The 284,910-nt window shown below is 48.4% G+C and overlaps 6 protein-coding genes and 2 long non-coding RNA genes across 20 annotated transcripts; 4 read left to right on the top strand and 4 right to left on the bottom strand.

Annotated features, from left to right (window-relative positions):
* The first annotated feature begins 1,540 nt into the window (after positions 1–1,540).
* SLC35E4 (solute carrier family 35 member E4) lies at positions 1,541–8,348 on the top strand. The gene is made up of 2 exons (XM_028528257.2): positions 1,541–2,928; positions 7,377–8,348. Exons 1-2 carry the CDS (start codon positions 2,310–2,312, stop codon positions 7,808–7,810), a joined length of 1,053 nt encoding a protein of 350 aa, XP_028384058.1. The 5' UTR covers positions 1,541–2,309; the 3' UTR covers positions 7,811–8,348.
* An 8,014-nt stretch (positions 8,349–16,362) lies between these two features.
* On the bottom strand, positions 16,363–22,340 carry DUSP18 (dual specificity phosphatase 18). 4 transcript variants are annotated; one of them, XM_036014813.1, is made up of 3 exons: positions 22,329–22,340; positions 21,160–21,305; positions 16,363–18,221 (listed from the first exon to the last, which is right to left on the bottom strand). In XM_036014813.1, the coding sequence occupies exon 3, from the start codon at positions 18,149–18,151 to the stop codon at positions 17,585–17,587; it is 567 nt and encodes a 188-aa protein (XP_035870706.1). In that variant the 5' UTR covers positions 18,152–18,221; positions 21,160–21,305; positions 22,329–22,340; the 3' UTR covers positions 16,363–17,584. The 4 variants fall into 4 exon arrangements, with proteins under 4 accessions (XP_035870706.1, XP_028384060.1, XP_035870707.1 ...); XM_028528259.2 differs by lacking the exon at positions 22,329–22,340 and having other exon boundaries at positions 21,160–21,380; XM_036014814.1 differs by lacking the exons at positions 21,160–21,305; positions 22,329–22,340 and adding an exon at positions 19,458–20,703.
* C13H5orf52 (chromosome 13 C5orf52 homolog) lies at positions 21,542–27,743 on the top strand. Its single transcript, XM_028527769.2, has 3 exons — positions 21,542–21,939; positions 23,983–24,091; positions 27,436–27,743. The coding sequence occupies exons 1-3, from the start codon at positions 21,671–21,673 to the stop codon at positions 27,652–27,654; spliced, it is 597 nt and encodes a 198-aa protein (XP_028383570.1). The 5' UTR covers positions 21,542–21,670; the 3' UTR covers positions 27,655–27,743.
* Positions 27,744–36,746: 9,003 nt separating this feature from the next.
* On the top strand, positions 36,747–167,345 carry OSBP2 (oxysterol binding protein 2). Of its 6 annotated transcripts, none has more exons than XM_028528439.2 (14): positions 36,747–37,455; positions 63,626–63,834; positions 133,611–133,867; positions 150,846–151,041; positions 151,628–151,745; positions 153,705–153,756; positions 153,914–154,060; positions 155,040–155,285; positions 157,712–157,832; positions 158,110–158,213; positions 158,290–158,385; positions 158,466–158,650; positions 165,472–165,698; positions 165,822–167,345. In XM_028528439.2, the coding sequence occupies exons 1-14, from the start codon at positions 36,788–36,790 to the stop codon at positions 165,962–165,964; spliced, it is 2,769 nt and encodes a 922-aa protein (XP_028384240.1). In that variant the 5' UTR covers positions 36,747–36,787; the 3' UTR covers positions 165,965–167,345. The 6 variants fall into 6 exon arrangements, with proteins under 6 accessions (XP_028384240.1, XP_028384239.1, XP_028384246.1 ...); XM_028528438.2 differs by having other exon boundaries at positions 36,773–37,455; positions 165,819–167,345; XM_028528445.2 differs by lacking the exons at positions 36,747–37,455; positions 63,626–63,834 and adding an exon at positions 92,317–92,466.
* On the bottom strand, positions 123,470–124,152 carry LOC114509308 (charged multivesicular body protein 1b-2-like). The gene is given in 2 exon segments (XM_036014433.1): positions 123,470–123,753; positions 123,756–124,152. Coding segments are annotated over 2 exon segments (633 nt in total). The 3' UTR covers positions 123,470–123,517.
* Positions 159,538–178,397, bottom strand: LOC118497996. Its single transcript, XR_004900521.1, has 3 exons — positions 178,268–178,397; positions 177,702–177,704; positions 159,538–159,549 (listed from the first exon to the last, which is right to left on the bottom strand). It is a non-coding gene; the product is annotated as an uncharacterized LOC118497996 (long non-coding RNA).
* Positions 178,398–184,312: 5,915 nt separating this feature from the next.
* On the bottom strand, positions 184,313–224,277 carry MORC2 (MORC family CW-type zinc finger 2). Of its 3 annotated transcripts, XM_028527257.2 has the most exons (27): positions 222,931–224,277; positions 215,620–215,673; positions 213,665–213,699; positions 208,135–208,203; positions 207,515–207,605; positions 203,895–204,003; positions 200,431–200,590; positions 200,209–200,320; positions 199,569–199,694; positions 198,901–198,980; positions 198,098–198,180; positions 197,482–197,567; positions 196,231–196,371; positions 195,979–196,133; positions 195,736–195,864; positions 195,105–195,210; positions 194,660–194,792; positions 192,912–192,986; positions 192,449–192,829; positions 191,783–191,914; positions 191,245–191,299; positions 190,700–190,841; positions 190,361–190,585; positions 190,176–190,269; positions 187,347–187,535; positions 187,162–187,254; positions 184,313–186,046 (listed from the first exon to the last, which is right to left on the bottom strand). In XM_028527257.2, exons 1-27 carry the CDS (start codon positions 222,996–222,998, stop codon positions 185,978–185,980), a joined length of 3,192 nt encoding a protein of 1,063 aa, XP_028383058.1. In that variant the 5' UTR covers positions 222,999–224,277; the 3' UTR covers positions 184,313–185,977. The 3 variants fall into 3 exon arrangements, with proteins under 3 accessions (XP_028383058.1, XP_028383060.1, XP_028383061.1); XM_028527259.2 differs by lacking the exon at positions 187,162–187,254; XM_028527260.2 differs by lacking the exon at positions 187,162–187,254 and having other exon boundaries at positions 185,763–186,046; positions 187,356–187,535.
* A 109-nt stretch (positions 224,278–224,386) lies between these two features.
* On the top strand, positions 224,387–235,827 carry LOC114509132. 3 transcript variants are annotated; one of them, XR_004900595.1, is made up of 5 exons: positions 224,387–226,786; positions 227,059–227,183; positions 227,913–228,548; positions 230,148–232,407; positions 235,816–235,827. It is a non-coding gene; the product is annotated as an uncharacterized LOC114509132 (long non-coding RNA). The 3 variants fall into 3 exon arrangements; XR_004900596.1 differs by lacking the exon at positions 235,816–235,827 and having other exon boundaries at positions 227,913–228,562; positions 230,148–233,852; XR_003685615.2 differs by lacking the exon at positions 235,816–235,827 and having other exon boundaries at positions 230,148–233,852.
* Positions 235,828–284,910: the final 49,083 nt, after the last annotated feature.

Genomic DNA, 284,910 nt, shown 5'->3' on the forward strand with positions numbered 1-284,910 from the left:
TCCCGGGCAGCTCTCTCCACCCACCAAGGCCCCCAGGCTTCCTCTTGGTTAATCCTCATTCTTCATGGCTGACCCCTCACCAGGCAGGGCAAGTGGGAGCCACTTGGTGGCACTCTCGGAGGAGGTGTAGACAGATTTGCACTGCCCTCCACTCCCCCACCAACTCAGCTCTGAGAAGGTCAGGGTGTTTATTACCTATAAAAATTGTGTTTTTTTTTTTTAATTAAAGGAAAGTTACTGGAAAAGTGACAGAATCCCACAAAGACTATCACCCTTAAGGGGCCTTGATTCTTCCTATTCAGGAAATGTAGGGGGAGAGCCATGTCCCTTCGGCTGGGCTGGCTCAGCTTCCCTCCTATAACCCCTTGTGGAGAAACTCTGTCTAAATATCCCCATATTTTTGTCCTTGGCCTGGAAATGCCCTGCCATACATTTTAGTATATTCAGCAGTGATTTGCAGGCCCCAGCGGGCATCAGAATCACCAGAGGCAATTGTGAAAATTCAGATTCCTGAGCCCACCGTAGAGCTTCTGATTGAGCGGGTCTCCGGTGAGGCTGGGGCTTTTAAATTCAGATTCAAGTATGCTTAATGAGGGTTGGGGACACTTGCAGCCATTCTGCGATCTGACCACCAGAGGGCGCCCGGACCGGGCTGAGTGGTCGCTCTGTGCGGTCCTGTTCTTGCAGACAGGTTGCTGTCATCAAAGACAGGCTAGGGATCAGCCGAGTCCAGTGGGGAGGGGCTTCCGCAGAGAAGGAAATCCCACGTCCGGAAAGACTCTGGCAGCCCGCACTGGACACCTGGCTAGTGCTCAGAGAGGCCAGTGCAGGGCTTGAAATGTACATCAGCCTGTTCTGCACTGGGGCATCCCTGGTTCAGACTCGAACGCTGAGACCCAGGAAGGGGCAAGGGCTTAGTGGTGGCTACTCTGCCTCCCAGCCAACTCAGGACTCTTTGTCCTGCCAGGGCTGAGGGCAGAAGGTGGACCCCAGCAAGTCCAGTTATGAGTCACCTCTGAGTGCCCAGGAGATGGGACAGGGGCTGGCCAGGGATGGATGCTGGCCAGCGCTACCCTGCTTCCGCAATTGTAGCCTTGGTGATTCAGCTTCCTCTGCCTGCCTAGAGGGGGCCCTCCCTGGGCTGCGGAGAGAGGAGGTGCTAGGACTAGGGAGGGACAATGGAGAGGCCTTAAAGGGTCCCCGTAGTCCAACTCTTCTGAATGCTGAGGTCCCCCGAGATGACTGTGGCTAAAGATCGGCCCTGGGATGGGGGCCCCTGGGGGGAGGGCCCTAGAAGATGGAGTCTCCTGTGATGCTGGAGGTTTTATTGGGCTCTCGCAAAAAAGATGCTCCAGTGTCTCCTTCCCTGATTTGGTCTCTATAGGAGACTCGCCCTGGCTCTGGGTGGGGAGGGATCTGATCCTCCACTAGTCGGGGGAGGAAGGACAGACAGGATAACCTTTTCAGCTGCGGGGTGAGTCTACTAAAGGAGGGAATAAAAGGCGGGTAGAACAGTGTGGTGGAGGGGGAGGCGGGGCTAGACCTCGCTCCCGGCTTCGGGGACGCGGCCCGGCCGGGGGCGGGGCCAGGGGCTCAGCCCAACTTTCCGGGTGGGGCGCGGGCGGTGGCGGCAGCGGAGGCGGGGCCAAGATCGTGGAGCCTCGCCCTCCTGGCCTGGCCTGGGCTGGAGCCGGGAGCGAGCTGCTGTCTGATCCACAGCCGCAGCCCGAGCTGCGGCCGCGGCCGAAGCACCGGGAGCTGGAGGATATTACCTGCCGGAGTGAAGCCGAGCCGAGCTCACCGCCTGGCACCGGCCGGAGCGCGGGCCTGGGCGCAGTCGGAGGCAGCGAACCGCGATTACCAGGCACCACTGAACACGGGCACAGAAGGTTGGATCACCCCTACCAGGCCTGGGCATGGCCTGAACACGCAGGCGATCGCGGATTCTGGACCAAAGAGGAAAAGGAACAAGGATTCCATCCAATATAGCGTGGGCACTAGGCGGGAAGAAGAATAGAGACTTCACCTGGCAAGGGGCAGAGGTGCCCCGAGCTTACTAGGCCAGGACTGAGCACCAGAGAGCCTGGCATCTCCAGCAGCCGCCACCTGGGCTCTGCCCTGCTTGAGCCGGAACACAGCTCTTGGACGTTGGCTGGCACAGGCCTGGCAGAAGAAGTGGTTCTCTCACCTGTCTGAAAGGAAAGTTGGGATCTGGGAAACCAGGACCTGGCCTGGACCAAAGGGGCTCTCTGGTGGCGCAGAGCTGGTTCCTGGGGAGCTGGCCTCCTGCCCCAGCCCCACTGGTCCGGATGTGCCGCTGTCCTCTGGAGCACCATGATGGCAGGATGACCTCTGCTGAGGCAGTGGCAGAGACTAGCGATGCCCGGGTGGCTGGGTCCCCCGAGTGGCCCCCTGATACCCACCAGGCCCCCGGGCGGCCTGGCCGGACCCGGGTGGCCGTGGCAGCACTGGTGTGGCTGCTGGCAGGAGCCAGCATGTCCAGCGTCAACAAGTGGATTTTCACGGTGCACGGCTTTGGGCGGCCCCTGCTGCTCTCGGCGCTGCACATGCTGGCAGCAGCGCTGGCATGCCACCGGGGAGCGCGGCGCCCCATGCCCAGCGGCACCCACCGCCAAGTGCTGCTGCTCAGTCTTACCTTTGGCACCTCGATGGCCTGCGGCAACGTGGGCCTGAGCACCGTGCCCCTGGACCTGGCACAGCTGGCCACCACTACCACGCCACTGATCACACTGGCCCTGTCGGCGCTTCTGCTCGGCCGTCGCCACCACCCGCTGCAGTTCGCCGCCATGGGCCCACTCTGCCTGGGGGCTGCCTGCAGCCTGGCGGGAGAGCTCCGGTCACCACCTGCTGGCTGTGGCTTCCTGCTGGCCGCCACCTGCCTCCGAGGCCTCAAGTCCATTCAGCAGAGTGAGTGCCCGGGTCTCTGTTTGAGAAGGTGGGGATCGGGGTGGGTGTGCGGCCTGGATGGCCCTGTGAGGGATGTGGCTGTTATCCCATTTTACAGATTAAGAAACTGAGCCTGATGGCTTTGGAAGAGGCAGAAACTGAGGCTCAGAAAGAGCCAACAACTTAGTGAGTTCCAGGCCCCAAATGTAGACTCTGGAGGCCCAACTAATATTTAATAATAGCTGCCATTGACCTGTGTCCCATGTTTTGTCCCCTTACCTCACTGGGTCCCCATACTGCCTTGATCAAGGAAATCACTGTATTATCTTGTCCCCGTTTGACCAACAGAGAGGGTTGCCCTGGGCCATGTGGCAAGTGAGCAACCGAGGTACGATTTGAGCCCGGCATTCAATCTCCATGCTGTCCAAGATGTGGCAGAAGGCTGTGGCCCCAGAAGGAGACCTGACTGTGGGGACCTGGGAGGGAGAAAGAGGGCAAGGCCTCGAGCTGGGGTTTGGAAGGCCAGGAGGGACCGTGTTTACTGGGAGCTGCAGTGTAACAGGCCTGTGCTGGGTGTTGACCTTGAGTCATCAGGGCCCCCCCCCACCTTCTCCCCACCCATTTTACAGATGATGGAACTGAAACCCACAGAGATTTGTGATTTGCCCAAGGTTGCCTCACCCCTGATGACAGGAGACAGGGGACTCTGAGCAGAGGGTGGGGGAGGCTCCAGGCCTAGACCCTACTAACTCACCCTGTCTGAGGGTAGAGGCCACCATCCTACCTGTCCTTCTGAGGGGAGTCTATGTCATAGCCCTACTCTCTCTCTGCTTAAACCAAGGGGGAGGCTGGGACACCCACTTGGGGCAGGGAGGCCACACCTCTGCTCATACGGGGTGACCTTGGGCAGCCCTGAGACTTGTTTGGGCCTCGGTGTCCCTATCTGTTTGGTGGAGAAGGGTCAGAGTCTATAGAGTCCCAGGGACCTCTTGCTCTCCCTCCTTTCCAATGCCGAGATCCTGTGACCCAGGCATGTGAGAAGGAAGGGGGGCTCCAAGGGCACTGGGCTGGGGTTAGGGGGGTGGCCCGCAGCCATGGAAGGTTGAAATCAGGATTCAGCCCTGTCCTGGCATCTTCAGAGGCAGGACCCGGAGGCCCTGTCCCCATCCTCCCAGGTCCTGTGTCAGGGCCGAAGCCTGGTTCTATTTTTGCCCTCAGGTTATATGAGAGCTGGTGACTGAGCTCAGGACTGAGTTCTGGGCATGAGTCGGCAGTGGGAAACCTGACCCCCTGGGCACACCTACTCCTCCACCCCCCAAACCAGGCAGGGCCACAAGGCCAGGAAGGCTGCAACCTTGAGGCCCACACCACGCCTGCTGAGGTCCAAAGCTCCTCACCCAGAAGGAGCCCCGGTCTGCAGAGTGGGCTATGGCCAGCCAGGACTCAGGCACGCAGGCACGGAGTGGCAGGTGCCTGGCATCAGGCCCCTTCTTGGCCTTCGCCAGCTCCTCCCGTCTCCCTTGTCAACTGCCTGGCCTCCTGAGGGGGTAGGGTGGTTGCTTCAGACTCCCACAGCACCCTCTGCTTCCCCCATCAAGACTCCGAATGCCCTACATTATAGCCACTTGGTTACCTGTCTGAGTCCCATCCGACAGGAGCTCTGAGAGGCCATGGACTAGGTTGGGGCAGCTCCGTGTCCCTAGCCCTGGCCTGAGACCTGGTACTAGACAGGTCCTCCTGAAGTGGTAGATTTATCAATGGTGCTGACAGCAGAATTGGCAGGCTGGTTGGGCTATGTGGCTCAGGGTGCTCATGAGGGAGCTTAGGAGGCTGGAGACCCCACAAAGAGAGAGGGGGCCCAACAGAGACGGGGAGGAACAGATTGGAGCCAGGGGGGTGGCATGGGTTTTGGACAAGAGAATGTTTCTACTTCCCGAGGTTCCAGGAAAGGCACCAGGGCCGGATTTAGATTACAGCGGACTGCACAGGAGCAGAGGGCGATAGCCCAGGGAGAGTAGCACCCAGGCGTCCACGGGCAGGGCCAGCAGCCTCCCTCCTACCTGGGCCAGTTGCAGACTCAAGGGATATGTGGGGGAGGAGTGATGCCAACTTCCCACTCACAGACGGGCTGGGAAGTAGGGCATGAACTTGTTCTCAACTGTACTCACCTGCATCAGGAAGCAGCCTGACCTGACCCCTGCCCTCTGAGCTATCAGGCTGGGGGGAGACGCCCTCAGAAACAGACATCACAACGACAGGAGGGAAACTCCAGAGCCAAGGTGGACACAGGTGTGGTCAGGGCAGTTACTTACAGGGGAGACCAGAGAAGGCTGCCTCAGGGAGGAGGAATGCAGCGAGTGATGACAATAACAATAACAAAATCACAGCAGCAAACACTTGCGGAGCCCTCACCGTGTACCCATGCTGTTGCCCAGCTCTTCGCACAGCAACAACAGGAAAGGGCATTCTGGGAGCAGGAAACAGGCCGTGCCCGGGTGCAGGGCGTCGGCCAGCAGGAGCAGAGTGTGTGGGATTGAGACAGCTGCAATGGTGAGCAGTTACCACTGGGCACCAGGCCCTGTGCTCAGCACCACACACAGCCCTGTAAGGGGGGGTATTGTCATGTTCCCAATGCTACATAGGGAGAGACAATGCTTAGACGGGGGGGTGGCTTGCCCGATACCACGCAGCTAGCGAAGGAGTGAGGATGGGACAAGCCAGAAGCCAGCAGAACAGGGTCTAGAGAGCGTGTCTGTCTGTATGTGGCGGAAGCTTAGGCATGTTCAGATGCTCCAACAAAAATGCCTTTGGAGAAGGCGAGGTTGCAATGGAAGGCTTGGGGGTGGTGTTGGCCAGAGGAGGGGTCACTAGGAAGTCAGGATGACAGGCTGGCATTTTGGGGGCTCTGGACGGGGTGAGCCACATCTGGCAGAGGATTGCCGCCCTTTCCCTGGGCTGCAGCGGGGTGAGGCAGAGGGCTGCATGGGGTGCAGGGCAGGCTCAGAAGCTGAGGGAGGAGGTTAGAGCCTTCCTGTCCAACGGTCTCCCAGAGGTGAAGTTCACCTGAAATCCTAAACACCTTCTGATGCTTGGCCCTCCAACGTGCAGGCCACACGCGGCTCGTACAGCGCTAAATTTGGAGCGAACGAGCAGGAGGCATTCCAATTATCTGTTCATTTCTAGAAATGCTCAAGCCAGAGGGACGGTTGCCTAGAGAACAAAGCCAAAACATCAAAATGAAATAGAGAGAGATTTCCTATGCTGAGCGTAGCCTCTGAATAAGCTCCTTGGTGGCTCTTCAGAAAGTGTGTGTCAGAGAGACGCACAGAGGCTCAGAGAGCCCCCGATCGATTACTCATCCGTCTCCACCAAAACCCGGACGAGGCACCAACCATCAGGGCCTTCGTGTGCACACTGCCCTTCACGTGAGCTGCGTCTGATGTTCATGACGGCCCCACTTCCTTGGTGAACTGCCTGGGTGGTAACACGCATACACATGCATGTACACACAGAGGCACGCATTCACACAGGTGCAAAGTGGCAGGATCCCCTCTTTCTTACGAAGCCAAAACATCTCCCCTTAGCCCTGGACTCATCTCCGCCAGCCCCAGCATTGGGAGCGAAAGACGCTGATCAGTGGGGCACGGCCAAGCGCAAACAATGAGGTTTTTGTTGTTCTCTCGGTCCCAGTGGTCATGAGTGAGTGAAGCAATGAATGGACCTAACATTCGACCCAAACAATTTAATATTTTAAAATTCTCTGTTTTTTTTTTAATGTAAAGGCCATGTTGTTGAGTAAGTGGTAGAGCTGGAGGCTTCTGTGGGCCTGTCCCCGAGACCGGGGTGGGAGCTGCGCTGTCGGGTAGTGGGTGTGACAGGGGCTGAGGAAGGCAGGTCGGGCCACGGAGTGCAGGGCCGTCACAGCTGGGTAAGAACCCAGGCTACTGCTCCCCAGGGCCCGGGGAGCCCCTGAAGATATTTATTTATTGGGGGGAGCCACACTTCATATTTACTGATCGTTTGACTGTCACTACTAGGTGATGGTTTTAGCCTCATGGAAAGCAGTTCGAAGGGGGTGATAACAGGCCTGTTTATTTTATTTTATCTTTTTACATTTACTGAACACCTACCTTATGAAGGACTTTATGTATGTTACCTGTTTGAATCTCTATAAAGACCCTCTGTTTTAATCTTTATAAAAGTCCCTGTGTACTAGGTTTCATTACCACCTAACTTTGCAGAGGGAGAAACCTAGGCCTCCACAGGCGACGCGAAGTGCCAGGTTGCACCTAGGAAGGTCAGGACACGAGTCAACAACCTGGGCAGTGTGATTCTGGATTCTTGATTATCACATTACAGGGGCTGAGCCCCGAGTCCTGGAGGACGGGCCTTGGAGGTCACGCTGGGCTGGCGAAGTGGGGGCTTTCTGCCCACGGGGTGCTGACTGACGGCTGCTGTCCTGGTTGCAGGTGCCCTGCTGCAGGAGGAGAGGCTGGACGCAGTGACCCTGCTGTACGCCACCTCGTTGCCCAGCTTCTGCCTGCTGGCGGGCGCGGCCCTGGTGCTGGAGGCCGGCGTGGCTCTGCCGCCTGCTCCCACCGACTCGCGCCTCTGGGCCTGCATCCTGCTCAGCTGCCTCCTGTCCGTGCTCTACAACCTGGCCAGCTTCTCCCTGCTGGCCTTCACCTCTGCCCTCACCGTCCACGTCCTGGGCAACCTCACTGTCGTGGGCAACCTCGTCCTGTCCCGGCTCCTGTTTGGCAGTCGCCTCAGCCCCCTCAGCTACGTGGGCATTGCGCTCACCCTTTCGGGAATGTTCCTTTACCACAACTGCGAGTTTGTGGCCTCCTGGGCCGCCCGCTGGGGCTTCTGGCGGAGGAACCAGCCTGGCAAGGGTCTTTGAGACCTGGGGGACCACATGGGCTAACTGGGATAGCCCCAGCCCAAATCTGACCTTGGCCTGTGGCCGTGGGCAAGGTGGAAAGCAGGCAGCCACTGGGGCCGTGGGAGAGAGAGGCGCCTTCGGGAAAGGCGACCTTGGAGGCTGGAATGGGACCTCCCAGAGACACCCGCCTGTCCCTGCCTGCCTCTCCTCGTCGCAGACCCCACTCACCACTGGATGGTGGGTCCAAGCCTGGCACGATCACCGCGCTTGTCGGAGTAATTATTACTGATATCAGTGACTATGCCAAACATCGCTGGCCAAACTTCGAGAACCTCACGGTGTTCCGATGACGACGATGACGATTCTTGGCGGTTGCGCAATCCTTCCTCCAGGGACGGGGGAGGCAGCTAGGGTGCCCAGAGAGGGGCTTCTTGCTGCTGGGCTCCCCTGGGGAGGTGGGGGTCTTGTGTGCCAACCCCTGGCAGCTACTGTGGCCTCAACCCTGGGCCCCCCAATTTTGGGTCTTCCGTCCTCAAATAAACTATTTTTGCTTGTACACCTGTGTCATTCCTTGGGGTTACAGCCAAGGAAATATAGGGAGAGCGGTGGCCTCTAGCCACCTGCAGAAAAACAAGAACATCCTCCCTTACCCACCGTGACCTGTCCGGGCCCCAACTTAGCCCCATTATCTAAAGTCCCTCCACTGGCCAGGCCACCAGTGCCCATCTTCTGGAGGGCTATAGTGGCTTCTTCTCTGCTCTGCTCTGGGCCCTCCACTCCAACTTCCTCGTGGCCCGAGAGGGATCTTTCTGAAGGATCATGCCTTCCGTAGTTCCATACCTCTCTTGGGAAAAAGTCAGAACTTCCTGCCCCAGACCACAAGGCCCTCTGGATCTGGCCCCTGCAGGCTCGCTGGGCTCCTGTCTCACTTCTCCTCTCTCAGATCTCCGTCTTCCCGCCTCATGACTCCCTTCGAGCCCCCCCCTCCCATGCCAGGCCCACTCACCAGAGCCTTTGCACACGCTGTGCCCTCTGTCTGGTGTCCTCTCTCTGCATATCCTTTTCCCTTTCATGGCCAAACCCTTGCCTGGGGGAGAAAACCCAAACATGCAACTCTCTAAAAGAAAAACCAAAAAAGGAAGGCTGATGAAAGAAGGACCTTAATAAGGGGCTGTGCCCAGGCTGTGGCTGCAGAGGGCAAGGAAGCAGGGTGTGTTCACGGGAGAGGGAGCACTCATCAGGGAGGATCTTGTGGGCTGACCCAGGGGACCTGCAGGGGAGCAGGGCTGTCATATTGAGAAGTTCGGACAGCAGACCTAACCCCTAGAGCCATCCCAGTTGCCCCCCTTGACCTGCCGGCTGAACTCGGCTTCACTTCTCCCCCATCTTTTGCTTGGCCCTGGGCACTGAACTCTCCCCACCCTCCCCCACCGAGCTGCCTCTGCTGGAGACTGCCTCTTAAAAACAATAAGGACTTGCCCTGGCTGGTGTGGCTCCGTGGGTTGAGTGCTGGTCTGTGAACCAAAGGGTTGCTGGTTTGATTCCCAGTCAGGGCACCTGCCTGGGTTGTGGGCCGGGTCCCCAGGATGGGGTGCGCGAGAGGTAACCACACATTGGTGTTTCTCTCCCTCTCTTCCTCCCTTCCCCTCTCTAAAAATAAATAAAATATTTTAAAAAAACAAGAAGGACTCTGTCTGGATTAGGGAAAACGGGGACCTAATTCTGCTTTGCCCACTTCACTGTGTACAGCGTACCTTAGGTAGGTAGCCTCCCCTCTCCGAGCCTCAGTTTCCTTATCTGCCGAGTGGGGCTGATGATCTCCCCATGGATTCCAATGAGGAGCCCAGTGGACCTGGCCAGGGAAAAAGAGGGGTGATGGTGTCAGCAGGCTTGGTCCCTATCTTGGGCTATCATCTTATCGTCTACTTTCTCCAGCCCCATCTGGAAAGCGAGACAGTATCGCCCTTCTGTGTAAGGATGGGAGCTAGATTAGGTTGGGGCTGGGGTCCAGGGGGCCTGGGACTCAGGGAGGAATCATTCATTCACACAGCTAGAATTCACGGAGGACTGCTGTGCTAGCCAGTGCTAGACAGCGCAGCCTGAGCAAGGCTGGGGGTTACCTAGCCCGGGAAGGACATGTGCTAGGTTTCCTGGCCTTGACCTCCATCCAGGCTGGCCTTGTGGAGGGAAGTGGGCCCAGGATGAGTCACTCACCTCACACCCTTCCTGTGACTCAGAGATGCCAAAGGCTCAGCCCTGTCCTGGGATAGCCTGGGCATCTCCAGTATCCATTCTGTGGCTTGGACAAACAGGACAGAGGACAGTCACCCTTGGGTGGGCAGAACATCCTCACTACTCAGAACCCTTCCCCATTCAAGGTGGCTCCCTGTCATAGCAGGAGCCTCCCTGCACCACCCTTGCCTGGGCTCCCGGGCCCAGTGGAATGCTTGGCTTAACACAGAGCCTCCTGTCAAAAGCCAGCCCCTGGTGGTTGTGGAGGTGGGACAGGGGGGAATTGGAGCAGTGCTTGACCTGGGGGCTGGCATGTCACCAGACTCAGGACTATTCAGCATTGAGGTGATTTCCCCAGGCTCCTAGTTGAAGTCCACCCTGTCGCTCCTCCCAGCAGTGGGGGGAGAGCACTCAGCTGGGAGTCAGAAAGCCTGGGTTTAACTCTCCTTTCTCACAGTATGCCCTGTCTAGTCTCTCCTGGCCTCACAGCATCTTGGAAGAGGGGATCACGGGACTAACTAGCAGGAAGGGCTTAGAGGGTGAACCTCAGTGAAAGGCCACTGTCCCTCTAGGCTCTGCCCCTTCCTAGTTCCATCACTTCAGGCAGGTCACTTCACCTCAATCTTGTACCCAGGCCCTGCTGTGAAGCCCCCTCAGGATAACAGATGTCACCGTCCTTGGGAAGCCCTTCCCTGCCCCCACCCTTGCTCTACCCCAAGCCAAGCTGAATTAAAGATCATCCCAGCTCCCTGCACTTCCCCAGGCAGGGCTGGGTGCACATTCTATTCTCAGAACTGCTTTATCACCTTTTCTCCACCGGCCTGGGCTCTGGGAAGGCTGAGACAACTGTCCTGCTCACCACTGTCTCCCCAGCACTGGCCCAGACAAAGCAGGCAAAAGAGAATGTTAGTCAAGAGCAGGGGCCAGACCTGGTCAAATCCCAACTCCGGCATGTCTAAACTATGTGACCCTGGGCAAGGGCCTTCCCCTCCTGTGCCTCTGTGAGGTGGGGGCAGCAGTAGAACCTAACCCCATCTAGCTCCCAGAAGCTGTTAAGTGCTTAGCAATAGTGCCTGGAAGCTAATAGGTCCTCAAGAAAGGTTAGTAGACAGACTTACTATAGACACCCAGGCACTGCCCAGTTCCTCCCCCAAGGCTTCTCGTGCTACCCCCACCCCCAGCCTTCCATTGCACAGTGAGAGCCCTCAGGGCATGCTCTTGCTGGAGCAGGGCTGGATGCACACCCTAGCTCCCACCACCTACCCTTGTCTTGGAGGAAACAGGGGAAGCTGGGTCTTTGCTGGGCCTTTGCTGGGCATCCTGCCATTGTGAGTTCAGGACAAAGCTGCTGCCTCGTTTAGCCCCAGCTGCCAGGGGCCCCTCCTGGCCTCCCCAAGGGGCCCTTGGATGGTCATTCCAGGGGCTAGGGCAAACAAGGACTCTTCTTGCTTTCTACTCTGCTCTGGAATCAGCTTAGGGATGCCAGAAACTCGCGCTGTTCCTGCTTGGTTGCAAATGTTTCCTGGAAATAATACAAAACACAATGGAGAGCCATGGAAGGTTTTGAGCACGCAAGAGCCCTGATGCTCAATAAACATTTCTGGACAATGGACATTCAGTTTGGTCTGGGTCCTATGTGGAGGAGATACTGAAGGGGCAGGGACACCAGGGAAGAGCTATCGTTGTGGTCCAGGTAAGCAGATGACAGTGGGGACAGTGTCTTACGTCCAGCACATAGTAACATCAGTTGTATTGATTGGGGGTGACAAATTATGCCCAGACATTATGGCTTAAAGCAACAAATATGAATTATCTCACGGTTTCTGTGGATCAGGAATTTGAGGGTGGCTTAGTGGAACAGTTCTGGCTCAGGGTCTGCCAGGAGACTGTAGTCAAGATGCTAGCCAGGGCTGCAACCACAGGAAGGCTTGGCATGACTGCATCCACTTTCAGGATGGGTCCACTCACACGGCAGAAGGCCTCGGTTCCTTGCCATGTGGGCCTCTCCGCAGGGCTCCTGGGGCGTTGCGGTCGGCCCCCACCAGGGTGAGCAATGCAAGGCAGCAGGGAGCTACAATGTCTTCGAAAATCATACTCATTTCTCTAACGCTCTTATTTATTTGTTAATTCTAATATCTTCATTTCTCTAATATCTTACTGGGTACAGATCGACCCCATTCAATGTGAGCATGAATGCCAGAAGGAGGAGATCACTGAGGTCATCTCTGAGGCTGGCTACCAGATCAGTGAGTGTTGAGTGAGTGATTGAGCAGGACACAGCCTGGGGCCATGGGGAATTAATCCGGAAGCTTCCTGATCCAAAGTGGGATATCTTGTCAGCCCCACGTCTGCATTCCCCCTGACACAGTACCCTGCAATCCTGGCCCACAGCAGGCACTTGGCACATGCACATGGTGATGGGCCCTGGCCGGGTGGCTCAGTTGACTGGAGTGTGGTCCCATACACCAAAAGGTGACAGCTTTGATCCATGGTTTGGGTGCATATTAAGAGTCAACTGATCGGGCCCTGGCTGGCATAGCTCAGTGGATTGAGCGCGGGTTGCAAACAAAAAGTGTCGCAGGTTCAATTCCCAGTCAGGGCACATGCCTGGGTTGCAGGCCATGGCCCCCAGCAACTGCACACTGATGTTTCTCTCTCTCTCTCTCTCTCTCCCTCCCTTCCCTCTCTAAAAATAAATAAATAAAATCTTTAAAAAAAAAGAGTCAACTGATCGGTATTTCTCGCTCACACTGATATTTTTTTCTCTGTCTTTCCTCCTTTCTCTCTAAAATCAATAAACATATCCTCGGGGGAGGTTTTAAAAAAAAAAAACCCATGGTGGTGGATTTCAGAGAGCCACATTTGGGGCCTTGGTCAGCTGTTTCCAGAATTGGAGGCTGGGGGGCACAGTCTTATGGCCGCCACAGATGGCATTGTGGCTCATGTTTACAGAGTAAGCAGAATTCCGGAAAAGCTCCAGAGTCTGCATGAGTCACAAAGCAGGATAAGAACCCACAACTCGACTCTCATCCCAAGCTCCTTCCCAGATGATATAGATCCTCAGTCCAGAGATGGAGGTTGACGGAGTCCCAGGGCATTTGGACCTAACAACCCAGGGTAGGTAAGCAGGGCTGTGTGCTTCAGGGTCAAGAGGTACCTGTCACTGGGCTTTGTAATGAGATCACCATCTCAACAGAGGTCATTCAAGGGAAATCCCCAGGGCCATGGGCATTTCCCTATTTATCTGACAGGGTATTATAAATTGCACAGAAGCTTCTCAAAGCAAATTTAATTGACTTTAATTCATCATAAAGAAAGAAAGAGATTCTGTATTTTTGGAGTGGGAAAGTTAAAGATTCATGAAATCCAAAGAGGCCTGGGATTCCTGCTCCAAGCCAGGCTTTCGGGCCGCGAGGACCATTTCATTCTCCCCCATGACAGATTTGCACCAAAACTCCAACACGAGTTCCTTTCCTAGGTGGTCTGGTTAAAGGGCCACTCTACTCGTAGCCTCAAAGAAACAGACTGAACTGTTTGGGAAGAGGACTTGGACCCTCTCGAGAGCCCTCCACCTCAACCTCTCCCACTTCACATGTGAAATCCTGGCCCCACCACATCCAATTCTGAATATAAAAAATATAACTTAGAAAGAAAGAGCCAGCATTTTATTTTCTCAACTATAAAAATATGCATAGAAGGAAGGAAATAGACCACAATACTCAAATCTTGACCTGGTTACTGCTTGAAGATAGTACTGTAGATGGACCGTATTTGTTTTTCTTTTCCCACAAATGAGCATGTGGGAAAAGTAAATTTCTCAGGGTTCTAGTGCCGAAGAAGATAGAGTAGGCAGAGTCTGTCTTCCCCCACAAATACTACTGAAAACCCTGGACAGAATGCACGAAGCAGCCATCTGACGACTCTGTAGGTGGACTGGGAAAGGAACCAGAACTTGAAGTATAAACAATCTGGTGGCAAGTTCCCTCTTTGGTTCCTGTCTCTCCCGGCCTAGCCGCAAAGGCAGTGTGAATCCTGGAATGGTGCACTGGACACGAAAAGAACTCCAAGAAAAGCCCTGGCATTGTCTTCTGAGGAGTAGGACGGGGCAGGGTGAGAAGGGGCCCTCCCGTCAGGACAGATAGAATGAGGGAAATCATCTTTTTTCCTTTCCCATCCGGCCCTGCCCCCAGACAAGCCTCACACTGAAGTTGAAACTTGGCAGCAGCAGTGGCAGTGGCATCTCAAAAAGCACCTAAAACTCTGAGGGGAATCCTTTTCTCTGACCAGAAGAGCAGTGGCCTGAAACGTATGTGTGTGTAGGGATCTCCATTTCCTTTTTTCTCTCGTCATATTGTCATGTGGCCCCGGAGCAGATCCAGTCCCCAAATGTGTGCGGCAGAGCACGGAGACTGAAGGGGCACCCTGATTCCTAGCTGGGGGACTAGAGAATGAGCACTCGTGAGAACTAGAGAGTGGGAGGAAGGTCGTGGAGAGGAGGGCGCCTGAGAAATGGACCCCATACAGCTGCAATATGAACTGCTTGGCTCACATGGGTGGGTCTGGCCCTGAACAATATTCCAATGACTTTGAGAACTAAACTTTCAGGTAGATGCCCCAGATTTCAAACTGGCCCCCGGGTGGCACCAGCTTAAGACAGACCTGACTTACACTGAAAGTTTGGAAAACTGAACTGATATTGGAACTCTGGTCCTGTTAAAAAACAAAATTCAAGCAAGTACATTTTTAAAGATCTTACTGGCTTTATTCAATGATTCATGAATTGAGCAGCATCCAATCTAGCAGATAAAAAGGAGCGCCAACGAACTGTACAGAATAGAAGACCTTTATAGGCAAAGGGGAGCAGGAACAGGGAAGTCATTCTATGCAAAAAAAAAAGTGGGTTTGTTAGCAAGATTATTGGGGATGACAAGATCTATCAGGCAATTCCTGATTGATTGGTTTGAGATTACATGTCTGGGAGAGCTGAAACTGTAATTAGGCCTCGATTTAGTGACATGAGGTTTAGCGTAAGTGACTCCATTTTGGACCTGTTGTCTTATTTCTAACAGCCCACAGGAGGCAGATCAGAACTGAACCGAAATGCGTCAACTCCTAAAACAAAACCTCAAAATTCTCCAAAGGATTTAAACAAGGCCTAGAGTCTCAGAACATCACATTCAAATGTCCAGGATACAACCCCAAATTATTCTATATACAAAGAACCAAGAGAGTCTGAACACATGAGATGACTCAGGTGTTGGAATTATCAGAAAAAATCTTTAGGAATGGAAAGATAGAAAGTCTCAGAAGAGAAATAGGAGATACAGAAAATAGCCAATAGAAAATTTTAAACTAAGAATATATAATAAAAATGTTAAATATGCTGGGTGGCACTGGTTGCAGAACAGATGACTGAGGATAGTCTGTGAACTTGAATAGATCAATAGAAATTATCCGTGGTAGGCGGAATGCCTGCCCCTGCCAAAGATGTCCAAATAACACTTTTTGTGTAATTTTACATAAGGAAAGGGACCTTGCAGACAAAACTGACTTTAAAACTGGGATTATCTTCATTTTCAATGTGCTGAATCTAATTACATGAATCCTTAAAAAGCTGAGAATTTTCTCTGACTGAATTCGGCAGAAGAAAAAGTCAGAGTTATTCAAAGTATGGGAGGGCCTCAACCCATCACTGTAGGAGAGGGCCACATGGAAATCACTAGAAGGAATGTGGCAGCTTTAGGAGAAAAGACCAGCCCCCAGCTGATAGCAAGAAAATGGGGTCCTCAATCCTGCAACTGAAAAGAAGTGAATTCAGTCAACAACCTCAATGAGCTTGGAAGTAGAATCTTCCCCAGGCTCACCAGTAAAAAAATGCACTTCCCTTCAGCCTTATGAAACTCCTTCATTTTGGTCTTGCGAGAACCCAAGCAAATGACTCAGTCAACCTGACTCCTGACCTATAGAAATAACAGGTGTTTAGTCACTAAGTTTGTGGCAAATGTTATGGCAGCAAGAGAAAACTAATACGTTATCCAGTATGAACAGCAGAAAGAAAAAAATTTAAAACAATAAACAGAGCCTCAGGAATTGTTGGACAGTATCAAAAGGGCTAATGTTTGTCTCGTCACAGACAGAGAATCAGAGGAGAACACGGTGGAGAAAACGTGTAACAGCTGGGAGTGTTACTGTAGGCAGTGAGTCAGAGCGCTGATTTCAGGGCCTACCGGTGGGGCCCACTCATTCATCCCGTCGGCACCTGCCCCTGCGGGCCTGGGTGGGTGAGCCAGACCAGGCCATTGGCTCTTGACAGTCAGTGATCTAAATGAGGGCTTCTGGGGGAAGCTGGAAGTATGCTCCTTGCGTTAGGACCCCCAGTTCACACACAGATTAAACAAAATGAGAGCTCTGAAAAAGCTCTGAAGTCTGGGTGTCCTCTGGGGCAGTGTCTGAAGGGGTTTAAAACTTTTTTCCCCACACAGGATGACTTTTTGAAAGAACACTTTATAACAGTAAAGAACTGTGCACAGATGCGGGAAATGCTGTTACCAGGATGGCTGTGCTGACTTGGACCAGGAGGGCCACAGCATCAGTCATGATGAGAGCAGCCAGTTACATGAAGCACCCGCCACGTGCCAGGCACCATGCTAAGGAATTGTTGAATGGTCATGACAACCCTGTGAGGAAAGGGCTGCCATTGTTCAGACAGATGAGGAAACAGGCTCCAAGAGGTCCAGGGTCAAATGGGGAGGGGGTGACGAGGCTTGGTTCAGGTCTGCAGCTCTCCAGATCACCAAGCCAAGGCCTGTGATAGGAACCTCCGAGGCCTGGTTCCAGGCCTCTCCACATGTACCCCAGAGAAAACTAATACCACCTTTCATCAGAGACTGGCAGGGGATTGTCAAGGGCACTTTGACAACCTATCATGTACGTCAGCACTCAAAAAAGTTTTAAAGTTTTTGATATGGTGGAATGCTTTCTTTGAAAATTATCTTATGTGTAAATCCAATCCAGAAAACTGCCCCTGTGGTTGCAGGTGGGAGTGGGGCTGGCCTGGGGCCCTGAGGGCTCCCAGAGCACTGTTGAGGTTACTTATCCAATAGGCTGGCTCTTCCTGTGAGAAGCAAGGAGGTGGCATGCTGCTTAAGGCTCTGGCGTTGGGCGTGAAAGAACGAGGTAGGACCGTGGCAGACCCATTCCTGGTGAGTTGGTCTGGGGCAAGGCTGCAGGGTTCCAGTCCTGCCATATCCTTTGAGCACTGGTCCAGCTGACAAACAGCCGCCACGCACCTTACTCACTCTCCCCTCCGGCCCACAGCCACGACCTATCACTCACAGGGTAGGAGACTTATCTTTACCATTTTCCATTTAGTGAGTTTAATCTTTAAAGATATAGATTACAAGATTAAAAGCTACAGCACGCTTCCTTTTTTATTGCTCTGATAAAAGGCATCATCTGGTTGTTTCTGTATCACAAAAGGAATGTTTAAGTTCAGCTCTTAGTGTAGGATCGGTGGCAGATCCGCACCTCTGACCCTGGTGCAGGAGCTGGTGGCACGGCTCACAGTGGAACCATTAAATGGACTTCCTTCTCGTAGATATCAGGGATCAGTCCCATAGAGGAGTTCACCATGTGCACGGTGTTCTTGCCAAAGAGCTGGAACTCATAGTGGATGAGCTGCTCCCAAAAGCCATTGTTGGGCCGGATGATGGGCCGACAAGATTTGGTCCACGTGTGGGCCTCCAGCAAGGACATGGCGTGGTATTTCATGAGGTAGGCGAGGCAGAGGGCAGCTGAGCGGCTCACACCAGCCACACAGTGGAGCAGCGTGCGGCCCTGCTTCATCTCGACACTGTGGATGTGGTCGGCAATGGGGTCAAAGAAGTCACAGAGACGCGACATGGGTGTGTCAGCCACAGGCACCTGTACGTAGTGGATGTCCTCAAATAAGGTATTCACCACCTCCACTGAAACATTGATGATCGAGGTGATCTGGTTGCTGGAGAGCATAAGTTTGTTGTTGGCGGCCACCCCATTGCTGATATACAGGCTGCTGGTGATCTGTGAGAGGCCGCTGACCGAGGGCTGTTGGAACTGAACTGGGAATGTACTCAGAGGTGCTGTCATCGGGCCGGTGGGTCAGCGGCCAGTGAGACATAAAGGCTGCATCTTTCTGCTAGGCTGTGTCCATGGAAAACTGCAAGGAGGGAGAGAATGTTTAGAGGGCAGGAGCCCAGCTGGGCCAGACCAACCCCAGGGGATTTCTGGGAAATGGATGGATGGGCCTACAGAATTCCCCAAGGTGGTCCTCTGACCATCGCACTAGGATGCCCCAGGGAACTTACTAAAAATGCAGATACCCAAGCTCTTCCTCAAATCCACTGAGTAGGCCCTGGGGTGAGGAGCATGAATACACATTTTCACCATGCTTCTCAGGAGTCCTAATGTGCACTGTAGGACAAAGGACCAACCCCTGAGCCTGGCACTAGAGGTTTCCCCACATTTTTAGTTGGGCAGGCCAACTGCTGAGCCTTGACCTAACTCGCCACCTAGGCCCACACAGCCTTCTCCCTTCTCTTCAATATCCTCTCTTCCTTTCCAGCCCCTCTAAGTGGGAACTCACATGGCCCTATCCTCTTCTGACTTTATGCTCAAATCATGAGACTCTGAACCAGTGTCCTGAAACCAGAGTCCAATGTGCTGGGAGTCACTGGGGTAGAAGAGAGAGGAGGGTCTTAGCTTCCCCTCTCCAAAAACCATTTCTCTGAAGAGACAAAACATGCCCATGTGCAACAGTTCTGCACCATCAGCCATGCTCCTACACCGTGCCTCTAAGGACAGCCTGGGGAAGAATGCTGCTGAATGCTTCCTGGAGACCAGTGTAAGGGGCACCAGACCACCCCCAAATGGCAAGTGCAGAGAAGCAGAGGGGCTTCATGCAGGCATGCCATACCAGCATGACGCTGTGTGCAGCAGAACTGTGGCGTGTACTCCAGGGTGGGGCAGAACCTCCCACCTTCTCCTAAGAAATCCCAGGCCCCTTATTCTCCCGGTCTTGAACAAAGCTGTAAAAATAGCATATCTTCACAAGTTTCACTGAAATTGGAGCATTTGGATTCAGAGCACCTCTCAAACCAAATGGCAATCTTCTCGTGCAACAACCAAGTAAGGAGCTGAAGTTCTATTCCCCTGCTGAATGTATTTCAGTGGCCGCCCACTGTCAGAGTGAGATGGAGTGCCCTAGCTTGGCTGTCAAGGCCGTTTACGCCTTGGCTCCTACCCATCTCTTCATCTTCGTATTGGCCTTCCCTATGTCCTGAAGGGCCTCAGCTAGGCTGAGCCACTTGCAGTTCCATACGGATATCTGGTCCTCTCTGGCCTTTGCTGCTCCCAGTCCCTTTCCTTCCAAGGTTGTCTGACCCTAACCTGTTACCTTCAGCAGAGGACTGGTGAACCAGCGGCGTTAGCCAAGGATCACTTCCCGAGGGAAGTCTTCCAGGATCACAACCCTCTCCTGCATTTGATCAAGTCCCTGCTCCAGGCTTTCTAAGCCCCGTGTGTTCTCCTTCTTAACACTTCCTGAAGATGCGGTTTTGCCTTGATCTGGGAGCTCTATTGCAACATCACTATGTCTGTCTTCACTCCCACTGTGTAACCAGTGCCAAGCTCTGTGTCCCCACAAGTAGCTGCTTGATGAATATTTGTTGAATGAAGGAATGTTTCCAACCATGACTCTGCCTTCTGAGAAGACTCCTGGAAAGGATGAGTTCTCTGGCTATATTTCTCCAGAATTTTGGGGAGGGTTTGGGTGGAGGTGAGTGTGGTTCTCAGGCTGCTGGAGAGGAAGGACAAAGGCTGCATAGGCAAATCCTACCTACTAATGCCCCAGAATCAAACGTATCAGGCTCACCCCAGGAACAGCATATGGGGCTGGATTGTCCTTAAAAAAAAAATCCTCCCTCCCCCAACCCAGTTGGAAGCCTAAATGTTCTGGGTCTTTCTCATCCAAAAACCTAGAGAGAAGTGGACTGATGTCCTCCTCCCCTTAGTGCCCAGTGGACAATAGGAATAGGAGAGACTGCTGTTCATCACAGTGGCAAAAAGTTGCAGGACACTGCTCTTGAGCATGAGGTTCGTGATGGCAGGAGAGTCATATTCATTAGATGCTGGGGATACTAAAATGTACACAACAGCCATGGCCCTGTCTCTCAGAGCTCACAGCATAGTGGGAGACACAGATGTTAAACAGGCAATTACAGATGCAACCCAGTTGGAAAATAGGGGTAGAAGATGAAGGATCTTCTACTGATTAAACGAGGTAACCCAAGCAAAGTAGTTAACACAGACCCTGGCACAAAGAGAGCCCTCTAGAAATAATAACTATTCTTGCTTTTGATAAGGAAGTCAACATGCAGGGCGTTAAGGCAGTGAAGACTAAAGGAATTTACTTCTGACCCAGGGCTAGGAAGTTGCAAAGGTCACCTGAAGAAATGACACAAGATCTCCAGAATGTTTGGAGTGAGGGGGAGGGAGGTGGAGAAAGAGCAACTCCACTGCTGCTCGGTTTCACCGTTTTATAGCCTGCAAAGCCTTTGGCTTACCTCCTCTGCTTCCACCTTCAAAGCAACATAATAGGCCCATGTCTGGAGTTAATAACTACATTTCACACATGGGGAAAGCAAGATAGAGAGGGGGAAAGGACCTGTCGCCCTGACCGGTGTGGCTCAGTAGGTGCGGCATCGTCCAGAAAAGAGAAAGGACCCGGGTTTGACTCTGGGTTGCGGGCCAGGTTGCCGGCTGGGGGGTGTGAGAGGCCACTGCTCGCTGTTTCTCTCGCAAGTCGATGTTTCTCTTTCCCCCTCCCTTTCCCTCTCTCTAAAATAATTTCTTTAAAGGACCTGTCTACGGTCACAAAGCACGTCCGAAAGCCGGTCCTCCTGGTCTCATTATGTGTGGGAAGGCTTGGCAAACACCGTGGGGCGTTTGTTAATTCTGGGTTATACACGAGAAACAAAGTCCACTGATTGAAAGGAGCAAGGTGCCATTTCCAGGTGAGAGCCAGATAGGTTTCTCGGGAAGTCGGCATTGTAATGGGCTTCCTCCTCTGCTGGGTTTCAAGACCTAGATGGTCTTACCTCACTCCCGCCGGCGCGAGGGCACGTTCGTTCAGGAAGCAACCGCTCCCAAAGACTCGGACGCGGTCTCAGGGAGAGTGAAGACAGGTCACGACCCGGGAGCCACAGTCCCTGGCGGCCAGGTGCTCTGGTTTCCCTAGTGAGGACTTCGCCGTGCTTAGTCTTCGGGGAAATCTCGGCCTCGTCTCCCCACCCTGGAGCTGCCCCGCCCGGACACCCCCAGTTACCCGCCCCAAGATCACTAGGCGGGGCCAGAGCGCCCCACACGAGCAGTAGAATCTGCTCAGTAGGCACAGCCCATTCCGTTGGCCTAGCCCGTCGCCATGGCAATTGGAGGGCCGCACCACCGCAGCCGCCGAGGGACAATCTTAGTGTCCTCAGCCGTTCGGGCGCCGGAAGCGTGGGATCCTCTGGGTCCCGCCCCATTCTCTTGTCTCCGGGGCAACCGGCCGCAGCTCGGTCACTGTGTCTCCGCACCCGCTCACCGCGCGTCATTGCCAGTCCACCCAGAATGGCTTCCAATCTGGCTCCTAATCCCGAGTCGTTCGCTGACGTGGAGAACGAGACTGCCCAGCAGCAAAGGCCCTCGGTCTCGTGGAACTTAAGCTTGCCCACGGTCAATACAGCCGCCACCCAAGCGACCCCCACTTCTGCCGCCTATTCGGCCTCATCCTTTCTCCGGCGCCGTAGGTTCGGCAACGGCCCCGAAGTCAATTTAGGGAGCCAGCCGCACATCATCTTCCTGCGCCCGCGGACCGCGCAGCCGCTAGTGCTCTTCAGGTGCGGCCCGGGTGCCGGGAGCGGTCTCAGACACCTCGGGGGAGCCCGAACTCCCGTGCACCCCGGGCCCCTCAGCTGGCCCCTGGGGTCCCGACTGTCTCTCCCACAGTCCGGCTCTTTCCTAGACCCCGGGAGAGGCGGGATGCCTCACAGCCCCGGGCCCCAGATCCTTCCCGGTTCAGCTCTTCCCACCGCCAGGAGGCCGAGTCCGCTCGGCCCTGACTCCGGGGAGAAACCGGAAATCCCACCTCCAACCCCCCCCCCCCCCCCCCGCAAACTTAATCTCGCAAACTTCACGACGCGTGGTCCAGGGGTCCCAAGCGCCCTTGGGACAGAACCTTGAACTTACTTAGAGCCCGGAAAGGCGCAGGTCCTCTCCGGCCTGACACCCCTCTCCTCAGCCTCTGTGTTCTCCAGTGGCCCTGGGAAAACTCCAGCGCCCTCAGCTCGGCCTCAGTCTGGCCTTAGTCCCCGGAGAGAAAGCCCTCAGTTCCCTCAGCCTGGCCTTGGTCCTCCCGCCAGCATGCTCCAGGCTCCCACAGAGGCCCTGCTTTGGAAGACAATTTGGTTCAAAATAACCATTTATTACTTAAAAGGGATTATTTCCAGTCACTGCCTTTTTTTCCTTCCTTCCCAGGAAGTACTGATAAATTTGGTGCACCCCTGAATAGGTAAACAGTATTTTATGTCTTTAAATATTTTAAATCTTTTTTTTTTTAAACAGGATTCGGGGGACTTTTATATGTGACATCTCGATCTCTAAACCAGCCTTTTTCATCACCTCATGCCTTTGGTGTCTGAAAATTGTAAATGGGAGATCTGGGTCGTTTATTTCCACTAGTTTGTGAGTGTAAAAACTGTGGATCCAAATTGGCTGAAAATGAATTAGGAAAAAATGTTTAATCCTTCAAAATGTTTTCTTTTAAAAATTGTGGGTTTTTGTTTTATGAAAATAGTATACAATTATTATTAAAAATTCATACAAGACAAATCAATATGAATGACCAGAGATAATCACTGTTAATATTTTGTGTATTATTCTGGATCCATTCATATATGTTTTCACTACTACATGCTTACACATTTTGTGGGGGGAGGAATGTCACCAAAAAGTTCACTATTTTGTAGCCTGCTTTTCTCACCACTTCATACACTATGAATATCTGTTTCATTCATAACTAGAGTATTTTATTGAATGACCTAACCACAGTGCATTCAATTGCTTCCCTGCTGTACATTTAGTTTCCACATTTTAGAAAGAAAATATGAGCAATTCTTTTGAAACGAGCAACAACATTTAAAGGTACATAATTGTAAAACCACTTTGTGTTGTAATCAAATGATCGAAAAGTGAAAAGTTGGTGCCTGATTTTATCCACTTTTGACCAGTTCCTCATTTTGACTAAATCCTTATCTCTAGTTTTACCTGGCTCCATTTCACTGCACCCCACCTCATCCCATGCCACCTCATTTTCCACCTCTCACCGGCCAGTCTCCTCAAACATTTGTCCTTCCCATACTTCTCTCACTTTGATGTTTCCCAAACCCTTTGCCCTTAGAATTCCCCTGTTAACCAACCTAACCTCTGTCCAAACTCTTTATTTTCTTTTTTCCTGTAGCCCCCTTAGACCTGGGCTCTGGAGCAGGTACCCCCACCTTAGTTCCCCTCAAATTCAGCCCTTTGAACCCAACCTACAACTTTTGCTCCTCCTCTTTGAGACCCCTGTTTCCCATTTCATCCCACAGTTTTGCCTTAAGATGGCTGCTCCAGCGGCCAGTTCTGAGTCCTTGTCGACACTTCCTTTGTGGACTGCTCTTTCTACTTCCTTTTCAGGATGGCTTTTCCTCTCAGCATCCAAGAAACTACTCCTTTCACACACATTTCCCACAAGAAGAAACCTAGGCCTCCCTTGCTCCTCTGACAATTATGGCAGAGCTGTGCCTTTCCCCAGAAACCTGTGGAGGCCTCAGCCGCTACCCCAGGGCCCATCATATCAGGCCCCAGCGGTCTCAACCTGTACCACCTTCCTCTGCCCCTTTCAGCTTATTGAATTCCAGTGAAGCAGCTGTGACAAAATTTTTACCCAAGAGCCACTTATCTCGGGTGATTATTCGTGACAACCTCAATGCACAACGACTCTATGAGATGGAGGTAAAGTCCTCACAAGCTTTTGTGTTTTGGAGGGCCTTAGTGGCTTGACCCACATTTATTTCACTCTCACTGATACATTGGGGGAGATTGCAGATCTCAGAGGTGGTAGGGAGCCACCATGGTGCTCTAATGCAAGTCCCATTTTCTAGAGGACACTGAGACTCTGGATTACTGATTTGCCCAAAGTATCACAGCTGTTCCTGTGCTGAGGGAGCCTGGGAAAAGGATTTCATGTTTCAGCTCTAGTGACATTTTTTCCCTACTCAAAGCACATTGTTGCCCTGGCTGGTGTGGCTCAGTTGGTTGGAGGGTTGTCTGGTGGACCAAAAGGTCGTGGGTTTTATTGCTGGTCAGTGCACACGACAGGGTGGTGGGTTTGATCCCCCATCAGGGAGAGTGTGAGAGGGCGACCAATCAATGTTTCTCTCTCTCCCCCTTCCTCTCTCTAAAAGCAATGGGGAAAAAAAATGTCCTTTCTATTCAGGGAATCTGTGAATGGATTCCTACTATCTCCCATAAAAAGGAGTCTTGGGTCCTAGAGCTTGCAATGGCATCAACACAGTTTGGTCAGTTTTTTCCTTTAGGGATTGTTCCCCATTTCTCATATGAGAATTGAGGATCTTCTAGTTTTTGCTTATGGACAACTAGGGTTTGACCTGGTTGAGCTGCTGCCCCGTTCTTCTGTTGAGCTTCCCTCTGTGTTCCAGGGCCAAGTCTGGATGGGCCCACGGGATTCCGACATTGAAAAGGGAGGAGGCCTAAGAGATGGTGCCAGATCCCCTTAAGGGCCACAGAGGCCAAAAGAAGAGTGGAGGCCTGGTTGTTTCTCCCTCTGCTGAACTTCCAGTGACCTGCTGTAGTAGAAATTGGGTGATGGACTTGAAGATGGGCAGGCCAGCTTTGTGTGACCTTGGGAAATCACATGTCTTTCAGTACTGTCTTTTCTCTTTTGTAAAATAGGATCTATCAGGATTCTCTCAGTTGCAGGTAACACGAACTGAAGTTGAACTAGTTCGAGCAAAACAGAGAACCTCGAGTTCACATTATCGAGGATGGGTAGAGTAGGGTCACAATGTTTGAGATGAAAGAAGCCAGGGGCTGCAATACCAATGGATACGTCTTCCACTCTCCCTCTTCGTCTCCTTTTCTGCTTCTTTCTACATGTTGGCATCATCATCAGGCTAGCTGTCTGTGGCCTCCCCTGGGACTGTGGCCACAGGGAAACTCTGGCCTGTAGCCCAGAAGGGAAATGGAGTGCTTTCACTGTTGCTTGAGTTAGACAAATCCTGGAAAAGGATTCCAGTTGGCCCAGATGACCCATCCCAGCACCAGTGACTGTGGCCATGTAGTATAGGCCACTCAGACTGGCCCAGGAGAGGTTGGGTCCAACTCTTATAACCAGTGGGTGTGGGGGATGTTGTACCTTTGGCAAGCGGGGTGAGTATCTCTGAGATACTGTAACTGGAAACTCTCCCAAGTTTTATGTGTACCAGAGGGCTGTGCCATCCAGAAGTTCTTTTAAAGCTGAATTGAGCCCTTGTGTATCTTATTCAACATTCAGTAGGTATTATTGCCCCATTGAATAGTTCAGGAAACTGAGGCTCAGAGAGATGGAGTAAATTCACTAAGGTTACAGGGTGCATCATCGCAGAGTTGCAAACCTGGGTCTGACTGACCGTGGTGCAGGATGAGCTCTCTTAAGGAACAGGACTGTCTTGTGTGCGGACCCAGCGGGTTGCTGAGGGCCCAGTTTGTAGAAACTCAGCAGAGTTGAAGCTTGAGTGGCAGCATGGATGTGTTTCTGTCTTCCCCCAAAGAGCTCACTTTAGGGGGAGAGGCACCTGTGACTAACCACTCTTTTCTCAAGATCTTAAGGAGGGCAGTCAAGACCTAGTGTCTTGGGAACCCTCTGAGCACACTCTGAGAACAATGATGCTGATATCTCTTGTCATCCCCATGGCCATGGCTTTCAACTGGGGATGGTTTTGCCCCTCAGGGGACATTGGCAATGTCTGGAGATGTTTTTGGGAGCACAAGTGAGAGTGGGGTGACACTACTGACATTTAGTAGGTAGAGGCCAGGGACGCACAGAGCAGCTCCCCACCACAAAGAATTACCTGGCCCTAAGTGTCAATAGTGTCAAGGCTGAGAGACCCTGATCCATAGTAAAAGTCAAGCTCAAGGTGAAATCACTGGCTTAGGCCCAAAAGCCTGCTGTCACAGGGGTGAACTATTAGAAAATAGTGATACAAAGCAGCCACTTCTCAATGGCTGTATCAGCATCAACTCAGGTACAGGATAAAAATATAGATTCCTGGGCCGCATCCAAACCTGACTAACCTAGAATTTCTGGGATCTATATTTTTATCAACTAACTGAAAGGGATCTGCACCACGTCCTTTAGTATCTATAGTTTCTGCCACCCACCCTCCCTCTTTATCCTTTGCTCCCAAGATCCACTCAGGCACCAACTCTCCGTGTCAAATAATTATGACAACATCGACCTTATGGAGCTCTCCTTTGCTTACATTGAGCATATTCTGAGACAATGTCAATGTTTAGACTCCCCAGGAGAGTTTGTTAAAGTGTGGACTCTCGGGATTACCTCCCGCCTGGGAGGTACTGCTCAACACTTCCCAATCCTTCAAAACCCAGCCCTCCCCGACAATTTATATGCCAAGTCCCCATAAGGCTTTTCTTGCTATCTCCCTTCTTTGAACCCGATGCTTTTGAAAGGGCTGCATCACTCTTTACCTTGCTTAGGAATATTTGGGCATGTGTCTCATCTTCCTGACTATGTTGTAATTTCCGTGAAGACATGCAGCTGATTTTTTCTTCATATCCTCTCCACAGCTAGCTCGTCGGAATAAATAAATGAACAAGTAAATAAGATAGCAGATGGGACATAGCAAAAATGATATGATAGAATAACTAGAGTTCAATGTGATGCAGGGGATGTCTCACACAATATTGGGGAAGCACTACATGAGCAGTGGGGAATGACGATAGAAAGTAAAGAATGGGAAAGGGAAGGAATAAGATGTACCTGTGTGCTATACCCTCCCCCAGCTCTCTCTGACCAGTCTTCAAAGAGAGGTGGTAAGGTCAAAATCAGGGTCCTAGGCTGCATACTGTCAGAAGGGACCCTAGGAGTTAGCTAGCTCAATGTCCACATTTTACAAATAGGGAAACTGAGGTTCCCTGTGAGTCAAATTATTGATGGACTATTGGGTCCAGCTGGCACCCCCCCCACCCCCCCGCAATCCGTGTCAGCAACCCAGATGTCTCTCTTGTGGAGTAGTTTCTTTATCCTAACTGCATCTTTTTGTTGTTGTTGTTGTAAGATTAAAGCTACAGAAAAGACCAAGAAAAAGATGAGCCACTTGCATGACCACCTGAAAAAAAAGTTCATGATGGACCAGATCAGAAAGCTGGGGCGCTGGAAACGGGAATCCATGAATATCAGGCATTACCTGGATAGCTCCCGAGTAGCAAAGCCACTTTATTCTAACAAGAAAGCCAACCGCTCTAGTCAAGGCAATTGGTATCCACGGGGACCATGACAACACTCTACTGACAGGAGGAGAAGATGTGGGAGCTAGCCAGCTAACACCATCGTAGAACAATAAACGGAGACCAGCAGGCAGTGGAGCACAAAAACCTCTACAATTCTGATGTCTCTTGCCCTGCCCCATTCCCTCCATTCCGGTAAAGGAGATCCTGACAGTCCCCTAGCTGCCTAAGTGGAGGGGGCTGCACTGAACCAGCTTTCATGGTTAAAGCAAAGATTGACCTTCAGTGCCCACATGTCTGAGGTGAAATGCCAGGCCAGGGCACTGGGCATTGTGCACTGGGCACAGGGCACAGGGCAATGTGCACTGGGACATTGGGAAGGGCTCTGTAATGCCTAGCCTTCATTTCAGCGGTAAGGAGGTCAGGGTGGGGCATCAGATAGACCTAGGTCAAGTGCTGTTTCTCCATCAGCAGTGTGACTTGTAAACTCCCTGAACCTCTGTGTCCTTATCTGAAAGAATGGGTGAGTAATGAGGGACTACCTCCAAGAACGGGTCACACTGGATTACCTCCAGGTGCCTGGCCCAGGGCCCATCATTTCCAATGGCTCTCATCGTGATGGCTTCACCCGGCTTCCAGTCTTTGCAGTCCCCACTCCCTGGCCTGCCTGCTGTCTCAACTACACCCCAATAGTTCCCCATGTTGTGCCTTTACTCGCACAGGTCCCTTCTCTAGAATGCCTCTTTATTGTCCCCAGGGCTCTCGGGAAATTCATCCTTTAAGGCTTACCTCAATGCTAGTTCCCCTGTAAAGCTTCTCTGATCTTCTGCCTCTTGTCTGCCCCTTACCCCACCCTGTCTAAACCACAGAGGTTTCCCCTCCCCCCTGAACTTGGATTACCTGTGGTGGTTTCACTCTGCCTTGTGTGGCAGCTGTGTGGATAATTGTCCCAAACTCCTGATTAGATTGTACAGTCTGAGAGCAGGGATCTAAGATCCTCCAAGATCCAGTTCAGGCCTCTTCTGTGACATTTCCCCTGACCTGGTCCCAATAGAGAAGGCCGCTCCTTCCTGTGCCCAGCAGACACTTCTGTCTGCACCAGGCATATGGTTGGCCATTTCTTGTTTGCTCCCTGTTTCCCTCACCACATTGTGAATGTCTTAATGGCATCTCTGTAACCTCAGTGCCTAGTAAACAGGGTAGTCGGTGTTTTTTTGAATAAATTACTATCTGACTCTTTTTTTCTGTTACAGCTTCAGCACAGTGCACAGAGTAAGAGCCTGGTATATATTCTTCAAGCTAACCACGTGCCCTCATTTTACAGATGAGGAAACAGAGGCCCAGAGAGGTGACCTGACTTGCCCAAGGTCACAACAAGTTAGTGGCAGAGAACTAGAAACAGGTTTTCTGACTGCTGTGGGGTGGTCATTCGTCGAGGCCACCGACCGGCAGTGACCGCAAAACACTGCGGATGGCTCGTCAACATGTGAGAAAAACATACACAGAGACAACCAGGTCCTGTGGGGAAGCAGGAACAGAATGTCCACTCTCTCTAGTGGGGAGCGCCCCGTTCCCCCTCCGGAGAGGCTTTTTATTGGTTTCATTTGCATAAGAATTCAGGTAAAGCTCATTACTCATTGCTAGAAAGTAAGGATTAAACAATAGATAACAAGGAAGTCTGAGGGCCTATTTCAAGTCAGGGTCAAAGAGCTGTAAAACTTTGAGGAACAAACTTACTTGTTCCTTGGACCCTTATCATTCAACTGAGAGCATTCTAAACAAAGCAGATTTCACAGGATTTTACATATTCTTTCTTAGGCCTGATCACCCGGGGAACCTGCCCTTTCCAGCACAGGGCTGCACCACCCTCTGTCACTGTGAGCAAGGTGGAGCAAGGAAAGTAAGGCAGCCAAGAAATTAGAAGATTTTCTCACAGACGATGAGGACTCAGGTTTTGTCAAAGCCAAGGGGCAAGGGTCCATCACCCCCTTTTGCTGTAGCCCCCAAAGTCCTTCCTTAGGGGCTTCCCACATGATCATGCCTGTCTTAAGTTGTTCCCCCCTTGGGGAATCTTACCCCTCATTGGCTAACCAACCAAGCATTGGGGTCCAGTTATAGATGAGGTAAAAGGAGCATAAGCAGTGCTCCTGCCAGGGAGATAAGCTTTTGTCTCCTTGGTGGCTTAAGGTTCCAAGGTCACCCACTCAGCCTTAGCCTTGGCAGGGGTTACAGCTTCTGATACCAGGCAGGGCGGTTCCCAACAGTCATTCTGCATCGCCACAGCTGCTAGGTAAGGACCTCAGTCCTCTTGGCTTTCAGAAGTCTTCCTTTACCTGTCCTTAACCTCATTACGCCCTTTCAGCATTGCCGCCTGGCCGTTCGGCAGGCTTTCCTCTGAGCTTGGTCTCGGTGATCCCCAGCGATGGGACCAGAAGGGGACGGAGAGCCAGATGTTCATGATTTCCCCCTTCAGGATCTTCCTCGGAGAACTGGAGCATGCTACTTTTCAGCAGGAGCCAAAACAGTCTTCTAGGTTCTTGTCTGTTTTCTTGGCTGAGCACAGCTGATCAGAATACTTGATTTTAAATACTTAAATTTTGTTTTACAAGCAAATTGACCATATCTGCCCCCCCCCAAACTCCTATTAAATTAACCACTGCTAGCATTTTGGTATATTTCTTCTATTTGATGTATTTGTTTCATTTAAACAACAGTCTTTTTCCTTCACACTGTACCTAGAAAGGGAAAAGGCTTTGGGGATCCTAAAGTCTTTAGGGGGCTTGCAGAGCAGGCCTGGCCCTGTTTTCTCCAAACTATCCCAGGAACTCTCTGTCTCCTAGATCTCCTAGGCCTCTCTGTGCCTTATGCTCATCTAGGCCTTAGTTAAGGGTCTTTGTGCCTCATGCTGTGGTCCAAAGGACTGGGGGCCCCTGGGAGTGGAGTGGGTGGGGAGTTGGTATGTCAACCTAATGAACCACTGTATTAGCCACTAACTCATTTCTGCTTGTGTGGACTTCGTCTTCCCACTTCTGCATTAAAAACCAGAGGATGTTGTACTTAAGTAAGGAACAACAAGTGATGAAATTCTGGAAAGGCCACTTCATTACTGGGAGTGAAAAAGGTTAAAGATAAGGAAAATCAATGAGGGAAGAAGGACGGGTGTTTGATGGGAAGACAATGTTCAGGAAATAGAATCTTGGCTTGAGGGGTTTAGAGATTCTTCAGTGGAAACATACCCACACCTGGGTCTCCTAGTTTAAATGAAATTTTACCTGCAAGCACACTCAACTAATCAAAGCCATCAGCATATTCATATTTATCGAACAATCACCTGTGAGGCACAGCTCTTTTTAAATATGATTCACTGAATCGTTCCAACAACAAAGTGGTAACTTTATTATCCCTGGTTAATAGATCATAAATTGAGGCTCAGAGTGTAAGAATCCTGCCTAAGGTGGCTAATAAGTAACAAGGCCCACCTCAAGCCTGTCTCACTCCAAAGACCTCCTTCTAGCAACCTTGTGATAAGCTCCCTATCTGTATCACTCTAGTTGGAAGTAGGAGGCCTGGGACCTGCAGGCTTCAGAACGTGATTTCACAGATGATATTGCAGGAACCTCAGCCGTAATGTCAGTTACCTGTGGTCAGATACTTAACAGAGAGCTACAGGAGTGGCTGGTTTTCCTTCTACCAGGTGGCTAAGAAGATTGGCATCCATTCTGGGATAAATAGTCTGTTAGGGAGAGTTAGGCTGGGCTCTCAGAGATGTCGGCAAGGGAAAGGTTCACTGCAGAAGTGGAAGAACAGACACAGGAGTCCTGACCACTGCCCGTTGGTTAGGAAAAGATGCAACCCAAGCTTTTGGCGCTGGGGCCAAGACAGATCCCACAGAGACCACAAGGGGTCAGCAGACGCTTGTGTGCTGAGCTAGGATCGCCTCCCGGTAGGCCTGTGCTCGTGTGTTCGGGTCTGAGAGGCAGGCCAAGTCATTTAACTCCTGAGGACTCCAAACACAAACAAGAGGCAGGGACATATCCTGTCCCAGCCCCTTGTTGACTTGAAAAGTGTTACTCTGGGTACATAACATTCAGAGCCTGGCCCAGCTGCTGTCTTTGGAACTCTGCAGGGCTGAGGGAGCAGAGCCAGCACGGGTTTGCACAGGGATCCCTACCTGCCCCAGTAACTTTTCTCCTGGCTTCAGCCCTCCCACCTGCAGGGGTGGGTGCTGGTGGCTGGCCTCTGCACAGCCTTCCAGTTCTCAGGATCCAAGACGTGGCACAGAGCTTTGCACAGTCAATGCTCCCTACGTATCTGCTGAGTGATTGAGAGCAACTCCTGCTCTGAGCAAAGCCAGTAAAACCCAGGCTTATACAAAATATTCATCCGGGGTGAGTTTTGCTACTAATTAATACACCACTTGACAAGATAATTCCTAATGGAATGCCTTTAGCCAGCCCATCTGCTCACTGGGAACATTTCAAATGTTCTTTCATTAAAACACTGTCATCCAAATACATGGTTCAGTTGGGTCTCTCATTTGCTTGAAGTACCCCCCCATCCAAGAGCTTTGTGTGACAGTCTTTCTCAGTTCTCCCTGGCTTACCACCACTCACCTTCCACCTCGTTTAGCATTCATCGAGCCCTTCATATGGACCAGGCACTTCTGTAGCTGGAAATTGCCTGTGAACAAACCTGACTCAAATCCCCTGCCCTCATGGAGCTTACACTGGAGCAGTCCGTAGGGACAAATAATGAATCAGATTTAAAACCCTGGCTGTTGGTGGCTGGTGCCCCCTTTGGGCTTTACGAGAAGAGTACGTTTCACAATTGCCTTGCTCAACCCTTTGGGCACTGTAATTCTACCCACAAGCCTTGAGCGCTCCATGTGTCCTCACCCCCCGCTGCTGCAGTGAGGTTTTATTGGATGTGCGTGGGCCCTGCAATCAGATGTCTCTTGAGTTTGAATCTCAGCTCTGACTCTCAGGGGAAGTCATTTCACCTTCTCACAGCTTCAGCTTCCTTGTTTGAAAGCCAGGAATAATTGTAGTAGCTAGCTCACAGGCTTGTTCTCAGAACTCCATGAGCCAATGTGCATCAGGAATTGGCACGAGGCCTAGCATCTCACGGGGGTAAATGTGAAGTGGGTTGTCAGGACAGTCGTAATTGTTGCTCTGTAGTTGGAGTTGGTGTGTGAACCTGTAGACGTAGCCTGGTGCAGGACCGTGAGCCCCAGAATAAGGACCTCGGCTCTAAGACCCTGGGTAACACACACCCCATCTCTGGGCCTGGGTGGACTTCTCTGTTTCCTCATATTTCAGCTAATCCCTTAGGAGGAGGAAGTTGAACTGAAATACATTCATAGCCTGTTAGGGTCTGCAAGTCAGAGAGAGCCTGTTGGGAACCTGGCCGTGGAGCAATGGTCGCTGGATCCCCAGCCAAGCTTCCCTCGGGTACTTCTAGGAGGATGAGCACACAGTCTCAACCAGGGTGAAAGGGTCATGGGGAAAATTGTTCCTTAGGTTTGTTCAAAGGGCCAACGGGGAGGGTCAGATCCTGTGGAACTAGCTTTTCAGCCTTGGTTCCCACACTTCTTCCCACAAGCCAGGTCTCAGGAATTCTTTTTCTCCAAAGAGGCCCCTCGATTTTTTACCTTTGATCCTACTGTTCACTCTGCTGGAGACAGAGCTCTCCCACATCTCCAGCTGAGGAGATTCAGCTCATACCCTTCGGGGCTTGGCTCCTAGTCCACCTCCCTCGTAGCTTGTCCTGAGGCGAGCTCTTCCTTCCTAAACTGGATCCACTCCATCCCTCTCACACCTGTGTTGTCATCAACCACCAACCTGCGTTCTCTCATTGGAGCAGGAGCTCCTGCCAAGCAGGGGCTGAACAAGGTGGCAAAAGAGAGGCTTACTATCCCTTTCTTTGTGAAATTTGCATCCTGTACCACCAGCCATATTCTCTGGAGCCACTGACTCCCCAGAAAGGTTTTCAGACAAAACTTATGGTTTCTATCACACTAACAACAGGACAAAGCAGAGCTTGCTCACTAACACTCCTCCTGGGGCTGACAGCAGGGAGTGCTGAGTTGGATCCATACCATGTTTTTCACGCTGTTGGGTTTATGCACTTTGGGTAGGGTCTGAAACCCACAGCTCCCACTGCGGCCTATTGTCCTAAAGCCAAGTGCACTCACCAAACCCCTGGCCCCTAAAGGTATGTGTTTGTGATCTCTCCAAGGTATTAGAACACAAGTTCCTTTAAAACATTTAACTAGTTCCATTCTGACTGGTGTGGTTCAGTGGGTTGGGTGTGATCTCGAAAAACCAAAAAGTCGGCAGTTTGATTCTCGTTCAGGGCGCATCCTGGGTTGCAGGCCCATCCCCAGTTCGGGGAGTGCAAGAGGGAACTGATAGATGTTTTTCCCCCTCACTTTTCTCCTCCCTTCCCCTCACTCTAAAAATAAATAAAATCTTTTAAAAATATTTAACTAGTTTCTAAAACTTTTAAATGGTAGTATATGCACTATACACAAAACTGAAATATAAAGGGTATATACCGTATTTTTCAGACTAAGATGCACTCCCCCCAAATTTGGGAGGAAAGGGGGGGGTGCGTCTTATAGTCCGAATGTAGTTTACCTGGCTTGCTGTGTGTTGGGGGAGGGGCAGCGGTGGAGCGGGGTCACAGGAGGCAGGAGCAGGGTCGCCGCTGCATTTTCCTCCCAAACTGGGGGTGGGGGGGCTGCGTCCTACAGTCCAAAAAATATGGGTAATGACAGGAGAAATCCCCTCTTCCACTTCTCTGGGGCCACTGTGTTAACAGTTTCTGTGCATCTTTCAGAAACGTTCTGAGAGCACAGGTCCTTGATGAAATGTATGGTCTTCATAGGTTGCATGTAAAATTTTAAGTGTAAGTGCTGACTGGTATATCCTCTAAGTCTCATAATAATATTAAAGGGGTCCATGACCCCTCACTCATTATGAACCACTGACTTTGAGACTTCCTGCTGGGGATGTTTGACTAGCACCCAGGTGTGCTGCTCATTTTTCTTGAGACCCCACTGAAATAAATGTATAGAGCATTCAAAAAGTCCTCAACAGCAAAGAGAACTACAGTGAAGACTTTACTCCACAAATATTCATTAAGTTCATGCCATATGCCAAGTCTTCTTCTCGGCCCAGATGATAGAGCAGGGAAAGAAACCCAACAGAAATGCCTGCCATCCTGGAGCTTACATTCTCATAGGAGGAGACAGGAATAAACCAAAGAAATCGTTTAGATGGTGACAAATGCTGCGGAGAAAAAGAGAACAGTTAGGAGGACTTGCGAAGGCCAAGTTGGGGTGTTTCCATGTTAAATAAAGACAGATCACTTATGGATGAGCGGTTTCAACAAGCCCTTGGAAGTATGGAAAGAGGATGTGAGCGCCTGATGAATAAAACAGGTGGAAGCAGCAGGCGGGAACACTCTCCCAGCCAACTGAAGAGGAGGTGGGAGCCAGCTGGCTGGAAGGAACCCAGGGAGCCTTTGGGCTCAAAGTCAGCAGATTATGGGAGAGGGTAGGAGGAAGAACAGGGAACTAAAATGGGGGATTTTATTACTAAAACCGGTTAGTGAGTCTTTGGGTGTCTTGTATTGTTATTTGTATGCCCTACCCATATTTTACAATATTCTTTATCTACCCAGTATGTATCAAGTATAGACTCACACACGACCTGGGGCAGGGGAGGAGGGATAATTGCTCCAACCCACTGCCCTACCCTTCTCTACTCTCCAGTTTGCCAAGTACAGGTAACGTGTTTCCCAAGCAGAAAACAGAGTGGCTCTTCTCCAAAGGGATTGAACTAAATACCCGAGGTCAGCTAGGGCTTACAGCCAGGATGTCAGCACCACAGAACTGAACCCTCCTTACTCTGGTAGTTACGACTCTGCCCCACACAGAGCTTAGGGGAGTGTCTGCCCTTCCTGTTTCTAGGATCTTCCAGTCGGTTCAGCTCCTGCCATCACTTCACGTAGGCGTGGTCCGCGCACAGGCCGTCTTGTCTCAAGCAAGATCAGGCATAATCCCTGGGTAGGGGCGAGGGGTATAAAACACGTCGGTTGAACACAGGGGAGCCGCCTGCCCAGAGGTCTACAGCCGCGAGCGCCTGGGCAGAAGCCCAACATCCCACCTTTCTACTTGTATTTCTGATTGTGGTAACCATCGACCTTTCTTTTTAGGATGGATTCTTAATCAGTGACGTTTAACATTTCTAGGATCACAGAGTCCTTTGGGAGTCCCATGAAAACTATGGAACTTCTCCCTAAAAAAATGCACAGACACGTAAAACTCCGCGGACCATTGCGGAGGCATCACAGACCAGCCGCCAAGATTGCCAGGGATGTCCACGAGGTCCAAGTTAAGAATGCGCTTTTAGACACAATTTCTGTATTTGTTTATACGGAGCCTGAACTATGCCGCCGGCTGCGGTGCCCTGGCACGAAGCAGAGGCCAGCTGGCCCAGGAGGTGGAGGCGGCGGTGGCCTGGAGCCACCAAGTCTGGTCGCCGCGGGAAGGATCCACAGCCAGGTAATGGCTGCCGTGGGGGGCGGTGGGCGTCCTCCTCGGCGTTCAGCGTCATCGGGCCGGGCCCCTGTGCTTCGGGCGCATTTATTGGTTTGTGAGCGCGGCACCTGCTCTCCGCCTACCCCTCACCTCCGCTTCCCTGGGTTTCGGGAGCGAACTCGCCCTGGACTGAGCGCCGGCGCAGGGGCCCGCGGGCAGAGGCTGCGCTGGGAGAGGCTGCGCCGGGAGCCGGCGGGCTCCGCATTCATCATTGTTCCCCCGGCGCCTGGCACGGGCTGGAGCTCAGGCTGGGTTGGTGGCCTGAAGCGCGCCGTCGCTTCCCAGCCGCCCGCCCACCACGCGCTGCGCCCCACAGGTGTTGCTCCGAGGGCGCCTCCCGAGTGCCAGACGCCGAGCCGCGCGCCGGCGACGCCGGGGAGGGACCCGGGTGCCCGCCCGCCGAGCGCGAGGAGGAAACAGCCAGCCGACGCAAGCGGCGCCAGGGGCGCGGGGCAGCGGAGGGCCCCGCACGCGCCCACGCCTCGCGCCGCGCGGCCTTGGGGCTCCGGCCCCGCCCGCGGCCCCGCCCCCCGCCGCCCCCTCCCCCCAGCTCGGCCGCGCTCGGGTCCGCCGGCTCTATGGGGAAAGCGGCCGCTCTGTGCCGAGGCGGCGGCTGTGGCGGCCGCTCCCGCGGGCTCTCGTCGCTGTTCACGGTTGTTCCCTGTCTGTCGTGCCACACGGTGGCACCGGCCATGAGCGCCTCCACGCCCGGCTCCGGAGTGGAGCCGAAGCCTCAGCCCCAGCCCCAGCCAGTGGCTGAGCCGGAGCGGGAGTCGGCGTCCGAACAGGTGTCGGAGCCAGTTTCGGAGCTGGTACCAAGATCGCAGTCTGGGTACCAGAAGACGTCTCCAAGGCCAGGGCACAGACAGGAATCGGAACTGCTGCTGGGGCCGGGGCCGGGGTCAGGGCTCCGGGAAGAGTTCGGCTCAAATGTAGGGGCAGCCTACTTCGCCAAGGCCCCATCTGAACAGTCACCGGCTCTGGGGCCAGGAGTGGGGAGCATGTCCTTTACCAGACCCGAGTCAGGGTCGCAGCCCGTGTCAAAGCCCCCACCTCCTCTGCGACCTGGACAGGTGAGGATGCCTTTGGGGGTTCAAGTGTCAGGAACTGGCACTATCTCCACCTTCCCAATGGCCTCGCTCCCTCTGGATAGCTTCAAGGGCTGGCTCCTCAAGTGGACCAACTACCTGAAGGGCTACCAGCGCCGCTGGTTCGTGCTCAGCAACGGGCTGCTGTCTTACTACAGGTAGGAAAGTGCCACCGTGGGGCACCTGAGTCTGGAGGATGGTGATGCCGCAGAGGGCATTTGGGGTCGGAGGACACCACTACTAGCCTAGGGATGTTTGGGAACATGCACTCGAGCAGAATTAATGTCTTCAGCCAACCTCCCAGGGCTGAGAGCACTGACCTCTGGCAGGGGAGTCCCCTGTGGACATGACCTGTGGCAAGCCAAGTGGATTTTGGGTGTGAGCAGGAAAGTGGAGTGTGGGAGTGGTCTGGTGCCTCAGGGCCCCTCTGGTGTTGGTAATGGTGGGACTTGGGCCCCTTGCCAGAGTCAGCCCCACCGAGTCCTTGGTTCAGGAGCTTTCTGGTTCAGGAGCTAAGACAAGGACCTTGTTCAGTCCTTGGGGCCCATTCATGGTTACCTCCTCAGTTGCTCACTCTGTTTCCCACCTTTCCTGATGCCTGCTAGTTGCCAGGCCTTGGGCTGGGCACAGCAGACTCACAGATGTATGAGACACAGCTCCCGCCCTTGGAGAGCCCATCTTGGCATTCTGCGGAGACTCAGGAAGCAGCCCGCTGTGGCCTTCCTTATTCCAGAAGCCACATGAGATTCAAAATTGTTTAGTGGTGGGATATAGCGAACACTGTCTGCTCACTGAAATGGCTGGAAAGAGAAAGATACTGAAGGCTTTCTCTCCTTTTTCTATTGTAGCCTTGGTATATTTCCTGGTGATGGTTAGTTTAAACTTTGAGATCTCAGGTCACTCTACATACCATTGATTCTCAAACCCGAGGGCATCAGATTTCCCTGAAGGGCTTGTTGAAACACCGAGTGCTGCCCCGCCCCTCCTCACACCTGCTGAGTTTCTGATGCAGTGGATCTAGGAGGCACCTGAGCTTGGGTACGTCTATCAAGTTCCCAGGTGATGCTGCTTCCGACCATAGTCTGAGAAGCACTGCTCCGCTGTCACTGCAAACAGGAGGGCCCTGCCCTGCTGTTTGCTCAGGTCACTCGGCCAGGCAGTGTCCCTTCAGGCCACCCACCATAGGACTTAATGTGGTCTTTTCTAGACTTTTTGGAACATAGCTTCTAGAGGATGACTGAGCGCCCCAGAGAATTTGGGAACTCCTCTGAACTTAACCGATGGCTCCCATTCCAAAATGGGGATCACCTGTCTTTAAGTCCGGGCAGAGGAGAAAGCTGACATGTGTTTCTAATATTCCCTTCACGTGCGGTGCATTGAGGCCGCTCAGCCCACTCAGCTGTGCCAATACACATCCCACAGAACATGGCCTTCTTGGAGTTAGGCAGTGGAGCAGAGAGATCCTTTTCCAAGTGTCTTTTTTATCCCATTTATCGTACTGTCAGGTAAGTCAACATTTCACCGACATGCAATGACAGGGATTATCAGTGATTTGGTATAAATATCACTTTGTTTTCTTAAAGGCAAGGGATGTAACATGTAGGGCATGTCGGTTGTGAACCTCATACCCTGTTTCACGTTGTGTTCATTTACGTGTATTTCACTCTCACAGTGACACTGTCCGGTGGCTCCAGGATTGTCCTGTTGTACAAATGAGGGGTTCTGAGGCTTAACAGGGGGATGATAGGTGCTGGAGAGAAATTCTGATCCAGGCCTTTTGCACTCGAAAGTCTGAGCCTGTTCCAGACGCCCACTCATCCTTGAGTTCAGCATTTCTAAGTTGTCTGTATCATACCAGGTGCTGCTAACCTAGAGGAGTCAAGGTCATGCTTATGAGTACAGGGTCCCACAGTGGTAGGAAGTTCTAGTGGAAGGAAAACCTGACCTCTTGCATTTTTGTTTGATTTTAATTAGACAAGCAAAGACGTCCCATCTTCTTTTCTTAAAATAACTTATACAAGCCTACCTTATTTTATTGTGCTTTGCATTGTTGCACTTCACAGATACTGCATTTTCTTATTTTGTTTTTATTTTGAGTGTACATTTATTAAAGCCGGGGACAGTGAAACACGGAAGGGCTTATGGTAGAAGAAGCAACAGGGGAGAGCTGTTTAGGTGGGGGCTGCTTTGGCTCACTGGAAAGAGAAAAGGGGCCTAGGAGACAGGTTCAGGGGGTTAGCCCCGGGGGATGTTGTGTTTTTTAAAAATTGAAGGCAAGACCCTCCATCAGCTGAAAGATGACGACTCACTTTATTGCGATATGCATTTTATTGTGGTGGCGTGGAACCAGACCTGCAATATCTCTGGTTTAGGCTTTATAGACAGTTGGCACTTAAGGCAAAATTTCAAATGTGCGGGTTCTCTGGGTAGCTAAGAAAACTTATTGCTTGTCGATAAGGTTGTGGGGACAAACACTGGTTTGCGGGGAGGAGAGCATGGGAGCGAGGTTCTTGAGTGCTTGCTTGCTTGCTCTGTGGTTTTCGGTTTGGATGTTTGTAGGTTCTAAGGTGGACGGAATTGTTGCTCGACTCCCCTGGGCGGGACGAACGATTCCCAACATTTTACCTCCCCATGCTCTCATTTAGTCCCTTGTGAGGCTGGCTGTGAAGAGGTCCTCATTCCCATTTTATAAGAGGGGAAACGGAGGCTGAATAAATGGACTCTGGTGGCTTACTCAGAGGCACCTAGCTTGCAGGCTGTCCCTGAATGCTGCAGGAGATGAGTAAGTCTCCATGTGCAGAAAAGACACTTTGCAGTGGAGGCAGAATTACCACGTTTTCCCAGGTACTCCAGTTTGCCTTCTGGGAAACGCTGGCCTGCTCCTCCTTGTGTCTCTCAGCACTTTCGATGTTCGACATCACTTTGTGGTTCCTGCTTCTGCTCTGAATCCTGGCTTCCAGACCAGGCAGGGCCATCCCGCCTGCTGGGGTCCAGGACTGAGTGCCCTCCAGGCTGGTCACTCATAACTGACAGCAGAGTAGCAGGGTGGGTTATCCGGGGCCCCGTCTGTGCCCTGCACCAGGCATGTGCGCTGTCTCTTCCCACCCAACCCAGACCTCCAGCTCGTGGTAGCCCTCCAAGTGCATGTGGTTGGAATAGAGGCAAGATTCAGGTACTTGTGAGCTAAAACAGAGGGAAAGAATTTTTATTATCTCTCCTTAGGGGCCAGGCAGAGTCAGGCTTACCTGCTGGGTGACATGGCTGGTCGACAAGAAATCAGAGTCATTTCTCTTACAGGCTTCCCTTCTGGAAAGACCGCTCCATCATTTTTCTTTTTCTTTCTTTTCTTTTCTTTCTTTCTTTCTTTCTTTCTTTCTTTCTTTCTTTCTTTCTTTCTTCCTTCTTCTTTCCTTCCCTTTTCCTTCCTTCCTTCTTCCTTCCTTCCTTCCTTCCTTCCTTCTCCTTCCTTCCTTCCTTCTTCCTCCTTCCTTCCTTCCTTCTTCCTTCCTTCCTTCCCTCCTTTCCTCCCTCCCTCCCTCCGTGAAGCCTGGTGTTTGGAGAAGATGTGGGCACATATTTCTTGTACTCCTTCCCCCATCCCATCCTCCGACTTGCCCCCATCTTCATCTCAAATCCTAGTAACTGGCCTCTTTCTTTCCTTTGTATTTAGGTTTATTTCATCTACATGCAGTTCCAAAAAACTATATTTTTCATTGCAACTATCTTTAACTTCATTAAAAAGGGTGTTTTACAGCATATGATTTTGGGGGACTTATTCTAATTGATTTGTAACAGTTGAGAATGTGAGTGTACCACTTCTTATTTATTCATTTTCCTCTTGGTGGGTGACTACGAAATTTCTTGGACACATGAAGGAATTTCCCTTGGGTGAAATCGCTGGGATGTAGACAATATGCATGTTCGCCTCACCTTTGCCAAACTGTTTTCCAAAATGTTTGTACCAATTTATACTCCCACCTGCAACTAATAAGAGCTTTTGTGGATATATATTCTTTGCAGAACTTGATATTATCAACATTGACTTGAATCAAATGGGTATACTATGGCATCTCACAGTCTTGACCTGCATGTCAGTTCCTATTATTTTTACCTTAATAGAAAAACCACGGGGGGTTTGGATTAGGCTTTCTCCATTAACGGTGGCTTCCTAGGGTACTTCTGCCCTGGATTTTGCTGGGGAAGCTCATTTGTTCACTTAAGCTTATTCTAAGGGAGAAAATACATAATGCTGAACAGCTGGGCTTAGTAACATTTATATTATCAGGAATGAAAAATGCTTTTGGTAAATATCATCACATATAGAAAGAATTTCTGGAAAGTTTGGGTAATTGTTAGCAGGCTTTTCTTTCTTTCCAACCATGTAGTAGGAACATAAATAAATACAGGAGATGAGGTTCTTATCCTATTGTGTGGCATTCTTAATCACACATCTGTTTGGGTCCCAACAAGGAGAATATGGTTTTGTGCTCAGTTTTCTTTTTTTTGGAGAGGGTGGTGGAGGGAGGTGTTAGTTCACATTAAAAAATTCATTCCCCAGTTCTGATCTCACAGGAAACATGAAATTAAAATATTTCATGATATTAAAATAATTAAAATACTTGAAACATGAAATTTCACAATTACATGAAATTAGGGAAAAAGTCATAAATGATGTGGTTCCAAAGGTGTTTGGCATCGGCGAGTCCTTTAGGAGATAGTGTGCCAGGCATTAGCTTTATCTACATTAATGACAAAAGTGACTCGGTTAAGCAAAATTCTATTTTGCTGTATGCCAGTTGCCTGTTTGGTGACATTCTAAATGACGTTTGTTCACCAGGAAAATATTTCAAACAGAAACATTTGTTTTTAATTAATTTGTTGTTCAGATTGATCTGTGGGTGGGAATGGCTAAGCCAGTTAGCAAGGAAGGCCTCGGAGAAACTAGTCTGGGTCTCGAAGAAAGAAGGCTTCAGCCAAGTGAAAGTACATTTGGACAGTCTTCTGGGTAAGGAAGGCCACTGAACATTTGGTGACCTGGACCCTTTCTGGGGTGTTGGCTAGGTAACAGAAGATGTCACACCAAGACATCTTCGCCTCTAGGACGGGTCATGCACTCATTGCTCCGGGGAGGCTGGCTCTCAAAGGCAGCCCCTCATGGGGACTGGGCCCCGGGGAATGGGGTTTTCAGCATCACTGCAGGTAATCCTTGAAGGGCGGAGATGGGGAAAGACTATCCAGGTGCAACGTGTCCCTGAAAACGTGACGTTGGGGGTGCATGTCTGCAGGTTAAGCTGTTGGGGTCTCCCCGCTAGAAGGGGCTTATTATATTGGATTCAGCTTTAATTTGGAATCTCATTCAGTCTTTTATACCGTGAAACCATTAGGAGGCTGAAAAAGAGCTCACAGGTTGATAACATATAAACATTTGTTTGAAGTGTATTAGCATATAGCACAAGAGGTCTTGAGTGGACTAGCAGCATGTTTTGGAGGAGCACAATGGAAAACAATGTTCTTAGCAAGGTCTAGTGACACAAATTGTAACTTCCCCCACAAAACCTGCTCTTCCTCCTAACTTTTCTTTCTATGAATAGCTGAAAACCTCTGAGTCATTCCTGCTGCCTCCTCCCTTCCTCATCCCACATCAGATGGAATCGACACACCCTGCTTTGTCTCTCTCCTTTGGTCCCTCCTCTCCGTTCCCAGTGCCACATCATGGTTCAGGTCCTCCTTCTGCTAAACTGGCGTCCCAGCTTCTGCCCTGGACAGGACAACCCCCCATGGTGCCTGCTCCCTACCGATGGCCCTGGAGTTGCTTCGTCTCTTCCAGGATTCTCTTTCAATAGTTCCATGCCCTGGGTTAGCAGTTCCTTGGTTTGGATTTCTCCCACTTGAAATACCCGCATTGGCCCCTGACTGATCCAGGGACTACCGGGAGTTGACAGAGAGTGGATGTGGGCATCTCTGCAGACAGCTCTGTGTCAAAGGGACACCATGGCCCAGTCTGTGGCATCTTAGTATTCAGCATAGAGCCTGGCGTGGTGCTTTACTGCTGATAAGCCCTCAGTAGCTTGGCCAGTCTGAATGGTTGAGTGAGTGAACGAGAGTTGCCTGTGATTCCGGGGGATTTCAGAAAGCCGAGGATATTAGTGCAAGTTTGCATTTTTTGAATGTTTTCAATTTCCAAAACTCGTTTGCTGAAATAAGATGGGGGAAGATTAATTGGAGATTGCTGGCTTAAGCCAGGAGGGCTGAAAAGTGACAGTTATAAAAATGCAGATTATCTGGGTATTTTATGTTGACAGAGTCTGAATGTGTTGGAATAGCCTCCTCCGTGAAACAATACCCCATGTCTGTGGTCCTCATTTGTGTTTACGTGGAGTTGCACGAGTTGTCTGTATATACCTGGAATGATGTCCCGTTGAAAGTGTGGCAGTGGCTGGAGGAATGGGGAGCAAAGGTAAAGCTTTTAAAAGGGCTTTTAAAATCACAATCACATAACTCTTTAACTGGTTTCACGTGCTCTTGATGGTGTGCCTTGCACACGTGAAGTATTCAAGACCCTGTGGGAAGCAGGCCACGGATCAGATGTGAGGCCTCCACTCTGTTAGATCCAACTGACTAATAGGCCCTCACATCACTGGGATTCTCTGCAGGTGTCAAAGTGATTTTTTTAGTTTGCAGCTTTGGTGAGGAGTGCAGGCTCTTCCTTATTTTTCTGTCAAATGGAGGAAGAAGTGGGAGCTCATGAGCAGCATCAGGACTCAAAAAGCCTCCAGACTTAGCCTGTGCCGAGGTGACTACCCACCACACATTGTGGAGACTCCTCGCTGGGGTCCTGTGTCAAGGTCTCTGAGACTACAGGTTGGATGGCCCCTAGGACTCCAGGACTCACTCATTAAGTTGTGCTCACAGCTGTGCTTTATGGCAGCAAAGCACAATTAGCAAAGGGAAGGTGTTGGCTTCCAGGGGTCCTTGGCCATTATAGTCACCCAGGAGACACTAATTCCTCCAGCAACAACACAAGTTGTGACAACACATGTGAAATGTTGCCCACCAGGGATGATTGTTAGACATTCAGTGCCCAGGCTTTTCCCTGGGGGCTGGTCACATGGGCACCCTCAGGCACGTTGCCAAAGTTCAGACTCCCAGAAGGAAAGCAGGTGTTCAGCACAGACGGCATTGTACAAGCAGTTAGGTGCAGTCAGCCACCCTTACCAGTTAGGGAAGGGGAGTACTCTCCAAATCCAGACTCCCGGACTCCAGCCAAGGGTCAGCCTTGGACACAGGCCTTTCAAAGGATGAGCAGTGTGAGGCCTACTGTATTAATTCTTTCCTGCCCAGGCCTGATCTTCCTGTTTGCAGATTTCAGTGATAGCAGTCAGGGCCAGTCCTCACCGTGGTTCAAGTGTAAGAGATGAGCGCTTACACGTGGCTTTAGGTGGCAGAGTGGCTTCTAGTTTCTTATCGGATGAAGCACATACCAGCTTTGCAGAACATCTAAGCCACCGCAGGGTCTGCTGCTCTGTGTGCCAAGGGCCTTCTCTGCGGAGCCTCTGACCATGTGGTTGGTTTATTGCTTCAGAGATGCTTTTCTGATATATACCTTCCCCAAGGCTTTTTTTTAATTTACTTTTGAGGGGGGGCATTGATTCATTCTTCTATCTAATTATGCATTCATTGGTTGATTCTTGTATGTGCATTGACCAGGGATTAAATCTGTAACCTTCACTTACCCAGGTGATGCTCTAACCAGCTGAGCTAAGGCCAAGTTGGGGCCCGGCCATGGCCCCAAGGCTTTTGGTGGCTTTGTTTTTGCATGTGACTGGGGTATACTTGCCACATGGACCTCCTTCATCTGCAGGTACTCTTGTCACTTTGGTAGGATGTCTGGTGTGAGTTCTCTGGCTGCTACTGACCCTGGCCCCTTCTTTAGGGAGAATCCATTACTCCAAGCTTGGGGCCTGCTGAGCAGTCTGGAACATTGTGACAGTGAGAATATACCAGCCTTGGTTGAATCATTTATTGAGGACCAACAGTGTACAAGGCAGTGTGGGAGATAGACCTGCGTACCATCATCAGACCACACCATGGAGGAGGAAGAAGCGGAGAGGGGTGGGGGGAAGAACAGGAGGAAGGAAGTCTACATTCATCCTGGCCATGCAGTAAAAGGCCAGCAGGTCCAGGCCACGTGCTGTGGGGGAGCCCCCAGGGAGGTGGGTATTCAAGTATGTGGCTTTCATACCTCGAGTAGTCTTCTAGGATGTAGTTGGCAAACTGTGTCAATAAAGAAAGCCAGGTCTGCAAAAAGGGTGTGAGGTTCCTTAATCTACTTACGTCATGCAGAAATTGAGGAGATTGGGCCTGTTTCCTGGACAACTACTCGATACTGACATGTGGGGAGGAAGAGATGGTAAGAAACACTCTGGACAAAATTGAAATTGGCAGCTTGATGTGTGGCGAATCACATAGCAGGTGTCACTACGCAGAGATGTGGCTTTAATCACATACATGAAGCAAACTGTCAGTGAGTTCTGGGGTCATGCTGGGTGCTGCATGCTTTTTTCTTTGAAGTGTGACTCTTCCCCGCGTCTGTTTCCATTTTTAAGAGTTCTCAGGGTTCTGATCACTTAGCTTCACTCCTTGACACCTCATCACATGCTCAGCCATAGCCCTGTGCATTTAATACCGATTTAACAGTCTTGACTCACCATTTGATCTGCATCGCTGGGCCACTGCCTAAACCAAGAAGAGGGCAGATGGCATTGCTGAGCTTGCATAGGGAGCTGCCAGATAGTGTTGTCCTTTGGAGCAGCAGAAGGTGCTGTCTTCCTAAAATATGGTGTGTGGCTTCCCTGGGCTCACCACTCTCTGCCCTTCTTGGTCAGGCCTCTCTCTCATTTCTCCTCCTCACCCCTCTTCCCTGGGCCTTGTCCTTCTTCTGCCCAACTCATCTTATTGCCCCTCGGCAAACCACGTGCCTTTCACTCTCCCCTCCAGATTCTGCACCTGCCATCCCCTCACCCAGGAGAACCCCTTCTCATCGCTGCAGGCATCCTAGCAGGGCAGTCTTATTTCCAGGTCACCTCGGCATGGACCTACCTAGACTCCCCTGCAATGAGCTGGGCTGGTGGAACCATCCTTCCTCTGACACTGTTGTGTATTATGATCTGGGTGTGCACCCCTGTTGGCTGGGGTGTTGGGGGAGCCTTTCCTCATTCTTGGTTCCCCACCTGTTACCTTTCTTCAGGAGATCCCCTGCCCGGCTTACCTTTCTTCAGGACTGGCTCTGCATGTGACCATGCAGCAAGAGTATTGGTTCGGGAGGCTTCACGAGAAGCTCGTTTTGTCCCTTTATGATCAGATGCTTGCCAAACGCTCCAACAGTTGGCAAGATCAGCTGCCCATGTGCACTAGGTTGGTCAGTTATCTACTGTTGTATAACTTCGAGGCTTAAAACAACAAAGATTTTATAATTGCTTGCAGTTTCTGTTGGTTGGGAATTCAGAAGGGGGTTGGCTGGACAGTTCTGGGTCAGGTCCTCCCATGGCGCTGCAGTCAGATAGATGGTGGGAGTGGAGTTGGCGGGAGCCGGCCCATCTGGAGGCCGGCCGAGCAGCTCTCTTTCCCCACAGAGCCTCAGGGCTTCTCCGTGAGCTCTGTCCACGTGAGCTCCTGGTGGCTGGCTGACTTCAGAGTGAGCATCTCAGAAGAATAAGGTGGACGTGCGTGGGCCAGAACTGAACCAGAGACCTCATTTTCAGCAGTACAGTACTGTCTTAACCGCTGGACCAAGAATTGAACTGAAAATGTTTCCTAGTAATTTTTACTCTCTGAATCAACAACATGGGCCATATTGAACACAGAAATTAGGTCGACAGTTGTCTTGATTTTTTTTAGGCTTTTTTGGTTGCAAGTGGCAAAAACCTTCCTGAGCAACTGGGGCAGGAAGGGTGAAAGATTCTCTTGTGAGACCAGAGAAGAGTTTTACAAAGCTTGCCCAGCTGTTTGCACTGTTGTTGTGTTTTTGTTTTTGTTTTACTTCTCATGTCTGCATCTCTTCTTGTTCTCCTCTCTGTAGTCCAGTCTTGTTTCTGTTTCTCTCCTTGGGCCATGTGGCAGGAGGTGGCTGCTGCCCACAGCACCCTGCCTCGAGCCTGCACACCCTCACTCCGGGCCACATTCCACTGGCTGTTTCAAGGCACATGGCTCTGTCCGGTGTATCAGTGGGGTGGAAATATACTCACACCCCATTCTAGCGGGCGATTCTGCAAAGTTCCATGGCAGAGGGTATGGACAGACATAGGATTTTAATTCAGGGAGGGTGTTAAGAATTGGGCAAAATGCGTCAGTCTGTTCCAGGCTCTGACCTTCCTTCCAGTGATCTCATCCTCATCTGTGAGGTAGCATGGCTGGATCAGGTGATCTTGGGTTCCTTCTAGCCCCAGCTTCATGAGAACATGATGGGGTACCAAGTGGAAGAAGTGGGGGGAGAGATTAGATGTCATAGACCAGCGGTCCTCAACCGTTTTGGCACAAGGGACTGCTTTTGAGAAAGACAGTTTTTCCATGGACTGGGGGCAGGGGGATGGTGTTGGGATGATTCAAGCACAATACATTCAAGCTCACCTCCTTCTCTGTGGCCCAGTGCGGGGGCAGGGATGTTGCGGGACCCCTGTCATAGATGACCTATCCCTGGCATGGGCTTGGCACGTTAAAATGCTCAGGAAATGTCTATTGACTTAATGGCTTGGAGCTAAGAGCCCAGACGTCTGGGAAGCTGGTGGCTGACCTGGCAGAGAAAGAGTTGGGGATGCTTTTGCAGGCCCAGATGTTCACTGGCCATCTTGTCCCTGGGGCCATAGGCTTTTGGAAGCAGTTAGGAGTTGCTGTTGCAGCATCCAGGTGCTTCTGTCCCTTTTTTTCCTACTGTCACTAATGGATTTGGTCCAGGCCTCTTGCACCTGAGCCCCGGGGGAGCATGGGAACAGAGCTACATGATGTATTCCAGTTTCTGGTCTCGGGAGACTCGCAAGCAGACTGAGTGGGGGCACCACCTTTTGCTGAGTTGTTCACATGTTATGCCAAGAAAGGTGCCTGCCTAGAATCCTCCAGTTTTGGAAAATGAAATTATTTTGCTAGATGCAGGCACAGAAGTGATTTTCTTCTTCTGGGGCTTGCAGTTCTAAGTTGGAATGTATTTTGCCCATCAGCTTGAGTCTTCGCCTTCTGGAGACGGTGTAAGGCATTCTTAACCTCTGAGAAGATTCCTGTAGTGCCTTGTCTCTCACCTGAGTGCCTCGTGACCCGCCTTGCAGACTTGCAGACATTATCTCTGCCTTCGGGCTGCAGCCTCCAGCTTCCCTTCCCCTTGCTGCCCTAGGTTGTACTTGGTGGCACTGTGTCATTTATGTGCATGTAAAGCAGCTTCAGGGCAGGACAAGTCACTCACGTTTCATCTGTTTCCTCCCAGGAGGCCCAGCACATGTGAAAATCAGTGCTCAGTAACTGTTAGCTGCCCACACATGGCACAGATGTGTCTTCAGTGCCTGGGGGGCTGACGGGCCAGGTTCTCCGGGCCCTGCTTAAGTTGCACGGTGTGGTGGTGGGAGACTCTCTAGGTAGGAAACGAACCTCAAGGTCATCTAGTCCAACCATCTCTCTGGTCATTGACTTCTTCCTATAGCATCTCTGCCCCATTAGCACCAGCCCCTGAGCAAATCTTTATCTGCCATGACAAGCTGGTGTGCCCTAGACAACTCGGAATGTTAGCAAATTCTTCCTTTGTTGAGCTGAGATGGGTTTCCAGGCAACAGCTGTCCTTACTGGGATGTTTCCCTGTCCCACACAGCTGGACTTACCCCTTCCACATGGCTACACCCTTCCTCTTTGGAGAGACTGGTTCAGTGTCCCTGTGTGTCATCTATTGCTACCTAACAAATCATCTCAAAATTTAGTGGCTTAAAACAGTAATAAACATCCCAGAGTTTCCATGGGTCAGGGATGCACGAGTGGGTAGCTAGTTGGGGTGACTCTGGCTCAGGATGTTTCACGATGGCTGTGCTCATTTGGAGGCTTGACTGGGGCTGGAGGCTCCACTCCAAGGTGGCTCCCTCACCTGCCTCACAAAGTGATCTGGTTGTTGGCAGGAGGCCTGGCCCCTCACTTTGTGGACCTCTCCAGAGGGCTGCTGGAGTGTCCTCCCAACATGGCAGCGGGCTTTTCCCAGGGGGAGCGATGCAAGAGAGGGCAAGCAAGAACCACAGGGTCTATTCTGACCTACCCTTAAAGTCACACTCTTATTTTCATAGTATCCTGTTGGTTACACTGGTCGGCCCTGCCCAATGTGGGAGGAAGGCTCCGAACCTCTGTGACCCCCACTTTCCTTATCTGTAAATAGCCCTGCTTTGTTGTTTGAAACAAACCGTGAAGAAGTTCTTGGCAAACTGTTTCATAAGTGAAAGGGATGTTTTGAATGTAAGGGTTTTGCTAGTAGTGGTTGATTGCCCAACTAGTGAAAACCTCCTGTTTAACCGCAGGAAGTAAGGCTGGATTTGCCAGAGGATGAGGAAGGCGTATCTGAGGCCTCTGTTGGGGGGTAGCCAGGCTGTGGGCTATCCTCCTGGAGTTCGGGAACCTTGTTGTGGGGAGACCCCCCTCTGCTGCCAGGGCCCTACCCTCATTCAGTCCAAATGGCAGAGGGGACACAGAAGGTCACACACTCTTGTTGGTGCTATGGAGGCCCAAGAGAGTTCCTACCCCATGGACGCCCAGAGCTTGTCTGTCTTGCTCACTGACCTGAACCCAGTGCCTGCCCCAAGCAGCGATGATGGTTCTTTTAAATGCAGGCTCTGTTCTGGGAGCTAGGCACTCCCCGTGACGTGAGACTTTTGGGTTTGCAGGCTGCTGTCACATTTTGACAGGAGTTGAGCTGTCATTTCTGCTTCAGTTGCAGTGTGGTGGGAGTCACTTTTATGTAAGATTATTTCATCTAGTATGAATATCAGTGCCTATAATACTGACGGCCATGAAGAGAAAAAGTAGAATTCCTGAATGAATTCTATGTCTTGCTGTCAGATCTGTAAACTTGCAATCTGTGCATTTAGAAACTGGCCTCGGTGTGTTAGTTAAATTTTGACTCAGATGTTTCCTTAATGAACCTCTAATTCATAGCATTTCAGTCTTTTGCTTGGCTTGGTAACTGGGTTTCTTTTTTAGAACCTCCTTGGCTTAGTGTAGTATTCTTTAGGGGTATATTTTTGTGCTGCTGGATTTTTAACAGCTCACTTGTAAAAGGGAGAATCTAGGTTGCCGGAACATCCTGTGGATTGTGGCTGCAGCTATAGAGGTTGTGTGATGATAAAAAAAAAAAAAAAACCTGTTCAAGAATCCTGAATTGTTCTGTGCAGGAGACTTTGGATTTGCAGGCCTACAGCCCCATTGGAAATAGATCCGGCCGTGTGCCTAGGACCCTGGCATCCTTCCTCTTTTTCCCAGGGTGCTCGGCCTGGTCCCTGCGCCAGCCCGCTGGGACTGGAGAAGCCCCCTTCATCACCAGAGCCATTCAGCACTGCTCTTGGCCCTTGCTCTGCACGGGGAAGAATTTACAATACCTTGGGTCTTAAATAGATTTTGGGGTTTTTTTCTTATGGAAATTTTCAAAGACGTGAAAGTGGGGATGTTGGTGTAATGACCCCCGTGTCCCCGTCACCCAGTGTCAGCAAGTTTCACCTTAGGGTCAGTGTGTGGCCTCCCCACCTCGCTTAATTTGAAGCAAATCTCAGACGGCTTTAATTTTAATAACTGAATTTTTAAAGAAACAATTTTAGGCCCTTGCTGAGTAGCTCAGCTGGTTAGAGAGCATCATCCTGATACACCAAGGTTGCAGGTGTGAATCCCACTCAGGGCACATACAAGAATCAATCAATGAACTCGTAAGTAAGCGAAACAACAAATCTGTTTCTTTCTCCCTTTTCCTCCCTCCATCCCTTCCTCTTTCCCTCTCTAAAACCAATTAGAAGTCATTTTAACAATAATATTTATATTTTAGTATGTATCTCTTTACATATGAAGGCTTTTAAAAAACAGCATTACTGTCCCTGAAATTTTACCAATTCCTTAACATTATCAAACATGCAGTCAGTCGATATTAAAATTTTCCCATCAATTTAAATTTTGTTTTTTACAGTTTCTAGAAATCAGGATCCAAATAATCTCTATTCATTGTAATTGTTGCTATTTCCTCTCAGGTTTTAAAAAAATAAATCTTTTGTTTTGTTTGAAATGATCTCAAGTTTAGAGGAAAGTCACAAGAATAGTACAAAGCACTCCTATGTACTCTACCTTCAGATCCCCCAGCTGTTGTTATACTATATGTACCTTATTCTTTCTACATATTAATGCATGTATTTTTAAAAATATTTAATAGTAAGTTTCAGACATGATGCTCATTATCACTTAATACTTCCGTGTATATTCCTTAAAACAAGGGCATCTGCTATGCGCATCCAAAGTACAGACACTGATGTAATGCTATCATCTAATCTACGGACCCTGTTCCTATTTTGCCAGTCCTACCAATAATACCCTGTATATGTACAAGATCCAGTCCAGGATCATAGATTACATTTGGTGGTTGTGCCAGTTTAGTTTCAATCTGGAATAGTTCTTCCATTTTCCTTGTCTTTCATGACCTGGACATTTTTGATGAATACAAGCCAGTCACTTTGTAGAATGTGACTTGACCCGGGCTTGCCTGGCATTCCTTTCTGTTTAGACTTGGCCCTGCGTCCGTGGCAGGAACACCACAGGCTGCACCGTCTCAGGCGGCTCCTGACGTTGCTTCGTTCTACCACTGGTGATGGAACTTTTATCGTTGGGTTAGGATGCTGTTTGCCACATTTCTCCACTGTGAAGTTAGTTAATTTTGTAATTCTTCATAAGTAATTAGAAAGCATTTTTATGGGGAGACACTTTGAAGGTATGTTAAACCCTGTTCATTAACAAATCTTTACCCACTTGGTTGTAGCATCCTTTGGTGGTTCTTTCCTGAATTAGTTATTATTATGATGGATGCCAAATGGAGAGTTTCTAGTAACAGCATTCCTTTTACATTTATTAATAAACATTGTACTCTCCCTGGCTGGCGTAGCTCAGTGGATTGAGCGCGGGCTGCAAACCAAAGTGTCGCAGGTTCGATTCCCAGTCAGGGCACATGGATGGGTTGCAGGCCATGACCCCCAGCAACCACACATTGATGTTTCTCTCTCTCTCTCTCTTCCTCCCTTCCCTCTCTAAAAATAAATAAATAAAATCTTAAAAAAAATAAACATTGTACTCTAAGGAACTTAGTTATATAATTTATTTATGTCAGTATGAACTCATGGATTTCTGTCTTAGTCAATGCATTACTAGCTGTAACTATTAACTTACTTTGATTCTCAAACTGTCCCAGCTTTGGCCAGGAGGAGTCCTTTTAAACAGCCTCCTGTGTCATTTTTCACATTCCCCGTTACTCTTTGAACACTTTCTTACTTTTTGGCACAACGAAATTTTCCTTGTTCTTCTTGTACCAGAATCTGCCTTTTCTACAACGAGCCGTGGTTCCTTCTAGGGGACAATGGTATCTAGAAGCCCAAATCTGGGTGCTAGGTGTGTTCATTGTTGCTGGGACATCATTTCTTCTGGGTTCTTTTCACAGATACCTTTTGTTTTTTTCTAACCTTCTCCTGTATTTCTAACTGCAGACTCTGACAGTAAGAGATCTGGCTCCAATTATCCTCAATATATTTACTTGTTTGTTCAGTCCGTGTATAAAACCGTCCTCCCTGGCGCGCTGGTCAAATCCTCTTAGTTCCTGCACAGCCAGTCACGCTGGCAAACATTTCTTGACTTTAGTGTTATTACTGACCTTGCTAGTGACTCTGGCCAGTGGTCTTTGTGATGAAATTAAAGGTGGTGAGAGCTGAGTCGATTCATTTAACAAATATTTACTGAACACAAACTACGTGACCAATACTTGCTAGATTCTGGAGATACAGCAGTGAATTGAGACTACTACCGCCCCCTGCACCAGAAGGATAAAGCACTGATAAGAACATTGATCTGGTAAAGTACTGGTAAGAATTGTCAGGGAGGAAGCCTGCAGGGCTGAGGGAGATAGCAGGGCACGTAAGGAAAGTTTCTTGAGAGAAGTTGTATTTCAGGCCAGGGGGGCTAGCAGGCTGGATTGGAAGCAGGGGGCAGGGAGGAGCTGGCCCAGAAAGAACTGGTAAATCTTATTCAGGAGTGAGGACTTCATCCCAGGGAAAGCAAAGAGAAGTTGGAGGGTTTAAAGCAGCGTGTTGACAGGAGTCAGAGTGAAGTTTTAGAAAACAGTGTAGCATGGGAGTGGATTAGCAGGGGCTGGGCGAGATGCAGGAACCTCTCAGCTGTGGGTGTTGTCCAGGCAGGAGACGACCCTTAGCCAGCGAGGGCCAAGGGCCGAGGAGGGCAGCTGCAGCCAAGGGGATGCACGTGAGAGGTCAGGGAGGGGTGCCGGAGAGGACTTGGAATTCTGCCTGGTGAAGTCCGAAGGTGAGACCTGAGGCAGACAAACCTCGCCATTTAAAACTTTAGTAACTGGGAAGTACATTGTCGGTTATCGTTGCGTTGGCTGGAAAGGTAGCATGTACCTACATTTTCCGCTTTGACGTGACCTTTTCATCTAAACTTGAAATCTGAAGCATTTGCCTAATATTCTGTGACAAGCTTTCTACTTAATCTTAGAACCACCCTTATTCGTGTTGCTGGGTGGTGCGTGGCATTCTGATACTTTGATGGAACCGCAAAAAGCATCTAATGACTTTATAGTGAGGAATGTTAATGGATTTAGTGAGGAATATTACCCTGTTATTGTGCCTTCAGCGTGTGAGGTCAGCAGAACTTTGTGGGGCGGCGGAGTCATGTCCCTGGGTTTGCTCCACTGCTCGTGTAACACTGATGTGTTAATTCACTCAGCCAGCTCATCGTCTCAGAGCTGTCACCCTGTGTCAGCTCTCGGCTGGACAGGGAAAAGACAGGCCAGGTCTGTGTCTCATGGAACGTAAGTTCTAGCTCGAGAGTGGCAAATGCAATGACCAAGTAAAGCAAGACATATTTTCTGGATCAATACCCCGGTATTCTCCACGGAAAGAGCCCTGTGCTGGTGGCGAAGAAACCAAGTTCCATTTCTGGCTTTGCCGTTTACCATTTCAATGGATCAGAACACAAGATTTACCTTTTCCTGGTCTCCCCCACCCTTTCTTGCCTCCACAATGAGGGATTAATTTCCTTCCACAAGTGCCTGCCGTATAGAATATGTTTGGTAAGTAATTGCCGAACACGAACACATCAGTGGTTGTGTTGCCCACTTATAAGCCCTGATGAGGATCACGAGAGCCATGTTTGTGACAGACGCCTACGCAAAGTGAAACGTTGCCTGGATGTGAGGTGTGCTGGCGGGGATGCTGGGCTGGACTGTCTGTGGGGCCACGTGTGCGAAAAATGAGGTGACATGCACTTCAGTAGCCAGAGAATGGCTCTCAAGCCTCTTTTTTTTTAAATTTTAAAAATTGCATTAGAATAATCCTTCCTGCAGAATGTATAACAGCTTTTATTTGACATTCCTCAAGGGAAGCTTTAAGTGACAAAGAATGAGGCCAGAGGCAAAATAAAATGGTGTCAGGTCTCACAGTGACAGTCTCATCCCCAGAAGCAAACACTGCACAGTAGATGCTTGTGTTTGACAGGCCGCTTTGGATGCTGAGTGTTTTCTGAATGGTGCCTTTCAGCCAGCTCTGAGGGGACAAGTGAAACCTGGGGGGCAAGTCCATGCAGCCTGGTGGGGTGGGTGGGCGGGCCTGGCTCCTAGTAGCCTGGTCCCTCCTTGGGACCTCCAGTGAGCTGCCCACACCCCCTAGCCTCAGCGTCTGCATCTGGAACAGAGAGAGGTAACCTTCCTACCGTTCTTACGGCATCTTAAAGGGTTAATTCACGTGAGGCACTTCTAAGGTAAGCCGCCAGGATGCCCTAGTTAGACTGAATAAACTGAGACCCAGAAGGATCCTAACAGCATTCCTGTGGCCTCAGAGGTAGAAGAGCTGAAAACTGCTGCTTCTCTTGCACGACCTTCTTCACTGCCCTCCCTGCCTCCGACGTCCCTTCTACAGCCGCTGCCTGTGTGTACCAGCAGGTTCTTAGTCAACAACAACAGAAAACCAGCTCGGGTATATTAAGCCAAAAAAAAAAAATGTTACTGGGAGGCTTGTCAGGAGTTCACAGGATCCCCCAAAAGGCAAGAGAACGGAGCTCTCAGAGGAGAGGTGAGAACAAGGCAGGCTGGGAAGCCAGACCCATGACTGAGGTCATGCCACAGAACCATTCTGGAGACACACTGCCACCCAAGCACTGGACGTTGATGTCACTTGGGCGCCCCTACCTCTGCTACCCCTGAAAACCAGTCATTGCTACTGCCACCACTGACAGGAAAGAATTCTCCTCATCCCTGTTCTTTTCAATATGAACCTTTAATAAAGTACAATATGCATAGCAAAAAATAGGCAAGGAAGTGCGTGGCTCAGGGCGTGCTCACAAAATGAACACGCAGAATAACCACCCCCCCACCCCTCCACCTAAAGAAACGAAACGTGACCAGCCTCCCGGGAGACCCCAGGAGCTGTCCCCGCAAGGATAAGTTCTGTCTTGACTTCCCACCCAGCGCTCAGTTTTGCCTGTGTTGGTACTTTCTGTAAGTGGAATCACGCAATACGCTCTGTTTGTGTCCGGCTTCTTTTGCTCAACATTGTGTTCGAGAGGTTCTTCCCGGTTATTATATATAATTCTAATGCATCTATTGTCATTGCTATATAATAGCCCACCATTTGGAAAGCACCAGGTGGATAAACCACCATTTGTTTAGTCATTCTAGCGTGGACAGACATGTGGGCTGTTTTCAGTTTGTGGCTGTTAAGGAGGGTGCGGCAGACATTTCATGCATATCTTTTGGTAGCCAGATGCACATCCCTGATGGGAGTGGGTAGGGATGGAATTGCTGGATCGTAGGGCAATCTGTGTTTATTAATAACTGAAGAGGGTATCTATCCTCTCTTGTGAAGTGCCTGTTCAAGTCTTTTGCTCATTTTGAAATTATGTTGTTAGCTTTTCTTCTTACTGATTTTAGGAGTTCTTTGTATTTCCTTGATATAAATTCTTTGTTGGCTATATTTATTGTGAATCTCTCCCCCAGTCTGTAATTTGTGTTGCATCTCTAGATCCAGGTTTAAAACCTCTGCCAATGCCCAGGGTTGGCTTTTGTGATCCTCAGCAGCAAACAGCAACCCTTGTCTGCAGTCATTCCAGGATGTCCGTTCCCAGGTGGCGTGGCCTCTGGGGAGGTGCCTCGGCCAGGACTCAGCCGCACACGGCAGAAACGACTCTGGCTAGTGTTAGCACAAAGGCTGAGCTGTCAGGTTGAGGTAGCTTCCTACCCCCTGAACTGCTGCTGGGACCTGGCTTATGTAGCGCTGGGTTCCTTCATGCTGGTGCAAAGTAGATTTTTGTTCTCCAGGTCCCTGCTGTGGGCTGGCAGTGAGCGGTGCAGGCCCAGATGCATTGGTTTGGGGAGTACCTGAGAGAAACTTTAATCTTATCCAGGAGAGGCTCAAAGAGTGACTGAAGTAATGGAAGAACATTTCCATGTATCTTAAGAGAAGCTAAGCCCGTGTCCTGGGAGGGTGGAGGAGCAGCTGGGGGCTGACAGGCAGGGTCCCCTCTGCTGTGATGGGGTGAACTGCAGACATTAGTGCAGGGAGCCGTGGACTCTTGGAGCCGATGGCCGCAGAAGCTCCCTCCTATGTCACAGTTCCTGCCGTGGCAATGGATCCCTCTTATCCTGCTTGCTGCCCTCTTAACTTGCTTTCCCATTTAAGTCTCGTGTGATGCATGTCAGTGGAAGAACCTGAATCCTTGGAATCTTTGCTGCGGGCCGTTTTTTGGTTCTCTAGCCTCTGTGGTATGACATGAGGGCAAAAGTCCAAGCGGGATGGACCGTTCTGGGGCACAGCTGTTCCAGTAACGAGAGGAACCATGTGGGTGCTACATTAGCTGAATGTTCTGGGTGGGAACTGTGTGGAAAGTTCAAGTGCAGCCCATGATTGGCATGTGGGAATAAACCAGCCCAGCTGCATGTGAGGTTCCAGAAGGTCATTCCTCCATTCACCTGTTGAGCCATTGTGTCATGCCCTAGGGCTACTGTTAGAAAGCAAGACATCGTGGAATTGTGCCTGCGCCTGAAACCTGTATAATTTCAGTAATCAGTGTTGCCCCAGTACATTCAATAAAAGGCGTGGAAAAGACGTCATACACTGGGTGGCTTAAAACAACAGAAATGTATTGTTTCACAGTCCTGGAGGCTAGACATCCAATATCAAGGTGTCCACAGCGCTTCCTGGCTTGTGACATTTGTCAGCAGCCCCTGGTGCCCCTTGATTTGTAGATGCTCACTCCCACATCCGCCTCCATTGTCATGTGGCATTTCCCTGTGTCTGTCTCTTCCTCTTCTTATAAGGACAACAGTCACACTGGATTAGGGTCTACCCTAGTGACTGACCTCACATTAACTTGTTCATATCTTCAAAGACCCTATTTCTAAATCCACAGGTCACATTAGGTCACATCCACAGGTACGGGGGGCTAGGACTTCAACATACCTTCCTGGAGGATGCAGTTTAATTTACAACACCCACCATCATTCCGGGCCATGTCTGGACCCTCACCTCAGCTGCTCTGGATCTCTGGGCCTTCCCAGAGCCACGTTCCCCCAGCGCACTGCTGTGGGTTGGCTGGGCCCTCCTAGTCTTTGCCGGGCAGAGTCTGCCCGTTGTTTGCACAGTGTACCCGCCCAGTCCCTCTGGGACAGAACAGTCATTCTGTTCCCGGAGCTCCTGTCACCGACAGCTTATTCTTTCATTTTGAGTTTGTGTTTAAAACCAACATTTCATGGACAGCTGATATGTATGTAACATAGAACATACTGCATACGGGTGACATACATGCAGCAAAGTGGTAAATTATAAGGGTAGATAGCTCAATAAATTTTCATAGTGAACACGTCCTTTATTTTGAATTTATTTCCCTCTGCTTATTAAATAGTGGCTTGCAATTTATAGGCCTGTCTGTTTCACAAGATGAATCATTCCTTGAAGCCTCAAAATGTGTCTGATTTATCTTAATATCTATGCTTTCTCCAGTTTCTTTATATAGTAGCCCACAGGAAGTACTTGCTGAATTAGAATTTGGAAGCTGGTGGTGGGGATATTTACGAAGTGACTCAGAGTCAGCTGGAGCTGCCGTTGAATGAAAGTCACACACGGGCCACGTGCCTTGCCCCAGATTAATAGCTTTTGCCTTCCCATGTGTCTGGTTTCCAATTTGCTGCCCTGTCTTTCTCTTTTTTTTTTCTCCTTGGTCCATGAACATTCTCTGAAGGTTCTCTAGAAAACATAGCCCAAGGCAAAGATTAAAGAGCTCACTTTACTTGGGAGATGCAATCCCAGGGCGTTGAGGCGAAACGGAAAGTGAAGCAGAGGAGAGAGAAGAGGGACATGGTAGCACAGCGCGTGACCTTGCCGACGCCGCTTCAGGGAGCTGCAGGGACACCGTGTGCAGCTCCGGTGCATGAACTTCCCTAGAAGGCACGCAAGGAGAAAGCCTACCTCCGAGCAGTCCCCGGAGGGAAGAGCGGAGGGGGGATTTGTCTCCCCCATCCACTTCCATCCCCCATTTCTCTGGCATTTCGTGCAAGTCCAGAAGTGGAGGGGCCACTGGGCGAAGAAAAGGCACCAACCGAGAGAAATAGAGAAGGACGCAGTTGAGGGAATCTGAGAAGGCACACAAGGTTTGGGTCCAACGCCCCCCAGACCTTGCGTGGTTAAGGTCCACCACACCCTGCCATGATGTCAGCTCTCCCACTGTGATGTGGGGACTTACATTCTCCTGAGAAGATGAAGTCATCTTTAGTCCTCCTCTGAGATGACAGGTGCAAGCCCCAGTCAGTGACAGAGTCCCCTTCCTGGTGTCTAGCTTCAGTCACCTGGGAACTGAAGCGAAAAGGTTGTGAAACAAGCTCATTCATTCTCTGCTGTGTGGCTGGTCCTGACACTGTAATTGATATTCACCATCCATCCCCCTTCTTCACCTCCTATTCTAGATCCTGGTCACTCTGCCTGAGCTCCCTGGCTGGTCTGTGCCGTTTGCCCTGAGGGGTCTGAGTTCCCTATTGCCTACCCATTAACAGCCATTACCAGGTGTGGAAGTATTAGGAGTTGACCCAGGGAAGCCCCTGGGCTCTATCCAGACATTCTTCTCCCTTCCCCTGATGTGCCACTAACCGGATTCTTCATGGCAATTAGCTAAAGTGACCCCAGCAGTATAATCCCTCTCCTTTTGATCTGTTCCTCCCTGATATGAGGAGCGAAAGGTGGCCAGGTGGTAGAGTCAGCTTTCCATTCAGTGGGAAGCCTTGTTGTGTCACATTCCGCCACTCAGCCCGGAACTAGAACCCCTATCCCAGCTGAGGCCAAGTGCATGGCATGGGAAGTACAAACTCTGCAAGGGGTTACTACGTGTGACGGGGAGCAGGGCCACTCCTGGCCGATCTGCTGCAGTTAGAGGGGACATGGCAACAAATGTCAGTTGTCAGTTCAAGGCGTGGACTGCATCCTGGAGGACAGAAGCTCAAGCCCGTGAGCCATCTCCCCAGTCAGGTCCTCAGCCGAGCCTTCAGTAGGCTGTTCCGTTGTCTGTCAGACTGGCTGCCCCTGAGTGATGGCAGCACTCATGGTGAGACCAGTGATTTCCCCAGTCGGGAGTCATTGGTTCACCTCCTTGGCTGAAATGGGTGACTTGGTCTGAGGCCGTGTTGGCACGGGAATCGAGGCCAGCAGATGAGGATTCGATAACTGTGGACAGTGGTGCTGCGGGAGGCCACCCCAGCCCCAGGAAACTCATCGTAGAAATGAAGGACAGATCGCTAAACCCTTGGCCCTAGTGCCTGGTTTGTCTGTGGTGGTGAGGCCACTGAAGCTGCCCAGGCTCAGTGAAAATACATGATTGTGAGTTGTGCACCTCCAAAGGCCCCCGTTGGGAGAGGCATTGCTACTGCACCTTACAGTGTGCGTGAGTGGGGCCTGAACTTTCCCACCCACTGAGGTTTGGGGTCGCTCTGGAAGGTAGACCTTCAGAGTGAGCCTTTCCTGAGCCAAAACTTGCAGCGGGAGAAACAGACCCTCTTAAATGCAACATGGGCGGGTGCACCACTCCCAAAAGCAACCTGAATTTTAAGATATGTCCTTGAATTTTAGGCCATTTCAGGACTGAGTTGGAAGCCACTGAAATTTTTAAAAACTTGACTAAACAGGACAAAAAATATCACTTGGGCTACTGGTGGAGAATGGATTGGCCACAAAACATCTAAATGAAAGAAAAAAAAAAGAGCACAGCTAAATTCCAGGGTGAGAAAGTGCATTGAAACTTGATCGTTTTGAAGGGACTTTAGACCCAGATTCGCAGCTGCCTCTGTATGAGTTCTTCCAAATAACAGAAAAAAATAAAGCTGAAAAATGAAGCTCCTCAAGTCCTGAAATGAAAAGTAGCTCTAATTACAATGAGTTCAGGTTAAATTTAGATTTGGGTGCTAGGCAGATGGTCCAGCTTCTCTGCTGTATCTTCCCTTTCTGAAAAATTCTTGTGTTACTTTTTCATATCTACCTGTTCTCGCTTCATTTTTTACCTGCTTGTGTTTCACAAATACTGTTCCTTTGACTGGGTGGTATTCCTTCTTCTTGGAGAATCCTAAACCTATTTACATTAATTTTTTATGTTGTTCTAATAGTCATGTTCCATCTCGAAAGTGATTCATCCTCTGAGCGTTGATTGTCTTCAGGGATTTTTGCATTTTGGTTTTTCAGGCTTGTCTTGCCTGGGAAATGCTCTGCCCGCTGCCCGCTCCCCACCCCGCCCCGAGCCTCCCTCGCCACTCTCCTCTTCTTGGTCTAGTGGTTTTTACACGCAGAACCTCCACCTTGGAGAGCCCTCGCCAGAACCAGGCTTTATGCTGGGGGCTCGGGGCTTCAACCTTCGGTGACATTGGTGATATATCCAGCCCAGTCGCTAAGCCTGAGGGCCGGGCAGTGCAGGTTCTGGTTACAAAACTTCCTATCATCTGTGACCCTGGGAAGAAATGATGGCATCATGAAATTTTATTTTTATTTCGAAATAACTCAGACTCGCAGAAAAGGCGCAGATATAGTACAGAGTTCCCGTATACTCTCCCTCTAGCTTCCCCCGAAGTTAACATCTTACCCCACCAAAGTACAATTGAAATGAACATTGTTGTAATATGATTACAAACTTTATTTGTAATAGTTTCATAAAACTTTCATAAGTTTTTCCATTAATGTCTTTTTTCTATTTTATAATTCAATCCAGGATCCCACATTGCATTTAGTGATTTTTCTATTTCCGTAATTCCATCCAATTATGGAAGATCTGTCCCTTCTTCCCCATGTATTTATTCCTTCCATTATTATATCAGTACAGACTCATGGATATTTAGCTTCTCAATGGGTTGTAATCCAATACAGCGGCCGCTGGATATCTTCCAGCTCAGCCCTGACTCTGCCCAGCGGCCCGGCCTCCATCTCCCACCGCTTGCACGAGGCACTTTTATCCTGTTGCCCTCGGGAGCTTCTGGAACTCCAGGTCATCGTTGTTTCTTTCCTGACAGGAGGCCCAGGAGGACCACTATTTTAGTTTTGGGTTAAAAATCTGTGTACATTGTGTGACCTGCAAGGTACTATACTTGGCCCCCGCCTGATTTTCCAGCTTCACTTTTTTTCACCTGCCGTCTTATTCTCCGTGCTCCGGCCACACGCAGACTTTTTCTCTTCTTTGGAAGCTGTACACGCCTTCCTGCCTCATAGTCTTTGGGCCTGCTTTTCCCTTTGCCTAGAGCACTGCCTCCACCCTGCTGCTTTTGTGAGCTAAGCTGCAGTGTCATTTTGGGTTACCGCCTTTTGCCATGTATAACGCACGCTTTTTGGCCAAAATTTTTGAGGGCAAAATAAGGATGTGCATGACGCATGGGTGTAATGGTTACATACTGTGGGTATAATCATGGGTATAATGATCCCGGGTATAATGATCCCATGTATAATGCGCGCAAAAACCAGGGTGCGCGTCATACATGGCAAAATATGGTAATGATGATCCTGTTTAACCCCTGGACAATCTCTAGCCTGAGAGGTCCTTAAATCTAAAACCATAGGCTTCCAACAGGCATGCCCAGCACTGACTGTTTGTAACTTAGAATGAGTTGCCTTCTAGCAGAAGATGTCAGCACCCAAGAACTCAGCCTTTCTTCAGGTACAAGTTACGTCATCTTCTCGAAGGAATGTCAAAGCAGGAGGGAATCAGAAAAGGTAGCAGCTGGTCAAATGCAAGATGAATGAGCATTAAAGGGCAGCAAAATTGCCACGCGAGCTCCTGCCACTGGCACTGTTACATGCTGATTGGTTGCACTTCCTTTTCCAGCCCCCTCTATGGAAGGAGACTCAGTATGTCTTGGGGGTTCTGAATTCCCTTTGAGTCTCTAAGGGAGAGTGAGTTAAGCAGTCGTGAAAGTTGGGGCTGAGTTTGCAGACACTGGTCACAATTGTATGTGGCCCCCACTTTAATCACCTCCACGTCCCCTTACTTTGGTACCATTAGCTCCATAACCTAATAACCAACAGAGGGCCACCAGTCCCTTGTCATAAGGTAGTATGTGTTGACCCAGCCCTTGCCTTCGCCGTGGAGCTAGAGGAGGATGGTGGCGTCCTGGCTCTGTGGATCTCGGTTCCCAGGTCACCCCCAGCAGGGGATGCTGTCCAGTCGACCCCTGGAGTTCGGGGCCTCTAATCTCAGCTTTAGTGGCAGGTTTCTATCCTGTCCCATCTCTGTTGTTCTGAGGCTTAGTGGGAAGAGCCTGAGGTGGAGTTAGAGGTCCTCGCTGCCTAACGGGACCCTGGGCAGTCGCCCTTCTCCACCTCCGGATGTCTGCAAGGGCTGGAACCCCAGCAGGCAAGCCCTGCCCGTGGCAACAATGCAGGCCCTTCCCCCGCTGGCACTCGGCCCACTGGGCGCCCCTCAGCCAAGTCTCTGCCAGTCAGTCCTAACAGGCGTCATCTCCCAGCTCCAAGGGTCCCCGAAGCTTTCTTCAGTCTGGAGCTATTGAGTTTGGGAGCCTCAACCCATTCCTTCTCTTGCATCCTACAGGAATCATGGTGAAATGGCCCACACCTGCCGTGGCACCCTCAACCTGTCCACCACGCACATTGACACGGAGGATTCTTGTGGTATCGTGCTGACCAGTGGGGCAAGGACCTACCACCTCAAGGCCAGCTCGGAGGTGGAGCGGCAGCAGTGGATCACCACCCTGGAGCTGGCCAAGGCCAAGGCTGTCCGCATGATGAACAGCCATTCAGGTAGTGGGCGCTTGGCGCAGTGGGTGTACGTGCAGTCTGACGTGTCTGGAGAGAGTGGGAGTTGAAAGCATTTGGGGGATGGTGGCAACTGGGAGACCCAGTTTACCCCAGACCAACCTCGGAAGGTCGAGGTGGGTGTTCGTCCTTCCCACTTGGCTCCGTGGGTCCTCAGCAGCGAGGTGCTTATGTGGTCGGGATGGCTGGCAGTTCTAAGGATGGAAATGTTTGTGGTGGGTGAGGCCTGTCGCCCCCTTCTTTGGAAGAAGCCAGCTTCTGGACTTGAGAAGGCCGTTCAGGTGCTGCAGTGGGTCAGCTCCAGAAGCAGCAGTCGGGGTGGGAGCCCGGGGCTGTGCACCTGTGCCTCGGGCCAGACTTTCTCCCAGGTGCATGGTCCACTCCTGTCCTGAGCAAGACATTCTATTTTTTACCTTAATACATTTCTTTTTAAAAATGCATAATGTCTTTGTATGATTCATAAACCAGTGGCTTCAAAAGCATATGCAGCGGCTTCTCCCCTTGTCTTTGCCCCCTGCCCTCCTACCTGGGGGCAGCCAGAGCTGCCAGTGTCTTGTGTCTTTGCGTATATATTTAACCAGGTACTTATTTTAAAATACATGCAGTTCCCCACTTTGCTTTTTTTCCCATTTAACAATATATCTTGGAACTTTTCCCTATCAGTACCTAAAATCTTCCTCCTTGTTTTTACAACAGTGCAGTGTTTCCTTGTGTGGATGTCCCGTGGTTTCTTTAACCTGTGGCCTGTTGATGACCACGTGGGTTTCTTTGCTCTGCAGTGAGTAATCTCGCCATCCATGTCACGGGTGTACAAATACAAATGACATGTGTGCCCCAGGAAGTGGGGCTGCTGGGTGCATGCGAGTGTGCATCTGTAATTCTGAGAGCTTGTCAGGCTGCCTTCCACGGGGGCTGCCCCATGAGATGCCCAAGACGGGGTGTGAACCGCCTGCCCGCCCAGAGCCTTGCCCCCCCCAACCCCGCCCCAGCAGCAGAGCCGGTGTTTCTGCTGGGTGAGAACTGAGTCCACACAGGTAGAGGGGGGACTGGGAAGCTGTGATCCTTCCAAGTTTATAAGCAGAACGGTGTGTGTTTGCACAGATCTGTGCATTGATTCCAGGGAGGCGGGACTCCAGGTGAGAACGAGGCAGGGCCCCTGCTCTCCGGGATCAGCTCAAGGGCTGGCGGGGGAGCCAGTGAGTCCTGTGGAAGGAGGAGACTTAATGCAAAGCAGGATGAGGGGCTGGGGACATCGGCCGCCATGCCCCAGGCCCAACCCCCCTGCCTTGCTTCTCCCCCAGTACTGGCTCCTCAATGCAAATTGAAGGTCATGGAATATCATCAGTCTGATCTTCTCCTTCAGTCTCACCCATTTGGAGCGTGGGTTCCCCCACAGCAGTGACTCTTTTCCTTGGGGTCGGCACTCATGTGTTACTGAGCTTGGCGAGGGGTCCCCAGGGTGCCACTCCATTTTGTGCTGAAGGGGGGCATCAGGACCATCTCTCTGGTGTGGGACAGGTGGTCTCAGTGGGGATGCCTGTGGAAAGCCACTGTGGCCAGTGGTGTGACCGGGTTCAGAACGACACTGTTGGCTAAGCGTGGGGACACTGGGGCTCATGGAAGAACTAGCTTCCTCTTTCTAGCTTCTCCCAAGTGAAATAACAAATTGCTTCATTTTCTAGGAAGTTCTGAAAATAATGTAGCAGGTAGCATTTATTGAATTCGTCATTCTGGAACAGTTTTCCTGGGACAGCCAGTAGGAGGGGGTTTCTTTGCAGCTGGGCGCGAGTGCTGGTTAACACCCAGGCAGTGCTGGGGGCTGCTAGCCTGGACCTCCTCTGGGGTAGCCTCAGGCTCCCCTTCCTTCATTGACTGCCCCTTTGGCCTGTCGGGGCTGGGGACACAGTACGTGCCGTGTGTTTCCAAGCGGTTAGCCTTCTGGGCGAGGACACGGGACAAACATTCAAGTACAGCTCAAGGTACCGCATGCTGCGTGTCAGTCAGAAGTGGTAGGATTCCTCTCCTCTTGGCTTTTTGGAGCATGAACTAATGTATTGAGGGAGAAGCCTTCAGGCGGGTACCATGCTTACGTGTATATAAAGAGTGAGGCCACCTGATTGTTTCCTGAAGAACAGTGCCTGCGAGGGCCCCCTCTGCAAGGCGGCCACCTTCTCCCACAGTTCTTAGGCCCATGCTGGAGAGTTGTGGTTTGACCTTTTGCTTGGGGTCAGCTTCAGGTAACCCTGAATGAGGGAAGTCTGCCTGGTGAGGTTCTGCTTGTCTGGCTGATGGTGACCAGCTGGGTCAAGGGCACACACAGTGCTCCCGACAGATCCCTTCAGGTCGTCCTGAGGCCTGTCTGCCCTTCCCAGGTTGCAGAGCACATATCACCCAGCAGGAAGCCAGCTTTCTGGCTGCTGTTCTCCAGCTTCTCTGCCACCCCACGGTCTCCTCTCCTCTTACCTAGCGCCTGCAACCCTCCTCACTGCCTTCCTGCCTCCGGTCAGATCTTTAAACAGGAGGCATGTTAAAGATGGGGATTTGGTCATATAACCGCACTGCTCACAACTCTTAAGTGCTATAAACCAACGGGACTTAACAGACATGTACAGAACACCCCGCCCGACAGCAGTAGGACATATTCTTCTAAGATGCACAGGGAACATCGTCCAGGGTGGACTGTATGCTAGGTCCCCAAACAGGTCTCAGTAACTTGAAGAAGATTGAAATCGTACGCATTCCACAGTGGAATGAAGCTAGAAATCCATGAAAGAAGCAGCATTTGAAAATTCACAAATATGTGGAAATTAGACAACATACTCTTAAACAACAAATGATTCAAAGGTGAAATCCCAAGGGAAATTAGAAAATACTTTGCGATGAATGAAGATGAAAACATACCATACCATAATGTATGGGATGCGGCAAAGGCAGTGCCCAGTGGGAAATATGGTGGTACATTTAAAAAGGAGGAAAATCTCCAGTCAGTAACTAAACCTTACATCTTAAAGGAGCTAGATAAAGAAGACCAGGTTAAACCCAAAGCTAGCAGAAGGAAGGAAACAGTAACTACGAGAGCGCTGCAGACAGCATCTGCTCCTGCATAGGACACGGCCACCCAGCATGCCAGGCCTGGGGAGTCTGGGCACAGCGAGTGCATGGAGCTTCGGGTGGCTGATGGCTGGGGCCTCAGGTGATGTCCTGGGCAGCTAATCCCAGGAACTTTCTGCTAGACTGGTGACAAGGCAGGACCCAATGTCACCAGAGAGACTGGAACTCACAGTGGGACCAAGCAGCTTTTCAAGACAGTTTGTTCTTATTTGTGAATTCACTAGCCCTTTCCTGTGTGTTACTAGAGAAATCCATGTGAGGAAGGGTGTGGAGTTTTCTGATGTTCTGATGAGCAGCCTGTCCTGGATGGTTTGCTATTTAAGTAGCTTCTGAAGTGTGAGGTTTGACTTTGGAGCCTGGTGTCTACACTGCCACCTGGTGGCGGATCCAGGCCCTTCTGAGGGGATGGTGGGGGAGGCTGAACAGATCCGGAGGGCAGGGGAGAGCCAAAGAAAGGCTGTAAGTCAAACTTGCATTTTATTTTCAAATTGATATGCAGTAAATTTTGTACTTTTGTGTGCATTTATATGCATTTTAACACATGTACAGATTCGTGACACACCTCCACAACTAGGACCCAGGGCTTGGTGAAGAATTCTTAGACATCATGTCTGAGACATGAAAGCATGCTCTGTGGAAAATATTAATAAGTTGGACTCCAAAATTGAAAACTCTTGCAGTGCAAAAGTCTGTTAAAAGGATGAAAAGACAAAGTACAGACTGAGAGAAAATGTCAATATTGGCGAGCCGCTTGTCTGACAAAGGACTGGTGTCTAGAATATACACAGAACCTCTCAAAACTTAACATTAAAAATACAGTCTAATTACAAAGTGTACACAAGCAAGAACAGACATTTCACTGAAGAGAACACACAGATGGCAGAAGCGCACATGAAAAGTGTTCATTATCAATAGCTATTAGAGCAATGCAGACTAAGATCTCTATGAGATACCAACGACACGCACTTACTAGAACAGTTAACATTTAAAGGTGGTGAGAGTGTTCAATGCCAGCGAGGGTCCATCTGGCATCTGCTGCTGTTGGGAATCGCCCCTTTGGGAAACAGTTTGGCAGTTGCTTATAAAACTCAGCATGCGCTTAGGGGTGACCCAGCAACCACACCCCTGCACATTCATCCCAGAGAAATGGAAGTTTCCATGCACATGAAAACCCGTACACCCATGTTCATAGCATTGATTTTAATAGCAAGATATTGGAAATGACACCAATGGGCTTCAGTGGGTAAGTGGTTGAGCAAACCCTTCATACAACGTACATTCGTACAGTGGTGTACTACTCAGCAGTGACAATGAGAGAGCAATTTGGATGAATCTCAAAGGAATTACGCTGAGTGAAAGAAGACACTTTTAAAAAGCTGTATGATTCCATTTATCTGACCTTTTGGAAAAGGCTGAAACCGTAGAGATGAAGAACAGGCCGGTGGTTGCCAGCAGTGAGGGGTGCAGGGAGGGAGCGACACAAAGTTATGGCATGAGGAAGTGTTTGGGGGTGAGGGAGCCCTGTATCCTGCTTGTGGGGGTGTGTCATGAATCTGTACATGTGCTGAAATGCATATAACTGTACAGAAAAGGGTAAATTTACGGCACACTAATTTGAAAATAAAATGCAATTTTGACAAATAGTCCTTCTTTGGCTCTTCCCTGCCCTCCAGATCGGTCCAGCTTCCCCGGTGCTCACTGGCACACTCTCTTGCTGCCAGGCCAGTGTTTGTGCTGAACCTCTTGCCTGCAAACCCTCTTCCCTGGCACCTAGCCCCTTCCCGTGACCTGCTACCCCTTAGGTTTGCTTAGCCTTCAAGGAGAGGCTGTCCTGGAAACCGCCCCTGAGCCAGCCCCCTGCCTGGACCAGATGCTTGCTTTCTGCAACCTGGCTCAGCCCTTCACGCACGGTCGCAGAGTGGTTCGTGCAAACTTGGCTTTCCCAGAACCTCAGGTTCCCCATTTGTCAGTCCACTGGAGGCTTCTATTATGGTGCTCCCAGGGTTTTTCCAACTCAGAGATTTCTAGGTCAGTCAGAGCCAGCCTTCCTGGGTTCAAAACCATGACTGCCTGACTGTGTGATCTTGGGCAAGTTGCTTGCTGTCTTGTCTCATTCCTCTGTGAAACAGGCTGACTAATAAAATCACCTTTTAGAGATGCGGTGGGGATTAAGCTAGATCATGCATAAAAAGGACTTAGCACATGGCTTGGTAAGCGCTCAGGAAGAGTTAGCTGTAGTTATTGATAGCAGTCACCTTGGCAGCCTAAAAGTAACACAGGTTCCCAAGTTGCCCTGCCCTGATAAATCTGAATGAATGAGAGAAGCCCTGGGGGCCACCTGCATTTAAGAAAAAATGTCCCTGGGTATGATCACCATATTTAGCAAATAAAAATACAGGTCACCCAGCTTAATTTGAACTTCAAATACACAACAAATAATGTATTTGCATAAGTGTGTCCCATACAGTAATTGGGGCATACTTATACTAAAGTTTATTTACTGTGTATCTCAAATTCGGAGGTAAAGGGTATCCTGCATTTCATCTCCCCCCTGCTTTTAACTATATCCCCGGGGTGGGGAAGGGGCGGCCCTCCACAGCCAGCTGGCTTGAGGGCTCTGCTCCTGACTCCAGGTAGGGACCACTAGAGTTGGAGCTTCCCAGTGAGAAAATAGAAAATATTCTTTCACTTGCCACAGGGGGGAGCCAGAGGATGGCTTGTTCACTTGCTTTGCTGCGGGATTGGTGTCTAAGGAAGTACCAGTAGGTTGTCTGGCTCTCAACAAACCTCTCTTCACTTGAGAATCATATTCAGATCTTCAGGTTCGCCTCCCCTCGGGGTGCTGGGGAGGCGTGTAAGAATGGGATACAGAGCCAGCCAGCTCTCTGTCTTGGGCCTTACTTCAAGGTGCGGGGGCTAATCCAGCCCCTCAGGGGTTCCCTCTCTCCTGCCCTGCTCCCCCAGGCTGGCCGGCCCCCACACTGATGTCATAGCCCTATTCTGATATCACAGCCCAGCACTTGGAAGGTTCCCAGGCAGCCCAGATTCTGCCCTTAGAGCAGCCAAGGCTGACAGACGTCTCTGCAGGGGGTGAGAGGGGCTCGGGTGGCTGGGGGCCCCGGGGGCTGACCCTGAAGAACATCTGTGCGGCCTGCCATCCTTTTGCTCCAAAATGAAAACTTTCTAAAAGGTAGGACTCGGGAGGCCTTCCTGCCGTCCCTGCTGGCTGTGGTCCCCCGAGGTGGAGATACGTTCCTGGGGAGTGTGGCGGTGTTCTGGCTCTGCGGACAGTCCCTGCAGAACCCGCTGCCTCTGTGCCTTGGGGTGCAAGTGGCTGGAGAAGTGGTGGCGTCTCCGTGGCCCACTCAGCATTCTTTTCTTCCTTTTGAAGGAACGGCTTCCCGTAGTGCGGGCTTTCTTACTTGTTGGGGGGAGTTGCTCCTTAGGGCTTGGAAAACACCTGCGAGTGCTGTGCCGTGGTGAGTTCTTCCAGGGCCACCTCCTTCGCACTCTGTCTCTAGCGACCGGGCAGGGACAGGGGTATGTACCCTTCCCGAGACAAAAGGAAAACGTAGCCACATTCAAACTATTAACTCATAGACCCCGCAGTTGCAAGGAGAAGCCCCATCTGCTTGGCTGCTCAGAGGGTGTAATGAAGTCTCTTGTGAGCTCATTAAGTTAGTAAACTACTGACTGGCACGGATTAAACGCAGTAACTTTTCTCCAACTTCGGTGGGCATGAAGTCCCCTGGGGTGAGCAGGTAAAAAATTCCTAGGAGAGGAGTGCCAAAATGTGGATCTGATGGCTGGGTGGCTCCCAGAAGTTCCCATTGTTAGTAAGCATTCCATGCAGGGCTCGTGCCAGCCCCCCATGGAGCTCGTCTGGAGAAACGGGGACTGCCCACACTCCCTAGGTTGCTTGCCACAGCTGGTTTGTTTTTCCCGCTTACAGATCCCATGCGTTCCACGGAATAGTGAGCTTTAATTCTGCCTGACTGTCACTTTTGTAATGGTCTGGGTCCAGAGAGACAAAAAGGACTGTGTAGGGTATTCACCAGGTGCACCCAAACACAAATTCTCGGCCCCTCCCTTCCAGGTGTAGGTGCAGCCATTTTTTCTTCCCAAGACGAGGTATAGTGCCTGCATGGGGAGTGCCGTAGCCTCCACCAGTCACAGACTCTTCACGGTCCTCCCCTGACCTGAGAGGGTGGGAACATGGGTCTGAATTTCGGGTCGGTGAAACAGGTGGTGTTAAAGGGTGTTGCTGAGCAAAGGGACTGGCTTCAGTGGCCCTGGGCTGGACATTTAGTGGTGCCCACAAGGGTAGCCATTGCTCATGGTCCGCAGCTTGAGGTGGGTATTTCCTGCCCACTTTGGCTGTGAATCCCGGCTTTCCCAAGATTGCCACATAGCCCTCAGAACAAACAAACGCTGTCTAAGCCTAGTTTGGAGGGGACACTGGCATCTGCTTTGGAGCCCTTCGGGTTAGGCAGGGCTCAGTGTCCAGGCCCGCCGCAGCCCTTGTGGTCTCAGTTCTTCCTTTGTGCTGCTGGTCCACGTGCGAAGTGTCACACGTCCTGCCCCTTGGTTCTTGGCCCCCGGGTTGCAGGACGGAGGGGCTGACCTCACCCAAACCCTTCAAAGTGTGGATGGTCAGGCTCCCTAGTCCTCAGACGCTTGTCTGTGCTCACTCGTACCCAGGTCACCACTTGCTTTCACTTTGCAGCTTCAGCAGAATCTTGTGCATAGTTGTTGCTCAGTTCACACGGGTCAGTTGAAAGAGGGTAAGAGGTAAAAGCCCTAGGTAGGACAGTTGGATTCAAGGATGTTGCAAAACCCGGCGATAAGATTTTAAAAACCTTTGTTGTTGTTGTTGTTGTTATGGAAAATTTAAGATATAAACAGAAGTGGGACAGAAGCGTCTCAGGAACCTGCACATACCTGTCACCCAGTTATCAACCCAATCTCGCCCCTATGCCTCCACCTTCGTCCCCGTCCTGTGTCATTTTGAAGCCAATTGGAGATAGTGTGTCATTCCATTTGTCAATATTTAAGGATATACCTTTAAAAGATAAAGCTTCCTTTTTTTAAAAAAATTAACATAACCAAAGTACTATGAACACATCTAAAATTTAACACTGCATTGGATTGAGGTTTATTTAAAGGATCCAGCACTCTCCCTGGTGTCCTAGAGGATGTGAGGGAGCTGGAAGAGGGGAGGGAGGGGCTGAGAGACGGGGACACGTGTGCTTCCAGCAGAGAAGGCTGGGATTTATTTGTCTGGTCTGAAGTCAGCATTTCTCCGCTGGGAGAGAGTCCTTCCCAAAGAAGCAGGCTTGGCGCAGAGCGGGAGGTCACTGAAGGATGGGGACTTCTGATGGCGTGGCCTCACCAGGGGGCCCTGCAGGGTCAAGGCTGGGCCCCGAGTTGGCGTCAATTCTCAAGCGTCCACACCAGCAGAGTCAAGAGCCGCCAGAGAAGAATGTAGCAAAGTGATTGAATTTTGTTCCGTAAGAGGCATTGACCATTTGGATTTAGATGTGGTCTGTGACCCATACAGATGGCAGCGGCTTACCCGTGAGGCACCCATATAAATCAGTGCCCACTCAGGGTAAATGGGTCACCAGCGAGTCTGAATATCTGTGCAGGATTCAAGGAGATTGATGCTCAATTCTCAGAGAAAGTGAGTTGGATTTTCACCTAAGGGGGCAGGCAGTGTGTGTTCTGACCTTGCCTCTTCCCGTAGAAGCCTCTCTGCCTGCTGAGCCCAAGAGCCAGCCCAGAGGCGGCCCCCTTATTTCAGTAGAAAAATAGGCATTCTGAACTTTTTTTTTTATCGGGAGGGGGTCCTTCATAAGAGAATGAGTAGGATCAGAAGGTCAGAGTCATTTGACAAGAAAAAGCAGACAAAAAGGTCAATCTGTATTTGACATAGTCTTACCATTAAGGTGGTTTAAGAATCATTTCCCTGCCAGGGCAAGTATCTTGATTATTAATTGCTTCCTTGGTAACTAAAGGGCATGAGAGCACTTTCCTTTGTGGTTAGTCACAGATTGGAAAGGATTATGCTTTGTTGCCACGCAGACATTAACCTGCTTGTGGAGCTGCAGGCATGAGCTCCAGGCTCTGATGCAGGCGAGGCTGTGGCTCGCTCACTGTGTCACTAGTTCCCGAGGCAGGGGGCCTCGGGGGGCAGGTTGGAATGCGTGACCTAAATGCATTCGTGCCTAAAGGCATGTGGGGCTGGGATCTCTCTCTAGGTACCTCCTGCATTTCACTCTGCCAGTTAGAGCTTTGATTGGGAGATAAACCTGGAAAGGTCAAGGCTAGGTATTCTGGGCTATGGAACTCAGAGGCCGGCTCTGTTGCACCTTCCCCACCCCAGGTACCCCCGCCCCCCAGCAGTTGCAGAATCTCACTTGCACAGTGGCTTGAAGGGCTGTGACTAATAAAAGGGGTGCAACCTGTGGGATCCTGGCTTTGCTGAGTCCCTTTGCGACTTTGGACAGGGCCCTCAATCCCTCTAGCCTCAATTTCTCTGCCCATCACAGGGAAGAATAAAGTCTATCACAAGATGGCTGTGATGATAAATAACAGCAACAATAATAATACAGCAAAAGAACACAAAACAACTTTAGGTGAGAGAGAACCCTGTGGTGCAGGTGACAAATACCAGACGTCACTACCACCTGCTGCCCCGGATCTTCAGGCCGAATCCCTAGTTGGCAGAAAAGTCTGTGACAGTCTCATGCATGTCAGTATGTCTCCTAACTGCGCCGGAAACACCTTTATAGACGTGGGCCTGTTTACTAATATTTTTAAAATGATTTTGTCATGGCTTTCTATTCAGGGCCAGTTGGCGGCAAGGAACAAAACCCCACTCCAACTGTCTGAAGTAAAAGTAAGGGGCTGTGCTCAGGACACGTCCTGGAGCGACAGGATGTGTCAGCAGCTGCTCCCTCTGGAATCCCATGTCTGGCTTTCTCCCAGGGTCCCCTGCATTTCCTTTCCTTCTGCAGACTGGCTTCTCTGTTCCTCAACACCTCTGCTCTCCCCTGGGCCTGGCCTGGCTGGGCCTGGCCTCAGGCTGCTCTCTCTGTGTCCCAGCTTCACATTCCTGAGCGGGAGGCCTCAGTGCCGCCCAGAGCAGGTACCAGCCCTAGTCCCATCATCGGGCGTGGCCAGAGGTGGGCAAGGTCTCATCCTGGAGGGGCAACCTGAAAGTGTCTAATGAGGGAACGTGAAATCCTGCTTCCCTTTTGGGTTCTCCTGAGATGCTATCTCTCCTGCAGGCTCTTCCCTGACCACCTCCAGCTTCCATCCAGTGGCCCCCCCCTGCCCCCCCCCCCCAGGAGCAGGAGCAGGAACAGGAGAAAAAACAGGAGGGCTGGCAGCAGCTGTATGGGCTTCTCTAGCTCTGTGGCTGCCGTGGCCTGGGCCTGGCCAAGGCAAGGGAACTGCTGTGGACTCAGACCTGGCTTTGGAGGAAGGCCAGGCCAGCAGGCAGGTGCAACAGCCGTGACTTGTGGAAAGGACACATCCCTGGAGGCAGGGGCAGGAGGCACAGAAAATTCTAGAGGTCCATGACAGGCAGGCTGGATTGCCAGGGAGGGCCTGTGAGCACGGGAAGAGTTGGGCCCAGTGGAGGCAACCGCTCCAACTGCCTCTGTCCGTGCAAGGTGCATCTGGGCGCTGTGGTGCCCAAAGCCCAGGGCCTCAGCATGATTCTGGCACCGTGGGTTGGCGTGAGCTGCTGTCCTCCTCTGCCGGGGTTGCCCAGGGGCGGGGTCAGCTCCCACTCTGCCAGCTTAGGTAGCTTCCTTTGTTCTGTGGCCTGCGGTCTCTGGTGGTGGCTACCTGTTTGAAAAATGGGTTTCACTGCAGAGGTTTTGAAAACCGTTAGTCCAGAGCTCTCGCCTGACATCCGGATTGGCTCTCCAAACCAACGCTGAGCCTGAGGGTGGCAGGGGGCTCAGGCAAGGGGCAGGGCTTTGTCGTTTCCGTGACCTCCCTGCTCCCCAAACCTTAGTCCCCCACTCCACGTGTGAAGGGGAGCGTGGGGGCAACTCCCCAGGAGGCTTCACATACCCTGGCCAGGTTTGCCCAGCCCGGGTTTAGCTGGCAGTGCTGTCCAGCGACCGCCACGTCCAGGTCCTTTCTCTGTCCACGGAAAGGACAGAGGCTGTGCTCATGCGTGGGCACTCAATGCCTGGATGCAGGAGGAACATTCTGTCCTGCCCCCAGATGTTGGGTGTGCACAGGGCCACGCACTCGTAAGCCGCTTTTGTCCAGGTGAGAGCTGGGGAGATTGGAGCTGGGCCAACAGGGAGCCATGGTGTAGGGAGGCGGGTCAAATGCAGGCTGCGCAGGCAGGAACCTGCCCTCTGTAGATGGATGGGAAGTCCTTGTAGCGGGTTCGAGTGGGACCAGGATGGAGACGGCTGGTCGGGATTCCAATGGGGGGTTCTGGTTTCGGATGACTGAGTGGTAGGTTTTCCTCTCCCACCAGCACCTAGTTTACATTTTTCTTTGAAAGACAGTTGGAGATACTTGACTGCTCACAGACGGAGTAGCTTCTCTTGAGGAATGGGATTTCCATTTGAATAAGACTCTTGAGTAGCAGCCCCCCAGGCCCTCCTGGGAAGAAGCACCGGCTACATCAAGCCCATCTTTCCTCAGCTCCGTTAAGCAACAGAAGGGGGAAGCCAGACTGGCCCACGGGACGTCTTGTCACTGACTGGCCCACGGGACATCTTGTCACTGACAGGCATCGGTGCATTTGCAGAGAGCTCCTGCTCACAGGTGTTCTGTGAGCTCAGCCAGAAGTGTCACCTTCAGTGCCTGGCTACAGAATCCTTAGGCCTGGCCATCCTGGCGGCAGCTGTGGTGGGCCCAGGCGAGCTTGTGACTGACTGGTCAGGCCTCCTTTTTTTGTCTCCTCTGTTGAGCACCATCCACCATTGCCTTTGCCTCTCTGGGCCCCAGGTTCCTATCTGCAGAAGGGAAAGGGTAAGGCAGCAGTTAGACAGCTGGTGTAAGCCCCGTGTGCTGTGGAGTGTCTCTGTCGCTCTGTCTCTCAATTTCTCTCTCTCTCTCTCTCTCTCTCGTGTACACACACACACTCACACGATGCCTATTATACCATGAGTGTTCCCCCAACACCCTCCTGACTCCCCAGCCCAGATGTACTCCCCACCCCCAGTGGGTGCTCTCCTGGCTCCTGGTGCCTCTTCTTCACAGGACTCACCACAGCTGTGGTTGTTACTCACTTGCGTACGTATCTGTCTAATGTCTGACTTCCCTGATAATCCCAGTGCCGAGAGCCTTGCTCATCTCAGAGTGGACAGGCAGCAACTATCTACTGGGTGGATAAAGGAAGGGAGGGAGGGAGCACGAATGAAAGAATGAGGTGAGAAGTGAGTGCCTGATGCTTTGGCCAGGCACAGTGGTTCCTTTGGCCCGTCCACACCGGGTGCAGAGCCTCCAGATGAGGATTGTGTGGGGGTCCTCACGGAGCCACGTTTGAAGAGCAAGTCATCCTAAAGAGCATTACTGGGAATGCAGGAGGGCAGGAGGGACTCCAAGGTGACTCCAGGTAGCGAAGCCAGAGAGATCGCAGTGGGAGCAACGGTGTCCTTAGCAATGAACGGTCCAGGGGTGGTCGCCATATTTAGCTGCTGCTGTTCCCTTGAAATGCAATGCGGGGCGGGAGACGCTTGGCTGTAAGTGATAATACAGGTGTCTGAGCTTCGCACCTGTGCAAGATCAACATAGAGTGTTCTGTGTCTCCTTAGTGGAGGGCCAGCCCCGGGCGCCAGCAGCAGGGTCCTGACCATCGGTGAGAGGTGGCTCCTGGGAGAAGGAAGGGTTTGTGTAGGGCGGGGCCCCACTCGGCTGTTCAGCTGTGGTCTGTGGACAAACCTACCAATTTGGACTCCTCATCTCTGCAGCAAGGGCGGTCTTGATCCTGGCCCAGTGGACCACAGGGTGGCTGTGAGTCTGGGTGAGCGTGTGCAGGAGAAGGAATTGCCAGGGTCACCACTGGGGTTGCCGTTGTCATTGGCAGGGCATCCAATGGATTTGGGTCGTCCTCAGCTCCCTGTGGTGTGATGGCCTTTGTGGGGAGCATGGTCGCTGGAGTAAGTGCCAGGTGCCAGGAAACTAGCTCTGTGCTGTAGTCACAGATGCACCGGCACCCGAGACCAAGTGCTAGAGGCGAGAGGGTGTTCTTGAACATTCCTTCCTTTTAATAAAAAAGCTTTATTGTTTTGTAAAAGCACTCAAGGTGCAAACCATACTGAAAAATACATAAAAAGGAGAAAATTCTTTAATCTGTGAACCCTGAAAAGATCACTGTAGGATCTTTACTGAACAGCATTTCAGTCATTTCTTCATGCAGCTACATGCATTTAGATGGAAGGTATATACTTTCGTATCAGTGGGAAAATTCCCAATGTTCAGTTGTGTAACTGAATCGTTAAATTCAACAATGTGCCATCACTTTTTATGCATTATGGAACACATAACTTTGTATTTTGGAAACTCGAATAAATTACATACATGTGCATATACACCTACACATACAGAACCCCGTGTTCTTATCACTCACCTTCCGACAATTAGCAACTTAGTGGCCAATCTCATTTCATCTCAGCTTCATATTCTGTCTCCCCCATTATTTTTTTTCGTGTGGTGAATACACATAACATAAAACTCACCATTAGTGGCATTTAGCATTCACAACGTCATGTAGCCACAACCTCTATCTAGTTCCAGAACATTTTCAGTACCGCCGTACCCATTACTCTGCTTTCCCACCTACTATTTTAAAGTGGCCACATTTTACATTATATGTGTTCGTTTATATCTCTAAAAAACAAGGACTCTTAAAATGCAGAACCACTGTCACACCTGAAATAACAAATCTTTAATATCACCACCTATTTAGATATCTTATTAAAATGTCATTTTTAATGGTGTGCAATATTCCATCAAATGGCTGCAGCATACTGTAATTAAACATTTCTAAACTAGTTAGGTTGTTTGCACTGATTCCCTGTTACCAAAAAAGACACTGGGACGGGATTTCTGTACTCACCTTTTTTTTGGCGGGGGGGCATTAGTATGAATATTTCCTAAGGGTAAATTCTTAGAAAAGAGATTACTGGGTCAAGTGTGTGCTTCCCATTTTGATACTCTTACCAAGTTATCCTCCACAAAGATTGTCTCGGTTCATACTCTCCTTCAGCAGAAACGCATGGCTTGGTGAAGGGAAGGTGCTCCCTGGAAATCCTTCTCTGTAGCTCATGTAAATGTGCCATTACTGTTCCATTTGTACAGAAATGCTTGTTACCCTGGGCTCAGGGTCCCCCAGGGCTATCTCAGCTCAAGGCTATGGAGTGATGACTGAATGAGGGAGAAAAATGTGGCAGCGCCCATAGTGACAGCCCTCAGGGCCCTTCAGCGGAGGGAGGGCGCGGAGCTGTCGGGGAGAGTGATGGCAGCTGCCTCGGAGGGCAGGTAGGCAGAAGGCACAATTAGCGGAGCCGGGCTGGTTTGCAGACGTGCTCATCAGTCTGGGAGCCACAGAAGCTGGTGGGAGGAAATCAATACTCTGTCTCTTGGAAGAGAGCGAGGCAAAGGAACCCGTGAGAACAACCCTTCTGTGCTATTCTCTCAAACTGGATTTCCTATGCTACTAAAAACCTTACAGTGACATTAAAGGGAATTTAAAACAAAGGAAAGCATCGCCATGTTCCCAGCCATTGCCACTCCCTTGGGGCCCCGCTCCTGGCACGCAGACCCTCCCCCGCACACACACACCTGAAATTGTGCGGCCGACCATGAGTGCATTCCCAGCTGCTCTGCAACCCTGGGTGTCGCTTCTTTATGCTCTGTTCTGTGGACGAGAGTCGAACCCGTTTCCTAACCCTGCTGGTCTTTGCTTGCACATTTGAGCCGCTCCCCGTGGTGGCCTGTTACAAATGTAATGCCCCCCCCAAACATGCCCTCAGACATGTCCACGAGTGCAGCCCCCCTCTCTCCTCTGATACTTCCCGAGGAAAGTCGTGCTGGGGAGGAGGTGTGAATGGTATTAAAGCTCTTGATTCCACTGTGCTCCGGCCCAGTTGTTTTCAAGGAGAGGAGTGCCTCTCAGGAGGGCCATAAGCTCATAAATCGTAAGGAGCACAACACGTGTGTTATCTAGAAATAATCATTCATATATTGTGGCACGTGATCACACTTGGTTTTTGGTGGAGTACATAAACCTAGTGACTGGGACACCTGGCTTGTGGGTTCTTGGAGGACCAGTGTCACCTCTCCTACTCTCTCTGCCCGGCACCCAGAACTGAGTGGCTATCCACAGACTTGGGCAAATGCTTCCAAAAGGTGGTCCTGGGCAGCCCTGCCACCTGGCTTGCTCCAATGTCTTCCTGCCTTGGCCTCCCTGAGCCTCCTGGGTGCGCTTACTACTGTAATTACTGTAGAAGCTGGACAGGAGTGCTTCCTAGTAACCAGGACCCACATCCATCCATCCTTCCCTGGGAGAGCTCCAGAAAGTTTCCTTTTAAAAAAAAGCATCTCCAGTGTCTTTCCAGAATAAAATAGAAATGGAGCCAAGGAGACAAGAGGGATTCAGTTTCGTGCTTGAGCGATGGGCAGAAGGACTGTGGACCCATTCCGGGTTGGATACTCTTTCCCTGCACGTGGCTGGTCCTTGCCACCTGCCCGGGCCACCTGCGCAGCCCTGCCCTGGGCCACTCCTTCCCTCCCCGTGCTCCCTCCCGCGCATCCCCACTCCTCAGGCTCGCCTGAGGCTCTTCAGCATTCCTTTTCTCCTCATTTTTTTTCACCTCTGTATTTCACATGTGCCAGTTGATCGCCATTCAGTACAGAGCAAAAACCCTTCATCTATTTGTAGCCTATTGAAAACCAAATGCAGGTGCCTGAATTGAATGATCATTCAGGCTGAGCAGTCTGAGCCCTTAAGGGGCTCACAGCCCTGGGCGGGCGTGGAAAGGCATGTTACTGAACAGCTGGGAGTACCCGGTATCAGTGTCTGGCTCCCAGCGTTGATGCTTCTCCAGCAAAAATACCGTGATGCCCCATCTCCTCTCAGAATCTGGCCAAGTGACCATGCAGTAGCAGCCCCTGGGGACAGACTCAGCCGCCAGTGAGTGGCACAGCTGCTGAAACTCTCACCCAGGAGTTTTACTCGGCCCTACTGTGTGTAACCTGACATTCGAGGTGGTGACAGATGCCCCAGGGTGGAGACTCTGGCATTTTCCACACTCAGCTGCAATGTACCCTGGCCACTGAGATACCCTTAAACTGTTCTAATTTAATCCCTTTGGCATCTGTGTGACCAACTTCTGTCCACTCGCCTCATTTCGAACAACCCAAAGGTAAATGCAATGCACTAATTTTATTTTAACATTGAAAATGTTTCTCTTATCCCACTAATACACACACACAGGAGTGAAAGCAGTGCTGTACTGAAGAGCAGCTGTCTGGCTGCCCTCGCCCTCCCCTCTCAGCAGCCCTTCCTACATTGGGTTAACCCCGTGTTCCCTTCCACACACTGAGTCACTTGTCCTTCGGCTCAGGCCCCAACGTGCGTTGTGGGTGTGGAGAGGCCAGGGCAGGAGCTTGGAGGTCTCTTGGCCAGCGTGCCCACTGTGCACCTCCCCGCCGATAGGCTGATTCTTTGCATTTCTTTGTGTAAAATGCTCTGAAGTGTGTTGAACCATTCTGACCTTGGGCTGCTTGGAGGGAAGGAGACCCACTAAAGGACATACCCCATGACCTTTCCCTGCACCCGGGTGCTGAGGCTGACCGTGAGAGGTGCTGGGTTCGGGGTAGGGCATGTGTGGGGCATTTTCTCGGTGAGTTGAGTCGTCCACTGAGAGGGCGGAAGCATTACCTCTGTTCACGGAGGAGGACCTCAGTGCCTTGCCCACAGTCGTAGTTAGGAAGTGGTAATGCTTTGGTTGATACCTGTCTGCTCGACTAGACTGTTAGCTCCAAAGAACACCAAGTGCTAGGCCTGACACACAGGAGATGCCCAGGAGATGCCCAGGGAATGCATGGTGGCACCAAAACCCAGACAGACTTCCAAAGCTTCGAAGCTGTGCCTCCCTGCGTCCCCCAGGTGAGAACACAGTGAAGGACAGGAACAGGTAGGGCTGCTTTTGTTTCTTTTTTGGTAGGGGACCCCCAAGAGTGGGCCGGTTTTCTCAGGAGGTGACCCTGGAGATCTGGAGTTCGTAACTCGAAAGAGGCAACACAGCCTCCCTGAAGTCCAGGTGCTCTCTGGCCGTGTTGGAATAGCAGCCGTTTCGTTACACTGACCCTCAGGGAGAGGGAAATTCAGCTTGTGAACTGGGTTTTTATTGGCCTTGGCGCTGATGCCCTCCTGCCTAAAAGCCGCTGGAGAGGATGATCTGCAGCCACAGACTGAATCCTGTCGGAGAAACACCTCTGCTCCTGCAATGGTCCTAGCCTGCTGGGGCACGGATTCCCCAGGGAACACGAATCATGACCCTGATTGGACCTTGGACCATGCACTGGCCTTGTGTGGGCCAACTGGGGAGTGGGATCTGCCCCCCGGGGGAAGCTGCTGCCCTGAGGGAGCCAGGAAGTAGCTGGGCTTCCAGCAGGGGGTGGAGGATTTGACCACAGAAAGGTCCCGGGCCTCGTCATCTGGGTGGCTTTCGGTGACTGTCCCCACTGAAGGGCGTGTGGAGAGCAGTTTCTTCATAGACACCCACTCATTTTTGTCACCAGTACACGTCTTTTAAAAGAAAAATATTTACTGGCGTATAATTGCCATGCAATAAACTGCCTATAGTTAAAGTGTACAACTTGATGAGCATTGACCTATGTGTGCGTCTGTGAAATCGTCACCACAGTCAAAATAATGGGGGTCACCAGCACCCCCAAAGGCTCCCATGTCCCTTTGTGATTCCTCTCCCTCCCCTTCCGCCTCCCCAGGCAACCACTAACCTGCTTTCCAGCACGAGAGGTCAGTGTGCATTTTCTAGCATTGTCAGGAAATGGAATTACACAGTATACACTCTTTCTGTTTGGCTTCTTCCCCCTGGCATAGCTATTTTGAAATTCTTCCATGTTGCTGCACGGATCACCAGTTGGTTCCTTTCCACTGCCAAGTGGTATTCACCGCTAGATGCACCCTCACTTTGCCCACTGCCTGCTTTGGGGCATTTGGGTGTATGGCAGGCTTTGGCTGTTACAGGCAGCTGCTACTGTTACCGGCCCAATTCTGCAGCAGGGGCCGGCCCTGCCCGGGCACGGTCCAGGACCTGTTTCATGTCAGGCACCCTGCAGGCTCTTGACTTGTGCAGGACTGAAGGCAGGAGTCCAGGGGAAAGTGAGAGTAAGTTTATCAAAGCTTGGGACAGCGAGGCAAAGGAAGGGCCCTCAGGATAGAAGAAGCCGCGTGTGTGTCTGAGGAAAGGGAGGCGTGGGCGTGCCCGACGAAGAGCGCAAGCTGGTGTTCTGGGTCCTGAGGGTTCTCTGTTTTCCGTGGGCAGGGATTTCAGGGCAGGTCCCAGGGGAAAATCTCAACAGAATAGTCATCAGATCTCCAGGTGCCTTGTTTAGTGTGCTGATGTATCAAAATAAGCGTATAGTGGGGTCAGGGGTCATTGTCTGGTTAGTTTCGCCTCTCTCTTGGATTAGTCTGGCTCTAATTGTTTTTTTGTTTGTTTGTTTTGTTTTGCTGTCTACCTCCCTGACTAAGGTGATATAAACCATCTGCTGTTAGCATCTTCACTAGGGAAGATAGGGCCTCGTGATTTATTAGCTGGCTGTTAATTGCTCAGCTGTTCTGGCTGTTTGCTCAGCCATTTGTCTCAGTTTCCTCATTCCATTTGCCAGGGAATTGTCCTAGTTTTTCACTAACCTGCCTCCCTATGAACGTCTGTGTCCAAGCCTGCGTATGGACATAACGCTTTCTGTTCTCCTGGGTGGAGATACCTAGGAGTGGAATGGCTGGGTCATAGAGTAGATCTGTGTCTGACAGTTAAAGAAACGGCCACCCTGACTTCCAAAGAGGCTGTACCATTTACGTGGCCACCACACGTGGCAGAGTCAGGGCTTGGGGACACCGAGTCAGCCCTCCCAGGGCAACCGGAGGAAGGGAGTGCTCAGCACAGGTTTTCCTGATGAACAGACACTCATTTTGCCTTTTAAAAATGGTTGTATGTCTTCCCAAATATTACAGCGTCTTTCTTATATGTCCTCTTTCTTGCAAAGAGCAGGGACCTGGGCATTTACTGGTTCCCTGGAGGGGAGTCGGTCAAGGCTGCTCACTGCAGACTCAGGTTCTGCCTGTTTCCGTTCCCCCAGGACATGAAATAGCACATCTCAGAGGCGGGGAGGCTTGTTCTGAGAGCATATTTCTCTCTAAAGGTAAAGGAATAACTATAGTACTGCTAATACTGCTGTTCCTCAAACCGGACTGGTCAGGGAAAAGATTCGCCTTTGGGAATGTTGGAATAGAAGGCAACTTTTAGAGAGTCCTTCCTTTGGAAGTGGAAAAACAGTGACTGCTTTACACAAGATGGGCCTCTTCTCAGCCTGGCGTTCCTCACCAACACTGTCCCGGGCCTGGAAGCTTCCCACAGTGGTTGGTGCCAGGCAAGTAACAGAGAGGAGGGCTGGGATCTCGGAAACGTCCCTGTCGTCACTCAGCACCGGGTTTCTGGAGGTTGTTTTCAGCCCGTGAGTGTCTGCAGAGTGACAGAAGCAGGGACAGCGCTTTCAGAGGTGGCGTAATGCAGCTGTGGTGCAGCCGTGGCGCCGTCCTGAGTGGGTCGTCTCACAGAGCCAAGTGTGCGGCTGCCTGTTAGGATGCAGCAGGTGCAAGTCCCCGGTTTTCCTCTTAAAACCAGAGCGGCATCTCCAGAAAGAGAGTTATGCATTTACGGGAATTCACTTAGTGATGAAGGTGCCGTTCAAATCACTTGGGGAAGAAGAGACCATTAATGAGTGCGCTTTGAGTTATAGCCTCCTGGACTTCGTTTCTGCGCAGGGTGTGAGGTGAGCATCTGGTTTTACGTTTCCCAAAAGTAGTGCAGTGGCGCCTCGGTGCTCGTCGGTGATCCGCTCCGACGACGAGTGGTGAGCAAGCGATGATGGATGAAGCCCTGTATCATGCAGGGCAGCGTGGGGACTCACGCAGGTTCTAGCAAGTGCAGTGAGGGGCGAGCAAGTGCCGAGGGCCGAAACACTTCTCGTCCAAGTGCAGTGGGTACCAGGTTTGACGAGTTCTGAAGCTGACGGGTGCCGTGGTACCACTGTACATCTAATTTTCCCAACAGAATTTTTTCCATTTTGAACACTCGGCTACCCATTGGTCTCTTGATAGCAATTCCTGTGCCCGTATCCCACAGTTTAATAACCATAGCTTTATGGTATAGTTCGACAGCTGGTAGGATAAATCCTCCCTCACTGTTACGTAATTTCAAGAATGTGTTGGGATCTTTTCCTATGTAAATTTTAGAATCAGTTTAAATTTTATTTAAAATACCCACTGGGATTTTGTTTAGGGTTGCATTTTAACTGTAGATTAGTTTTCCTCTCTAACTGTGTGCTTAGTGGACCGTGCTCTCTTCTTTGGGTAACTGTAATCGTAGACCTGGGGCAGCCAGTGCCATGCACATGTCAGCGCTAATATCTCTGAGTTGGAAAACTTGCTTTCTTACTATGTTGTATGTTTACTTATATGTTTCAAGTCAGTATACAATAAGGATTTACTGCACAGTACTTAGTCATCTCTCTGAGCCAGAGAGGGCTAGGAGGTGAGGATTCAGTGGAAAACAAAACCAGCCCCAGCTGCCATGGCCCTCACGGTCTGCTGGGGGGAGGCAGACAAGCCAACGGGAAATCCCAATGAAGTGTGTCTGATGCTTCACCCTGGCAAAGGAAGCACCGAGAGAGGCACCTAGCCCAGTTTGGAGGGTCAGGGAAGGCTGCCTGGAGGAGGCAATGGGTAAACTAAGACCTGCAGGGCAAGAAGGAATTAGTCTGGTGAAGGTGAGTGGAGCCCGAGTGAAGGTGAGGCTTGGAGGTGGGGGAGACAGCATGGCCCTCCAGAGAGCTAAGGACAGTTCAGAGGCAGCAGGAGCAGGGAGGGGATGGGGTAGGGAGTATCCCAAGGTGAGGCGGGAGAGACCAGCAAGGGGCCAGATCATAGACCATGAAGGGCCTTCCTAGCTAGACTCTCTGCTGAATCCCAAGGGCTGCCAGTTGCAGCCTGGTACTCTCTGTTGTGCTGCTCTGGCTTCAGGGTGGAGAGTGTCACAGAGAGGCAGGGTGGCAGCTGAAGGGGCCAGTGGGTCTAGGTGACAGGTGGCGCTGGCAGGGAGCGGTCTCGGTGGGGAAGGAGAGACGCAGCCTGATTTGAAGGAGCTTCACTGAGCAGAGACAAGCGCTGTATCTGGTTTGTCCCCCCTGGTGCTTACAGTCATGTAATCAACCAAACTGGGGTCTCAGTTGTGTCACTTTCCAGCCACGTGACTGGGACAAATCCACCCCCACCTTTCCCAGTCTCTGTGCCTTTATTTGAAGAATTCTGCTGTTGTGAGGACATGTAAAGGGTCAGCACTGTATCTGGTCCCCGTGGCATCAATACAAGTGGCAGTGATAATGGCGGAGGGTGGTGACAGTTTGATCAGCTGCAGAGTGTCCCCTTCTGCTGAGTGAGAAAGAGGAGGGGGTGACTCCATCTCCTTTTAGCTACCGTTTCCCCAGGGCCATGTTAGTCACTCTGAACTTGCTGCCAAGAGACCGAGCACCGAATCCCACCCAGGTCCCGCGGAAGATTTTCCTCCAAGGATAACACTTGAGGAGGGAGACCCCAGCCCTTTGCAGCTTGGAGAGCTGGTGGTGGGTGGTGTGCCTCTCAGCTGAGTTACTCCCTTTTTATTCAGGACCCTCAGTCAAAGCACCAGATGTGCTCTGGGGTGGCAGACGCACCGGCCACGGCCTTCGGTGTGATTTCATCTGACGGAGTCGAAGAGGACAAAATGATTTTGCTGTGGCTCAGACTTGCAAAGCTCCTGCAGTCACACGTCTCTTTTCATGTAAAATTAGATTAGCACTATAGCTCCCGTGTAATGAGTCTTTAATGCCCGGGACCGTGTTAATTAGTAAGTTGTAAATGTTGACTTTTGATTCAGGCCTTCTTTGGAGCGGATGATTAATTTTAATAGCTTTGGACAAATCTACGTGTAATATCATGAAAGGGCATAAAATGGCCAGGCATTCCCACTTGCGGGCATGCCTGAACTATCTGTTGGCCGTCTCAGAGAGTATGCCACAAAGGAAAAGATGAATATGCAACGTTTGCTTCTGTGTTGAAAAGTGTTGAAAGCTGGAAGTGTCAGCTTTTGATTCTTACTGGAATTTTTATTTCCTCCTGGAAAGAACTGCACTATTTTAAAGCGTAAATGAAGGCTCTTGGAGGATTTATTGTGCAATCTCTGAGATACATCCCAGAGGTTGCAGAGAGAGGTTCTAGAAGGAAGCCCAGCCCTGACCAGAGAGAGAGAGAGGGCCCAGGTCTGGCAGTTGGCGATGGGCCATGTCCTCTGCTCATTCAGAAGCAATGATTTCAGGGCAGTGAAATCAGCCTCTCCTTAAAAACAGGGCCTGGCCCACCTCTCCCAATTGCATATGTCCCACCGTTTCCGGGAGCCAGTAGCTAACGCAAGTCAGTGAGATTTCCTCTCCATTGACCCCACCGATGCAGCTCAGATACTTGCAGAGAGAAACTCACAGAGCACATTAGCTTAGACTCCCAAGTCTGCTGGTGGACCCTGAGGGGAGAAAAATGGTTTAATTGGAGGCGGTTTGGGTGCAGCCTTTCCAGAAGGCAGCAGAAATGACCAGAATGTGGACAGACTTCAGTTCTAGCCCCAAGAGCACAAGGGAGGGTAATACTCGCTCTGAAAACGTGGTCTGCCCTCGAGATTCTTTCTCTGGAACAGTTTTGCCACCTCCTCCAGTGGAGCTCTGTTCCCATTTTGGAGCGCAGCTCAATTTTAGTTTGTGCCATGTTATTTGGGGATAAGACGGATGCAAATCTCAGTGAGAGCGCCTGTCTGTACACGTGACAATGGCTGTCATCAGAAAGAAGCAGGGCGGTGGGGAGAGGCTGACTCCGTCTCCATGTCAGAAGGTGACTGGGCAGAGAAGGAGGACACGAGCCCCTGGGCTTGGCAGATGTGTAGTCTCATTGCAGTGGCCCATCGTGTGTGGTTCCTTGGAGGCCGCGGTGGGCTGAACGACACATGGGACTGAGTCTGTATGTCCTCTTAAGTTTTACCCTCAGCAGCAAGCATTCCTGAGTTCAGGAGAGACTTTGAATATGTAGCCCCGTGAAAATGCATGACACCACTGTTGACTAGGGAGGCAGAGGGAGAGAGGTTTCACCACTTGAAACCATATCACCCATACGTAGCGGTTTGGGCTGCTTGTCTGGTTTCCACACACACATGATCCATGGCAGGGAAGGGGACAAACCCAGAGGCTCCGTGTTAGTCTTGAGAATTCGAGGACATCTCAGTTTGGGTGCTGCCGGGTTTGGAGTGTGTGTGTGTGTGTGTGTGTGTGTGTTCTCCAAACATTTTCTACCACTGCTTGCTCCCAGAAAGTGTCTGCCCATAGCTTTCAGGCAACAACTCAGCAAGACTCTAAGCAAATGCAAAAAGCAACCCCAAAGAGGTGTAACCAATTGTATTTGAGAGACAGAGAGAGGGAGGGAGAGGGAAAGAGAGAGAGAAATGTTAGGGGACACTGTATAGGTTAAAAATGTTTCGTTTTAGACGTAACTTGCTGAGAATCCATTGGCAAATGTGGTTAAGGGTCATTTTGAGACTGATAAGTTCTTGGATCAGCCATTTAAAATCAGTTAAGGGGTGTTTCTTCCATTATCTCTATGCTTGCCTCATTGTGCCGCATGGCTACCCGAAGCCAAAGGGAATGGGATCTGTGTAATTAGTTTTTAAGTTCCGTTACTTGGAAGGGCTTGGACAGTCAAGGCCAAGGCGATTCCTGTTGGAAACACTGCCCTTTTCCAGGTTGCAGGTGCTTGTATCTGTTGTTCTAGATACGATCGGTCTTGTCTCTTTACCATATTTATGCCCCAGTCTTCTGAAGTACATTGTCAGTGTTTGTTACTTCTACTTTGTGGACAGAGAAAAACAGACCGTGGAATGGCAGGGCGCCTCAGCTGGTACAGAGCAGGGAGACTGAGAGGGTCATAGTCAGCTTCCCGGGCTGGGTCCAGGCCGGTGGGGGTTTCAGGAGCCTTTGCAGTGAGTAGTTTGATTGAGAACCCAGCTAGCTTCCTACCATGTCCCCAGATCAATAGGTAAATAGATAAATATCACTAAAACATAGCAATAGAGTAAGAGGGCTCATGATTAAATAATCCATAATTGTTTATCAAAACAGCAAAAAACTACGTATTCAGGAACCACAAGCAGAATCTTCAATCACCATGGTTTGCATGATAAGAAACGGTTTATGAATGCAAATATTTTTTCCATCGGCCATCTGCAGTATTGTTTACTGAAGAAACTGAGGTTATAAACCTTCCTGCAGATAGCTATTTGCAAGACCATGAGTAAAAGTTAGCACTTAACGTTTCTTAATGAATAGTCCCTTTAGGAAGTTTAATTAGTCATTGTGTCTATGCATGAATCATTCATAATCTGGGTTTGCCACCAGCACATGGCAGTTTAAGTTAGATGAATAGAAACAATATATTTTTAAAGATTTTATTTATTTTGAGAGAGAGGGGAAGGGAAGGAAAGGAGAAAGAGAGGGAGAGAAGCATCAGTGGGTTTCTCTGCAAGAAGCAAGCCACCCACTGGGGACCAGCCTGCAACCTGGGCACATGCCCTGATTGGGAATCGAACCAATGACCCTTTGGTTCGCTCTCAATCCACTGAGCCACACCAGCCAGGGCTAAAAACAATAACTTTAAGCAAAATGTAAAATATTCTGTGGCTGATTATCACTGGTTGACATGTTTTATAGAGATAAAAGTTGATGGGCAGCTGTTTTGGGTTGTCGCCTTGTCTGTGGGGGTGAAGACAAACAATGTAAGAAGTACAAGCCTCAGGTGTTTTCTACACCAGTGTTCTGAGGGCCTCTGCCCGCCGCCCCAAGGCCAACTTGGGAGGGTGTGGCCAAGGGCTGAGGGGAGAGAGAGAGAATATGAATTAGATAAAATTCCAAAGGAGGTTTGAAATTATGCCATTTTTGGTAGCTCCTGTGCTGAATTTGCTCATTCAGGAACTATTGTGTGCCCCTCAATAGTACTATGAACACTTAGCTGAGAACTGACAGTGCTTCCCCCCCCCAAAAAAAAAAAAAAAACACAACAGAGCACAAGGACTCTTGTAGACTTTCTGGAGAGGAAGGATGCTTGGGCACCAAGCATGGAGGTGGCAGTGTAGATGGTTAGAATGATTTTCTGGTGCATGGTGCTGGCAGGGGGTGCTCTGGGGCTCAAGGAAATGGAGGTGGAGGCAGAGGACAGGTGCGGAGCCACCCCCCAGGATGGTACCCATCTGCAAACGCACCCACGGCAGCAGGCCCAGCACTGCAGCGCCGGGGAGAACTTCTGAGTCAGGGCTCTGCAGTTCCAGCAGATGAACAGAGAACCAGGTTTCCAGGGGAGGGATAGTGGAGCAGAGGCTCAGAGTTGACAAGGGACAGTCAAGGTCGTGAGGAAAAGACTTGAATATCATAGCAAGAGAGCAGAGCTGTCACTAGAGGGTCTGGGAGATGGGGTAGAGAGGGTTAGGCTTGGACATTGAACTTGGTCAGAAGCAGGGTGATGGCATTTAGGAGGCAACTACAGGGGGTCCCAGATGTCTTAGGAAGCGTCACGTGGCCATCCAGGTTCTCACTAGGGTCAGAAGGAAAGAGCTGGCTAAAGAGGTGCTTGTAGAACCCGGGCCTGGCTGGTCGTGAGGGAGGAGGAGGGGACGTGCTTGTTTTCAGGGCATAAGAGACGTGGCAAAGCACAGCTGGGCTGGGAGGGCATGGGGTAGATTTGGTTGGGATTTGATAGCAGCACTGGGAGTAAAGGTGGCGTTCCGGGCAGGTCGAGGGGTAGGTTACTAGTTGTCAGCAGCAACGGCAGTCCTCGTCTGCCCGCCAAGGTGGGGGCACGCAGAGGGCGGAGGAGGACCTGGGGCAGAGGTGTCCTCCTGCCTCTGTGGGTGAAAATCAATAAACTGTATTCCAGTTTTTAGGCTTCTCCAGAACCTAGAAAATAACTGAATAACAACTGAAATTTAAAATCTTGCCCTGTGACTTGGATTGTTTCTGTTAGTTACAAATTCTGAATCTTTTGGGGTCTTCAGTATAAATGTGGGCATATCATGTCAGAAATTCTGACAGTTCAACACAAAGCTAGTGAGATACGTGTCCGTGTGTGTGTGTGTGTGTGTGTGTGTGTAGGTGTAGGAGTGAGCTTTACTGGTCTCCTGGAAGGTGAGGATGCAGACAGCTGGTGATTGCTGAATGTGCCGTAAGTTAGACAATTAAAGGAGTTAAATGGAAGGAATCCTTTGTCACCAAATCCTCAAGAAATTCCATTCCAAATGAGGAAATGCACAAGGACAGACTTGAGACCCTCCTTGCAAGTGTCAGCTTGTCCACCTGGCAAATGTTGGGTGTTTGGAAGGGGGTTGGGCACCCCATTGTGCCATCTGATGCCTGGGTGCATTGCAACAGGCTGCCCCCGTACCTGGTGCTCCTGGAGCCTGATTTGTTTCTTGTCTTTGGATTTCAATGGTATGCTACCTTAAAAAAAGTTCTTAGAAGTAATTTTCAAAAGAGAAGACGTTAAATTAAAAGACTGTAGAGGTAGTGGTTTGGTTTTGTTTGTTACCACATGCAGGTCGTGATTCTTCTTCCTTTGATATGAAACTGAAGGAGCCCCTGCCCGCCCTCCACACCTGCCACGCATCCTGAGTGATGAATGCCCACTCCTGCCCCCCCACGTCCCCTTGTGGACGGTTCAGCTCTGTGCTCTTTGTGTAGTAGCCACGTCCCATGCGTGTTTGAGCAGAGTCCCTCATGCCTGCTTGGGCAGCAGCTGCAATATGAACCTCAACTTGAGCTCATTCCATTTGGTCTTTCCCCTTCACAGTGGGGACTCAACTAAATGGCAACAATGAAGATGTCTTTGAATTAATGAGGCATAAAAGTTGTGGTTACTTTAAAAAGAGTTAGGGAGGAATTGCTAATTCAGTCTAGTGAAGGGAAAGGTCTCCTCTTCTTGGACCCCAGAAACACCTGAGGGAGGCCATGAGGTGGGCAAGGCCTGGGGTGACTATCCAATCTGTGGACCCCCCTCTGGAACCAGAGGGTTCCCCACCCCACCCTACCCCCTCGGTCCTAGAGGAGAATCTGAGGTTCACTGAGGGCATACATGAGGGTGACCTAGGCCCTATTTCTGGTCTAAGGCAAGGGCAGAGCCAGAACCCCATCTTAGTCTGGGACTCTCCTGGTTGGAAGCTAGGAGCAGTGGAAGGGATTTGAACAGAAACGAAAAATGTGGAAGTGGTTCTGCATTTCCATCTGTTGGCTCACTGATACTCCGACACCAAGGATGTGGGGGAGAGAATTGAATTCCAGGTGGAAATGGGACCTCCAAGGCCCTCCCTCCCCTACCTCCTGAGACAGACTCTAATTGGTTAACTCCTTGCAACTCCAGGGCATAAGACAGTGGAGAGGTGAGGGATTGGGCCAAGAGCTACCCAAGGGCCGCTCCCCAGCTAGGCAGGCCCAGGCGAAGGGCCAACCTTCTTTGACCTCGATTGGGCCGTGATAGCACCGTTCATTAGTGCTGGGTCCGGTTTCGAGCCATGCTTGCGTATTTTAAGAGGTTGAGCTGTGGTGCGCTGGTGTCCCGCCACGGAGAGCTGGTCTTTGTCTTGCCAGCTGGGCGGGAGGAGAGTGCTGACCCCGCTCCTCGAGACGGGGCTGTGTCCACTCCTCCAGGGACTGGCAGGTGGCCTCTCGCGGCACTCTTTGGTCTTGGAGTGTATCCCTGGGGGACAGAGGCAGCTTCCTTGGGCAGGTGGGAGGGAGGCTGGAGGAATGAGGACGCAGCGTGCAGCGCCCCTGCAGCGCTCAGGCTGAAGGACCGGGGGACGGAGCAGGGCTCACGGTTCTCTGGGCTTGGCTGCGCTCCGAGAGCGCGGGCTGGCCGCTGTCCGTGGTGCTGAAGGGGCGCCCGCGACGGGGAGGCGGACCCGGGTCCTCGGGGCAGCACACACCCAATCCGGGGACCGCCCTCCTCCCGGGCTTGGCGCGGCGGTGGCAGCCGGCACTGCACCGAGATGGACTGAGAGCACGGCGACGGGAAGGCGGAGGCAGCGGCAGCGGCAGCTGCGAGAGTCCCCGCAGCCTCGGAGCCGGACCCACTTCCACACCCGGGAGCCCCTCTCTGGGGTGAGTTGGGGCAGGCAGAGCAGGGGCGGGGCTGACGGGTCCTGGGGCTTCTTGGGCTCTCTTGGGCTTTTAAAATTTTCCTTCCCCGGTGTATATTTCTCCCAGATCTCATCTTGAGCATCTCATAGGACTGAGGGCTCAGCCCTCCCTGACTTGGTACTTCCCCAGTCCTGGGATAGGGAGCAGGCCCCTCTGCCCTCACAAGCCAGGGGACAAAGGGCTTAGCCAGAAGTCTAAGGACAGTCACAAGGTGTATCCTCCTCCCATCCTAGGTGCAGCCCCGCTGCACGGCGCTGGGAACGGCTCTGTGCCCAGACTGGTGACACAGGGGAAATACCTTCCCTCCTCTGTGCAGGGGGCTGGCCCCAGGGAGCCTAGCCACTGGAATTCAGCCCGGAGAGAGGCCAGCCATCTTTTAGCAGGGGAGGCAGGCTTGAGGCTTCACGGGGACTCCAAGCCGGAGGTAAAGCCCTTTCCCCACCTTTCTCCAGGCTCCTTAGGCACCTGAGCTGCCGTGACTAGGGAGGGCTCTAGGGGTGAGGGTCACTGCACCTGGCTGTTGTGAGCTGGACTCGGGCAGAGGAGCTCTGGAGTGGAGACTGGGAAGGCGCTCCCTGCTAGTGTGTGTGTGTGTGTGTGTGTGTGTGTTCCCAGCACGCAAAGGGGATTTTAAACTCCGGTAGCGCCCGTCACAGGAAAAGCCCTTCTCCAGCCAGCTTGTGCCTCTGAGTAAGCAGTTTGGGGTCACACTGGGCAGCTACCCAGCCAGAGTAATCTTGGGCTTCCTCGGTCCTAAAGCTGCCTTGAGCTATCTGCCGAAAGGGGAAATGTGTTTAAACTTGATGGGTCACCTCTGCCTTCGATCCCACCAGAATTCAGTTCCCATCTCCATCACCTGGCAAGGTCAGACAGCTAGACCTCTTGACTCCTAGAACCTGATGGGCAGGCTGCTGGGGGGGCTTTCCTACCTTGACAAAGGACTTTTGATGTGTTGGGAGGTGAGGGGATGGAAGGAAGGGGGGTGGAGGTGGAGGGACCATCCTCCAGAGCCCTGGAGAGGTCCAGTTGTGCTAGGTTCCAAGCCGTGTGCGGCGCCCTAACTGGTTCTAACCTAATGCGTGCAGATGAAGCTTCTGAATTATTATTCAGGCGCATGCTGGAGGACCGGGTGTGTGTTTTGTTCTGTCTGTGTAGCCTAAGCTGTGTGCATCAGATGTGACTCTGGCGGGCAGTTTCCTTAGATCGTTGGATGTCTAACAGTGCCGATGAAATGAGAGAGAGAGAGAGGGAGAGAGAGGGAGAGAGAGGGAGAGAAAAATGGTGAAGATGTGGGAGATGATGTGCTGGTTTTAGGGTCAGCGTGAGCTGCAATGGTGCTGCAGTGCTGGTGGCGATGCATGCCAAGAACGTGCTAGCATCACTTGCATAAAGCAGACCACTTGGTACCCAGGTACCATTTGTCTCTGGCCAGTGCTCTGTAGAGATGAAAGGTCACAAGGGGAAAGCATAATAACTGCACATCTGCCGTATACTCAATTTACATCATTCTTGACCACTTGTTTTCATGGTCAAGAAAGGCATTTTTGTTTTGGGTGGCTAGTTTCTTTACCTATCACATAAACACTTTGTATTTCGGCCAGATGAAGAAATCTCTTTAGGAGAGTAGTTGTCTGGAAGGATGTCTGACTCAGAACTGTACTTTGACATCCTTGCTGACTTGTTTCATAAAAACGGGAAATTCAAAACGTGTACCGGAAGCCCAGCTAAGCAGCAGGCCATTGTTTTTGTTTTGGGAAAACAGAGTACTTGAACTTTGCATGTTGTTTGTTGTGAAAATACACTTATTAGCCCAAAAGTTTGCTGTAATTAGAACAAGTTGGGATATATATATCCTACACCTGTAATGAAATCAGCCTACCTGTTTTTATTCATAGTCTGACCAACTTGAAACCTCCTCAATAATTAAGGTGGGCTCAAGTTCCCCTGTGTAACTGAGGACGATGCCATTGGAGGTTGACTGGGCGACACGCAGCCCTAGGTCCAGCTGTCTCGGTGCAGAAGCCCTGCGCTTGGTGGTGGCACACGCACGCCTGCGTCTGTGCACACTTATAAAATATGCATGAAAAATCTGAACAAAATCTTTCTGACTGGATTTCTCAAGGTGAAGGCAGAAATTAAAGCTTTGGTGATGAACGGTTAGCAGTAGAACAAATTTCATTTTAATGAAAGCAATTGATCTTGGGATCCTGAGAGAATGGTGTGAGGGATGGTGGCAACAGCTCCTTTTTGTAAAGGAGTAAAAAGAGGCTCAGCCTTGGTGATGGAAAGACCTGAGTTCCAATTCCCACTTTACCTCTCAGTAACTCTGCCATGATTTAGTCTCTGTGAGCCTGTTTTATCATTTGTAATGTAGAGAAAGTAATAGCTGCCTGGTATGTAAGCCAAGGACAGGATTGTACTTACCCAGTATTGTTATTCTTTTTTTTAAAAGATTTTATTTATTTATTTTTAGAGAGGGAAGGGAGGGAGAAAGAGAGAGAGAGAGAGAAACATCAATGTGCGGTTGCTCGGGGTCATGGTCTGCAACCCAGGCATGTACCCTGACTGGGAATCGAACCTGCAACACTTTGGTTCGCAGCCCGCGCTCAATCCACTGAGCTATGCCAGCCAGGGCTAGTATTGTTATTCTTAATATCTCTTGCCATAGTCTGCCACCACTGGTGATTAGAAGAGTGTGAGTGAGTGCGTTGAGACAAAATCCTCGCACACTGGTCTCTATACTCAAACTGTGAGGACCATCAAAGCACTCCGTAGTGTGCCTTGGGGTAGCCTGCTCCGGCTGGTGATGGTGTTCCCAAGGTGGGGACTGCCCTTGGGTCTGTTCTCATCCAGGGGCTTTGGCTGGCCAACCATGGAGCTTGGGCTAAGGGCCAGTGCACTGTTCCCGTCAGGAGAAATGGAGCCTCAATGTCCAAGGCCATGAGGGGTCTCTTTCAGAGAAATCCCTTCAAGAAAGGGGAGGTTGTGTTGCAGGGAGAGGCTGCCACAGTGCCCCCAGAGGTTCTCCCTGATACTGGGTTTTCATGTGTGTCTCAGTCATGCATGTCTTCTTCTGTCCCACATGCTCATGGTGACAGCAGGCAACAATGGCTGAGAGATTACTCCGGACCAGGCTTTCCTGTAGTAACTCCATCCTCATAGCACCTGTGGGAGATAAGAATCATTGCCACCCCTGATAAAACCAGTGAGGGAACTGAGGCTCAGAGAGGTTAGATCACAGGTGCCCAAGGTCTGACTGCGGCGCCTGCCCCTCCAGCACAAGGGAAGGGCCTCACAGATGAGCCAAGGGGTCACCTTGATCTCCAGGCTCAACAATCCAATGCTCCGTCCTCACACGGAGGTGACAGCTCCCTTTCTTCTTGACTAGTCAGAGCATCCCTTCCTCACCCAGGGATGGAGCTTGTGATTGGGCCACAGGGACAGCAGCCACTGGAAGCAGATCTAGAAAGTGGAAGGGTCCTTGGAAATTAGTAAGACTGATTTCTCAGGATGTGAAGAGCCTGAGGCCCAGAGAGGGAATGACTCATCTGTGGTAGGTGGAGGTGGAAGGGTGGGGGGGTCTTTATTTTATCCCTCCTAGTGGACTGCTCCAGCAGCACCTCTCTGAGCAGCCTGAGGAGTTGCTGGTGGCTCTGACAGAAAGGGCTTTCAAAATCCGGGGACCTCTGTGGGTCCCAGAGATGCCCCCACAGTGTGCAGCTCCCTCTGGCCCTGGCTCCTCTGCCCAGGAAGCGGTTCCATCTGGCCTCCACTGGCACAAGGTTGCATTTGCACACTGCATTGATTTCCATTTCCCCGGTGAGGAGGTAATTTAAAGGTTATTCAGTTGAGTTTCTAGTTCCCTTGGCTTGAGACCTTTCTCCAAAAATGCCTGCTGCTAATAGCCTGGGAACAAGGCACTGATATAAAAAGGCATGCTTGTTGCCCATAAACTTGAATTACTTATGAAGCGTGTAGATCTCTTATAGCTACTTTGCACAGATGCCCCACCTCGATGGTTATTTAATGAGCATACCTGTGAGTTTGCTTTCTTAATTGAAGGGCACTTCATGAAGCTAACCCAGCTGCCATTTTTGCAGGCACACTCCTCTCCCCGAGCTGCTGTTTTGGTCACTGCCCGCCCCCCCCCCCCCCCACTTCTGTCTCCTGCCCTGAGCTGAGCTCCAGCCCCTGGAAGCTTCAGCTCCTTCCTCTCCTACCCCCTGAGGCCAAGCTCTCTCTGTTTCCCTACAACATTTTCTCTGGATACTGTCCTTTCCCCCAGGCCTTGCTGCCACAACCCTGATTAAGTTCCTCATTATCGCTGACTTTTTGCAATATCCTTTGACCTAGCTGTCTCCCAGCATGGCAGGCATTGGGTGGGCTCCCTTTAGACTCACCCTCGGATGCCTTAGGCAGGTTCATCTTTCAGGAGCACTGGCTCTGTGCTTGTCACTGCTCTCCTGACAAGCCTACCCTGGCCCCCTGCTGCCTCCAGCACAAGGGCAGATGCCTAAGCCCTGACTGGAACACCTTCCTGCAGGCTGACCCAGCTCCCTGCATTGCAAAGCAGAGCCAAGACCTCTCCTGCAGCCTGGCTCTCCCTCCTCTCCTATGTGGTGCTCGTCCTTCTGTCCAGACCTGTCCCTTCCCTCTCTCACCTCCTCCACACCCAGCTGCAGAACTGCCTCCTCCAAGCTGCCTCCCTCCTCTGCACCCCGCCCCCCCCCCCCCCCAGACCCAGAGCACACTGTCTCAGTCATTCCCAGGGATCAGCTGAGCCTTGCTGCAAGTCCAACTCAGAGCTGGGTACCAGTAATGCCAAAGTGTGTGTTGTCGGTTGTGTTGTGTCCCCCTGAAAGACATGTTGAAGTTATAGCCCCCAATACCTGTGAGTGTGACTTCATTTGGAAATAGGGTCTTCCCACACATGTAATCAAGTTGAGGTGATAAGGGTGGTACCTGATTCAATAGGATTGGTGTCCTTATTGAGAAGAGGGAAATTTGGACTCAGACACACACCCAGAGGAAAGGTCACGTGAACACACAGGAAGGTAGAGGCAGAGATTGGAGTTACGCCGCCATAAGCAAAAAAATGCCTGAGGCCACCAGAAGATGGAGGAGGCAAGGAAGGATCTGTCCCTCCAGCCTTTGAGAGGGGTGTGGCCCTACCAGCACCTTGATTGTGTGCTTTAGCCTCCAGAATTGTGAGGAAATGAATTTCTGTTGCTTGAAGCCACCCAGCATGTGGTAGACCGAGGAAACTAATACAGCCCTCAGGGTGCTGGCCATTTGCAGGGAGACAAACTCCTTACGAGTCAGTGTACTGAGTGTCATGGGAGAAACGGTGTGATGACAGCCCTGAGGAAGGACCCTCCTCCAAGTAGGTGTGCATTCTCTCTCTGGTGGCAGCTGTCAAGCAGGGCTGCCTCTGGGAGGGGAGAGGTCCACACCCCAGTGCCCAGCGATGACAGGAGCCAGCCAAGGGAAAGAAGGGCAGGTGTCCCCGGCCAGATAAGTGAAGGCACGGGGTGGAGGAGCAGCAGGTACGGCTGAGGAGTAGGGAGTGAGTGATTGCTGAGGCCCACAAGCTTAGCTCTTAGGGGCTATGGTTTGCCAAGGAGTTTGAACTTGGACTTGCTTCTGTGGGTATCAGCAAACCGTGGAAAGGAAGTGACAGGGAGCAGATGGTCTTTTTCAGTAAATTGTCTCATGTTCACATGAAGGATGGATGAAAAGGGTAAAAGTGTTAATAGAAGCTGATACCTTGGAAATGAGCCAGGGGGTGGTTCCCCCTGGTGGAAAAGAGGCTATGGATTTGCAAATTATTTTGAACCCAACGGCATCAGAACTTAGGGACTCATTGCATGCAGGGGCCCGAGGAGAGGGAGAAACCACAGGAGCTGACTCTTAGGTCTCCAGCCTGGTCCCTATAAGCAGATCTAGAAGCTGGAAGGGTCCTTGGACATTGGTGAGGCTGACCTTTCAGGATATGAAGAGCCTGAGGCCCAGAGAACTCTCTGGAGAGGAAGTCCTTGTCATGAGGGAGCAGAGGAGAGACGCTGGGCTGAGTTAGGGACAGGTTGAGTGTGGGGGACACCCAGGTGGCTGTGGAGGTCTGAAGCTTGGAAGGGAGGACTGTACTGATGGTTCAGGTGGGAAATAGGACCTGGAGCCACGGCCTGGACGTCATCGCTTCAGTCCCAGTGTGGAGTGGGAAGAGCGTGGGGGTGAGAACTGACTCCTGCCTGGGATCTGGGAGAGAGAAATTTGGAGGACAACAGTGTGTGGCCACAGTGCCAGGAAGCAGGGGGTTTCTAAGAGGGGCAGCTGGTGTGACTCAGTGCACCACAGTGAGACCTTAAGGAAGGCATCCGACAGGGCCACTGCTTTCAGGAACGACTTTCCGAGCAGCAGCGCATCTGGCACTTCTTGCCTTCCCTGTGTCTTCTGTCGACACTTGCGTATGGCATCCTCTCCTTTTCTGGCACCTCTCCTGATGCGTCTCTGAGCCGTGCAGCCCAGAGCAGGCCTGGTGAGGGGAGCACAGGTGGATGCCCGGACACCCATACAGTGGCCTCTCCTGGGCCTCATCCCTGAGTCAGGCATTACTGTCAGGATCACTGGTGTCTGCGGCTGTGAGCGTCTAACAGCAGCCTGGTGACTGAGGGTAGGGTGAGGCTGCAACCTGGCCTGATGTCAGGTGCCTGAGCCTCCTGCCCCCGCACCTGGTTGCAGCTGTGTCCGTTCTTTGCAGGGCCCGTCACCATGGGCGGCTCTGCTCCTCCGCTTCATGGGGATTGTGCCACGGGTGCGCCAAATGATCCAGCCCCTCTCTGATTGCTGCCTGCCAGGTTGGTCTGTGTGCATTGATGTGGTGGCTTCTCTGATGTGACTTCTGGGCCCTCCTGCCCCCAAACTCACCTCTTACGCACCTCCCTTCATGCCTGACCTTCCACCATTGGAGAGTCTTCTGTGGGGTCTCATAGGTTTCACCATAAGCAGGAGTTGTTTCTGGCACTTCCCTTCTGATAGTAATTGGTTGAAAAATTACTTTAGTGCAGAATCAGATTGCAAAATACCCAAATGATTCTATAATAATACAACAAAAAATGTAGTCATCTTTCATCCCCTCCTTCCATCTCACTCCCCTCACAGCAGATACGCACCCTTTGTTCACAGTGGCGCTTTCCCACACCCTGCCCCGCACGTTCACAAAGCCATGTGAGTGCACACCTCCGCCCTCACCACAACTTACATATTATATAAATGAAATCGGGTCATGCCTGTTGATAAGAAGCCTGCTTTTCCCCTTACCAATAACCAATATATCTGGAGACCTTTACACATCAATACAAATAGACCTCTCTCGTTTTAAAACTAAATCGATAGAACTCTGTAGCACATCATAATTTAGTTGTTTCCCTCTTGATGGACAGTTAGGTTCTTTACATGTTGTTATTTTCCAGAGAGTGATCTTATGGACCTTCTTGTGCATGCCTCTTTGTGCGTGTGTGTACGTCTCTCCATAGCGTAGACTGCTGGGAGTGGCATTGCTAGGCTGAAAGGGCATGCCCGTGGCAAATTCAACAGACACTGCCAAACTCTCGGCTAAAAAGAATGCATACATTTATGTCCCCCAACAGTGTGGATTCGTCCATCGGGACTAGCCCATCTTTTACTCTTGTTCCTCTGATGGGTGAATGAAAAGGCATTTGCTTGCTCTGTTTTCCATTTCTCTTGTTACCAATGAGACTGAATATACTTTTATCTGTTTATTGAGGAGGCATATAAATTTTGGGACTTGTATATTCATATCCACTGCCATTCTACTGTTTAGATATTTGTATTGTGTTATACTGAATTATAGGAGCTCTTTCTAAGTTATTTTGCAAATAATTTTCCCTTTGTTGCTTATCTTTTAACTTTGTTTATGGTGGCTGTGGTGCTGTGGGAATTCTCAAACACTTATGTTGTAAGATCCGTCTATTGAAGGCTCCTTTTTTTTAGTAGAATGGAAAAATGGAGCTTGGAGGTTTGCAGTGTTGCATTCTTGACCCTTCTGTGGTCTGTTTGCTCTTTGACTTTGATCAAAACTCCTTAACTTCACTGAACTTCAGTTTTGCCAACTACATTAGTCCCTCCTGCCCAGCCTCACCCCCAGCTGCCACAGGGATCATGGGAGAAGCTTGGACAAAGCCTCATAGCTGTTCTGAACGTCCCAGTTAAGTGAGTTTACTGATGGACATTGAGATCCGCTTCTTCAGCACAGGTCTTGTCTCAGGCAGCGGTTTTCAGGGCTGCAGTGCCTGCCCCAGATGTCGTTCCCTTTCCCGGATGTTTTCTGAGTGCCCGCCTGTGCTGGGGACGTCAGCTCACGCCTCTGCAGAGGGAAGTGTATCGGTTTGCTTGAGCTGCTGCACAAAATGCCACAGGCTGGGTGGCTTTCACAACCAAAATGTTTTTTTCCTCACAGTTCTGGAGGCCGGAGGTTCAAGATTATCAACAGGTTTGGTTTCTACTGAGGCCTCTCTTCATGGCCTGCTGATGGCCACCTTCTCATTGTCCCCTCCCGTGGTCATCCCTTAGATGTGTCTTAGTCTCCTCTTCTTGTAAGGACATCGGTCATCTTGGATCAGGGCTCACCCATATGCCCTCATTTACCTTAACCACCTCTTCAAAGGCCCATCTCCAGATACATTCACATTCCGAGGTCATGCAGGTTTGGACTTCAACATGTGAATTTGGGGGGCACAGTTCGGCCTGTAACAGGGAGATGGCACTGTGTCTGGATGCGAGTCAGGGAATTAAGGCTCAGAGAGGTTCCTGCACTTGCTTCAAGTCACTCAGTACGTGGGTTGCTGATCTGAACTCAGGCCCATACATTTGACCCCTAAGTTTAGGCTCTCCACCCCACCCCCCACCCCCCAACCCCCAACCCCAGGCAGCCTGACTGATGTTAACACTGTTTTGGTTCCACTGCCCTGACTTTCCGCCTGCTGATTGTCTTCCTGTGTCTCTGCCATCCTGTAACCCCGTAACTCACAGGGTACCTCACTGTTCAAGGTACCTACTCGCAGCTGACTCTTCTGTCCCGCCTTTGTCCCCTTGGAAAAGGGTTTCAAATAATAATTCAACTGACTGAATGCAGCTCGTTCAACTGCTGCTGTTTTTTTGTGGGAAAGATTTCATAGTAAGTAAGACAAAGGACATTTGGAATGCAGGCAATTCTCCAATCTCCTCACACCTTTACAAAACTGCTTTTGATGTTTGCATGTTACCGTCTCCCCTCTGACATACACTTACATTGCACATATTTGGCATCACATTAGACCTGGCACTTCACCCACCTGGCTCTGCCTTTTTCACCCACATTATAGCTAACAGTTTCCCTGTCTTTACAGTGGTCATTTCAGTGGCTGCATAATAGTTCGCTGGGTTGATGTACTCGAATGTTTGGATGCATCCTCCAGTTGTTGAGCATTTGAATTTCCCATTTGTGGTGTTATAGACAATGATGCAATGAACGTCTTTATGTGGGAAGCTTTTTGCTTCTCTTGAATTACTGTCTGAGGAAAACTTCCCAGGAGTCGGTTACTGAGGTAAGGGCGGCAGCAGCCTCACGGTACCTTGATGAGCTATAACATCTCTTTATGGAATTAGCATACCAGTCAGTATCCCATGCCACTGCCACGGAGTGACCGTGCCAGCTTCACTGGGCTGTCGCTGGCATGAGGTGTTAATATGTCTTGGCCATTTTAGTATACTGCGAAGGGTACCTACCTCAAGGTTGCTTTAATTTGTGCTTCTTTAATAACCAACAAAGAAAGAACAACATTCTGCCATAGATTTTTATTTTTAATTCTTTTTGTTATCACTTTCTTTAAAAAATATGGCCCTGGCTGGTGTGGCTCAGTGGATTGAGTGCCGGCTTGAGAACTGAAGGGTGGCCCCTTCAATTCTCAGTCAGGGCACACGCCTGGATTGTGGGCCAGGTGCCTGGTTAGGGGCGTGTGAGAGGCAACTGATGGATGTTTCTCTTGCACATTGATGTTCCTCTTCTATTTCTCCCCCTCTTCCCCTCTCCCTAAAATAAATAAAATCTTAAAAAAAAAAACAAAGGAATACTCCCAGTCTAGACAAATGGATAATAGTCCCTTAGGGAATACCAGCTATTTGATTATCTTGAGGAGTTTGTTGTTGACGCAAGGAATATTTAGACTTCAACAAGCAAAAGACCTTTTGGTCAATGACAGACATAAGCCATCAGATGGGGCCAGATGGGCCTGCCCCTTCTGGGAGCAGATGGGGCTGAGAAGAGGCCAGAGTCCTTGGAGCTCCCTGGTGGGACCTGACACCAGTTGTTTGCAGGGTACTCCAGGTGACCTGGTTCTCAGGCAGGCCACCCCTTCCAAACACATGTGCAGGGATGCCGTGCAGACCCTGGCTCGCCCCAGAGCAGAGCCTGCCAGCCTCAGGACCCAGACAGGGGGCCTCCACCTCTCCAGCTACCCTTGGCACACACAACGGGCAGGGTCAGGCCTAGGCTTCATCCCCTAGTGAAATCTGTCTCATTTTTGCCTTTTTTTTTTTTTCCAACTCACTTGAATGGTGCCCTTTCCCCCATTCTGTTTTTCTGATCTAAAAAGATCAATGGTAAATTGCAGTTTTTTTTTTCCCTCGGAAGTTTACTTTAATTGCCTAGCAACACATTATCATAAATTGCTCTCAAATTAATTCTTTGGCTTCGGTGCAGAATCGTTTATTAAAGAGCATGGCAGTCGGCATCTCTGCAGGGCTATTCTTAGAACACTGCTGTTTAAAAGGACTTCATTCTTAAGATACCCCCACAAGGAGCTCGTGTGTTAGACAGACCCTTGGAGAACTTGACTGATTAGACAACGCAGAGAAGGTCAGTGCCTGTCTCCTGTGGGCCCGAGCCCCTCACTAGTGAGGAGCCTGAGGCCCAGAGTGGGAAGCAAAGGTCTTTAATTCCCACCATGGTGGAGGGCTGTGGCCAACTTGGGTCCGGAAGCCACCACCAGACCTTGGCCTGCAGCACTCCCCAGCCTGTGCTCACCTCTGAGTGGTGCAGTGAAGGTGCAGTCAAGGGCAGTGGTGCAGGGCAGAAGGGGCTGTGTGGTGTCGGGCACAAGAAGGGTCAGGAGGGCGGGCAATGATGGGAGGCTTGGGAAGGCAAGAAAGCGGTGTGGGTGTCTGGGCCCAAAAGGCCTTCTGATGAGTAACTAAGTTGCTTCTATCCATCAGTTCATTAATCCACTGATTGATGTGTTTATTCCCATGCCCATTTGTTCGGTGCGTGACTCTCACAGGCTGGGCCACGCTGCAGCCTGAGAACAGTGAGAAAAGACCACAGTGTCTGCCATCAAGGAGTTCACAGTCTGTCATGGGAGAATGGGAACCTACAGCAGGGCATGCTAGGGCCTGGGAAAGAGAGGAGCCCAGGGCATTCTGGCAGACCGGACTCAAGGAAATTCGCCTGTGATGCTATTATTTTAACATTTCTGTAGATGAGTCGTTCTTACAATTATACTCTATTGCATGATTTGCCTTTCTCATCTCTGCATTTTGTTTTTAAGCACAGTTTCTTATTTCTGCAGAGCCATCACATACATAAGTCTAAATGGCTCCATGCCATGTTTGCAAAGTTGACGAAATAAACATTCACCTACTGTTAGACTCTTAGGTTGCTTCTAGGCTTTGGGGACAAATGACATTGGATATGGAGGCTTGTGCTCCTTTCCCATCGTGCACCCTGGGCTGAAGGGCATGGACTTGCTTGTGGTTCTCCTCGTGCACTGCCACGGGCTCTCCTCCCTGCCCTGCCCTGCCCTCACGCTAGCTTCCGGTACTGGGATGGGCAACAGGTACACCCACCCCCAGACACACTCACGGATACGGATATGTGAGTTTCAGTTGAGTGTGTATGCGCCATGTTACTGAGCAAAGGAGGGAGACATTGGAAACTGAGGCTGATTAACAGTGTTCTGGCAGCACGTGGGAGTGGGGAGGCTGTTGCAGCAGCAGCACCCAGGTGGGACCTGACCAGAGAAGCGGTCACTGTAGACAGGAAAGGAAAACCAAGGACTTGGAAGTGGCCAAGTCCTCTAGTCTGGATGTGCGGGGTCAGATATAGCTTCGAAGGAGGGTTGCAGCTGCCTTCAGGGTTGCCAGTGTGCAGGGTGTTTGGGATGAGTGGACCTCAGGAAGGTTGCGGAGTTGGCTTTAGAAGGTCGTGTTTAGAGTTTTGGGGGCCTTTTTCCTGGACCTGTTCAAAAGATGCCTTCCACGCATGCAGGCAGATGTGGGGGCAGGAGGAGGGTGGGGTTCAGCGCCACCTGCACTGGGGCAGGAGGGAAAGTAGTGTGAGGCCCAGGGCAGTCAGCAGAGCACTGGATTTATCCATCGGTCATCGTATGCTCGGTCTCTCGGCTTCCTTGCCACTGGGTAACTAAGACTTTCCAACTAATGTGTCTTCTTCTTTAAGGACAAATTGGCACCCTTTGGGGTGCCTGTTAAGCTACATTATAGATTTTTAGGTATTTCACATGAGCAGAATCTGACCACTGTTTGATGTGACCTACAGCTTAAAGTAATTACATAGACGGGAGAAATTGTGTTTGCCTTAGTAAGACTGCACGATCTGCTTTCATATTTTTCTTTACTGTTCTAGTTTCCTCCTGGCTGGCCGTTGTTCCCTATTTTCTCCCATGACACAGCTGTCAGGTCACCATGGCTGTCAGTGAGGGCGGGGAGACAAAGGAAATAGTGACAGTGACCGTGACGTTGACTTGCTGTGACAACACCACAAGGCATGCAGCCCCTCTGCCCTGCCCTTCCTCAGCTCTGAGACAGGGCACGGCCATGCGTTCGAACGATTCTTCCAGCTTCCAGATCCCAAGATACTCAGAGGATCTCTCATTAAATATTCTGGGTTGGGTGTATTTTTGCCCATGTAAGTCCTGTGAAAATCACCTGTATGTGTATGAGCATTTCTCAAAGCACTGAGGATACTGCTCATTCTTCCTCATGAGGTCCCTGGCAGCCCAGGGAGCAATTTTCTGCTTATGGGACCCCATAGAGCATGGTTCAGACTGCGGCCTCCAGGGTCAGCCAGAACAGGCCAGTTCCAAGGGTTACCAGACAGGGGCCTGGCCCTGGGTGGGTCTGCCCAGGACCAGTCGGTCCTGTGTGGGTTCTTGACTTTGTGTAGGAATGATTTCACAACACGAGTCCAGGTGACTAGGAGCATGCATTTATTAAAGCTGGGGACAAAGAAACAAGGAAGGGCTTAGCACAGAAGAAGCAACAGGAGAGCCTAGGCTGGGCTGCCTTAGATCGCTGGGAAGTCAGAGAAAAGGGGGCTTTGGGGACAGGTTCAGGGGATCAGCCTGGGACACGCTGCCAGCTGCCCATTGCCTGCAGGGGTGTCCAACCCTTGCCTGCAGGCCACATGCGGCCCAGGATGGCTATGAATGCAGCCCAGCACAAAATCGTAGATTACTTAAACCATTTTTTGCTCATCAGTTTTAATGAAAACACTAATGAGTGTTTGTGTATTGAATGTGTAGCCCAAGACAACTCTTCTTCCAGTGTGGCCCAGAGACATCAAAAGGTTGGACACCCCTCCGAGAGTTTAGGAGACGTGCACCTTCGAGGAAAGAAGTGGAGGAAGACGAGGGAGTGGCGAGTGTCTAGTGCCCACAGCGTGGGCCGCACCTCGCAGAGGGAGCACTGTGCCCTGGGTCCTCCTTCTCGAGGCTTTTCTCTCTCTCTCGCTGGCGGGAGTCTTAGGGGAGGTCTCAGGGGAGGGTTTCAGTAGAATGTTCATCCGTTTTCCAGGTGTGCCCTTTCGGGGTCATGGTCTCCACTGATTGGCCAATGACAGGGCAGGGGGTCTTCGGTCACTGCATTTGGCTCTAGCAGCGTCCACCTGGTTCTTGCTGCTCATCCGTAAAAGAGGAAACAGAGCTGTTCTGCTGCAGGGATTTGAATGAGGAAACGCAGGTGACACTGACAGCCAACCTTGCACCTCGCACTCGGTCAGCACTCCATCACTGGTTGCCATTTGCAGCCTTACGATAGTCTTCATTGTGTAGCCAAAAACCCAAGGCCCAGAGCGGCTAAATGCCTTATGTCGCCGGGGACAGTGACTCTTAATGCAATTGCTAAGGGTTAATTCTGTAGGTAGAAGGCATACCCAGTTGCTTCAAAGACCTGGAAAGGACATATGGACCCAACACCATCTTGTCTGAGTCTATGACATGTTATAACAGGTGCTCATTGTATACATGAAAACCTTTAAATTGCTGAAAATTGTTTGCTTCCAGTTCAGTAAGTTACAGTTGATAAATTCTGTTGACTGAGCCTCCTGTGAGGTGGGGGTGTTTTTTTGGTGGGGGGGGGTTGCTTTTTGGGGATGGAACAATGGCTGAACCCAAATGCTGGGGCTCAAAAAGAGTCTGTGGTCCAGTGGGAAAGACATAATCAGGGCAGAGTGAGGTGGGGGCCAAGGCCAAGGAAGGGGCTGGTCCCAGCATGGACTGCCTTGCAGCAACTGTCTGTTCAAGCCAAGATGCCAGTGTGATCAGCAGAGAGAGGGAGGGGAATGGGATGGACCTGCTGGTAGGGACTTGGGGACCACAGAGGGGACGAGCGACGGAGTCGGACATACATTGGGACAGGGTCTGACTGTTGTATTGAGCATGGTCTGGGGAGGTGGGGGTAGGCGCTGAGTGGAAGTAGGAGACCTGAGGGGAAGCTCTGGAACAGTCCTTAGGCATGATGGTGGCTTGTTAGGCCTCCATGGCAGCTGTGTAGGGGGGTGTGGGGGTGTAGGGGGGTGGAGAAGGGAATGGATCCTGGCTGTGCTCTAAGGGTAGAGCTGTCAGGAAGTGTTAGCCAACTTGGAGGTGGGTCTAAGACAGGGAAAGGTCAAAGATGACTCCAAGGTTTCTGTCAGGGGCGAGTAGGAGGATGGCGCTGCCGCTCACTAGCCGAGGTGGGGAAGACTGGGGGAAGGTTGGGGCACGTTGAGGGCTCAGATTTGGAGAGCCGGGCTTTTGATGCCTTTGATGCCCATCAGATGTCCCTTGGAGAAGGCCTGCGAGCAGCTGGACAGGCCTGTTGTGTTCTGGGAGGCCTGGGTGGAGACAGACGTTTGTCCCCAGATGCCCACAACCCTGTGGTAGCGGCGCCAAGGGAGCCCAGCTCCCTGGGGCCCCGCCTGTTGCCTTCCTCCGCGGCAGTGGACGGGTAGCTGCAGGTGGCTGGACACAGGTGCAGCAGCTACTGCAGCAGAATCATAGGTGACCCTGATTTCCTGGAATCATCGTCAGGGCCCCAGCCACCTCCATTTCCCACGTGCCCCTTGGCTCTCAAGGGCAACTTTCCCTTTGAAATGCCGAGCCTGCTGCTGCAGTGGGGCGGCATCTTTGCTCAGACTTTCCCCTTAGCTGTGACGTTTAAATGGGGAGCCCGCCTGGCGCTGGGTTGCCCTGGGGTTCGCTGTGGGAGCGGGGGCGGAGGCCTCACTCGCACTGTTGGGGGAGGAGAAGGGGGCGGCCGCTGTGCTGCTCGTGCTCCGCTTGGCTCCCGCGGCGCCGACGGGGTTAACGGGCTCGTTCACCGGGTGGCGGGCGGCAGTGGTGCATTGTGGTAACGCAGCGCTGGGACCCACGAGTGCCCGCCGCCTCCGCCGGGCGGCCCACCGAGCTGTGCATCTGTGCGAGTCCCCCAGCCTGAAGCCATGTAGCGCCCGACTGCTCGGAGGCCGCCCCGCGGCGGGGATGAAGGGACGCGGCTGCTGGGAGACGGCCTCCGTGCGCTCCTTCTGCAGCTCCGGCTGCCTGAATAAATTTAAGAAGGGTTAGTGTCGCCCCGCTTCCGCCCCGAGGCCCAGCTCCCCGCGCATTCCGGGTGCCGAGCTTGCTGCATGATTAATCCACGCGAGCTTCTGATATCACTCCCTCGTGGCGTGGGGAGTGCGGGGAGCCTCGGGGAACCCCTGTCCTGGTATCTCCCGCTGCGCGCTCTGGTTTCCCTTTAAGCGCAGGGCATTGTGGAGAGGGTGCTGCCCCTATAGACGTGTCTGTCTGATTCACTTCTGCAGAAAGGAACCGAAATATAATCCAGAGCTTTCTTAAAAGAAGGGGGAAGCAGCAGTCCATGTTTAATCCACCCATGAGTCTGCTTGGGCCCCGCATGTCCTGGAGCCTGGGCAGGATGGCTGCTTTGGCCACAGCGGCTTTGTCCTGGGGCTACCTGAGATGTCAGCTGTGCTCCGTGCATGGCGCAGCCCCCTCCCCTTTGCCCTTTGAGCAAGCTGCGACCGACCAGGAGAGTCACTGTAAGTGGCCTCCAGGGTTTGAGCAATGGCCAGCCCTGAGGATGCCCTCCTGAGGGAGAGTGGTCCAGAATGACAGCCTCAGGGTGTGCAGGCACGATTGATTGCCTGAGAGCCCCTTGTCAGCATTTGGGGAGTAGGGGGTGGGGCTTAGCTGTTGGTTAAAGCAAACTCATTAAGCACTGGCTTAAAATTCCTGATGCTTGAAACCTTCATTACTGGAGATTTTGCATGAGTGAAACTCACTGTGTTTACCTTAATGAGTGTTTCTATTATAATTTGAAAGTCTAGGGGAAAATTAGGGTTCTTTGACCCGTAGACCTAAAACACAGAGACCGTTCATTTTACTTACCACTAATTTATTAAAAGCAGCTTCTTTTAGACATTAACGCCCTCTGATCTGTAATAAAACTTGTAATTAGCTTTGCCTGCTGACAAACTTTAGCTAGTCAGTTGTGCTAGCGATAGCTCCCTAAGGCCCTGGCCCAGTGCAGGCGCCCTTGAAGTTGCAGAGTCCAGGGCCGAGGCCTCGGCCCTGGAGTCAGGTTTAACCATGCAGACTCTCCTGAAAAAGCCATCTGAAGTCTTAGGGTGTTTGTAATTGCAAACCCTGGAAATTTATTTCATGGGAGGCTGGTCCTATAGCTCTGTCTTAAGAACCCTTTAAAGAAACTTGCAAGTGAATTTTGTCCCAGGTATGATTGGCTATGATTTCCAGTTCTCATGTGGGACATAGTGCCACTTCTAGTGCAGTTATGTTCCTTATGCAAAGTTTAAATGACGTCCCTGTCGTTTGGATGGATTTATTCTGAGGGTGAAGCTTGGAGTTAGAAAATAGGAAAGGAAAGAACTGAAAGTATGCATCAGTTGGGCATTAAAAGGCTTCTCTTCTTTCGTCCTGCCGGATGGTTTCCCCGGCTGCTGTTCTCTTGAAGATTTGCCACGGACAAGAAGCATGGGGCCTGGTGTCTCTGTATTTTCTGCCTGGTTATGGGGGGGATGCCCACCTTTGCCAGGTGGGACCAAAGCAGTTGCACCTCAAGAATGGTGACACGGCAGCCAATTTGATTGCCAGACCCTGCGTGCCAGGCCTGCCTTCCTACCCTTCTTGTCACTGTCCCTTGTGCACAGTGGGTCTGGGGACGAGGGATTCAAGGAGGAGGTGTGTTGGGCCTAGTGCTCAGAAAAGGGCCCGGAGCAGAGCTTGCTGCGCTGGCAGGAGGAGGCCCAGGGCCATCGCAGTGGTCAGTCGTAGCAAGGACTCAGCCTTGATGTCGGAGGCCCTGGGGTGGTCTATAGAGTGTCTCCCTTGGGCGCCTTGTGTGAAGGTGGGCCTAGGAGGTCCAGAATGGAGGAGTTCTCAGGAGAAACTGGAAGTCTCTCAGTGTTTAAATGTTGTCCAAAATGCATATTTTAAACACTCGGGCAGGACAATGCCTATACACCTGGGCAGCTAAAGAGCGAGAGAGGCTGCAGGTGGCCTGGCTAGCTGTCAGCTTTGGGAGGTGGGAGCCTCCTGGCCCCTCACACTGTGGGTGTGGCAGGCATGGGGGTGGGGCCTACGTCCCCAGCATGCAAATGGGGTGCGACTGGCCTCCTCTTACCAGACACCTCAAAAGGTATTGAAATGAGAAGTCTCTCCAAACAAATTTCCCCTTAAAACAGGGTCCCAGTGAAACTGTATCACACTCCTGAGCCCTCCTTCGTGCAGGTTGAAGGGGAGCTGGGCTTGCAGCCTGGGGACTGAAGTCCAGCCAGTGACCATCTCAATGGCAGGACAGCACTGGGGCTTGACCAAGGTCCATCACATGGGCTGGTACTCTGGAGGTCCCGTAGCGTAGCTGAGACATTAGGGGACTTGGGTTCTTGTCCTGGCAGCCTCCAGGTTGTGTGGCTGTGAGAAAAATCCCTGCCCCATTGTGGGCCTCAGCTGCCCCCACCCCCACAAATGAGAGGAGGGTGGGTTGAGAAGGACTGGCCTCCGCCCTGCTCTCAGGCCTGGGGACAGGCCTGTTGATACCAGCCTGCTCCTCAGTGGGCAGTGGCATGTTCACATTGCTCCTCAGCCACTTGCCTCAGTCAGCTAGCCTCTTAGCCTTTTAGAGCCTCAACCTCCTCATCTAGAAGATGGTAGTAAGCCTACTTAGCTGGCTGGAAGGTTGACGGGATAATATGTATATCTAAAGCTGCTAATTAATCAGTCTGTCTCTCCGTGTGTCTGTCTGTCTGTCTGTCTGTCTGTCTCTCTCTCTCTCCCCCACTGCTTCAAACAGAGCCAGGCACCACAAATGGGGAAATGCCCATTTGGGCCTTTTGTAAGCTCTGAATTTGCCCCTTGGCAGCTCACTGCTTGGCGTGTGTGTGTGTGTGTGTGTGTGTGTGCATGTGCACGCACACACATGCACACAGATGTGTATAGGACCTCTGCATCTTTTCTGGTCAGAATGTAAAGCTCTGAAATTGCAGGTGATAGGGACCCCTCACCCTGGCCTTACCAGAGGTCAGGGTCAGGTGGCCTTGGGCATCCCTGCTCATGGCAGTGCTAAGGTCGCCACTTTCTCATTGGGGACCTCAAAGAGCTCCTGCGTGCCCACCAGCCAGCCCCCATCTTCCGACTGGCAGCACTTTTTGTTGTGTAGGTTGCTGAACTGAGCTTGGCAGGGAAACCAGAGGGATCAGGGATGTGAGTGCCAGGTACTTGAATGATCTGAGGGCTTGTTTTGAGGGGTTTTTGTGTGTGTGTGTGTGGGGGGGGGTATTTCCCCATCTTTGAGGCTTGGAACAGGCGCCGTTCTCAGAGAAGGAGCCTCACAGAACTTCAGCAGAGACTTGGGTGTAGTGTCCTTCAAAAATTTACAGGTAGGGTCCTTTTGGGCCTGGCTTGCCAAGGTATCTGCTGTCACATTCCCTGCTGTTGGCATCTGCTGGGGTCCTTGGGAAGAAGGACCAAGACCTGAAGTGAGGGACTGGCTCTCTGCTCTAATCACCTTCTGTGGATGTGCGGAGAGTAGCCTTCTGGTGCCAGGGGATTAGCACCTGCCACCTCACCAGGCCTGGTGTCAAAGTACTCTGCCCATTTGACCAAATGTCCTTGCCTATTCCTCCCATTTTAATCAAATCCATCCTTGCAGGCCCAGTGACCATTTCAGCTCCTCCTGAAGCTTTCTGTACTCCCAAGGCTGGTGGTGACCCCTTTCCTCAGGCCTCTCCTGGCCTCCCTTCTGCAGCAGCCTGGGTTGTTTGAACGCAAGTTCTCTCTTCTGCGGCCGTAGACCCCCACAGGTGGAGGCCAGGTCTCACCTGTGTCTGTGATGTGCCCCAACCACCACCTCCAGCACTCAGCATTTTTGCATAATTGCCATTCCATAACCAACCTACCTGTGTAGACATGAACAGAGGGAAGGGCCATCTGAGGACAAGTGGCAAGCACATGCTTGGCTGGTGTTTTTCCCTTCCAGCTGGGGTTTCTCCTGATTCACTGGGACTCTTCCCAACTCAGGATTGGAGCAATGGATGGAGTCTGTCCTGTCTCTCCTCTGTGGTCCCATTATCATGAATGGCTCCCTTGGGACAACTGGAGAAGCTCCGAGATGTGGGAGGTGGAGGCTCTTAGGTAAACCAGGGCATCTCAAAGAGTTTTCTGGAGGAGGTGACACCCAGCTGGGTGTTAGAGGATGAGGATGAGTAGGCAGGTGGAGGACAGGGGCAGACAGGTGCTCAGTTAGGTTTGAGTGAAGTATCAAGACCTCATGACAGGTGAGAGGTGGGAGGGGGCCCCCCTGGTGGGTTGGATCATAAAGGACAGGCGAGCGGGAAGGGGCTTGAGCTCCGTCGGCTCGGAGGCGATGTGTGGCTAATGGAAAGGAGGCTTCAGGGCAGCACCTACCTCGTTCAGCCCTCCCTGCACCGAGGGAAGGGAAGGGCATCTCGCCTCACGAGAGTTCAGTTACTTGGTGTCATACCTGGGTGTATGACAGTCTCTGATAGACATGTCTCCTGGTGGATCCTCTGTCTGCTTGCCTGTCGGGTTCTACAGGTAAGAATTCCACTTGGTGAATTAACCCGGCAGCAGTACTGTATAAGAGCCCCACCTCTTCCTGGCACATGGCAGCTGCACATTATTATTATTATCATCATCATCATCATTATTATCATCCCTTTGTGGATCTCGCCCACTACACTTGTGTGCGTATGTGTCGTTTCACACGGAGGCACCTGTTGGCAGAGCGGTGTTTTACCACTGTGGTTTTCACAGAGGCTGAGGACAGTTTTGGCGAGCCAGCCTGCCGAGGCAGCCATGGGCTCTTGTGCCCGGCACAAGTCTGGACTCCGGAGCCAGGCGAGGCTGCCTTGGAGCATGCACCCCTTGGCACACCTAAGGGGCTTCATCAGTGGCTGCGAGTAAGTCGATGGTAGCCATGTCATTCTACAGAACGGGCAACTGTGCTAAAGGGAAAGAGAGGTGACTTTGCTAAGACCCCACAGGCAAAGGTGGGGCCGGAGCCTGCACGCTCTGCCAGCACTGACCACGGGCGGGGAAGTCCGCAGACGGGACGTATGCCAGACTCTCAAGGAGCCTGGCTGAACGGAGGCCACAGTGGGTGGGGCCGGGAGCTCAATTTATGGGGCAGAACCTGGGGCATGTTGAGCATGGTGATTTGGGGGGATTTCTTGTGGAAAGAGGCTAAATACCGGGGGGAAGTTTCAAGTATCTTGATGATTTGAGTCAGAATGAGGAATGAAGAGCAGTAAGTACATGGTAAGAGAAGTCAGAAGTTCAGTCTCCTCTGTTTAGCAGAACATCTGGCCAGTCGTTCATTCTGTGCTAAGAACTGTCCCGGCAGCTGTGTTGGGTACACGGCATCCGCAGCCAGGTGTCAGGAACGCAGAGGGGCTACAGCCTAGCCAGCATCCTTCTGATCTCCCCACATCAGTGAACAGATGACAGGGCATGACCCTGGCTGGCCAGACTCGGAGCCCAGGAGGTACTGGTCACACCACGGAGAGAAGATTGGAGAAGGTAGACGCACTCTAAGGTGCACAGGAGGCCACGAGCTCTGAGGAAAGGCACCGCCAGAGGGCAGAGAGGCAGGCATGGAGCCCGGCATAGGGGGCCCTCTGAGGCCAGTATCTAAGGGGGTAGGTTGGGTGGGCTACATGCAGGTGTGTCCTAGGTTAAGGGAGCAGCGTGTTGGAGGCGCTGAGGAGGACCGCACACATACAGGCATGAGGGTGTCCCTGTGTGTGGGCAGGCGGACAGGTAGGGGGAGTGGAGAGCTACATGCAAGAGAAAGGGGGCGGAGGGGAGGGAGACGTGGGCGGAGCAGGCCTCCCCTGGCCCCCCTACCGCCCTGCTCCCCTGCCCCCGTCGCCCCAGTGCTTCGGATTAGCTGTGCTGTAGCTCACCTCTGCATAGAGGCTTCATGTCTGTGCCAGCTCTGGGCCTCTGGGCTGCAAGTGGACCACCGTGCTGGACTGTGCGGGCTGATGGAGGAAAGGGGGTCGTGGTCAGGAGTGACCTCTGCCTTGGGGGCGGCAGAGAATGGGAGCTGGCTGTGTACTCGTGGCCATTTTCTCAAACAACAGCATGCCAGTGAGGAGGATATTAGCAGCGTGGGGGTGACGAGGCTGTGACAGGCCCTGGGCTGCCTCTGGCAGGGATCTGTTGCTACCAGTAGCCCCGAGGAACCCGGAGAACGCAGTGCACTCTGTCGGGGGCCCGCTCATGTGCTCACAGGCTGCCGTGCAGGGCGGTGATGCGCCCACTTGGCCCCCGTCTTTAGAAAAGGGCATTCCTTCCTCAAGACCCTTTGCTCCTGACCAATGTTTAGATCAATCAGGCTGTTGCATATGGTTGAGCAGGTTGCGCCTGGCACATGTCTAGGAAGCACATTTCACAATAGACACTGTAGATTTGTTCTTAATCATGTGTCAAACAAGTGAAAGAAGAGAATATTGCTCTGACAGAGTCAGTATATTACCACAGTTTCAGCAGAGGTGGGAGCAGAGAGTGGTGGGTCCGGAGGACTATCAGTGACCTCTGTGGCCTCCAGGCGGAGAGAGAGGGGGCTGCCCATGTGCCAGGCTAGGAGATGTGACCCTGCAGGGGACTCAGCACAGGCCAAGGTGGGAGCGGGACATGGAGAGGCTCTGCGAAGCTGGGAGGGGAGGCCCCAGGATGGTGAGGAAAACTGGGGAGAGGGGCCTCTGAGCCACTGGGGAGAAAGCGGCAGCCAGAGGCTGGCAGGACAGAGTCAGTCAGGCTCAAGCCCCAGGCCCCTCCTGCCTGGGACTGACAGACAGCCTTGCTCCCCGGACATCTCCCTCTGACCTCGTCAAGGAGTGTCACACAGCATGCAGCACCACCCTCCGTGGATGTGAGTCATTCCCCTGACACCTGGTTTTCCTGTAAAGTGGCAGTCAGCTCAGACCGGCAGCAGCATCTGATCAAATAGATGAGCAATATGAATAAAGATGAAGCTAGGGGCTTCGGGCTGCCAGAGATAGATTTCCTTTTATGAACTGCTTCCCTCTGACGTGTGTGTTGAAATGAGGCCTGACGCACATCTTCAGAAATAGTAGCTGCTCGGGCTGAGCGCTGTGGGGAGGTGGAAGGAAGCCACAGACTCGGGGAACAGAGCCCCACCCGGGCAGTGCCCTTGGGCGGCCCTCGGGGCCTGGCATGCCCAGCATCCTGGCTGTAGGTGGGAGCTGGTTAGAAGACAGATGTTTTTCCTGAAAGGCTAGAACTGACAGCCAGCCAAGCCCCCTGGGGACACCCCTCCACCCGGGATATTTTTATTTCAGAAGCAGAACAGTGTGTGTGGGGTGGGGCCCCTAGAACATTTGGCAGCTGCTCATCTGCCTGTTGGAATTCCTGGCCCAAGCCCACCCTCACCTTCCCCCAACACGCACGTGCACACGCACACGCACATGCTTTGCCCTTGGCCAAACTGGGAGGTTCATCCGGGCAGTCCTCTGCCCCTCCATGTAACCATCCTCTAGTTGTAAGGGTTATTTAGTGAAGGCAGCAATTCCAGATGTTTAAGATCATGGTGTTTCCGTAGCTCCATTGCCCCTTGTGCTACTGTTTTTAGGTCTCTATTCCTAGTCTGCATTTTTCCTTTATGTGAGCATCCTTTCTACATCATTGGGATAAAAAAAATTTGCCATCTTCATATGACTGTGTGTCTTACGCACTTCCCCACGTTCCTGTGGGCTCATTATGTGTCTGTGCGACGGCTGGGGAGCGCCGTCTCCTTCTGTCAGCCACTTCGGTCCCTCTAGATTGTCGGAGCCCAGCTGCGGCCTGAGCATCTTTGACGTGCACCGTTTTTCTTTGTTGTTTCTTTCTGGGACAAATTCCCAAGTGTGTGATCACTGAGTCAAGGATGTGACTTCTTCCCTGTGGCACCCTCTGGCTGAAGTGTCCTGGTCCGTGACGCTCTCGGGGCTGGGTGTGGACACCTGCCCAGCATCAGACTCCATCGTCCCGAGAGGGACTTTTGACCAGGCATAAAGTTGTGCCTTGTTAGTGTTTCCACTTGCATTTGACTAATCAGAAAAGGATGAATTTCCTGCCCAAGTTCAGTTATTATTTGTAGTTTCCCTTCCATTGCCCATCAGCTGCATCTTCTCCTGCCCTCATGTGGAAACCCAAGGGAAGTGTTAGGAATGTTGTTGGTTTATGTTGGATCTGGCTGGAACCCAAGCCAGACGGGACTTCTCGGAACCCTGGCACTGCTGCACTGTGCTGGTGGGGAGGGCTTGGATGAGTGAGCGGTCCCTGGGACTCTCATTCCCTAGCAGGATCCACCGGGGTCCTGGTTCAAAAAGTAAGGATTTTAAGACAGAGACAGCTGAGTAGTAAGCCAAGTGTGGGGCCCCTCTGACTTCAGCCCCCGGTGACATCACAGGTCACGTGCCTGGGACGCCCACACTCCCCCATCCCCTGCAGCCATCTGGTTGGAAGTGGAGTTAGAGAGTGGCTGCCCGGCTGCGCTCAGTCCACGTCTTAGCTTTCCCCCAGGACCCTTCCAGATCCGGGCGTGGACCAGCTGCTGGTGGGCTGCTTGTGACCACCAGAGGCCAGTGTACCTGCTGCCCTTGACCAGTGTTGGCTGTGCACCCTCCCTGGTGTTCTCAGCCCTGACCATTTCCGTGTCCACATTCCCCCACCCAACGCCTGGCAGCTCTTACTGGTCGGGAGCTGGCCCTTCCGCTCCTCTCTGCCCACTCACGCTGGGCGGGACAGGAAGCATCTCACCCATGTTTCTCTTACCTCCCCCTTCCCAAACTTCCGATTGCTTTTTTAAAAATATAGTTTTATCACAGTCATTTTGTAGGGAAGGTGTACTGTTTAGGGTTTTTTTTTTTTCTTTTAGTTAAAATAAAAATTAAACTGCATTTTTAGGACCTTTTTTTCTTTGAACATTGCGTTTCTGAGATATGTCTATGCTCTTGGGTGTAGCTGTTGTTCCTTCGTTTCCACTGCTTCTAATATTTTGTGTGGCCGTATTTACAGCTCACTCACCATTCTCTGTCGGTGGACATTAGCTGTGTTTCCGATGCTTAGCAGTAATGAACTCTGCTGCAATATGAACGTTACTGTACACATTTCCAGGCACACGTGTACAGAAGTTTGCCAGGGGTGTCCCCCGGAGGGCCATTTCTGGCCACGGGGCCTATGGGTGACGAGCTGTAAAAGACAACACCACATCGTTTCCCGAGCAGCTGCACTGCTTTCCACCGTCAGCGGGCGAGTTCCCTGTGATGGCCGTGTCTCCAGCACCGGGTCCTGAACCACATGTCCTTGCAAGTCTAATGCCCCTGGAATGGCGTTTTTCTGCAATCTTAATTTTCCTGATATCAAAATACTGTAGTATGAGCATTTTATTGTTGAGTGTGTTTCTCCTTTGCGAAATGCACTTTTCTGTTGGGTGCTTTGTCTTTTTTCTTCTGTTTTTCTTCTGTATCTTTTTATGATATGAATATCTATACTATTTGTCAGCTGTAAGCTTTTAGTTTGTATTGTTTTATCAGTTTATTTATGATGCCTTTTGGTGAACATGTTACTTTTTAAAAAGTAGCTTTATTGAAATATAATTTATGTACTGTAAAAGTTGCTCATATAAAGGGTACATGTAGTTCACTCTTGCAGTAGAATCACAGATGTGCAACCATCACCACAGCCTCATTATAGCCCATTTCTGTCCCTCCGAAAAGAAACCATGTGCCCGTAATCAGTCAGTCCCATCCCTCCTCCCTCCACCAGCCAACCTCTGACTTTAAGCAATCACCGATCTATCTCTTGTTGCTATAGATGCGCCTACTCTGGATATTTTGTAAGAACGAACCTCTATAATGTGTGGCCTTTTGGGTCAGGTTTCTTTCACTTAATGTTTTCAGGGTTTGTCCAAGTTGCAGCGTGCATCGGTGCCTCATTTCTCTTTACTTCTGTGTAATATTCCATTGTATGGTTATACCACATTTCATTGATCTGTTCATCAGTTAATGGGCATTCAAGTCCTTTCAGCTATCACGAACAATGCTGCTGTGAACATTCGTGGATAAGTTTTTGTGTGGACACATGTTTTCATTTGGATAGACACCTAGGAGTGGGATTGCTGGGTCCTGTGGTCTACCTTTCAAAGGAACTGCCAACCATTTCCATAGCATTTTGCATTACTGCAGGCAGCAGTGTATTAAGGTTCTGATTTCTCCACATCCTGGCCAACACTTGTTATTTCTGTATTATTATTATTATTATTATTATTGCCACACTAGTGGATGTGAAGTAGTATCTCATTGTAGTTTTGATTTGCATTTCCTTAATGACTAGTAATGTTGGGTACTTTTTCACGTGCTTATTGACCATTTCTCTGTCTTCTTTGGAGAAATGTCTATTTAAATCCTTTGTCTATTTTTGAGTTACTTATTTTTTTATAATTGTGTGAGCTCTTTCTATATTCTGGACACTTGGAAGGACCATTAATGGAAACTGATCAGTGAATGCAGAAAAATCAACTAATACTGAAATCTCTAAGGGAAGTAGCCAAACCTAACCCTAACCCCAAACTTAGTTATGTTTTCTGTGATTACATTAAATAAGTTAAATCTCATATCCCCTAGAAATTAGTTTGCCTGGTTATTTATTAGTGTATTCAGAGTTCTTAGTTTTTTATACTTGATTTGAATTTTTCTCAGCATGAAGTTTATTAAAGAACATTAGAATATAATAAAAATTACTATTTAATATTTCAGCAACAATTTTATAATTGAATCAAATGATTACAAAGTATTCTAATTTCTCATATACCTAGTTAATGTCTAAATAGCCATAAATCTTGATGTCTAACTTCTAACATCTCCAGATTTCTGTAACTACATTAAACAAACATATGGATTAGAAGAAAACTTGACATTTGTCTTTCCAAAAGAGAGGCACTGGGCGGAAAAATAAAGCACACTCGACTGTCTCCTGCAGTGGAAACTCCCTCTCTTGGCTTTTTTTTTTTTTTTTTTTTTTTTTTTGGTTACAAGGCATCTAGATGTGCTTTATAATGATAAATGTTGATTTTTCTAACAGTTTATAATAGCCTGTCTGCTAACACCAAGGAAAACTTGACTTTTTCTGTAGTGTGCCCTGTAAATCATAATAAAACAACATGAGAGCACTAAAACAAAGCTTTTAGTTTAATTTTTTTCCATTTTTATTGTTTCCTGTTTCATTGATTTCTGCTCTTTATAATTTTATTTCTTCTATTCATTCTGAATATAATTTGCTCTTCTCTTTGGAGCTCCTTAAGGTAGAATCTTAGATCATTAATTAAACCCTTCTTTTATCTAGAATAAGCATTTAAAGCTATGCATTACCCTCGAAGTGCCACTTTAGCTGCATCCCATAAATTTGGATCTGTTGTATTTTCTCTATAATTTATTTCAAAATGTTTCTAACTCCCCTTATGATTTAGTTGACCCATTAGTTATTTCAAAGTATGTAGCTTCATTTCCATGTATTTGAGCATTTTTTTATCTTCTTGTTATTGCTTTCTAGTTTAATTCTGTGGTAGCCAGAGAATGTGCATTTTATCATTTTAAATTTGAGAGTGATTTATGGCCCATTATATGCTCTGTCTTGGTATTTCATGTATTGTTGAAAAGAATGTATTCTGACATTGTTTTGTATAGTGTTCTATAAATGTCAATGAGGTCAAGTTAATTGATAAAGGATGCTTGAAGATTCACATCTTCTACATCCTCATTTCTTTTGTCTATTTCTATCAGTTGCTGAGAGAGTATTGAAATCTCTAACTATAAGTGTGCAGATTTCTTGTTCTCCATTCATTTCTGCTTTGCTTCATGTACTTTCAAGCTCTGTTATGAGGTACATGCACATTCAGGAATTTGTGTCATCTTGATGAATGGGCTTCTTTTGTCATTATGAAATTTTTCTCTTTATCTCTGTCCCCAGGCCTCCTCTCGAATGTTAAGGCCAGTGCAGCTTTCTTGCAATTGCTTTGGCCCGTGTTTCTTTTTCTAATGTTTTTCTCTTAAGCCATTGGTATCTTTATATTTACAGTGTGTTTCATGTAGAAAGCATATGGTTGGTTATTTTGTCTATGCCTTTATATTTAAAGGGATTTTATTGTAGATAGAATATGAGTCTTGCTTTGCTTTTTAATCTACTCTAATAGTTTCTGACTTTTAGATTGTTGAGACCATTTTAAGTTAATATAACTATTGATATGGTTGGGTTTAAATCTACCATTTGCTATTTGTTTGGTCCAGTCTAGTTTGTTTTTGTTTGTTGTTCTTCTTTTGTTTTTGTTTTTGTATGTGTGTTTTCTCTTTTCCTGACATCTGGGGTATTATTTTTAGTATTTGACGACCTTTCCTTTATTAGCTCATAACTATACAGCTTTCTTTTCTTAGTGGTTGTCAGGGTTCACACCACACATCTTTGGCTTATCACAGTCTCCCTTCAAATCATTTCACACCATTTCAGCTGCAATGTAAGTGCCCTACAGTGATGCCATTCCATTGCCTCCCACCCTTTCTGCTGCGTCCTGTTTTACTGTTGAAGGTGATATAAACCCTCCAACACACTTTTGTCTTGCCCTGTTTAGTCAGTTATCTTTAAGTGAAATTTTAAAGTGAGAAAACCAGCATCTTTTGTATTTACTCACATACTTATCTTTTCCAGCACTCTTTATCCCTTTGTCTGGACCTGAGTTTCCATTTGGTATCATTTTCTTTCAGCTTGAAGAACCTCCTTCAGGTAGCCGCAATTCCTTCAGGTTTTATTAGCCCGAACACATCTTTATTTTACCTTCATATATTTTTAAAAAATTTAAATTATATTTATGATAATAAATCCAAAAGTAAAACTTGATGTCTGTCAAATAACAATACTTTTAAAAAACAAATCTGATATGGCTGCTAAACAAAACTATGAACAGTATTTTTAGATCAGAACCATTACATTTCTAGATTGAAGTAAGCCATAGTCACAATTTAACAATTTTTATTGAATTTAACAGAACAAAAGCTACAGTTTCCACCAATGGAAAATAAGACAATTCTATTTCACAGATATTGTAGTCGGTAATAACCTCTTCTGTGCCTCCCCAGGATGTTCCAATATAAACAAACCTACCCTTTAAGTAGAAAGGACCAAGCATCAATTGTAAACAAAATGGAAGGTTACCACATTGAGGTCATACCATATATAGTCAGCTACCAAGAAAATTAAATAGGTTTATCTGAAACTTAGCAAAAGAGTAATTTCTCATTTCATTAACCAGTGAAAATAGTCTTCATTTATACACACTCTCATTTATAATAGGAAACAGATGTGAATGGTGAATACTCAGTAAATAGGTCTCCATAATTGCACCCCAAATGCATTCATGACTTAACAATGGAAAGATTTTCTAAACAGATCTGCTCTTCAATAGAACTTCGTGAAATACTAAAGTTCTTTCATGGACCGATCATGTAGCAAGTAATGAAGAGCACCTTACCTACTTTACCTAGATTAGTAGTATCCTAGCTATAACTTGGTCACCTCTCCACATTTGAGACTGTCACAGCAGGAAATTGCAGGCATTTGTTCATTTCAGTTGGGTAAAACAGAGAGATTCCTGGGACAATGGAAGGTAGTACAGTTGGCCATCAGATGTTTTTCCCCAAGGGTCCTGGCCGTCTGGAGTCTAGTCTTCATGTGACCTTAGGGCTTTCTATGTCCCCACCCACCGTGTTGTACACCAACTCCCATTGGTCTGAAGTTGTTCGCATGGCTAGGCAAAGCATCTTATTCTAACATTTATTTCTACCTCATTTCTTCCAGTTATTAAAGAGTCTTTGCTTAAGATAAAAGGAAAGCCCTGGCTGGTGTGGCTCAGTGGACTGAGTGCCTGCCTGCAAAACAAAGGGTCGTTGGTTTGATTCCCAGTCAGGGCACATATCTAGGTTGTGGGCCAGGTGCCCAGTAGGGGGCATGGGAGAGGCAGCTGCACGTTGATATTTCCTCTTTCTCCTCTCCCTCTCTAAAAATAAGTGAATAAAATCTTAAAAAAAAAAAAAAAGACAAACATTTAACTAGGGCTTATGGTAGTTATAATTTGAGTTGCTTCTATTTTGTTCTCTTTATTTTTTGTTGGTTGTTTTAAAAATGTAAGCCAAGATTCTCAAAAAACAATCAACAATCCTGTGGAAAATGTAAATGATACATTTACATTTATCTTAAATTAATCTTTTAAGATACAATGTACTGAGGTTAAAGTAGAAATAGGAGAATGATTTAAAATGTGTTTTAATTTTATTTGAAAGTATGAAAGATTAAATTTCTCTGAGTCTTAACAACAATGATATTTAGCAAAGAAAAAATTTAAAACCTGAGGAAGCCTTAATTTATTTAATTTCATAGATTTTTTTTCTAGTGATATTGTATAATTGTCAGTGGAAATTTTTTTAAATTTCAGAAATTCAAATCATAGTCATTAAACTACTGGGTAAAAATCCCAATAATAATCTAAATTCCGAAGCTAATGAACACAGAATAAAAGTCAACCGCATTGGTGCTTTTGAGCAAAAGCAAACGCAAGAGAGAGCGCAGCCTGCGGAAGGATGCTGACCGAGGTGCCTGGGCTGCGTGAGCGCGTCACGTAAACATGCGTCCGTGCCTTCGTTTTTGCGCAGCACGTGAATACAGAGATTTAAAACGACTTTGAATTCAAAAGAAACTGAAACCTTTACTCCACACTTTTCTTCTGTAGTACTTCATTGCTCGATGTTTGGTGCAATTTTCGAGAAAGATGTTTCAGATACACCAACTCATGCTAGCTTGGTCAGAGTCATCTACAAAAAAAAAAAGAAAAGAAAAATACCCTCTCACCTTTCAACAGAACACAGAAAGCCATCCAGTCTGTCAAGGTAGAAACTCTCTGGAATTTCTTAAAGCACTGGGCAGTACAGCGTGGCAGAAGAAGGCGTGCCATATACACAGTGTTCAGGCATTCTGTAATACACGGTGTTCTTAGTGTGAATGGGTGCACCTCGTCCATGTGCGCACACGAAACGTTCCGGAAGCAGGGGAAGTGACCAACGCGCCGGCCCTGTAGATCACACTTCAGCACGTCTCCGTCACAGTCCATCCTGCTCCGTGGAGGGGGCCCGGGTGCCAGCAGGTCCTGTGTGACCCTGTGGTAGTTCCACAGTGAGATCAGGGCCGGCTTCATCTGCCGCTCCTTGAAGCAGCACATCAGCTTGGTCTTGTGCTGGGGTTGGGGCTGTAGCGCTACGCACTGTGCCTTCCATTTGTTGTGTTTGAACATCCAGCGTTTCAAATTGGTGTGCAAGTGTGTCCAGCAGGGCAGAATCCTTTCGAGGTTCCTGCTCCTCGGTGTGGCATCGGTAGACTTAACTGTGCCCGCCGTGGACCCGGTCACCACTCCCCTTGTCACGGCAGTTTGAGCTCGGGCTGCCGAGGCGTCCACCCTCACGCTCGTTCCCAAGAAGTTAATGGCGTGGTTCTCCTGGCGGACTGCATTTTCAGCGTGTGTTCCTGCCACTTCTGTGTTGCCTTTCTGAATGGCCTGCTTCGTCTTGACCTTTTCTGCCTTTTCTTTACTGTGTTTCTTGGCATTCCTATTAAGCTCCTTTCCAACAAATTTCCGGTTAAATAGGCACTTCTCCACACTCGACCTTGTCCCACGACTCCCAGGAGGCCACAGCCTGGGGCAGCAGCACAGGTTTGATGTGGGGGCGCTCAGTTCCATCCTAGTCCCGACCTGCGGCCTGCGGCTGGCTGCAGACCTGGGGGCACAGCCTGTTTCTGCACATTGCCGGCTCTAGTTTTCCTTTATTGTGAAGGGCATTTTTCTTTATGAGATATAAAGTTCTACGGGGTCGGGGGGGATGGTTCACCACTGTAAGAAGTTGTTCTTTTGTCTCCTGGATTGCGTGCTCACTGCCCCCGCATCCTGTCTCAGGGCCCCAGTAGCCAAAGTCCAGAGTGAGACCTCGCCCCCCAGAACCTGGGCGCCCCCAATATTTCGGGGGGGGGGGGGGGCGGAAGTGGTAACCAGGGCACAGGGGTGTGATGACCCTGCAGGGGACATGTCTGGCAGAGTGCCTAAGGAACTGTAATGTGACTGTTGTCAGCAGGCACTGGCTGCTGCTGCTGTCTGGGCCTCCGGCTCGGGCTCACCTGCTCCAGAAAAGGGGCCTTTTGTAAGACACAGCCATTCCAAGGCCCCAGGTCCTCCAATCCTAAATGGCCTTTGATATTCCTCAGCACAGCCCCCCACCACATGCCCCTGCAGGCCCTCCCCGTTCCAGTGAGGATGGGTGTGGTAGGGAGACACCGGAAAGTTGTCGGCCAAAGGGTGACCTATTTAAGGGGAGTATGAAATAGGTCTTGGGTGGAAACTTGGCCCAAAGATGTCGGATCTCTGAAGACTGTCTGGTTGTAATTCAAGCCCCCCCGACTGTGGGGTTTCGGATTTTGCCAGATCATGTTCTGATGCCCTCACGGGCTGCGTGGTGCGCGTGTCTTTGGGTGCATCTCGGTTCCTTCCTCAGTCCCGTGGCAACCGTGAGAAGTCCTTGTGCCGGAAGTGGCTCCACAGTTGAGGAGAGAGTCCCAGCCTGGCCCAGGCCGTGGGGGGCTCCCTGTGGGCACAGCTCCTGAGCAGAGAGGTCCCGGCAACTGGAGGAGCCAGCTGGCACCGCCTGAGGTGGGCGAGTGGCCCTCCTCACAGGCTTCACTCTGACTAGGTTCCTCCTTCCCTATCCTGACCTTCTGTCTCACCTCTTCTCCCTCCCTCTCAGCCCACCCCCCCTCCCCTGCTCTCACAGAGGCTCTTATCTCCACCTGTACCCGCACCACCGGTCTCTGCACCACCGGTCCCCAAGGCCAGGTTTTCTGACCAGGCACCAGCGCCTGGTCACCAGGACTTGGCCGTTTGAAACCGCTCCCTGTCGTTTTTAGGAACAGTCACCTTCAGGTTCTTGACAAACAGCATCACGTGTTGGAGTTTCTTTTTCTTTGTTCCTTTGTTTTTTATTGTGCAATTGCAGATGTCCCTACCCGCCCCCCACCCTTACTCTCCCCTGCTCTACCCGCCCCCATATGTTGGAATTTTTCATTTCTGTTTCTTTTAGAAAATACAAACTCCAGTATATTAATTTACAGTAAGAAATATAACTGTCAAGGGTCTGAGAATGAAGCTCATGGGCCGGCAGAAAGCAGTTCTCCTCAGAGGGTGGCTGGGCCAGCAGGTGGTCAGAGTGGGGCTGCGGGGCTGCAGGGCGGCAGGGCGGCTGGGCCGTGGCCGCACGCTCTTCCTCCCAGGGAAAGGGCCGGCTCAGTCCCTCCGCATCGGTCTTGGCCCGAGCTCCTCTGACACAGCTTCCTTCCCAAATACGGACTTTTCTGGGGCCTCCTTATTTTCAGATTGATTTTCCTTCTCTATGGCAGCTGCTCAGAGAGCTTTCCTTGCTGGTCCTGCTGATGGGTTCCCCCTGACTGGGGGGGGGGGGGGTGTGACTGCAGTCAGCAGGGAGGATATGGAGGGGCCCAGGCCCGGGCGGTGGTGGTACACCTGGGAGCGCAGGTGCAGCCTCCGCAGGTGCAGCGTCAGGCTGAATGACACAGGGAGGACCCGTGCAGAAGGGTAGGGGTGCTGGTGAGTGTCTCCCTGAATCTCTCCCACTGCAGACCGCCTCCAGCCCCTTCCCTTCTCCCCACTCTGGCTCCGAGCCCTGGGGCCCGGATCTCCCAGCCATCAGGCCTGGGTCTGCTTGCCTGGCTGCCGCAGTTCCTCTCGTAGTCAGCTTTCTGTTCCACCACAGGGTCCTGCGGCCCCTGGCCCCTGGCCCAGCTCCCAAGGCTTCTCCATGAACGACCAGTCTGCCTCTAACTTGATGAAACTACAGGGGCCACTTCAGCCCCTTGTTTCTCTAGGACATGAGTTTGCCCGTCTGCCTCACAGGGCGCAGAGTGTGAGGCTCCAGCAGGGACTGGGTCCCCTCCTTGGCTTCCCACAGAGCTCGTCCCAGGGCCAGGACCCCCACCCACCACTCTGCAGACAGAGGAGGTGGGGGAGCACTCCAGAATGTCTACAGGGCAAAAGAGATTCCTCGCAGGAACTGCGCAGTAGCCAAGGCCAGCCAAGGTCTGGCCAAGGTGGGGCTGGTCGAAAGGGCAGTTGGGTAGGGATTCATGTCCCTTTGGGTTCCTGTGTTAGCTCAAAAGTCAGGGCTGGCACGGGGAATGTCCTGAACCCAGAATCTTCCTCTGACCCTAAAGTGCCTTAGTGCCCCTCACGGCTCACGCCCGCGCACTGCCTTGCAGTTCACGAGACACTTGGCTCCCCTTTTCTCTCCACTTGTCGGTTCACTCGACAGGTGTGTGTTCAGCACCTCCTGCACGCTCTAGGGTGTGGGGAGCGGCCAGGCAGGCGCAGCCCTTGCCCCTTCAGGGCCCCTTGGCTCCTTGGTGGCAGGAGCCCTCTCCCCACGCGTGGCCCCCACCTCAGCTCACTCTCCGTCATTGACACCAAGAGCCAGCTGCACGTGGAAACTTCTTGAGTGTGATCACATTGGCATCAGATGATTTCCAAGGATAAGCAGCCGTGGCTGTCCTGGGGCCAGGAAAATGTAAATTAATAGTTTCCAGTGACCTGCTCAGCCGTGCTGACGCCGTCTGGGACAGACCGGTGGGTTCTCATGTGTGGTCTGCCAGGCCTCGCTGTGGAAATTAGTCCCACTTGCCTCGAGACAGACATTTGTGCGGAGCAAAATGAAACACTCACATAGGGGGCTTCTTGTGCGCGAAAGGCTCCCCTCACTGGTCAGGTGGTCAGCCGGGTGACGGGCTCCCAGCACCTCCCACGCCCACTAAATGAGGGCTCGGGAGAGCAGCAGCGGCCCCCCTCGCCCCATCAGTTCACCCAGGGGAGTGGGGTGCAGTATCACAGCCTAAGCCCAGTTGGCATAAGGCTTGGCCCTCCTGCCCCCACCTTGGGGTGGCCAGGGGGCAGCCCACCTCTGCACCTTGGGACCTTCCTGGACAGGGCAGGTGAGCGAGTGCAGAGGCCCCAGGGAGGAGGGGGGGTCGGCTCCCTGCAGTGCTTGACCTGGGAAGGAGACCCCAGTGAAGTGTGGAGGCTGTCGTGGGCTGGGCACTCCGCCCGCTGGAGGCGGCCGTGGGCAGGCGGTTATCTTCAGCATCACAGCAGATGCCATAATGCGAGTGCGCTTCTATTTCTGGGCTCGTTTCTGCGCCCGGGTGTGCTTCCCGGGGGGAGGTGGGCCTGCTGCCAGGGCCGTTCGTCATCCCGAGGGCGCTGTGTGGCTGCGGGGTCACGGCCTTCTGTTGGCACCCGGTTCTGTGGGCGTCCTGACACCCTAACATCACTCATGCACCTATTTTTCATCCTTCATGTGTCTCGTGGCTTTGAACCCTGCGCCCGGCCCCCTCCTGTGTGAGGAAAGAGGCCTGTTCCTTTGTTCTCCAAAGAGTTTGCCCAGCCTTCCGCTGCTTGCTGGCCTCTGCCCCACCAGGGGTCCTGGAGATGTTTTTTCCTGGGAGGATCAGAGATGCAGCCGCCACAGAAACAGCCCCGCAGGCTCCTGTTTGTGGGGTGAGGTGTCTGCCCCTGCAGCTCTGGGAGAACGGAAGCCAAGCCTTCCCAAGGCAGGAAGGCCCCACCTTGTCCTTATCAATAGCTGTCCCTGGTGAGGGTGCAGCCCCTGCACCCTTCCCCTGAGGAGGTTGCTAGAGAGCCCCCACCTGGTTGCATGGGGTTCCCAATGCTCTGGACACACCTGTGCTGACACCAGTGAGGGAGGAGGGGAGCCGGGCCCCAGAGGGGCCGTGAAGGTCGAGTGGTCGCTGGTATTCTGGCTTGTGGTTTCCACCCGCCTGCCAAGGTTTCACGATTTATTATTTATTATTATCTGATTTTCCACCAGATTAGATCCTGACATGCCTTCCAGTGTCCTCAAGCCCCAACCTCTCAGTGTTAAATCACCTACCCCCGGGGCGGGGGGACGTCATCCTGCTTGCTGAAGGGTCCTGTTTCTGCAGAAGCCCCTAGAGGACTCGAGCCCCGAGGGACCCACTCCGGGGCAGGCAGACCTGCTTTCCTCTGGGAAAGTCAGGAAGGGCTGGCCGGGCCTCAGGGGACCCAAGGGCCCTCATGGCTTCCTGTCGCATCTGACCCGGTCCCCATGCTTCGTGTTCAGGTGCTGCACTTTAGGGGTGCCCGTACTCAGTGCTCCGGCCAGGCACTTCTGCTCCGCCTCGCCCCAGAGTGGCACCCTCTTCCTGTGTCAGCGCCACCGCATCACCCTCCCACCGTGTGCACCCACAAGGCAACCACCAGGCCACCACCTCCACCCAAAGACCTCTCGGAGGGCACCAACTGCCCCCACCCCGCCCTGCCTCAAGACATTTCTCTAACACCCCCGCCCCCGGGGGCTCCTGTCTGAGCCCCTTCCTCGTCACTGGTCTTGAGCAATCTGTTCTCTCGGGAGCTCCGGGGAGAGCTCAGTCTCCATCTCGCCATTGAGATAGTGGGGCAGAGTCCCCCTCCTGTGCAGGGGACCAGAGGACAGCACCCCCCCCCACCAGGCGGGGCTCGCCTCCCCACCCGCCCACACCAGGCCAGGTTGGAGGGGGGGGGCAGGCACAGGCTGCATCTCAGGCCCAGGGGTGGGAAAGCTCCTGTAATCTCTTGACCTCCAGGGCCATGGGGTGGCAAGTGCCACCAGCCTCTCTGTGAAGACCGTGCCACCAGTCCCAGCGCTGCCCCCTGGGAGCCTTGGGGTCTCAGACACCACCCTTAACTGGTGCCGCCCTGTCCTCTTCCACGTGCAATTCCTGCTGGGTGCGTGTCATTCATGGGACCGGCAGGGCACATGCGGGCACAGAACAGGCAGTCACCGAGCAGCCTGACTGCTCGCTCTCGGACCCGCTGAGGTTGTCCCACGGACTTGCCCCGAAGCCTTTTTCTGTCTCTCCTCAGCACTCAACTGATTGCTTTCTGTGATCCAATCGGGTCAGCTTAACACACCTCCTGAAATCTAAATGGAAATCACCAAACCTGCTGTAATGGAATGTTTGAGGCGCTAATGTTGCAGGTTGGAAACGGCTGGGTGTCGCCAAGAGTGCGGTACTCCTGAGGTTCTCACCGGACACCGACACCTGCTGCGTTTCTGCCTCCCCAGAGGCCCTGCAGTGGGGGGGTGGGGGGGGCTTGGGGGCGTGTTGCTTTGCACAGCCAGCCAGTGAGTGTCCTTCGTGCTCAGGAGGGGATGAGAGCCCCGCCCCCAGTGGGGGTGATCTGGGAGCCCCAGGGAGGTGTGGCCACCCAGGGACTGAGACCACCAGCTGGAAAGCTCTGAGGGCTCAGGAATTAGGCAGAGGGGGGCGGGAGCAGTCCCTGTCCCCACTAAGGACACTGCTGGCCTAGTGGAGCACCCCTGGGTCAGGGTTAGTCCTGCTGGTGACCCAAGTGCTCTACCAGGCCACTGCTGGCCAGGTGGGTCTCAGGACCCTGGTGCAGTGGGTCACCTGCCTTGTGTGTAGGGGTCCTTCACCACCCTCCCCTCCCTGTGCTCTCTTTTCTATGGCTCAGCGGGAAAGCAGGACAGGGCCAGTGGGGCCAGCCTGGGGTGAGCAAGGACACACAGAGACAATGTGTATCCCTGACTCCCATCCCCATCCCAAATCAGCCAGTGACATTCTGTGGCTGCCTTAGGCCTCCATCCGCCTTGCTCCGCCCCTCCGGCAGATGGCTGTTTGGGTCTCCTTGTGTGGCTGCCCCCTCCCCCTACTCCCAGAGTGGGGCATGTCTTCTCTCCTCGTCTCCCCCCAGGACCCTCCCCTCAGAGCCCTGTGGCCTGGTGCCCAACTTGCCCCTGGGCCTGCAGAGATGAGGAGTGTATGACCCCGTCCTCCAAGAAGCCCCTGGGTTCTCTGTATGTGCTTGGGTCTTATTCCAGTTGGCTGGAGACTGGGGAACAGGCCCAACTCTCGGGAGCCCAAGAGATGGAGCCCACAGGCCCAGGGCAGAGGCTCAGTTGCCACGGCCAGTGCCAGGCCTCATGGGGAGCGGCTGTTGCCAGACAGAGGAGAGGAGGAAAGAAGCCCAGGGCTGGTGCAGAAGTGGGGAAGCACCGGGGCCCTCGGTGTCCACCAGTGTCATGGGAGGGGCCGAAGCACCGAGGAGGAGGAGGGAGATGAGACGCTGGCAGACACTGCGCCAGGCCTTCTTGGGCACGGGTCACAGGGTCTCCACCTTCTTAGCCCCTAGACGTAGAGGAGCCGCCTGGCTGTCCCTCCCTGCTCAGGACCCCCCTGGGGCTCCTGTGCTTGTCCCCCCGCCCCCACAGACCTGTTCCCTTCGCCTGCAGTCCTGTCCCTCTGTCAAGACCCATCTCAGTACCCCCTCCCCCCAAAACTTGTCCAGCCCAGCACTGGGTGTGGGTGCAGAGGGAGGGGTGAGCACTGGGCTTCCCCACGCCCTTGACCTTGCGTGCCCTGAGGCCCCCCCCAGTCCTGAACCAGAGCTGTTCTCGCTCATCCCCAGCCATGGTATGTGAGACGGAGGAGACCCCCCTCAGTCATCCTGCGTCTTGAGCCAAGGAGGTTGCGGGCATGTGAGGGCAGAGCCGTGTTCCCCAGAGCAACAGGCAAGAGGTGGTATAAAACGGGGTGGCCGTGGGGCCTCTGGCCCCCCACCTGGTCACCACCCTGCCCCCATCCAAAACCAGCTGTGCAGCCTTTTGGTTTCTGGGTTTCAGAAAGCTGCCTCCTGGCAGGGCTTCCCAGCCAGAAATTTGATCCATTTTCCTCTGAAGGTGTAAAAAAGCTCCACTTCTAAAAATAGCTCACCTGGCTCGCTGAGCTGGCTGCTTCCATGGCAACCCGCTCCTCCCCAGGAGCCCCCCCCACAAAAGAGGATCCCAGCCCTGGCACAGGTGCCCTGTGGGTTCTTTGGCCAGCACCGGCTCTTGAAGGGCTCCAGGGGGTGGGGGCAGGGGGTGGGGGCATGGGGGCAGAGCAGACACACAGGGGCTCCCACCGGTTCCAAGTTTCTGTGATTTGAAGTACATTCAAAACTGGTTATCTGCAAGAGTGAGCTGTGCTGATGAAGGCGCAGAGATATCGGTGGGTGGGTGTTCTGCATGGGTTGTGCGCTGGGGGCGTCATGTCCTTTTGCAGAGAGGCGTTAATAGCCCCGGTGTGTGGACGAGTGCACTCAACCAAAGGCACATGGGGTCGCGGCAGGACTGCCTGACCCGGAACCACGCTCCCCCCCGCCCCACCAGTCAGGAGGCATGGGTGCCAGGCTTTGAAGGGAAGACAGGGACTTGTGAGGTCTCCGTGTCTGGGTAGGAGCCTCGGTGATTAACTAGGGAGCATCTGGGACCCACGTCCTAGGCCAGTAACACAAATGGGATGGTCGATGGTAGAGAGAGAGCACAGCCCGGTGTTCAGCTCAGCCTCAGGCACTCGGTGCGGTCTCACAGTAATGGCCCCCAGTGCTGTCCACGTCCTTATTCCCAGAACCCGTGAATGTGTTATCGTACATGGTAAAGACCTCCCTCACTGGGTCGTCAACATGCATGAACAGAAGCGGTGCCCCCCCAGGGCCTGGCATTAGCTATCGGAGCCTTTTCTGAGGCGACCCAGAGAGAGGAGAGGCCTCCATGCTGACCGACCTGGATTCAGATCTGAACGGGTGGCTAGCCGTCCAGGAACTAGGACTTTCTCACCTGCAGAGCAGGGGGACTAGGCAAGGTCTGCTCCTAACCCCCGAGAGGCTCAGTGTTCACGTCCACAGAGCCAGCGGCCCCCAGCCTGGCCTGGCGTGTGCGGTCTCCAGCCGCTGGTCAATGTGGGGGCTGCAGTTGGGCGGGCCCGGGGGAGACGCTCCTGTCCCCAGCCTGGATGCTGGCCCAAGGCTCCTCGTGGCTGCAGGGACAGAGTGTACAATGGGTGTCCCCCCCGCCACCCCCTCTCAACTCAGCGCCACGCCACTGGCTGGCCTGGCACTGCCACCAGCTCAGGGCACGCTCAGAGCCGTGACTCGGCCGTGGCCGCCCCCACGCATCCTGCCCATGTGGGAAAGAATCTGTTCTCTCACAACTTGTACTTTTTTAAAACTTGTGTGTCTTGGCTTATAGACTTCCTTTATCTACAAAAAAAAAGTTTCTTGCTGATCGCTTCTGGAAGAAGGTGTTTCGGAAACCCCTCAGTGGTTACAGGCTCCGGCACCCCCCAGGCCTCTGTTAGCCTCTTGGTTGCTCTGTGCTCGGCACTAGAGCAGGAGCCAGGGCGCAGACCAGCTGCCCACTGAACCTCCCAGAGGCTCCCAGCTCGGTGACCACTTGGTCGGCAGTGGGCCAGGATCTAAGGCACCCCAGACTCCCGGGAAGGGGGCTCCTGGGCAGCTGTGCAGGAGGTGGGAGGGAGAGGAGAGGGAGTGCCCACCTGGCCGGCCATTCGATCCGTGAGATTGGCCTTGCTCCCTCAGGGGAGATGGGTTGGATGACCTGGAGGGGCAGAATCAGGGACAGGGAGCTGGGACTTTGGCCTGGGGGTCTTCAGGCAGGTTTTGGGCATTGGCTGGGTAGGAGAGAGACCTCTGAGGAGGGGAGAGAGGTGTCCCCAGCAGCTGGACCAGAACTTGGACCCTCTGAGCTGCTTACTAAAGCGTACTGCTTAGAAACGAGCTCAGTCCAGGTGAGGTGAGGGGGGACACAGTGGGGAAGGCCCCAAGTATGCGCACTCACCTGTGTGCAGGGAACAGGGGCAGTTTGGCGTGGCTGGGGGTGGGGGCGTGCAGCAGGGACAGCTTAGTGAGGCTGGCGGGAAAGTGTAGGTCGGTTTGGGCTAGGCCTGTAGTGCGGAGAAAGGAGCTGGGCTTTGTCTGGGGTCTCCGGCCCTGGGGTGAGAGCTGCTCCCACACAGCGTCTCCCTCTCTCCACACAGTGCAGCCCCCCTGCCCGCACATCCCAGCTCAGGGGGGCTGGTACCCTGTGTGGGGGAGGGGCGGGCCCACGGCCTGAGGAGGGCCTGTGCGCACCCAGGGAAGGCTGGTGGGCACCTCACCTTGCCTGGGGGCACTGTGTGGAGCTCCGTCCTTGCTGAGTGGGCCCCGGCCGGGCGGGCCTCTCCTGCCGTTAGTGATAAACACAGCGACCCTGTGTCTCCCCACAGATGACTCGGGGGACGACGACGACGAGAGTACCACCCCGACGGATAAGAGTGAACTCCACACCGCCATCAAGAACCTCTCCTTGAAGTTGGATGACCTCAACACGTGCAATGACCTCATCGCCAAGCACGGCGCTGCGCTGCAGCGCTCCCTGAACGAGCTGGACAGCCTCCGGATCCCCTACGAGAGCAGCGAGAAGCTGAAGGCCGTGAACGAGCGGGCCACGCTCTTCCGCATCACGTCGAATGCTATGATCAACGTGAGTGCTGCCCCGTCACCCCCACCTGAGGGGAGCTGGGGTGCGTGACAGACCGGGGCTGCATTTCGGGTGGCTTCGGGTGGCTTCGGGTTGTTCCCCAAAGCCCTCTCCCGAGCTCTCCGTCCTGTTTGTCATCCCATCCCTGCAGGCGTCGCTGGGCAGGGACATTCTTTTTCATTGTCTGGTGGAAACCAGGGCTGGGTGCACAATTGGGTTGAGGCTGCAGGAGGTGGGTCCTGGCAGAGGAAGGCCAGGGCTCCCTGGTGAGCAGCTGGCAGTGCCCACACGGTGAGCATGTGGCTGCCGTGCTGGCCTACAATGGCTGCTCCTGCTTTTTCAGTTACGAAGCAGATGCAGCAGGACTGGGGCCACAGGGGCGCGCACGTGTGGTAGAGGCACGGGGGGTCCATCAGCCAGGGGACCTTTAGAGCTGAGGCCGTCGAGGGTCAGGCCGAGCTGACAGCAGCCAAATGAGTGACTACAGTCTGTGAATGGAGAGGCAAGTCGCCGGAGTCGCCTGTGGCACGGGGCTCTGGGAGCCGCGCTGCTCTGACAGGGAGCCAGGAGGGTCTCTCCGTGGTGGCAGAGAACATCGTGCTTAAGCATGCTGCAAGGCCCTTCTCCTTTCTGCCCGGTGAGTGTTCCCCAGAGACGTGCATGCTCCTTCAGGCCTCCGCCCTCCGGACACAGGTCTGACCGCCAGAGCTCCCGCCTAAGGACAGCCGGGGGCACGTCCTGGCCAGGGCACACGCGCTGGGAGCAAGGGGCTCGGAAAGGGGAGGCGCGGGGAAATGGAGTCCACGCAGAGGCAGCGGCCCAGGTCCAGAGAACATGGTTCTGGCAGGCCAGAGACAGTGGGCAGTACTGGCGCCCAGGTGAGCCCCAGACGGGGCACCCAGCCTCCAAAGCAAGGGGGTGAGACCGAGTGTGGTTGAGAGTTGGGACCAGGCTCTCTGCCCAACACCAGGAAACCCAAAGGTGGGGGGAAGAAGGAGCCCACTTCAGGCCAAGATCCCCAGGCGAAACCCTGGGTATCCGAGCCTTGGCCCAGGCCTGCTTCACTGGGCCTGTGGGCAGCGTGGTGGGGGCCAGGGGACCAGCCCCAGATCGGCCCCCAGCCTGCTCCCGCCACTGACAGGCCTGGGCCTGGAGCAGTCCAGGAGACAGGAGGAAGCCTCAGGAATCTTCACCCCCAGGCCTGAGGCTGAGGAGTATACTTCTTTCCCAGACTCGGGAAACAGCCACAGGTCCCCAAGCTCCGCAGGTGTAAGGACCTGTGTCCCTTGTGCTCGGGGTGTGATTGGTCCCCACATGCCGAGGGGCTGCTGGGCACAGCGTCAAGGGGCCGCCCTACGTGCTGGCCCCATCATCAGTCTGCGTTCATGTTTTCCTGTGACCACCCTCGCGGCCCCCGGCCTCCTCCCTGCCCTTCGACTCTGGGGGCCCAGGTCCCTGCATTCCCTGCACGTATATTAAGCATTTAATGGCATAATGATGCGTTAATGTTTCCCCATCCATGCCCAAAGCCACCGCCGCCCACAGCTTCCCTGGCACTGCCTCCCGCCCACTGAGACGGAAGCCACTTTGTCTTGAGTAAGTGGCTTTGGTTTCCCCAGATAATGAGCTTCTCAGCGTCTCTAGTGCAGTGTTTTATCAGGCGTCGTAGGCTCATCCTTGCTTGCGAGTCACAGACACGGCTCACCCTCCGAGGGCACAGTGAGTCGCCTCCTGGGAAGGATGGCCCCTGGGTTTGATGATGACCCCTGTCTTCAGTTCTGGCACCAGGAGGGTCGGACAGGAGCGACGGGAGAGCTGTGCTCTGGGCGGGGTGCCGCCACCTGCTAGCGTGCACCCGACGTCAGGGCCTCTTTCCGTCCCCTCCACTGGGGGTGGGAAGGGGGTGCACAGAAGGGGGGTGTCAGCCCTGACAGGCCACGCTGGTAGCCCAGGTGCGTGCAAAGGCCTGCATTTCTGCTGGGTGGCCTTCCTGACAGCTGCTCCTCACCTGGAAGGGACTCTAATAGGTCAGTTCTAGGAAGGTGATTTGCACAGCTGTCAGACACCCAGTGTCCAAAGCCCCACTGTGTGCAGAGGGGCCACCTAGGCAGAGAGCATCCCCACCCCCGGCCAGGCCTTGACCTACACCTGATACAAGGAGGGGGTTGGACCAGGGACCTGTAACTAAGGCAACAGTATGGCTCCCACTCCCCCACCCCAGGCCCAGGGGGAGCCCCCTCACACCCAGGACCACTTTGTGCTCCCTACAGCCTCATTAGTATCATTAGATATCGTTAGTGCCAGAGCGGAAACTGAGGCTCAGAGAAATCCCAAGCTGCCCAGAGTCACCCAGCCAGTAAGCAGCCGAGTGTGGGTGCCAGCCCAGGTCGGTGTGGCCCATGGTGGGCATGATGCCCTCCGAGCTGTCGAGGGTAAGGAGGGCTGTGGAGGCCCCTCCCACTTTGAGGTCAGCACACGGAGGGTGACCTCGCATCTGCCCGTAGCTAACCCCCAGCCTCAGGGACCTGAGTCCCTGGCATGCCTTTTACCTCTGGGTTGCAGCCCCGCCAGGGACCTTTCTGGGAAGTTGGAGATGGAGAATGGGGGGAAGCCACCGTAGTTGTCCCCAGAAGGCACCACTCGGCATCCCTCTAGTTCCTCCGGATCTCACTGTTAGAGGACGTTGCTGTTTTCCCCACTGTCGGATCCACAGCAGCTCCACAGCCCTGCCCCTGCCTGACCCCCATGAGCCCCTGCCCGCCCCGTGGGGAAGCGTCTGGCAGCCCCCGTGCCTGAGCTGGGGGAACGCCTGTCCCCACCGGGCACCATGAATGGGCTGCCCACCTCCTGGGCTCTGACCGAGCCTGGGTCATGCAAGCAGACTAGGAGAGGGGAGACGGCCAGCCAGCCGGAGCCCGCAGGCACATGCGTCCTTCAAAGGGCCCCGAGCAAGCAGCACCTTCCCACAGCAGGAGAGACCGCTGCTTCATCTTCGCTTTCCCCAAGACGGCCGAGAATCTGGGGCTGTTCCGCTTCCGGGAGAAACACAGAGGGACAGTTTTCTAACCTCCTTCAAATGCAGGAAAGGCTGTCTGTACCATAAGCCTTCAGGGCACTGGCTCCCAGAAGAGCAGGGTTAGTGACAAGGCCCGTTCCCAGGCCACTGCTCCCCGGGTGCTGATCTCACCTGGTGTATGGGGATGGCGCCCCCTGTAGGTGTCTGAGGGAGCCAGGTGCACACAGGAGATTTCTGGATCAGGACTATTGAACAGTGACACAGTTTCTCCCCTTTAGGCCTCTGCCCATGACCCCTGCCCACGCTGTACCCTCTAGGACACCCTTTCCCCACCTCCCAAATAACTGACAGGGGCTTCTGAAGGTCCCTTGTCATCCTTCAGAAGCCCCTCATGGATGTCACTGTGGCCCCGAGGCCTTCCGAGCCCCCCATCAGGAAGCCGGTCCTCCTGGCTAGAAAGCCCTGGGACCCAGGGGCACTGCTGTGCCGTGCTGAGCCCGCCACATGGAGTTCAGCCTGTTATTTTGACCTCTGCCCTCTCACGAGGCTTTGTGCCCCCTGAGGTCAGGTTTAGGTCTTGCTTGTGTCCCAGCGGGAGTGCCCAGAATGTGATATTTTATAGCGGGACTCATGTCTCAAAAACATTCCAAGGAGCCCGCATTGCCTGCCTGCCTGCTACATCACCCTTTGCAGAGCCACCTAGCCCCACGTCCTCGCCTGAATGAGGTCAGTGAGAAAGCACAGGCTCTGCACACAGCCCTGGGCCACAGAGCCACCTGTCACCACCTGCTGCCACCCTGGTCACCTGCCTTGCAGAGAAATGACCCAGCCTGGCCGCTGAGAAATGGGGACAGCGCTCGATGAAGTGAAGCCACAGGAACGTCATACTGAGCCCCGGCCTCCTCCCCGCTCTGTGGTTCCCGCTGCCAGGACTCAGAGCGGGGCGCTGGGTGGGCCTTGGACCAGCCCTCAGGGGGCAGCATCTGAGCGGGGCAGCAGCACCAGAGTGCACTCAGGGTAACCCTCCTCCTCAGCACATGGCGAAGCCGTGACCACATGGCTTGGGCAGTTAGGGAGGTCCTGCCTGGTGGGACTCGAACCCAGAGCTGAGCAGCTGCCGAGGGCCTGTGCCAGGCGGGGACTCAGCTCTGTCCCTGGAGCTCACAGTCCAGAGGACTCTCCCAGTGACGCTGCATCACACGTGGGTTCAGCAGCGTGGCCTTCTTGAGCGGTAGCTACGTAGGGGCAGCAGCTCACGTTTGTACCTTTGAAGGCCAAGTTTCTAGAGGGGCTGGGAGGTGGACTCAGGCCAAGCTGACCACAGCCCAACAGGAGAATGACCCTGGGATGCCAGCTGTGTGTCCTGTCAGCCAGGGGGTGCCTACAGAGGGCAGAAACAGTGGCCATGGAGCTGGGCCCGGGAGGGTGAAGAGGGGTTCTCCCAGGCCGGGGAGGGAGATATTAACAGTGGCCGTTTCTGGGCTGTCACCATATGCTGAGTACTGCGCTCCTAGCCACTTCCCTGTAAGAGGTGCCCTGGGTCAGGGACCCACACTGGTTTATCTCTGAAGCCCACCCACCCTTCCCGGGCCTCTGTGGATGGTTCTTCAGTCATGGGTAGGACCTGGCTGTTGGGCAAACCTCCCTGACTGCGTGGGTGGCAGCCTCACCACCCTGCTGCCTTGCAAAGGAGAGCGGACACATTTTCCCTTCCCGGCAGCAAGGGAGGAATGGAGCCCCGGACTCTCACAACTCCTGAGCACCCCCTGTGGGCCCAGCAGCCCCTCCCCAGCCCTGTCTCCCACACATTCCCCTCTGGCCACCTGTCCTGGCGTTCCCGCCAGCCTGGACAGTTCACCAGATCTGAAGATGCCAGTCTCAGGTGCCCTGCCCACCTGTCCCACCTCAGATGGAGGTTACTTTTTCTGGGAAGCTGTCCATGTGTCTCCCTCTCTCTCTCCCCCCACCCTCTCTGCTCCCAGGGCCCCTTCTCACAGTTCACCCAGCTGAGTCAGCCCTGGGTGCTGTCTTCCCTCCCAGATGGCAGTTCCTCTGCCCCAGGCCCCCACTCCCAAGGGAGGGGCGGGGGGGGGGAGGTTGGGGTGGGCCCCCGGCCAGCGAGGAGCCAGGATAGGAAAAGGAACTACACCCCATGGTCGCACTGCGTCCCAGACCTCTGCATGCTGACCTCGCCTCACCCACTCAGCGTTACAGTGGGGAAACTGAGGCAGCTGCAAAGGATATGAAACCCCTGTCTTCCTGATTCCGGAAGCTTCTATGACCTGCTGCGTCACAGGGCAGAAATAAACTCACCCCTCCCTTGTGCCAAGGAGGGAGGGTTAGGAGACCCGCCCCTGCCACCCTCACCCCAGTCCCCACCCCCACCACTGCTGACCACCACCCTGCCCGTGGCTCTGGCGTCTCATAGGCTTTTTCACTGCAGCATCTTGGCAGGGCCTCCCTGCCTCCCGCAAGGACAGGACATGGTCTCCCTTGCAACCCCAGTGGTCCGGAGCTTCCGTGCCTGGCACTGTGCCCAGCACACAGCAGCCTCAGCGAGTGAGAGAGAGAGAGTGTGTGCACAAGCAGGCTGTGAAAGAATGCAGCAGCGAATGAATGAACCGCTTAGTGTCTGGCAAAATTCCCTAGTGGGTGATTTCGTGAGTCTGATCAAAGGCAGCCCAGCAGTTCCCTGGTTGGATTACTGTTTGGGTAACTGTGAATTGGCCTGTCACTTAGGAGGAAGCCACAGCACTGGAAATGGCTTTGGTTCTTAGACTGAGCCTGAGCCGCGGACACCCGTGCACCGGCGCTCCGCCGGCCCGGGTGTGGGGAGGCGAGCCTGGCGGCATTGGATCAGTCACACAGTTTAGGGTGAAGGATGATGGAATTGGCACATATTACTCTCTCAGGCTTTGGGTATTAGTTTTTATAAAGTGAGAAAAATAAATTCAAGGTTTATTCTTTTTCCTATGACTGTATCTTCGTGGTGAAGCAGAGGGCCCTGGCTAGAAGGACAGGCCTCGGGGCCGGTGGCAATGCGACCACAGCAGCCTGCCCCACTTTCCTCCCCTCACTTGATCTGCCCCTCACGGCAGCCATAGGAGGTGGTGCCATCACAGCTTCCTTGTCCTCATTTGTATTATTCAGGCGCCGCCCTGAGGCCAGAGCTGTCATTTTGCCCAATGGTCTGTGATTGAACCAAAGGTCACAGACCCAGCTGCAGGAGGCCTTGGTGTCACGGCCGTCAGCCTCAGGGCCATCCCCGGTGTTGGCCATGGGGTGTGCAGACAGGGCTGTGTCACCTATCACCATGCCTTCTATTTGGGACTGTGGCCGCCTCTCCCGGGCCAGGGCCGAGAGGAGATGTGCTCGGTGTTCCCAGGCCACGGGGTGAGTGCAGAAAGGTTACGTCACGTGTCAGCTGGCCCAGCACACGCGCTCTCCTGGTTGGCCTCAGCTCCCCACGGGTGGCTCTTGATTTCTGTCCTCACGGCCACTGCCCTGGGCAGAGGAGCCCACAGTACTGCGTGGTCATTCTGGGGGCGTACTCGCCCCTCGCCACCCTGTACCAGGCTCCCCGTCCTGGCCTGTGGGGGCAGGCTCTGTCTGCAGGCCCAGGCAGCCGAGCCTGGCCAGAGAAGTGCTGCTTCTGTGCTTTCACTTCCAGTTCCCTGCCCCGTGCGCCCTTGGGACCTCCGTGAGCCACCCACCCACATCTCCTCTCGCCCTGGCCCCGGGAGAGGCGGCCACAGGCCCAGTCGGAAGGCGCTGAGAGCTGCGGGGCAGGTGGTGGCGGTCGTCTCCCTCTGCAGTGTGGGGCCCCTCGCTGGGCTTGTTTCCCCACAGCTGCTCCTCCAGGCCCCGGAGGTGGGGCTGAGCAAGACAGACTGCCCCCCACGCAGCCCCACAACTGGGCTGGGAGAGGCTCTTCAGAGCTGGTGACTCGCTCAGGGCCCAGGACACGGCCCCTCCAACCACGTGACCCTGTGGCCCTCAGGAGTCGTGAGTTCAGGTGAGCCCAGCTCACCCCACACCCTACCCGGCACTTTTCGACAGGGCAGCATGTGGCTGCTGGTGGACACTGAGGCATGGGAGGCCCTCCATGACCCCTCCACAGTCCAGCCAGGTCCTGGCCTAGGCCCTGGGCACACGGTGACCAAAGTCTGGGAACTGTAACCGTGGAGATGATGGGACGTGTCAGAGGCAAAAAGATGGAGAAAACAGTAGGCTGGGGGGGTGCAGCAAGAGGTCACGGACAGACTGGCTGGAGGGGAGGGCAGGGGAGGGGTGTAGGGGCCTGCAGGGAGGCGGGGAGAAGAGTCTGAACCAGGCAGGCTGGGGTGACTGTGGGAGGGGCACCTGGAACCGGTCACAGGAGGCCGCACGTGTGGGCGTGGAGAGCACTGTGCCCCCCACTCTGGATGAGGGGCTTGTGCAGCCAAGGGAAACAGTCCAACCCGCATTTCAGCGAGAGCTGGCCACCGCTCAGAAAAAGGGCTGTTGTGAGGCGGGGCGGGGAGGTGGAGGCCCCTTAGGAGGCCCCTGTTGTCGCCTAAGGGTGAGTGGTGGCTGGGCCTACGGGAGAGGAGCCGGAGAAGCGGTGGCTACTGCCGTGTGGTGAGGGAAGGGCCAGCGGGGTTGCTCCAGAGCTGAGAGGACAGGGCCGCCAGGAGGGACTGGAAGGTGTGGGCCCGAGCCACTGGAAGATGGGGAGGAAGGGGACGTGCTGTCTGACCCTGTCCCAGCCCTCACAGCAGGCCGTGGACCCACTGGTCGGTCCCACAGATGCTGGCAGGATGCAGACCCTTTCCCGGGGACTGGTTTTGTGCAGCCAGCCAGTGAGCTGAGCTGCTGGAGGGCAAGCCCCACAGGAGACCAGAGGCAGTCGGGGTGCCTGGTGGGGGCAGAAAGCAGCAGGGAGGCTGCCCACCGGGCTCACCTCATGGGGCCCAGCAGAACGGACGCTGCACTCTAGGTCCCCTGGTTCACCGAGGCAGGCCCATGAGGGTCCCATTTCTGCGCCTTCAGTAGAGCCGGTTGGGCAGGACCCTGACAGCAGGGACTCGGGAAAGCCCCGAGCAGCCAGAGGGGGAGGCTGTGGGCCCCAACTGCAGCTGAAGGAAGCCGAGGAGTGCAGTGCAGCGCAGCAGGGGCATCGGAGGCATGAGGGTGGGGGAGGTGCGGAGGCCAGAGTGGGTCACAGGGGCAGGAGGGGAGCGGTAGGGACAGGTTGAGGGCAGGTGCAGCCGGTTTGCTGACGCAGAGACAGCAGCGTAGAGCCAAGGCCTCAGATTCGGGGCGTCACAGGTTTAAAGGCCCAGGTCGGAGGAGTGTCTCCTACTAGAGTCACTCGGAGGCTCCTCTGAGCCCCACGTGGCAGTCACATGGGGCTCTCGCACTCGCCCAAGCGGAGCACCGTGCGGCCCCAGGGCAGCCCTGCCTCCTGCTTCCGGGCCCACGGGCCGGTTCCTGTCCAGCCGACCACTGCTCTGCTGCTGACAGCTTGCTCATTTGGGTCCTGGGGAGATGAATAAAAATAGATTCCAGAACAGTCTAAGCTCAGTTGGCACACTGGTGGCCAGATGGTGCTATTCTACGTGCGAGGACTAAGCTATTCTGGATGTGGGAAGGGCTATTTTAAAGTCTGAATCAAAGTGAAAAGCCGCCTCCCTGGCGCTGTGAGTCCATCAGGGAGATGCGGTGACTGTCCCTGTGGTGTCGGGGAGGGCTGGCTGGGCCTGCGTGTGCCGGGCGGCCTGTGCTGGGCGCCACGTGAGGGGTGGGCTGGGCACCTGCCTCTGCCCACCCCAGCCCTGGGGGGAGCTGCTCAGCCTCCAGGGGCCGGGGCGGTCGATACACAGATGGTGGCTCGGCTGGTCCTGACCCAGGGGAATACCTGCCCCCCCATCCGAGCCCAGGATGCCGTCACAGCTTCCAGGGCCCCACTTGTACTCTCGGAGGCCAGAGATGGCCGTGCTCCTTCCCGTGGGGCAGCCTCCGAGCCAGGCAGCCCTGGCCCGGATCTCAGCGCCCTGCCCCTTCCTGCCCTTGCGCCGTGTGTGCTGAGGCCAGCCGGCTGTTCCTCGGCGGGAGGGGAAGGAGAAGCCCTGTTGGCCCCGGCGTGCCCCCTGGTGTGAGTTTCTGGCCACACGGACGGGCTGCAGGAGGCCATGACTCCATGGAACTTCCTCAAATTCTTCACCTTTGGGACCGCAGGCCAGTGCGGGGTGGGTCTGCAGCAACGCTGGCCATGCAAGGATCTGCGTGGTGGGGTAGACGATGGACAGGCAACCTCGGCCCCAGCCACCCCCCGCCTGGGGACCCCCAAGGCCTGAGTGTTGCTGCAGACCCAACACGTCACCGTCACACACCTGGAAGGTCCAGGCTGGCTGCAGGTGGAAACACAGCCCTTCTCCCGCCCTTGCTGCACTCAGGGTCCCTGGAACTTTCTGTGTGCTGTGGAGACAGAGCCAGTCACCACGCTGGCCCTGTGGGCCCAGGGCACCCTCTCGGCCCAGCCTGGAACCTCTGGGCACTTGGTTCATCCCCCACCTCCTCTGTGAGTCCCGGGGCCGCCAACCCCAATGTCCAGCCACTCTCGAGCACCCTTTTCACGCCCCTGTCTAGGAGGGCAGTGATGGTGCGGGAGAGGGACTGAAGGTTTCCAAGCAGCCACTGCAGGGCAGGCCCCAGTGGGGTCCTGGCTCCGCAGACCCTTCCGAGGGCTTGAGAGGCTGCCCTGGGCCACACACCGGACAGGCAGGGGACCCAGGCTGGCTGACCCCATGCCCTGCTCACCCACCTGCCCGCGTTTGGGGAGCAGTGAGGTCAATGTCCGGATTAGGATTAGGAACTGCAAAAGCGATTAGAGTGTGTCCTCCCGGGTACCGCCGGGCAGGGGCTGCCGCTCAGAGAGGCTCTGCACCGGTCCCAGGGGGACAGCCACTAGGATGACCGGCAGCAGGTTCCCTTGGAGTCACACAGCTTGGCCCCTCCCCAGGTTCCTCTTGGTGGGCAGGCAGGGCCCACCCCATGTGGGAGCCGCCCTTCTGTGCTGGGCTGTTCCGTTCCTACTCTCCTCTGAGCAGTTAGTGAGCTCCCTGCCCTCCCTGCAGAGGGAGAAGCGCTCTCTGCCTGCAGGCCCCACACCTCCTTGTCTCAAGGAGCCTCTCCGGAGCCTTGGGGGTGGGAGGAAGGGGCAGGGCCAGGATCCTGGAACCCCCTTTCCATCCTGGGGACAGTCACCCTGATGGGCCACAGAATAAGGGATTCCTCAGGAGTCCTGGGGTTCAGCCCTCTGTCCCATGAGGATGCCAAGGCCCAGGGGGTCATGGACCCACCCAGGGTGGGCAGTGAGGCAGTGCCCATGAGGGTCCCGGATGCTGGGCTCCTTATTCTGCCTGCTCTCTGCCCCTTGCCTGGTTTGGGAGCAAGCGTAGTGTGGGTAGGAGGCTCCGGGTGCCCCGGATGCTGCTCCTGCTCAGGCCTAGGCAGGGGCTCTGAGGGCTGTGGCAGAGCCTCAGGGGAAATGTGACCCTGGGTTTAGATCCTGCAGCAGCCAGGCCCTCCCTGGGAACCATCCCCCAGCAGCCCCCTGCCGGGCCCCAGGCCTAATCCAGCTTAGTGAGCACACTGCAGTGCACCCACTAACTCAGCATTCCCGGGCGGGTGGCAGGGCCAGGCCAGCGCCTGCCTCTCCGGGCTGTGCGGCCAGGATGGGGCCTGGAGAAGGGTGGCAGAGCCCGAGGAAACCCTGGGAGTTGGGGGTGGAGAAACCCAGGTAGGTGCGTTGGGGTGGGGTGGGGGGATGGTCAGGCTCTCCACAGCACACGGGGTGCCAGGGGCTGCTCAGCTGCTGCAGGTGGCCTCCCCACCCCCCACAGCGGTGGCAGTGGCAAAGTCCCCAGGTCCAGCCACACGTGCCCCTAGGTGCTGGGGCACAGCAGCCTCAGCCCTGGCCCCCTCTTTAGGCGACTATGACACTCTGATCTTTGTGTGCACAGCCCAGCCACATGGGGCCAGAAGGAAGCCACAGCTGTCCCGGGGACTTCTCTTCTTGTCTCCTTGCTGCTGTACAGCAGCCTGTCCTGCAGTGGCAGCAAGTAGGAGGTGACACAGCCAGGTTACAGCCAGTGGTCCTGGCTGTGTGGGCAGTGTCCCCAGCAGCAGGACTAGGGGCTGGGAGGCAGGCATGGTCAAGGCAGGGCTGGGTCCTGTGGTTTGATCAAGGTTATTCCCTGACACCTTTGCCGGCGAGCCTCTGTGGGAGCCCAGCTCCTGTCCGGCAAGGCCGCTGGATGCCACACCACCTGAGCCCTCAAGGGACACCCGGGTGGTCATAAAGATGCAGCTTTACCAAATAAACTGACTGTGCCGGTCCCATGCCCTGGGAGACTTGCAGGTGGGGACCAGGGGGACTGGCACCTGGGTCCTCCCACATAGCGCTGTGTGGCCCGGGCTAAGTCCCTGGGCCTCCTGAAAACGGCTGCCTCAGTACTTGTGAGGATGCCCAGACAGCCCTGGCCCACGGTGGCTGCATCGGAGTACGCAGGGGTGTTTGGGATGAGCCACAGAAGGGGATTTCTCAGCAGGGGACAGTATGCCTGGTGGGGAGTACTCACCGGTGCGGGGAGGGTGGCGCCCTAGGAGACGTGGCTGGAGAGGATTTAGGGCCGGGTCCACGAGAGGCTGTCAGCGGCCCTGGCATGTACAGCCCACCTGCACTTGCCCTCGGAAGAGAAGATGACCATTTCTAAAGTATTGGAGCTCATGAATGTCAGGCGTAGGAGGTAAAGAGCCTATTTCGTCTTTGTGGGGTTACCGAACTCAAGGGGTTTGCCACGTGGAGTGCTCTCGTCAGGAGCTAGATGTGGTTGTCACAAGGCTGAGTTTTATGTACTTGCAGCCGGTGAGGGAGAGGGGGTTCACACCTGGAAAGCTCTGCCTTCCGGAGGGGAGGCTCAGCACCGCACGTATACACTGCTGATCAGCCACACGTGGAGTTCTTTCCTTCTCTGCACCTGGCCACATTCATCGGGTTGCGTGCGGGTGAGGTTCACCTTGTTTACAGCTGCATCTGCCAGATACCGTGCCGCGTTCTAACATTTAGGCAAGGGTAACGTTTAGAACTGCCCGGCTCTCGAGGCCCTTGTCCAATCGAACACTGCAGTCGTCTCACCCGCTTTGCTTTTGCTGCTGGGAGGCCCAGAGACCGGATAGCGCCCTCTGTTGTGAGTTCACGGGAATTATTTACCGTTGCCTTTGACTACTGTGTTCTGCACCTGTTAGTGACTCTTTTACAAGTCCTGTTGTAAATGCCACGAGCATCCGCTCAAACTCACCGACGACTGCAGGAGCCGCGCGGGGTCGGCAGGGACTGGCGGCAGCAGACACGATAGAGGGGAGCTAAGGAAGGGCGAGGGCAGAGGCAATGGCCTCGTGCAGCAGCCAGGCCGGTCAAGGACCTGCAGGCGCCCACAGACTGCCGAGATCTGGAAAACCAGGAAGCACCTGTCGTGTGCCTCACCCACGTGTCGTGCCCATATGAAGGCTCTGTGTGGGATGCAGGGCAGCCTCCGCAACCTTACTGCAAGGCAGGAGGCAGGCAGGCAAGGGGGCCGTGCCTCGTGTGGACAGGACCCGGCTCTGCGGGGGAGACATGGCTCTGGGGACAGACAGACCTGGGGTCCCGTCCGCTTCCCCCTGTTGGCCTGGGCAGCACTGTCTCCCTGGGCCTCAGTCTTGGGGAAGACAGGGGGACCCGGCAAGGGGCGTCCCTGAAGTGGTGTGCCCTGTGCCTGCCCGGGGTCACAAGGGCGCTCCCCCTCCACCAGCGCCAGGCCTCCTGTGGAGTTTCTGACAAGCACAGCACACCTGTCCTGGCAGCGGCCTGAGCCAGCCCCAGAGCCCCCCAGCGCCCCGCAGTGTTAGGGCTCCTTCCTCATTAGCAAGTGGGCGGTGGGAGCCAAGACTAACATGCCCAGGCCCTGGGGCCAAGCTTTGGGCTGTGGCAAAGAAGGGTGAGTGGGACAGGAGTCTCACGGAAGTAGGAGCTTGGGGTGGACTGAGCTCTGTGTCCAGGCCCAGGGTTCTGGGTCCGGGTCGGCCACCTCCTGCTGTGTGACCTCAAAGACTCAGTTTCACTGTCCGTGGAATGGGGTCAGGGGTCCCTGCCCACCCATCTCCCCAGACTCCTGTAAGGGTCAGGGGTGTTTCTGCCCAGAGTGATCACCTGCCCACCTCTGCCACCCACTGGCACACAGCTGGCAAAGAGGTGCCTTATAGTTAGACCCCTGGACAGGTGCTCCCTGTATCCGCTGTCAGGGCTCCGCCCTGAGGCCTGCAGTGGTGAGGAGGGACAGGGACTGGGCAAGGCAGAGGCCACTGGAGGACCCAGGGTGAGAGAGCCTTGGCTGCCGGTCCCAAGCCAGGCAGCAGCAGTCAGGCCTGGAGCCACGCCTCATCGGGCTTACCCAGGCCCACCCCGGGGCCCCCAAATAGTGTGGTAGTCAGTGAGTGCAGCTCCGCAGGCAGCAGCCGAGCCTTGCAGATGCATAACTCACAAACTCACGTAGCCCCAGGGCTGCCCTGGACGCAGGCTCTCGCATCCCCAGGACCTAAGCCCCTAAGGAGATTTCTTCCCTGAGGCCTCCCCGCCCCCAGCCTATGCCAGGATGTCTGTCAGTATAAATCCGTGCCTCTTCCGGAGAAGCGGGTAACCGTGGCTTAGGTGTGGCCACCCTTGACCTTTGGGGGAGGGTTGAGAGGCCCAAGGTGCGGTGAATACACTTCCTCCCCAGGGTGTTGCGGGGGAGCTGCTGGGGCCTGAGCCCCCATTTCCCTACCTGTCAGGTGGGGATGCCCATCGTCCTACCTCGAGGATGTGGCTGGGCGAGCAGAGACGGGAACCATGAGCACGGGGTCAGACATCACTGTTCCGTCCCACAGACAGGACATGGCACAGAGGGCGGAGGGGCTTGTGCAGGAGTCCCGGCCTCTTCGCTGATACTGCGCCCTTCCCACTGTACTTTGCTGGTTTCCTTGGGCCTCCGTTTCCACATCTCCAAAGTGGAGGGCGGGCAAGGAGCCCTGCACATTCTGCGTGGCTGCTGGGGGTGAGATGACGGAAGGCAGGTGCCCAGACGGCTTGTTAAAGGAGAGACGTGCCCGGGGCCAGCTGAGCAGCCAGCCCTCTGGAGCTCCCGGGCGGGCCCCTTCTGCTAAGCTAGACTGGCCGAGCGCAGGCAGGGGGCTGGCACGGGGCCATGAGGAGCCTGCCCCAGGGGCGGGCGCTGGTCCGTCCAGGACACCTCCCCATGGAAGGCACTCCCTCCACCAGCAGAGGTGCTGGGCCAGCTGCTGAGTTTAGGGGATTCCGTGGGACAAAGAGAAACAGGCATAGCCACTAGAGAAGCTGACTTTGCAGACGTGACATGGAGGGGAGGCGAGTGTCTGAGGGGCCCTGAGTAGGGCCGGGGCCCTGAGTGGGCACGTGAGAGGTCTGAGCCGCACCAGAGGTAGCAGGGGGGCGGGGGCATGAGTGCTGGGTGCAGGGCCGATGCTGGCGGTGGCCCCGAAGGAGTGTCCACAGAGTCTCCACATCACCTGGTTGTTTGTTTTATATATATATATTTTATTATGTTATTACAGTTGTCCCATTTTACCCCCTTCACTCCCCTCTACCCTGTACCCCATCTCCCACCCACATTCCCCCACTTTAGTTCATGTCCATGTGTCATAAGTTCTTTAGCTTCTACATTTCCCATACTATTCTTACCCTCCCCCTATTTTCTGCCTACCACCTATGCTACTTATTCTCCATAACTTTTCCCCCACTCTCCTCCCCCCACTCCCCTGTTGCTAACCCCCCATGTGATCTCCATTTCTGTGGTTCTGTTCCTGTTCTAGTTGTTTGCTTAGTTTTGTTTTCGTTTTAGTGTGGTTAATAACTGAGTTTGCTGTCTTTTTACTGTACATGCTTTTTATCTTCTTTTTCTTAGATAAGTCCCTTTAACATTTCATATAATAAGAGCTTGGTGATGATGAACTCCTTTAACTTGACCTTATCTGGGAAGCACTTGATCTGCCCTTCCATTCTAAATGATAGCTTTGCTGGATAGAGCAATCTGGGATGTAGGTCCTTGTCTTTCATGACTTGGAATACTTCTTTCCAGCCCCTTCTTGCCAGTAAGATCTCTTTTAAGAAATCAGCTGATAGTCTTATGGGAACTCCTTTGTAGGTAACTCTCTCATTTTCTCTTGCTGCTTCTAAGATTCTCTCCTTATCTTTAATCTTGAATAATGTAATTATGATGTGCCTTGGTGTGTTCCTCCTTGGGTCCAACCTCTTTGGGACTCTCTGAGCTTCCTGGAAGTCTATTTCTATTGCCAGATTAAGGAAGTTCTCCTTTATTATTCATTCAAATAACTTTTCCACTTGTTGCCCTTCCTCTTCCCCTTCTGGTACCCCTATAATTCAGATGTTGAAACGTTTAAAGATGTCCTGGAGGTTCCTAAGCCTCTTCTTATTTTTTTGAATTCTTGTTTCTTCATTCTTTTCTGTTTGGTTGGTTGGTTGTTTCTTCTGGTCCACTCCACTGATTTGAGACCCAGTTTCCTTCCCATCACTATAGGTTCCCTGTGCATTTTCCTTCATTTCACTTAGCGTAGCCTTCATTTTTTCATCTTTTTGTGACCAAATTCAACCAATTCTGTGAGCATCCTGATCACCAGTGCTTTGAATTGTGCATCTGATAGGTTGGCTATTTCTGCGTCACTTTGTTCAGGAGCTTTGATCTGTTCTTTTGTTTGGGCCTTTTTTTTTTTTTTTTTTTGGTCTCAGCACACCTGTTACGTAGTAAGGGGAGGAGCCTTAGGTGCTCATCAGGGCGGGGCAACCCAGGGCTGGGTTGTGACACTGTATCACTTGGTTCTTCACAACAGCCCTTTAAGATAGTGCTGCACTTGTCCCTGTGCCACAGGTGAGGGTCCGTGTGCCCTTCTCCCTCCAGAAAGGCATGTCTCTGAAGCTCAGGGTCAGACAGCGTGTGGTGTGCATGGAGCCCAGCAGCTGGTGCCAGGAGGACTGGGAGGGGCGTGCTGGGGAGGGGCAGCCAGAACCCGAAACAGGTTGGGCCGAGGAAACATGTCCCTTCTTGCCCAGTTAGGATTCCAGAAAGGGCAAATCCAGAGGTCCCCGGCCTGGACCTCGATGCCCTCCAGGGACAAGAGCTGAGGCTGGGTCCTCCTGTCCACTGTGATGACAGGGGCAGAATGACCAACCCCTGCTGCATGAGGGTGGTGGGACCGCCTATGGACCTGGGAAGCTGGAAAGAATCTGGGTGTTATAGTGGGCCCCAAGTGTAAAGAGGGAACCTTAAAAGCAGCCTTGTGTGCTAACAGTCTTTGAGGTAACTCCAGTCCCAGTTCCTCTACCAGACAAGACTCCATCACTTGTGTGAACCGGGCAGTAGAGCCAAATATGGTGGCTTTCCCTCCTTCTGTGCCAAAGCCAGGGATTGGTCTGAGCTGCCGGGGGCACCTTGGGGCCCAGTGGGGACAGGGGTCGTGACAGATCTCAGGTGTAGCACCACACTAAGGATGTGACAGCTGAGAGCCTGGGCCCCAGTCATGACGAAAAGCCAGCGTCCCCAGCTGCTGCAGGCCGGGCGGCCTCGGCCAACACACCCTGGCTTTGGAGCTCTCAGGTGGCATCCAGACTGTGGAATACGACCAGAGCAGTTCCTAGGCTGGCTCTGAGAAAGCCAGGGTCCCCATGTCCCCATGAAAGCCAGAGGGGGACATGGGGGCAGCAGAGCTGTTTCTGACCACCCAAGGAAAGGGAGAGGAGAGGAGACAGAACCCCATGGTCTTCCTCACTGCCCTGCGGAGGTGGGGTGGGGGGAGACGGGATGGGAGCAGACGTGCCCTGTGCTCACAGGCCCCTGCTCCCTCCCTCCCCAGGCCTGCAAGGACTTCCTGGAACTAGCGGAGGCACACAGCCGGAAATGGCAGCGTGCACTGCAGTATGAGCAAGAGCAGCGCATCCACCTGGAGGAGACGATCGAGCAGCTGGCCAAGCAGCACAACAGCCTCGAGCGGGCCTTCCGCAGCAGCGTCCCCGGCCGGGCCTCCAACCCCACCCAGAGCTTCAGCGAGGGTGAGAGGGCCAGGGCCTGTGCCCATCCGACTAGCATGCCCTGTCCGCTCCACCCTCAGCCTCCCCCTCCGCCCCCCCTCCGCCCGCTGGCTCCCCCTGCCGTGCCCACGTTGGGTCTTGCCATGGCCGACTCTGGCCGGCCTCTCCGTGGCTTTGTGTTCCCCATGCCTGCCCCCGAGTGGCAAGTCTCCCTGTGTCTAGGTTCCGGTTCTCAAAAGATAAGTTCAGTGGGCCCAACTGTCCCCTCCGTGGCAGGGCTGCCAGGTGACCACCTCAGGCTAGGAGTCATGGGCACCCTGGGGAGGGCAGAAAGGGCAGCTGGGCCACAGGCAGATGGACCAGCATTACTGAGAGGTCAGAGGAGGCTTCTGCAAGTGAGGAGGCCTCCGCGCCAGAGCACTGAGGGGAAGGCACAGTCCGGAAAACTGCGGGAGGCGGCCACAGCCTGGGTAACCAGGACCCGGTGACCGGTGACCAGAGCGGGGAAAGGGGAGGAGGGGCCCTTAGGCTGTGGGCTTCCCTGGGCGGGCGAGACGAGCCTCTGTGAAGTTGCCAACTGAGGCAGCAGCTCTGCCCGTGTCCCCAGGAAGCTTCTTGACTCCCAAAGGAGAGGACAGTGAGGAAGATGAGGATACCGAGTACTTCGATGCCATGGAAGACTCCACATCCTTCATCACCGTGATCACAGAGCCCAAGGAGGACAGGTGGGCTCTCCCGGGGATGGCTGCCCTGGAGGGACCCGCTCCTGGGTCAGCCGTGCCTGCCTCGTTCTTGCTGTGCTCCGTCTGTTCCTCTTTGCACGTGGGGTTTTAGGTCTCGGTCCAGGTGGCATTTGTGCTTTGACTGGTTCTTTTGTTCCTTAGGCAAAAATGGCCCAAGTGAAGCTGGTATCAGGGTTTCATTTTAACCGGAGATGGAGCACAGGGCGCTGGCCGGACCCAGGTCCAGCCTGGAGGAGTGGGGGTGGGGCCGTCCCCGGCCCAGCTGCCCGCTCTGTCTACACGTCAGTGTTCCAGAGTAGACAGGACGCAGGGAGTCTTTTATTTTCCAGCTCCGAGCATTTGTTCTGTTCTTCATAAAAGCCTGCTCTTTCCGAATATTTCTAAATGCACAGTTGGGACACTGACGATCACTGAAAGTCATGCTGTTGCACTGTGGGGACCCTGGACATGCCCATGGGGCACCCCTGTTGCTGCACACGTGCAGAGCGAGGCGTCAGCCAGGCGGGTAGGCTGGCCTCAACCTGCAGCTGGACTGGGGTCAGAGGGGAGCACCTGGGGGCTGGAACTAGCCACTTCAACATAATTGGGAGTTCTGTCCTCATTAGGATCTTTATTCTCATAATCAAATAGCTCGAGGTCCTAGAAACAGGTTTGGTGAGTGTGGCAGGGGTTGGGGGACACAGAGGTGGCGATAAGCTCCACAGGCATATGGAGCCCTACTGTAGCCTAGAAAGAGCTGAGTCCTAGGGACAGTGATGTGACTGACCACAGCCTGTGCTGCGCACTGCCACCATCACCCGTGGGGTTTGTCACAGGCACAGCACCCCCTAGGCCTGCCCAGGAGTGGAGGAGGAACTGCAGGCTTCCTGGTGGCCTCACTCTCCGTGTCCGTCCTGCTGCCCCCCACACCCTTCCCACTTTCCACAGGCCCCTGCAGCCCAGTCCAGGGGAGCAGGCCACTGAGAACTCCTGGCCGCTCCTTTGTTGCCTCTTGGACCCAGGTGCTCCACCACCTTCCTCTCGTGGTTTCCTCCAGGGAAAGGGCTGTTATCCTTCTTACCCCTCACGGGGCTTCTGGTCCCGTCAGCAGTGTATTTCTAGCTCAGGATCACTCTCCAGTTCCCAGTGCTTTAAAGCTGCTTGTACTGCCTTCCAGATGAACGTGGCTGGGCCATTCTGGACTTCCTTCCACTTCATCAGGCAATAGTGGCACCTTCCGGGCTCTGCAGCTGGAAGGGTCCTGCCCAGGGTCCCTGCCCTCCCCACCTGCACCTGGAGCCCCAGGGCCTGGGGCTCAGCTTCCCTCCTGCCCCTCCCCCGGCAGTGTCCGTACCTCAGCCGCAGCCCCAGGCCTCTCTGCTCCCACCCAACCAGCAAGCAGGTGCCTCTCCCGAGGAGGGGTGACCTAGGCCAGCTGGGGTGAGGGACTGGCACTTGTCAGTCAGGATCTCGGAATGGGAGGGGCTCACGCAGGTCACTGGGGGAAGTGGGGGTGGTGTTTAGTGCTCAGAAGGGGCGCACAGGCAGAGGACCTGCTACTGGCCAGCGTGGCCACAGCACAAGGGAGGAGCGGCTAGCAGACAACACAGCGAGGTATATCTGTGACAAAGGGGCCCTCGGGACCGACTCCAAGAGAGTCTTCTCAAGGAGGGACCGCCCCCAGCTTCATCTGGTCCTGGGCGAGCTGGAGGCCGTGTGCAGGGACCTTAGGTGAGGGCTTTGCCAAGCATCTGCCACCATGAGGCATCAGTCAGGGGGATCCCCTCCGAATCACTGCCCGGGGGTCCTGCAGCCTCACATGAGTGTCCTGAATTGAGAGACGCCCCCCTGGAGAGGGAGCCTCAACCCCTCAGACCTCCCTGCAGGGTCTGTATAGAAGGCAGCCATGTCCTGGGGAGGACTCTCGGTTTGTTAATAACCTGCCTTTTGTGTTTCCTGCAGAAAAGCTGAGGGTGGAACTACAGGCTCTGTGGAGTGGACCCCCGCAGACAATGTGAGTGAGGGGGAGGCCGTGAGGGTGTCTGTGGGGGGCTGGCACTTTGAGCTCGGGGCCCCTGGTACCCACAGCTGGTCCGCAGACTCCCCTGGGAGGGCCAAGGGAGTGAGTGCTCTTGGCCTCTGCTGATGCACACACTCTGCTTCTCTGGCAGGTGCTGGACAGCGCCTCACTTGTACCCCAGGAACCCCCCAAAGTCAAGAGGCGTGCCCGCATCCCCGACAAGCCCAACTACAGCCTTAATCTCTGGAGCATCATGAAGAACTGCATCGGCCGGGAGCTCTCCAAGATCCCCATGCCGGTAGGGGTTCAGGCCGGGTGGCTTTTCTTGTGTGTGGACAAGAAGTAACGGCCTGTGTGAGGCACAAGCAGCCCCAAGGGTCCTTTTCTTATGCCCGAGGAGCGGACAAATGGTTGGCTCACATTCAATGGCTCTGCCACGGTGCCCCAAGAGCAGAGTCTCCGGCCCCCGGAAGGGGCTCTGTGCTGAGCAGAGACTTGGGGATGCCCAGAGCGTTGCTGCCCGACAGGGCCTCATGATGTCCCGGCTGTCCTGACCTCGTAGACGGGGGATGGCAGGATTGGGCTGTGTGTGTGGACAGGCAGGCCCTCCCCTGTGCCAGGAGCTGTCCCCGGTGCCCCCTCTGGCAAGGTCGCACAGGGCAGGGCTGACTGGCATGCTCCTGCCGCCTGGCCACAACGGCCTCTCCGCAAGGGAGGAGCCTGGGGGCTCCAGGCCAGCCTTGGTGTCACTGAGTGACCCAGGACAAGTCCCTTCACATGGATCCAGCCTCAGCGTCCTTTTCTGCAAACTGGCGAGAATAGCGTCACCCACGTCTGAGTGTCAGGGAAGCCCCTGCCCGACAGCTGGCCCAGGGCCGCAGACCAGCACCTCAGGGGCAGGTGACTCTGCCCCGCTGAGGCCGAGCTGGGGGCCGTGCCCGAGGAGCTCTGAACAGAAAACTTGCTCAATAACTTGGAATATGAGGAAGGCCCGCTCTGTCCATTCTTCCCACATTCACTGATTCCTGTCAGGACGGGTCGGAAACCCAGGCCTTCCTGGCGTTTATGTTGTAGGACGGGCGACTGACAGCAAACGTAACACAAGTGTGCAAGGCACAGCAGGCCGAGAAGCGGTGAGGGCTGTGGGGAAAACAGGCGGGCGGGGCTGGGGAGGCGTGCAGGTGGAAGGTGTCACCTGAGCAGCAATGTCCCTGTGCTAACCCCAGGTCTGAGCTGGGAGCAGCTGTCTCAGCCAGCCTGACCCCACCTGCCCACAGGTCAACTTCAACGAGCCCCTGTCTATGCTCCAGCGGCTGACGGAGGACCTGGAGTACCACCACCTGCTGGACAAGGCGGTGCACTGCACCAGCTCTGTGGAGCAGATGTGCCTGGTGGCCGCCTTCTCTGTGTCCTCCTACTCCACCACCGTGCACCGCATCGCCAAGCCTTTCAACCCCATGCTGGGGGAGACCTTTGAGCTGGACCGCCTCGATGACATGGGCCTGCGCTCCCTCTGCGAGCAGGTGAGGCTGCTCACACTCCAGCCAAGCTGCTCCTGCTAGGCCTGGGGGTCAGAATGAGACCTGCGGGACGCAGCCTCAGACCCTGACGTGCCCATGCGCAAGGGGGCCGTCAGGCTGAGGTCCAGCGAGGCAGCTGGGCCTCCAGCAGCAGGGTGGGCCCAGGGACACGCTGTCCCAGCAGGCCTGCTGGACAAGGTGAGGGCCACCATGGGAGGAGAGCTTGGTGAGGACAATGTGCAGAGGACGGGCACAGGGAGGGCTCCTCTCCTGGCCAGGTACCAAGGAGCAGTGGTCAGGGGACATTTGCAGGGCACCGCTGGGGTGTCCAACTGGGCTGGAGTGTGGGGTCGCCACTGAGCTGGCAGGGAAGAGCCTGCATCTGGGGGGCCCTAGTCAGTGACAAGAGTGGCCTGGAGTGTGAGCAGCACAGGGGTCCTGCCCTGGGGCGTGGGGTCAGCTCACTCCCCCTCTCCGTGCCTTCCCGGCAGAGACAGACTCCCTATGGGACAGGGCCAAAACCAGGCCCACAAGCTGGGAGCCTTGGCAGTGGCATGTCATACTGACCTGTGGCATTCTTCTGTGAAGAGGGGCAATTCTGTGGGGGCTAGGAGGAACCAGATAGGTGTGCAGGGCGGCACCCAGGACAGGCTGCTGCCAAGCATCTCCTGTGTGCCGGGCGTAGCTCTGGGCCCTGGGCTTGAGCTCGGAAAGTAGGTGGTTCGGTCTGGCAGTGAGCCGAAAAGGCAGGCGCTGCTGCATAGTGGACCTGTAGGAGGCGGCTGCGGTGGGCAGAGCCCAGGCCCGTCTATAAGGTGGAGCCTCAGGATCTGCTGATGCTCTGAATGTGGACAGAAAGCGGGAGGCAGGGGGAGGTGGCAAGGATGACCCCGGGTTCTTGGCCTGAGCTAGTGAGCGAATGTGTTACTTTGTTCAAGAGTTGATCAGGTGCCCATGCTATGCCAAGGGCGACTCAGGCATTGAGGGTGTGGCCAGCTGGGAAGTGACTGTTCTCCTGGGGGTGGGGACAGGTGCTATGGCTGTTGGATGGTTTTGGCTATTTCTACAAGGGGCTGGTCATGGAGTGGGTTTTTCTGACACACGGAGGGAGGGATGGCGGAGAGGAAGGTGGGCAGGCAGCCAGGAGACTGGCAGCTGGAGGAGGCATGATACCCTGACTCGTTTCATGGGGTCCCCCGGCTGCTGCAGTGAGAGGAGGGCACAAAGCATAAGAGCTGAGCAGGGGGACTTTGCACCATCCACTGTGGCCTGGGGACACGGGGACAGGGAAGGGGTGGATTCTGGGTGCATTTTGAAGAAAGAACAGCTAGGATCTGCTTAGGATGACATCAGGTACATGAGAAGGAAAAGCAGGGCGACTCCAAACCATCTGGGGTAAGCAGTTGGGAAGACCAGCCTGCCTGCCCGAGATGGAACTGGTGACAGGTAGCCCCAGCCCCTGGGGTCATCACATCCCTGAGTCTGCTAGCGGGCATGGGGGGCCCTGGGCCATAGGAAACGAGCAGGCTCAGGGACACTCACCCTGCACATGGGACTGGGTGACGGGTTTGGCCTGTGCTCCCAAGATGTAGGAAGGAAGCGGCGGTGCCCCTTACAGAGATGAGTGGTGCAGGCGGGGGCATCAGGACCCCCAGGCGGTCTGAGTGGAGGTGTCCGTGGGCAGCTGTAGGGCGTGGCTCAGTGCTGGGTGAGGCTGTGGCAGGGCCTGGCTGATGCCATGGGGTGGGAATGAGGTGCCCTAGGGAACAGGGGCCTGGGGAAAGGCTGTTGCACCCTAGGACCCTGTGACCAAAGGAGCCACACAGACATGAGGAAGGACAGACAGGGAGGGCTGAGGGAGGGTGCCCTGGCAAGGGGACGGAGATCAGTGCAGCCCAGTGCTGTGAGAGGAAGGGGTGGGGGTGCTGGGGGCCTTGGTGTGGGTGAGCAGAACTCACGGCACCACCAGCCAGGCCTGGAGCAAGTCACCCACCCGGACACCCACCCTGGGGCCAGGCTGGCCAGGAGGCAGGGCCCAACTCTGCCCCTCAGTTAAAATGGCTTCCTCAGCCGGGGCCTCTTCCGTGTAACAGCGCCATAGACGTGCCCTCGGGGGAGGGGTGCGGGGAGGTCGGCTAGGAGGTGGACTCAGGAGCCCCTTCCCCAGCCCTCGGCACAGCCTGTCACAGGTAACATGACATCCTGAAGGCACAGGCTCTGTCATCACCCCCACAGCACGTACAGACTGGCCGCCCAGGCCGCACCCACGGCCGTGCCCTTGCTTCTCCCCTTGGAGCACTGTCCTTCCTGGGGGCCTTCCACGGGTCCGTGGTCCCCAGAGCAGCAGCCCGGCCTGCTGTCCCCAGCTGCTGGGGGCAGGCCCGGGCCCGTGTGCAGCAGACACTCACGTCCTGTGGGCCTGGTCTCAGGTGAGCCACCACCCTCCGTCAGCCGCACACTACGTGTTCTCCAAGAACGGCTGGAGCCTCTGGCAGGAGATCACCATCTCCAGCAAGTTCCGGGGGAAATACCTCTCCATCATGCCACTGGGTGAGCCGGGCCCTGTGTTCTCCCAGGGCAGAGAGCCTTTCTGGACAAGGGGTAGGGTTTCGCCAAACCCAGAAGCCAGCTCGGGGCCTCTAGGGGTGACATTAGTTTCCCTGCTCCCTCCCCCGAGGCTTCCTGGGTGCCTCGCTGGCCCGTGCCCCCTTCCCCAGTCTGCATGAATACTGCTTCCAGTTCTCAGGACCCTGGGACTGTGGGTGAGCAGGCTGGCTGGGGCCTGGCACCACAGGCCACAACATCTGACCCTGTACCTCACCTCCAGGTGCCATCCACTTAGAATTCCAGGACAGTGGGAATCACTACGTGTGGAGGAAAAGCACCTCGACTGTGCATAACATCATTGTGGGCAAGCTCTGGATCGACCAGGTCACAGGGTGCCCCAGGGCGGGGGGGGTGTGGCCCCGTCACAGGCCGCTGACCACTAACTACCCTCCCTCACCAGACAGGGGACATTGAGATTGTGAACCATAAGACCAAGGACCGGTGCCAGCTGAAGTTCCTACCCTACAGCTACTTCTCTAAAGAGGTGGCCCGGAAGGTAAGTGAGGCCCCCTCTCAGAGCCTTGGGGGCAGGCCCAGGGCAGCCTGTGCCTATGCTCATCCTGCCAATGCCCACAGGTGACAGGCGTGGTGAGCGATGGCCAGGGAAAGGCCCAGTATGTGCTGTCAGGCTCATGGGATGAACAGATGGAGTGCTCCAAGATCCTGCACAGTGGCCCCAGCAGCCCCAGCGTGGATGGGAAGCAGAAGACCGTATACCAGACCCTGCCAGCCAAGCTGCTGTGGAAGAAGTACCCGCTGCCGTGAGTGGGGCTGCAGGGGACCTCTGAGGGCAGTGGGGCTGGGTGAGGAGCAGGCAAGGAGAGGAAGAGGAGGCGGCAAGTGGGCAAGCAAGGGACTCTGCCTGGCCAGACAGGAAGCAAGCAGCCTAGGGGTCAGAAGGGTTCAGTCCACACGTGGGAGAGAGCAGTGCTGTGCGACACCCCGGCACGGGAGCCAGACACCCGACTGTAAGTCAGTAACATTACCCGATGGTAGCAAGTCCCATGCAGAGGCTGCACACAGTTCCTGGGACGGAGTCCCCTCAGTCCAAGGAATGAAAACCAAGAGAAAGAAAACTATAACAAGTGGCATGACACGCTCCAAAGATAGAGAAGCAGAAGTTCTACAAAAGAAAAGCAACAAACTGAGAACGCCGCAGGAAGGTTTAATGGACTCCATCAACTGAACATAGGGCAGAAGAAATCCTCAAAACCAGGAGACAAACCCTGGAAAAGAGAAGACGCTGGAGTGAAAAGGTTTACTGCCTGGGGACTCAGAGCGAGTCCCGGAAGCAGCAGCATCAGCAGCCCTGGAGCCCGTGACAATGCACAGCCTCCACTGCCTCCCCGGGTGTCCCCGCGGGTGTCCAGCTTGACAGCAGGACCTGGCCTGGAAGGGGAGAGACCGTTATCTGAAGGGAAAACAGCAGAGAACTTTCCACACATGAATTTATATACAGAAACTGTTGATACGACTTAAAGAAAATACTAAGCAGCCAGATTTTGAAAAGACATTACTACCCAAGGAACAGCAGACCGACAGCTGTCACCTCAGTGGCAACAATGGGAGCTTGAGGACAGTCACATGAGATCTTCCATGTGCGTGAAGACTCCCTGCTAGGAGTTGAAATAGACATTTTTCCAACAAATAAAAACTCATTCTGCCACTGGCAGACCTGCACTAAAGGATATGCCTCCAGCAGAAGGAAACTGATACCAGATGGAAAATCTAAGATGTATGAATGAGTGATGTGAACACTGAATAAAACCAAATAATAAATAATAATGTGGGGGTTAAAACCTAAGTGTAAAATGTAACTGTGATTACCTAAGAGGGATAAATGGAAGGACACTCCTTGAAGACCCTCACGCCGCCCGAGAGGAGGGTCAGGATGTGCGTTAACTTCTGACTGTGTGACATCTGCATGTTGTGATTCCTAGAGTCCTCGCTGAAGTAATACGTTTAACTGGAATCTCAGTAGACAAGGAAATGAATAAAAATGAAGAGGCGCAATAGTTAAATAGAGGAGATGAATTTCCCAAAATAAAAGACCCCACGTTGAAAGGGCCTACTGAGTTCCAGGGACAAGAGATAAAGAAGACTTCTGCCTAGACCACACGCTAGTGAAAATTAAGACGACCGAGGAGAAAATTCGGATAGCTCCCAGAGAGGAGTGAAAGATTTCAAGGGTGAAGAATCAGATCAACATCAGATTTTTCAACAGCCAGAGCTGGAGTAATATTTTCAAAGCGATGAAGAAAAGAAATTAGAAGGTAAACTTTCCTATCCAGCTAAGCGATCACTCAAATATGAGGGCACGCTAGAACGATGTCCTCAGGGAACAGCCTCCGCAGGTTTGATGCCCTAAGACCACAGTGAAAAAGGTGTCCCACGCAGCACTTTAAAAGGGGGAGAAAACACCAGCAGGTGCTGCAATATACAAAAGAAAAAGAGGAAACCGTCCAGCAGTAATCCAGAATTGAAAGTCCAGGCAATGACATGATGGGGTTTGGGGAGTCAGAGAAGGGTGCCAAGGGATGTGAAGGAATGCCAAGCTTTTATTAGAAGGGGGGGAGAGAGACAAGGTCCCTTGCAACCAGGGGAGCAATGGGCAGCAGCAGCTCATCCCAGGCTGACCCCCTTTTCTCTGACTCCCAGGGAGCCGACAGCAGCCCCGCCTCGGCTCACTCCTGTTGCCGCTTCTTTCCTAGGCCTGCTCTTGTTTCGCTTTCCCCAGCTTTAATAAACACACTCTCAAAATTTTTTAAGAAGTATAAACAAAATTAACACAGCAGAAATAGATCCAAGAATAATAGATGAAAATCACCAGTTAAAAGCAAAAACTGATAGGACTTTATTGAAGTCTAGATACATGCACCTTCTAAGAGATACCCAAAATATGAAGATGTGCAAAAGTTGAAGGTAAAAGATAAAGATATTATGAGAATACATACCAAAAAGCTATATAACTATTATCAGGTAGATTGTTTTAAAGATACTGTTTATTTACTTTTAGAGGAGAAGGGAAGGAGAAAGAGGGAAACATCAGTGTGTGGTTGCCTCTCAGACGCTCCCTACTGGGGACCTGGTCTGCAACCCAGGCATATGCCCTGACTGGGAATTGAACCGGCGACCCTTTGGTTCACAGGCTGGCACTAGATCCACTGAGCCACACCAGCCAGGGAAGGTAAATTAGATTTTAAGACAAAAGCATTATTAGGGATGGAAGAGTTGCTACATGATAAAAAGGTTGAGTTCTTCAAGAAGATAAAATACTTTCAAACATTAAACAGGTAATGAAAGAGCCTCAACAATGTACAAATATATTGGTTGTAAAGGGAGGAATTGATAAACCCACCACCACAGTGGAAGATTAAGAGATTTCAATACACCCCTCTCACATGTTGACAGGTTGGTCAATGGGGGGGAAACCAACCAGCAAAACTGATGGAGATCGAAACCACACAGGATATACACAAACTTACATTTGCAACAATCAGAGAACATACTTTTTTTACTCAAGTATACAAGAAATGTATGCAAAAATGAATCGTGTGCTAAACCCTAAGAAAGCTTCAACAAATTTACAGAGGGTGGCATACAGACCACAATGTATGGTAAGATCATTAACTTAGAAGTTATGAACAAGATGACAAAAAGTAGGAACAACTATAAAGGACACAAAGACAAAAACCAAAGGCGGTGGGGGGACTGGTGGGGGGGAAACGCAGAAAACTGTCCTTGAACAACAATAAAAATATTTTTTAAATGACAAAGAGTCCCCACATATTTGGAAAGAATTTTAAGTTGCTAAATAAATCACAGCTAGAAAATAAATTAGAATGGAAATTTTAAAATACTTGGATGAGAATGAAAAGATAACAAAACTGGCTGGATGTAACAGAGGCAATACTTTTAAAAAAATGTATTGACTTAAATAGGTATATAAGCTAAATTTGAGGGTTCTTTTTTCTGAGTTTCTATCCTGAGAATTAAAGTTCAACATACAAACCCAAGAAGAAAATATACTTTAAAAATAAGAGCAAACATTAATACAATAGGAAAAAAAAGAAGTTTCAAAAGCTGAAAGTTGATTCTTTGAAACAAACTGATGGGAACTACTGGCAAAACTGATTAAGAGAAAATGTAGAAATATTATTAAAAGTTTCATATGGCATGTAAAGCACAAAGATAAATTAAAATTCAGATGAGGACAAATTCTTTTAAAAAAATCACTTATAAGAACTGAGTATAGAGGAAATAAAGCTCATGAATAGTCCTGTAGTAATTTAAGAAATTTATTCAGTAGTTTTAAAACTCCTACGAGGGGGCCTGGCCAGGTGGTTGGAGCGTCGTCCCCTACGCCCAGGTTGCACACTTGACCCCATGCAAGAGTCAACCAGAGAATGCATGAATAGGTGGAACAACAAATCCATGTCTCTTTCTCTAAAATCAGTAAATATTCTTAAAAATCCCACGAGGAAAACACAAACCCCAGATAATTTTATAGGTGAATCCTACCAAATTTTCAAGAAATACAGGATCCAGCAGAAGTAATGCCTGCTTGAGTGTGGTTGGTAGGGTAATAATGTGGGTGTAGTAATTTATAGTTTTAATTTGAACATTTCACCTAGAATGTCATATGGTGTGCTTGAGTATGATATTATGTTATAGAATTACATGCTTATGGTTTTGTAATAAAAAGGAGGTGTTATTTGTGCCAGACCCTGTATGTTATTCTAGTTTTATATAAAATCTTCCAGACCATAGAAAAAAAATATTCTGCTATCTTATACTGAAGCCAGGGTAATCCTTATACCAAACCAGGCTAAGAGTAGTAGGGAAATAAAAGTTTTACCTTATTTTACTCAGGAATATATAAGCAAAATTCCAAAACAAAACATCAGAAAACCCAACCATGGATAGAGAGGATAACATTCTTCAATTATGTTGAGTTTATCCTGAGTATGCAAGGATAGTTTTATATTAGAAAATCCAAAAATTAATTCATCAATAACAGATCTCCACAGACTCAGAAAAAAAGTATCTTAGGTGCCTTAATATAAGATTAATATACAAAAGTCACCTGCATTTCTGCACACTAAAATAGCTAAAAGGTAAAATTCAAGAGAGAACACCAATTATCCTATCAGAGACCACCAAGGACCTTCTAATAAAAGGTACAATATATTCACTTCAATGTTTCTCTCCCTCTTCTTCCTTTCTCCTCTCTAAAAACAAAATCTTTTTTAAAGACAATTTTAAAAAGTGAAAAGAATATATAAACTTGGAGAAGATAATCACAATACTTATACATGACAAAAGATTAGTATCAAAATATATAAAGTGTTTTACCACAATTAAAAATAACAAAATAGATAACTTCTAATCAATGAGTAAGAATGACACAGGAAAGCACGAGAGTCGTGAACAGGAAGGTCATAAACAAGAGCACCACGTATGGCCAGTGGCCTCATGAAAATGATCAATATCATTGATAAGCGAGGAAGTGCAAATCAAAGCCACAGTGCGATACTGTTTTACCTTCATTTAATTCAAAACACTGACAAAGTCCGACAGAACCGGGCACTGAAGATGATGTGGGTCCACGGTATCTCTTACCCATCCCTGGTGGGATGTGCTTGGTACAACCACTCTGGAAAGCAGGTCGGCCTTACCTCTTAAAGAACAACATCACAGACTCCACAGCGCAGCAATTCCAGTTCGAGTATGCACTCCAGAGAAAGTCCTGCAAATGGACAACAGGCAACATGCATAAGACAACTCCGCAGCAAAAACTTGGAAACAACTACATTTATCAGATGAAAAACAGTGATGAATTCATAGGAGAGGATATTATACAGTAGTTGAAATAAATGAACCACAGCAAGGTGGCAACAATATAAATTTAAGCAATATATCAATAAAAGTTAAATACATCATGATATTCTTTTATACAAGTAGAAACAAGTATGTAAAAAAATATATATATATGAATACACACACACACTTAAGACTATGTAAAGATGCAGTAAAAGTACACTAACAGGAAAGTGAGGGACTGCTGAGCCCAGGAGACTTGCCGAGGGCTGCCTGAGAAGGGCACAGATTGGCGACCTGCCCGCACAGTCAGGTGGACGTTTCGCAGGATCACCCCTTTAGTTCAGGGTGGCGAGTGTGCACTAATACAGGCAGGCCACGTAAGGACCAGTAAAGAGAGGGCAGCATGTACCAAGGACAATGACTAATCCATAGCTGTGCATCAGAGGTCAAAAAAGGGAGAACAAAAAGAAAAAACTAGACAGATTTAAATCCATTAAAGGTGTTAGACTTCAGACAAGTTTTTAGAATCCAACTATATGTGGTTTGCAAGAGATATGTCTTAAAAAGTAAAGACTGGAATAAAAGGATGGAAAAAGGTACATCCATAGAAATACCAAATAACCTACGGTGGCCATATTAGTACTTAAACAAAAAGACTTGAGATAAGAAGGACATAATGATAAAGGTTCAATTCACCATAAAGATGAGTTTTAAACTTTAATGTACCCCGTACCTAATAACATAGCCTCAAAATATATACAGCAAAAGCTGGTAGAAATATAAGGAGAAATGGACTCATTTGCAAAGTAGGCAATTTTAATACAACCTCTCTTACAAATGGAGAGAAGCAGCAACATTTTAAAAAGTCAGGAGAATGGAAACGTGGAGCAGGCTGGCAGCCACCAGAGGGGAGGGGGGGAGGTAATGGCGGGAAGAAGGGGCAGGGACTAGTCAAAAGATCATGTATGGAGAACATGGAACACATGTATGGAACGCAAAGAACACATGGAACATTTGCAAAAACCAACCAAATCCTGCACCACAAATCAAATTTCAAAGAACTGAAATTATGCCAAGTATATGATGTGACTCCAAGGCAATTATACTAGAGATGAAAATGACTAGAAAAATCCTCATAAGTTTAAGGAGTTTACTTCCAAACAATTCCATAGGTCAAAGAAGATATGGGAATTAGAAAACATTTACAACTGCATGCTGTTGAAAGTATGCATACCAAAAATGGTGCGAAATATACTTTAAAATGCACATACTAGAAAAGGAAAGCTGAGATAAGCTAAAGAGGTTAGAAAAAGAACAGCAAAATAAACTTCGACAAAGCAGAAAGACTATAAAAGGAAAATCAATAAGAAAAAAAAAAAAAACACCTAAAACAGGGCCAACAAAATTTCATCTTCCACCAATGAAGAAAAGGGGCAAAACTCTGACCCGCGTTGAGAAGAGAAGGCACCTATAACCAACATCACAGGCAGCACAGCAATAATAATGAGAATGTTATGAAACAACTTCACACTGATAAATCTGAAAAAGTGAACAAAATGGGAGAATTCCCAGAGAAGTATAATGTAGCAAAACAGACGCAGATGGCGGCGCGGGGAGGCGGGAGCAGCTGAAGGGAGCGGCTGGGCTTTGCGGGCTCCTCGGGTGCGACCCGGAAGGCGCAGTGGGGCCGCGGGGGGCCGTGGAGGGGGCGGTGGGGGGCCGTAGAGGGGGCGGTATGCTCATGCCGTGCGCCACGCAGGGAGAACGCGGAGAACATGTACTACTTCTCCGAGCTGGCCCTGACCCTCAACGAGCAGGAGGATGGCGTGGCGCCCACCGACAGCCGCCTGCGGCCGGACCAGCGGCTGATGGAGAAGGGGCAATGGGACCAGGCCAACACGGAGAAGCAGCGGCTGGAGGAGAAGCAGCGCCAGTCGCGGCGCCGGCGGCTGGAGGCCTGCTCTCGGGGATGCAGCTCGGAGGATGGTGAGGCCAGGGGATGGAGGGGATGTCCCCGGGAGCGGGAAGGGGTGTCTGGGGGCCCGGGAGGGGGTTCCCGGTGGGCGAGGAGGGGCTGCCTGCCCACCGCCCGCTGTGCTCGCCCAGCAGAGAAGGAGGCGGATGTGTACACACCGCTGTGGTTCGAGAAGAGGCTGGACCCGCTGACCGGGGAGACGGCCTGCGTGTACAAGGGCGGCTACTGGGAGGCCAAGGAGAAGCAGGACTGGCACATGTGCCCCAACATCTTCTGAGCGCCACCCCCTCCTGCAAATACAGGCCCTGCACAGCCTGGCCCCCCTTTTACTCAATGCACTCAAGTTAGTACTTAATGGCCCTCCCACCCACCTTTTTCCTTTCCTTTTTTTTTAAACACTTTTTGGGGGCTCCCACCTTGGAAGGAGAAAGTGCTGGCCCAATTCTCTCCAGTTCCTGAGTGCCCCTGGTCATCTGTGCCCCTTCACTATGGACTTGGGCCCCCTCGGCCCCAGCTCCCAGTTACCACAACTCAGGCAGCTGGCGCGGGCTCTGGACTGCCCAGTCACCAGCCCCCCCACCCCAGGAGGAACTGACCCCTCCTAGGGAGCCGCTTTCAACTTTTTTAGAAAAGACTATCTCCACTTCTTTCCATCCAAGATGTTTAGTAAATATTTTTAGTACAGCACTTAGTAGACAACTTTCTAAGTGTGCTTTCTTGCCACAAAAGTGTCCTGGCAGGAGCCCCTTCTTTTTAAGACATCAGGAAGCCAGAAAGACCCTTCGAGTCCAGAGTATTTTGTAGCTCAACGTAGCAAGACTGCCCCCCAGGAGCCCACCACACAGAAGGGACAGGGAGGGGTCGCTGCCCCTCCAGGTCGTCTCTGGAGCTACGGCCACGGTGGGGGAGTAGGACACAGAGGGGCCCCCATGATTTGAGGGCGACCTAGCCTTGGCCATCCAGGGGCTGCTCCCCAGCCCCCAAGAGGCCAGGAAAGGCTGGGGGCAGGGCCTACAGGTGCTGCTCACCCCAGAACCAGGCCCCAAATCAGCAATAAGAACAAACCCTCAGCTCAGCCTGGGCGTTGCCCTGGGCCCCAGAGACCTAGCATCTGGCCTCGGCTTCGGGCACCTCTGGGGTGCCCCATCTCAGCAACCCCCGGACCCTTTATTTGCCTGATTTATATAAATATATAAATATATATAAAATAGCTATTTTGCTTAAATTTCTATGGTATGTGGAAATGAAAAAATGATGAAGACAGGGCTTCATCCTGTCTGAGTTTGGCCTTCCTGTCAGCTGCACCCTGCCCTCTCCTTGGACCCCCTTCCAGTGGCTTCTGCCAGCAGTGGGGGGACTGGGCCGCTGTGGCCACTGTCCCAGCCCTCAGGACCCCCACTCCAACCCTTCCCACTTCAGTTTTGTCCTGAAAATCCACCACGGGGTTTTTCTTTCTACTCCAGGACTGGTTTTGTTTTTATAAGGAAAAAACGTGAAAGCACCACCTTGTGAAATGCCTTAGGGCGCCCACTCCCGAGAGTCAGGGCGGCTGGCAGCCCGCCAGGCCCGCAGCAGAGCTGTACACTGTACCTCTTCTCAGCACCGTGTGTGGTGAGCGCCTTCTGACCGGTAATAAAAACCTTGGATTTGGCGTTTTCCATGGCCCTGTCCCTGAATCTGTGACTGGGTGGAGCAGGGCTGATACAAGAACACGCGTGACAGCCCACCAGGCGGCATCCGGGAAGAGCCTGGGGCTTTATTCTGCCCATTCTGAGCAGGCAGCGGGGCGCTGGTCTGGATGGGAGGGGTGGGGTGGGGCGACGACCTAGTGGGATGGGGTCTGGGCCAGGAAGGGCTTTTTTAGAAAAATGTGTAAGGGCTGAGTCAGCATCTAGCAATGGCGTCATGGCTTTACCCGACTCTGTCTGGGATGGGGTCATGGCTTTACCCGACTCTGTCTGGAGCCAAGCTAAGGTCCCACCATCCTCTGCAAGGGAAGGCCTGCCCTGGTGAATTACAGTTGCTTGACAATGGTGACCTAGGGCTTCTGTTGCCTAGGTTGCCAAGCAACCCAGATCACTAGTTACCAGGACTGGGAAGCTGATCTGGCCTAGGCCTAGTGGGTCCTCTTCCCACTACTACTGCTTCCAGGTGAGGGGACGGAGTGGAACAGGGCACCACAGGGACATCAGAGCCAGCCTCTAACCATCTGTCCTGACGCCAGGCGCTATGGGATCCAAGGCTGCACTGCTTCCTCCCCAGGGCCTTGCTCGCCCGTGTGGGTGGAGGCAGGCACTGGTGAGTCCCGGCAGAGGGGCTGGCAGGGCAGCTCTCACTGGATGGAAGGGTGGAGACAGGGGTGGTGAGGCAACCCCAGGACAGACCTTACCTGGGGGCAGTGGAGGGGGTCTGCCAGGGCAGGGGATGGGCTGCATGGCCAAAGGCCAGTCCCCTGAGGCAAACTGAGGAATCAGATCCTGGAGTGGAGCCAGACAGAACTCTGAACAGGGCATAACACCAAGCTTACATTCCAGAAGCCACTCTGACCAGCACGACACAAAATCCGCCTGTACTCAGCGGTCTGTCCACCAGCCGCCACTGAATGGGAAGTCTAATAGATTTCTACAACGTGAAACATAAGAAGCCTCAGAATACATCCAACAAAAAGATGCAAAAGGGCTTCAACAGATAAACTTTAAAGCTTTACTGAATGACAAAGACTTGAGTTCACAGGAAAAATGCCATTTACATGGATAGGCAAACTCAGCTATACCGGTTCTCCCCAAACCTACAAAGTCAACATGGTCCAAGTCAAAATTCCACCAATATTTTTCAAAAACTTGACTAGTTGACTGTGAAATTTGTATGGGAGAGTAACTGCACAAGAAGTAGCTAAGGCAATTCTTAAAAAGAACAAGATGGGGAGGTGCAGGGTGGACAATGTGGACTTGACCTGCAGGTACCCGAACCCACTAGAAAATTACCAACAGCTTCCTTTTCTCCACTGTACTCTGGCACCATCCGGCCACCATGTATGCTATTTGGTGACTGACTGCCTCCAGGACCCCCAATGGGACTGTGAGCTTCATGAGAGTAGTAACCTTGTCTAGTTTATACATTGTAGCACCCCCAGTGCCTGGCACTTAGTAGGTGCTCCTTAAATAGGTATTGAGTGCATTAATTTCAGGCCAGGAAACCCAACTAGAGAAAAGGTTCAGGGGGATACCCCTGGGGCAGCTGGGGAGTGTGGCTGTGGCCTCAAATTGTGAGCAGGCCTCAGAGACAGAACTGGGAAGAGCGGAGCCCAGGGACCCAGGAAACTCCTGCTTTCCCCAGGCTCCGGAGTCCAAATCATTGCTCCTGATAGACTGTCAGGGAGGAGGCATATGGCTCCCTCCTCTCCGGGGCTGGGTGGGGCTCAGCACGAGAGGGATGGCAAGGAGAGGACACTAAAAAGAAAAATGTCAAAGTGCTACACAGAGAACAGAACCAGAGATGGTATGTTTTCTTTTTATGAAGCTAGCCAGGTAACTTTAATGACAAACACCTGATAAAGACTGCACTAAATATATAGTTCAGTCTCAAGAACAGAATTTTCATATATCCGAATATGAAAATAACGGAACCCAGCCACAATCAGAAGACAGACACCCCAAACTGGTAAACCTATGCCCAAGTTGGGTTTACCACAGAAATGCCAGGACGCTTTTCATTGAAAATCATTGTATCAACCAACGGTTCAAGGAAGACTTCTCTTTCTGGCAATATGGTACCCTAGGTGCCTAGAGAATCAAAAACTAGACATGCTGGATAAAATGTTAAAACACCTTAAATGCATTCATGAGCTAGAAAGAATGTAACGAATACTCAGGCCAGAAGTCACACGGGTGTAGAAACCTGGAGAGAGAGAAGGAGCTCTGAAGCCCGCTTCTCTGCCACAGCCACTTACAGAGCCCAGTGGGCCGAGAGGTAGGTTTCATTGCCTCAAATGACCATCCCAAAGTAAGGCATCCGAAAGGAGATGTCCCCTAGAAAGCTGGGTCTCCAAAAAGCTAAACCTTCAATATAATGGTGAATCAAAAATAAAATACAGGGAAAATTACTTGTTTTAATAAATGTTAGCCCTAGCCCTGGCTGGTATAGCTCAATGGATTGAGCGCAGGCTACAAACCAAAGCAACCACACATTGTTGTTTCTCTCTCTCCTTCTCCCTCCCTTCCCCTCTCTATAAATAAATAAATAAAATCTTAAAAAATAAAAATAAAAAAATAAATGTTAGCCCTCAACAGAGCAGGAAGAAAAAAAAATCCCCTAAGAATTTGTAACCAGGAGTGGGCCCTCACTTGGTTTTGCAGTCTAATTACATACTACCTAGCTGACCCAATAAAACTTCTAGTACAGAATACAGCATGCTCCCAAATGCAATGTCGCCAGTCACATGAGAGAAGCAAAAAAATCCTGTGGAGGGTCTTCCCATCATGCCAGGCACATGAAGTTGCAAGAAAAATGAGCAGTTCACGGTATACTATCTCTAAACACGCAGACTCAACACACAAGCTGGCCCAGGGACAGACAGGGGCTAACTGAACTAACAGCAGAGTAAGACAAAAGACTCCTCCATATAATGAAATTATCAGAATATAAAATAAGCATGCTAAATATATTTCTAGAAACAGAAGGGTGTCTTTAACATGAGTATTTAAAAAAATACTAAAGAAATTCCAGAAATTGGGAAAAATCACTAAAAATAATAGCTTTGTAACGGGTTACACAATGAAGAGAGTGACATGGAAGTGAGATCTGAAGAAAGCAGCCAGAATGCAACACAGACACAGAGGGCACAAATATGAAGGAGAAGTCAGAGACACGGAGGATAAAGTGAGAACTTCCTACACGCATCTAATCTTTGTCAAGGAACAGGAACAATCTTTGAAGAGTTAATGACTAAGAAATTTCTGAGAGCTCATAAGAAACACCAACGCACAGACTGAATCCTAATCAGGGTAGATAAAAAGACATCCACAGCTAAATACAATGCAGTGAAGTTGCAAAGCCCTTAAAATGCCAAAATGCCAAAACCTTGAAAGAAACCAGATTAGGGAGGGAAAAAAAAAAACATCCAAAATTACCTTCAAAGAGCATCAGACTGAGAGTTGACCTCCAAAGAAAGATGACAATGAAGTGTTATCTCCAAAGTAGAGGAAAAAAATATTAGCATTCCCAGTGAAAATATCTTTCAGGAACCAAAGGAAAATAAAGACATTAACAAAAACTTAGTAAAACAATATTAATAGTGTCTTGTGCAGTTAGACTTTGATGAGTTAAACATTACATAAAACATCTTAGAGTAATTACTAAAGGAATAGGATACTAAATTTCCAAAACAGAGGAAAAAATATTTATGTGGAGGAGAAAGCTTGTATCTGAAAGAAGACATGAAAGGAATGCAGTTAAGGTGGAATAAAAATTACAGAGTACAGAAACAAGTCAATAATGTATCAATAACCACACAGAATTTAAGTTAAATGTTTCAGATAAAAACAATACCTGTAGTAAAAACATAATCCAACTGTAGGCTACTGACAAGCATACACGTAAAACATAAATACAGGCGCGCCTCGGAAATACTGTAGGTCCAGTTCCAGACCATATCAATAAAGCAAATATCACAATAAAGGGCATCGCAGGAATTTTTTGGTTCTCGGTGCCTATAACAGTTATGGTTATACTATACTGTAGTCTAATAAGTGCATTATATCTAAAAATGTGCATTCCTTAATTTTAAAAATATTCTCTTGCTTAAAAAAAAAAGCTTATCATCTGAACCTTCAGCTAGTTGTAATCTTTTTGTTGGTGGATGTTCTTGCCTCAGTGATGAAAATTCAGTATCTCTTAAGTGCAATAAAGCTAAGCGTAATACAATTAGGTATGCCTGTACACAGAGAAAATTTAAGGCAAAAAATATTACTAGATGCCAATTCCAAGGAAAAAATGTCATTTTATAATGATAAAAGGTAAAGTTTTAAAACTCTTACGGCACCCAATAACATCTCAAAATAAACTCAAATGGACAGTCACAAGGAGAAACAGATAAATCCAAAATCTAATGGAAGATTTTCACATATCTTTTGCAGTAGTAAGAGCTCAGACACACAAAAATCAGCAAATTTTCAAATAACACAATTAACAAACTTGACGTTATAGAAATAGGGCAGTACACATAACTGTAGAATGTATGTTTCTGAGACACACTTGAACATTCATGAATATTAACCACATATTTGGGCTGGTCATAAAGCCGTGGCAAATTTCAAAGTACTGGTCTACAGACCACATTCTCAGACCACAATGAAGACATTTCAAAATTAATAACAAAAAGATTTTTAAAAAACCAGCTTTTAAATATTAAGAAATACAGATTTAAATAACTCACGAATCAAAGGAGAAAATAACAAGTCAGAAAATAGTTAAAAATTAAAATATACAGCAAAACTTGCAGGATACAGATAAAGGAGTACTTAGAGGAAAATTTATAGTATTAAAAATCACATTGTAAAAGGCAAAAAATAATGGGCTAAACATCTAATCTGAGTAAGAAAATAAACAGGATAAACTCGAAGGACAAGAAAAGAAATAAGGGTCAGAAATTAATAAAAGATAAACATGACAGGGAGGATCAAGAAAGCTGAGGTTGATTCTTATAAAAACTAAAACTGAGAAACTGTATTGATTGGCAAAACAGAAAAGGGAGGAAAAGCAGGAAGGAGGGAGGAAATGAATGAACCAAAAAGTGTTTGAAATGAAAAGAGGAAGTAAAGACAGATGCCACAAACATTTTAAAATAAGGATATTATGAACAACTTTGTGACAATCTGTTTGGAAACGGAGGTTAAAACCCTAGAAAAATACAACTTAAAACTGGTTCAAAAAACCTAAATAGAATTATAACCATTTTTTAATTTAAAAGTTAAAAATCTTCCCTCACACATATGCACACAAACTCTAGACACCGATTACCAAGAAATAACCAATCTTGCAGAAGCTATCACAGGACCACAAAAAAAGAGGGACGTTCCTCTAACTCATTTCTTGAGGCTACTGTATAACCTGGTCACCAAAAACCTAACAAGGACAGTGTGAGGAAGATGACAAACTAGTGTCATTCAAATGATGGTACAATTCAAAACAAAATCTTAACAGATCTACCAATATAGAAAACTTACAACCTTACTCCAGAATGCAATATCAGAAAGGCAACACGCTAAGAAAAACTAAGCAATGCAATTTGCCACATTAACAAATTAAAGGAGAATGGATGGATAAAACACTTTAGATAAAATTCAACAAACACGTGGTATTTAAAAGGAAAAATGGTTAAAATAGTAATAGAAAATAATATCTTCATGCCTCAGGTAGGAAACATTTTTCTTTTTTTTTCCTGGAAAGGAAAAAATTGATTTTTGTGTTTAAACATCATTCTCCCACTATAGAAAACAGGGACCATTCCCACTTCCTCCCCCTCATACCTTCCCACTTTGAGACAAATTAATGCCCAATGGTGATTTGGGTGTGGTCCATCTGCTCCCGGTCCTGAGTCTAGAGATCTGAGTTGGAGTGAGACAGGCTACCCACCAACGCCACACGCCTCTCCTTCATGAGATGAGTTTGTTGAGTTCAATTTCACATTTAAATCTCACTGTTATTGGAACCAATTTGGAGTTCTTTAGATAATTTTAAAATAGAATCAAAAGGGACAGTGCACCTTTCACTTAAAGTCTTTCCAGACTAAAATAAAAATATTTTTAATTGATTTAAGAGAGAAAGGAAGGGAGGAGAGAGAGAGAAATATCGATTTGTTGTTCCACTTATTTATGTATTAACTGGTGGCTCCTCGTATGTGCCCTGACCAGAAATCTAACCTGCATCTTGGCATATCGGAATGATGCTCTAACCAACACAGCTACCCAGCCAGGGCCTATATGTAAACATTTTTTTATCCCTCTCTTTTAATCCACCCCACCCATTCCCAACACCCCATCCCTCTCCCCTCCCCCCACTACACTGTCACCTATGGAGATGATGTCTATGGAAATAGCCATTCTGAGTTCTTAGGTCTTTCTTTCCTGTAGTGTCACAGTCTGAGTGTGATGTGTGAGGATTTAGGAGGGGGTGCTGGCACAAGGGGTGTGGCCACACAGCTGCACCTTTCCATTCCATCACCAGCGCCCACTACCTTCTCGCCTCGAGCTTGGGGCACGTCACCAAGAAGGTCTCACGTTCCAAACAATCTGCGTCAATGGCACACGGGTAATGGTAGCAGAACACGCACCCTTTGCGCAGCAGCCCAAGGAGGCACCTGCCTCCTGGCAGTGGAAACACTTCGTCTATTTCCAATGCTGCTTACAGGCAGTAGAGCCTCCAGACCAGGTAGGTTCCATGTGCCCAGAGAATACAACCTTCATGAACCCAAAATTCATTGCTGTCAAGAGGTAGTTCAGGGATTTGTAACTCCAGCTCGGGGCCACTTTCCAAAGTGGGGGGCACTGAGGGCTTTGAGCCAGCTTTTCACTGCCGCCCTCCATGGTTGCTTTTTTACAGGGGAGCCCCTAGGCCAGGGACCGAGGGCATCCGGTCTCTCAGAAGGGTGTTGCCCTTTAAACCGGGGGTGGGCAACCAGGGTCCTCTGATCCTGCTGCTCCTCCTCCTCAGTGTCTCTCCTGAAGGCACCGGAAGTGCCTTCGTGACGTATCTTAACTCTGCTCTGCCCTTTGAAGAGGTGGGTTCTTTGGGAAAGTGGCTGCATCATCTGGGGCATAAGAGGGTCAAAAGAGGCCACCCATGTTCCAATAACTGGCCCACTGAACACACAGACAGCAAACCAAGGACCCGACAAGACTCTGTCACCACAAGTTCCCACAGCAGGAAGGACAGGGCTGGGAGTGCCTTGCTCTCAGTGCTGCCGGGAGGCAGGGTCAGAGACCTCTGCCCCTTCGGACCCCTCACCAGTTTGGTCTGTTCTTCTTCAGCACTGATTGTACAAATGGCTCCAAGTTCACACTTATTTACCATTCAGTTGTAAGGGGGAAAGACCTGTCCTTAGCATTGCTTTTATCCAGTGGTGGGGTGGCATATTAGTTTGATCTCAGGCTCTTGGGGTTCTACGGTGGGAACTGCCTGTCGGGTTTTCCACTTCCAGGGAAGCATTTCTTAAACATTACAAGAAATGCACACGATAGAAGAGAAAAGATTAAATTAGCCTATGTTAAAATTAAGAAGTTCTACTTGTCAAAAGATCTTAAAAAGTAAAAAAAAAAAAAAAAAAAAAAAAAAAAAGTATGCCAAAGACAGAAAGAAATTAGCAACACAGATAAATTACAAAGATCTGGTATCCAAAATATACAAAAAAATACAAAAGATTAGAAAAATGAGCAAAAGTCTTGAACAAACATTTTTTATCAAAGAACAACTCTAAGTGGTCAATACACACAAAGAAGTGCTCAACCGCATTACAAATCAGGGAAATGCAAATTAAACAACAGTGAAATACCACTACACACCCATCAGACTGACAAAAAAATTTCAGGTCTATCAATATCAAATGTAGGGCAGGGAAGCAGAAAAATGAAGTACTTAGTGCCAATGGGTTGCTTCTGAAAACATTTTAGCATTACCTAGTAAAGTTCAAATGGGCATGACCTATGACTCAGTGATTCTACTCCAAGGATTATAGCCTAATGAGAAGGTGCTGCAGGCATGCAATCGAGACATACACAAGTATATCCACAGATGCACTGTGATAGCAAAAAAACTAGAAACACCCAAATGCCAGTCAGAGGCTTGGATGTGCAACTGCAGGTGTACTTCCCTTGTTTTCTTCACTGTATAGCAAGTGTTCAGCAGTGATAGGATACAATAGTGAAGGCGAATATGTCATAGCTACATCCAACAACTTGGATGAATTTATGGAAGATAATATTGAAAAGAAAAAGCAAATTTCAGAAGAGTAAATAAAGTGTCATGTCCAAACGTTTAAAAGCAGGCAAAATAAAACATGTTAGGAATACAAACCAAGTATATACAAAGTATAAGAAGAGCAAAGAAAAGATGAACACAGAATTCAGGACGGTGATTACCCATTAAGCAGGGAGAAAAAGAGAGAGGGTCCAGGAGGGGAAGACACAGATTTATAAAGCAGTAATAAGGCTTTTTCTTAAACCAGTACATTATATACTCCTTTTACCTTATAAATACTTTACAAATGCAGTATTCTTTTGTAGCTATTTAATGTTTAATAAAAATAACTGTTAAAACAGCAGCTTAAAGGAGAAAAACCCTATATGGTTGTATTGATCGATGCTGAAAAAAAAATTTGACAATGTAAAAATGAATAAAGGAACACCTCATTCCAAACAGAGTTGGGAAGTCATGAAGGGAAGGCCCTCAAACACACACTACTTGCCATAGCTTTTTCGCCACACCCCACCACAAAGCAGCCTACTTCACATACCCCCACAGAAAGGAGGAAGATTTTTCTCCTTGCCCAGCAACAACTCACCCAATTAGAAGCCACCACAACCCTTAACTCTCCATCTTCTCCAAAGAACTTTCGTCAAAACTGCCTCTCCCTATTCCCCTCCACCCCGCTTCCCCTATACAAATATGTTCCTCCTGTCTGTTCTCCGGATTTGCCTGTGGTTCCCCATAGTTTGCTTGCCCTGAATTGCAATTCCTCTGCTGATAATCTCTGTTGTTTAATTTTTAAGGTTGACAACAGTCTCCAGGGGCGCACAACCACATTTCATTCCGTGTCACTGGTGCCCTCCTGGCAACAGACTCAGGCAGCACAGGCAGCCACGGCTCAGACCCAGGGACCCCATGTGTTTTGTTCTGTTTTTTTTTTTTTTAACAGGAAAGTCTAGCCACACCATCAGATAAGGGAAAGAAATAAAAAGCATCCAAACTGTTAAAGAAAAATAAAACTCATTATTTGTAGGTGACATGATACTGTATAGAGAGAACCCTAAAGATTCCATCAAAAAACTATTCGAACTGATAAATGAATTTAGCAAAGTGGCAGGATACAAAATTAATACTCAGAAATTGGTTGATTTTCATACACCAAATAATGATCAGAAAAAGAAATTAAGAAAACAATCCCATTTACAATTGCATCAAAAAATAAGTAAAATACCTAGAAATACATTTAACCAAGGAGATAAAAGACCTGTACTCAGAAAATTACAAGACACTGATGACAGAAATCAAAGATACCAATATACCATGCTCACGGATAAGAACTAACATCATTAAAATGTCCATACTACCCAAAACAATCTATAGATTAAATACAATTCCTATCAAAATACCAATGGCACTTTTCACAGAACTAGAACAAATAATCCAAAAATGTATGTGGAAGCAGAAGAGACCCCAAATAGCCAAAGCAATCTTGAGAAAGATGAACAAAGCTGGAGGTATCACACTACCTGATATTAAACTATACTACAAGGCTATAATAATCCAAATGGCATAATATTGGCATAAAACAGACACACAGACTAGTGGCAAAGAACAGAGAGCTCAGAAATAAATTCATGCCTATTTGGTCAGTTAATCTGTGACAAAAGAGGCAAGACTATACAATGAGATAAAGATAGTCTATTCAATAAATGGTGTCAGGAAACCTGGACAGTTATGTGCAAAAAACCAAAACCAGACCACCTTCTTATACCATATACAAGAATAAATTCAAGATGGATTAGAGACTTAAATGTTAGACTTGAAACCATAAAACTCTTAGAAGAAAACATTGTCAGTAAACTCTTTCACACAGCTCTTAGTAATATTTTTCTTAATATGTCTCTTTGGGCAAGGGGGAAAAAGGAAAAAAAAGAAACAAATGACTATATCTAACTGAAAAGTTTTTGCACAGCAATGGAAACCACTAACAAAACAAAAACAACCTATTGAATGGGAGAAGATATTCACCAATGATAAGCCTGGTAAGAGGTTACTATCTAAAAATTTCTAAAGAATTCATACAACTTAACACCAAAAACAAAAACAAACCCAAAACAGACAATCCAATTAAAAAATGGGTAGAGGACCTGAACAGACATTTCTCCAAAGAGGACATACAGATGGACCAACAGACCCATGAACAGATGCTCACAATCACTAATCAGAGAAATGCTAATTAAAACCACAATGAGCTATCACCTCACACCTGTCAGAATGGCTGTCAATAAATCCACCAACAGCAAGTGTTGATGAAAATGTGGAGAAAAGGGTACACTGTGTGCTGTTCGTAAGACGGCAAACTGGTGCAGCCACTATGGAAAACAATAATGGAAGTTCATCAAAAAATTAAAAACAGAACTACCTTAGGAACCAGAAATTCCACTTCTGGGTATGTATCTTAAGAAATCCAAAACACGAATTCGAAAAGATATATATATATGTGTGTGTGTGTGTGCATCCCTATGTTCACTGAAGCATTATTTATAATAGCCAATATATGGAAGCAACCTAAGTTCTTATTAATAGACAGTTGGATAAAAAGGAGGTGATACATATATACTGTATTGGCCAAAAAGCCTGTTTAGGTTTTTTCCATAAAATAAAACACATTTTTCATTTTCACCAATAACTTTACTGATTTGGATATTTTGAGTATGTTGGCTCTCTCTCACTATTGGCTTCTAGTGGGTAGAGGCCCAGGTGCTGCTAAACATCTTCCAGTGCATAAGACAGCCCCACAGCAAAGAATTATTTGGCCAAAATGTCAATGGGACCGGACACTTCACAAACCACTTTTGACACATTCAATCAGTCACAGCACTTTCTCCATACAAACATGGCACAAATCTTTTATTGCGTTTTCATTGAGTTTTATTGTCTTTCAGTTGCGTTCTTACCTTTTTAAAAATAATAAAGCATAATTTGCCAAAAATGTTGCAGATTTTCTTCCATCTTCAATATTAAAATGACTACAGAAAAATTAACCAATTTTGATAATTTTTAAAATGCTGATATGATAGCTGTCACCATACAATCTAACAAAATTGTTTCAAGTGAAGTTAAAGACAACTAAGCACTACTAGAGCCATCGTACGAAAAAAAAGTAATGGACTTTTTGGTCACCAACACAATGGAATGTTGCTCAGCCATAAAAAAGAATGAAATCTTACCATGTGAGACATGGATGGGCTTAAGAGGGTATTATGCTAAGTGAATAAGTCTGTCAGAAAAAGACAAACACCATATAATGTCACTTATATGTGGAATCGGAAGAACAAAATAAGCAAAACAGAAACAGATTCATAAAAAGAGAACAAACTAACAGTTGCAAGATGGGAGGAGGGTTGGGGGACTGGTTAAAAAAGTTGAAGGGACTAAGAAGTATAAATTGCAGTTATAAAACAGTCACAGAGATGTCAAGTATGGCCTAAGGAATATAGTCAGTAATATGGTAATAACTATACAGTGCCAGGTGTGTACTAGACATATGGGGGTATCACTTCATAAATTATATAAATGTCTAACCGCTATGCTGCACACATGAAGCTGATAGAAAATATTGAATGTCAACTGTAATTGAAAAATAAAAATAAATTTAAAAAAACAGAAGGAAACTACTTGTACACTTCAAAGGCCATTTGCCAAAACCAACAGCTAACATCCTGCTCAATTGTTAACATGTGATTTCTATCCACATCACACGTGGACTTCAATCTACATTAGAAGCAAGACAAGGATGATTATTCGACATTGTTTCAGAGTTCTAACTAAAACAAACTAGCACTTAACTTGGTATACTGACAAATCAACAGATTGTGCCTATAAAACACAGGTTTTTCTCTATATTAAAATCATTAGTTTTTCTCTATATTAAAATCAGGAATACAGATGGGAAAAAATATCCCATTCACAAAAACCATAAAATACTAGGAATAAATTTAATGAGAAAGATACAGAACCCATATAGAGAAAGCATAAAATCACACTGGAGAACCTAAAAGAAGTCTAACAAGTGGAAACCATTTTTTATCGTCTGGAGAGCTTTTAGGATCACAAAAATATCAAGTGCCCCAAAACTTACATCTAAATTTAATATAATTATTTAAATCCCAATAGAATTTTTGGTTTGGGCAAGAATGGGAGAGAATTAAAGTGATTTTAAATTTCATGAGAAAGAACAAATTCTAAGAATACCCTAGAAAAGTATCTTAAAAACAAAAATAGGGGGATTGACTCATCTAGATACTGATGATGTCCAAAATTCTAGTTTCAGGTAGGATCTCACCCCTCACATAGGAACTGCCCATCCAACTAATATAAGGATGTCTCTCCATTGGCCTAGGGGTATCTTAAACCCAACAGATCCAAAATCAGAGTGGAATATAAATAATGACCAAGGTACTTCATTTAATAAATGAAGTTGGCATAAGTGAATCTCCATCTGGGAAAACAAACCAAAAAAAGAACTAAGCTTGACTCCTGTTCTACCCACTTATACTGAAATATGCTCCACAAGGAATGGGGGTCAACACAAAAACTTAAAAATATTGCAACAAAACGTAAGAGAATGCTACAGGGTGGGGTGGGGGTGGCAAGATGTTTTAAATCGTGATAGAAAACCCCCCCAACCTGAAAATGTTTACCTTTCAAAAAACACCACACACCAAGCCAAGGACAAATCAGTAGAAAAGGAGCCAACGTTGTGAAACAAAGAGGCCGCAAGTGCAGAGAGGGGTCAACAGGCTATATGCAGACTGGACCTTCAAGGAAACTTACCTGGAGATGTCTCTTTTACAAGGTAAAGCATGCAGCTTCCTTTCCAGGTCTTCTATCCTGCAGATATGAAAGCACCACACCTTAAGGACATCTTATTTTTTTTTTTAATGTTTTCTGTAGTGACCAAAAACGTTGGAAAACAATCCAGGTAACAGGTTTCATCTGCGCTCCATGTTAATATGCAGACGGCCGAGGAAAAAATTCCCCATTTTTCTGCTTGGGGTGTGAGCCAGCCATTGGGTCTGCAAGGCCTTCCACTTGCCCTGGGATGTGAGGAGACCGTCAAGGCCGCTGCCCCCAGGCTGGTCCTGGGATCAAGTCATACTCAATGCGACGCTGGCGCCCGACGTCAGTTCATGCTGTCTGCCTCTCACACCGAGTCTGCTCACGTCGCTCTCCCAGCACCTCCGCTGGGGCGTGCAGGGGCGTGCAGGGGCGTGGACGCCAATCCACCAAACACCTGCCACGTGGGCGGGAGCCCGTGGCTTTCCGAGGCGCATGCGCAGGACGTAACTGCACGTGCGGAGTAGGCACACTACGCAAGCGCTGTTGCGCACCCGTCTAGAGGGTCTAAAGAAGCCTTGTAGGTAGAGATCCCTGGAGACCGCAAGCGTCGGGGGTCCTGAGAAGGCTGGCACCAATACGACTGAGCATTGGATACCCCCCAAAACCTCTGGAAGGGTGACTGGATCCTGGCCGTGCCCTATCGGCCAGGTGAGAGATTGAAGCCAGCCCTCAGGTTCATGTTGTGTTATGATAATTGAGCATGAAGAACTCAAAACTCACTTCCTTCTGACAAATATGGCTCTCCTCCCACCGCCGCATCCCAGACCCGGCCATTAACAACAGATTGGTTTAAATGGTGGGGCACTGGGGAGGGGAGTGAGAGTCCAGAGTTTCAATAGAGAAAAATAATAATGGAGAAGGAGGGACAAATTCTAAATGGTGGGTTAGAGCTGGCCATAGTTTCCCAAGAAACTTGTAGTTGTTCAGGCAGGAAGTGGTTCCAAAGAATCTCACTGAGATATCTTACCAGAGTGAACAAGAAAGGAGGGAATGTGTCCTTCAGATCCTTTCTCTCTCACTCATCCCAGTTTGTCCCAGTGCTAGGTAGGATCTCCCTATCCTCCAGGCCTTGGCTGGCAGCTGCTGGGCATGTCAGGGCCCCAGAAGTACCACCTGAGGTGCAGGCCCAGCGGTGGCTGGGTGAAAGCTGCACCCACCTGACCCTTAGGGGATACTGAAACTTGCCAAATGGTTCAAAGGCCATAAGGATGGCTCTGGCTCAGCAGTTTAGTTAGTTGGAGCGTTGTCCTGTAAACCAAAAGGTTGAGGGTTTGATCCCTGGTTGGGGCACATAGAGGAGGCAACCAGTCGATGTTTCTCTCCCCCTACACCCATGCCACACATTCCTCTCTCTCTCTAAAATCATATCCTCAGATGAGGATTTTAAAAAAAAGGCCACAAGGATGGCCATGGGGTTGAGGAAGCAATGGAAGACCTACAGGTAGCAGATGGAGACCAGTGAATCTTGGATACAAAGATTGGGGGGCAGCAAGGGGCTGTGGGCCACTATTCCAACTTCAATCACACCAAGTCCAGATGATTGGCAACTTACATGGACCTCTGGATAAATTTCCAGCGGAGAACTGGCCCTGTGGCTAAATAAGCTGGGAAACCTCTACTATAATCTGATTCCTTTATTTAAAGGAGGAATGGGAAACCAGGTGGGCAGTGATTTGTCTGAAGCCTTGGGAGTTCAAAGGAAGGTTGGTTTTCCAGCAGCATCTACCAGGAGCCCTAGTTGGGCCTGGCACATTCCAAGTTACCAGATGAAAATAGCCAGACTGAAAAACAGGCTTCGCCAGGAAGGGTGGGGCTGGGCCAGGCTTGGCCAGGAAGTGGGGCAGAGTGGAAGAAGGTATAGGGAGGATAAATGGTAATGGAAAAAAGTTTAAAAACAAAACAGGCCTATTAACATTTTGGCTTATTGTTAAACAGGATGTGCCTTGCCAGCTGGACCCTTTGTCTGTCCAGTCTATTTTGCTTACTGTAGAGACTGTGCCCCCAGCAGTGCTGAGAATGGGCAGAGGACAGTCTGAGGTTTCAGATGCTGAGGTGGAGAAAGCACGTTCCTTGGGAAAGAACTCTGCCTCCTGAAGCCTTGCCGGCTGTTAAAACTGCTCATGGAACCAAGAGCAATGTGGCCCCTTGGTTCCAAAGGAGGCCTCAAAGCTTCCATCTCCAACAAAGGCAGAACCCTTCAGTGGAATTCTGAGGATGTTTTAGGCACCTTGGCGACTGCCAACAAACCCCTGACAGCCTGGGCCAGCTGCAGAACCACCTTCCAACAGGGACGAGTAGCCAGTGGAGGCACCCCCTACTTAGACAAAACCTTGTGTTCTATGTAAGTGGCAAGTAAGTTTGAGCTTCATCAGACTTAAATACTTATGGGTCCTAGAGCTCTGAACTCTTGGCTAACACTGCTTGAACTATAGGTTTGAGTCATGTCAACAGGGGAGTCATGTTGACAGGGAATTGGACCCAAGAGGAGCCAGAAAGCATTGTCATTCAGATGGATTATTTCTCAGCCTGTTATTAACCTATGCCTTCCTTTGGTAAACCTTGTCCTGATCTGGTAATAAACAATATTAATCCTAAAGCAGAGTTTTTAACCCTAGATCCATGGGACACTTAGGGGGTGGAGGGGGGTCATGTAAGGTGACATTATCCTGAGACATTTGTCCCTTATTCTTCATCTGTTTTTTGTAAACTCTTTTGTAGAGTCCCTAGCCAAGATTCAGTTTACAGCCTGTACCAGAAGAGAAATACGACTGGCCAATGAAGACATTCCATCTCACTTAAATTAGTTCAAATCAACTCAAAAATCCTTCAGTTTTCACCTTTCAGACTAGTAAAGAGACTGCACGGTGGCAAGTGGGTGGGGGGAATACATTGTTGGCAGGAATTGAAATTGTAATTCTCTTCTGGAATGTATTCTTAGACTTTTAATATATCCACCATCTGACAGCCATTCTCTTTGAAATTTACCCTATATACAGACAGATGAGTTAATATATACACATTCATCATGGCATTTTTCTTAAATGTTAAAAATTGAAATGTTTATAAATAGGGGACTGTCAAATGACAGTACATCCGAGTCACTGAAGTGCTATGTGGTTGTTCAGAATAACATAGATCCATATGGGCTATTCTGAAACAGGTTCCAAGATACACTAAGTGGGAAACAACAGAATGGGTGTATATTTCTGTGCTCAGGATGGATACTGTCCCCAGGAAGATGGGGATCAGGGTAGAAGGAAACCTTGCTTTTCATGATCCAGCCTTTTGTACTGTTAGAACTTTTACCATATGTGTCACTTAAAAAAAAGACTAAAGGAAAACTCACATCCCTCCCACTCCTTAACAAGGGTTGCCACACTCATTCACCTGTTTGCTGTTTTTAAGTAGGGACCTTCCTGCCACAGACCAGCCAGGCCACCTCCCTCCTCCCAAGCAGGTCAACTATTCCAAGACCAAGCAAAGGAAGGGACCTCTGCATTTTATCTTCCCACCATGAAAAGGCAGGAACTCTCCTGGGAAACAGGCTGCAGTCAGCACAGTGGGCATATCCAGAAGTCGAAAGTAAAACATTAAAGAAATTCAGTATTTCAGTTTCTGTGGGTGTTGAGGATGAAGACAGAAAACAATGAAGATGGTAGAGATAGAGAATTTGAAGACAGTTTAAAGGTGTCATGGTGGAAAGAATGAAGAGGAGGAAGGTGCTGGATTTTACTAAGAGAAAAAAAAAGACTGAGTTCAGGAGTCTCACCAGTAAAAGTTTATAGTATTGCATTTTGATTACAGACCTGTAAATAAAAAACTTGAGTTTTATCCTCTGGTAAAAGTGCAGAACCAACTTCCCTTTAGATTAAAACAGGTTGGGGGACAAGAATGGACCACATGCTGCCTGGGAATGGAAAGAGCTGGACAGGGGAGGAGTCACCAGCTCAAGACATCCCAAGACACTCAACCTCCCAGAGGAAGCCAGGGTCGGTCTCAGTGGTATTTCCCACAAACAACCCTCTCCCAGGGATGTAGTTTGGGGAAGTCCAAAACCCACATGCCATACATGCCTCTGACCATGTGCTCAAGTGGATAAAGACTCCTGATTCCAGTGTGGCCTGCTTCCCTCTCCAGTGCTTCGTCTTATACAGACCTCACAGGGCAGCATATGGGCCACTGCTGACATGGGGTGGGTACATGCTGGTTTGAACCAGAGACCAATGGTACAAGGCCTTCAGAAAACCCAAAGTCCCCAAATAAAAGAGAGGAAAGAAGAGAGTTGGGGGAAAAATCAAACCAGAACTTTTCCAATAGCTATTAAAACAACTCTTGCCTTTGTATTTGACCCTGAGAAGTTGCTTGAGGGACACACCTGTATGAGGCTGTGACTGACAGGAGGAAAGGTGTGGTATGCCTCTGGAGAACCTGGGGCCCACCTCCTGCACCTGTGGGTGAGTGTGGCTCAGAGACTCCCTTCCGTCAGCCCCACAGCAGGGAGCCTGACTGGGTCTGGCAGTGCAGGGCAGAGTGGAAGCAGTAAAAGAGAAAGCAAGAGGCTCTCTAGACACTGCCACACCACAGATGGAGGCCACCACCATATCAGTACCAGGGGCTCTTTCACACACAATGTCCTTTCCTAAAACAAATCTTTGTAATTCAAACATTTGGTGTAATACCCAGGTCAACAGCTTGACCAGTGTCGGATCTGCCTACTCCTCAACCTCAAGTTATTGAGGCAGAAAACCTCACTGTCAATGCTTAAACTGAGGAAATCACTCCAGCAGTAAGAACTTGGATGGTGGATGCTAAGGTTGAACAAGAGGATCTTTTTTCTCCAAGCCATTTAAAGCCCCTGATCTGAGACAGGAGCCACTCAGTACCAAGCCTCCTTCTGACCCATACATACCCCTTGGGTGTCCCCTGGGTCAGAACCCCTAGGGGAGGCATTACACCAGGGGGCTCTTTCCCTCCCCTATCCCTCAGATCCCAGCATTATTCATCTTCTAGGAGAGAAACCAACCCTGCCCATAGAGCCTCTCCAACTTATGGATGGTGCTGGACTTGCCACATCTTGAGGAGCCAGGAGCTGAGAGGAACTGCTCAAGCTTGACATTCTGGCTCTCTGTCCTTTGCCCCAGAGTCACCAAAAAAAAAAAAAAAAAAAAAAAACAAAACCAAAAACAAAACCAAAAACAAAGTATAGTCGCACAGCAGGCACAGCATCTTGTTTCTTTTAAAAAATAAATATTTATAAACTTAGGGGGGAAGAGTTAAAGAATCAGAGTATTTTTCCCTCCAAAAAGCACAAATGTCCCATGTGTGTCAAACTAAGTCCACCAACCCATTAATGAAACAGCTCCCCCCACCCCCACCCGAGAGCTGTGCCTTGAGGAGCAGGGGAGCTGATCTCTGGCTCCGAGCCCCCTTAGTCCCCCTTGGTGATCAGGTCCTCGATGTAGGCATCCAGCTCATCATCGGTATTGATGTCAATGTCCTGAAACAGAGCAGTGCAGTCAGCTGGGGATCATAAGGTGGTGGGGGGCCTGCCTCCCCCACCCTTCTTGCAGCCTGTGGGGCCCGAGCCCAGAGCCCCCTCCTCTCCCTCCACTCCTTCCCACCTCCAGATGTTAGCCCTGTCCCATCAAGATCAGCCCTCCCCACCCCAATCCTCTGTGCACAGATGACGCCCAGATTTTTTGCTTCTGTCCTGATTCCACCCCAAGTTCCAGGTTGCCTTAGAGGTATCACAGGCTTCTCAGACTCAATACATCCAAAACAACACAGCTAGACCACGCTATCGCAAGTTGTTCCCATCTCAGTACAGGCCACGATATTCCCTCTGCCCACAGGCTCAAGACAGACCACAAGTATCACCCTTGTTTCCTCCCTTTCCTTCAGATATTACAGATCTGCCCACTTCCCACCCTCCTCACGGTCACCATCCAAGGTTAAGGCCACCAGAATCTCTCAGCCAGACAAATGTGGGAACCTCAGTGGAGTCCCGGGTTATAACCTCTACCCCCTCCAGGCCCTCCTACAACCAACCGGAGTAAGTGTCTTAAGATTGTAAACTGGATGATGCCATACCCCTCCAGGGACTATCTCCTACAGATCCCACCACTTCTCCCACAGCCCACAACTCCCTGCTTTAGGCCCAGAGTCCTGCTCTTCTCTCAGCAAGAAGCACCCACACTCACTCTTGCATGATCGGTTCCACTCCCAGCGCAAATACCTCCTCAGAGAGACCACCCCAGAGCATCTTAGTAAAGTGGCCTCCCCTTTTCCAGTTTCTCATTGTATCTACTTCATGGTGGCACTTCCCACCATCAGTAATTCTCTCTCTTCGACTGGAGTGTCGGGCTGTGAGAGCACAGACTGTCTCTCGCCTGTCTGGTTCACTGGGTATCCACAGGACAGGCACAGAGCAGGCCCTCAGTGTTTACTGCCTGAAGGAAGGACTGAGACCCTCCAGGGCACTCCCCATTTTGGGGCCACCCAATCCCATCTGGGCGTCATCTGGAAAAGTGAGAACTTCTATTTTATGGTTTGAAGGATTCTCAAACCAGGTTGTACTTCAAAATGTCTAAAACAAGGGCAAAAGTCTGATACCGTGGGTCTGGCTGGGATGAGGCCCAGGCAGCCGCACCACCTCCAGCCCGCCTGGTCAGGATGCTGTGCAGCCAAGGTTGGAACCACAGATTCCTGTGAGTGGGGAGAAGGGAGCGAGAGGTGCCCAAGCCCCCTCCCTTAGAGACCAGGTGGTCCAGCTGCAATGAGAGGGCTGCCTGGCTCACCTCCTGCACCTTTTGCAGGAGCGCCACGATGTTGGTCCTCAGCTTCTGCAGCTTCTCCTCTGTTTCACGGAGCTTTCTCTCAGAGGCACGCAGGCTTTCCTCAGAAGCCTTGGCTCGCGAGTCAGCACGACTCTGGTAGGAATGGCACAGATTCTGGAGCCCCACTTCGTACTGCCTGAAGTACTCTTTCTGTCAGGAAGGAAGCCAGAGGGTTGGTGCATGAGTCTTACCAACTCTAGCATTTATTTACTTCTCTGAAGATATATGAGCTACCTAGCGTTGGGTAGCTCCTGACTGCTGTCTTTAAAAAGTGTTACTCCAAGTATTTAACTGGGTCATTCACCTTACAGTCAAGAATGTTATCTCATTAAACCAAGCTGGCAAAAGAAACTTCAAGTTCTATACAAAGAATTACTTTGGCAGCACAAAATAAATGTTTGAACTTGCTCTAAAGTATTAAAATTCAGTATACAATGTCTTGAATCTGACTGGGATTTGTATTGGGGGTTTTTTTTCAAGTAATTATTTATGTCTTTTTTAAAGTAAGAAAAAATTTTTATTTTAAAGGCATTATAAATTCACAGTTTTATATACATAAGTATCTTTTAAGATTTTACTTATTTACTTTTAGAGAGAAAGGAAAGGAGAAAGAAAGGAGAGAATCATCAATGTGTGGCTGCCTCACACACGCCCCCTCCTGGGGACCTAGCCCACAACCCAGGCATGTACCCTGACTGGGAATCGAACCCACGACCCTTTGGTTCACAGACCCATACTCAATCCACTGAGCTATACCCGCCAGGCAATATATGAAATATTTGCAGGATCCCTGTGGACTTTATGCAACCCCTGGTTCAGCATGGTGGGGAAAAACATGATCATTCAGACTGACAACATAATGAACACTAGATTCTGTTGTGTCCCAAACATTAGAAAAATTAAAGTTTGAGTTATTTTAGACACTACAGTCAGGAGGGCATCAAGTTGATGCATCGGTGATACACCTCCTTTAACAAGAATAAGCTAACAGACTACTTTAAGCTCAGAAGCTCCTGCTGACCATGTTTCAGTTTGAGCTGTTGAGCCCACTGCACCCAGGCTTCGCCTCGAGTTTGGCAACTTGAAGCTAAAGCAGATTTAAACCTGGGCTCTGCCACAAGAGACCCTTCACCTCTCAGAGGCTTAGTGTTGACTCCTAGCCTCATTTCTTTTTTTAAAGTGGAATGGAGATAAAATCCCCTATTTTTCTCTCTGGAAAACCTTATCAAGAACATAACTGCCAAATGAGGGCCCAGCATCCTGAATATATAATCCTGCAGTTTCAATTCCATTTCCCTTCTCTAGAAAAACCACCCTAGAAAACTTAGCTATTCCTACCATAAACACATCCCACTTGATGTGGATGACTCTGAGATCCCTATCTCTAGCCCAACCTTCCTGCCTCCAAGTAATAGCCCCCATTCTACATATAGCCCCCTTAATGCCCAATGAACATAAATCAGAAATTTAGTGCCAGTACTTCCAGCCCAACACAATTAAATTTCAACTAACCATCTTTCTGTGATGAAAACCCTGTTTTCTCTCCCAGTTAATAGCTTTGTCATAAACCTTCAATTCCCTCAGGCCTGAGTCACAGGGAGGCATGCAGCCTCTGTCTCCTCCCCCATCACTTACTTGCCTACAGTGAAAGACCAGTCTAATGACATCTGACACAGCCCTTTCATCTTCTGGTCCACTCCTACCATTCTCGCTTCCCTTCTAGGTCCCTCACCTCTGTTTTCTTACAACTAGACCAGCCTCCTTATCCTTGTATCTCCCATCCACCCATACTTCCCAAACATGCTACCAGAGTTACTCTCTTAGGAGCAGGGGCAGCAGACTATGGCCCATGAGCCACATCGGCTTGTTGCCTACTTTTGTGAATAGAGCTTTACTGAACACAGTCACATCCTTTCCTTCACATATTGTTTACGGTGGCTTTCAGGCTATAATAGAGATGAACAGATGCCACAAACTATGTAGCCTACAAAGCTGAAAATAATTTGCTAACTGGTCCTATGCAGAAAAAGTTTGTTGACCCTCGCCCTAGACATGGTTCAGACTGACAATTCTATCAGTTCAACTCATTTTCATAGAGTGTTAAGCCACTGCACTTAAGACTAGAGAGTCAAAATGAATCATATCCTGGCTCTCTGGCCACCTTCTTTCCTAAATATTCACCCCCACATGCCCCTTCATCCCTCTGAGCCTTTATTCAAAAAAGCCCCCCTGCCACTCTCTCCTCTTCTCCCAGGCTGTCCACTTCCACAATACTCACTGCTCTCCACCTCACATCCAGCTACCTGGTAAAATGTCCGTCTCTACTGATTCTTAAGCCCCTTGGAAGCAGGACTCTTTCGCTGCTCCCTACCAGCACAGGGCCTGCTCAGGGAAGGTGCCACATCAGCATTTGCTGGGTTAAATAAGACTCGGTGCTCATTTCCACACATCACGAGTTTCTCTCTATATATGTCCCCCTTAAGAGTCAAGTTTCAGGCACTTAGAGACTGTTCTTCACTGTTGTCTGGGGTAAAGAAAAACAAGTGTATTTATTGTAAAATGTCGAACCAGGCCTACTGTCCCTAAGTGAGGACTCAGGACCAGGGTCTCATGACACCAGAGCCATGTCCAGCTAGGCCATATCTTTTTCCACAATGTAAAGTCTCTTCCTTCATCCTTTCATCATATGAAAGGGAAGCTGGCTGGGAGGCACACAGCTGAGAGCGGACAATCATAACAAGCTCCAAGGGGGCATGTGGAGTGCAAAATTAAAGGTCAGGCCAGACTCACCAGAGGAAATGATATCAGCTCATCTGAATTCATAGCACTCAACTCTTTCTTGGAGATAGGGAAACTTGGAGGCAGGAAGTACCGTAAACAATTCCTAAACAAGAAAGAAAGTAGGGATAGGAAATCACAATGGCATGGAGGGGTAGAGAACCACTCCTGGCCCCAGAACAGGATGACAAACACACCGGAGGATCTGGACGAGCAGGTCAATGGTCTCATGGTTGGAGCTCGGGGCAGTGGTGTCAGGCTCAATGCGGATGCATTCAGAAGTGGAAGGGTCTGTCACGACCACAGCCTGCTGGACCACCGTGGACTCAGCCTCCTCTCCACCTTCCTGCTGTGTGTCAGGACTCTGATACTCCGGAGAAGGAGGCTTCATCAGTCGCACATCCTCACTGTCTTTTTCCACCCTAGGGAGGAGAATAAAGTGCTTCTGTCACATGTATCATGAGCTCCCAGAATGGCACACAGCCTCCCCCTGCCCTGGCCAGCTCTTTCAACCCAGCCTCTTAAAGGGGCATTACCAGCGGTCTCTTGGTGTTGTGTCTGTGGGCACGTAGTCAAACTTCACCTTCCACCGCACCACATGCTTGCCCACCTCCACAGCTGTGACACGGCCTGTGTACCACTCCCTGTTCACACGCACCTCCACGTGCAGCCCTTTATCTGAGAATGGGGATGGGGTAGAAGTCAGAAAACTAGACTGAGTCCCTCACCCAGTCAGGGACATCTAGAGAAAGGCTGTCCCAGGGTTTTCAGGGACAAGAACCCCCTAGGTTCTTCCTTGCACTATGCCAGGGACATGGAGCCCAGAGACCCTGGTCTCCTTCCCTAGGAGTTGCAAAGAGCAGCAGAATGAGTGACTACCAGAGGTGAACGCCAAGAAATTAAGTGCTAAAAATACACATAAGGGTGTACTTTCTGCAGAATTCTTGGAATTAGACTTGGAACCACTGCAGCACAGGGGCCCAGGGCCAGGAAAGCCTCCATAAGCTTTCAGGATAGGCTGACCTGCTGGCTGAGATGCCCCACTTCCCCCACAGACTGCCAGGTATGTCCCTGAACTCACCTTTCTGAGCCTTCTTGAAGTCAGCCGAGTCTTCTTCCTCAGCACTGTCTGAGAGCTACAAGGAGAATAGTCTGTTAGAGGCTTTCCCCAGGGCCCCCAAAGAGCAGACTTTTGCATGACTAGCTTCCCAGGGTCATCAGCTGTCACCTTTATGCTGATTTACACGGCAGTTTAAATCACCTTGCTGGCAGCCACCCCTTAAACCACTATCTTAGATATCTACCCTTCTGTAACCTTTACAAATAAGATAGCAGGCAAGGGGCAGAATGTCACAGACACAGGACGCAAGGGGTTTCAAGCCTTCCTGATCTGCACCAATGTGACTTCAGACCTGTGACTACAGCCAGAGGCCACTCTCACTCAGGATCCTACCCATTACTGTTTCTAGTCCTCTTTGTGACCTAGAGTCCTTCAGAGATGAACCGGGCTTCTGGCGGGCTCATGTCACAGAGCACAAATGGAGCTAGCACACAGACTGCAGGTAGGGGGTGGACACCCTGGGGAAGGAAGCTCTGAGAACTTCACCTTGAGCACCTACCTCATTCAAGTCCTTCTTTTCCTCCTTCACAGCAATTTTGCCCCGTTTGGACTTCTCCTTCCTCCTCTCAGACTCTTCCTCAGCCTCTTCTTCATCAGAGACCTCAAGAGTCCGCTTCCGAGCAGGGGTGGCCTAGAGCAAGAGAAGGAATATCAAGGAGCCATGCCAGCCCTTGAACTGCAGGAAGACTCCATCTGGCCTAAAGGAGCTTCAGAGAGAAGCTTGCAGGCCAATGTCAGGGCTAAGCATCCCCCTGACATAACTTAGTACACAGCAATCTCCTGGCCCCTGTGCCCATGAGGACCTTTGCTCTTAGTTCACTCCATACTTGGGTGGCCTGCCTGCCCAGCCAGCTGTGAGCTCCCTGAGACACACCAACCACTACTATAGACCAACAAGGTTGTCTGTCACTAGACCACCAACCTATGCCCACAGCATGAGAAGCCAGTGGAGGCATTTCAGGTTTGTGGCAAACCACAACCCAGAGGAGCAGTGAAAAACTCCCTGGATAAAGAACCAAACTGCCCTATGCCCCTGACCAAGTCCCTTCAGCTATCTAGACGACTCCTCCCCCTCAGGCTCCCCCAGCACAAGTCGAACACTGCCCAACTCTACTCTTACACCACTGAGGATGGGCTGGGGGCTGGAGGAGGAAAAGCATCTCACCAGGGGAAGTTTACTAGGTGGCTCGGGCTTCTTGACCACTGGAGTCCTGATGGCTCTGGGGACTGGGACCTCCCGAGGGGTCTTGGAGTTGGGCAGTACAGATGGTGACAGTGGCTGCACTGGAGGGGTGGGCCGAGGCACAGTCTTGACTGCAGTGTTAGCAGGCTTTCGGGGTGCCTCGGGTGGCTGGAGAAGCCTAGATGTACAGGCCTCCTCCCGGGCTACCAGGGCAGGAGGCTTTGGGGTGCTGCTGATGACAGAAGCCTTTCTGGGCTGGCTGGTTGGCCTCAGGGGTTGCAGGGAAGGAGGTCTGCTCGGGGCATTCTTGATCACAGCAGGTAAAGGAGGTGACCGAGGACGCTGAGGTCTACGTGCAGGTTCCTAAAAGAGGTCCAGAGAGAGTGAAAACACTGACTAGTACAAGACACCTGAAGAAAAGCCCTCTCTTGCCCCTAGGCTTTACCTCAGTGGAAGGTCTGGTGGTTACTTCCAAAGGCAATTTCTTCAGGTCAGCTTGGGAACGGATGGGTGTGGTTTTCTGCAGGGGAAACATGATGAGGTTGTTTGCCTATCCTGGTACATTCAGGCAAACTCTTTGGATCCCACTATCTAGGACAGTGGACAAACAAAAAAGAAAACCTGGGCCACAGTCTTAATAGTACAAGTCTCCCATTCTCACTGGGAAAACAAAAAAATACCTATACACTGAACCATTAGCAAATTGCAGGATTCTCTATGATTAACCCAGCAATTGAAAGAGTGGGCTAAATTCTCATAAGCACAAAAGAGGTGGGAAAAGCCTGATGAACGAGTCAGGACATATGCTTGGGTTGTGGGTCAGGTCCCCAGTAGGGGGCGCACAGGAGGTGGCCACGCACTGAAAGGACAGGTGGGATTCAGCAAACAGGGAGGCATGCACAAGATGTCTGTGTTAACGACAGCATCTGCACAGACACAGAAGCCAGAAAGCAATAAGCTTTTGTAATACATACAATATACATACAATAAAGGGCTGGTACCACAAATCTATCTTAAAACAAACAAAAAACAAAACAAAAACAAACAAACCCTGTCCTGGCTGATATAGCTCAGTGGATTGAGTGCCTGCAAATTCAAGTTTGACGGGTTCAATTTCCAGTCTAAGGCACATGCCTAGGCTGCGGGCCAGGTCCCCAGTAGGGGGCACATGAGAGGAAGTCACACACTGATGTTTCTCTCCCTCTTTCTCTCCTTCCCCTCTCTAAAGAATACATAAATTTTTTTTTAAAAAGCAAAATAACCCTGACAAATCAAGGGGGGGGACAGAAATCTAATAAGCAATTCTATAAGAAACATAAAAAGACATGAAAAATTGTCCAATTTTAGAAATATGAAAGAAGTTCAAATTATAAAATGTATACCTCTGCCAATCAAATTTGCAGAAACATTTAAAAATAAACGTATGGCCCTGGCTGGTGTAGCTCAGTGGATTGAGCGTCAGCTTGCGAATTGAAAGGTTGCCGGTTCCATTCCCAGTAGGGGCACATGCCTGAGCTGTGGGCCATGTCTTCAGCTGGGGGCGTGTGAGAGGCAACCACACATTGATGTTTCTCTCCCTTTCTTTTTCCCACCCTTCCCCTCTCCCTAAAAATAAAATAAAATCTTAAAAAAATATATACAGCTGGTGAAAAACAAAAACTAATAGATCTTCTGCAGGGTAATTTGGAAACAGTTTTTAAAAGCCACAGAATTTTACAGAACCTTTTTAGTCTTTCGAATTCACTTTCAGAAAATTATCCCAAAGAAAATAACTATGTACTAAAAATACATATCTAAAAAACTGTATTTGTGTGTATGTCACAATACATCACGATCTCCATAGTTCTAATAAAATATATGTGTATTTACATGTATGCAAGCAGTCATAAAAAGATGGAAGGATACTTAGTTAATGGTAGTTACCTCCAAAGTAAGATATTCATTTTCTAGAGTTTTTAAACATTCATAAACTAATTGGACCACTTTTTAATACATAAACATCTTTTTAAAAGAATAATCAGGCATACTTGAGAACCAGTGTGCATGGAGATTGGGGTTGGAAAGCTTTGGCAGTACTCGGGGTGACAGTTCAAAGTGAGACTGAGCCTGCAGAAGGGAACCACTGAGTCTCCATCCCATCCTGGACAGAACACTGACACAGCCTGGCTCTGTCCACTGCCCGTGACTACGTACTTGCAGGGCTTCCAGCTTCTCCTGCTGTTGGCGAATTTTCTCTGTCAGCTGCTTTTGCTTCTCTTCCTGTGTCTTCAGGTCCTTCTTGAACGTCCCTAAGGGAACCTTCTGCTTCTGCTCAGAAGCCTCACACCTGTACAGAGAAGGCGCTAAAGGAGGCTGTGGCAAAACAGGGCTCCAGGCAGGGCAAGGTCCTTCCTCCTCAGCCAACCCATATTGTCTCTCGCCAGAGCAACCACCTCAGAATTCCCAGCGCATGGAGTTATACTCACTGCAGGACACAAACATTCTTATTTCCAGGACACTTATTATGTGCAGCAAGACAGATGTAAAGATGTAAGCACTGACCTCAAGAAGCATAGTAAGTTATTTGCCCAAAGAGTGGAAAAAACACGGTGGGAAGATGGAGATACCCACAATCTCCTTGTTAAAAAAAAGTGCTCACCTGTCCTGCTCAGGATCAGGATTCATGGAGCAAACCCAAGTGTCAGGATAATCTTTTTCCACAGAATTCAGCTGGAAGGGGAGCGTCCGCCACTTCAGACACAAATCTGTGACATAGAAATCATCCCCCAAAGTCAGCCACGACAACCAACAATATCTACAGTCAGGCTCCTCCCAGATAGGTCCAAGGCAAAGACGCCCCTTTGACTTTCCATTCAAAGACCTTCACTCTGGTTCCCACTGTGCCTTTCTTACAGAACAATAATACTTCTCAGGGAGTGATACCAGCAAGGATGAAAATTTTGTGTCGTGAACTCTCAATGTCCCCCAGCCCCTCTCCCTCCACCAGTAGAACCCTAGCTCAGTCATCACTCACGCTATAAACAATGTGGTACCAAACCCACTGAAGTCTGGCAGGTTAGATGACTTTCTGCCTCAATCAGGAGGGACCAGTGAAACTCAGCACAGCCCTATGACTGAGCTCCCAGGGCCATCACCAAACAGACTCATATCCTAGTGGGACTCTGAGTCCATGAATGTCCAGTTAGAACGCCAGCATGGGGACGAAGAGAAAAGATGGTCATGGACTGTGATGGGAGGGAGTCAGAAGAAGGTTCTGACCACTGACTCACCACACTGGATGGTGATCGGGATTTCCATAGCTCTCCGGCGTTTGTAACGCAGGTCGCTAGATGGGGGCTGGTTCCAGTTGGCAGAGAGGTAACCAAACTCATCCCAGAATTTGATGATTCCCCGCTGGGCTGGAAGGCAAACAACCACACATTGTTAGGAGACAGCTTCTCCTTCTTCCTAATTTCACCCCCTCAGGCAGTGAGTGTGAGTACCATAAAGGAGATGAAGAGAAATGGGATTACCAATGGCGATGTCCTTCCAGTACTGTGCCAGGTGCTCCCCCATCGCCCTCAGTAGGTGCCGGTACTCCTTGGCGTCAGCGAAGTCCTGCTTGTTGTGTGTAGGCTCCAGGACCAGGTAGGGCACATCAACAACTCCAACAACCCCACCACATGCCCTGCATGGAGAAAGAAGACACAGCTCTGTCATTCCACTGGCTGAAATCCTCCCACCATCTGCCTTGGGCTGGAAAGCTCTCCTGCGGCAGTACTCACATGCCCCCTTCCAGCTGTGGGCCCACTTTCTCATACATCTTGATCAAGCGGCTACAGTTGTAGATGAACATGCCATCCAGATCCCGGTGTTCAATGTTGACCCCAAAAACAAAATTTAGTTCCTTAGGTTCTTTAAGCGCTCTGAGAAGGCAAAAGAAATTCTAGTAGATCAACCAGTTAACACACAAAAACCATGGTGTTTAAAATGTTAAGTTTAAACTTGAGACATGTTTAGCAAAAAGTTTTGTATTTTCATTCAATATGTAAACTGTTAGACTTGATAGGAATAAACACATAATTAAGAGCATACAACTTTGGCCTTTGGTAACAAAACAGAGTTATATTTAGTTATGAAGGGGATACTATGCCACTGCTGCAAATCTGTGTTACATGGTGAATAAACATAAGGTTTTCTGCATACCTACTCCACTAATGTGACAGTAACTAATTTTGAAAAGGCAAAAATTCACAACAATGAACATGTAGTGTGACAGAAGAGACTGTCATGTGACAAATGTCAACAAAATCATGGAAACTGAAAAACAGATGCAATAGACCGACTCCAACAGAAGAAACCTGAAACCTATGCCTGTGACAAGGGAGCCACAAGCAAGCCAGGAATTCAAGGCCCAGAGCCCAGAGAGGCTCCACACATAGAGGCGGGACAGGGAGATACTTCAATGAGCCAGGACAAATACCCATTCTAGTTGAGAAAGGTCCAAAACTCAAGCTATAGCATTATCCCACAAATGTAACCAGAGATAACAAAATTAAGAGTAGATATCACCAGGTAGTAGAAGTATAGCTAAGTTTAAAAAACTTTTTAATGTGTTCTATATTTTACAAGCTTTCTACAATAAGCATTTTAGACAGTCTCTAAAAGAAAAGAAAAAGAGGAAAGGCAAGGGGGGAAACGGGAGGAAAGATAAAAGAGGAGAGAGTGCGAGAAGGGCGAAGAGAAGGAAGGAAAGAAACACAGACAGACAGGTGCCAGTGAGAAAGGTTTGGTGTTCAATTCCATTGGCACTGCCCTGCCTTTTCCTAGCTCAAGAAGGAACTGAGCTAGGGAAAACTGTTCTACAATAGACATTTGACCAGCATTTGGGATTACAACATAAATGGCTTTCTCAAAGCAATCTTTGTGACAGAATGGCAAACTTACAGGGTGAGGGGGAATTCCTCAAGCTCTGTCAAAAATCAGTACAAAAACGCCATAATCTTAAAAGGTCAAAGGCCAGCCCTGGCACTCACCGCTGCTTAGCATCCTTGATCCGCTTCTTGACATCGGCTTCTCTACGGAGGGTAATGGCTGTGTTCTGGACTTGCCTCAACATTACCTGGAAACAAATGTCAGCATCCAGTGAGGGTAGCAGGTGCTCTGAGCCATAACAGGAAACATTACAACACATCTAAAACTTTCTTACTTTAAATCACATGGAAGCAGACCACCACCTAGATATTTACTTCTTTGCTACAAAAAATGGGGACAAGCTCAAAAGCTGTGTTTCACTTGGCCAAGCCTACTGAAACAACAGCCTACAGAGGTGTGTGTCAGACTGGGAGGGTCAGAGAACTGCTCTGACTCTCGCCACTGTGTAACCTGGGGCAAGTGATGCTTTTCACTTCAATTTCTCTTCCTATAAACGGAGGAGACTAACAGTGTTCATACCTTATATGGTTATTTGGGATGTTGAAACGATCAGCCAAGACTTTGCCATACAGTGTGTTTAACAGTGATTAGGGAAACATCAAATCATCCCAGCTTTAGGGCAAAGGCTTCATGACTGTCTTGGGGCTGAGCCAGGCCAGCTCTGGGATCCTACTGCCAGAAATGCTGGAGAAGAGCTGTGCAGGTTTGGATCCTTACCCTGGAGTCTCGTGTGAGGTCTCCACCTAAGCGTAGTTCTAATGTCCGAGCTTTGGTCTCCGCCTCCCGGGCCTTCTCTTCAGCTAAAACCCAAAAGAAACCATGATAAGGAATTCAAAGGTTCAAAAGTCTTAGCAATCCCTCTCAGATCCCACAGTGCAGTCCCTACTGGACAAGGGGAGAGTGAGTGTGAGAGTGTGTGTGTGTGTGTGTGTGTGTGTGCGCGCGCACACACACACACTTGTCAAGGTACAGGTGAACTGGTGAGCAACCTCCCTGAAGGACTGCAGAGTCAATTCAAAAAGGAAAACCAAGGAGGGAACAAGGAAACTGGCACTATTATACCTGTGCTTTTCAAACTTTACAAATGAATCAGAACAGGTCAAAAACTGCCAAAGGCAATCCAAGTTAAACCCTCAGCAACAGCTGGAAGTTATCAAAATCCTCAGCCAATCACTCTCCATTAAGCAACCAACAAGCCCTGTTATCATGACAGACCTTGAGATTTTTGCCCTGGAGTCATAAAAACCAGTTTAACAAATAATATGGGCCAGAGGACAGTGTGGGATTCTTCACTCTGGGCAAGCCCAGCAGTTGACATTGTCTTAGATAAGTTCCTACAGATGGCTGAAGAAGAGAAAAGAATCGGGAGAAAAACTTGCTAAGATTGGCCAGAGCGGGAGGGGTGCAGGAGGAACTGCCCCAAGGTATTGGATGGAGCTTTTTCCTGGATCTTGCTTTAGCCACAAGCTGTGTACCCAGGCGACCCCCATTTACCCCCTCCTGCATAGGGGCAACATTACCAATCCGTGCTACATGCTCGGCTTTCTTCACCTCCTGCTCTGCCCGAGTCTTGAAACGGCTTGATGTGTACTTGTACATCCTGAACAGGGGAAAAAGCAGCCTAAGGGCCCAAACACCAGGGGGCAGGGCAACAACCCAAGCAGCTCAGGAAGCACCCTGGCTTCCTACCTCCTCCCAAGCTGCATTGTCCAGTCCCTCCTGGTGAGTCAGAGCCAAGCTTATTTCAGCAAAAAGACTCAACTCATTCTACTTGCCCCTTGCCTCCTGATGCAGTTTCATAAGCAACCTAACTATTCACAAGGTGTCATTAATCCCACAGCATAAACAAACCTCAGTAATTAGCCAGGGCCTTTGTTTTGCTGTGTATTGTCTAACAGCCCTGAATCCAAGAGGCTCAGATAGCTAACTGTGCCAGGAAGGGCACCCTCCACATCACAGAGGGCACTTACCCTCAATGAGCTTCACCAACCAATCTCTACAGCCCACTGGCTATCTCTGTCTCTTCCTCAAGAGCCAGAAGTTCCCCACAGTAAATCACAGACAGCTTAAAGGCTCTAACACAGTCAACACTGTTACAACCTCTCATCTAGCCATCACTCCAACAACACCCTAGAGAAGTGTGGCCAGGCCCAAGTAAAACAGCAGGGCAAGGTGGGCAGGCCCCTACCTGGGCTTATACAGGCAGCAAGAGAGCCTCTTGGTCTGCACCTTGTGCCCATGAATGAAGATTCTCATCCGGGGATCAATATAGAGAACAGCAGCGTAGGCACGGAATGAGCGCCGCTCAGGCTTCCTGGAGGTGGCAAGAACAAAGGAGTGCTGTCACCCGCCCCACAACCAGCCTCACCAAGAATACAGTAGGACAGTCTTTCTGCAGGCCCTCCACCTTTCCACCTTGCACCTTGGCTTCTCCTGCCACACTAAAAGTGTACTCCCACAGTGATGGCATCACATCCTGCCCCCTCTCATGTCCCCAGCACAGATGCCCCACAAGACATCTGACCCAGATGGCCCCACCATGACCTGGTAATTCCTCCCACCAATCCACAGCCTGTTTCTTCTTCTGTCAAATCAAGGAATTGGAGCAAGGTATCATTCATCTTTTCTTTTGGCTTAGCTGAGGATCTGCTGTCCTATTATTCCCTTTGCCTTGAGCCAAGATGTGGAGTTCTCAGTTTCATGAACTCTTAATACTGGGAAATCGGAATGAGCTCTCCCCTCTCTCCTTAAGTCACCTCCTGAGCTTCTCCCAACTGACAGAATGGGTACCAGTTCCAGGGCTTCCCTCCCTTCCCAGCCACACTCACGTGCCCTCTGGGGAAGTCTCTGCCATCTGGATATCTCTTGGATTTGACATTATGTCTAGCTCTGGCTGTCCGTTATCCATAAGTTTGAGATTAAAGATGATCACCAGTGTTCCTAGAGAACAGAAATCCTTTCTTTATGCCAGGTGCCCCCAGCCCCTTCCCACACCACTTGTGGCTCTGGAGCTCCAGATTCCAGGCAATGCAGACTCAAAGCCTACTTACCACTGTCTCCAGGAATCTTCATGAACTGAGTCATCACTTCCTCCTCATTGCGGAAGGGAGAATACTTGTAGATGAGCTCTGTCTCAATGGAGAACTTTTCCATGTTGTCTGTCACAGGCTCCCGGGTCCGAGCATTCCAGGTGGGCAATGGGACTATCACCTTTGGAGTAAGCACAGACGGACACTTCCCCTAAAAAGTGCATTCATCTTATCCCTCCCCACAGTGGCTCCACACTGACCCAGACGTGAGGCCCAAGCTCCACAGCCCTTCACCAGAGGCTCTGTGGCTCCTGCCTCTTCCCAAGAGTCAGCCTCACATCACTAGGTCCTCTGGCATATGCTAGGTTATGCCCTGGGGCCTCTGCAAATGAGGCTTCTTGCTTGGAATGTCCTTGGCCATTTTCTTAGTTTGTTAATAATTTTACTCTTTCCACTAAGGAAAATATATTTGCAATTATCTAGTGAAGCTGAAAATACACATAAACATAACTTACAACTCAGTAATTCCATCCCCAGGTATACATCCTAAGACAAACTTTTGTATATACAGGGTCCAGCAGAAGTAGCATCTGCTTGACTGTGGTTGGCAGGGTAATAATATGGGTATAGTAATTGACAGTTCTAATTTGAACACCTTACCTAAAGTGTCATATAGAGTGCTTATGTGTGATACTATTATGATACAGAATTACATGCTTATGATTTTGTAATTAAAAAAAGGTGTTAGTTGTGCCAACCCTGTATATACCAGCAAACACGTAAGAACAGCAAAATATCCACTACAAAGTAAAATTAAACTGTAGCATATCCATACAATGGAATATTGTACAGTGATGAAAATGAACTGACAGCTACTGGCATCAACACAGGTGAATCTCACAATGTTACATGACAGAACCAATTTTTAAAAAAAACCTACGATGAGTCCACTTATATAAAATTCATAAATATGCAAACCCAAACTATTCAAGAATACATACATAAGTGACTAAACTATAAAGAAAAATAAGAAAATAATCATCACAAAGTCACTGAAGACAGTTTCTTCAGGGGTCAGTAAGCAATCTGATTGGTGAAGGACACACTGGGGACTTCTGGCATTAATCCATGACAGTGGCTACATGGGTATTTGCTTTGTAACTATTCGCTAAACTGTACATACATTTTAATATACTCTTATGTGTAGAATTAAATCTTACGTCTAAGTAATGTTTTAAAAACATTACCCTCGTCAATTATGTCTCTATAAAGCTAGAAAAAAATCCTCCTCTTTCATTAAAGACCCTACCTCAAATGCAACTTCCCCAGAGGCCTCACTGTGCTTCGCCCCCTACCCAGGCAGCTTTCTCAGGGAGCCCTAAAGATGGCTGCCTGCTGGGATTCCCTCAGAAGTTCAAATCAGATGGCCCACTGTGAGGAAAAAAACCTCCCTATTTTGACAAGTGCTATGGTGATAAACTGTTAAGAGTTCTGACAGATTTTGCTGGTTTCTAAGAAACTTCATGCCTATAGTATCCAGCCCCAGAACTGGTTTGGACACATTCCTAACCAGCCAAAAATGATCTTATTTTGAAATCTTGGCTGAGTTTGCACTACAGTACAATCCAAAACAGTGACCTTCTAGCACCAAGTAAGGAAAAAATTCCAACCTAGCTTTCCACCAGGGAATTGAATTCCATTTGTGTTCTGTGAATTTGTACCTCATCTGCACCTCCCATTCTTCACAGCAGTCCCAGGTGACAATGGCATTAAAGTGTGGGCATTCATTCAGTCCCACTGGCACTCATCCCTGTCACTGAAACACTTCTCCTTTAGTTTCAATGTAACCGCTGCCCTGGACAAAACACTCTTCCCCTTCAATTATCCGTCTTCCATTCTTCCCCAGCTCCAGCCAACCAGTCCACCATGCCCAACTGCCACACTAGAACCTGAGTCATCCGTGACTCCTTCTTCCCCTTTCCTCTCTCCACTGACCAAATATCAAACCTGTGGGTCCCACAAGCTAAAAAGATGAAGAGGACTCCTAGTTTCTCTCACCTCCCTGCTTTGAGTCCCTTCAGGCTAAACACAGAGGGCTTTTCAAGTAGCCCACTCTAACACACCAATCTCTCCAGTCCAATCACTACACAATAACCAAACTCTCTTTTCAAAAGAGAACCTGATACCACCATACCCTTGTTTAAATTCTCTGTAACAGCTGCTTTTAATAAAGTCTCATATACTCACCAAGGCCCTGAGGTCAAGCCTGACCTGGCCTTCCCTGCTCCTTAGAGGCCACCATCTTTCTTCAAGCGGCCTCTCTGCCAAGTCCCTTCCCACAACCCCAACAGCCTATTTATAGTTACTTAAACACCCTCCTCCGGCCACCCTCAGTCTGTAAGGAAACATTCCTGAAAACCCCAGCCTACGCTAAATTCTCCTGCCCCACCTTTTCCCAGGAGCCTATTTTCCCAGCTGCAGCACTCTCCTTATTCTGAATGAACTAACACTCACCAAAAAGGCAAACTTAACTCACTGGCTTGCTAGGTGAAGATGGTAGAAAAAAATAACCTTTTATTCCCAACATGAACTAATTTGCTATGATTTAGGCTCATATCTAAACAGGACTAGTACAAATTTAATCACAGGTAACCAAAAAAAATTGAAAACTTGTAACTGATTTCACCACTCTGCTGATGTGATGGCCATAGAATTCTCTCTGCAGACCCTCTCAGCCCCTTCTCTCAAGCTCTAGCCTCCATTTCTCACATATGAAAGGAGATGAGTCTAGTCTGAGACCAGACAGACCAAGGCCTTCTGTGATCCACTCCCACCCCCCATGAGGAGGCAAAGGCCTCAGCAGACCAGCTCTGCAGATATCTGGCATCAGAATATTATAGATTCATTAGGCCTTCCTTCCAGCATTAACAATAATCACCCAGGGCTGAGTGTCAGCTGTCATTTAGCAAAAATCTTACACTGCTCTTTTCCATATACTCACCAGTTTTCCTACCTACCCAGTCCCTGTGGGTATCTGACTTGTAGCTTCTGACATAGAAAATGCACTCGTAGCGCATTCCACAAAATCACCATCATATGGGAAAGACAGTGCTATTCCTGTTATTATTGCCAGCTGTAGTTTCCACCCATAGTGACAGAAGCCCCAAATGCCTGCCTTGAAAAAACAACTCTCTAATAGTGACACCCTAAGAGATTAAATCAAGCTATAGATCTAGGGGAGCTGTAAATCCAAATCTTGGTTCCTGCCACTTGACTGCCCAAAGCTTTGAGATTTTACTTCACACTAAGATTATCTGCCTTAACCGCTCAACCAATTCATCTAACCAGCTAACCCACTTAACAGGGGCATGGCTGCAATCTTGCAACCCCAATGAACCCAGGATTTGCAAATGACCTATGAAAAACAGCCTGGGCAGACCCAGGAAATATGGAACGGCAACTCAGACCACGAGGATAAGACCTACTTCATCAATGCCTTCCTCCTCATGAAAGGTACGAGACAGGAAGAGGCAGGTCATGGTGTCTTCCTTCTTGGTGAAAAGGATAAAATCCTTCCCAATGCGCATTGAACCTCTGAAAAGAAGCAGAAATGGGTTATTCTCCAAGTGATTCAAAAGCTCATCTGAAAAAGGAGCAAATCTACCCTCTGGACATTACTGAAGTGCCTCTGGAGGGCTCCCTAAAGGTCTCCCTAAGGTCCCAGGACCCTGAGCTAAGTTCCACAGCCCTCATCCCCTCTCCTTCCATCTGACACTCCTCCTCTGCCCTTCCCCTGGCCTCAGTCTTTCGTTCAAACCTTCTCAACCACGCTTACTCACCACTCAGGGATCTCCCAACACCCTTCTAGGGCACATTCACTGCCAATCATCAGCCCCACACTCCGGCTATTGCCACAACAAGTAACCCAGCTGCCCATGCTCCAGGTTTATCCCAGCCATACAAGGGCTGCTATATATACCCTCTGACTGTGCCACCATCAGATTTCACTCTGGTAACTGACACCTTTAATACCTCATCTTCCATGCTAACCACAACCAGTTCCCATCCTGTCCTTCCTTCATTAATATAAACCCCCTCCCATCCACGCATCAAATGGCAGCACTGTCAAGGAAACAGCCCACTATCTATGCTCACAAGTCCTCAAAAAACCAAAAAAACAAAACAAAAAAAAAACAGTACAGTCTCAGGCCTCAGCCAAAATGGGGGCTAACTGTACAAAATATAATTCTTGATCAGTTTTTGAAGAGGCATATAATTGTCTCAGGTCTTATAACTACAGCCATCTTCTGTCTCAGAATTGTTTTGCCACCTCAAGCTCATTATGACACAGGCAGGTCCCTGCTTTTGGATGCAAGTGGTTCCGGGAAATGTGCCTAGAGGCTCACTTCCACAAGGCAAAAGTCTGAATGGAATCAACTGCTTCCTTCCTCTGTCTGGTTCATCCAAGGAACAGGTCAGGGCAGACCTTTCCAGACAACATGGAACAGTTGCCCGGCAGAAGCAAGAGCACCAGTGGGAGGACTACCCACTGAACAATGGAGCTGTTTAGCTCCTTTCTTCTGAGCAGCATGTGAGGCTTTATGGCTATTATCTCATTAGTCCTCATAACACCCCTAGGGAGGTGATGGCAATAAGAAGTCTTATTACTCTCATCTATGTACAAATATAAACCAGACTGGTGTGCCAAATACACAAACGATTGCCATGTCTCATTTTCCCAAATGCTCAGGAAAACTCCCAGGACACTATCCAGAGACACCCTGGGGGCTGCCAAGTTCTATTTCTCCTCTTCTAGTTCCCAAGATTCTGGCAATGCTCCTTCCCTTGACAGTTTCACAGTCCTCCTTCCCTAAAGCTTTTGGATGGCAACATAAAGCACATTATCTTGTCTTCTGCAAAGCTTGTCCTTGCCTAAATTTGGCAAAAACTCTCAATTTGTGCCTCTTTCTTCCCACTGTCTTTGAATATGACCTTGAAGGCTGAATAGCCTACAACCCTGAAGTACCACCTTTCTGCTGGCTTCCCTGCTTCTCAGCCCTATTCTTACCACAAATCACTTCCTCCTAAAACTCTTTTTGAACTTCTGAAATGGTTTCCAAATAAATTCACTCTGAACACCAGATGGCTCCATCTCAATGGGTCCTTTATGAAAGTTGTTCTACTAAAAATATGGAAATGACAACACCTTCAACTTCTGTACACTTTCCTTCCCAGTTTTCTAAGCCTTTTCAGTCACATTTTATTTGCTGCTAAAACTTACTCTGTAAGAGAGAATGCCAGAGATGAGAATCCTGTTTTCTAGATTAGAAAATAGATATTCAGAGAGATCAAATGGTTTACCTGAGGCCAGAGAACTGATAAGACAGATAGGAGAAAGTTGGCCTGCAATCAAGGCAGTGTTTCTTACACCACAATGACTCTGGAGGACCTTAGCTGTTGGGGACTTACCTAGCCCACACCAGAATTGCCTACAGAACCTATGAAAAACAGATTCCTAGGCCCTACCTGAGACCCAGTGATTTAGGTAAGAAATCTGATGTGGGAAGATCAAAAAAAGAGAGAAATTTAAAAAGAGGCTAGCCCTGGCTGGTATGGCTCAGTGGACTGAGCACCAGCCTGTGAAGTGAATGGTCATTAGTTTGATTCCCAGTCAGGACACATGTCTGGGTTGCAGGCCAGGTCCCCAGTTGGGGGCATGTGAGAGGCAACCTATTAATGTATTTCTTGCATGTTTCTCTCTCTCATCACTCCCTTCCCCTCTCTCTAAAAGTAAATAAATAAAATCTTTAAAAAAACAACAACAAAAAAACCCCACAGAGGCTAGAACCTGGCTAGTGCTCTCACAGCAATGATAGCATTTGATCTTTAACCTACCCAGTATGTATCATAATTTCAATTTATAGAACAGGAAGCTGAGGCTCAAAGAAGTAATTAAGAGGCTGAGGTGAGATTTGAACTTTAGTTTCTCCGACTTAAATGAAACGAACAGCTCTGACTTTGCCTTCAGAAAGCCCTGGTTCATATCTCTGCTCTACACTTGGACATTTTTATATTTTGGGGCAAATCACTTCATCCCTATAAACCTCAATTTCCTCATCTGAAAATGAGAATAAAAGTACTTACCACTCAGAGGACCACAGGGAAGATTAAACAAAATCATTCAAGTAAAGTTTTTAGCATAGTGCCTGGCATATGGTAAGTGCCTATTATTACCATTTGGTTCCTGCCCTGAGAGACAAATCGAAAAGCCCAGGAACCAGGTCCCGGATGTCTTAGGAAGCACTTTCTTTCAGAGCAGGCTCCGTGTGAGGGACAACTAATGCTGTTGACCACCACACTCTAACAAACAAAATAACACGTTTCCACAGCAAAATTGGAAACGTGAACTAGAATTCCGTTTGTGCAAACTCCAACTCCACTAAATCTTATTCCATTTGAAGGTATGTACAGCTGGAAGTGAGCATTTCAGAAATAGAAACCTTCCTCTTGGGGCTTCAGTCAAAACCAGAACACATTCCAAACACAGAACAAGTGGGAGCCAAGGGCTGAGAAAGAAGTCCCAAGGATTTAAAGACATTAGGTAGGTCCCTGCTATAGGAACTAGCAGGGTATGAGAGTGGAGACCATGCTCTCCAAGAGGGGAGGGTTTGGGTCTCTTTGACTCACCCTGGATCTCAGTACCTAGCATAAAATGTTATATGTGGCAGATGATCAGGGTACACTGCTATGCCATGAAGCAACCTCCTCACTATCAGGTACATATCAACCCCACAAAACTATCACTCAATACCTCACCATGCAGTAAAATAGCAATTTGCAACAGGAGGAGAGGTGCTGTACCAGATCACAGTGCCAAGAGAAAAGCTTCTCCCACCTCAACTAGTTGTGGACATTCATACTTTTCAATCCGTGAAGTACACTAGGCTGAACAATAGTCCATCCCCAACTACTCCTTTTAAACTTGCCTTCTGCTCCAGAGTTACAGTGATAGAGACAAGGAAGAGGAAAGTTTTCATGGGACAGAAACAGGAGAGTGTCACTTGATTTTGTTTTGAGTCCTGTGACAGGCTTCTAGTATACTTACGATTTTAACCCATTCCCATACTGCCCAATCTGGGTGGACTCAGGCGTTCGTTTGGCTGACTTCCCAAACTGGATCACACTGGCAGCATCGCCTAAAGTGACAGGCATAGGAGAGTGTGAAAAGTTTGCATTTCTTTCTCAGGCTCCTCAAAAATTGAAGGTCTGAGCCTTGCTGACCAAAGCAGGGCTGTGTGTCTAGTGAAAACCCCTGCACAAGGAAATTCGCAACCATGAGGCAACTGGACATAAACCCTGACTAGCCTGGCAGTTTAAGTTTAGCCATGACTATGACCATGTTCTGTTACCCAAACAAAGTAATAAGGCTTGAGGCTAGGAGAGGGGGTCCTATAGTTTTGGCTCGAGAATGTTGTAAAAGCTGATACATATGTCAAAAGACAGGCAATCTGACTGATTCAGGCTACCATTCAGAAGCTATCTCCCATGCTAAGACAAGATCCAGCATATCCATTAGTGGGATTAAGCCTGAGATATTGCAACAGACTCTTCTCTCTCTGGGTAGATCAAGTCACAAAAGTGAGGCAACAAAAAAAGAAGTTAATACAGTAAGTAGTTTATAAAAATGTTTATGGTACATCCTCCCCAAAATAAGCAATCACTTACTTGAATCCATCCCTGCTCCATCATCCAAAAAACAAAGCATAAATCCTCCTCGAAGATCCTCTCGCCTTTCTGTAAAAGAAAACCCTGCCATTACTATGTGGTTTACCCTCCAGAGAGCAGCAACATGGGTATGATCAGAAGGTGGATCAATGTGAAGGTTAGTCCACAAAGGTGAGGTAAACCTAGCTTCTCCTTGTAACAGACCTAACTAGTGTGAGTTAAACATCAGGGCCCTTGGAGATGGAAATTCCCAAAGCTTCTCCAATAATTTCTAGTTCATGAAAAAGCTTGAGAGACTATATATGGAGGACAAGGAATACCTGGCTCAGCACCTAGGACCACTGAATAGACATGTATTTCACACATACCTCAACCATCCCTCTGCCTGTCTCCACCTTGATTACATCCACCTCTACTTTCTACTGTGAACCCCAAGTCACTGAAGTACTCCCACCACTGCATGCTATACCTTCTCAAATGCAACAAGGAATTTCCTTTCTGGATTAAGTTCAGACAAAATGATCAAGCCAGACATACTATGTGCATAGTGGTGGGTTGCAGCTGCTATCTATAATTCAAATTATTAAGTCTCTATGTGACTGTCCCCCTCAGACTGCAGTTTCTGGGCTATCTGTATTCACCACTGAATCTCCAGATGGCTATGGGTCCTTGAAACGGCTCCTCTATGGAGGATTAAGATGGCACAGGGGGGTATAGTGAAAGCTGCCTGGTTCCCAGCTGGGTAAGCTTGACTGCAAGAAGGAATAATCCTTTGAGGGTAAGTTACAGAGCAGCCATGGCAGAGCTTCTCTGCCAACAGGAAGGAGCACAACAGACTGTGACTGCCATTCCAGCGAGTAGAAGACACTCTTCTTTTAGCAGCTGTCTTTTGCAGTGCCAAGTGGTTACTCAGAGTAGTCTGGGTCATGCCATGAACACTGGAGAAGATTCCCAAATAGGGCAAGGCCCATACTGCAGTTTCCAAGGTGCCTTTTGACCCAATGATGAGGACTAGGTAGGCAAAAGAGAGACAGCAGAGGCCTTGGAATCAGAAGAGCACTTCTATTAAAAGGGAGGTCTATGTAAGGTACTACAGGAACACACCCAGGGCTGCTTTGAAGCCTAGTTCCTAACTGAAGAATTTTTGTCCCCCCTAAGCTGCAGTTCACCAACTTTATACTACTATTTAAGCTGAGGAATCTGTTTAAAATGTTCTATGTCCTCCTCTCATGCTAAAGATTCAAGTGAGTCATGGCCACCTTCTGTTAAATGGACTATTTAATGTAATTTAAAATACTATTTCAGAAGTACTATAAACCACAGATATTCGAGTACCACTCAGTGTTCGGGAAGGTAAACTTTGCTGAAACATTAATAAGTGCTTCTTGAAAGTTAAAGAACAAGAACATTCCTGGAAGTATTACTGACAGATAAGAAAATCTCTCCTAATGGCAGTGCCCTCATCAGTCTAGAGAATCCAAATGAGATCTAGCAAGCAGGACCAAGTACAAGAAAAAAAGTGCATAAAGGTTTCAAAGTTCATTCTAGAGGGAGTAAAGTGTCATGTGGAGACTCAAACTAAGTCAGGTACAGATTATGGTAAAAATGTTCTAAATCTAGCCAAGAGCCATTATGCTATACCCTTCAGCCATAAACTACACGAAGACGCTGCTTTGGGACCTAGAAATTGGTTCAAACCAAGTGCATTAGAAAAGTCCCCAAGGATCACTGGTGGCATTTCTTGAACGCTATGTAGGAAGTTACTTTTAGGTCCTTTTGTTTCTTATAACAGAACTTTGCAGGCATCACTAAACAATGGGTCTGAGATTCCTTTCTTGTTCAAGGACTTCAAGATTTTTCATTCGGTTTATGAAGTTAAGAAACCCACCTGTAGAGGATCTTCCTAGCCACATGGTGACCTAGAGCCTGTAAGCTGCTGGTAGTGTCCAGATCCATGGTCACGTGCAACACTTCAGGGCCAACAGAACTAGCCAACATAGCAATGACTTCTTCAACTTTGTAAACAGGCAGTGTGGCATCTTTACCTAGCTACAATGCTTATCCCCATCACTTGTTTATTTGATAAATGCTTACTGAGCACTCCCTTTGTGCCCGACTCCGTCGTGAAGATAACAGCAGTGAACAATGCAGATGTGAGCACTGCCTTCATGGAGCTTAGAGTCTAACGGATGCTACTCTCTGTAGTAAATCAGGTAAACAGGAAGATTTAAGGAGAAGGAGACTAAGAGGAATATCAGCTACAGCAAAATGAAGTTTGCTCTAGCTGAAAGCTTGTTAAAGATTCTGGGGCCCACCCTAGACAGTCTGATTGTGTAGGTCTGAGGTGGTACCTGAGAGTTTGCTTTTCTAACATGCTCCCACATGTCCATCATGGACCACTCTGAGAATAACTGAGCTCAAGCAAGAACTACAAGGTTTCTTGCTCAAAATTATCTCCCCAGACATTCCACAAGTTAGGGATACATTCCTAACACCTGGTATTTACTTTAATCAGTCAATTGAGTGATATCTGAAGCCTCCAAGGAAAAGATTTTGATGAAAGGGGAAGAGGGGTTCTGGACAGAGAAGAGTCTAAGTAGCTGGGGGTTGTATGCTCCCCCTCTCATCATACAAAGCCAAACTGTCTTCTTTGAGTTGTGCTTCAGATCCTGGCAGCAGCTATGTAAGATTATCAGAGCCAGTTTGGAAGGCTATACATCTAAGATTCCCCCAACATGGCCAAGTCTGGCTTCTCCAAATTAGCCTCACATCTCTCCACCAACTCCACTGAAAAGACAGCAAAAAGAAAGAAATGAAAGGATGTAAAATGCAACTATAAGTCAAAAGTCAGAAAAAGATAAAATACTGTTTTCCTTAGCAGAGATTGTAATGAAATGACTTCCAAGTTCTGTACTTTGCAATCTATTTGAACAGTATTTGTTTCAGTTACATTTGCTCCAACTAATTTTCCATTTACTAAACACTGACCTCACCTCACAGGAGAGATCTTTCTTTGAGGGGTGGCACTCCCTAACCAAGGAAGTCAAGAAGTAAAAACAGTCTACTTCTACAGGCACCTTATAGTCTGGCCCCATCTAATAGGAATGCTTTGGGTAAGTGAACACCTCTACAATTTGACAGTCTGGTTCCTTTCTCACCCTTCTTAGGGTTATCTTTTTAATTATTATTTTTTTAAATCCTCAACCGAGGACATGCTTATTGATTTTAGAGAGGGGAAGGGAGGGAGAGAAGGAGAAAAATGTCAATCAGGTGTCTCTTGTACTTACCCAACAAGGAACTGGAGACTGAACCCACAACCTAGGCTTGTGCCCTGACCGGGAATCAAACCCACAAGCTTTTGGCTGGTGGGCCAACGCTCCAACCAACTGAGCCACACCCACCAAGGCACCCTCCTTAAGTTTAAATACAATCTTCTAAAACATGACTTTATGGTGAATTGAAACCACATATTATATTTAAGTAAATTGCCAAGTTCAAGATCAATCTAGTTTCAAAATGGGAGACAGGAAAATACTGCCCCCGCCCCAAAACTTTATACTGTAGGCACACCTTGGAGATATTGCAGGATTCACTACCAGACCAATGCAATAAAGCAAGTCATAATCTTCTTGCTAGCAGAGGATCCTGCCTTCAACTTGTAAAAAGTGCAACATCTCTGAGTCACAATAACGTGAGGTGCAATAAAGCAAGGTATGTGTATATTAAATATTACTTATATTATTTTATTTGTAAAATGAGGTTGCTTTTATTCGTCCCACAGAAAAGTATGAAGTTAACGACACTTCAGCCAAGACTCCCAATCTTAAGAGTAAATCATGTCTTTTTCCAAAATGCTATAGTGATTAGCATTTCTATCATACCATTTAATCCTTAACTGCCTTATTGTTATCTAATCCTCTGTAGAGTGCTGCCTGTCCAATCTCATTCTCTCTGGACTCCTCCTAAAGTTAAACAGGAGTAGCACTGAGCACAGAATAAATGGGCACTTGGCCTTTTGTTCATTTAAATTGAAATCTAACTGTTCTGCAGCATTCTCAGTGCCCACGACTAAATTTTCTTGTTGAAATTCACCTACCAAAGGTGAGAGAGAAGGGAGCAGAGATTATCTTTTTTTAAAAGCATCATCCAAATAGACTTGGTTATGATGATTTGTCCCTTCAACGTCACTTGGATTATGGGCTCATTCTCTGCTCCGCCATTGTGCAATGATTAAAATAGCCACCACTTCTTTCAGAGATAGCTGTAATTACTCCTCAATAAAGTACACTAAGTTAAAGGATACACACTGGCACCTCCACGTGGCCTGAGGGTTTAGTAACCATCTTCTAATGGTCTTCCGCTGTGCCCCTTTTTCCTGTTAGCTTCTTCTAAAAATAAAGGAGTCTTATTTTCACCACTCTGGCAGAGCCTTTTAAACAAAAGGCTTTTGGAAATTAAGCAGTATAGCTGACTTTTAGCTGTTCTGACTACTTTCTTTACTCGAAAGTGTATCAGGCATGAGAAATTTGTATCTGGGGAGATTCTTCATATTATAGGAAATTGGAATCTCTAGTAATGACTTCTTAGTTGTGTGCCTATTCCCATTTATCAAAATGGGGTCTATGATGAAAAGGAATTATCCGGTAACTGTGTATTTCCATAACATTCAAGTCTTCTCAGAAGCTAGTTAATGCTATTCAAAACATTACCTCAAACATTTTAGAGGACTTCAGTAGTTTGTCAGAAAAACAGATCATGGTACCCAAACTAGATTTAAAAGCTATCTTCTTCCTCTATTTGGCTTCCAGATTTTAAGCATTCAAACAACCAAAAAGAAGTACTGGTACAAACACTGAACAAGCAGAAAGCAAACTTCCAAAAAAATTTAAAAAGCCACTGATAATGACTAAGAATTCTTCTACTGTTGCACTCCCTCTTACTGTCAAACAGAGCCAATTAAATAAGCAAACAGTACATTCTTCAATATCTTTAAATTTCAAACACAGCAGCCCTCCTTCCTACCTGACACCTGTTTTAGAACATCTCCTCTGCAAACCTCAGTGCCAACCCAGTTACTCAGCTGTTTTATGCAACGGACACCAGCAACTCTACAAGTTGGGACTGCTCTTCACCATGGCTGCAGGAGAAACTGGACTCCAACAAGATCTCTCTTTGGCCACAGGTACCACAAACCTGTTCACCTGCTAAGTTCAACCAGTAAAATCACTGGTAATTGGTATTGCACTCCCCACTACCGTACTCCACCATCCCCATACATCTTCTGATGGCTATTTGAATAGATCTATAGATCTGGTCACCCTGTGTTAGTTTCTTCACAGCAATATTCTTGGTTTCTATCATCATCCATGCCTAACCAGGGCTACCCTGTTTCTACCTAAGACCTAGAGTGACTGTGCCATATCCTTAGGCTCCAAAAACCAGTTATTTCCTATTCATTTATTCTTAGGCATTGCAACGAATGCATTAAAAGGAACTGGGCGTTAGAAGAAAAAAGTGACATCCATCTTACCTGCATAAATATCTATTCTGGTGGCATCAGCATCTCTGCAAAAAGGGAAAAAAATCAAGATCCAAATGAGAATCTGAAATACCAACAATACATTATGCATAGTTTTCAAGTGGGATGGATACTATTTTGAGTCTATTTTCAGGAATTCAGTCATTCTACATACATTAAAGCTATACATTTTACACTTGGTAATACAATTTTCCTTGTATGTCTGTTAAAATTTCTGGAGCTCCAAATTATTTAAAATAACCACATAACACATAGAACCTAGATATATATTTTTAAATAGTGAAAACGCCTAGAAGTAAAAACATTCCTCTTTAGATGCTAAGAACTGACTTAAGTCTGTGTTCCTCTTGATTATAATCATAACAAAATGTTCTAATAACTTCTCCATTTTTCCTTCTCACCAAGAGATTGAGAAAAAAGGAAAACAATAACCTGCCACAAAGCTCATGAAAAAATCAAGTCTCATGGTATATGCACTACAGTCAGCAGCCTGACTCACAAGCCCACAATCTTATCCTCTCTAACACTGAAAGGAAGTTGAAGTACCCCATTATAGTCTAGCTGAAACACAAGTTCAGCTGCCAATCACCAGTTGCCCATAGCTGTGACTTTCTAAATCATCCCAATAGACTTGGTGGAGGAATGTTCAAGCTTAATGCAAAATTTGATGCAGATTCGTTGCTCTACTTGCTCAGTCATTTTGAATGCAATGGCCACACAGTACACATGCTCACTCAACAGGCATCTACTGCCCACACTGACTAATACAGTGAAGTCGTCATTGTTCACACATGTGCATTCCAGTTCACTCTCCTTGGCTGCCAGAATACATCGATTTGCGCAAATTGTTCTCATATTGACAATGACTGGACTTTTTCTGGATAGACCTCATACTCCCATGAATAGTCGAGTGAAAAGTAACAATAGTATAGGTTTACAGTATAAACATAGGTAGACATAGAAAATTATCAGCAAACTCAATAGCTGGCAATCTATTTAAAACTATTTCTAGCCTTGACTGGTGTGGCTCAGTGGATTGGGCATTGTCCCCTTAAACCAAACACCTGAGGGGTTTGATTCCCAGTCAGGACATGTCTGGGTTTCAAGTCAGGTCCCCAACTGGGGCACACCAGAGGAAACTGAATAACGTTTCTCTTGCATGTTGATGTTTCTCTTCTTCTCTGTCTCCCTCTCTCTCTTTAAAAATAAAATCTTTAAAAACAAAAAAGTACTTTGTCAACTTTTTCCCTCTTCTTTAGTCATCAATACCTAGTCAATAAACAATGTCTAAAATTTTATGTTTGTATTCAGAAACAAGACAAACACCACTTTCAATATAAACAGAATCTTGCTTAGATTTTTGTTTATCTTTGAACCAACTTCAAGTTTTCAGTCTTGAAGAGTAACATTTACATGCTTCCATCACCAAGAACTCAGTATAACACAGTGCTACAGAATGTTTTCTTTCAAGCACAGCTGCTAACAATGGAAAATGCTTTGATAAACTGCAGTCATCTGACAACAAAATATATAGTTTGGGAAGACACAGAACTGTGATATACTTTTAAAGACATTAGACGGTATATTCTTCTCATGGTTCAAAATTAAACCAGAGCTTATCTGTCTCATTAATTTGATTCCTAAATTTCTATCTTAATTCTGTTCTACTACAATTGTCTTGCTGTAATACACAAGGGAAAGTAGCTTTGGAGGTTACAGGTTCATTATTTTTATGCTGGAACACAAAGCAATGAATGAATTCAAGTTAATCAAATACAGTGGAAATATCAACTAACGTGCTATTAAAAATAGTCTTTTGGGTAACAGGCCTCTTAGGAATGAGTTATAGCTGTTACAGATTTGCCTTCCTCCCATGTCTTCACAGCAAAGGTCACAACCACCCAAAAAGTCTTCAAGCACAGACTGTATGCCCAAAAACTACATACCTTGCATTATCAACCAGTTCAGCAAGAGCACCAAACAAGAATTCATGAGTGGTTCTGAAATGATAAACACTAAGAGTCAGCAAAAGAATTATGGGATTGAACTATGAATCCTAATAAAAAGTCAAGGCTATAAAATACTAAGTTTATAGGAAAAAATCTAAAATCACCATTTGCATCAATTTACACAACTGAAACTTAAAGTTCTCCACCATTAGCTCATTAATCTCCCGTAAGTATTAGTCTATCAAGTCCCTATATCTACACAGAAATGTTTATTCTTGCTATGTTGAAAAAACTTACTCTGAAGTGTTAAAATATTCCTACGTGTACTATTGCTAAAAAGCAGTGTTTTTACTACTCATATCCTGCCTAGAAAAAAATGCCTGCAATTTATTTTTCATTGCCTTAACCAGCTGTTTCTACATATCTCTAAACATAGTCAATGGACAACTTGTTAGCAATCTGTTTTACTAATATCTGTGTATGATCTACTGGTGAAAGAAGAAAATCCGTTCACTGCTTATATTTTTTTATAAGCAAAAATATCCCATTTGAAAGGGGGGAGATAGGAGAGAGAAATCCATTTCTTGACTTTCTTTTATTCTGGCTAAAAATAGAGCTTTTTCACACCTTAAGGGAATGCAGTTGAAGTTAACCACTTCAGAGAGAGAAGCTACTGGTCATCTCCTTGGAAAAGATGCTCAAAGTTTGGGTTGGGTAATTACCATGGTATTCGGAATTGAATAAAACTGATATTTATACATAGTATTTATCCATACAATTCTCCCTGCATTGATATTCTCTTTAATTTCCCATAATAGTCTTCATTAGATATAAAAGTAGGATGTGTCCACCTAGAACCACCTAGAAACACTGACTTTGGATTAGGGAAAATACAAAATCATTAACATACATAATGCATTACCATCATCAAGTTTTTGAAAATAACCGAATTATTTTAGCTGATTTTGTTTTTGTATAAGAAGTTTCACCCTGGCTGGTGTAGCTCAGTGGATTGAGCGTGGGCTGCGAACCAAAGTGTCGCAGGTTCGATTCCCAGTCAGGGTACATGCCTGGGTTGCAGGCCATGACCCCCAGCAACCCCACATTGACGTTTCTCTCTTTCTCCCTCCCTTCCCTCTCTAAAAATAAATAAATAAAATCTTAAAAAAAAGTTTCACCCAATAGATAAACTGAAATTTTCTAGAAATTAAAAATACTTATACCAATACTAAATAACCAGCATGCAAGATGTAAAATGTTTGTTTATAAATGTTTGTTCAAAACTAAACTGTCAGGAAATTTTCACAAATGCAAATTTTTAATTAAAATGAACAGTTGTGGGAATTTTGGGAAGAACTTTTACCATGAAATCAGTGAATTTATGTTGCCAATCCAAAGGTGACACCAATAAATAAGTTTTAACAAAAAGGAAGACAAATTTCTCTCCAATTCAACTAGAAAAAAAGAGCTCAAAATGTTCTAACATCAAATTCTTATTTTACATGAAAAAAACAATTTCTAAGAAAAAAACCTGCATAAAACAGCCATAGATTTCATTACTAAAAATATTTAAGGCTCTAAGGCCCTGGCCAGGTAGCTAAGTTGGTAAGAGCATCATCCCAATATGCCAAGGCTACAGGTTTGATCCCTGGTCAGGGCACATACAAGAATCAACTAATAAATGCATAAATAAATGGAACAACATATCGATGTTTCTTTTTCCCTCTCTCCCTTCTGTCTCCGTTTCTAAAAATTAATCATTAAAAATTTTTAAAAATATTTAAACCTCTAGACTCATTAGATTCTTCGAATTATCAACTGAAATACAAATAAGTACTCTGTAGATTATTCCACTAAAAAAATAAGCTAGAAAATTAACATGACATATTAAAATTAACATTTGTTTAAAGTAGCATTAAAAATAACATTGGCTCTCAAGCTTTCAACCAGTTATTTCCCTGACTTATAACTGATTTAGAAACTTACAAATGGAATTAGTTTTTTAATGCTCTAAATTTTTAAAATTTCAAGCACTGTTATATAAAAATATAAATTGCTGCAATACTTATCTCAATAAGAATTAGCACTTTAACTTAAGTCAAGAAATCTCAGAAACATAGCTCCTGAAAAAAACACAATAAAAATGAGACTACAACTTGTAAGCAGAAATTTCTGGATTATTAAATTACAGAATGAAGGATCTGGCCTTTGGTTGTGAGAGTGGCGAATATGAATAATCTAGAAAACTAATTCTGATAGCCTTTGCCATCAGAGCAAAGAAATAAAAAATAGGAACAGCAACTGCTTCTTAGGAATACATATTTCTGATCTTCATATAAAAAATGAGACATTTAGAATTCAATAGGAAGATCTCAAAAGAGAAAGTACAAACTATCTCTGGCTAAGTTTTCACTACTTCCTATACAATGTTTAGAAATGTGCCTTGTACTTTTAAAATTAAAAATATACATTCCAAATAGTTTTCCTTGTTCCACACAGTGTCAATGCTGTTCCACACTTACATATTTCAGATAAATTAACAGGTATCTTTAAAATCTAACTAAGGGGGCCCTGGCCAGTGTGGCTCAGTTCGTTGGAGCAGCATCCAGTAAACCAAAAAGGTCACAGGTTAGACCCAGTCAGTGCAAATGCCTAGGTGGTGGTTCAGTCCCCAGATCGGGTGGGTGTGAGAAGCAGCCTATCCATGTTTCCCTCTCACATCGATATTTCTCTCCTCTCTTTTCCCTCCCTTCCCGAAGGAAGGAAGGAAGGAAGGAAACACAGCTATAACTAAAGGGTATTTTTGTGATGTGTACTGATACATCATAAAAGGGGACTGTTGTGACAACTCTTGATGAGGTCAGAAACAACACACAAAATCTCCGATCCTCCAACCAATTAAGGATAGATCCTACTAACAAATGTTAAAGCTGGAATTTTTTTTTAAAGATTTATTTATTTATTTTTAGAGAGGGAAGGGAGGGAGAGAGAGAGAAACATCAATGTGGGGTTGCTGGGGGTTATGGCCTGCAACCCAGGCATGTACCGTGACTGGGAATCGAACCTGCAACATTTTGGTTCACAGCCCACGCTCAATCCACTGAGCTATGCCAGCCAGGTAAAGCCAGAATTCTAAATACCTCTTAAAATGGTTAAGAACCAAAAATGTACCAACTTTACAAGTTCTCCCCTTTTTTCAAATAATATTTAAAGAGATGCACTCATTTCTAGTTAGTATCTGAGATACAAATATTTGAATAACTATCAAAGGAAATTCTTTATAGACCCAATAACTCCTCGTTTGTGATCCAAGAAAGATCTACCATGTGGAAAAACAAATATTTTAACAAACTCTACTTTGAACTGATCAAGGCTTTTACACTGTTTGTGCTGGAAAAAAAAAAAAGTATTTTCAGCTCATCATTTCCAATGACAAATTCACATGCAAATATATTTATTATTAAGGAAACGGTATCCCAATTCATATTCAGCCCAAATTTAAACCAGCTGAGCTCTTGGATATGTTGACAATAGTTAACTGCCCTAATCGATAGAAAATAAAGCTGAGAAATTCTAAAGCAACCATTTACATTTCATATTGTTTTAATATAATTAGAGTTAAGAATCCACATTTCAACAGAATTGTCACAAGAAATAACGTATCTAGAGTTAACAGATTCCTCCATATTCACTTTATGGATAAACCAAAAATATTAATAGCCAAGATAAAAATTATTAAATGTGCCAACAGGAACAGACATAGAAAGCAGACATGTTATACTTAAGCATCCTGCTCTATCATACCACTTAGCATTACTGCAAAGAGTGACTTAAGATATGTATCTTATGCCAAAGGAACATTACCACCAGCACTACACCTAGATTGCTCATGAACTTTTTACTATCAGCTACAAAACCCATCACCAAAAAGCAGTAACAGCATAAAACTCCTTTTATCTAAAAACTTGAGCCCTGGCCAGTGTGGCTCAATGGATTGAGCACTGGACTACAAAGGAAAGGGTCACTGGTTCAATTCCCAGTCAAGGCACATGCCTGGGTTGCAGGCCAGGTCCCCAGTGTGGGGCAAGCAAGAGGCAACCACACATTGCTGTTTCTCTCCCTCCTTCTCCCTCCCTTCCCCTCTCTCTAAAAATAAATAAATAAAATCTTAAAAGTAAATTAAAAATTCTAGAATATCCAGTATTAAAAAAAATTATCCTAAGACGTCCATGTTATCCTGAGAATTTCCCATACGTGCTTTAAACCTTAATGCTAATGGGAACCAAGAGAATAACTGTCAGCAGTTAACACTGGACTAATAAAAAAAAAAAAAAAAAAAAAACAGATGTTCACTGTCTCTAACAGATAGGCCAGAATCTACTAGGAATTTATCTGCCTAATGCCTAGCACCAAAGAGCACATTGCTACCATGCTTCCACCAACTTTTGGTTTATGTAAGTTAATATTATAAACAGAATAATCACCACCATCTATTAATGTTTACTATGTACTATTTAAGAGTTAATTACTTCATAAACGTTATTTTACATAGTACTCAGAAACACAATCAAATTAGTCCCATTTTATAGATGAAGAAACTGAGGCTCAGAGAAGTTGACCTCTGCCCAAGGACACAGCCAAAAAGAAATCAAATCATAGCTTGGCATGCTCCGAAGCCCATGATCTTTCCATTGCATCACATTGACTTCCACCCTTTCCAGGCTGCTTACAACTCTCCACTACCTAGAAGGTAAGGAAAAGGTCATTTCTTTCACAATTAACAACATGGAGTATATTGCAGATGCCAGACACCCTAAAGTGATCTTCTTTTTAACATAACAGAACAAACAAGGTACTGTAAGAAGAATTTCACCTTCTCTGAAGATGACATTGCACCACTTATTACAGAGAATATATATCTAACATCATTAAGAGCAGTACTAAGTCACATCTTAAAAAAAATTTAAAGCCCTGGTCCACTACTCAGTTGATCACAGCATTGTCCTGATACGTGGTTTTGGGTTTGATCCCCAGTCAGGACACATACAAGAAATAACATATGAATGCGTAGTGGGACAACAAATCAATGTTTCTCTCGTGCTCACTTTTCCTCTCTCTACAATCAAACAACAAAAGAGAAAGAAAGGAAATTTAAAATTGTGTTTCCTCTAGAACTGAGCTTCCAGTCAGGTCACCATATTAAAGAAATCTCTATATTAGTTACAAACCAGGAACTTACTTTATCTTGTCATTCTAGGGTTCATATTCTCTTCTGGCACAACTGGGGATATTTAAAAGTAGACTAATTCAATGGTGTAACCCAAATATTACAGAACTTCCAAAATGCTACAACCAACCCTCAAATTTCTATGCAAGCAGGTGATTCCAATTCAACACTGGTAAAGAAAATTCTCCATTATCACTTCAAAGAAGTGATTTACCTGAGGCTCAATTCTTCGATTTGGCTGTGTCCACCTAATGTTAATAAGCTATAAAACAGAACAAGCAGAACTAAATATCCCAGAATCCTCAACTTAGAGGCTTGCTAAGATAAAATTGAAGACTTTTAAAGTGAGAAGTAGCCCTGGCCAGAGAGCTCATTTGATTAATGCATCATTCCACCACAACCCAAGGTTGCAGGTTCAATACCCGGTTGGGGCACATGCAGGTATCAACCAATGAATGCATGGAAGAGTGGAACAAATTGATGCTTCTCCCCCCTTCTCTCCCTAAAATCAATTAAAAAAAAAAATAAACCAGTAAGTAAACCCTTCTCTGTATAGACAAGGAAAGAAGTCCTTAAAGATAAAGCTGGGCCTCAGTTTCTTCAAATACAAAGTTGGAATAATTCCAGTAGTGTTGCTATAAAGACAACTTTCAGCCATGTTTAAAACAGTAACTAGCATGATCAATTAGTTACTACTATCTTATAATCAAATAGTCTTTAAAGAAGCTGAAACAAGAATCCAGTTTCTAAAGTCCCATTCATGTTCTTCCAAGATTATTAAATAGTCTACCATTCCAAATTTGGATTCTCATTCCAAAGCACAATCATCTGTGAATATCTAGTGGTTTCAACTGCTTATTTTTTTTTAACTGCTAATTCTTAATATGACAGTTCAAACATAAAGAAGGAAAACGAAGGTTTTGCCCAAGGCTGTATTATAAACTAGTCAGTAACCTTACCTAACTGGATTTCAGATTCACCGTCCACAGCACAAGAATTTGCCTGGGTAAACTCTACAGCACCTATCCTAAAAGACACTAGTTCAATAATAAGCTTCCTACACAAAGCAAAATAAAACCAGGCTCTGGTAATTTGGCAATTCACTTCACTTAAGAGAAATTTTATTTCCTTGATAGGAAAAATAGTAAACAAAATGTTACAGACGTGATCACAGAAACTCTGAAAAATTAAGGGTTTTGGTTTTGTTTCTAAGTCCTTCCCCATGAAAGGATAAAAATTACTATACTATTGTTGAATAACTTAAGTCCACATTCTCAACCCTGAAGGTGATTCTTCAGATGTCTGGGCCATCATTTAGCTGCTCATCACCTCTCTACATCCTAAAATGTCAGGCTACTTACCTTGATCTCAAAAGTGACAAATGTATGTATTAAAACACTAAGTAGTTACAACTCCAATCAATTACTTCCATGATCGAGCGTAAGGGTTGACCCCAAAACATTGCAGACCAATGTAGTGATGGTAATCTCTTCATGAACTTAAGAACGACACACACTCTACGTGTTCTGAGATTTGCACACGTTTTGGGAATGGCTATTTAAATCATGGTTTTAAACAGGATGCCATTTCCTGCTTAGCATATTAAAACTATGTTGGATGTGGGGACGAATTTCCCAGGAATATAAAGCCATTTGTTTGCTGGGGGAAAAAAATTTTTCTTCTAATAAGTTGTCATTTAAATATCTTCATTCACCTTTTTTCCTTGTTAGAAAGAATAAAACTTGTTATAACCAAACTGTTTTGGCTGTTGTCACTAAAAAAAATATACTAGGATACTCCAACTTTTGATGATCCAAAGAACAGTCCTTATTGGATTCCTAACAAACGCTTGAGAAAGAAGTTGATATAGTAACTCAAAAAACTAGTTTGCATTTGGTCAAATAAATTCTGATCCAATAAATGGTCGTAATCTTCTGGATTAGCAAGAAATATTTCACTGATTTCAGTTCATCCAGCGATATATCCCCAAAAGTGAAAAAGCAAACTTTTCTGAGAAGATTTCCACACTAATATCAAGAAAGGACTTATCGGTGACTATAGTGGCATCTATAGATACTTACGAATTTGTGTGCAGATATTCAAAGGTTAGCTGAGCTCGATTCAAACTGCTGTAATTCGTGAAAGCCATAAGTGCAGTGAGGTCCAGTCCTTTACCAACTAACTGGGAAATACAACCTTGTAACGAAATAGATTTTCCAGGATTCTTCCCAGAAAGATTTGGTAATTGCGTCTGTGCTCCTTACAATTAAACAAGATTACTGCGTACCTATCTAAAATATATTCAGAGATGTCTAAAACTACAATTGATTTCTCCTGCAAGTTTTTATCTTCTTAGACTTTGATGTAGTATCGTGAATAGAACTATGTCAATAAATCTGCGGTCTCAAGGAGCTTTGGCGTTAAGTTGCGATTGTTCAACGAATCGAAACGTGGATGATCTTGAAAGTAGATGGTACGGAGTTGGCGGTTTTATTACTGCTCCATCTTCATTTTCTTCGAGCCCTTTTTCGTTCTTCTAGGAAATTCGGCAATCCGGAAACTTACCAATCCGGAAATTTATCAACTTCTGTTATAAAAGTGGTCAATCACCCATGTCTTCGCCATCAATGATCCCAGGATCTTTAAAGAGACACCAGACTGGCGACAGCGATGTGAAGTATATATGGCGATACTTCCGGCTTTACCAGCTCCCAACTGAAAGATCTCTTAACCGCTGAGGGCGGATTCCTGTTTTCAGAGCCCCGCCCCAGTCTCCCCTGGCTCGTGGGTCAAATTACCTCACAAAGGCCCACTAAAAGGCCTCAGAATTAACCGGCCCAAATTACCTCAAGTGCGCCGCGCGCCCCTCCCCCACTCTCCTCAGACCTCAGCCTCAGGCCTTTTCCGGGCCTCTCCTCTGGAAAAGGAGTCAGGCCCAGTTTTCAAAGCCCAGATCGAGGGCAATGGAGAGCGCACTACCCAACCGGGCGTTGCCCAGCGATCACGGCTGCCTTTTTCCCTCCCCACGGAACTGGAACCCTACAACCGCAGCGCGTTCTTGGAACCATGTGCTGCCGCCTCCTCCTCCGTTGCCTCCGCCGCCGCCGCCGTCACGACACAAGCCGCCCGTGCGCCGTGATGAATGAGATGATGACAGGACTGAGCACCACGAAATTGGGCTTTTAGGGCAGCTTCGCAGCCGCTTCCGCGGCCACCTCAGCCTCCGCTTTGTCTCGGCTAGTGCACACGAAACGGGCTGCCTCGCGCACTCCCCGACGCCCCAAACCCCCGAGGCCTCCGCGGCGCATTCAGCCAATCACAGAGCTGGAGCTCCTCCCACCTCCGCCCTAAAACGACGCCCCCTGATTGGTTGACAGTGTGTCTCCACATGACCGGATCTTGTTAGCTGGGTCCACCCCTATCACGTGAGAGAACGCGCCTCTCTTCCTGCTTTCCTGACCCTCTCCGCCATTTAAAGAAACAGTACCGGGGGCGGGTCGAGCGACGCAGCCGGGACGGTAGCTGCAGAGCGGACCGGAGGAGCCATCTTGTCTCGTCGCCGGGGAGTCAGGCCCCTAATTCGAAGAAGCCCTGGCGCGCCCTCCCCCCCTCCCCGGTCTGGTAGGGCGAAGGAGCGGGCGCGCGGTCGATCGAGCGATCGGTTGGCGGCTCTTTCTCCTGCTCTGGCATCCAGCTCTTGGGGCGCAGGCCCGGCCGCCGCGGCGCGCGCCCGGTGGCCGTTGGCGCTCGCGCCGTGTCTTTCTTCTCGTACGCAGAACTCGGGCGGCGGCCTATGCGTTTGCGATTCGACGAGGAGTCGTCCGGGTGGTCGGCGGTGGCGGGCAGTTGCTCCGCCCCGCTCCCGGGGAGGCGGCGGCGGGATTTGGCGCGTCTGGGGAAGCGGGGGTGGCCGGGGCGGGCCTGGAGGCCTGGCGCCACCCTTCGGGGCCTGCAAGGACCCAGTTGGAGGCACAGGAAGGTGCTGGGGGATGGTTGGTGGTGGGCTTTCTACTTTGCCTTTTCCTCCTTATGCCGCCTTAGTGAGAGGCGGGAGCTCTGGCGGCAGCTCGGGGGTGGGAGACAAGCTCCGGAGTCGGAAGAACTGGGTTTGCTTCCGGGCCTAGCCACCAGCTGGCCGAGTGACCTTAGGCAAGTCACTCTGTAATATGTCTGCGCCTCAGTTTCCTCCTCTGCCTATCGATGTTTGTGGAATAAAAATCGCTTTATAAACTATAAAGCGTCAGTGTACGTAAGGGATAATTATCGTTTGTCAATTTTTTTGAGTTGTAAGAAAACAGCAATTGCCCAATCCATGGATTTTGAACCTGGGAACCTTGGATTGGAGTTGGAGATCCCCAAACTCCCTGAAATTGTATGCAGAAATTAGTGGGACTGTGCATTTTAAGGGAACGAGGATCCATCTCCAACAAGTTTTCAAAAGGAGGTATCACCTCTGAAGAGTTAAGAACCACAATTTGTTTATGCCATAGGGAGGAAACTGAGGCCTAGATGTCATTTGAGATCCTTCACAACCAATTCGAAGCCCCTGTTTGAATCCCTGGGATATGTGAGCTTTTTTGTGCATAATGGGTATTCGGGGTAACAACACTCCACTGCTTGGCTTCTTTTCTGATTCTTTTCTTTCCTTATAGGGTGCCTGAAGGGTGGCTAATGCATATGGTACTGTGGCACCTATTATAAAGCAGCGGAAAATAAGAGTGGACATGTTCTCTAGTGTCAAGAGGCATATTTAATCTTTGGCCCATTAACTGTTTGTTGCTGCTTATACTGGTGCCTGACTGCCTTTCTGACTCTTTCACTGACCATTTTCCACGACCATGTTTGTCATCTGTTACTTGCTCCTGTTTTATATCCCTAGTCTCTGTGGTTGGTGATGAGCAGGTTTCTTTTTAAATGGTGCTGCCAAGTCTAGCTAATTAATGGTGCAGGTGGATTTTTAGCAAGCTGGCTCACTGGAACAGACTGAATGAACCAGCCATGGAATTCCCAAAGATATTGGGGGTTATCTTTATTCATTGAAGGTTAACATTTGCTAAAAAGTTTTGTTGGAACCTCTGCTGAACCTCACAATCAGTGGATTTGGAAGTGTTTCAAAGCTTAACATTTTCCTGGACTGCTTTGTATTCTATTTGCTTGCAAGTGTGTTACTACAGTGGCCAAAATGCCAGTTTTTTGCTTCTTTGTTAATTGTCAGCTGCTTTTATCTAATTCCAGGCTATTGCCCAGCAAACACTATAGAAATGTTTGAACAGTTGGATTCAGACATTTTTGTTTTGTGGAGTGGTACAGCTCTAAGCAAGTGAACACACAAGTTTAAGTGTATTTTGTCTGGTTAGGTGTTACCTGGTTCTGCTATTGCATACAAATATCTGGAAAAAGTCAATTGACTGTACCCTTTACCTAAAGGGCAGAGACAAATGATCTCACTGCCAGAGAAATAACTTTTTTGGAGAAAAATGTATTGGTCTTTTAGGTTTTTTGTAATAAAATCTGGATGTACTACAAAAGAATCACAAGACTGTGGTGATAAGATGCTTTTCTTGGCAGAAGGGGGAAAAAAACAACTGGAACTCTAAGCTTGAAATTCTGTGACAAAATGTGAGATGTCCAGGATAGAAGGTTGAAAGTGTTTCACTACAGTATTCTTCACTAGCTGGAGCAGATGTCTTTCAGTGTAGCCACGCATGGGCTCCAGATTTGCAAGACGGGGACCTGCAGGAGCTTGATGAGGATGTGACAAGAACTCTGAAGTTGGATGCTTTTATTTTTGAATTTTGGGACTATTGACCTCACTTTCAGAAGAGAGACTGACTAAACAAACAATGCCACCAGCACTGTTACGGGGAATTCGAAGTCCTGAGTTTCTGCCAGATCCTCAGTTGCAAACTGGTGACGCTGCATCCAAAGCAAACTACGGTACTTGCAGTTTTCCAAAATGAATCATTCTTTACCATCTCCACACTTTTGTTCATACTCTCTTCTCTACCCTAAAATGTCCTCCTCCGGTTCTTCACCTGCCAAAACTCTGCCATTTTTTCAATATCCACCTCGGATGCTCTCTTGTCCATCTGTCTCTTAACTTTAGCCAGAAACAATCTTGTAAATTTTTTGTTATGTATCTTTTATGTTTGTATATAATACCCTGTAAAAGTTATTTGCATGCTTTTTTTTTCTTTGTTCTCTTGCAGACAGCAAACCCCTTGAGGAAAAAGGGATCTTAACGAATCTTTGCCCACACATACTACCACATATGATGAAGCTTTTAATAGAACGGAGGAATTTAGAAAGCAGGCTATCTCTGAATAAGCATTCAGTAAGTGCCTGCTTAATCATTGCGTTGATAACCTAGTTACTCTTGATTAGGGGAAAAAATCACCAGTTATGGGCCATGTTTCCTTTGTTTCATGTTTTTATTATTTTTTAAATTCTGAATTTAAAAAGATTTCAGGAGCCCTCAAAGAAAGAAACTGAAAAATTGTATAGATTATTACAGAAGGGTCCACAGACTAGGCTTATTGCCTAGATATTTCATTTCTCCCCCATTCAAGATGGAATCTTGTTAAAATGAAGGTTAAGAGTAGGTTTTTTTTCATAAGACGATTCAAGAGAGGCATTATAAAAGGAAGGAGGGCAATATCTCATTTACCTTGGTGTTATATAAACTTAAATTCCGTTCTTGTGCCTTTTGCAAAGCCCTTCTTCCCCACCAACCACTACCCAGCAGCCTGAATGCAATCGAGTTACTCCCCCAAAGTAGGAGACTTAGAGCAGTTTCAGAGACAGTTTATTTTCAAGAGTCAGGCAATAGTCTTTTCCAGAGAACTCTTTATGTTTTTATCATCACTGATTTTAAGGCTTCTTTTTTCCCTTTAGCATTGTCAGCTTCTCGGTCAGGCTTTTCAATAATTAGTACCCCGCAGGCAGCTAATGTGCTGACAGTAGGCCCATCCCAGTGTTAGAGTCTGGTGTTGATAATGCCATGCATTTGTTACCAGTTTTGTCCCTGAACCTTCTCACTATCTTCCTTGTACTGTTCCATCAGCCTACAGATTTGGTACCTGGATTTTTGCCCATGGTGATTCCTATTATCTTACTACTGAAGAAGACACCATTCCAGTGGACCACTGTGACCCCAGGAGCATTCAGCCATCATGATGTGGCCTTCACCTACTTGTGTCCTATTCTGCCCAGATTGAGCACCACCCTTTATGTGATGAAGCCAAATAGCTGAAGCTGTTTAATCACAACAAAGGCCCATAAGTGTGTATTTTGTTTCTTCAGTTCAAACCTTCAGAGACACACAATACATTTGGAACAGGGGATTTTTAGTTTTCAACACTGTCTAAAGAATGGCAACATCTTGAGAACAACATTGGACCACATCCCACAGTCTCAAATGTTTGAAGTATATGAAGTGTCAAGAATCCCATCCATGTCACTGGACACTGTTCTTTTCCACTTCAGATCTGTAGTATCCTACTGAAAGAGAAAGCAGATATTCAGACTTACTGGAATTAAAACAAAGGCACAATGAAGGCCTCATAGCATCTTCTTTGGGATTACTCAGGAACCAGAACTTCTCACACAAATGTAAGAAATTTTACAAAGGAATCCTTTACCTAACAGCATCTCACAAGGCTTCAATCAGATTCCAGAAAAGGCCTCTTGAGACATCCAGGTAGAACCTATATGGTAAACCCTTATGTTTATATCGCACTTTACAGTTTCAAAGCACTTTTACATGTATTAATATCAATTATCAAAATCACACAATAAATTATAATCCCTTTCTGCAAATCAGGAAATGGGATTTGAAAGGTTGTCCAAGGTGACGTAGCTACCATATGGTAGAAGCCAAGCCTTCTGACTCCCAGTCCAGTTCTCTCCTTGGAATTAAGTTAGCCTCTACTTAACCCACAGGGTTAAAATGACTGCAGGTTAGGAATCCCAGAAAAGTTTTCCAGCCTCCTTATCAGGTACCCTCAACCAGGATATCATAAACTGTACCTAGACCAGAATTCTATGGAAATACCCCTAAGGTTTAGGAGCAGGCTATCTTCCATGACAATAGATTATCCAGTCAACAAGACACATCTTCATCTGATAGCAACACTACCCAACATGAAACACAAAGCTACTTAGAGATCTTTTGTCCATCTTTGTGGTCTTCCCAAAGACAGACTAATTGATTGGGGATCCCTTCTTTGTTTTTAAGTCTTGGACTCTAGGACACCCAAGATCTTAGCTATTGTTCTTTATCCCCAAACAAATATTTACACAAAATGAGCCATCCATTTAGAGGAATGCTGTTTATGCATGTGTGTTTATATGTGTGACATGTCCATATTACATGTCATACATGGTTTCTGTAGTCCAGTAAGGTGGTAAAAATACTGTAAATTGTTCCCTCCCTGATTGGTAATACAATATAGTGTATTAGAAGATCACTGAGGGCTTAGCAAAAATCTCATTTAACTGTTAAGCCTAGTTCTAAGTTAATCAGGCAGAGGATGTTATTTTTGTAGCATTTTAATGAAATGAGGCAACTGCCTTAAGATGGCATAGCCAGTGCTTCCTGAATGCCAACAGATGAACCCCAAGAATAAACTACCATCTTCGAAACCTCCCCCCTCTTTTTCTTGTCAATAACTGCTTTGAATTAGTACATGTCCATGATTTGAGAGTCCTTTATCTTGACCATTACCTTGATTTTTCTGTCAAGGGAATCTCTAGAAGATTTGTGGGAATATGAGTGGTGGGAGGTTAGGGGAAAGTTAATTCATTTGAATTTGGATGGGTTCTATAACCTTTGGCCATGTACTTCTCTGTCCCTAAAATTGTATTGTAAACCTAGTTCAAGGGCATTGCATCTCAGATGGGTGAGAAGATTGGAAAGGGGGAAAATGGGGAGGAGGGGTGAAAAGTAGATATTTTCTTAGAATTTCTGAGTTGTGGCCCACTGAGATCTTATCAGTACTTGAAGAGAGGTCATCCAGCCATGCTATTCTTAGAATAATATTTACAAAGGAATGAATGTATTTTGCAGCTGTATGCTGACTGCAAAAACCCCAGTGCTGTTGTCACTTAAAACCAATAGTGTTCTCTGAGCATAGTCACAAGCCCACTTTCAGGCAATGAGAATTTATAGCAGATTTGAATGTTAATTTCTTAATTCTGTAAATGTAGCCCACCTTAGGGGAAGAGTGAATAGGAAACATCTTTGCTTACTATAGGCTTTGCTTACAGTTTGGTTTCTATGACATTTTTTGTATTTCAGCATTTTGTGAACAACTTATTCTTAGATCATTGGTTTTCCAAAGGCTTTGTGGCCATGAAGCCCTTTGAATGAAAACTATGCGGAAACCTAAAGTAAAAGTGAAGCTGCTCTGGATGAAGCAGGAGTGGGGGGCCTGAAACCTGCTACAAGCATCTTCCTTTACCACCATGGTGACACCTAAGGACTTCTTTACAACACCTAGAATTCTTCAGAACACATTCGAAAAACACTGCCCTAAACAACAATACGTTTGACCTGAATGGTATTCTGATCTGTACCTCTACTCAGTACAGTCCATGTTCAAGTGGTACAGAATATTCGTAGGAATACTTCTGTGGGCAAACTCAAAAAAGTCTAAGAAGATCAGTATGTCTTTGTCCAGCCCCACCCCCCAAGAAGTTATATGGGCTAAAAGTGGTTATCAACTGGACCTAAAATTACAGCCCTCTACCCCCGATGGACTTCCAGTGATTGCTGGGTTTGGATCTAGACTGAGTGATTCATACGTACTTAACACTGACAAAAACCCCTTTGCCTAACATCTTTCACAAATACCAGATGCTCTAGTGGTACTTGAAATGTGAGTTTGAAGTCTTGATTCTCCTTGAATACCTGAATTGCCAGGTGTTGACGCTGATGCCTCATTGAGGCTGTAGTAGACCAACTTGTACATTTGGACCTCCCATCATCAGCTGTGGTACTCTATTTCATATGCAAGTGATAACCATTAACTATGAAGCAAAATTCAGATATTGGCAACGTTAACTAAAAGGGTACCTGTTTTTTTTTTTCATTCATCTTACTCTCAGACTACAAGTTACTATGACTCAACCATTGGTGGTGTTACTGCTGTTTGGTTTTTATTCATTTCAACGTCTGTTTCTGGGATAAATGAGCTAATAACCTTTAAAAAGCTAAAACAATTCCTCCATCATTGGTATATCTGCCTGGCATATTCTGCTCTAAAATTATGAATACTGATCTCTAACTACATGTAAGACCTGATCTACAAGAGACAGTCTTTGAACATCTTTTCTCATGTATGTGATTTAAAATGTGACCATTTGGAATATTTTTTATACCACTGAGCATTTTTCCTTAAGGTGGGTCCTATGATGTCTGGTACCATCAGCTGTAGGTATTAAGGATATTTTGAGGTAGGCCTTTTGACTAGGCCGTGGTAGCTTACTTGCTGGGACTTTCAAGTTGGTGTATCATCTTTTTTTTTTTTCCTGGATATGTAGACATGAAAAACATCTACAAAGCCTACAGCTATGGATTTTATCAGGAGACTCAAGCTTCCTGCTGCTGCTTCCTAATGTCACAAGACCACAGTCCCTCATTGTGGATATGTGCATGGAATTTTAGCTATCTCGATAACTGTTTTACACTGATTCAGAGTGGCCAACTTCATTCCTTGCCATGAGATGCTCTCAGGCATTGAAACAACTTACCTGTTTTTGCAGGAAGGATTCAGCTTATGAACTTCCAGACCAGATCATGTTGAACAACTAGACTTTGATTTATATCATGAGAAGAGTCTCATTTACTTCACAGTTGACTTAAGGGCCAGCTGTCCTCAACTACTTTCATGAATGCACTGGTTAAATGTTGGGAATGGTTTCTTTATATCTCTCTTATCCACTAGACTAATTATGATTACATGACTTGGTCTGCAGATCGTCCAAGTGGCCTAAGTCTGGTTACTCTCGCCATCAACAAATAAAAATAAAAGATGACTATCCTGCTTGTATATACAACTATTATTTGTGAAGAAAAAAATTATCTACAAACTCAGTTTTCTTACTACCTTCAAAATATCAGCTGGATTTTTTTCACCTGTACAGAAAAAGACATCTATACTGCCATTCATTCCCTTTAATCCTGTCCCACTCAGTCAAAATGAGGGGCTTAAAGTGAAGATGACCACCTTTCAAGAGTCTAATGAATACCATGTGTCAGAATTGATGGATGAAAAAGCCTAAAAATCAAGCTTAGGAACTTACCTACTAATCTCCATGCCTCAAATCTCATCTAAGTCTGTCCAGTAGCACCATTCAACCAGTTTGAGGCCTTGACTTGCTTTTAATTCCCAGAGATGTGCTGAATCATAGAAGATGGAGACTTGATTACCAAAGAAAGTAGGGCCAACTTTGACAAACCCTATCACAAGTGTAGCATAAACACCTAAACAGAACCTCACTTGGACTGAGAATATAGCCTTTTCCTGAGCTGAACATTCTTGGACAAATGAGCTGCTGTACCTAACTGGCTATTTAAGGTCAGAAAATTGTATCCAGAGTAAACGCTATAGATTAACCCTGGAGTGCTCAGGGTAAAAACTAATTTTCAGAGCTTTGGTATTAAACTCTGTGTTCTTCCATATTATATCCTGGTTATTGGTATGGCTGGCCCTGCTGAAGGTACCCTACTTACCTATTTATCTTACTCAGCCCCTGCCTGCCTTTGTTGACATGTTTGTGCAATCAGACTTGCTGTCTTCAAGATGATTACAACTGATCTCAGCCTATTTTATACCCAGTTCCACCAAGATTTTTGAACAGAAGCAACCTGTACCTCACCCCACCAGGACTTTAATGTTCTCAACAGGAAGGACCATGCTGCCTTTGACCAGCAGCAACCTTTTTTTTTTTTTTTTTTTTTTTTTTTTTTTAGTGCAGAGGAAGCCTCTAAGCGTGTATATATTTGATCATTTTCAGCACCTGGGACCCCTTCTATCAGATCTGAAAGAGTACAGCAGATCAAAAGCAGTCAGTTTCTCTCTTCTGCAGTAATATAGAAGTGAGTCTGATTCACCAGTTCAGAAATGAGAAATGTTCAACTTGGCAAAAGACTTGAACACAAGAAAACTTTATACGAACTTAAAATTTACCATTGACTTGAAAACCCTCACATACTATTTGCCATTGGGAGGCTAGTTGTATTGCATTATTGTCAACTTGATAGTTGGGCTCTCCGACTCATGTTATATTGAAGCTATTGAATCATCCAGAGTATGTTACTGGACATGATTATTCCATTCCAATAAGTTTCCTGAGTACAGGATATAATCCCCATGATGGTTTTGTTTTTGTTTTAATGCTTTTATTAAGAAAGTAACAGTGCCAGCTGTTATCATTCAACTTTATGAGCAAAGATTAAACTTTTAGAATATCCGGTCTTATCACTGATACTATTTTTAATTGACCAGCAATTCATTCCATCTCTTTGTAACAGCTCCCTGATGTTTCTTGGAACCATATCTATTTTCAGTCTGCATAGTTCAGACAGTCTGACCTAACCTTAAGTTTCATGTTGGACACATAGTTCATACCTGATCAGTCAACAATCATCTCCTTCACCATAGTGATTGATTCAGGAATGGTCATGTGATTCAAGTTGATCCAGTGATACTCAACCCTAGGAGTTTTACTGAACTATGGAAGAAGAAAAGCTCAGAAACTCAATTTACTGAGGTTGCTTAACTTTGTAGGATGAAAAAAACCTCAGACCACCAGGAGTCCACCATATCAAATGAGCCAGTCAGAAAATGAAGCCAGTGCAGAGGAAAGCGGAGCCAAATGATGGAGACTTGAGTCCTGATGACAATGTTTGTGCTCCTGGATCCACCCGTGCCTGAAGCTAGTATATCCTCTGGATTTTTTCAGTTTTGTGAACCAATAAATACTCTTTTGTTTTAAGTTACTTTGAGTTGGGTCTCTATTGCTTGAAATTGAGTCTTAATATATTATACCAGTATTGAAGCCTGACAGGTCCAAATATTTATTAAATTATAGGTCATGGCCACACTGAAAATATTAAGAAAAATCACATCTTTTAAAATGAATAAGGTACACTCAATTGTGTATGGACATGGGAAAATGGCCATGTTATGTTAAGTGAATGAAACAAGCTATCGGTAAAGAAATATATAGTATGGACTAATTTTAAAATTTGTGTTTATGATTATGTAGAAAAGCCTATTAATGGCTTTCTTTGAATAGCATAGATTATGAGATTTTGAACTTGATACATTTCTGTATTGGACTGTTTTCCATAACTCACAGTACTTAAACTTTATTTAAAAGTAAAGAATTATTAATTTTAGTGCTCACTGTTTGACCTTGGCAAGTTACTTAACACTGAGCCTGTTTCATCAAATAATTTTAAATGCCCACCTTTACCTTAGTGATATTTTGATAAAGATACTCATCATCCATTACTCAAAGTGACAGATTGCTGCACCTTTACTTGTTTGAGAAACTCTGAGCTCAGTAGTTGTCCCTGAATTTTTCAAGTATACTTTAAATGTTCAGGCATATTCAAATTACCAGATTTTTATGGTTTCAGTCACCAAAAGATTGTTTTAGTTCTCAACTAATGTTAATTTTTGAAGACCTCTTGCATTTTTTACACTAGGCAGAAAGAGAAAAGTCACATTTTCTTTGAAATATGAGTGTTCTGATCTTACTGCAATCAAAGTCCAAAATAACTTTTTTTTTTCTTGCTAAGTTCATTGCATACACATTAAACTCTCAGCAGCACAGACAACTCCCACCAGCATCTTGCCATCTTTAGGTGCAAAGGCTCTTCCCATCTTCTTCCCATCATTAAAATAATGATCTAGTAGACATCCCTTTACTTTTGCCTCCCCAAATCATTTTCCCTTTTAGTGATGGATCCCCACTTTGCCTTTGGACCACTACTTCCCATTCTGTGGTATTAGTGAAACTAAATTACAGTATTTTGACATCTTAGCTAACACTGGATGTGTGCTCCAAGCCTGTCCAATCAAAACTCCTCATCTGCTAGGATTTTGAGTCTTAAGACAGGTAACAGACGAAAATATCAGACCCGAGTCATTCTGATGGAAAGCATTTAAGAGTGGGTGCAAGGACATCCCCACATGTACCCTGATTCCTATTGTCAGGACTGGTTATCCAGATTTGCCTTTGTGTAGACTATCATATATCCTCCTTATAATGTTCCTTTTTTCTTTCTTTTTTTGGGGTGTGGGCAATAAGCCAAAGAGGATTTCTGTTGCTTACAACCAGATGACTGAATGATTGTTGAGATTAATAATAATTAAGTAGTAGTCTTCAGACCTTTAGGAACATAGTCTGAAAGTGATTATTATACTGAGATTGAATTAAAGGCAATAACTCGAGCTCTATGTCCCTGGGGGGGCGGGGGGGGGGACACAGCAGTGGCAGTGAAGAGTTTAATAGTAGCAAAAAGCAAGTAAAGTACCTCCCCTTGATATCTGGAATTGTGTGCCTATTGCAGGCAAAATTTGGATAACTATTTAGCTGTTAACAATAGGACCATTGGAAATGAATAAGAAAGGCCAAAACCATTGAGTTAGGATAGTTAGTTACTTTGGGTTACATTGGACAATTTAAAAGTAAGACGACAAGCTCTAACCCAGAAACTTACCTGCAGTCATGGCAGGGGGGGAGGGGGGAGCAAAGGCCTTCCTGGATCCAGAGTGAATGAATCTCTTTGTGTTAATTCCAAAACTGCAACTCAAGAATTTAATTCCACAAATTGCAAAAATCACAATGCTGATGGAATTTGCAGAGGCGTTAATCAGAAAAGAGGCTTGTGGAATTCTGGTATCTGGGAGCATTCAAAGGAGTTGGAAAATACCAATCCCTGCATATCTCAGGAATGAAAGCTGTGGTCTTACTATTATTAGTCAAAAAGGGGGGGGGGGGGGGAACACCCTACCTGAAGAAAAACTATAGAGCATACAGAATAATAGGAGATAAGTATCAACTACAGCTCTGTGACTTACTGTAGAAATAAGATCTATAGCCTTTACCAATATCTCTTAATTTGCCTTGACTCTTTATCTACCTCTCCTCTCTATTTCAATACTTTGCCCCTAACACCTGGCTGAAGTGCAAGTATAATCCAAATTAGTCCGTTCAAATTTCCCCTCCATTTGAACTGAGTGGTTTTATTGGCAGTATCCCCCTCACTAATGTGTATGGATGTATTGGTGAAGGTTAACTATATCAGTAAATCCATAATTTGTAGGTTATCAAGATGGGGTTAAGAACTAGAGAATGAGTATCACCCAGAAATCTTAGACTTGATACTGCGTGTGATAACTAGAAATTACATTATCTCCCTTGGGGAGATGAATCCCTTTTCTACAGTATGTTGAATGGAAGCATTTATAAAATTGTTCATGACAAAGAATCCATGTACTGGCAGCCACGAGAGCTACACTAGTAGACAGCTACATTTAGCTACCCAGTGTTTTTCCCCTCCACCTTTGAAATAACTCCTCACCTTTCTCTTGAGAAGATTCCCCTCTCGCATGCTACCAGATGATAATATGTAAGAGATGTATGAGTTCCTATTACTGAGATTTCGCCAGTTTCCCAGGTTGCTGGTTAAGCTGCTCTAATTTTTGTGAACTGCTTCATGTCCTTTCAGTAAATAACATTGGCTGAGCAGCCTGCTACATATAGCTGCACAGGGTATCTCCATACAACCATATAAAGACATCCTGTAGCCAGGGTTGATTTTTGTTCTTTACATTCAGAGAACCCCAACTGATGCGGTGTTCCCCTTATGTCTTAGGTGTTCTTTCCCCATTGACTCAAAAATCTCATTCCCATGGCTTTGGTTTCCAATTGTATGTTGATAACTTACGGAATCCTATCATCAGATGTATTGCCTGAGCTTCAGATCTGAATGTCCACCTGTCATCTGCACATCACCCCACTTGATTAACATACAGATGCCTCACACTGACCCCATCGATTTCCCCTCAAAATCTTCTCTTCCAGTGTTCCCTTTTCTTGACAAGTGGTACCGCCCTTGGCCATGTTTGTTAAACCAGAGTGTGGCCATTATTCTTGATGCTTCTTGATCTTCTCCTTCACACCAGACATTCCTATTAATCATTAAATTTTCATGGTGTATCATGAAGATATACCTCAAAACCATCTTCACTTTTATCACCCTTGTCCAAAGAACAGTATCTTGCTAAGACTGTTGTGATGCCCTTCTATTGGTTTCACTGCCTCTACCATTGCCCTACTGTTATTTGCAGAGCAGTTTAGAGTGCTCTTTGATGCACAGATCTAATTGTGTCACTCACCTGCCTAAAACCTTTTAGTAGTTCCCCCATTTTTCCAGTATATACTCTAGACTTTTATTCCGAAATCTTACCCTTGTTTACAAGGTTCTTCATTATGTTCCTTCTCAAGCCCCATCTTCACCATTTCAAACATAACTTGGTTTTATATATTGGTGTTTTCTGTAATTTATTTCAAAACAATTCCACATTTTTAAAAAGAAATTTTCATTAAAAAAGATAAAAACTCAAAATCACGAGTTGGAGGCATAGGTAAAGACAGCTCACGTCTTCCTTGAACAACCACAGCAAAAAAATTTAACTACAAAACAACTGTCATCCAGAATTGTCAGAAAATGGAGCTGTATAGAAGTCTGACAAGCAAGGAATTAAGTCGCATACATTCAGATGGGTAGGAAGGGTGAAGATGTGAAATGGGCAGTTCAACACCCACATGTGGTGAACAAAAACTGGGAGAGAGATGAGTGAGGGATCCCAGACCACCCAGCACAGGGTTCCAATGCCATAATGACAAGTTCCCATAACTTCTGGTTGTAAAAACCAGTGGGAATTGGGGAAGCAGAAGAAACTGTGGGATTCTCAGGCATATCCTCTTAAAGGGTCCACACAGACTTAGGACATAGGCAGACTCACCCCCCTCTAAGTTCCAGCATCACTGGGGCAGCAGCTTTAAGGGCACCAGTGGCATGTGGGGAGAAAGGGAAGTGTCTGGCATCAGGGCGAGTGCCCGGGGACAACATCCTCCTGGGCAAAACTTCAGGGGCCAGGCAGCAGCCATTGTCCCTTTTCTGAGCCCTCTCCCACACAGAACCACAGTGATGAAACCATATCTGAAACTCCATCAACATGGTTCATATGGGTTGCCCACCCAGGCAATTAGCTAAGGCTCCACTCTATCCAACTTACAGTGCACTTTTCTACATTAGGCCACCTATTAAGACAGAGTCAAAGCAACTCTACCTAATACACAGAAATACAAGGAGGCTGCCAAAATGAGGAAACAAATAAATATGGCTAACATGGAAGAACAGAACAAAACTCCAGAACAAGAACTAAACAAAATGGAGATAAGCCATCTATCAGATGCAGAATTTAAAACATGGTTATTAGGGTGCTCAAGGAACACACTGGGTACTTCAACAGAATAAAAAAGACACAGGTAGAAATGAATGTTACACTAAGTGAAATAATAATTTACAGGGAATCAACAGTGGAGTGGATGAAGCCAAGAATCAAATCAATGATTTGGAACACAATGAAGAAGAAAAAGTTAAGTCAGAACAGCAAGAAGAGCCCTGGCTGGTGTGACTCAGTGGACTGACTCAAATCAATGGTTTGGACCAGAAGGAAGAAATAAACATTCAATCAGAACAAGAGGAAGAAACAATTCAAAATGAGGAGAGGCTTAGGAACCTCCAGAACAACTTTAAACGTTCCAACATCCCAATCAGGGGTGCCAGAAGGAGAAGAGGAAGAGCAAGAAATTTAAAATTCATTTGAAAAAGTAATGAAGAACTTCCCTAGTCTAGCAAAGGAAAAAACTTCCAGGAAGTCCTGGAACCTCAGAGAGTCCCAAAGAACTTGGACCCAAAGAAGCACACACCAAGGCACACTATAATTACATTACCCAAGATTAAAGATAAGGAGAGAACCTTAAAAGCAGCAAGAGGAGACAGTTACCTGCAAAGGAGTTCCCATAGACTATCAGCTGATTTCTCAAAAGAAACCTTGTAGGAGAAGAGGGGCTGGAAAGAAGTATTTGAAATCTTGAGAGGCAAGGACCTACATCCAAGATGACTCTATCCAGCAAAGCTATCATTTAGAATGGAAGGGCAGATAAAGTGCTTCTCAGATAAGCTCAAGTTAAAGGAGTTCATCATCATCACTAAGCCAGAAATGTTCAAGGGGCATTGAAAAAGAAAAAGGTCAAAAATACGAACAGTAAAATGACGACAAACACAACCATCAACAACCAAACCTAAAAAAAGCAAAAACAAAAACTAAGCAAACAACTAGAACAGGAGCAGATTCACAGAAATGGAGATCACATGGAGGTTATCAGCGGGGAGAGGGATGGGGAAGAATGGAGCAAAAGGTATAGGGAATAAGAAGCATATATGATAGGTACAAAATAGATGGGGAGATTAAGAATAGTATGAGAAATGGAGAAGCCAAAGGACTTATATGTGTGACCCATGGACATGAACTAAGGTGGGGGAATGCAGGTGGGAGGGAGGTGTAGAAGGCAGAGAACAATAAAGGGGAGAAGAAAATGGGACAACTATAATAGCATAATCAATAAAATATATTTTAAATAAAATATTTTTTTAAAAAGTACAGATTTGTAGGTACAGAATAGGCAGGAATTTGTTAAGAACAGTATAGGAAATGGAGTAGCCAAAGAACTTGGGGGTAATAGGTGTACTGTATGAAAGGGGGTAAAGGGGGGGAAATTGGGACAACTGTAATAGCATAATTAATAAAGTATATTAAAATAAATAATTCGAAACCCCAGGCCTGGCCAGGTAGCTCTGTTAGTTAGAGCATCGTTGTGATACACTAATATTGTAGGTTCAATCCCTGATCAGGATACATACAAAAAACAGCCAGTGAATGCATAAATAAGTGGAACAGCAAGTGGATGTTTTTCTCTTCCTCTCTCCAAAATCAGTACATTAAAATGAAACCCATTGATGTTCAGAACTACCCATTTATTACCTACTATGAATACTGTAATTTATTTTCTTCCAAATTTCTCTTTCCATGAAGTTTCTATAATCTTATATAACTACTATATAAATAGAGCTACAGTAAGGTGCCCAGAGAGTAACCAAATCTCTACCTCATAACATACACACACATACATACCAGAAGGACTACAAATATAAATGTTAAAATGAAGTATTGAAAGAATTTTGGGGAGACTTTTTACAATAGTGATGCGAGATCATAAGTGAACTAGTAAACCTATAAGCCCTAAAGGAAATTATAGACATATTTGATTATATAAATGGAAATTTGGGGGAAACAGAGGTCTTGGTTCTGTATAAGAAACATGATAGACTGGGGAATTATTTCTGACGTAAGTGACAGATTGAGAATTAATGTCTCTACTATACAAAAGTTCCTACAAACTGATCACTACAAAACAATCACCCTAATAGAGAATACCCAATAGGAAACTCAGAAGACTTCTAAAAGATCAGCAGTAATAGCCACTAATCATTTACTTGTTTGCTACATGCTAGACATTGTTTCAGGCATTTTATAAGTATTATCTCATTTTATCTTCACGACTTACCCTATGAAAATGTAATATCCCTGTTTTATACCTAAAAAAACAGGCTCAGAAAAATAACTTGCCCAAGTCATAATAATAGGCAGTCACACATTTTGAGCTATGATTAAAACTCAAGTGGTCTGACTCCGGTCTGCTTTGAGCCATTATGCTGTTCTGCATTTCAATAAACATAAAAGAAGATCAAGTGTATACATGGTCAATGAGATACACATCAAAGCAAGCAAGGTCCCATCAGTCACCTATCATATGGCAAAATTTTAAAAAATAATGACCTCCAGTGCAGACAAGAATTAGGGTAAGAGAAAACTTTTGTACATTGGTGGTAATGTGAATTGTTCTAATCTTTTTAGAAGGTAATCTGGCCATATCAGTGAAATTTTTTAAATGCATCTTTTAACACAGAAGTCTACATCAAAGACTCTCTCAAACAACTAAAAGCACTGAGATATAAGGACATCAGTACAAGAAATTTGCTGCAGCATGGCCTGTGGTAGAAAAATGGAGACCACTTGACAGTCCATCAAAAGAGAATGTTTGAATGAGTTATAGAACAGCTACACTCTGGAGTATTCTACAGCTGTTGAAAAGAATGAGACAACTCTCTAGCTCTTAACCTGTGGCATGTCCATGATGTATATTTAAGGAAAAAACAAAAGTTACAAAGTAATCCATGAATGTCATGAGAACCCATTTTTTGTGAAAACAAAACCTACAAATGTGTCAAAAAAATGATCATAAAAGAAAGATAGGAGTACATACAGCAGGCTATTAATGGTTTAAATTGAGTTTGGAGAAACAGCATTTTATAAATGTTGGCACTATCTCACTACTTGTGGGGAGCACATGCCCTTGTTTTTAAGAAAAAGCTTACTCATAGGAAATTTTTAAGAGGCAATTAAATTGCAGCTGGATGTTTTTGAATTAGGATATGCTAATAGAAGAGCGAAGAGGGCAACAAAGATTAACAGTTATATATCTTACATATTTAGGGTTGTCTTTTGAAGGTGATAGATTTCCAGATGATTGGTCCTCAACCTTTAGATAGGTCACTCTCTAAAGCCAAGAAAAGGTTGTCCATTAGGGTGCCACATTCTGACAAAGACTGATTGTCTCCCTGTGTCTCGTCTTCCAAAAATAAATACATTTCCCAACCTCCACTGCAGATAAACTAAATCTTAGCCAGTGGGGTGTGAGCAACTTCTGGGACTCGTCCTTAAAAGAGTGTGTTGCCCATCTCCTTCCATTCTGCTGGCTAGAACACGGGCTTGATGGCTAGAACTTGAGCATGTTACTTGGACCATGAAAGAGAAGGAGCTCTGTGTAAATGGTGATGGAGCAACAGTAAGAAGGAGCCTAGGTTCGTGATGAATGTGGAGCCAACCATACAGGCCTGAAATGTTCACCTCTAGACTTCTTTTACAAGATAAACATATATCCTCTTTACATAGTTTGTATATGAAGTTTTTTCTCTCACAACCGAACTTAATTTGTCCACCAATACTTTGATGGAAATATCTCTGAGGAACATCAATTCCATTTATTCTAATTTTATTCTACTGAAGCAACCTGCCCCAAGCTAGACTCACTGACAGGAGGGAAGTACCCTGGGTGGATGACTGTTTGAGTCCTGAGCCAGTCCTATATTCCCCACCATAAATTAATAAATCATCCCCTTGCCTTATTAGATAGGGGACCCTCATTTATTCTCTTAGAACCCCCACTACTATAGACATCTGTTGCTTTTGTCCTCCCAGTACCCATCCCCACTTCTTTTGATAACTGCACATCAATTGCCCTCTGGATTTCCAGCCCTCCTCTACTTTGTGTCTATAGGCTAACTATCCCTGGCTCCAGTTTGAGCACATTACCCAGACCAACTTACCAGAGCCCTGCAGCCCTTGTTCAGGGTAGCTGGGTAAGGAATGAGTATACACAGTCTGTCAGGGAAAAGTCCAGCCATTGTTAATATAACAAGAACAATTTGCATGATATCAATGTAACCTGACAGCCAAGGAGAGGCGACTGGAATGTGCATGTGTGAACAATGACGACTTCACTGTACTAGTCAGTGTGGGTAGTAGATGCTTGTTGAGTATGTGTACTGTGTGGTCATCACATTCAAAGTGACTGAGCAAGTAGAGCAACGAATCTGCATCAAATTTTATGTTAAGCTTCAATGTTCCTCCACTGAATATATTGGGGTGATTTAGAAAGCCACAGCTATGGGCAACTGGTGATTGGCAGTTTCATCACAATGTACCCGCTCATGCATCATGTCTCATGCAGTGTTCTGGCAAAACATCAAATCACCCAGGTGACTCAGTCCTGCTACAGCCCAGATTTGGCGCCCTGCAACTCCTGGATTTTTCCAAAACTAAAATCACCTTTGAAAGAGAAGAGATTTCAGACCATGGATGAGATTCAGGAAAATACAATGGGGCAGCTGACGGTGATTGGGAGAACTGTGTGAAGTCCCAAGGTGCCTACTTTGAAGGGAACTAAGGCGTCATTGTCCTTAGTACAATGCTTCTTGTATATCTTCTTCAATAAATGTTTCTTTTCCATATTGCATGGCTGGATACATTCTGGATAGACCTTGTGTGATCTAAACCAAACCAATCTTACACAGTTAATTCTGGGAGGTTGGAGGACCTCCCAGAGTTTTAAATAACTGAAAAAGGCATTTCCTTTTGTTTTTAATCCACTGACTTTAGAACTGTGAGGTTATAAGCCTGACACTACTGGCAATCATCTCACCACCACAGATTGCCTATCTGAGAATGGAACCTACACAAGGACGGAAAAAGAGAATCCTTAAAACATTATTGTCCTCGGATCCACCCATGCCTGAAGCTAAACTAACCCTGGACATTTTTTGCAAGCCAATAAATCCAATTCTTTCCTATTCAGTTTGATTGTCTTCTCTTCATGAAATGGAGAGTCCTGACTAAACCACTCCATTTTAATTTATTACCAGCACCTGACATATAGTGAAGTATGACATTGTGTTGTAAGAGGCAGAAATTTACAACCTGTTAACTCCAGTAGACTGAGCCACAGAAACTTCTTCATTGGCAAAGCTGAGGACACTGACAAGCACTTAACCTCTTTGAACTAGTTTCTTAATTCATTAAAAAAAAAGGAGTAGCTAACAGTTACTACTTTAAATATTGTAAGGATTTGGAGAGATGATGAGCACACAGTTCTGAGCACCATGCCTGGCACTTAGTAATCCCTCAGTAAATAGCAGTTGTTAGTAATGTTATTAAGGTGACAGTACCTTGGAAGCCTCTTGGCTCAACCAGCCAGCCAGCCATTTTCTTGCCATCCTTTTAACCTTAACTTGCCAGTGTCAATGACACATATATTTTATCATATTCAATCTGGTTTATAAGGAAAATCAGTTCTTTATTTGCCGCATCACTGCCAGGAGTGCTGGTGGCAATAGAATATGTCTCATTCCATGGCTCTCATGTGTGTAGGTGTTTGGATGCTAGCTGTGCCAGTTGGCCTGTTAGCAAATGTGGTGAGAGGCCTTGGTTAAGAAGGTCCAATTCCCATTGATGGAAGTGTGTTCTCTCTCATTTATATCAGAGCAGGCAGGCAGCCTGGGAACCTGGGAACACTCAAGATGTATGTGAGGCTCACCACTTCACCGCATGGGGGACTGAGGCCCAGAACACCCAACTGCTCCTTGGTTTAAGATGTACAAGTTTAAGACACAGACAAGAATCCTTGTCCTTCACACCAACAAGAACAAAAGTTTTCTGTTTATGTAATTCCAAATATCCCAGAGGATTTATGGCTTTATCCCAGGTTGCCATCCTGAACTGCCTGGCCCTCAAAGCTTAGAGAGAGTAGCTGAAATCAGACCTAATCATTAGGTCAGGGAAATGGACTGAAGCCAGATTTCAAGAGGCAAGTACTGGGGGCCTTAGGGAACCCTGGGCTCATCCTTGCCATTCTCCTGAGGCAACAGCAGCAGAACAGAAACATCCCAGTCACATTTGCAAATTTCAATGACAGTCCTTTTTGGACAGTTCTGATTTCAGTTCAGAAGATGCTTGGGACTGTTTAAAGTTGAGGATAAGAGAGTTTGCCCAGAAAAATACTCAAGGGCAGATGCTGCTTTACATGGTTCAGGACTTGAGGAAACATACACAGATCAGGGTTTCAAAGTTTTCAGTGTTGGGGTGTAGGTAGGGTGGGGGCGGGTAGGAAGACCAACGAGCCCAGACTTCACTGTGGTCAAAAGATTTGCTGACATGCCCAAAAGATGACAGTCCTCAAAATGGCATTCAACTTGTATCCTATCTTCAGAACACATCGCTTGTAGTGCACTATGAATTAACACTTAAAAATAAATCCTTTGATTCTCTTCTGACCAGCACAATTACACTACAGTATACTCTGTGTATGTTTTACGATATTCATTGTCCAATGTAATCATTGAAGTTACAGCACAAATTATGGAAAATATACGATATAGCAAGCATGAAATCCGAGTCCAGAGCCACACACACACACTTGTTACCACTACTGCTAAGCAGGGACGGCCCAGAGAGCTGGCCTCACAAGCAAGGCCTACCTGGGGTCCCCATGAAAGGCAGCCTGTGGCAAAAGAGGATCAGACCTCCTCAAGGATCATACAGAGGAAATGAGTAGTTACAGGCTTCTTTCCATCACTTCCTGGCCCAACACAAGCCCCCACCACCACTCAGAGATGTTTCACTATCTCTAACAATGGGAAAATTTGCAGGAATCAAAAGTGAATGTGGAAAAGTTTCAAGAAACCTCAGGTCTATAATAGCAGACATGCTTGGCTTTGGTGGAAAAGCAAATTGATACCAAGTTGTTCTTAGCACTTCGCCAAATGGATTGCTGTTTCTTTATGCCTGGGGCACCCAAAAAGGGAACAAGGTCTCAAGTGGTACTTATGGCTCTTTGCCTGGATACCTCTCCCAGTTTCCTCTTTTAAGGCAAAGAGCCCTGTTCTAATAGCATTCTGTCCGCCAGAGCCTGGCCTTGCTTATGTGGACCAGTTGTATGATAACTAGATATTCTTGGCTTCACTTTCTGTACTTGTCCTTGGGTATAACACCCTTAAGAGAAGAGGCAGAACCTGCTTGTTCCCATCATTCCTTGCTTCTCTCATTCCCTGGTCTTCAGCTAAGAAAACTTGAAGACAAGCTTCCATGTGCCTCACACATGGGCCTTACAGGAAACCACTTCCTTTCACACATTTGTGGGTACCAGGTCTGTATGGAGAATATTCCCATACACTCCAGCTCTGGCTCCCTCTTCTCTTTTCTTTTCTTTTCTTTTTTCTTTTCTTTTTTCTTTCTTGCCTTGCCTTTCCCTTCCCTTTCTTTCTTTCCTCACCCAAAGATCTATTTATTGATTTTTAGAGAAGGGAGAGAGAGAGAAAAACATCATCAATCAGTTGCCTCTCATATACACCCAGACTTGAAGTTGAACCTGCAACCTATGTATGTGCCCTGACCTGGGATCAAACCCACAGCCTATTTCATGTACAGGACGATGCTCCAACCAACTGAGACACCTAGTCAGTCTTCTCCTTTTTCTAATCCTGTAGTGTCAACTTTATCCTTCCCCTGCCTTGTAAAATTTCATATAGAGGATGGCATTCAAGATATATCAAGAATCATACAAGATAAAGATAAGAAATTTGGAAACTTGATGTGTAAATTGCTACTAAGAACAGTCAAGATGTGGTATTACAGAACCAGCTACATAATTTGTAGGTACAGAGAAAAACGAATATGCAGAGGCCTTGTTCAAAAATTATTAGGAATTCCAAGATAACAACATGTCTCCTAATTATGTGGCCCTTCTAAGGTGGGGGGTCTTGTGTGACTGCACAATCTCATGCCCAGGAATCTTGTCCTGGTAGTATGTTTCACTCAAATACCCTTTGGTTAGCAGTCTAAAACATGTCCATGACATCTTGTCTCCCAGTTCTGGCCAGCGTTCAGCATCATTAAAATAAGTGGTAATATCTGTCACTTACTAGGGCTAGTAATGGAGTTAAGCCCTCTACCTTAACTAACTCAGTTAATACTCATAACATTCCAGTCATCATAGATGAGGAAAACCAAGGTTCCTCAGCTTGTAGGTGGTCTTCTACCTTGGTTTCTCACCAAAGCCCCATCCTTTAAACCATGGATCTATTTCAACCTGAAAAACAATGGAACCCATGATAGTAGATAAATAAGAACAGAAGCATTATGTACACTCGAACTGAGAGATTTTCACATAATACAATAGTAACTTGTTTATCAAACACTTAGTATGTGTCAGGCACTGCGCTCTGCAATTTACATACATCATTTGACATTCTGGTGTGAATTTTATTTCATAGCCCTAAGTATCCCATACTTTGTAGGTCATTTAATACTGCCCTGAGTCAGCTTGCCCAACCACAGCCTTCCCCAACAGCCATGGACTCTTTGTGATGCCAGAAAACTGAGGTTCCTCCATGATGGTAACCACATGAAGGCTGTTCCACCTGCTTGTGGACACCATGGCCAAGAACTACATTTTCTACTGGTGTCCAGGGACACTGGCCTGGCCTCAGATCTACACCTGGACCCTCACTTTCTCCAGCCCCTAATTATGTTATTTCAGCATCCCCTAGAAGGGTTATAAGGACAAGCAAGACTCAGGTCACCTCCACGTTTAAACATCCCCCAAATCCCTTTCGGGTTTCAAACTTCTACATGGCCTTGAAACACCAAGCACTAATGGCATGGGGATGGGGATATGAGGCAACAGTTCCAGCCTCCTTTTGCTGGGGATGGACTGGGGGGAGGAGCCACTAACACCAGAGAGTGTTTTCTACTTTCTTTAAATAACTTCCCCTGTTACATCAAATGAAGAAACTGGCTGGAAGGAGGAATTACTGATCTAAGGTCTGATAGATAGGAAGTGGCTGAAATTTGAAGCTGCTGGACTTTAAACCCGCAAATGTGGACCACCTGCTCTAGCACTGGAATCACCTCGGGAGAGTTCATTGAGACTTCCCAGTCCCCACACTGACCGACAGAATGAAAATCTCTGAGGAGAATCTGCATTTTTTAAACATTCCACATGTTACCTAGGAGCTTCTGGAATTTCTATGTGGAATTTCTATTCAGAATTCCAGCCAATCTCACAATATTAAGTACAGAAGACAGACTCTAAGATGCCCCTACTAGGATCAGTGCTTCCTGACATTCATGTCTGTCTTAGCACAGGCTGCCATAGAGAATACCACAGACTAGGTGGCTTAAACAGCACCAATTTATTCTCTGACAGTTCTAGAAGTCTGAGATCAAATGATCAGTCAATATGGCTTCTAATGAGGGCTCTCTTCCTGGCTTGCAGATGGCTACCTTCTTGCTTTGTCTTCACATGGCCTTTCCTCAGTGTGTATGTGAGGGGAGAGAGAGAGTGATCCTCTCTGGTCTTTGCTGTTGTAAGGGCACTAATCCAGTCAGATCAGAGCCCCATCCTTATGACCTCATTTAACCTTAATTACTTCTTTAGAGGCCTATCTCCAAATACAGCCATGCTATAGGTTAGGGCTTCAACATGAATTCGGGGGGGGGGGGGGTGCAAGAATTGAGTCCATAACACCACCTTTGTGTAATCCCTTCTCCTTGAATTGGATTTCGTCCTGAAATGGGATGTGCGATTTGCTTCTAACCAATAACACCTAGCAAGGGTGATGGGATGTCACTCCGTCATTACCTTATACTAATAATGTAGGACTCCATCTTGCCTGCAGACCTGCTCTAGAGGTTCTCCTTGATGGTTTGTTGAAGTGGCCATGTTGGGAGCTGAGGGTGGCTTGCAAACAAAGGTAAGTAAGAAGCTGGGGCCCTCAGTCCTACAGCCACAAGGAGCTGATTTCTGTCAACAACCTGAGTGACCTTGGAAACTGATTCTTCCCCATTTGTGCATCCAGATGAGGACACAGCCTGGCCAAACCCTTGATTTTAGTCTTGTAAGTCCCTGAGGACTCAGTTAAGCCATGCCTATACTCCCAACCCACAGAGACTATGAGATAAAGTGTGCCGCTCTAAGCCACTAAGTCAGTGGTCCTTTGTTACACAACAGTGGAAAACTAATGCATTAAAAACCCCACATGCTCCACTAATAAGACTGCACAGATGATTCCTCTCTTTTTTACTTCAACCTAGCAGCAAGTTTTGTACTTACTAAGTATGACGAAGAACATGTGCCAAACTTCATGCTTTAAAAAATGATTTAATTTCTTAATTATGAAAAGTAATAGATGTTCATTGTAGAAAATTTGGAAGCATACCAAAAAGAAAGTTAAATGAAGTTACCAGGCATAATATCCTCCCACCCCCTCAGATAACCACAGATATTATTTTGGCAAACAGCCTTCCCCAACTTGGTTCTGTGCAGAGAGGCTAGATAAAGTTAAAAACAGAGAACGCTCTGTACTCTGTACAGACTGTTTTGTAACTTGCCCTCTCCACATGTCAGCCCATGTTTTCTAAAGAATTTGAAGCATCAGAGGGGTGAATTTGTTCCTGGCGTTTTGGGATGTTGCCAGACCTTACTTTTAATGACCTCAGGTTTTCTCTAGGCTGGGCTTTGGCAAAGGAGACTCATAAAGTGGAAACTGAGGCCTGAGAAGAGAGAATATACCCGAGGCCAGAATAGCCTCTCATCACCCAGAAATTTCTGCCCCTCCAAACTCCTCAAAACATTGTAGTTGAGCAGCTTTATCCCCAAAGCAATTATCCTTGAAATTATTGTCAGAGTTTGGTTTCTGTAAGCCACAGCCTCATCCTTAAATCAAGAGGAATGATCAAGAGCAGCTTGAAATAGGAGGAAGCCAGCACCTCTTTGCCTGAGAAATGGCCAGCCCACCACCCATGAAGCCTGATTCTCCCCTGGCCCTCTCAGCAGCTGAAATTCAACAGCTGGACCACCACTCCAGAACTTTTAGGGTCTGACACTCTTAAATGTGAGCTGAAAGCTAGCAAGGAAGGAGTTGGGAAAAGAAAGACAGGAATCATTTATTCATTAAGCTTTATCAAGTCTCTGGAAATCTGGGTCCTATCCTAGGTGCAGGAACTATGAGATAGGTACCTCAGTATCTCATCCTTAAACAATTCTTTTGTATTTGAATGAGATACAACTAACAGGTGTTACTTTTACATTGAAAAATGTTTAGTAACATTTTTACAAAGAATGCCTGAATTAGTTTAACATTTATAAACAGTGTGATTGTTCCTGTTATTTATTGCTTCATAACCAACCACCCCAGAACTTTTGTAGCATAAAGCATCATTTCATATACTCATGATTCTGTGAACTGGAACTGGACAGAGCACAGTATGGATGACTCCTCACTGTGCTTGAACATCCAAACACTCGCAGAAGTGCCTAGGATGGCTGAAGACGGCTGGGACAGCTCAACCAGGGCCATATATCTAGGGCCTCAGTTCTTCTCCATGATGTGTCCAAGATGGCTCCTTCACTTCCATGTCTGCCACCTGGGCTGGGAAGAGTTGGAAAGCAGGAGGTAGATTTGGCATCTTTTTTCGATGCTATCTTTCCACATGGCTAGCCTGGGCTTCCTCTCAACATGGCAGTCTCAGGATAGTCGGATTTCTACATGTCAGCTGGTTCCTCCAGACCAAGCATTCCTGGAAAGAGAAAGTGAAAACCGCCAGTCCTCTTCAAGGCGATCAAGACAGAAGCCACAGTGCTTTTTTTATGACCTAGTTTCCAAAGTCACACATCATTACTTCTGCTTTATTCTATTTATTAAAAGCAGGTTACTAAGTCCAGCCCACACTCAGGGGAAGGGGCAGTAAGCTCTATCTCTTGAAGAGAGGAGTATCAACGAATTTATGGAGATAATTTTTCCAAAACACTATAACAGCAATGTATTTGACCTCATATTGGGCATTGGACACCCTCCAGTTCTCTGCTCTCTTGAAATCAATGAAGTTCCACTCCCTTGTCTCAGAACAAGCAATATAGCTGATTACCTTTCTTTTCTGGACTCTCCCAAACACCGCTATGCTTATCTTCTATCCAGAGCTTATCAATATATTTTTCACATTTCTTATAGTCTCTTCCCTTAAATGAACTTGGTGCCAGTTGTTAAAATACTGAGGCTTCGGTTTTTAGAAGTCTTTTTTACATAAAGATTTGTATAGAAAAAATAATTTTGAAAAAAAAGTTCATACCCAACCATACTGTCAAGCAAATGTGAGGGCAAAGAAGATATTTGATGACAAACAGGGACTCTGGAACTTTCTCTCATTGACCCTTTCTGAAAATAAAAACAAAGCAACAAAAGACCTTACTTGAGAATGTACTCAAACAAACTGATCAAGGAGTTCAGGAAAAAGATTTTCAAAACAAGAAACAGTAGAACTAAGACAAGAAGTGGTTTGAAAAAATCCCAATCCGATATCTATACAGCAGACCTAAAACACAGATTGTCAAAACTATAATTGGAAGTTAGAGGTCTCTGAGACAACGACGTCAAGAATAAAATAGTTGTCATTGCACAAACTGATTAAATGAAAATCTGGAGGTTCTTAAAGTGAAAACAAAAAACTTCGATTACCAAAAAAGAGAGCACAGTTAGAAAGCTTGGGGGTGAGGCAGCAGAGGGGATAAGTTGTGCTGGAAAGTCATGGTCAAGCTAAAATGTACATGTTTTAGAACAACTGATAGTGATTTAAATAGTAAGGAACAAACAGCACCAAATCGCAGTCTGAAACAAAGTTGAATTTATTGCCTTCCTGGCAAAGGAAAGAGCCATGTCATTTAAGCACAAGTTCCACAAGTCTCTCTGGGCAAAAATTAAAGCAAATAGATAAGGGGGGGAGGAAGTGCACAAATAAAGCCAAATTCTGAATTATGGTCTCCAGTTGGCTCACAGAGCAGATTGTCATCTTTGCAGGTCATCATCTTCAAGCTCTATGTCACTGACACAAAGGACTTGATTTCAGGCAAATCCAAGGCATGTTATAAAAGATTCCCCTGGGCCTCAGGTCATTCAGCGGAGATGCTTAAATGTGCATGTTCAAAGCTTAACACGGTGTTTTTATTGTTATTTTTTTTATAAGTATGAAACAGTGCCCAACTCCTATTGGACAAAATAATTGAGGGAAGAGTAAGATTAATATTCTGGATTCATGATTAACTTTGTTGGGTTTGTAATATATAGCAGATGTGTCTCCCCAGGATGTCTTTTTTTTCTCCCCTACAAGCTATTTGTTACTTTTATTGGATGTTTTCTTGGAGATCAGCCTTTCTCCATTACTTTCTTCAAGTAAGCTGGGGTTTTAAACTTTGTTCCTTTCAATAGATGTTAAAGATGTGTATGCATGTGTTTATTGTCTAGTTAGCCATCATAGTTGTCTTTCGGTTTTCATTTGGCAGGTGACAAAATTTTATTACATGAAAATTTAAAGTTAAACCTATTAAGAAAAACAAAGTTTAACCAAAAACACAATGTTCCCATTCTCCTTACTATTTGACACTCTCTTTTTAAATATAGAAGACATGGGGGGTGAAGGGAGACTGGTTTCACTTCAGTTCTTTTTCTCCTATTAAATTCTAGTAAAATAAATATTTCATTTTGAAAAACTGAGGCTCACTGGGTCATGGTGATGGGATTAAGGGTTAAAAAATGAAAAGGAACTCAGGATGATTTTTTCATTTTCATTTTTTATATGTTATGCTTTTCTGTAATTTAAAAATTTAAGAATAAATATACATCATTTTTAAAGCATAAAAAGTTATATTTTAAAAGAAAGCCAAATACACGTGTAAAAGAATGTTCATGATAACATTAACAAAAAGTGACAATTGAAGTGTCTGTCAACGAGGAAATGGAAAAGTGACAAAGGTCAAAATAATGAGCCTGGGGAAAGATTAAGGTAGTCTTATGTGAAGGGACTTGGAAAATACTAAGAAAAGCAAATTACGGAAAAATATGTTCTCATTTTAATGTGGGAGAAGGAGCCCCATTTAAATTACCCAAATATAACTCAAGGGGCTTGAGGATGGGAGAGAGGGGGAGAGAGGTGTGTATATATATGCGAATACGCAAACTGATACTTCAGTGAAAAAAAGTAATGTTTCGTGATATAGGAAAACTGAGTAGACTTACTGAAAGAAAGTACAGTGTATACCAAGACCACATGTATTGAACTGTATGAAACATGAAATGTTTTAGGGGTAATTTTGACAATAATAAAATTTTACATTATGAGCTAACTGTAGAAGCCATCACCTCACACCACACAAGACATTACTTCACCCTTTACATGTGGTCCAGAGATTCTAGAAGGATGAAAGCCCATCACTTAACAGATGCTGGGGGCCAGACTGCTATTTTTAAAGCTTACCCACATAGAGTTCTGTATTGTTTGGGTTTGTTATATTTATACATAATTTATAATTTTAAAAAATCATAAAGATTTGTAAGTATTATATGATGCATATTATTTTTCTATATTAATCTATTCACATAATACTATTTTTTAATGATTGCATATAGTTGGACATTTAAGTCTTTTCTCATTTTTATAATTTTAAACATTCTTGTAAGTAAACCCTTGTTCATATTTCCATTTGGTTCTTCTATGAATTCATCCTAAGAGGAAAAAAGGGGGTATGCATTGTTTAACAGTATCATTGTAAGGATAAAGTAAAATAATGTCGTAAAGAAACTCACTTCAGTTCTCCTTGGCACTGAGCTCAGACCCAAGTCTGAAGAACCCTGAGAATCAAATGAACATCTAGGCTTCATTTCAGGTGCCACAGCCTGGGCTGGCCCCTGAATGGGGCATGGACCCTGGCCCTGACCTCAGAGAACTCAGACTCCTCAGGGGAAAAGAGACACAAATAATTATAAAACAATGCAATTCGTATCACAATGGAAGTGCAGTGTCAGAAGTGGTATGGAACACTTCTCAAACTTTAACATGCACATGAATCACATGGAGATCTTTTAAAATGCAGATCCTGATTCGGTAGGTCTAGGACAGAACCTAAGATTCTACATTTCCAGGGTATGCCAAGTGCTGGTCATTTGCAGACCACCCTTTTACTAGCAAGAGTATAAATATAAGATAAACAAAGATTTCCAGATGCCTGAGCAGAGATTGCAAAGGTGCAGAGTCATGAAATGGCATAGCTTGCTTGAAGCACCAAGTTCAAAGGGTCAGGGAGAGATTAAAAAGATCTCCCCTAAGGAGCACTGCTGATGATGAACAGAAGAGGAAGAGACCTCAGGGTGAATCCACAGGCTGAATAACTGACTAGATATGGGGAAAGTGGAGAGGGCATGGGTGATAGGAGGAGAGTGTCCCACCAAATAAGTTAATAAAGAACCTAGAGCAGGTCGGAGGAAGAAGGTTTGATATTCAGAGTTGGAGGTAGAGGAGTAGGGAGCAGTGGGTCATTAGTGAAACACTCTGAGAAAAGGCTAGAGCGGGAACGGGCAAGTTGGCAGCATGCTGGCCTGTCAAAGCCATGGGCTGGGAGTAGAGAAGGATTCTCCAAGCCAGATGGAAGGATAGACACTGCGATAGTCGGAACCAGCACTGTAAAGATGCAAACCTGTGAATGATGTTTTTCATTCTACAGCTTCTCCAACATGGATGATCAAGAGCCAAAACCAGGATCCCAAGGTGCGCCAAAACTATCAATCACATCTCACACAAAAACCTGCATGGAAATGTTTATAGCAGCTTTATTCATGATTGCCCCAAACTAAAAGCAACCAAGATGTCTTTCAACAGATGAATGAATAAATTATGATCCACCAATACAATGGTCTATTATTTCCCGATATAAAGAAATGAGCTATCAAACCATAAAAGATATGCAAAAGCCTAGAATGTGTATTTCAAAGTGAAAGAAGCCAGCGTGAAAGGTTATATATTGTGGAATTCTGAAGAGGTTCAGAACAGGCCAAGCCAAGATGTGAATTATTTTGAGCTGAAGACAATTGGGACACTGGGGGCTCACAAAAAAACTTTTATCTCTCTCTTAAAGAATTTGAATTTGGGGACTTGCCCAAAAGAGTTATTACCAGAGATAACCTTTTATGACCTACATACAGGGCAGGGCAAGCATCTAATGACTTAACATTTACTCCTCTTATGTTACTGTAAATGACCTCTTAAGCCCTAGGACACCTTATCTGTAGCTCAGAAGGTCACATATACCTCATTTTAACTTTCTATCTCTGAACCTCTCATGTATGTAGGGTTCTCATGTGCACGTATGTAATTAAATTTGGTTATTCTCATTAATCTAACCTCTGTCATGTAAACTGAAGTATTACATTAGCTGAAACTAGAAAGATAGAGGAAAGTTTCTTTCTCCTCCACAGTTCCAACTGGGAAACACAATACTACACAGAGAGTAAAATAATCAGTGGATGCCAGGTATGACATTGTGATTTATAATCAGAATTATATATTTGGTGTTCATCCCTGTTCAGGCACACAGCTCCTAAAACCCTTGGAATTTCCTAAGTGCTGAGGAGATAAAATATTTCTTTTGTTATGTTAATAGGTAACTTTTGGAAAGCTCCTAAGCAAGCTAAGTATGGGGGCTGGTTGCCAAGGGAATCAACCATGTGATTAAAAGGTTGGAACTTTATCCCTGGATGGTGTGCTCAATGGGTTGAGTGCCAACCTGCAAACTGAAAGGTCACAGGTTTAATTCCCAGTTAAGACACATACCTGGGTTGCTGGCCAGGTCTTCAAGGTCCCCAGTTAGGGGCATGTGAGAGGCAACTGGTTGATGTTTCTCTCCCTCCCTTCCCGTCTCTCTAAAAATTATATATAAAAAAAATTCCTTAACTTCTGGAATCTGATGCTATCTCCAAGTAGTATTCCTTTGGAAAAGGCACATACTCATTGGACCAGCCGAGTGCTCAGTGAGAGAGATGAGTAATGAAGCATGATAAAACATGAACATGAATTTGAACATGATAAAATTTTGTATGATACTGTAATAGTAGGTATGATTTATTATTGCATTTCTCAAAACTGATAAAACTGTACAGCACAAAGAGTGAACCTTACTGTACACAATTTTTTTTAAGATTTTTTAAAAGATATTATTTATTTTATTTTTAGAGAGGGAAAGGAGGGAGAAAGAGAGAGAGAAACATCAATGAGCAGTTGCTGGGGGCCATAGCCTGCAACCCAGGCATGTGCCCTGACTGGGAATTGAACCTGCGATGCTTTGATTCGCAGCCCGCGCTCAATCCACTGAGCTATGCCAGCCAGGGCTGTATACAAATTAAAAAAAAAAAAACATTTAGGAGATTGGGGGATCCTAGGAAGGAATGCAAACTGTGATGAGAATTTAATTATATGAATGTATGAATATGTGAAACAACTTCACTAAAGGAGATGGGGGTGTTGATTGATCCAAGTAAATCTTTGGAATAAGTGGGGTCTATAGGACTAAGAACAAAAGGAACTGCACACAACATTATCCTGTAGGTGATAATATTGTTTCCTGTGGGCTAACAATGTGGGTTAACAATTCTGAGACTGCTACATATGTGTACTGAAATGGAACAATTAAGTGGACACTGGATAGTAGGGGCCAGGTTTCTCACTGTTGGAATGGGAGTTCACAGGTAAGCAAGGCAGGAGGCTAGCATGATCCGTGTGGTAATAATGGATTAGAATTGGATACATCTGCTTAAGCTCATATTCAGCTTTATGGATGGTTACATATACAAAATTTATAGATGTGTATATATATGGATTAGTAAAACACACATGTTTTTCATTTTGTGAAGCCCAATTTCTTTGTGTATGTGTGTGGTTCATTATTTTAGTGTCATATCTAAGAACTCTTTGCCTAATGCAGGATCAGAAAAGTTTTTCTCCTATGTTTTCTTCTAGAAGTTTTATAGTTGTAGTTCTTAAATTTGTGTCTGATCCCTTTGTGGTTTATTTTTCTGTATGGTGTGAGGTAAGGGTATAAATCCATCCTTTTGCATATTGATATCCAATTAGACCAGAGCCATTTAGTGAAAAAAACTTCCTTTTTCTTATCAAATTGCCTTGACACTTTCTTGAAATTCAATTGACCATAAATCTGAGGGTCAATGGATTCTTGATTCTGTTCCATTGATCTGTATCTAGCCTTTTGCGAGTTAGATATGATCTTGGGTAGTGTAAATCCTCCAGCTGTTCTTCATTTTCCAAATTCTTTTGTCTATTTTAAGCCCTTGCATTTCCGTATGAATTTTAGAATCAGTTTGACAATCTCTACAGAAAAATCCTGCTGGGATTTTTATAGGGATTTTATTGAATCTATAGATCAAATTTAGGGAGAATTGCCATCTTAACCATAATGAGGCCATGAACATGAATGTCTCCTTATATATTTAGATATTCTTAAATTTCTCTTAGCAATGTTTTATAATTTTCAATTGTAAGTCCTACACTACTTTTGATAAATTTATTCCTAAGTGTTTTATTCTTGTTTATGCCACTATAAATGAAAATAGTTTTCCAGCTCCATGTTTAAAATTATTTGTTGTCAAGAAATACAATTGATTTGTTCTTTATATTGACCTCATATCCTGTGACTTTACAGAACTCATTTGTTAGTTCTAGAGGTTTGTGTGTATGACAGGAGGGAGGTTCCTTTAGATTTTCTATATACCCAATTGTGTTTTCTGTGAACAAAGACAGTTTTACTTCTTTATTCCTAGATAGGTGCCTTTAATTTCATTTCATTTCATCTTTTTCTGCCTGTGGCCTATCTAGAACCTCCAGTGCAATGCTGAATGCAAGTGGCAAAAGTAGAGCCCTGCTTTGTTTCTGATCTTAGGAGAAAGACACTTCAGTCTTTTACCATTAAGTATGATGTTGCCTGTAGGTTTTTTCATCAAATTGAGGAAGTAACCTTCTATTCCAAGTTTATTGAGTATTTTTATTATGACTGGGTGTTGGATTTTGTGAGGCGATTTTTCTGTATCTACCGAGATGATCTTGTGGGTTTTGTCCTTTATTTTCATGTTGTTGTTGTTGTTGTTGTTGTTGTTGTTGTTTTAAATACCCAATGAGCTTCTCTCCTGTATGTTAAGATCTTGGCACCAGTAGGTATTTTCATCACCCATCTCATGGTCAAAGGTCAGCCTTGTGGCCACATAAAAGGAAGGAAGGTGACCACTCTTCACTAGACTGACAGTATGAATACCACTTTCTAGCTCCTCCCGGTAAATTCATTGTGGAGACAGAAGGCTGCTGCTTTTGTTGGTAAAATTTTCCTCTGGGATCTGTGGCCTCTCTCTCAAAATTGAACAGGTGCTCAATGAAGAGCTCTGGTCTTACTCTGGAAGAAGCACTCTGGTCCTGCCCCTTGGGCCAGTAAGTCTGTAACCTTCTCATATTTCAGAGCCCTTCTCCACCGAGAAAGAAGACTCTACTGACCAGGACACCACCCCTGCTGCCCTTTTCTCCCTTGTGTGTCTTCTTAGAGATATGAAATCAGAAGGCAAGGCCCCAACCCGGGTACCTGCCCCATTCAGGGATCAAACCCACAACCTAGGTATGTGCTCAGACCAGGATTCAAATCTTTTGTTGTACCTGATGATACTCCAACCAACTGAGCCACACCAGCCAGGGCTTTTTTGAGAATTTTTGTATCTAAATTTGTGAGATAGTGATCTATAGGGTTTTTTTTCTTTTTGAGTTGCCTTCATCTGTGTTTGGTATGAAGATAATACTAGCTTTATAAAATAAGTTAAGAAATGAACTTTCCTCTTCTATATCGTGGAATACATTGTGTAAAATTGGTGTTAATTTTTTGAATGTTAGGTAAAATTCTCCAGTAAAACCAGCAGGGCCTGGAACTTTTCTTTGATAGCTTTTAAATTATAATTTTAATTTCTTTAATATTTATAAGATTATGAGGTTATTTCTTTCAACTTGATTGGGTTTTGGTAGTTTGTGGTTTTCAAAGAGTTGGTCCATCTCTTCTAAGTCCAATAGTGTGAAGTTGTTTGTAGTGTTCCCTTATTATCTTTTATAAAATCTGTCATGTGTCTCCCATTTCATCCTGATATAATTTCTCTTTTTGTCAGTCTTGCTAAAGTATTGTCCATTTATCAACTTTTTTCTAAAGAAATAGTTTCATTTAATTTACTCTATTTTTAAAAATTTCATTGTTCTCTATTCTTGCCTTAGTTATTTCCTTTATCCTGTTTGCTTTGGGTTTATTTTTTTCTTCTATTTCTAGTTCCTTGAAGTAGAATTTAGATTATTAATTTAATATATTTACTATTTTCTAATGTAAGCATTTAATGCTATAAATGTCCCTCTTGGCACTGCTTTAGATGCATTCCCCAAATTTTGATATATTGTACCTTCATTTTCATTTATGTCTGTATTTTTAAATTTTTCCTTTCCTATTTTCTCTTTAAAGCATGGATTATTTTAAAGTGTGTTATTTAATTTCCAAGAGTTTGGTGATTTTCCTATTGTGTTTCTGTTATTGGTTTCTAGTTTGATTCCATAATGGTCAGAGCACATACGCTACATGTTTTCATTTTTTTTTAATTGTTAAGATTTGTTTATGAACCAGGATATTGCTTACTTTGGTGAATGTTCTGTGCACACTTGAAATTATATATATATATTTGTTGTTGTTGTTGTTGTTTGGTGGAGAGTTCTGTAAATGTCTATTAGATCCTTTTGGTTGATTATGTTCAATTCTTTTATATCTTTTCTGATTTCCTACCTAGTACTTCTATCATTTGCTGAGAATAATATGTTAAAATCCCCTTTTCTATTTCTCCTTTCAGTTTTGTCCATTTGCTTAGTTTGTTTTGTTTTCGCTCTTTAGATTCAGTTGTTGATAGATGTGAGTTTGTCATCATTTTACTGTTCATAGCTTTGATCTTCTTTAAATTCTTACATAAATCCCTTTCACATTTCATTTGATACAGGCTTGGTGATGATGAACTCCTTTAACTTGACCTTATCTGGGAATTACTTTATCTGCCCTTCCATTCTAAATGATAGCTTTGCTGGATAGAGCAATCTTGGATGTAGGTCCTTGCCTTTCATGACTTCAAATACTTCTTTTCAGTGCCTTCTTACCTATAAGTTTTCTTTTGAGAAATCAGCTGACAGTCTTATAGGAACTCCTTTGTAGGAAACTGTCTCCTTTTTTTTTTCTTTTTGCCGCTTTTAAGATTCTCTCCTTATCCTTAATCTTGGGTAACTTAATTATGGTGTGTCTTGGTATGTTCCTCCTTAGGTGTAATTTCTTTGGGACTTTCTGAGCTTCCTGGACTTCCTGGAAGTCAATTTCCTTTGCCAGATTTGGGAAGTTCTCCTTCCAAATCTATTTTGTCAAATAAGTTTTTGATTTCTTGTTCTTCCTCTTCTTCTGGCACCCCTATGATTTGGACGTTGAAACGTTTGAAGTTGTCCTGGAGGTTCCTCAGCCTTTCCTGATTTTTGATTCTTGTTTTTTCATTCTGTTCCAGTTGGATGTTCATTTCTTCCTTTTGTTCCAAATCATTGATTTGAGTCCCAGTTTCCTTCCCTTCACTGTTGGTTCCCTGTATATTTTCCTTTATGTAATTTTGCATAGCCTTCATTTCTTCCTTCATTTTGTGACCGAGCTCAATCAATTCTGTTAGCATCCTGATTACCAGTGTTTTGAACTCTGCATCTGATAGGTTGTGTATCTCCTCATCACTTAGTTCTTTTTCTGCAGTTTGAACTGTTCTTTCATTCAGGCCATATTTCTTTATCTCAGTGCCCTGTTACATTTTAAGGGGCAGAGCCTTAAATATTCATGAGAGTGAGGCAACCCTCTTTGCTGTGTTGTGGCACTGCTTGTGGGGGAGGTGTTAGAGTGGGAACAATGCTGCTTGTTCAGCTCTTGTCCCACTTTCCATCACTTGCTTGCTTCCCACAAGGGGATTGTGCCCTTTCAGGTGCTGATTCACAGGTGGGTGAGTTTGTGTACATTTTAAGGCCCTGTGGGACTCTTCAATGGACTGTCATGGGAGACTGGGAGTTTCTCCCACAGCTGCAACCCCCACAGATATTTTATAGGCAGGAGTTTTGAGTCTTTAGTTTCCCACGCTGAAACCCTGGGTTTCAAAGTCTGACCTGCTCCCCTTGTTCCTCCTGGCTTCTTCACGTGAATGTGGAATCACCCATGCGGATGCCGCCTTGTCTTGCCATGCATCCTCTCCACCCTGGCTGCCCATTCTGCCCCTCCTACTGGTCCACATGAATGTTTAACTCCTTGGTTGTTAGACCTCCATGCAAATGATTTTCTGGCAGTTCTGGTGTTTTTGTTTTAAAATTGTTATCCTTCTTTTTGTTGTGCGAGGAAGCAAAGCATGTCTACCTATGCCTCCATCTTGGCCAGAAGTCCTGATGCAGAGCATGTTTTCATATGCTTATTTGCTGTCTTTATAATTTGTTTGGTGAAGTGTCTAAGTTTTGGGCCCATTTTAAAATCAACTTTTTTTGTTTTCTTATTATGAAGTTTTAAGTGCTTTTTGTATATTTGGATAAGAGTGCTTTATCATATGTGTCCTTTGCATATATTTTCACTCTTTTATCTCTCTGTTGTGCAGATTGAGTAAATTTTATTGACCTTTCTTCAAGTTCACTAATTCTCCTTTCTGTCATCTCTGCTACACTAATGAGTCCATCAAGCAAGGCTCTTATTTTGGTTATTGCATTTTTCAGTTCCATAAATGTGACTTGGTTATTTTTATAACTTCTATTTCTTTGTTGAGATTTTGTTTTTGCATTTGTTTTAAGAGAATTTGTAATTATAGTGAAGCATTTTTATGATGGCTGCTTTAATCCTTGTCAGACTATTTCAACATCTACTTTATCTTGATGCTAGCATCTGTTGATTTTCCTTTTTCATTCAAATTGTAATTTTCCTAGTTCTTCATATAATAGATGATTTTTAAAATATTTTATTTTTAGAGAGAGGGGAAAGGAAGGAGAAAGAAAGGGAGAGAAACATCAATGTGTCATTGCCTCCCACATGCCCCCTACAGGGGACCTGGCCTGCAACCCAGGCATGTGCCCTGACTGGGAGTCAAACCAGCAATCCTTTGGTTCGCAGGCCCATGCTCAATCCACTGAGCCACACCAGTCAGGGCTGCTTCATTTTTCTAACGATGCTAAGGCTCCTGTTTAATCCCTGTAGGTGCCATATCAGGGGAAAGAAATCCTATTCTGGATCACCTGCTGTCTTTGAGGACCTCTGGGAGGGATGGGGGTAGGCAGAAGCCACTGGGCCTAGACCTCTGTATGCCATAGGGTGGAGAGCAGGGAAACAGGATTCTGCCACCCTGGTTGTGGAATGGAAGCTATGACCACCTGGGGCTTTGCTACTGCCACAGCTGCTGCAAACTAGGCTGCCCATAGGGGCCCCAGTTGTGGGATCAGCTCACTTTTTCAAAATTCACACACGTGTAGAATCATGAACCACATAATGATGTTTTGGTCGATGACAGACTACATATACAACAATAGTACCATAAGATCATAATGGAGCTGAAAAATTCCTGCCATCTCGTGATGTCACAGTGCAATACATTATTCATGTGTTTGTGGTGATGCTGATGTAAACAAACCTACTGTGCTGACAGTTACATAAAAGCATAGCACACACCATTGCAGTAGTAGGCCATACCATCTAATGTGTATAAATACACTCTACGATGTTGGCACCATGACAAAATCACTTAACAGCACACTTTTCAGAATGTGTCCCCATTGTTAAGTGGCACATAACTATATTCCCAATTTTAACTCCCCCTAAGAAACAATGGCCGTAAACAAATCACGACTTTAGGGGGCAGTTTTAAGCTTTCCTCTAAGACACACATAATGATTAACGGAAAAAAATGTTCATCTTTGTCCTGCCTGAAATCATTTCATGTACGTGCACACTTCATGTGTGTGTAAGCCCCAAGGTACACTGACACACTGGAGCTTTGCATGCCCTGCCTGACAGTGTGGGCAGTAGAAATAATCTCCCAAATGACCTAAGGCCATTTTGTGCTGGGAACACTCTAATCTGGGTCTTAGATGTTGTCACCTCACCCTATTACAGGCCAGAACCGTGATCAGGTGGGAATTCCGAAAACAGCCTTGGTACATGTCAGTGCGGTGTGTGGAAGCGGCAGGTCTCACCTCACACAGGCGGCCACATGCTCACAGGCTTGCACGTGCACCCACTGACGTGCTGGCCCATTTATATGCTTTCCTGCTTACGTGTTTACTTATAAACTTTCTGCCTAAACAATTACCTGCTGACTCCTTGACCTCATTACTCAATATGTTTACACACTTACCTGCCTACATCTACTGCTTCACAAGTTTACCTCTTTGCACATGTGCTTTATACATGCTTACCCTCTCACAGGCTGACACAATTACACACTTGCTCCTCTGCTTACCCTCTTCCATGCTTACCCTTTTACCTGCTTAGGCACTTACACAATTACCACTTACACACACTGACACAATTGCACACTTACTGATTTCAAGCTTACACATTTACATACTAAAGACCCACTCACACAGCTCCAGGTCCTAACCTGGTGGGGTCCCAGCTGCAAAGACACCCAGCTTAACAAAGAAAGGGAGTTGGATTTCAGAGAAAGAGGGTTCTTAGTCATACTCCCAGGAGTCAGGCCCACCCTCATCCCTGGCATCTGCTTCATACCAGCCTGTTCTTGCAAGAGCCTCTGTCCACACCTCTGACAGTTGCCAACATATTTTCTGTCGTCTGAATATTTTTGTGGGATTTTTTTCCCCCTTCATCTCTGTGTGTGTCAAGTTGGAAGAAAAACAACCAGCAACTGGGGCCCTTGCACATCCATGGCCTTATGTGTAGCATCCTTTGTGTACATATTCTCCTCCCCTGTTTTTGGCAACTGGCCTAGCTTCATGCGGCTCCCTCTGGTGTGAGTCAGAGCTGATTTTTGAATGTGTGGATGCCGGCTTCATGGACGGCATATGCAGTGATCTCTTCTAGGGAAGAACATCCTGAGTTGTTGGTGGGGAGAAGAGCACTGAATTGGGAGTCCATAGGCCTGAATTCAATGTCCAGAAGGGCCTCTTTTGAGCTGTGTGACCTTGTGGGTGTCACTCATGCCCTCTGAGTCTCTGTTTCCTTGTACAGTAAGTCCTCACTTAATGCTGTTGATAGGTTCTGGGAAGCCAACTTTAAGCCAAATGACGCACAGTGTAATAAAACCGATTTCCCCACAAGCTAATTGATGTAAACAAGAGCCAAATTCCTATGGCATATTTCTGCATAGGTAGACACACTGTGCCTCCTCGCACAACCAAATTAAGGGCAACAAAAATTTAGAAACAAACAAAGAAAAACAACCAGAACTGACAGAAAATAGAACTGTACGGAAATCCCACAACCAAGGAGTTAGACACATTCATCCAGTCCGGTAGGAGGGGCAGAGTTGGGTGGCCGGGTGGAGTCGGGCGCTGGGCAGAGAGGGGTCACAGCAAAACAAATAAATAAAAAGTGGTGGCTTGCAGACCCTGGAGCACAGGTAAGTGACTGATGGCCCCGGGAATGCAGGTAGCGGCTGGCAGACCCAGTGAGGCACGCAGGGCAACTGGCTGACCGAGCAGTCCCACATTCACATGCAGACAAACCAGATGAAGCTGAGGATCGAGATAGACTATGCAGCCCAGGGTCCCAGAGCCAGGAAATACAACCTCAAAACACCAATTGAAAACACCTGTGGAGGGTTGCGGCGCAGAGAGAGGCTCCCAGCCTCATAGGAGAGTCCGTTGGAGAGACCCACAGGGTCTTAGAATATACAAACACTTTTATGCAACAAAGAGATAGCCAACCTATCAGATGCACAGTGCAAAGCACTGGTGATCAGGATGCTCACAGAATTAGTTGATTTTGGTTGCAAATTAGATGAAAAAATAAAGGCTACACTAAGTGAAATGAAGGAAAACTCACAAGGAACCAATAGTGATGGGAAGAAAACTGGGGCTCAAATCAATGGAGTGGACCAGAAGGAAGAAGGAAACAACCAAACAGAAAAGAATGAAGAAGCAAGAATTCAAAAAAATAAGGAGAGGCTTAGGAACCTCCAGGACATCTTGAAACATTCCAACATCCGAATTATAGGGGTACCAGAAGGGGAAGAGGAAGAGCAACAAGTGGAAAAGTTATTTGAACAAATAATAAAGGAGAACTTCCCCAATCTGGCAAAGGAAATAGACTTCCAGGAAGTCCACTAGAAGGTGGACCCAAGGAGGAACACACCAAGGCACATCATAATTACATTACCCAAGATTAAAATGAAGGAGAGAATTCTAGAAACAGCAAGAGATAAGGAAACAGTCATCTACAAAGGAGTTCCCATCAGACTGTCAGCTGATTTCTCAAAAGTGACCTTACTGGCAAGAAGGGGCTAGAAAGAAGTATTCCAAGTCATGAAAGGCAATGACCTACATCCAAGATTGCTCTATCCAGCAAAGCTTTCATTTAGAATGGAAGGGCAGATAAAGCACTTCTACCTGGCGTAGCTCGGTGGATTGAGCGCGGGCTAGGAACCAAAGTGTCCCAGGTTCGATTCCCAGCCAGGGTACATGCCTGGGTTGCAGGCCATAACCCCCAGCAACCGCACATTGATGTTTCTCTCTCTCTCTTTATCTCCCTCCCTTCCCTCTCTAAAAATAAATAAATAAAATATTTTTTTAAAAAATTCTTAAAAAAAAAAGCACTTCTCCGATAAGGTCAAGTTAAAGGAGTACATCATCACCAAGCCCTTATTATATGAAATGTTAAAGGGACTTATCTAAGAAAAAGAAGATTAAAAAAACATGTATAGTAAAATGACAGCAAACTCATAATTATTAACAGTTATTAACAAACTCACAGTTACTATTAATAACTCACAATTATTAACACCTAAAGCAAAACCAAAAACAAATTAAGCAAACAACTAGAACAGGAACAGAACCACAGAAATGGAGATCACATGGAGAGTTAGCAACAGGGGAGTGGGAGGAGGAGAGAGGGAAAAAGGTACAGAGAATAAGTAGCATAGGTGGTAGGTAGAAAATAGCCAGGGAGAGGGCAAGAATAGTATGGAAAATGTAGAAGCTAAAGAACTTATGACACATGAACATGAACTAAAGGGGGGAAATATGGGTGGGAGGGGTGTGCATGATGGAGGGGAATCAGGGGAATGGGACAACTGTAATAGCATAATCAATAAAATAAAATAATTTTTTAAAAAATCACCAAACTTCTAAATAAGGACCCCAAACACTTCTGATATTAAACATTGAAATAAATGTGAGTTATACATATATTTAAGAAAGGTTAATAAAAACAACCAAAGTAAGTATTTTCTAACCCACTTATTCTAGGTCATGATCAAAGGTGGCCAGAGCCTATCCTGGCAGCTCAGGGTGCAAGGTAGGCCCCCCACCATGGACAGGACTCCTTTTCATAGCAAGGTGCACACACACCCACGGTCACCCAGGTGGGGACATTGTAGGCATGCCAATTCACCTCAGGGGCACGACTATGGGATGTGGGTAGAAAGTGGGGTCCCCAGAGAAAGTCCACACAGACATGCGGAGAAAGTGCTAACTCCATAAAGACAGTGGCCCCAACCAGGAATCAATTTTCTTCTTCTCACTGACATTATAACACAATGACAAAAAACGAAACAACGTTATTTGAGGACCTGCTATACTAGGGAAGGGAGTACCTCTGGGGGATGTAGAGAGGTGGAGACTGGGTCCTTCTGCCTTGTTCTTCTGTCTCTGGGTCCTGGTACACAATAGACCAGTAAAAGCTGTCCAACTAGAATGAGCCTTGTCTAGACACTGGTAACTCCACTGAGCCCTAGACAAGTGGCAGGGAAGCCACAGAGCACCATTCTCAAAGTGGGGTCCCCCCTACCTGCTTCAGCAGCATTACAATACTGGTCAAATACATATATTTCTGGGCCCTGGCACCTCTGGGGATAGGACCCAGGAGCCAGCAACTTAACAACTTGCACAGACAGAATCATTCGCATAACATGTGGGAAGAAGTAATTTCTGCTGCTACCTTTCATCACGTGATAAATTCTGGTTCATTCTTCAAGTGAGCTCCGATGTCACCTCCACCATGAAGCTTTCCTATATTCACCCCAGATATAAGTAATTGTTTCATCCTCTGCAGGCTCACAAGTAAATTATCTTATTCACATTTGTGTCTCCAGCTCCTAGCCCAGGAGCATGTAGCAAATGCTCATATTTAAAAATGAAATCAAACCTCCTTCCCCTGACCTATGAGGCCCTCAGTGGTCTCACCCTCTCCATTTCTACCTCGCTTCCACTCCCTGCTCAGCTTACCTCTCCCTCCCCTGCCCCTCATCCTCGGTGCTCCCAGCACACTGGCTTCCATTTTGTTCCTTCATCAAGCCAAGTTTTATGCAGCCTCTCGGCCTTTGCTCTCACTGCTTCCTCTGACTGACGCACACTTCCTTCAGATTTTTGCACGACTGGCTCCTTCCTGCCGGACATTCAGTTTCAGATCAAACAGCGCCTCAGAGACGCCTTCTCTGCACCCCCAACCTGAAGAACCCCCCTCCAGTAACACGTCTCATCTCCCCACTTTGTTTTATCACACATCTACCATTTCTCTGATCATTTCTTTTTTTAACTCTGTTTATTGGCCTCTCCCCAGAAGCTCACGAGATGAGAGATCGTCATTAGTCTAGCTCAGTAATCCTTAACCAGGGTTGACTGGTTCCCCAGGGAACATCTGGCAACTCTCACAGCTGGGCAGGTGCTACTGGCATCTAGTGGGCAGATGCCAGGCATGCTGCTCACATTCTACAGATCCCAGGACAAAACAAAGAATTTTCCAGGCCCAGATGACAAGTGTGCCACGGTGGAGAGACCCTGGTCCAGCTCATTGCCGAAGCTCCAGCGTCTGACCCATTTCCTGGCAAATCTCATGCAGCTCAAACATTTTTGCTGCATGGATGAACGAAATGTTCAGATTAAAGGTTGGGTTTAATTTTTAAAGCCTAAAGTCTCCTTAGAGAGCAATTAAACCACAAGTTTTCACACTCTGCTTCTGGAAGCCTCGGGCTATAGGGCAGAGTTTCAGGAATTTTGTACACCATGAAGAATTTTCAGGAGACATAAACTTTATGGCTATGATCTGTTTTATATATTGGGGTCCCAACTGTCTGACAAGCTCTACTGCTTTAAAAAAAACAACTGGGGAAACCACTGTGCCAGGCCGGCCCCCTCATTTCACCGAGTTGGAGGACGGGATCCGGAGAAGCCGGGGGCCTCTCAATATTACATAGAGAGCAAGGCCTTGGTCTCCTGAGCACCCAGCTAGCCTTGGTCACAGAGTGGCCACAGCTCTGTGATTCCGCAAAGACACGGTTGAGGAGGAAGACAATGTGATGCGGCAATTACAAGCACCAGAGCCGTACTAGGTGGGTTTTCATCTTGGCTCTGCCTCCGGCCAGCTCTTTCCTTGGAAAGGCCACTTAACCTCCCTGAGCTCTAGTTTCCCTGAGGACCTGTAAAACGAAGATAATAATAGTACCTACCTTATAAGGTTGTGATGCAGATTAAAGAGAATCTGTGAAAATGTTTGTAACAGTGTCTGGCACATAATAACTGCCGTGGGAAGGGTGAGTGGCCGGATCAAGCCCGTTTGCCTGGGACTCTCGGGGTTTAGTCCTAAAAGTCCTGTGTCCCAAGAAACCCCTCTGTCTGAGCAAAGTGGAACAGTTGGTTAGCTATTCTAGCCAAATGCGTATGTTTGGTTTTTAAAACTCTATAGTAACGTTTGACTTTTCATTACTAAGTACTTCTCATTACTCAGTATGTTTCATATACTGAGCGTGAAGGAAGGATTACTGATGAATTAATTGTTGCATTGATTTATGGGAGTGACATTTCTTGGGTTGTGTGTTCTTTTTTACATTTTAATATTTTCCCCAGGTTTCCCAGTCTTACCAGGATATAATTGACGCATAGCGCTATATAAGTCTAAAACATACAACAGAGTGATTGGACTTAATCCACTTTCTAATAATGAAGTAAATGAAAGTATTGGTCATTTGTACCAGTTCCTGCAGGGAGGCCCACAGCACTCCTATTTGGAAAACACTTTTCCAGCAGTTGGTTTGTTACCGAATCTCCACGCACAAGAGACCTCTGTTTCTTTTTTCAAAAAGTCTCTATTTCCAATAGTTCACCCCTTCAGGCTGAATGTTCCTCAGCAGCGCAGCATCTTAGAACTGGCAAGAAGTTCGGGAGTTTAGGAAATAGTGAGGGCCACTGTGCCATTTCCCAGATGGGAAAACAGACTTCAGAGAAGCCTATTCCGTTTCCTAAGGTCACACACTCGGAAAGGGTAACCCTGGGGCTAAGGCCCAGGGTTCCAACCCCTGGGTCAGGGCGCGCTCAGAGGTCCTCAAACAAGGTTCCAAATACCCAGTGGCAGGTTTCTCAGAGGAGTGGGTGGCTAGGGAGTAGGAGGGAAGCGGCTTTGCTCGGCCGCCCCACCCCTCCTCCTTCTATCACAGAAGCTCCACTTTCATCGTTTGTACATTGAGCCTCAGCGTAAGCAGCCTCTGCAAAAGGGTTCATGTGCTGAAAACAATTTTTTTGAAAGCCGCTCAATTATATCATAAGGTCAACATATTTTCATCCCTGGAAAATTTGCTCCCATGGAGAAAACTTAACTATTTCTTTGAACCACATTTTTCTCCTCTCTAATAGATTTTACATGGTCAGAAAAACACATGTATGGGCCTTTAAAAGCCAGCAGTTAAAATAAAAAGCTCATTCACTCACCAAAAAGAGCTGGGTGAGTCAGGGCGTTGGTAACAAGTGGCCCAGATGTGTAATCTCATGCCCATCATTTAGGAAAATGCTGCTGTTTGGGGCCACTTGATAGAAGCTTGGAGTGAGGTTCCAGGAGGGCCCCAGGATGGACAGTCCCCAGGAAGCAGGCTGGAGGAGGACAAATTGCAGTGACACTATCTTGAACCCGGGCCCAGGGTGTTTGACAGGGGTAGTTATGCCTCTCTGCACCCCCTCCACTATGATTTTCAGCTGAAACAGACAAGTTCCAAAGCCAGGAAAACATCCTGGGTTGGACCCCAAAGTGGGACAAAGACAACTAGAAATAGCAAAGCAAAATGCACAGCCTTTGCCCATGGCGATTCCGGGCTCTCCCTTGGGTGGGTCTAGGCTTAAAGGAAGGCAAGGAGGGGTGAGCTGATTCTGCAGAGGAATGATCAAAGTTCAAACTTGTAAAACTAGGTTTTAATCCCACCTCAGCCACGCATCAACTGTGCAACCTCTGGACAGTTACCTCATCTCTCTGAGCATCCTTTTCTCATTAGTAAAATGTAGATTGTAATAGTCCTTACCTTACGGGGCCAGCGAAGGATTCGAAAAGAGGGCTCTGCTCCTTACCATGCTCCCATGCCAACAAAATAGTCACAGCCACTGTTTATTAAGCAACTACTAAGTGCCCATCTCTGAATGCCAGAGCCTCAGCTCCTTATCACCAAGCTATGTGGCCTCTGTGTGCCAGGGATTCTACCTGGTGCAGGGGGAGTTCGGAAGAGGACGACTACCAAAATATTTGGGGCTCCGAGAACATCCTGGGAGACTCAGAATTCATCAGTCTTTGTCCTGGGAGACTGTGTTAGGCCAGCCCTCCCCACACAAGAGGTGCTTAAGAAATATTTGTTGAGTGAGTGACTTCAAGATGGAAGAAATTAACGACGGACTGAATGTGGATGAGTGTCTCCTTCTGGATAGAGGGAGATTTTTTTTAAAAAACCTCAGGAATTTAAAAACATAATGTCGAACAAAATAAGCCAGACACAAGAAAGAGAATGTTCCATGTGGTGGCATTTGCATAAAGTTCTAGAACAGGCGAGATAAATCTATGGTGGTAGAAGTCCGAATAGGGGTTCCTGGGGGCTAGAAGGAACAGACGATGCTGTTCCCTGTCTACCCAATATCCGACAGCCCCCTCCCTTGCAGCTGCTGTAGCCACTACTCAATGAGACCTAAGTGAAACTGTCAGGGGACAGCGGGGAAAACCTTCTTCTAAGGACTGGTTCATGCTCTTGGCCCGCATGTCCCCTCTTCCTCCATCTTGCTCTCTGAATACAGATGTGAGGGCTGGATCTCTGGGTGCCCTACTGGGTAGAGGACTAAGGCCACACACCAAGGTTGGAGGAGCTGGGAACTGCATCCCTCAGTATTCCATGGAGCTGTCAGCGTTAAACTGCTCACCTGCTCACCTCTAGATTTCTTTTACACAAGGGAAAGAAATGACCCTCTTGGGAAAGCCACTGTTGTTCTGGGGTTTTCTGTCCCACACAGTTTAACCTATTCTCCCTATTTGATAGCCATGTGAGGTTGTCATACAGCTGAGAACACTGAGTCACAGATTAAATCGTTGCCCAAGGTCACATGGTTGGAAATAGGGAGAGTCTGGTTGTGAATCCCACATCGTGAGGGTTCCTGTGGGCCTTTCTTCTCTAGAGACCACTGGGCGCATATCACTGTCCTCTCAGGCCCAGTTCTTGGGGTCCCCAGACAGCACAGCTTGTGGGCACAGGATTAAGGGAGCCATAACCATAGGTCCTACAATTAAGCGCCCCCCCACATAATATCATGGACCCCACCTGTACACACACACCCAGAGTCTATCCTTACAGCTGAAAGAATTGAGGCTGGGGTGCTGAATTTACTCTCCAAGCATCACAGAGTTAGGGACTGCCAGAGGTTGGGTTTGAGCCAGGGGCCCTTCCAGTGAAGTCCGCATTTTTAACACCTCAGCAGCCCCATATTTCAATTTTCTATAAGATTTTGAGAGCTCCTTTACAGCCCCCTTCCAAATGGCTGGCCAGCCTCCACTTACATACTTCCAGCAACAGAGAGCTCATTACCTAATAGGCTTGCAAAGTGGAAAGTTGGGAAGAAGGGATCTAGTCCCTATCCCAGCCTCTTCTCTCTCCTGCCTGGCCTCGGCTACCCTGGGACTGCCCCACCCTGCACCCTGGGGACGTTTTCCCCTCCCCTAGAAGTGGTCTTTCTCCTCATTCAGTCCTTCAAGTGAAGTGGGCGGAGTGGAAGTGGTGGTGATATCTTTACAATGGATCCTCTCTTCTTTCTCGCTCCTTCCCTCCCTCCCACACTTCTCTCTCACCATTCCCCATTCCTTTGAAGAGGAGTGAAGACTGTTATGTTATCATCTGGCAGCAGTAAAAACAAATGTAAAATGTACATACTCGGTGACCCGGCCACCTCTCTCCTTGCACACGTGCCCAAAGATGAACTGGTAAAGAGGCTTAGAGCACCCGGGTTAGTGAGAGTGAAACCTTGGAAACACTAAGTGTCCGTTATGACATCAGAATGCACCCTTCCAAGGGAGAATGCCACAGTACTTTAAAAGGGTAGGACTGAGGTATCTACCCAGGGGAAATGTAAATACATGCCCAAACAAAGACTTGCTGTATGTGAATGTTTATAACACTATTATTCATAATAGCCCCAAATTGGACATAATACAAGTGTCTATCAACTGGATAAGCAAGTGGATAAGCAAAATGTTGCATACCTGTGCAGTGGAATATTAGCAAGAAAAAAGATGACACCCCTGCCCTGGCCAGGTGGCTCAGCTGGTTGGAGCATCATCCCGTACACCAAAGGCTGAGGGTTCAGTCCCCGCTTGGGACATGTGCAGAAGGCAACTGATCAGTGTTTCTCTCTCTCATCAATAATAAAAATATTCTCGGGTGAGGATTTTACCGATGAACCTTCAAACAGTTATGGTTAATAAAAGTAGTCAGCTGGGAAGATCGCACATGGTATGGTTTCATTAGTATGGAATATCCAGAGGAGGCAAACCCATAGAGACGGAAAGCTCAGCGGTCGCTTGGAGCTGGAAGTGAGGCTGAGGACCGACTTGAAAATGGGCATAAGGGCGCTTTGGGGGGTTGTGGAAATGCTCCAAAACTGACTTGTGGTGATGGTAGCACAGCTCCGCAAATCGACTGAAAATCATGGCACTCTACACTCACAGTGAGTGAATTTTATAGTACATAAATTTTACCTCAATCAGACTTTTTAAAAGATGAGGTATATACAGGGAAAAAGAGATGAAACATTAGGTTAAAAAATTAAGATTGTCGAACAGCAATTCCACTTAAGTGAAGAGAAAGTGAAATAAAGACCCTGCTGTGTGAATATGAATGCGTGTATACACGTATGCAAAGAACCCTGTCTTGAAAGCTCCACCCGCACTCACAACAATTACTGCTTCTGGGGAGGGTGATAAGAATGGGGGACTGGAGCGGGCGCCTATTACTTTACAGTGAAAGTTGATTCTTCGGGTAATTTTTTTTAACTAAAAAAAAATCAGACCTGGCTGGTGTGGCTCAGTGGCCTGAGTGCTGGCCTGAGAACCAAAGCGTTGCCGGTTCAATTCCCGTCAGAGCACATGGCTGGGTTTCAGGCCTGGCCCCTGGTAGGGGGTGCTCAAGAGGCAACCACACACTGATGTTTCTCTCCCCCTCTTTCTCCCTCCCTTCTCCTCTCTCTAAAAATGAATAAATCAAATCTTTTGAAAAGTCAAGCAGAAATAAAAAAAAAAGGAAGTCATGCAAAAGAGAGAGGCTCGAGCCTGCAGTCCGTCCTTCAGCGCCTTCTTTCACAATCACCTGGCTCGCGGTTAAGGAGCTGGCACTTGTGAGCAGTAAACTGGATGTGTCTAGACTCGGGAAGGACTTAAGGAATGATCTAGTTCAGTTCCTTTGCTCTGTAGGTGGAGAAACTGAGGCGCAAGGTGGGAGGCAGGGCCCGGCCAATACCAGAGCTCGTTGGGCCCGGGCCCGGGCTGAAGTCCAGGCCTCAGACGAAGCTCCCAGCTCTGCCCCCACACTGCACTCTGCACAAATTGTTTCGTGTCTCCGAGAAAGGGGAGTTTATAAATTTGGCCTCATTTTGGAACAACAGAGCCATAAATGGACATGGCTGAGGAACGCTGGGAGGTACCTGACCTTTCAGACTGGGGATGGGGAGGGGAAAGGAGAACAGGGGGGCAGACCCAACCATGGTCCAGATTCACGCATCCAAAGGAAAATAAAGCTGGAGAAAGGAGCTAGTGCAGAGGAAGGCTGCAGATGAAGCGGGCAAACCACACAGACCTGGTCCAAATGTCCACTTTGCAGCTATCTGGCTATGACCCTGGGTAAATGCCTTCACCCCTCTGAGCCTCCATGGTCACCAAACCTGGTGAATGATGAGAACATGTGGAAAGATTGTGAAAAGGCAGATAACCAGGCCCGACTGCAACTTAGAGAGAACCAGACTCTTCCAGGGTAGGGCCCGAGCACTGTATTTTCCAGAAGCATCCTGGATAGTCTGCATCACTGGAGAACTTCTGGCAAGAGTCAACGACTTCCAGGCTCTTAAAACAGGCTTCTCAAAATTGCTGGTTTTTATTAGACTCTGTTATCTATAGATGAAAATCCAGACTGCTTAGCATGGCATTCAAGGCCTCCATGGCAACAGAGCAGCTTCATCTGCCTGCCACCCCCACCTAAGCCATTCACATCCACCTTTCCATCGCTTCGGCAAACTAGGTGGAGTGTCCCCACTGCTGTCCCAGATAAAACCAGGTCTCTGCCTTCCCTGGGGTCCAAAGTGGGAATCAATTAAGTTCCACACTCCGCAGCCCTCTTCCTCTTCCAAATACATTCACACTCACACTTTCAAACCTTTGCTCAGGCAGTTTCCTCAAGCTGAACAGTCCCCCCCAACCCCACCTGTCTTTTCTATTTATAGAAAACCCACCTCAAATGCACTGTCAGAGTCTCTGCACTCCCAGACTGAGTCATTATCTACTCAGGGCTCTCCCCTCCAATAGAATGAATGAATGGACTTCTGATTGGTTTGCCTCCCACCCTGGTGCACAGTTTGTAGCCAATAATGTTTGTTGAAATACACTGAAATCTGGATTCTCTGATCCAAACTCTGATCTGAATGCCACGACCACTGAAAAATATTCAGTCAACAAACATTTATTGAGCACCTACTATGCACCAGGCTTGTGTGAACAAACCAGGTCATTTTCTACGTGGTTAAGCATGTTGAGTGCTTTAAGAGAAAGGATTGAAAGGTGCCATTTCATAGAGAGTGGTCCGGAAGCCCTAGGCAGAAGCGGCGTTTGAACTGAGGCCGGAAAAGTGATAGTGCCAGCCTACGGAAGCCCAAAAAGGGTGACCTGATTTGTGTATGAGAAGAGCTTTCCAGCCTCTAGGTGGAGAGTGGAGGTCGAGTGGGAACAGTGGCCAGGGCCAAGTGATGTGATTAACAGCCACATGGAGAGGTAGGGCCCAGCCACATGAAGGCAGACACCACCAGGGAGCCTGCTGCTTAGGTGGGACGGCTGACCTTCAAACCTTAGAGTCTTTGATTCTTTGAGGCTTATCTATGTTTTAAACACACACAAATAAAGAAAACAAAACCCCTCAGAGCCTCAGAAGTTGGCTAACGCCCATTAGGATTGTTTGTTTGTTTTTTTAAAAAAATATATTTTCCCACTGAATCTTCAGTTTTATATTTCCAGGAGCTGGCATCCACCCAAGGGGACAAGTTAGCTAGGACAAACCGGCTTTCGTCCCTCTTCCCTTGGTCATTGTCTTCTGGATCACAGCTCGTGGCTGCTAAGAGGGTCATTTCCTGTGGCCTCAGCAGGGCCGCAGGGCAAAGTGTGGGGGCCAGGCCTTCCCACGGATGCAGCTGGGTCAGCTACATTTCCCGAGAGGACATTGCTCTGGGGGGTGGGGGTGGGGCAGGCAAAAGGCAGCCCCAGAGGGGTCAGGCAAGCAGCTCTGGCCCAACAGTTCATTTTTTAAAGTCAGTTACTTGAGGTTTAACAAAAAATGTGGTGAGGTTCCCAGACTAGCCCACCAGAAGAGCCTATATCACTGATAATGGAGAGTCATCTGTCTAGGATGAGAGGAACTCAGCCCAGGAGAGGATCTGAGTCACCTGATTTCATGATTCACCAAATTCAGTCCAGGTGACCCGGGAATGATCCTCTGGGATGAAGCTGGGCTGTGACTAGAAGATTCAAAAGCCCCATCCCCTGCAGGAGACCAGGGCAGGGAGCCCTGACCCTGAGACAAGGCACTCCAGGCATGGGGCCCCTGAATGCCACAACTATCCAAGCCACACACACACCCAACTTCTGAGTGTCTCGGCTCAGCCCCTCCTGGTCACAGTCTGGTTTCTTAAACGGGTGCTCTGCCTCCAGGGAGAAGAGGAGGGGGCCAGGGCAGTGTCTTACCCATTCCTGTCCAATTCCTCTCCCAAACCCATAAATCTTGCATCAGGATCATGCCCCTTCGTCTCATGCCAGTCTCCCTTGCTGATTACCTCCATCCAGTAGCACTGGCTGGCTTTGCATTCTGCCTTCCTGCCTCGGGACCTTTGCCCACACTCGTCCCTCTGCCTGGATCACCAAGGTGCTCATGTCACCTTAACCTTTTCCTTCTTAGAGCTAACCCCAACAAATGATAATGATTTGCATAGCAATTTCCATGACGTCTCCCTCCACACTTTTGAAGCCATCCCACGACCTACAAAGTTGCCACAGAAAGGGAAAGAGTGAAGATAGAGCAAGGGAGGATTTTGTGACCCTAGCCTGGGGGAGGGGCACATACCTTCTGCTCACATTTCATTGGCTGAAATCAGTTGCATGCTCCCTCCTCACTGTGACAGAGACTGGGAAATGTAGTCTAGCTGAGTGTGGAGGCAAAGACATGGATATTAGAGTGCGCTAGCTGACTCTGTCACAGTGAGGTAACACGGATTCCCAACATGAAAGAAAAGGGTGATGCGGGCCTGGACAGGCAAAAGACCCCACCATTGCACTGCACATGACCTCAGCGTCCCCACCCAGGGAGGGGAGGACGTGTCTCCTGGGCCTGTGTTTGCCTTTTCCTGTGAATGTAAAATCAATTAATGGTCAGCCTCTGGAGCAGACACTGCCCATATCTCCCTGACAATCACCCTCCAAAGGCTGTTTACTGCAAATGCCTGCAATTCCATGCCTGATGGCATTGTCCTGGCCTCAGGCGCACACTTGTGCTTACATGCACAGGAACTTCAGCATCACAAAGGATGGAGAATTGATGGGTAGATAGCCCAGGTTCCTCGCTTCTTCTTTGGGATGACTGAGGCATGCTCCACACTGTCTCGGAAAGTTCCCTAGGGGGGTTGAGCTCTGGTTTCCCACCCTGGCAACTGCCTTGCTAATGCTTTTCTTCCTGGCTGCCTTCTCTTCCCTGTCTCACTTCCCCACTCCTCTGCACGGATTCCCTGGGATCACCTCCCAGGTAGATTATTTGCGTTCAGTACTTTCTTAGGGTCTGCTTCTGGGAGGACCCAAAGCAAGGCAGCTTCCCAGTGACAGGGAAAACAACCCGGGCTCTTCTCCCCACCACGTCCGGCCTCATGCTGCACGGGTGCACAGTCATCCTTTGGATTACTTTTAGAAGTACACAAAACATATTTCAACTGGTCGGTCATCTTGGCTGGGGCTGCTACAGACTTACAAAGAGATGGCCCGACGCACTTGAAAATAAGACTTGGAGGAGTTATTTGCTCATCCTGTTTCTTTCCCACACACAGGAAATCCTGGGCAGGCAGAGCTTCCTGACCAAGGAGTTGGTGGGGGGTGGGGTCGTGGTGCTCACAACACTGGGTCCAAGCTCTCCTCCTCATGAGAGGAAATTTGGGGTTATTTGAGGGAATTGGCTTGCCTTCTTCACTGCCTGGAAAAAGGGAAAGTTCAGAGTTCTTGGTTCAAGTCCTCACTCTGTCACTGGACTTCTGTGTCACTTAGGCTGTCCCTTCCCCACCCCGGGGGCTTTGATACCATCTATGAAGTGTAGAGCTGGAATAATTGTGCTTCCGGGTATCTCAGAATTGCTGCACCCTGCATCTCCTCAGAACTCAGATCCAGGCCTGGCACACTGTTTCACTTGTGAAAACTTTCACAGGATTTGAGAAGTCAAAGCAGACAAGTATTTGCAGTATTTTGGAAGCCAGTATTAGCAACTATTAAAAAGAAAGTGGTTTGTCCTGTAGATGGAATTTTCCATGGAAAAATCATTTTAAATATTTTCTTAATAAATTGGCACTCACTAGCAACTTTTCTCTTTTCCTTTTTCCAGGCTTGCTCCAATTTCTGCGTTGCAGCCCAAGTTACCTTGGTCGATTGATCATTCTGCTCTCCTGCTGAAAACTCATCTACGGACACTCCCTGCTCAGGGGGGCCTCCTGCAGTGTTTGCACGTAGAACATGATTGCTTACTGAGTTGAATTTGATTTCCAAGCTACTGTGGCCTAAAAGGAAGCTGTAGAAAACATTGCTAGAATTGTATCTAAAGTAAAAGTAAAAAGGCTGTGAAGGAAGACCAGGAACGCATGCCTAAGAGTACGGTGCTTGGTGTGGACAGTGTGGTTTTGGTGCTCAGCTGCCCTTTTAGCCACATTTCAGGTTGTAGATAAGTGAAGTGATAGCATACATTCCTCCAGTAAAGTGAGATACTGTTGTGTGTGCTGATTATATCAGTTAGGAACGTGTGAAGTTGCACATTGCAGGATCCTGTGGCTCACACCATAAGGATGTTTATTGTTCGCTTGCATACAAATCTGGATGCAGGTGGCCACTGAGCTGGTCCGCCAGCTTAGAGACGTTATAAAAGACACAGGTTCTTCCTACTTTTTTACTCCTCTATTCTTTCCCTTTTTTTTATCCTCAGCTGAGGCCTTTTATTTATTTATTTTTAATTGCTGTTAGAGAGGAAGGAAGAGAGAGAAACATCAATGCAAGTGAGAAATATTGATTGGTTGCCTCTTGTATGCCCCCAGAGAGAGGATGGTAGGGGGCCTGGACCCGGACCTGGGATTGGGGATCAAACCCACAACCTAGGTATATGCCCTGACCAGGAATCAAACCTGCAACCCTCTGGTTATGGGACGGCGCTCCAACCAACTGAGCCACACCAGCCAGAGCGCACTCCTTTATTCTTATATTTCAGTGCCTCATGGTCCCATGATGGTTATCACTTTTGTAAGCATCATTCTTGTTCCAAGTTCTCCTGTCCCTTCTGATCCTTTTATCAAAAAATCTTCCTAGAATCACCCCAGCATAACTTCCCTTATGGCTCATTAGCCAGAACTAGGTCACGTGACCATCTGCATTAGTTATTCATTGCTGTAAAACAAATTACCCAAAACCTAGCTGCTGCAAGAAACATTTACTATCTCTCAAAGTTTCGGCAAGCCAATATCCAGGAATGGCTTAGTGTGGTGGTCCAAAATTCCTCAGGTGTGATCTGAGCCTGCGTCAACTTACACAGGTGACTGTGTGACAAAATACAGAGGACATTGCCATTGAAAGAAATGTTTAATGTTACTCAGAGTTCCCTTAGAAACAAGAGTCATGGCATGACTTTCAGGGCCACCGAGGAGAACACCAGCATCGGTTAGGAGGCAGAATGAAGCCAGAGGACACCAAGGTCACAGCTATGGGAAAGGCAGGTAGTTCAGGGTAACCGGTTAGGATTGGCTAGCTTGAATTTCAGTGGGCTTTGGAGCTTAGGAGCTGTCCCTAGTTGTCCAATACCTGGCCCCAGGTGGATTTATGGCAGAGGCTGTGCTAAGGCTGTGCGTTAGGCGATAAGGTGGTTGGGGATGTGGACTCAGGACTGATTAGTCTGTGCATGAAAGGCAGGCTCACCGACAAGCTGTGCTCTGTCTCTAGGAATTCACTAGCCCTGGGAGGCCAGTGTCTTCCTAGCCACAAAGGCACCCCAAGATGTTAAAATGACATAAGATATAGAAAGTTTTAAAAAATATGATTAATATCAAAATCTTTCTGGCTTACTGCAGTCATCCAACTGAAGCTACTTCCAAGGTGGCTCACCCACAGGCCTGGCATGTTGGGGCTGGCTAGTGGAGGGAGGACTCACTTCCTCCCACACGGGCCTCTTCACGGGGCTGTTGAGTGTCCCCACGACATGGCAGCTAACTCCTCCCCGCGTGAGTCATCCAAGAGAGTAAGGCAGAAATGACAGTGGGTTTTTTGACCTAGCCCAGGAAGTCACTCTTTGAAATGAGTAAGTGTAGCCTATATTAAAGGGGAGGGGATGAATTTCCACTTTTTGAAAAGGAGGGTATCAAAAAGTTTGCAGACATATTTTAAAACCACCAGAGCATTCCTGACTGCAAGGGAGTCTGGGAAAATCAAAGGAGAACAGGATTGTCATGACTGGCTTCAACTAATCATGACTCACCGCCTGGGACACAATGCCACCCCAGACAAAATCAGGACTCAGTTAACGAAGAGGAGAGGGAAGGTTGACGGTGAAACAGTCGAGAGTATCTGCCACAATGATGACGAGAAAGATGTAGGGTCCCCAGATCACTCTGTGTCCCCATATTGCAGGGGACACATTTATACTAAAACATTATTTGCTGTTTCTCTCTGAAAGTCAGATTTAACAGGGTGTCTTCTATTTTCATTTGCTGAAAAATATCTAGCACCCCTCGGTGGGAAATAATCTTCAAGACTCATAGAAGGAGGTCAGTGAGGGGGTGAGATTTCTTGGGAAGGGGGAGCACAAGGAGGCCTAGGGTGGTCTAGGGTTGGAACAGATGTTTCAAAGCCTGGGAGAGGCTTTTTTGTAGGGTGGGGCTGGTGAGGCTGAGACCTCTTCTGGTCCCAACTGCTCTTCTCTGCTCCCGTTCCAGCTGCGCATCCACCACCATCACCATCACCTCTACTCTGATCGCAAAACACAGCCAGGAAGCTAGAGCCAGAAGTGCCTCCCTTCACAAAAGAGGAAAAACCAGCTCACAAAGCCTAAGTGGGGGCTGAGGACAGAGCTGCAAAATGCATGTGAGGGGTGTGGGAACTTGGAGCCTCGCTGTGCGACCTCAGGCAACGCTCTCCCCTCTCTGGGCCTCCCTTTCCTTGGCTATATAATCAGGGGTTGGTCTAAATCATCTCTTAGGACCCTTTTACTTGGCCTACGTGTCTCCCTCCCAAAAAGAAAAACTAGAGGGAACAAAAAAGACATGGGTGGTTTCTCTTGTCCCGTCTCCAAGCCAAACTCCACGAAAATGTCCAGTGTGACATAGATTTAATATAAACAGTGGTGCGCTAATACTCACAAATACCCCAAAAGGAGTCCCAGATGGGCTATTTTTATCCCTTAAGACACATACACACTCCAACCCCCTTCACCCCCACCCATAATAGTTTCTCCAGTTGGTTTTTACAAGAAGACAAGAGTTCCAGTTAAGGGTGCTAATTAAACAGCTTTGACTGTGGGCAGGGGGGAGGCTGGAGAAAAACCTCCTCTCTGGGCATGATGTCACCGCAATTGTGCATTTCTCATGACCCAAGAATGTGAGTGTGTTTGCATTGCACATTGAAGCCCATGATGCAAGCACGGCCTGGTAAACAGGCTCCAGACAGGCAGGCCCTGCAAGGCCTGGCGGGGGCTCAGCTTGCACTTAACTCCTTCCTGGCAGAACTGGTTGGTGGGCCGCCCAAGGACTGGCCAAGGAGCCTTCTCTACTCAGCCCCCTGCTTCTCTCCCAGCCAGGGTCGTTGGGTTGGTCGTGAGGAATGTGGGAATGCTGAGCCTCTCTGTACAACCTCAGGCAAGACCCTGCCCTCCCTGGGCCTCGGGAATTCAGAATCACTGAGACCTGTATTCCCACACACCTGCACCTTTCTCTTGCTCCAGGGCCTTAGCTATGTGACTCCTCTGCCCTGAGGAGGGGAATTAGACCCTCAATCCTTTATCTTCAGCTCCACAGTTCAGGAAACCTGAACACCTGGAGGCTTTTCTCTATACTCAAAGAAAACCCATGTGGAGGCAAAACCTGACCTGAACAGACTGAGAATGTGCAGAACTTTTGCTCCACTGAGAGGAAATATTCTCACTTCTCGCTACAGCAATATTCATACGTTTGATTGGAGACAGGTGGACCCAGACCCCACTGCATCACCTTTTAAAACCCCCCAAAATTCTGAATTCTGAAACCCATCCAAGCCCAGAGATCAAGGGCTTGATCAAGGGTTGCCTCTCTAGCTCATTGGGAGACTCACCGAGAAACTGCCTCCCTTTGGAGAGTGAGCCTCCGGGAGAGGGCTTAGCCCTGACCCTGCGGTGTCCCAAAGCAGCCAGCTCAGTGCCTGGCACACAGCAGGCACCCGACCAATAGCTGATAAACTACCAGCTGAAGTTATTCATACCCCATGGGTGCCATGGCGGTGACTATGGGGAAACTGAGGCCTGAGCCTCTGAATTGGCCTCCCTGTATCCTTTCCCACAGAGGGAGTTCTGACTTTCCCCAAAAAAGGTAGCTGCTCACAGTGCTCTGCTGGCCTGCTCACAAACAGCTTGGTGACCCCCTCCAACATTCCAGGGCAGCTTTCTCCCCGGCTGGCTGGTTTGTGGGCACCACCGAGTTTTCTTTGGCAAAAGGTTCCACTGATTAAAAAGGAGGGGGGTACGCAGAAAGCTAGGGGTGGGGAAGGGGTGGTCACAGGGTAGAGTGGGGGCTGAGGGGTATGTGGGGAAGATGGGATCTGTTGACCCTCCTGAGACCGTGGACCAGGTCCCAGGACCCTTCTGAGGACCATGAATGTGTCCGTCAGGCCCTGCCTTAAACCTTGGGCCGGAGAATTACCCAGGCCTGTACGGAGCTGCCAGGATGGAAACGGTCTCCTTGGTGTGGTCTGACCTGCCCCCAGCTGCTGTGGGACCCCCAAGTAACTCCTTTTTCCTCCCTGGGTCTTAGCATGATCGGAGAATCCGGCACATAGAAGCAAAGCCGAGGTTATAGACACAGACTTGAGTCCAAGCCCAGATTCTTCCTCTAGCTGGGTAGGGAGTTAGGGCGAGTCATTTTGTCTCTCTGAGCCTCAGTAAATGCATCTGCAACTGGCACTGAGTTATAGGGACGTTGTCCTGATGAACGTGCCTGGCAGACAATGGTGATAAAGGGATGGTAGATGCTATCACCCTTGGCCTGGCTAACCCTCCTGATCTGATGCTCTGTGGCAGGCACTTAGTACAGTAATAAGCCCTTTATCTGAATACCCACTGTGTTCCAAGACTGTGCTAAGTGCTTCACCAGTATTTTTTTTTTAAATTTGATCCTCTCAACATTTCTCAAAGAATTACTAGCACTGTCCACATTTTTTGAAGGAGAAAACTGAGGTTCAGAGAGGTGAAGTAATTCCCCAAGGCTGCACAGCTAGTGAGTGGCGGAGCTGGGGTCTGCCAGACTTGAAGCACCTCATACCATGGCTTCAAGGAAGATCTAGCAGCCAATTCCATGCCCCGATCCTCAAAACAAGAGGTTTGAGGCCTAGCTGCACCCCCGATGTAGCACAGGGCCAGTGCAGGGGCCTCAGTTTCCCCATCTCAACCATGGAGAAGATCCTCCCTGCCCTGCTTTCCCCATGGGGCAGAGATGAACGCGCTGGTGACCTTGAAAAGGACTCCGTAGGCTATGAGATGGGACAGGAACTCTCAAAGTCTCAATCAGGAGGAGCCGAGCGTCAGGCCAGCTCTGGTCACAGAGTGGCCAGAGTAGGGAAGGTAAGTGAGGGACGGCTACCTCAGAACTGGACAGGCTCTGTGTGAAGGGGATTCCTCAGAACGCAAGGACTGAAAAAGAAGTGGTCCCAGCCCTCCCCCAGCACCTGACCCTCACCATAATACAACCCCCCATTAGGAGTTAGGCAGCACTACCTAGTGGTTAAGAACTAGGCCTCCAGAGTCAGAGCAGGGTTCAAGTCTCAGCTCTACGCATCCCTGCTGTGTGTCCTTTGGACTTCCCCTTCTGTAAGTCTTCCCAGCTGTAAAATAGGGTGACAAAGATAAGGGCCTCACTGGGGTGGGGCCCTTATCTTATCTAGTAAGAACGAGCCTTGGCCCGTGGATATTGGTTGAACAATTATCTTCTGGCACCTGGTCTGTGGTCCTCAAGGGGCTTTCAGTGTGCAAGGAGAGACTATGTAAGGTGCCTTGTACAGGTAGGTGTCCCCTGGATGGAAGAAAGAATGGATGGACAGATGGATGGATGGATGGATGGATGGATGGATGGATGGATGGAATAAATGAACAAATGACTTACTCTAGGTCACACAGCTAGGAAGTAACCTTTCCTGCTACCTCACAGTGGCACTGAAGGACGGATAAGAGACACTCCAAGTGGAGGGGACACATGAACAAAGGCCTAGGGTCAGGAATTTTTGTGGCATGTTTGAGACGCTGGTCTCATAATTCTCTTTCATTAACTTGCTCAACAAGACGCTCTGAGGAGGAGATCTGAAGGGAAGCTCTCCCAGAGTCCTCCAGGGCACAGCCAGGAGGTTGTGTAGGGAAAAGGGCCCAAGCCCAGATGAGCAAGCAGGAGCAAGCCCAGACTTGGGGTCGGGCCTCAGAGGGCCCGGTCTGTCCATATTTGGTTCTCAAGGAACTTGGAGGGTTCTTGCCCTGCTGCCCATGCACAAGAGTGAGGCCACCCATAGCTGCTGGGTCAGGCAGGCAGCTGGGGTCGGAGCAGAGGCCCCACAATGGTGTGGCTAGTAACACAATTGTTCAGAGTTTGGCCTCTACAGTCCAGAAGAAATGTGTTCAAATCCTCCTCAATTTCTGATAACTCTGACTGGGCCAGCCACATCACCTCTCAGAGGCTCCATTTTCTTTATCTGCAAAATAAAACCAAAGCAGTGTGGATAAGCACCTTTGCTGAGTGTGCTGCGTGCCAGCCTGTACGAAGCACTCCACCTGCATTATCTTGTTTAATTCTCATCAAGATAGAGAAAGATTACCATTGTTCCCAATTAAACAAAACATGTGAGACCAGCGTTTCTCCTCTATGTCGCAAGAATTCCTACCTTCAAGCCTTTGCTCATGCAATCTCCTCCACCGGAAGCGGCCCTCTCTCTAACTGATTCTGTCTACCTCAATGCCCAGTGTGAGCTCTCCCAAAGAATTACTCTCCCGACTGTGGGACCTGGATTTCCAGATGAAGAACTCAAGGCACAGAGAGAGGAGGTCATATGCAACTAAGAAACAGTTAGGGATAGCTAGGAAGTCCTTAGTAACTTCTCTACTTTCCCATTTCTGTAATGTAATCATTTCT

The sequence above is a fragment of the Phyllostomus discolor genome, chromosome 13, assembly GCF_004126475.2.
Source record: "Phyllostomus discolor isolate MPI-MPIP mPhyDis1 chromosome 13, mPhyDis1.pri.v3, whole genome shotgun sequence".
Taxonomy (NCBI): domain Eukaryota; kingdom Metazoa; phylum Chordata; class Mammalia; order Chiroptera; family Phyllostomidae; genus Phyllostomus; species Phyllostomus discolor.

Coding starts and splice junctions, on each gene's coding strand:
- SLC35E4 (XM_028528257.2), top strand. CDS start 2,310: ATGTGCCGCTGTCCTCTGGAGCACCATGATGGCAGGATGACCTCTGCT. Junction 2,929..7,376: donor CCTCAAGTCCATTCAGCAGA/GTGAGTGCCCGG, acceptor TCCTGGTTGCAG/GTGCCCTGCTGCAGGAGGAG.
- DUSP18 (XM_036014813.1), bottom strand. CDS start 18,151: ATGACAGCACCTCTGAGTACATTCCCAGTTCAGTTCCAACAGCCCTCG.
- C13H5orf52 (XM_028527769.2), top strand. CDS start 21,671: ATGGCTTCCAATCTGGCTCCTAATCCCGAGTCGTTCGCTGACGTGGAG. Junction 21,940..23,982: donor CAGCCGCTAGTGCTCTTCAG/GTGCGGCCCGGG, acceptor TGCCCCTTTCAG/CTTATTGAATTCCAGTGAAG. Junction 24,092..27,435: donor AACGACTCTATGAGATGGAG/GTAAAGTCCTCA, acceptor TGTTGTTGTAAG/ATTAAAGCTACAGAAAAGAC.
- OSBP2 (XM_028528438.2), top strand. CDS start 36,788: ATGGGGAAAGCGGCCGCTCTGTGCCGAGGCGGCGGCTGTGGCGGCCGC. Junction 155,286..157,711: donor TGCGCTCCCTCTGCGAGCAG/GTGAGGCTGCTC, acceptor GCCTGGTCTCAG/GTGAGCCACCACCCTCCGTC. Junction 158,651..165,471: donor TGGAAGAAGTACCCGCTGCC/GTGAGTGGGGCT, acceptor TGCGCCACGCAG/GGAGAACGCGGAGAACATGT.
- MORC2 (XM_028527257.2), bottom strand. CDS start 222,998: ATGGCTTTCACGAATTACAGCAGTTTGAATCGAGCTCAGCTAACCTTT. Junction 204,004..207,514: donor TATGGGAATGGGTTAAAATC/GTAAGTATACTA, acceptor GCTTCTTTTCAG/AGGTTCAATGCGCATTGGGA. Junction 190,586..190,699: donor ACAACACCAAGAGACCGCTG/GTAATGCCCCTT, acceptor TCTCCTCCCTAG/GGTGGAAAAAGACAGTGAGG.